Source organism: Ovis aries, chromosome 2 (genome assembly GCF_016772045.2).
Source record: "Ovis aries strain OAR_USU_Benz2616 breed Rambouillet chromosome 2, ARS-UI_Ramb_v3.0, whole genome shotgun sequence".
Lineage (NCBI taxonomy): Eukaryota > Metazoa > Chordata > Mammalia > Artiodactyla > Bovidae > Ovis > Ovis aries.
Genome location: NC_056055.1, coordinates 120,171,078 through 120,459,435, shown reverse-complemented (window position 1 = coordinate 120,459,435; position 288,358 = coordinate 120,171,078). Strand labels below are relative to the sequence as shown.

Here is a 288,358-nt window from a genome sequence, read left to right as displayed (position 1 = left end):
AGTATATCAAATTTTATTTTATATTTTTATTTTATTAGGTATTCATTTAAGATTATCTATTGGTGTTAAAATGTTCAGTTCAATGTGTCCTATAATTCAATAAAGACATATTACTAATTTTAATTACTAATTTTGCTGCTAATATCATTGAATCAGACTTTCATAAGTCTCTAACTTTTTTCTAAAAAGCCATAAATATGATGACCCAAGAATAAACACTAAAACCAGATTCTGAGCACTTTCAAATGGGAAAAATGGCAAATGCACATTGAGATTACAAACTGAAGATATCTCCTCATTCATTCAACAAATAAATCTGTCACATGCTATACTAACAGTTATGAATGTTTCTAACTTCAGAGAACTTAATCTAGTACCTTTTCCAAGAATTTTACTCTTAATTTTGGTAAATCCCCATCATATACGGATTTATTCTTTACACTCCAGCTTGTATGTGAAGTTGATGTGTAACAGTTCATATTGTGCCTGCATGCTTGGTCTTGTCTGACGCTGGGTCCCCATGGACTGCAACCCAACAGGCTCCTCAGTCCATGGAATTTTTCTGGTAAGAATACTGGAGTGGGTTGCCATGGCCTCTTCCAAGAGATCTTCCCAACCCAAGGATCGAACTGGTATTTCCTGCCTCTCCTTCATTGCAGGTGGATTCGTTACAGCTGAGCCACCAGGGAAGCCCCAATAGCTCCTATTATATACACCAAAAAGAGAAAATAAATTTTTGATTTATTGCTAGTTGATTGTGCTGTTTTTTCAAGTATTTTTTTAACTTTGCTTCTTATATACATACACTATAATAAAATAAAAAAGTAGATTCTGTGCTTCAAAGTGAAATTGTTTCTTTGATTCCTTTCAGTAGCATAGACTTCATATTTTAAATTACTTTAAGTCATTTATGAAAACAAGGTTTTTCATCTGTTCCTCATTACTATTTATACACCTTCTAGATCCACCCCAAAGGCTGGCAGGAATCTGCCTGGTTGTGTTGTTGGAGAGAAGTATTCAAGTTGCTGGAGGGAAGCATGAATGAATGGGGTGTGTTCAGGAATCACCAGAAGTGTTTTTCTTGAACTGCATTGACTGTTCTTTAATGCCAGTTGACTCATTGACTCATACAAATTCACACACGCTTCCAGCATTATGAGGGAGAAAGGTGTCTATTCTCCATCCGTGTTATTTGAGTGAATTTGGAAAACCAGCCATCCTATCCAAGGACTGTTTTAATTGTTCATCACAAAATGATATCCTGCATTCAGATGAACTATGTCCCGATAGAATGTTCCATGCACGACTATTACTATAGATAAATAATGTCAGTGGGCAAAATCAGCCATGCAGGTCTTGTCTTTCCCCATGTCTTATAATCTTTAGTAACATGATTCCCTCCTAATCTGACCCAACTGGGACAGGAAACTCCTTAAGGATAGGGAATATGTGTTATTTGTATTTATATTACCAGTATTTAGCAAATAATTAGACTTTCAGTAGACAAAAGTGTTTGTAAAAGTAGGAGCAAAACAAGCAAAAAAAAAAATTAAAAGCAAAATGTGCCAATTCTCCATTTAACATTCTAATCAATTAATAAAGGGACTCACAACAGACAGAACAAAGACATCAGAATTGTATCACCTGAGAGCCTAAATTCTTGCTATCAACCCTGTCTACTTTGTTGATCTTGGAGTGGTTCAGTTTTAGCTAGAATCACTTAGGGAACCTTTTAAAAGATCCCTCCCAGATCGCAACTCAGATTAAATAAATCAAAATCTCTGAAAGTGAGAAGCAAGCATCTGTATTTCTTGAAGCTCCCATGATGACTTCTATGTGCAATTAAGTCTGAAAAACACTTTTGTGGAGAAACCTGAAGAATACAGTTATTTTATAGATATATATGTTTTAAAACAGCTAAGCTAATTTCTAGATTGATAATAATGAAAATAATTTAAACAGAATTTCTTGGGGTAGAATGATTTTAATATTTCAGTTCCTCAATCCTAAAATACAGGTTATTTTCAGATCCACAAATGAAAGTAAATGTACTTGAAATTATGCATGATGTGATAGAAAAAACATTCAACCTGGGGGAGGTTTCCTGGATTTTCAAGACCTTCATCCATAAATTAAACTGTGGTTCTCAGTTTCCTTACCTGTAACAGGATCAGTTTACAATAAATGATCTCCATGATTCTCCCCGCCCAAGATTCTAGAGCTGGTTTGAGGAGCATTCTGAATGATTATTTAATGTTTCTAAAAGTAAAGCTTTGCTTTTAAGGGAGTATCCTTTATAACTATGATGAAATAGGCCTTTTGTGGCAACGAATATTCTTTGTTTTATACTTGAGAGCTCTATTAAATAAAAAATAATAATAATAAATCTAGAGCCCTTTGATTTTGATGAAGGGTTTTCCTTGGCTCAGATTTTTTAAGCTTGAGTCCAGATACCAAAATCCCTGCCCATAGTCCACATGAATAATTCCAACACTGCTGGCTATCATCTTCTGCAAATCAGAGTCAATGCAGTAAGGTTGATTCTGAGCAAAAAAGTATTTTGCCAACTAAAGAGAACTCTGAGGATGAATTCTAACTGTCACCAATGTGCGGAGAAACAGGAAGCATATTATGATAAATACCTCAGAGTTAGGCATAAAATTAAGCCCATTGTTAAAAGTTTTATTCTGAAGCTTAATACCATATTTAATCTTTCCTTCATACTTTCATAACTGTTCATGGGGTTAACTGCCAGTATCTGTGTCCAAAGTTAGTCCATGGCAGAGCCAAAGGCTTGTATTCTGTGCTCTTGACTCAAGTCCTGGATGTTTCTTGTTATGCCTTGCCATCATAACCAGACACATTGTTAGTCATGCTGTTCTTTTTATTTTTATTTTAAATAGACTCAGTTTTTAATTTGGTTTACAGTGGCTACTTCTTCGATTTTTTTCAAGGCAAAAGGAGGGACTAAACAGATTCTTGCTCTTGTACTTGGAGTCCAGGTGGGGGAATGGCATAAGACACAATGAGGGTGTAAGGGTAGCAGCAGAAACGAAGTTCTGAGATCAGAGATAGAAATTGTAGTCTCAATTCTGCCATCAAATGACTATATTGTCTTGGGAAAATCACAGTCTTTCTGGATCACAATTTCCTAACAGTTACATAAGAATGTATAGGTTGAAAATTTCTTGTACTTTCTTCTTCAATCCGTAAGTAAAAAGCGTTAGTTGATCAGCCGTTGTCTGTCTCTTTGTGACCATATGGACTATAGCCCACCCAGCTCCTCAGTCCATGGGATTTTCCAGGCAAGAGTACTGGAGTGGGTTGCCATTTCCCTCTATAGGGGATACTCCCAACCAACAATCAAACTCATCTTTTGCCACGTCTCCTGCATTTGGGCTCATTCTTTACGACTGAGCCACCTAGACTCTAACAGAGATTATTGAGGTAAGCTTGATCTAAGCACAAGGATCTTTTACAAGCCTAGAATTTTCCAGGGATTTTGTGCCAGTCCAATGGTTAGAACACTATGCTTTCTCTGCTGAGGGAGAGGGTCCAGTCCATCATCGGGAAACTAAGATCCCACAAGCTGTGTGGTGTGGCCAAGTTAAAAAAAATAATAAATAACAGTTTTCTGAGGCTAATTGCAGAAGAGGAAGTCAGAAATCCAAAACCCAAGAATGATCTGCACACCATTGCTGGTCTGAAGATGGAAGAGACCGCTTGGCAGAGTGTGAGAGACCTCTAGGACTGAGACTATTTCTCTGTTGATGGCAAGGGAATGAAGACCTCAACACCTCCAATTGCAAGGGCCAAGAATGAGCTTGGAAGTAATATTTCCACTGAGCCTCCAGGCAAGAACTCAACCAGCCAACATCTGATGTCAGCAGTGTGACAATCTGAGCAAAGAACCCAGACACACCAAACCAGACTATATCTGAAAACCTGAACTAATAAATGCACATTGCTTTAAGCCATTAAGTTAGTGGCAATTTATTACATGAAACAGCCAACTAATACATTCCAGCTTGGCCCCAATTTTCTTTAGGTAAAGTTAATAATTACAGATGCATGCTATGTATAAAGCTATCATTCAAAAATAAACAAAACATATTTTTCGTGGGTGAGTTTTGTTATGGCATTTATTCATACTTTCCTTAGCAGACATAAATCTCCCACATGATAAACCATTTTATTTCTAAGCCATTCCAAAAAGTCTAATACATTCTGGACTAAATAATTCATCATTATGAAATTTGTTCTTGGTCTTCATTTCCTCCAGAGAGAGAAAATTAGTGTAATTTGTTCACATTATCTGCTGTCCATACCAAGGCAGAGTATCCCTTACACAATGATTTATACATACTCAGTTCAGTTCAGTTCAGTTCAGTTCAGTCGCTCAGTCGTGTCTGACTCTTTGTGACCCCATGAATCGCAGCACGCCAGGCCCTCCTGTCCATCACCAACTCCCGGAGTTCACTCAGACTCACTTCCATCGAGTCAGTGATGCCATCCAGCCATCTCATCCTCTGTCATTCCCTTCTCCTCCTGCCCCCAATCCCTCCCAGCATCAGAGTCTTTTCCAATGAGTCAACTCTTCGCATGAGGTGGCCAAAGTACTGGAGTTTCAGCTTTAGCATCATTCCTTCCAAAGAAATCCCAGGGGCTGATCTCCTTCAGAATGGACTGGTTGGATCCCCTTGCAGTCCAAAGGACTCTCAAGAGTCTTCTCCAACACCACAGTTCAAAAGCATCAATTCTTCGGCGCTCAGCCTTCTTCACAGTCCAACTCTTATCAAAAAATAAACTCCTTGAAGTTGTTAGAGACGCAAAGCGAAGGACTCTACTAGGATTCAGAATGGTGTTAAGGACACAGGGAATCTTGGCAACAACTTGTTTCTCTCATGAGCTACAGATTTTTCTCTGAATGGATTTCTCACAACCCATTTTCTCTGATTTCTCATCATTTTAGTTTCATCTATGTATGTGCTCTGCCCACGTGCATAACATTTTTTCAAGTTTAGCCCCTTTTCTTAGTTGGTAAATCATTTCTATAGTCTGATTTAGAGTTTTAAGAGGGAACCTGATTGGATTAGTACACTTACACTCTGTCAGTAGTCCACGGCTAAGGCTAGTAGCCAGCCTAAGGATGCCTGCTTCTGGATCCCTGAGGCAAGAGAGGGTTGGGATCACAAATTGTAACATGGTTGCTTAAATAGACAGCAGAGGTATCAATGTGTAAGAACAGATTTTGCCCAAAGATTGCCAACTCTAGTAGAAGCCTCACTTTCCTTCCTCTGACTTCCAGGTGGTGACAGTGATAAAGAACCCACCTGCCAATGCAAGAGGCATAAAAGATACAGTTTTGATCCCTGGGACAGGAAGATGCCCTGGAAGAGGAAATGGCAACCCACTCCAGTATTCTTGCCTGGGAAATCCCATGGACACAGAAGCCTGGCGGGCTACAGTCCATAGGGTTGCAAAGGATTGGACAGGACTGAAGCAACTTACCGTGTATGTATAAAATAAAATGGGTGAAAATTTACCTTATCTCCTCTTACTGGGATAAAAGGAAACCATACTTATCTGGTAGGTGGAAGGTGTAGATACAAAAGAACAATCTTTTGAGAAATTACTTTACAACTAGTTTTCCCATAGAATATGTTACTTTAAAAAAAAATCTTGAATGTTACTGTAGCTATACTATGATTATATATCTATGGAAGAAGATGAGAAAGAATACTAAGACAAAGTCAGTTTTGAAACCAGCAGATAATCAGAACTGAGCAGGGAATAAAGTTACTAAATTGTGCCCACAATCCTTCAAAAGATATTTGCCAATAGACAAGAATTTTTATTTTTACACAGTTGATATTAAAGTCACCGATTTGGCCTGACAGATCCTCTAATCAGACCATTCTAAATTTCAAGAATATAGTAAATACCCTATAAACTCAAAGGAAGATATCACCGCTTTCTAAAGCAGCTTATAACAACCTGTGAAACTGATCTTACCTTTGGGTAATGTATAATATTTGGATGCATGCAAATAGGCGCGAAATGCATTGCTGAACGGATCGTAGTTTGAATAAAAGGATGACAATTAAGAGAATAACAGTGCCAATTGACATAATATCAAGACCTGAGTGGGCTTCTCTGGCTCATGGCAAAGAATCTACTTGTCAAGGCAGGAGACATGGGTTCAATCCCTGATCCAGAAAGATCCCGCATGCCATGGAGCCACTAAGCCTAGGCGCCAGAAATATTGGATCCATGCTCTAGAGCCCAGGATCTGCAGCTACTGAGCCCACGTGCCACAACTACTGACGCCTGCGTGTCCCCGAGCCCCTGTTCCCCAACAAGAGAAGACACCACAATGAGCAGCCCAGGCACTACACTAGAGAGCAGCCTCCTTGCTGCAACTAGAGAGAAGGCCCAGCACAGCCACAGATTAATTAATTAGTATTAAAAAAAAAAAGGCCTGGAGAGAAAGCATTCCTAAAGTGTTTTAGAAGTTGATTTGTACTAGACTGAACCATCAATACAAGGGAAGTATGGATAGAAAGATGGAAAATAAATGGTTACAATTTCTTGAATATCAGACAATGCATTTAATAGCAATGACTGACAATTATGCAGGCTTTATTGTAACTATTTATTAAGGGCTTACTTTCTCTATGTGTATGTATGTATATATATATGTGTGTGTGTGTGTGTGTGTGTGTGTGTGTGTGTGTGTGTGTGTGTGTGTCTATATATATAACCTTATTGCAAAATTCAAGCTTAAACTAAAGAAAGTAATGAGAAGCACTAGGCCATTTAAGTATGATCTAAATCAAATCCCTTATGATTATACAGTAGATATGATGAATAGAATCAGAAGTTTATAACATTGCCCAAGGGGCGATGACCAAAACCATCCCAAAGCAAAAGCAAGACAAAATGGTTGCCTGAGGAGGCCTAACAAACACCTGAGAAAAGAAGAGAAGTGAAAGACAATGGAGAAAGAGTTGAATGCAGAATAGCAAAGAGAGGTAAGAAAGCCTTCTTAAGTGAACAGTGCAAAGAAATAGAGGGGAAAAAAACAGAATGCAAAAGAATATTTCTCAAGACAATTGGAGATACCAAGGGAACATTTCATGCAAAGATGGGCTCAATAAAGGACAGAACAAGAATACATGGAACTGTACAAAAAAATGTTTTAATGACCTGGACAACCGTGATCACACCAAGATGCTGTGATCACTCATCTAGAGCCTAGACTTTCTGAAGTGTGAAATCAGGGAAGTCTTAGGAAACATCACTACAAACAAAGCTAGTGGAGGTGATGGAATTCCAGCTGACCTATTTCAAATCCTGAAAGATGATGCTATGAAAGTGCTGCACTCAATATGCCAGATCTGGAAAACTGAGAAGTGGCCACAGGACTGGAGAAGGTCAATTTTCATTCCAATCCCGCAGACGGGCAATAGCAAAGAGTACTCAAACTACTGCACAATTGTATTCATTTCACACACTAGCAAATTAATGCTCAAAATCCTTCAAGATAGGCTTCAGCAGTACGTGAATGGAGAACTTCTAGATGCGCAAGCTGGATTTAGAAAAGTCAGAGGAACCGGAGATCAAATTACCAACTTTCGTTGGATCATATCAAAAGCAAGGGCATTCCAGGGGAATATCTACTTCTGCTTCATTGACTATGCTAAAGCCTTTGACTGTGTGGATCACAACAAACCATAGAAAATTCTTAAGGATATGGGAATGCCAGACCACCTTACCTGTCTTCTGAGAAACCTGCATGCAAGTTAAGATGAAACAGTTAGAACTGGATATAGAACAATGGACTGGTTCAAAATTGGGAAAGGAGTACATCAAGGCTGCATACTGTCAGCCTGCTTACTTAACTTATATGCAGAGTACATCATGTGAAATGCCAGGCTGGATCAATCGCAAGCCAGAATTAAGATTGCTAGGAGAAATATCAACAACCTCAGATATGCAGATGATACCACTCTAATGGCAGAAAGTGAAAAGGAATTAAAAAGTTTCTTGATGAGGGTGAAAGAGGATAGCAAAAAAGTTGATTTAAAACTCAACATTCAAAAACCTAACATCATGGCATCCAGTCCCATGACTTCATGCAAACAGAAGGGGAAAAACTGAGAACAGTGGCAGATTTTATCTTCTTGAGCTCCAAAATCACTGGGGATGGTGACTGCAACCATGAAATTAAAAGACACTTGCTCCTTGGAAGAAATGCTATGATAAAACCAGACAATATATTCAAAAGCAGATATAAGTCTTGTCAACAAAGGTCCATCTAGTCAAGGCTATGGTTTTTCCTGTGGTCATGTATGGATGTGAGAGTTATACCATAAAGAAGACTGAGCACCGAAGAATTAGTGCTTTTGAACTGTGGTGTTGGAAAAGACTCTTGAGAGTCGCTTGGACTGCAAGGAGATCCAACCAGTCCATCCTAAAGGAGATCAGTCCTGAATATTCATTTGAAGGACTGATGCTGAAGCTGAAGCTCCAATGCTTTGACCATCTGACCTGAAGAGTCAACTCATTGGAAAAATCCTGATGTTAAGAAAGACTGAGGGCAGGAGGAAAAGGTAGAGAACAGAGGATGAGATGGATGGATGGCATCACAGATTCAACAGACATGACTTTGAGCAAACTCTGGAATACAGTGAAGGACAAAGAAGCCTGGTGTGCTGGAGTCCATGGAGTTGCGAAGAGTCAAACACAACTTAATGTGAACAACTATGTGTGTGTATATAATATGCAATTCTCATAAAAATTCTTTGAGATAGATGTTATTATTTTTTTTCAATTTTAAGAAAATTGGCTAAAAAAAGAAAGAATTGGCTATAGTTTAAAATGAAACCCATTATAGTAACATGTATTGTGGAAACATGTGGGGATTTGTGTGCTAAGTTGCTTCAGTTGTGTCCAGCTCTTTGTGATCCTATGCACTGTACCCTGCCAGGCTCCATTTGTCCATGAGAGTCTCCTGTTCTCCAGACAAGAATACCAGAATGGGTTGCATGCCCTCCTGCAGAGGATCTTCATGACTCAGGGGTCCAACCCATGTCTCTTATGTCTCCTGCATTGGAGGTTCTTTATCACTAGCACCACCTGGGAAGCCCAATATATCAGGATATTTCTCTGTTATTACCACTTTAAGAGTTAATAGGAGAGAAAATGGCAACATGCAATGTATTGGAACAAACACAAAATTAGTGAAATAAAAACAATATTCATTTCTTGAAAATTCATTTGAAAAGCTAATAAGCAACAATGCTCTGTGGGCAAATTTGCTTGTGAGTCTTTTAAACCCTGAAATATTTTGAATATCCAGGGCAATGTTCAATACGTAATTTTTTCAAAGAGCATATAGTTTATAATTCTGAGCTGTCATTTGTCCAAGTTCCCTCAATTTATCACTCAGACTTGAATATTCTTTTCAGATTTAACTGGGGTTTCTTTAATCTGCTTTTTTTTTTTTTAACTGAGATCTATAGAAATGTCTTGTCAGTTCTTTTCTGGCCGATGATTTGTGATAGAACTAATCATAAAAATAAAATAAAAAGCTGATTATTGTGAGAAAAAAACATTTAATGTAATGACTGCTTGGGCTTCTTGATAGCACTAAAATGGAAAAAGGAACATCAATTTGATTAGCAATTAGTGACTTTTTTTTTTTCTAAATTTGTACTTAGTTACAGTATACATTGAACTTGCTTTCTTTCATCAGTTAAGTTCACAAAGCTGGAGAATCATACTTCCTGACCACTCCATTTGGCTCATTGGACACTAGGCATTTAACTACTATTCACGACCCAGATAATCACTGGGTCATGGTGATTACGTGATGGTGTGATCACTCAACTAAAGCCAGACATCCTGGAATGAAGCATCACTATGAACAAAGCTAGTGGAGGTGATGGAATTGCAGTTGAGCTATTTCAAATCCCGAAAGATGATGCTGTGAAGTGCTGCACTCAATATGCCAGCAAATTTGGAAAACTCATCAGTGGCCTCAGGACTGGTAAAGGTCAGTTTTCATTCCAATCCCAAAGAAAGGCAATGCCAAACAATGTTCAAACTACCACACAATTGCACTAATCTCACACACTAGTAAAGTAATGCTCAAAATTCTCCAAGCCAGGCTTCAGCAATACATGAACCATGAAATTTCACATGTTCAAGCTGATTTTAGAAAAGGCAGAGGAACCAGAGATCAAATTGCCAACATCCACTGGATCATTGAAAAAGCAAGAGAGTTTCAGAAAAAAATGTCTATTTCTGTTTTATTGACTATGCCAAAGCGTTTGACTGTGGGGATCACAATAAACTGTGGAAAATTCTTCAAGAGATGGGAATACCAGACCACCTGACCTGCCTCTTGAGAAACCTACATGCAGGTCAGGAAGCAACAGTTAGAACTGGACATGGAACAACAGACTGGTTCCAAATAGGAAAAGGAGTATGTCAAGGCTGTACATTGTCACCCTGCTTATTTAACTTCTATGCAGAGTACATCATGAGAAATGCTCGGCTGGAGGAAGCACAAGCTGGAATCAAGATTACTGGGAGAAATATCAACAACTTCAGATATGCAGATGACACCACCGTTATGGCAGAAAGTGAAGAAGAACTAAAATGCCTCTTGATGAAAGTGAAAGAGGAGAGTGAAAAAGTTGGCTTAAAGCTCAACATTCAGAAAACTAAGATCATGGCATCTGGTCCCATCACTTCATGGCAAATAGATAGGAAAACAGTGGAGACAGTGGCTGACTTTATTTTTGGGGGCTCCAAAATCACTGCAGATGGTGATTGTAGCCATGAAATTAAAAGACGTCTCACTCCTTGGAAGAAAAGTTATGACCAACCTAGATAGCATGTTAAAAAGCAGAGACATTACTTTGCCAACAAAGGTCTGTCTGGTCAAGGCTATGGTTTTCCAATAGTCATGTATGCATATGAGAGTTGGACTATAGAAGCTGAGAGCTGAAGCATTGATGCTTTTGAACTGTGGTGTTGGAGAAGATTCTTGAGAGTCCCTTGGACTGCAAGGAGATCCAACCAGTCCATCCGAAAGGAGATCAGTCCTGTGTGTCCATTGGAAAGACTGATGCTGAAGCTGAAACTCCAATACTTTGGCCACCTGATGAGAAGAGCTGACTCATCTGAAAAGATCCTGATACTGGGAGGGATTGAGGGCAGGAGGAGAAGGGGACGACAGAGGATGAGATGGTTGGATGGCATCACCCACTCAATGGACATGAATTTGGGTAAACCCCAGGAGTTGTGAGGGATAGGGAAACCTGGCATGCTGTGGTTCATGGGGTTGCAAACAGTCGGACACAACTGAGGGACTGAACTGAACTGAACTAGAATGTATTTATTCCAGTGATAGGTTTATACTCTTAATTGAAAGAGAAAAGTTTTCATTATCTACTTCTATACTGAACTGAACTGAAATTTGGAAAGATCTCAAAGACGTAAGACCACCAAAGCTTGCATAAATATTTAGAGGTACTGACCTATTTAAATGACAGTGGCTTATGATAGTAAACTAATTTTTTATTTTAAAAAATCTATGGGAATGAGTGAATTTTATATAAGTTTATTTCTCAAATGAAGCTCTTTGAACATAAGAACTTCTCTAACTTGTTTGAATATGATGATTTTCCTTTGATTCAGGAAACCCCTCATGTGGTCTTCTTATGTTTGCATTGTCTTTAAGTTCACTAGAGAGGTCTAATTGAACCAAAGAATTCAGCAAACTTAGAGGAAACCACCAAGGTTTACATGGCTTTATTAGACATTCCTCTGAAGTTGTTTTGTTTCCAATGACCTTGCTGTATAAGTTCACTTTCAAAAGGCATATTTGTTTTCTTTCATCTTTCTCTTTCTTCTTAAAGGTTTTATAATTTGCTAAAATGTATACCTAGAGAATAAATTACAGTCCAACACTTTAAAATGTAATTTGAATACTATAATGCTTTAGACTTTCAATTTCCTGCAAAGATTGGAAATAACTAGCTCCTTATACAGTTAAATATCTAATTGTACTTACACAGTGTTCAGTAAGCAAATGACCTCTGAACTATCTGTGTGAACGTCAGTAACTTGATTTGGAATATCTACTAGCATTCAACGACATTTCCAGTTGGTTTTTGTTTTTTTTTTTTCTGGAAGTTTTCTTCTGAGGGCACATCTCAGGTCATGTTATTTTCTTTAATCCATGAAAGATTGGCATTTCAATTATTAGTGAGAACACTTAAAATTTGTCTGATTCTTCATATTCTTTTCAGCTGACAGGGGGAAACTTGTCACTTATCTCCTGTTTATATGACAGCAGAGGCTCCATCAGTCTGATTCCAAGAGTGACCTTGGTGAGCAAACCCCCTATCAATCTCCATTGACATGTAGCATAAGTATGAAACAAATTTGTTGCTTTTTGAGTTCTTTGTCTACTCTGGATTCAAGTCTTTTATTGAATATGCGATTTGCAAATATTTTCTCTCAGCCTGTGGCTTGTCTCTTTACATCCCTAACAGTATCTCTCACAGGGAAAAGTTCTTAGTTTTAAGAACTTAAATCTTTAGTGCTTTTTTTTTTCCTTTCATGAATAGTATTTTTGGTGTTGTATCTGAAAATTCATCACCAAATAAAAGGGTCATGCAGATTTTCTCCTACATTTTCTTCCAGAAGTTTTATAGCATTGTGTTTTACATTCTGGGCTTCCCTGGTAGCTCAGTTGGTAAACAATCTGCCTGCAGTTCAGGGGACCTGGGTTCTATCCCTAGATCAGGAAGGTCCCCTGGAGAAGGAATAGGCAAACCACACCAGTGTCCTTGCCTGGAAAATCCCATGGACAGAGGAGCCTGGGGGGAGGCTGCAATCCATGGGGTTGCAAAAAGTCAGGCATGACTGAGTGACTAACATTATATATATTTTACATTATATTTTTGGTTCATTTTGAGTTGATGTTGTGTAACATGTGAGCTCTGCATGTAGGCTCATATTTTTGCATAAAAACATCCAATTATTTCAACACTATTTGTTGAAAAGACCATCATATCTCCACTGAAATGCCTTTGAATTTTTGTCAAAAATCAGTTGATTATCTGTGTGGGTCTACTTTTGGGCTTTCTATTCTGTACCATTAGTCAATGTGTCTATTTTTCATTAATACCATGCTGTTTTGATTCTGGTTGCTTTATAATAAATCTGGTTTTCAGAGTATTCCCATGTTATTCTTCTATTTCAGAACTGTGTAAGCTCTTCTAATCCTTTCACCTTTCAACATAAATTTTAGAATATTTTTTTATGCCTACAAAAAAGCTTGTGGGGATTCTGATTGGGATTATGCTTAATCTTTAGATCAGACTGGGAAGGAATGACATCTTAACTTTGCTGAGTTTTCCAATTCGTAGACATGGAAATATCTTTCTTTTCCATTTACTCGATATTATTGGTTTCTTTCATCAATAACCTGAAGTATCCCACATATATTTTGTAGACATATAATTGCTTCATTTTTCTTCTTGGTGCTATTGTAAATACATTTTTTCTTTAATTTCAAATTCTAGTTGTTAATTGCTGGTCTATAGAAAAGCAACTGCGCCTTGCCTCTGTTGCTTTTAACCATTGAAGTTTTGGGGTTATTTGTCACCAATTAATCATCATGATGAATATTAAAGTGGCACCTAAAGCATGCTAGTTCCCTAATAAAAAGCTAAAATGTGTCTTACTGGCCTTAGGAATCCAATAGCTGGTGGTGGGAAGAAGTACTGTAAATTGAAAAGATGGAGATTTGTGCTTCACAGCATGGTGAAACATTTGCTTAGACCTATAATAACACGAAAGGTAGATCATGTTCCCAATGACTTGCAGCTCTCGGGGACTATATTGGAAAGCAAAATGTTGGTTGTGTGTTTTGGTTACCACTGGACGGTTTGGCAATAAATTTCAAGAATCAAATGAACTCAGAAAAGAACTAGCCACTTTCCAAAACAGAGAGAAAAGGCAATAGAATGAGTCCAGAAACTACTTTTCCTTCCCAAACTATGAAAGATAAGGTTGAGAAATACTTTGTGAGATCAAAACCCATTAAAACCTGTCAATTGATTAAATTACCTCTGGGCCAGTAGCAAATTAGGAGTATCAAGTTCCTAAGTCCTTTCAGTTAGGAAAAAAGTTTTATTAGATTCCAGGGTCTCACAGCACTTGACACCAAAAAGAGAGAGTAAGAGAAAAACATGGAAGAGAAAACAAAATAATGTAGCATTCTGGGAACTGTCTTAAAAATGCCATTGGTCTGGTTACTGGCCCAAGGAGCTGACTAAAGATGATAATCTTACTGAGTTTCTAAGGAGTCTGTTCCTCTTCCAGACTTTAAATGCTCTTTGGGCACCCAACCATATATAGACAGGAAATTATTTAAGAAAACAGAAATGCATATTCCCCAGTGTCCACTTCAGATGTGGCCAAGAAATATATTGGAAAAGGAATACTCTCCCAGAGGGTGTAGCTAGTGACTTGAAAAACTGGACAAAGAAGCTCTTCCCAAGGAACAGAATCAGGGCATAAACAGGGAACATTCCATACCCCCAGGGAAGGGAGCCTCATAATATCTTCCTATCGGAATTTTAGAATTGCTGTGAGCCAGAGTCTGTAGAAAGTCCCTCATTCCTCATCTGTTTGATGGGAGTTGTTGTTGTTTTCTATCATTGCGTATTGTTTGTGTATCTGGTTAGGAAGCTGGTGCATTTTAGCTCCTTTTAGCTCACTATTCTCCAGATCAAGGGAAGCCACGTTATGACCTGATGAATATACTAATACACATTATTCAGAGATCTGGATTTTAAGCTTCATACCATGACTGGAATAGACTTTGGATTTTCTTTCTTGAGGTGATCGTGTGTAAGTTCTACAAGTGAGAAGGAAAGTGAACATAATACTTGCTGATCAAAAAAAAAAAAAAAAGTAAACTGATAAATACTACTATTATTCCCAGAGATTTCGGGTTCTTCTCTCCTTCCACAAAGAGTCACTTTAAATTATGCATTGCTGTGGCACTTGCTTTGGCCAATGGAATGTAAATGAAAGTGATGTGTCATTCCTGAGAGGAAGCACTTAAGAAATTCAACTATACACGTTCTTTGATCCTATTATGACTAAACCTGAAATCTTACTTTCCGATGACAGTGCCTTGATCAAGGTAGTCTTCTGAGAAACTTCAATAAGCCTGTTTTCCATTGCCAACCTGGATAACACATGTACTATGAAAAAGAAATAGATGCTATTCTGTTAAACCACTAAAGTGTGGTGACTCTGTTTTGCAACCTAAGGTAATCTATCCTGATTATTGCACCAAGTAAATTGCTTAATAACATTTGACACTTTTATGGATTAAAACTCAACCACTTTGTAGATCAGCTAAACCATCCAGATTCTTCATGACTTTCTCAGGAAAAAAAAAAAAAATCATGATTTTTAGTTAAGTTTCTGTATCCCTCTAAAATGCAGTAGCCATAAGTACATAAGAAGAACAAGATGTACAGATCTGAAACAAGGCACCCTTGTGAAATTTGTTTTGTGAATCCTCTGCTTTCCTTCTCTATGGCTATTCAGTCTCCGGAGTTCTTAGCTCCACCCACTGACTCCAACCTCTAAATATGCAGTTGTACACAACTTAGAGCGCAATAATATAAAAGTGGTGCCATTTGGAGTTAGTGAAAATTATCTCTATTGTTTTGTTTGGAAAGCTTGGAGAAAATGATATGGGACATGAAAAATAACGAACAGGTTTCTACACATCTCCAGCAGAAGCAGTATTCAGCTGTACTAGGTCCACCTTATTTTCTTACCCTCTTTTCTCCTTCTTTTTTTTTCTTTCTCCTTTTCCTTTTACTATGCCCAAAATAGATAATTTTAAAATAAAAAGCAATAGCTGATGTGATATCAGGAACATATGTGTTGATGTGTTCACTTAAGGTTATTTTTCACAGAAACATATGTTTTAAGAATCTCCATTTTATATAAGAATCAGAATAAATTATATTTTAGAATTTGAAAACTGAAAGGCAGAAAGGCTCTTTTGTCTGGAGTTTTGTGGTAACGGGGAACTTAAGGTACTCTAACTGGTGGAAACAAATGCAACTAAGTAGGAATGCAGGATCTCAAATTTTATAATCCTGAAGTATGCTACTCGTTATACTGAGCATTTTCACTAAATGTTAAAGAAAATAAATATTAGCATTTTATTCTGAAATGAAGGCAGATATTTTAAGATATGCATCCCAGTTCTCCTATTTCCCAAGATCTATTACTACCCACGAAAACATTTCTTGCAAGTTTTTTAATACCTAGATATGGTCTAAAGTTCCCCCTGTCCTTTGGGAATAAGAAATTCAATGCATAATGTGCAAATTTACAGTAACAAGAAATTAGCAGACACCTGTTTGTGAACAGTATTTTTTTCAACAACATGTCAGCATTAAATGGAGTACATATTGATTTCAAGGAAATAATTTTAAAAGTATGAATTTAAAGAGCCATAAAGTGTCAACTCAAAATATACAAAACAAAGTAAGACTTTTAGTGTAGAAGGCATTTTGAGTCTCTCAGGACTTTGTTCCCAGGACCAGACTATTGACTGAGGGCTTTTTTTCCATGTCTGTGATGAGACTCAGCTGGGCTGTTAACAATCCCCTCCAGGGAGCTGGCAAGTCCAAAGGAGATTGCGGCAACTGGCTCCCCTACCCCCACCCTCACCCTGCTGCCCTCAGTGAAACTGACTGTCTGGGAAGACAGAAGCGTACAGACAGGGAATTCGACATCAAGTTTAGAGCAGTGCCAAAACCCACTTTATTTAATGTAGGCAGTGGCTTTCCACCCACAGCTTCCATCTCTTTAAATGTTCCAGTCCTGTCGGCTCATGAACAATCTTTTCCTGTGGACCACTGCCAGTTTCTTGATTATTATATTTTCCTTTCTAACTTTGAATTGAATTATCTGTCACTGGTTGAAACTCTTTCTGAATTGTCCCTCAATAAAAGTGAACACATTTCTTTTCATCTTTCTTCTTGTGTATGGTAAATGTAAGAATATGAGGCTACCTAGCACTAAAGTGAAGTTAGGGTTAGAAAAGTATAAATCTATATAATTTTATTGACACTGGGAAGAGATGGGTTGATGAAAGAAAAGCAATGCATATTTTATGCTATATATATATAATTTCTTTCATTGTAGACCTTAAACTCTGATACTATACTCTTTTTTCCAACTTTTTGGAAAGTTGCATTTAATTTATTCTCATATTCACTAGTACAGCCCCACAGAAGCTGGTTTTCTCTAATCTATTTTTTTCTTAGTATTTTTCATTCTAGTTCATTGAACTTGACTAGAAGTTAGTGTATGTGACTTTATGCATAAAAGTACAATATGGCTGTGAGAATAGAATAGAACGAAAAAGTTTAACCAAACTCATTAACATCTTGACAATAAAGAACGTGGAGTGGCAATGAGAGCCTTCAAACACTGGATGTATTATCAAATCAAGAGAAGACACACAAATGTTCTTGAATTCTCAACCTTTATGAAAAAGTACTATAAAACTAATTGCCAGTTCTAGTATACTTAGACCACGTGGTTTTCTATAAAGAGAAAATTACAAATTTTAAAACTATAAAGTTTTGTTTGAGGTGCGTTTCTCAGGAAGGGTTGGTAAATTGTTGTTTGGGGGGGTATGGGTATAAAATTGATCCATATATAAATATATCCAACTCATTTGAAAGGTAGTCTCACTATGTCCTAATTTCTATGTGGAAAAATCTAAGAGATAATTCTGCAACAGCAAAGGGTATGCTTTTTGGGGATAAGCAACATTTCCCCCTCCAAAAAACACCCTCTGTCTGTCACAACCTGATGACACACACCATTTCTAGTTCCCTTGTAAATGCTTCCACTTCATTTGAGGACAGGTGCCATATGAGGTCAAGAGTACAGTGGTCAGAACACGTATTACACATTGGCAGTGGTAGCCATGACTTCTGGATAAAAGAATGAAAAGTTAATATATTTCCATTCATAGTGTCAGTTAAAAATTCAGTCTTTGGTGATGATGACCAATGGGTGGGGAGGACCTTGTATGGTTTTCTTTGTCTTGCTATGGTTTTAGAATGTTTCGAAAATATGTGCACTGTTCCAAAATAAACCACTTAGTTTTAAATAAGTTAATTGGAGGATTTTACAACCTTTAGTGGTGCTATTGACTTTGATATTAAAAAAACTCAAAGGAAAAACTACAACTTTCTATGGGTAATTGAGGCATTAAAGTGGTAGTAGTGGTAATAATAATCATAATAATGTTATATTTGGCAAACAGAAGCATCATGAAAATTCTAAACAAATTGCAAGTGCCACAGTAGCATATCTCTGTCCAGTTGGGAGGTAACAGCAAAATTTATTTTTCATTAAAAGTTAAGCCTTCTTTCCATGTTTACTAAAGCCCCTTTGCCAAAATCCACCATACTATTAAGCAAGAGTGTTAAGTGTAGCACTCTTGTTAGTTAATAAATTAAAGGATTTCTGAAGTGATATTGATTAATTGCCATTTTTGTCTCTTCTTTCTCTTAGCTCATACATTTTAATTTGAGGTAATTGATTTAATCTTTACAGGTATAGAGAATATTTAGTTTATTTTTGTGACTTAAAGAAAATTATTATTCCATCCACTCATTCTTATAACATCAAAACCTAGGATGATAATGTCCTGGTAGGCAAAGTCACAGTCTTTTATATTGATGGAAAGCTATGACAAAACTAGACCACAGATAGTAGAGACATCACATTGTCAACAAAGGTCCATATAGCCAAAACTATGCTTTTTTCAGTAGTCATGTACAGATGTGAGAGTTGGACCATAAAGTAGGCTGAGCGCTGAAGAATTGATGCTTTTGAATTGTGGTACAGGAGAAGACTCTTGAGAGTCCTGTGGACAGCAAGGAGATCAAACCAGTCAGTCCTAAAGGAAATCAATCCTGATTATTCAATGGAAGGATTGATGACAAAGCTGAAGCTCCAGTACTTTGGCCACCTGATGCCAAGAGTCAATTCATTGAAAAAGACCCTGATGCTGGGAAAGACTGATGGCAAAAAAAGAGAAAGGGGCAGCAGAGGAGGAGATGGTTAGATAGCATCACCAACTCAATGAACATGAATTTGATCAAACTCTGGGAGATAGGGAAGGATAGGGAAGGCTGGCAGTCCATGGGATCACAAAGAGTCAGACACAATTTGTCTACTGAACAACAACACGGAGATTGTATTAATTTTGTATTGCTGCTATAACAAATGACCACAAACTTAATGACTTAAAAAAACATGCATTTGTTAGGTTGCAGTTCTGGAGATTAGGAGTTGAAAATGGATCTCACAGGCTAACATCGAGAACAGCTTCCATTCATCTCAGGAGTCTCTAGAGGAAAAAGTTTCCTTGCCCTTTCCAGTTTCTAGAGGTTGCCTGTGTTACTTGATTTGTGGTTTCCTTTCATCTTCAAAGCCAGCAGTAGCTGGTGGAGTTTCTTCATATGGTATCACAGTGAAACTAAATCTTTCACTTCCCTTTTTCACATTTCAGAACCCATGTGATTACCTTGGGCCCACACAGATAATCCAGGATAATCACCCTGTTTTAATAACCAGAGTCAACTGATTAGCAGCCTGAATTCCATCTGCATGTTTAATTCCTTTGTCATGGAAACCAACATATCAACGAGTTCTAGAAACTAGTATATGACATCTCTGGTAGTCTATTTTGCTGCCTGCTACAGAGCTATTCTATACACATTTGTGAAAAAGAATATCTTAAGGAGGTGATTTTCAATGTGAAACATGTGGTCATTAATAAAGTTTCATGAACTTTCCCAGTAATAAAAACCATCTGCTTCTTTTCTGAAGGCCACATTTTTATTATATCTAACATATTCTTTCTTTGGATAAAAAAGTTATTTTTTTTAATTTATTTTCATCAAATGAGTTACTTATTAGAAATATATTCAAGCCTAAAATTGACTGAAAGCTATGTGGAAAACATTATGAAATTTCCATACTTTTAAAATGGCATGTATCTCAGCAATAGTTTCAATAGAATGAGTGATTTTTTTTTTTTTTTTGGTCATACTGCATTGTCATATCTTAATTCTCCAACCAGGCCTCTTGCAATGGAAGCTGGGAATTCTAACTACTGGAACACCAGGGAATTCCTGAGTCTTTAATAATGACTGATTCATAAGGAACTCTCAAATCTACAGTACTGTCCTTGAAAAATTTGCCTAATATACTAAAATACATTATCACAGACAGCTTTCCAGCCCAGGGATTCTGAGAACTTATGGTGAATGGTGCTTCAAACCATGGCTTTTGTTAACCTGGTAAAATCTGATAAGAAAAATTCTTTTCAAAATACAAACAAGATTAGATTACATAATCATAAGACTGAATTTCTGAATGTTCAGTAGAAATGAATTTATATAGGTGTGTTTCAGCTTTCTAACATAATAAGCTCAGTCACTCGGCATTAATTCTATAATTTTGCTTATTATTATTGCATGACTTAAATCTGTTGTGAACCACTGTATTTAAATATATATGTATCTTATCTCCTTACATTCATAATTGGTATGAGTTGCAGTACAAACCAGGGACGGAGGAGCTTGGTGGGCTGCTGTCCATGGGGTCGCACAGAGTCAGACACGACTAGAGTGACTTAGCAGCAGCAGCAGCAACAAACATAGTCAAAAATAACACTGATTTAAATTTTAACTTCATGTTTAAAAGACATAACTAATGTTAATATGTTATGCAAAGTAGCCTTAGCAAAACTGAATATTAAGGAGTTTTTCTAAATCTGTTATATTTATTAATATAATGCTGAAAACATATAAAACTGAAATCAGTGAACTGAACTGCAAAGCCACGGATACTAATTTTTTGTCCAATGGAGATATTTATTTTGAATTTCAAAAATTTTGCCTAAGCTCAAAATTAAATTTTAAGTCACTATGTTTACTTGTTTTTTCTCTGTAACTGTACAATATTCTTTTGTGTATCTAAGGGAAAAAAAAAAAAAAAACCTGCCAAAGTTGCTGTTCACATTTTATCCATGTCCTAATATTTCTAGAAGTTATGAAAAATAATCATGACCTCTTCTCAATTTCTGTAATCCTCTTCCCTTCTGTTTTTGTTCTAATTTCTCTCAAGAACTGGAAAGCTCAGTTTTCTCATATAAAGAACCATATGCACCTATAATGCTTTTGTAGCACTCTTTCCACATATCCCTGATGGTTTGCTGCTGCTGCTGCTGCTAAGTCGCTTCAGTCGTGTCCGACTCTGTGCGACCCCATAGACGGCAGCCCACCAGGCTCCACCACCCCTGGGATTCTCCAGGCAAGAACACTGGAGTGGGTTGCCATTTCCTTCTCCAATGCATGAAAATGAAACGTGAAAGTGAAGTCGCTCAGTCGTGTCTGACTCTTCGAGACCCCACAGACGGCAGCCCACCAGGCTCCTCCGTCCATGGGATTTGCCAGGCAAGAATACTGGAGAGGGGTGCCATAGGTGGTAAAGAATCCACCTGCAATGCAGGAGACCCAGGGTCAATCCCTGGGTTAGGAAGATCCCCTGGAGAAGGAAATGGCGACCCAACCCAGTATTCTTGCCGGGAGAATCCCATGGACAGAGGAGGCTGGCAGGCTGCAGCCCATGGGGTCACAAAGAATCGGAGATGGCTAAGTGACTAACAATTTCACTTTCACCTCTGTATATCATATACAACTAATATCATTCAAAGAGATATGGCTTGATGGATATATTGCTTCTCTTGAACTCATATTACCAACGAGCTGTCACACACAAAATCAAATCTATGTCTTCATGTGAACTCATTTGCTTCTAATACATATTATATAGGGTATGCATACCCTCACACTTTTAATAATGTGAAGACTTAATTATAAAACCAAAACAAAATGTAAGAAATAAATAGTCTAACTTCAAATTAAAGTAAAACTAAACGTGCACTGGTATTTATCACAAGCACCACAAGGATCTATTCTAAAGATTAAGGAATAAATCTGAAAGAGGGAGAGATTGTGATTTTGTCCAGAATATTTAATTATCCACCACTGCAGTTTTACTTTTTCACTCTTCATTGATTTTCCATCCCTTCAAGAGTAACGTGTGTATCACAAAAATGAGATATTTTACTAAGATTAGTCAAAAGGCTCCCTCACCTCTGTTTATTTGCTAGAGTGTACAAAATTAAAAACTAGAACATTAGGATGAGAAATAGAGGCCAAAAGAAACTAAGAAGAATCTAGGATGAGATTCAAAAGAACTGTTTTCAGAGTGTGAGAGGCTTATTTAAATTACTGATTTAAATTGTCATGTGCATTTAGACATCAATGTGATAGAAGTAATCTCCTTATTCTATAAGTTGCTCAAAATCACATATATTAAAAATTTGATCCATGACTTCCTAGTGAGCATTGTATATTTCTCAGTTTCTAAACTGCCTTCATATTTTTGACATAATAATAATAACAATAATAATAATGCGCCCTTTCAGTTGGTTAGTTTTTCAACAAAATTGTCGTGTTTTCTTGAAAACATGTCTCCTGGAGGCCTCTAAGTTGTTTTGCATACAGACACACACACACACACACACACACACACACACACACACACATCTCAACTATTCCGCATAATAGCCCCACAAATCACTCTGCTCTTTGTATCTTCGGACACTAAGTCTCCTTATGGCCTTTCTTGGACAGTTATGTTCTCACCTCTACCAGTACCCTCAATTCTGTCACAGCCCTAAGCATGAGACTTCCCTGGTAGCTCAGACAGTAAAGCGTCTGCGTGCAATGAGGAGACCCGGATTCAATCCCTGGGTTGGGAAGATCTCCTGGAAAAGGAAATGGCAACCCGCTCCAATATTTTTGCCTGGAAAATCCCATAGACGGAGGATCCTGGTAGGCTGCAGTCCATGGGGTCGCAAAGAGTCGACTGAGCGACTTCACTAAGCATGAGAATGGGGCTTCCCCAGCGGCTCAGCGGTAAAGAAACGACCTGCCAATTCAGGAGATGCAAGAGACACAGATTCTATCCCTGGGTTGGAAAGATCCTCTGGAAAAGGAAATGGCAACTCACTCCAGTATTCTGGCCTGAGAAATACCAGAGGGCTACAGTCCATGGGGTCATAAAGAGTCAGACCCAGCTGAGCATGCATGCACAGTGATTTGTATATTCAGTTCAGTCACTCAGTCACGTCCAGCTCTTTGTGATTTCATGCGCTGCTGCACGCCAGGCTTCCCTGTCCATCACCAACTTCCGGAGCTTGCTCAAACTCATGTCCATCAAGTCGGTGATGCCATCCAACCATCTCTTCCTCTGTCATCCCGTTCTCCTCCTGCCTTCAGTGTTTCCCAGCATCAAGGTCTTTTCCATTGAGTCAGTTCTTCTCATCAGGTGGCCAAAGTATTGGAATTTCAGCTTCAGCATCAGTCCTTCCAATGAACACCCAGGACTGATCTCCTTTAGGATGGACTGGTTGGATCTCCTTGCAGTCCAAGGGACTCTCAAGAGTCTTCTCCAACACCCCAGTTCAAAAGCATCAATTCTCCAGTGCTCAGCTTTCTTCTTTTCTTTATTTTTATATTACTTTATTTGTATATTATATTGCTTTATTTGTATATTACTGAAAGTCAAAATGATATCAAAGATGACTGGAATCGATGACTACTCTGCATGTAGGCATTCTGTTGATGACCTGAAATTTTTGGAGAAAAATAAATAAAAATATAATAAATTTTATACATTTAGTCAAGAGCATTTGCTTTTATTTATTTTCATTTTAGCATAATGTTATTATACAGTAATCTTTAAAAAATACATAAATGAAACTATTAAAAAAGCAAATATAAAACATCAAAATGACTGAATTATATTTACATATTTTCCAAAAACTTATTTTTCTAAATTATTTTAAATTATCTATTAGAAATTAGAGGCAAATACACTTATAGTCAGGAAATATAAAAAATTTGAATCAAAATTGTTTACATCAAGCTAAATTTGTCATAAAACTGTGAATTAAATACTATTATACTACTTAATGTCCATCTAGTTGCCAATTCAAAGAACTAATACATTTCTATTATGGTTTGGCTAGGTCCTAGAAATGGGCTTCTTAGGTGGCTCTAGTGGTAAAGAACCTGCTAGTTGACACAGGAGACATTGGGACGCCAGTTTGATCCCTGGGTAGGGAAGATTCCCTGGAGAAAGCAATGGCATCCCACTCCAGTATTCTTGCCTTGAAAATCCCATGGACAGAAGAGCCTGGAGATCTGCAGTCCATAGGGTGGCAAGAGTTGGACACAACTGAAGTGATGATTTAGCATGTAAAATGATATGTTTTAAAAGTAAAAATGATATGTTTAATATTGCAAAAAAGTGATATGTTAGTTGTTTAAAATTGCGCAGTATCCTTCATTGTCATGAGCAATACCCATGGATATCATGCTAATTTGCAAGTATCTCCAAAACCACAGAATGGAGCAAAAAGAAAAGCAAAATAAAATATATATTAGCACTACTGGGAAAGTAAACTTCATTAGGCAAGAATCTATGGTAATGATCCTCTTTTAATGGAAGCATATGATGTATTAATTTGTCTTTTCTCTTGTGTAAGCATTTCTATCACTCAAATCCTCTGGGCCCTTGTAAGCATGGTCAGTTCCCAACTTTAGCCTCACACAAAATAAATTTTCACAGGATTAGGATTGGATTGACTTTAGTTTCTGAACATTGCGCAAGGGAAGCAGAAGAGTTTCCTAGGAGTCAGAATGGCTTTAGTTCACAGACTGTGGGTGCTCAGAGTAAGCATTGTTTGGGTTGCTCTGCCATGGTGCCAAGTGCTGAATCCTGAGTGACAGAGGTCCATGCATTCTTTACTGTAGTGAAGAATTAACTTTATCCAAAAAGAGGTCTGGTCTTCATCCTTAGCTACTGGGAAATGATTCCAAGCTACAAGAATGTGTTGCTGATAAGCACATCTTTGTTATCAGAGGCTTTGGTCACCAGACAGCCCAACAATGTAATTCACGAAGGGGGCTTTAGACCACACCATATTAGTTCGGACTTTGAAAAGAAAACTGGACATTAAAATATTGGCTAAACCTCTGGAATGAAGGGTACACTGGAGTTTAAAGGATCACCCATATGGGTAGTACGTGAGCTTCAGTTAAAATTCTGTATACCAAAGACTAGAGTGAACTTTTCTGATTAAAATACTCTGAGCAGCATCACACTGCAACACCATCACGCCATCACACTGTCCATGAGGACACCAGGAATTTCTTGTTCAACACCCTCTCAGATTTGACCTGTGTGTCTCTTTTTCAGTTAGTTCTAATTTATACACTTTCACGTAAAAAAATAGTATGATTATAAGTATAGTGCTTGCTCACATTCTGTGAGCTATCTAGCAAATTCTCAAACTTCAGTGGGGTTCTGGGAATACCTCAACTTGTAGTCAAGTTGGTCCAAAGTGAAGGTGGTCCTGGGGTCTCCAGACTTGTGGCTGGTGCCTAAAGTGAGGATGGTGCTTGGGGTATTATTCCTGGAGACTGTGCAGGTTGCCTAAACTCCATTAAAGTCTTGTTTTTAAAGTCATTAAGTTATTATATTAATTAGCATTTTAAGATAAATTCTTTCAATAAAAACTATTAGGGAAGGATCTAACTTCGTCTTAGGCTTTCATATTACAAACATATACATTTGTTATTTGTGTGTTTGCTTATGTGAGCCCTCCAAAGCAGAGTGCCCATGGGAGGGGTCTCTCTCCCTAGTCAATGCATGATCCTGTTCCCAGGGCACCTGTGTACTTAACTTTGTTCAATGTGTGAATAACTGTATGCAGGTTAGGAGGCAACAGTTAGGAGGCAACAGTTCCATGGACATGGAACAACAGACTGGTTCCAAATAGGAAAAGGAGTATGTCAAGACTGTATATTTTCACCTTGCTTATTTAACTTATATGCAGAGTACATCATGATAAACGCTGGGCTGGAAGAAGCACAAGATGGAATCAAGATTGCCGGGAGAAATATCAATAACCTCAGATATGCAGATGACACCACCATTATGGAAAAAAGTGAAGAAGGACTAATGAGCCTCTTAATGAAAGTGAAAGAGGAGAGTGAAAAAGTTGGTTTAAAGCTCAACATTCAGAAAACTAAGATCATGGCAGCCAGTCCCATCACTTCATGGCAAATAGATGGGGAAACAGTGGAAACCAAGGTTGACGTTATCTTGCTGCTACTGCTGCTAAGTCGCTTCAGTCGTGTCCGACTCTGTGCGACCCCATGGACTGCAGCCTACCAGGCTCCTCCGCCCGTGGGATTTTCCAGGCAAGAGTACTTTATGTTTTTGGGCTCCAAAATCACTGCAGATGGTGATTGCAGCCATGAAATTAAAAGATGCTTACTCCTTGGAAGGAAGTTATGACCAACCTAGACAATATATTAAAAAGTAGAGGCATTACTTTGCCAACAAAGGCCCATCTAGTTGAGGCTATGGTTTTCCAGTAGTCATGTATGGATGTGAGAGTTGGACTCTAAAGAAAGCTGAGCAGAGAAGAATTGATGCTTTTGAACTGTGGTGTTGGAGAAGACTCTTGAGAGTCCCTTGGACTGCAAGGAGATCCAAGCAGTCCATTCTAAAGGAGATCAACCCTGGGTGTTCATTGGAAGGACTGATGCTGATGATGAAACTCCAATACTTTGGCCACCTGATGAGAAAAGCTGACTCATTGGAAAGACCGTGATGCTGGGAGGGATTGGGGGCAGGAGGAGAAGGGGACGACAGAGGATGAGATGGCTTGATGGCATCACCAACTCAATGGACATGAGTTTGGGTACACTACGGGAGTTGGTGATGGACAGGGAGGCCTGACGTGCTGTGATTTATGGGGTCACAAAGAGTTGGACATGACTGAGCAACTGAGCTGAACTGAATGTTATCCACATTCTCTCTTGTAAGAAATCCATTGTCTGTTGATCACTCCCACTAGCCCCTGCCATTTTCTGCACCTGTGTGTAGTTATCTTCTCTTTTTCTTTTTTAACAGCTTTAAATAGGAAAAATAGACATACAATAAAATGCTTATGATTAAAGTTTAAAACTGATAAGAATTGATATATGTATATATTTATGAAACTATTATCAAAATCAAGATAAGCAATCACCCCCAAAATTTCTTTTAGGTCTCCTTATAACCCCTCTCTCTGCTCTTCCCCACCCCCTCCATCCTAGAAAATCATTTATTTACTCTATGTCACTGTAGATGAATTTGCTCTCTACAGAATTTAATACAAGCGAAATTATGTTTTATATAATTTTTTAATCTGGCTTCTTTTACCCAGTATGATTATTTTGATATACATCAAGACTGCTAAGTGGCTCAATAATTCACTGCTTTTTATTACTGAGTAGTATTCCATTGTATGCCAAATTCTATAATTTGTTATCCATTGATCTGTTGTTGGAAATATAGATTGTTTCTAGTTTGCGGTTATTAAAAATAACATTCATGAACAAGTATAAACATATTCTTTTATTTACATTGAGTAAATACCTAAGAATGAAATAACTATCGAATTTTTAATTTAAAAACCTGAAATATTTTTTCTCAAAGCAGTTGTATTATTTTACATTTGTGCCAACCATGTATGAGAGTTTTAGTTGCTATACATTATCAACACTTTAACATCTCATCTACACTTTAATTTTTGATTTTCTAATACATGTGCAGACTTATCTCATTGCTCTAATTTCTGATTCCCCAGTGATAAATGATGTTGAGCATCTTTTCATGTGTTTGTTGCAATCCATAGATATCCTTTGATAAAGTGTTCAAATCTTTTGCTTTTTTAACTTGGTTGTTGTTTATCTTATTATTGATCTTTGAGAGTTCTATATATGTTATAGATACAAGATTCTTACTAGATGCATGGTTTACAAATATTTTCTCTCCATGTGTGATTTTTCAACTTTTTATCAGCATTGTTCAAAAACCCAAAGTTCTTAATTCTAATGATATTCCATTCATCAGTTATTTCTTTGATACCAAAGAAACCTGTACCCAACACAGGTCCAAAAAATTTTATCTCATTTTCTTCAAGTGAATTTATGATCTTTGATGATACATTTAGCTCTATGCACCATTTGAGTTTATTTCTGTATATAAAGAACACTATATATTTTATATAGTGAGAAAGAGAAAGAAATTGGTGAAGGAGATTAAGAGGTACAAACCTCCAATTGCAAAATAAATGAGTTACAGCTGTGAAATGTATAGCGTGGAGAACGCAGCCAATAATTATATCTTTGTATGGTGATGGATGGCAAATAGACTAATGTGACCATTTTGAAATGTATAACAATATCGAATCTCTATGTTTTATAACAAGAACTAACATAGTGAAGGTCAATTATACTTCAAAAGCAAACAAACTTAGAAAAAAATGGGATCAGATTTGTAGTTAGCACAGATGGCTTGTGGTGGAGCACAACAGGAGGAAGGCAGTCAAAATGTACAAGCTTCCAGTTATAAGATAAATAAGTCCAAGGATGTACCGTACAAGATGATAAATATAATCAACACTGTTATAAGTTATATATGAAAGTCAGCAAGAGTAAATCCTAAATGTTCTTATAAGAAAAAAAAATGTTCTATTTCTTTACTTTTGTATCTATATGAGATGATAGATGCAGCTGAACCTATTTTGATCATCGTTTTGTGAGGTATGTAGTCAAATCTATATGTTGTATGCTTTAAATACATATAGTCCTGTGGATCACTTTTATCTCAATAAACCTTGAAGGAAGGAACAAGAAAAGATTCTGAGTCTACTGAAGGACCTTACAGATAGTTCAGTTCAGTTCAGTCGCTCAGTCATGTCTCACTCTGCGACCCCGTGAATCGCAGCACGCCAGGCCTCCCTGTCCATCACCAACTCCCGGAGTTCACTCAGACTCACACCCATCGAGTCCATGATGCCATCCAGCCATCTCATCCTCGGTCATCCCCTTCTCCTCCTGCCCCCAATCCCTCCCAGCATCAGAGTCTTTTCCAATGAGTCAACTCGTCACATGAGGTGGCCAAAGTACTGGAGCTTCAGCTTTAGCATCATTCATTCCAAAGAAATCCCAGGGCTGATCTCCTTCAGAATGGACTGGTTGGATCTCCTTGCAGTCCAAGGGACTCTCAAGAGTCTTCTCCAACACCACAGTTCAAAAGCATCAATTCTTTGGCGCTCAGCCTTCTTCACAGTCCAACTCTCACATCCATACATGACCACAGGAAAAACCATAGCCTTGACTAGACGGACCTTAGTCGGCAAAGTAGTGTCTCTGCTTTTGAATATGCTATCTAGGTTGGTCATAACTTTTCTTCCAAGGAGTAAGCGTCTTTTAATTTCATGGCTGCAGCCACCATCTGCAGTGATTTTGGAGCCCCCAGAAATAAAGTCTGACACTGTTTCCACTGTTACCCCATCTATTTCCCATGAAGTGATGGGACCAGATGCCATGATCTTCGTTTTCTGGATGTTGAACTTTAAGCCAACTTTTTCACTCTCCTCTTTCCTTTCATCAAGAGGCTTTTTAGCTTCTCTTCACTTTCTGCCATAAGGGTGGTGATATCTGCATATCTGAGGTTATTGATATTTCTCCTGGCAATCTTGATTCCAGCTTGTGTTTCTTCCAGTCCAGCGTTTCTCATGATGTACTCTGCATATAAGTTAAATAAGCAGGGTGACAATATACAGCCTTGACGTAATCCTTTTCCTATTTGGAACCAGTCTGTTGTTCCATGTCCAGTTCTACCTGTTGCTTCCTGACCTGCATACAGATTTCTCAAGAGGCAGGTTAGGTGGTCTGGTATTCCCATCTCTTTCAGAATTTTCCACAGTTTATTGTGATCCACACAGTCAAAGGCTTTGGCATAGTCAATAAAGCAGAAATAGATGTTTTCTGGAACTCTCTTGCTTTTCCATGATCCAGCAGATGTTGGCAATTTGATCTCTGGTTCCTCTGCCTTTTCTAAAACCAGCTTGAACATCAGGGAGTTCACGGTTCACGTATTGCTGAAGCCTGGCTTGGAGAATTTTGAGCGTTACTTTGCTAGCATGTGAGATGAGTGCAATTGTGCGATAGTTTGAGCATTCTTTGGCATTGCCTTTCTTTGGAATTGAAATGAAAACTGACCTTTTCCAGTCCTGTGGCCACTGCTGAGTTTTCCAAATTTGCTGGCATATTGAGTGCAGCACTTTCACAGCATCATCTTTCAGGATTTGAAACAGCTCCACTGGAATTTTATCACCTCCAATGGCTTTGTTTGTAGTGATGCTTTCTAAGGCCCACTTGACTTCACTTTCCAAGATGTCTGGCTCTAGATTAGTGATCACATCATCATGATTATCTGGGTCATGAAGATATTTTTTGTACAGTTCTTCCGTGTATTCTTGCCACCTCTTCTTAATATCTTCTGCTTCTGTTTAGGTCCATACCATTTCTGTCCTTTATCAAGCCCTTCTTTGCATGAAATGTTCCCTTGGTATCTCTAATTTTCTTAAAGAGATCTCTAGTCTTTCCCATTCTGTTCTTTTCCTCTATTTCTTTGCATTGATCGCTGAAGAAGGCTTTCTTATCTCTTCTTACTATTCTTTGGAACTCTGCATTCAGATGCTTATATCTTTCCTTTTCTCCTTTTCTTTTCACCTCTCTTCTTTTCACAGATATTTGTCAGGCCTCCCAAGACAGCCATTTTGCTTTTTTGCATTTCTTTTCCATGGGGATGGTCTTGATCCCTGTCTCCTGTACAATGTCATAACTTCATTCCATAGTTCATCAGGCACTCTATCTCTCAGATCTAGGCCCTTAAATCTATTTCTCACTTCCACTGTATAATCATAAGGGATTTGATTTAGGTCATACCTGAATGGTCTAGTGTTTTTCCCTATTTTCTCCAATTTGAGTCTGAATCTGGTAATAAGGAGTTCATGATCTGAGCCACAGTCAGCTCCTGGTCTTGTTTTTGTTGACTGTATAGAGCTTCTCCATCTTTGGCTGCAAAGAAATATAATCAATGTGATTTTGGTGTTGACCATCTGGTGATGTCCATGTGTAGAGTCTTCTCTTGTGTTGTTGGAAGAGGGTGTTTGCTATGACCAGCGAATTTTTTTGGTAAAACTCTATTAGTCTTTGCCCTGCTTCATTCTGCATTCCAAGGCCAAATTTGCCTGTTACTCCAGGTGTTTCTTGACTTCCTACTTTTGCATTCCAGTCTCCTATGATGAAAAGGACATTTTTTGGGGTGTTAGTTCTAAAAGGTCTTGTAGGTCTTCATAGATCCATTGAACATCAGTTTCTTCAGCGTTACTGGTTGGGGCATAGACTTGGATAACTGTGATATTGAATGGTTTGCCTTGGAGACGAACAGAGATCATTCTGTCGTTTTTGAGATTGCATCCAAGTACTGCATTTTGGACTCTTTTGTTGACCATGATGGCTACTCCATTTCTTCTGAGGGATTCCTGCACACAGTAGTAGATGTGAGGGTCATCTGAGTTAACTTCACCCATTCCAGTCCATCTTAGTTCTCTGATTCCTAGAATGTCGACGTTCATCTCTTGTGCCATCTTGTGTCGACGTGCCATCTCCTGTTTGACCACTTCCAATTTGCCTTGATTCATGGACCTGACATTCCAGGTTCCTATGCAATATTGCTCTTTACGGCATCGGATCTTGCTTCTATCACCAGTCACATCCACAACTGGGTGTTGTTTTTGCTTTGGCTCCATCCCTTCATTCTTTCTGGAGTTATTTCTCCACTGATCTCCAGTAGCATATTGGGCACCTAATGACCTGGGGAGTTCCTCTTTTGGTATCCTATCATTTTGTCTTTTCATACTGTTCATGGGGTTCTCAAGGCAAGAATACTGAAGTGGCTTGCCATTCCCTTCTCCAGTGGACCACATTCTGTCAGACCTCTCCACCACGACCCTCCCGTCTTGGGTTGCCCCACAGGCATGGCTTGGTTTCACTGAGTTAGACAAGGCTGTGGTCCTAGTGTGATTAGGTTGACTAGTTTTCTGTGAGTATGGTTTCAGTGTGTCTGCCCTCTGACGCCCTCTTGCAGCACCTACCATCTTACTTGGGTTTCTCTTACCTTGGGCATGGGGTATCTCTTCACAGCTACTCCAGCAAAGCGCAGCCGCTGCTCCTTACCGTGGACAAGGAGTATCTCCTTACTGCCGCCGTTCATTCTTACTTAATCCCAGTACTTGAATAATATGGATCAAAATTTGTTTTCTTTATAAATGGATATTCAATTATTCCTGCACAGCATAAGAATTGTATTTTTTCTCTGTGAAATTGACTTTCTACCTTTGATGAACATCAGTTAACTATTTACATGTATGTCTATTTCTGTAATTGTGATTCTATTTCATCAATCTGCTTATCCTCACACCATCACCATACTATATTGCCTTCTATAGCTTATAATAAGTTCTAAAGTCACATCCCTGGTCATTTAAGTTTAATATTTTTTCAAGTTGTTTTGTCTGTTCTAGATCATTTGTACTTATGTACAAAACTTCAAATGACATTGCCAGTTTCCATGACAGAAAATCTGCTATAATTTGACTGAAACTGCATTAAATCTATAGCTCAGTTTTGGGAGAACTGGCATCTTAACATTATTGTGTGATCCAATTTGTAAACAAGGCATGTATCTTGATTTATTTAGATTTTCTTAGAAATCTTGTATCAGTTTTGTTATGTTGAGTGTACATAGGCCTTATACATGTTTTTAGATTTGCTCTTAAGTATTTTATATTTTCCTGGAGAAGGAAATGGCAATCCACTCCAGTATTCTTACCTGGAGAATCCCATGGACAGAGAAGGCTGGCAAGTTATAGTCCATGGGCTTACAAAGAGTTGGACATGACTTAACAACTAAACCACCACCACCAGTTTATAATTTATTGCCATTATATATTGTATTTGTTTACATTGCAATTTTCAATTAATCTTGCTAGCATACAGAATAAAATTAATTTTAGTATACTTATCTGATATTCTGCACTGTGCTAAACTCAGTAGTTCCAGTTTTTATTTTCCAAACTATATGCTTTTTATTTAGTTTTCTTACCTTACTGCACTATCTAGAACCTTCCACACAATGCTGAATAGAAGCGATGAGATGGAACTGTGTTTCTCTCTTGCTTATCTTAGGGGCAATGTAATCAGTCTTTCTTCACTAAGTGTAAGTTTAGCTGTCGATTTCCCATAGAAGCTGTTCATCAGGTTGAGAAAGTTCGCTTCTATTTCAACCAAACTGAAAGTTTTTAGTCAGGACTAGATTTGGATATTGCCATATGCTTTTTCTACATCTGTTGTAATGCTTATGTGTTTTTTCTTTTTTTCTCCTGTGTTAATATTGTTAGCTCTACTGATCGATTTTCAAACTCTAAAACTTTTCACTCCTTGGTTAAAACCCAGGTGGTCAGTATATTATACAGTTAAAAGTATTGTCAGATTCAATTTGCTATCATTTTGTTAAAATTTTTTGCACTTATTCGCAAGGTGTATGTTTGCTATTTTTTATTTGTGTATTATCTTGATCTGGTTTTAGGATCATAGTAACACTAGCTTCATAGAATGAGCTGGGAAATATTTCATCCTGTGTATTTTTCTCAGTGAAATAGAGTAGCATAATTATTATTTCCTCTTTACTATTAGAATTCACCTCTTTTCTAGAAACAAACTTTAACTGCAAAAATTTATGTAATGATTTTAACTGCAACTAAATATTTTTAAATAAACCTATGACATTTGAGTTATCTGTTTTTATCTTGAATAAACATTGCAATTTATGCTTTTCATGTTATTTGCTTAATATAAATTTTCAAATTTGCTGACATAAATTTTTCATAATATCACCTTCTTATCTTTTTAATAATTGTAACACCTGTAGTACTATCACCTTTCTCACTCTTAATATGAGCAGTTGGGTTTTTTTCAGTATCTTTTTTTTCTTTTCTTAATTATCCTGACTAGAGTTTATTATTAATTTTATTGATCACATCACAAGCAACATTTTGTTTCATATTTTTAAAAATTTTGTATGGTATTCTTATTTCCTAATACACTTATTAGGAAAGCTTATTTATTATCTCCTATATTTTGAGTTTCAAATAGGCAACTAGTTGAGTTTATTTATTTGTCCCTATAGTGTGGTTATGATATTCAATTGAAATACGATTAGGTCCTTTTGATTCAGTGTTCTTTCACTTTTTGAGTTACTTATTTCCTTTCCCACTTATATTAATTTATATTTTAATAGCTATACAAATGGCCTATATATCAAACTAAAGCTTTCAAATGTCAAAATTATATAAAAGCATACACTCAAGAAAGTTTTATTCTCTCTCCGTTATAACTTTTACTTCATTGTTCACTCAAGTTTTCCCATCACCTTGTCTTTTCACACTGCTGTGAAAGTTCGATTCATAAATCAGAATATGATGGTTTTGACTCAAATGAACTTGAGGAAAACACAACAGTTGTTTGCTAATTATTAATTTGACTCCTGCTCTTTTCACTGTTCTCTTAGCTTAACTCAGTTGGAATACTTTTATTTGTTATCTAAAAGCTGTGAACATAAAGACAAGGACTATTGTTTGGCACCACTTGAAACACACTCATTATAAAGGATTACTTATTAACTGAAGAATGAGAAGAGATTCAATAATAATAATCAAATTATGGATATAAAATTGGGTTTGCCTTTTTTTTTAAATTTTGTGTGCATGCTCACTCACTCAGTCATGTCTGACTCTTTTGTGACCCCATGGGTTGTAGCGGACCAGGCTCCTCTGTCTGTGGAATTCCCCAGGCAATAATACTGGAGTGGATTGCCATTTCCTCCTCAGGAAATCTTCCCAACACAGGGACAGAACCCGTGTCTTCTGCTTCTCTTGCATTGGCAAGTGAATTCTTTACCCTGAGCCACCTGGGAAGCCCATTTATTATTCCAACTACCCATTTTCTTAACAACTCTTTCTCCTTTCTTCTATTTCACTCCTAAGTGAACCAGAACTCTGACGCATACATAACAAACTTGCTCAATACTTTTTCCATCTCAAAATCTTACTTCAATCAATTCCTTTTCCAAGTTAGGCCATACTTTAATTTCAAATTCATTTGTCTCACTTCTAAGATCTCACTTTAACATACCAAGACTTGTTCATTTCATATTTCTAAGAATCACCATTGCAGTAAATTGAGAGTTCTGTGGCGAATTAAAATCTAACCTATTATTGATTCATTTTAATTGTTGCAGTTAAAGCAGAAAATTGGGATGATCCCCTGGGGGTTTGGCAACTCACTAGAGTATTCTTGTCTGGAGAATCCCATGGACAAAGGAACCTGATGAGATATAGTCCATGGGGTCCCAAAGAGTCAGACACGCCTGAAGTGACTTACCACACAAACAGAATTAATAACCAATATCTGGCTTTAAATCATATTTGACAAGCTCTCATTTTCTTAGGTTAATACTTATCAAGTTCGCTCTCCCACATTTTACTCCTTCATTAAGTTAGGGAATGGTTGTTATAGATATCTTATGTAAGCAGAACAAGCAAAGCATTACACTTAAATGTGGTAAACTCAGCAAAGAGATGGATTCCAAATCTTTGGCAGAGCTCTGAAAGTTGGTAATAATACCTCGGCAAGGAAAAATCAGTACTCATGATGTTTACGGCAGTTTCAAGCTCAGATTGATTCCACCCTTTTTCTTCACCTACATTTCCAGTTTTGTTTCAGAGTGGTTATTATTGCAGATTTGAGATGAATGGGCAGAGAATCCTTTTACTGGGCTGTGAATGTGTGAGGGTCCACCTGGCCCTCTCTACAGCACAACTTCTAGGTCCAAGCAGATTGAATTTGATAATTATCTCAGTATGCTTGAAGGCAAGAGCAGAAAAACTTGATCAAAGTTAGGAGAAATGACAGGGAAGTTAATCATTTGGTGGTTTGGGTGGTTAAAGAAGTCTGGAAAGATTAGAAGTATTAGGCAACTTGGAAATTTTTGAATAGGTAGTGTTACAACAACTGAAAACATTTAATACTTCTCTGATAATTTGTGGAACTTGATTGCCTCAGGGTTGATGTTGTTTGAAGATGGAACAATTTAATAGCTATTTTGAGGAATATGTCCATAATAAATTACGGTTAGTTTAGAAGTACTTGATTAAAAATCCATCACATAGAGATGACTACTGAGAGGTCTCCCATTCCATTCGTTCCATGGAGTCACTATCATTTTTATGGTGAACTGGGCTGGGTGAACCAGGTCCTGGCCTGGAGAGCATTTTAAATGCTCTCACTAAAATAGAGTACAAATTTACTAAACAAACATTCTGTGCACATTCACACAGATTACATCTTATCTGTGAAAAAACAATAGTCTTGTGTGTTATTTGTTGTTGTTGTTGTTCAGTTCCTAAGTTGGGTCCAACTATATGCGACCCAAAGGACTACAGCACGCCAGGCTTCCCTGTCCTTCAGAATCTCCCTGAGTTTGCTCAAACCCATATCCATTGAGTCGGTGAGATTATCCAATTATCTCATCCCCTGTCACCTTCTTCTGCATCAATCTTTTCCAGTATCAGAGTCTTTTCCAATGAGTTGGCTCTTCGCATAAGGTGGCCAAAGCATTGGAGCTTTAGCATCAGTTCTTCCAATGAATATTCAGGACTGATTTCCTTTAGGAGTGACTGGTTGGATCTCCTTGCTGTCCAAGGAACTCTCAAGAGTCTTCTCCAACATCACAGTCCAATAGCATCAATTCTTCAGCACTCAGCCTTCTTTATGGTGCAACTCTCACATCCATACATGATTACTGGAAAAAACGTAGCTTTGACTAGACAGATGTTTGTCAGCAAAGTGATGTCTCTGCTTTTTAATATGCTGTCTAGGTTTGTCATAGCTTTTCTTCCAAGGAGCAAGCATCTTTTAATTTCATGGCTGAGGTCACTGTCCAGTGATTTTGGAGCCCAAGAAAATAAAATCAGTCACTGATTCCATTTTCCCCCCATCTATTCACCGTGAAGCGATAGGACTGGATGCCATGCGTTTTGAATATTGAGCTTTAAGCCAGCTTTTTCACTCTCCTCTTTCACTTTCAAGAGGCTCTTTAGTTCCTCTTCACTTTCTGCCATTAGGATGGTGCATATCTGAGGTTGTTGATATTTCTCCCGGCAATCTTGATTCCAGCTTGGGCTTCATCCAGCAAGGCATTTTGCTGCATATATGCACTCTGCATATAAGTTAAATAAGCAGGGTGACAATATACAGCCTCGATGTACTCTTTTCCCAATTTTGAACCATACTTGGGAAGTGTGTCATTTACTAGATATTTATTTAGAAAATTTTATGGCCTGGGGAGCATATTGGGTTAAATAAAATAAGAGAGTGATTTAAAGGTAACACTGAGACATTTTCTGCAGGATCCTAAATGTGTTTTTATTATCCAATTAAAATTTTTAAGAACATTTATCTCCACGGGCTATCTAAGCTAGTTTCTTTTTAAATACAGAATAAAGTCTAATTCCCCCCACCTCCTTCCTTTCCACACTTTTTTTATTCATTCCTTCTCTCTTTTACTTGCAACAAATAACAAATGCACACCATAAGCTAAGCACCATGCTAAGCTCTAAGGATCTGGATGTGAAAGAAACCAATGAGATGACCGTCTACATGGCACTGAGACCCCAACAAAGGGTACAGAGGAATAAGCAATTTAAGCAACATGTGACAACTGCCTTGAGAAAATGCCAGTACTAAGGAAGGAACAACTGGCTTTTTTTGTCCTTCATGGAAAGTTTCCCAGGGCAAGAGCAACTGACCCTGAAGACTACATGAGAGTTAGGCTAATAGTGTGGATTGTGAGAAGAGTGTGTCAAGCAGAATATAGGTGAAGATCTGGAGGTACAAAACAAAGTGATGAGTTGGAGGAAGTCAAAGAATATTTGGAGTGTTAGACCTGAGAGAGCAGAGTGAGATGAGGAAAGCTAATCTGATTCTTCTTAAAAGGTAGGCTTTTCTTCTAAAGGGTGGTGAAGTGCATTGGAAAACCATAAATTGGTGAGTGACAGGATAACATTTGGACTTTAAAATAATTTCTCAAGAGATAGTATACAGAATAAATGTAAAAAGAAGAAAGCCTAGAATGCAAGAAACTAGAAAGGTTTTCCTGATCCAGGCAAGAGGTGGGCTATAGTGCTGATTTCCAGAGTAAAAAGGTGTGGCACTCAAGAAAGAGGTCATACACAATGGAGTATTACTCAGCCGTAAAAAAGAATTCATTTGAATCAGTTCTGATGAGATGGATGAAACTGGAGCCGATTATACAGAGTGAAGTAAGCCAGAAAGAAAAACACCAATACAGTATACTAACACATATATATGGAATTTAGGAAGATGGCAATGACGACCCTGCATGCAAGACAGGAAAAAAGACACAGATGTGTATAATGGACTTTTGGACTCAGAGGGAGAGGGAGAGGGTGGGATGATTTGGGAGAATGGCATTCTAACATGTATACTATCATGTAAGAATTGAATCGCCAGTCTATGTCTGACGCAGGATACAGCATGCTTGGGGCTGGTGCATGGGGATGACCCAGAGAGATGTTATGGGGAGGGAGGTGGGAGGGGGTTCATGTTTGGCAACGCATGTAAGAATTAAAGATTTTAAAATTTAAAAAATAAAAAAACTAAAAAAAAAAAAAAGAAAGAGGTCAGAGTGAAGTAAATGTTTATGGTTTATTTAGTCATTCATTTATTTTTACAAATATTCATTGCATATCTACTATGTCTAATGCTTGGTACTTGAGTATTAGGTGCTGGAGTTATAGGAAAGAACAAAAGAAACAAAAGCCTTGCCTTCATGGGATTTATAATTCAGTTGAAAAGACAGCAGCAGAAAAGTAAGTGAAATATATGGTCTACCAGAGGATCATAAGTGGTGAGAAGAAAAATAAAGCAGGAAAGAGATAGCAGGGGGCTGGTAAGGATCTGAGATTTTAAATGAGATAGTCAAAGAAGTACCCATTGATATTGGAGCAAAGATCTGCAGAAATCAAGGAAGCAAACCATGTAGATGTTGGGAAGGAGTGATCCAGAATGAGGAGGAGAAGAAAAGGAAGAAAAACAAAAGATATAAATAAAATAAAATGAATATTTTTTTCAGTTTTATTTATTTTTACTTTACAGTATTGTAGTGGTTTTGCCATACATTGACATGAATCCGCTGTGGGTATACATGTGTTCCCCATCCTGAACCTCTCTCCCCATCCCATCCCTCTGGGTCATCCCAGTGCACCAGTCCCAAGCATCCTGTATCCTACATCAAACCTGGACTGGTGATTCATTTCATATATGATAATATACATGTTTCAATGCCATTCTCCCAAATCATCCCACCCTCACCCTTTCCCACAGAGTCCCAAAGACCGTTCTATACATCTGTGTCTCTTTTACTGTCTCACATACAGGGTTATTGTTATCATCTTTCTAAATTCCATATATATGCATTAGTATACTGTATTGGTGTTTTTCTTTCTGGTTTACTTCACTCTGTATAATAGGCTCCAGTTTCATCCACCTCATTAGAATTGATTCAAATGTATCCTTTTTAATGGCTGAGTAATATTCCATTGTATATATGTACCACAGCTTTCTTCATTTCTCCATTCCTCTGCTGATGGACATCTAGGTTGCTTCCATGTCCTGGCTATTATAAACAGTGCTGCGATGAACATTGGGGTACACATGTCTCTTTCAATTCTGGTTTCCTCAATGTGTATGCCCAGCAGTGGGATTGCTGTGTCATAAGGCAGTTCTATTTTCAGTTTTTTAAGGAATCTCTACACTGTTCTCCATAGGGGCTGTACTAGTTTGCATTCCCACCAACAGTGTAAGAGGGTTCCCTTTTCTTCACATCCTCTCCAGCATTTATTGCTTGTAGATTTTTGGATAGCAGCCATTCTGACTGGCGTGAAATGGTACCTCATTGTGGTTTTGATTTGCATTTCTCTGACAATGTGTACAAAAGATATTTTAAAGTAAATGACCAACTCAATGGACATGAGTTTGAGTAAACTCCGGGAGTCGGTGATGGACAGGGAGGCCTGGTGTCCTGCAGTCCATGGGGTCACAAAGAGTCCAACACGACTGAGTGACTGAACTAATAACTGAACTAAACTCATACAAAGACTATTCTAAAAATAGACGTTTAGCTAGAACTCTTTCTCCACTGTCTGGGGGGGGGGGGGTCCTTGACTAGAGCCCTCCCCTCTCCCCTGTTAAACTCAGGGTATTTAAGAGATCAGGCCTTGCTCTTTTGTGACATCCTAGGCCAACTTTCCTGTTCGGAAGCGTCCCGATGCAGAACAATAAAGAATCTTCCTGGAATTCAGGAGCCACAGGAGACTCGAGTTCTATCCCAGGGTCAGGAAGATCCCCTGGCAGAGGGCATGGTAACCCACTCTAGTATTCTTGCTGGAGAATTCCATGGACAGAGGAGCCTGGCGGGCTACAGTCCAAAGAGTCACAAAGAGTCAGACGCGAATGAAGCAACTTAGCACGCAGGATGCAGAAGGATGAAAAGTGTTCTCTGAGCGTTTTTGCACCTTGCCTCTTCCCCACCCCAAGGCAAGGTCTCTGTCCTCGCACATTGATAGACTGTTCTGGAGCCTCTTTGATGGTTCCAGTCTTGGCAAAGGACCACTCCTGGCTGGAGTCCACTAAGATCTTTCTCTGACACCTTTCTAACTGTGCCACTCCTCTGCTTTGAATGTGACAGCTGCTCCTGAAGACAGAGCTAATGCCCAAAGCACAGAACTGATTTTCAGAATGGCTGCAGCCTCCAAGTGCCAGGGAGTGGCTCCAGACTGAAGAAGAGACCTTTACGTGTGAAGGCAAGGCTGAATAACCCAGCGCAGCATCGGCTGGGGTGCCCTGGCCAGGGAGGATACGAATCTCATATGCAGACCCCAGAGGACAGAATTAAATCTCTCCAGCTTCAGAAGATTGTGGACAGGAAGAGAAAGAAAAAGCAGCCATCTTTGGAAAAATAAAGTGGAGATAGGATTCGCATGGATGTGGACCCTGGTGAGGAGCAGAAGGAGGAAAAGACAGGAGGTGACCCTCAGGCGTCAGGATGGACTCCCGCCGACGTCAGGAAGCATCAACGCCATTGGCATCCGCGAGGTCACCAGAGCGCCGAAGGGGTACAAGCTGTTCTTGGCCTTGGTGTGTCTGTCGGCCAAGCCAGCCATTGTCACCGCACACGTGAGGCAGCTGAGCCACCAGCGAAAGTACCACCATTTGCCGGATGCCCCAGCCCAGCCAGAGGCTCGCACCCACCCGGGGCTTAAAATGACTCCTGAGCTGAAAATACGTCCTGGCCTTGGGAGTCAAAAGAAATACCAATGCCTTTAGGGACCAACTGAGGGCCATCACACCCAGAGACCCCCGGTCTAAATATGCTGTGACCCAGAGAGTATCTGGAGACAGAATCTTCGGAAAGCCTAAGACAAAGAGATTTTGGACACTTCCATTAAAGAATTCTCCAAACCACAAAGAAAGCTCACTGAGGGTCAGCAAGCTGTAATGTTACACCCCTGAAAATAAACTGATTCCAAACCCCCAAAAGATAAGGAAACCACTCAAAAGGAAAAAAAAAAAAAAAAAACACCTTCAAAGTAATCTTGGATAAACCTGTCGCTTCATACTGTTGTAAAATGACACTTCATAAAGAAGTCTTGGGGATGCCTGGGTGGTACAGTGGTGAGGAATCTGCCTGTCAATGCAGGAGACATGGGTTTGACCCCTGGGTGGGGAAGATCCCCTGGAGTAGGAAATGGCAACCCATTCCAGTATTCTTCCTGGGAAGTCCCATGGACAGAAAAGCCTAATAGGCTACAGTCCATGGATTACTAAGAGCTGGACACGACTCAGAGCATGCATGAACATTTTCTCAAATGTGTTATAAAATTGCCTAATTCTTTTAATAGAATATAGAATGTAAACTCTCTCTTACTGGTAAGAGCTGCTGTAAGAGTTCAGATGGTAAAGAATCTGCCTGCAATGCAGGAGACCCAGATTGAATCCCTGGGTTGGGAAGATCCCCTGGAGAAGGGAATGGCAACCCACTCCACTATTCTTGCCTGGAGAATCCCATGGACAGAAGAGTCTGGTGGGTTGCAGAGTTGGACACAACTGAGCAGCTGACACTTACTGGTAAACATGATTGACAATAGGATGGAATAGGGCTTGTTCAGGAGCTAATGGCTTTTATAGATATGTTTGCTCCAATCTCGAAATAAAGGATAACTAATCTGCCTTTTAGATTTATCTATCTCCTTTCCTACTTTCTTTCCTTAAAAAAAAGCTACTGGGATGCACAACCTGAATGCAAGTCCATTTCTTATCAAGGAGAGGGAAGGCATATTACAAAAGCCCTTTGCTTGTCAGAATCTTTCATTGCCCAATTTCACATTTATGAGAATTTTCTGGATGGTTAAGGAAGTTAGAAACAACACCATGTTCAATCTTTCCCTGATAGTGTAGAGGAGGGGAAGGGTAGCCAAACTGTTAAGGACCAGGCCAAAGTTAGGATTTAGATATAACTTGGATGAGCCTCTTTGTGTGACGTTGGTGGAAATTAGAAGCAATGTCATTTTGAAAATCATTTGCTCTGGAAAACTCGTGACAGCTATAGATAGAATCATGTGGCCTTCACAAGTTTCTGTACCATCTTTTTCATAGTATTTATCACTCTGAGTTGAAATTGCTTCTTGTCAGCATTTCAGACTAGACTGTAGGTTTATTACAGATATAGATCAGGTCTCTTTTATCACTAAGTTAAATGCCAGGCACAACACTTAGCACACAATAGGTATACATTTAATATACATTTAGTACACATAAGTATACATAAAAGTATACATTTAATTCATAAATGAGGGCACAGACCAATTTAACGGTCATATTTCCCTGCTAAGATTGACTGAAACCTATCAACTATTTTTTTCACATCAACTACTAATATACAACTACTCAGCTCTGTATATTCATTGGAAGGACTGATGCTAATGCTGAAACTCCAGTACTTTGGTCACCTGATGCAAACAACTGACTCATTGGAAAAGACCTTGATGCTGGGCAAGACGGGGGCAAGAGGAGAAGGGGATGACAGAGAATGAGATGGCTGGATGGCATCACCAACTCAATGGAAATGAGTTTGAACAAATTCTGGGAGATGGTGAAGGACAGGGAAGCCTGGTGTGCTGCAGTCCATGGGGCTGCAAAGAGTCGGACCCAACTGAGAGTGAAATACAATGACAACTACTACTGGTACACAGCCATGTCTCTTCACCATATTCTTGGGCAACTGATTTTTAATAGATGCTTTAATTTTTAATAGCATGTAATAAATGTTAATAGCATGTTATAAATGCTATTACAATTATCTCTTACATAGCTTTGTTATGTTGATATCAGCCCACTATGTAATTAGCCCCAAATATGTAGACTTGGCCAATGGGAAGGTAGTAACGTTGAGATTTTTGTCCTATCGTTTTAAAGCATATTTACTATTCTCTGCACAAACAAAGGTAACATTATTGTCAGTACTTTTCTAAATCAGAGTGAAGCTTTTGATTAGAATACCAAAAGAATACATGCTTGCAAGACCTTGAACTTTCTATAGGACAGTATGAATCTGACTCAATTGCTAAGACTGACAAAACAATGTGATGGCCAGATGAAGACTATGCTTGTCATAACTCAACAAAGCAGTCACAAAAAGGCTAACCACCCTATCTCTGGATCATGGATATTAACAGTTCCAATATTTATTATTTTTGAAACTGCTACATATTTTCAAGTGAATATCTTTGATATCTTCCTGTAAGAAACACGTCAGTTGGATTGAGAAGGTAAGTTTCTTTTTCCCTTTTTCTAGGTTTATTTCACTAAACTATATACAATAGAAAAAATGGATGCCACCTAGTAGTAGTGAGAGTTTGTAAGCTTATTGCCTCATTCTGAAGCATCTCATTCAAAATTTATACATCAATGAATCAGGCTGCCTCAATTAAAAACAAAATAAAGTCCAATGTAATAAAATAAATAACAGCAAAAAGAATGAAAAGGTAAAATAGGGGTATTTTAAAGTAAAAAAATTCTAACATGATCTTTAGGTGAAAAGCATCCATATATCAGTTCCAGAGAGAGCTTAAATAGCTCATAGGAACCAATTCATGTGCAATTAAAACAAAGTGTTTGGTTTTCTTTACCTGTGTCTTACGGTAATATGCTCTAAGAAAAAGAATGAGATACTCTGTGAAGTCCAGAGAAGAGATGCATCTATTTCAGTGGGAGCTATTTGGAAAACAGATACTGCTGTAAAAATACAAAACATATTACAGGAGGGGAAAGCAAATCTGAGCAAATAACTGACATTTTTAATTGGAGAAAAATACACAGTATATGATTTTTTAAAATAAATCAGTCAAATTATGTTTAAACTTATCACTTTATAAATGAATTTATTCTCTTAGAATAAAAGATTTTTTGGACAAAGTATTTGTTGAATATTAAGTAAATTGCATAATCTTTATAAGGCTAAGAATTATATTACTTTTCTGTTTAGACCATAACAAATTTAGTGTTTTGCTTTGTATACAATAAGTATTTGAATAGTGTAATTAGTTAATTTATCATAAACTGTTGGAATCATCAAGGAAATACTGCTATCCACCGAGAGGCACTTACTAGAATTGTCGGAAAGTAATTTGGAAGAAAAATTGCAGAAAGTGGACAATGTTCTTAAAAATTCAGATTTATTAAGTGAGAGCAAGTAGCACATCTATTGAAGGGTTAAAGTAAAATCAAACAAAAATTGGAATTTGTTAACTGCTTTAACTGTTAATAATCCATAGTGTCCTCCAACTAACTGTTTTTTATGTTTTTCAATTGCTTCTTGGCACTAAATCAACATGTATATCAAAATAACAATATTTGCATAAAACTTTTCTTTGCAGAAATTGAAAATTAATAAAGCTTTTTTTTAAAAAATGATAGAGAAATCAATAAAGAAATCAATAAAGAGAAGACCCAGCTGAGAAATGTTGCACAGTCTGTGAAATACTGTTGTAAAGACAATCCTATGATCCTTTTGGAAATATTTGTCTAAGTATGTCATCTCGGGACAGCTCCCTGCCACATATGTAAGTTTTGTTGGAAACTGTTCATTTCTGCACTGTCAGGATGGGATCATTTTGTACAGTTTACAACGTGGACAGGCCCTGAGGGGAGGGAAAGCCCAATTTTTCACTTTCTGGTTTTACTTGGCTAATCCCAGCTTAATGCTGACTGCAATAAAACTTGGGTTGTCCCAACAGATTCTGAAACAAACAAAAGTCATATTAAAAAATACAATTTAATAGAAGAATGAGATTCTACCCAAAGATTCTGCTTTCAAAGGTACATTCACACCATCTCAATTCAAGACAATAGACTTTAAGGACTCTTCCACTGACTTTTAAATTCCATAAAACACTGAGAGATTTTTCTTTTTTATTCTGTTTTTACTAATCCAACAGAAAAAAATACACCTTTGACTACAACTTCAATTGATATATTATTTTAAAAAACACTTTTTAAATCTAATCTCTGGAATTGTCTTTAAAATCATTTTCTGAGACATGAAAGAAAACTGGAATCATTACCAATCATTATCATCATTTTGTTTTTTGATGCAATGTTACACAGCTTGACTTGTTTAATCCTACTTTTTCACCAGAAATCGCAGCAAATTGTTTGTGGTGGTTAAAAAAAATTAAGTCTACTCAGTGAATTCATCAATGAAAACAGTGAAAATAATATTTCAAACAATATGCAATTAAGAGAAAAAAATGAACTAAATATAGCTACTCCAAAGTTTTCATTGAAGAGAAAAACACTCATTTAAATATAATGGTTCTAAAGATTGACAGCATTCAGGGCTACTAAATTGAACCTATTGTTAATATATGGAGATCAAAAGAACAGATCCTGGAATCAAATTTCCTGGGTCTGAATCTTGGCTCTGGGTTCACTAACCTTGTGATCTTCCAGAAGTCACTTTACTCATTTGCAAAACAAGTATAGCATTCATCATGCTCATGGGGTTGTAGTGAAGATTAAATAAATTGTATACATATGTATATGTTATATTTTTATATATTATATTAAATATGTATAAAAATGAATACATGTAAATAAAACAAAATAATAATGCTGCTGCTGCTATTGCTGTTAAGTTGCTTCAGTCATGTCCGACCCTGTGAGACCCTATAGATGACAGCCCACCAGGCTCCTCTGTCCCTGGGATTCTCCAGGCAAGAATACTGGGGTGGGTTGCCAGTTCCTTCTCCAATGCATGCATGCACGCTAAGTCGCTTCAGTTGTGTCTGACTCTGTGTGACCCTATGAACAGCAGCCCACCAGGCTCCTCCATCCACAGGATTCTCTAGGCAAGAATACTGGAGTGGGTTGCCATTTCCTTCTCCAAAATAATGCTGATATATTCTAAACATTAAATAAAAATTGCTACTACTACTATTATTATTATTAAAGGCTTTGTTTATTGTTTTAATCATAAGACAATCATCCACAATTATTTTTTCACAAAAATAACCTTCTTCATACCAATTAAATTGAAACATGAAAACCCACTTCATAATTCATTTATTACGCTGGAATTTACTGAGCACCTTATATGCCAGGCAGGCTACAGCCCATGGGGTTGCAAAAAGTTGGACATGACTAAGTGACTAACAGTTTCACTTACATGCCAGGAACTGCATCAAGCATTAGATATTTAATATTTTTCAGATTCCATTTTGAGATGATTAAAACTCTCTGCATAACACTCTCTAGGATACGCTCATTTGCTTCAATCATGTCCAACATTTTGCAAGCCCACGGACCGTAGCCCACCAGGCTCCTCTGTCCCTGAGATTATCGAGGCAAGAATACTGAAGTGGGTAGCCATCTCCCACTCCAGGGGATCTTCCCGACCCAGGGATCAAACCTGTGTCTCCTGCATTGCAGGCACATTCTTTACCTGCGGAGCCACCAGGGAAACCCCAACATTCTTTAAGGCTAAGGGTTTAAATGACACAATCAAAAATAATTTCTGAGAATATTTTAATTGTGGGAGGCACTCTTCCTCTTCCTGAATCCCATTCCTTGCCTTTGTCAAGGGAAACTAACATTTACAAGCCAAGTATTTTCTTATAAGCTTTAAAAAGAATTATCTTCTGGCTGGTGATTCAAAATAAATAATTCAAATAAGATATTGTTTGGAAAAATGTTAATAAACTTCTATTTGAGTTTTCTTGCATTACTTTCATTTGGCAGGGATTTTATTTGGGGACTAAAAAAAATAAGAAATGAAGAAAAATGTCATGACTTTACAGATGGATATTATTATTCTAAAGTAGTGATTATCTTATAAAACCACTATGCCACATTGAGAACTAGGAAGCCTTTCATTTAAATTTGAATTATATAAGTTACACTGGAAAATTAATGAAACCATCGGAAAGCTTAGAATCACTGGTATCGGACTGAATTCTCAGCATCTCATCTGTCAACAGATTCTCCCTGAGTACTTGTTCTTGGAGACTACCTGCAAGGTGCCAGAGAAACAGTGACTATCAGAACCCAGTCCTTTCCCCAAGGAGCTTTCATTTTTGCAGAAAATACAAAATAATAATTATGAGTAATCAAAAAGAAATTATCATAAGTGAATAACTACCAGAAAATGAGTCACTTTGGCAAGTGGCCAATCAATATGGCCCATATTTTGGCATTGTTTTTCAATATTTTAAAATCCTGTGTCTTAAGATTTCTTTATCTCAAACTCTTGATGCCCACTTCCCCTAAGTTCTAAAATTTTGACAAGAGGAAATGAAAAGTGTTCTCTTCACCTTTTTTTTAGCCAAGGAGAAGAAAATTTAATTGTACCAATGTAGTGCTGGAAAAAAGTAGCTAGGAAGAGAGCTAACATCATGGTTGGTACACATGGGCACCCAAGGTGCCTGTCATCACTGCTGCTGTTTCTTCTAGTTCACTGGTCACCCTTTCTTCTTGTTAAGACTTCTTATTTAAGTCTTCCTGCTAGGAAGGACTTTGCTAACTAGTATGGCTGCAATCATTAGCAATTTGGTAAAATTCCAAAATATACAACCCCTAGAAATTTTCCTGGATTCCTTGCTTGGAGAAACACTGCAAGCAACTTATGGCACACAAATCAGAAAGGTTGGCCTGGAAAACCATTTATGTAATTTCTCTGCTTTTGTTTTGGGGAATCTTCCAAATGAACTGTCTAGAGAATCAGATATAATTTTGAGCAGGGGATGGTAACGTGGCTTCAACAATGATTTTACTTTTCTCGTAATTTTGCACTCGACATCATTTTTTCCAGTGATGTGTCATGCTGTCCCAGTTGACCGTCTGGCCATATTTTGTTCTGGTGTTTGCTGTAGCAAAAAGTGCAGATATAAAGTTACCTTCTTCAACTCGATGTTAATTTCAGTGAAATCTCTCAAGATGCATCATCTCCCCTTTTCCTCCACTAAATCTGTATGATCTCGGAGTCCATCCTTTTTTCATTATATTTCAAATAGGAAATAGTAACTCTGATTTTTTGAAATGATTCAAGAGCCTTATTTTAGCTCTGGATTTCTTCTTAATCAGTTAGTCATCACAACTAATAAATAGCAAATGTATTTATTTCTTATTTCTTCCCTTCCCCACCACAAAATGTGTTGTGTACATCACTTCAAAATTGGGAGATGAGGGATGAGGAGGGTCAATGAATTTTTACACAACCCTTTGCAGTTTGATCACATCATGCCTCCAGCTATTAATCTTTAACTGTTGGCCTCCCATTGCCAGTCACACCCTAACTGATATTTTAGGAGTGACTGTTTCAGCTCACACCAGGCAGCAATCAAGAGTAATACAACCCTGATGCTGAATCTAGGTCAATGAGGCTTCTCACTTTGGAGCCGACCTTGATGCTAACTATATATTGATGCTTCTATATATTCCTAGGGATACTCAACTAAACCAACTGGCGTTTGCATACATCTCCAAGGAATTTAAGTCAATAAAGCAAGCATTCAACATTTGTCTTATGTTATGTGTGAGGTGTCTGTATTTGTGAAAGAGAAGGGAAATTTCAGTCTTTTGATGACTTTACTTTTTTTTTTTCTTTTTAAAATTTGGACTGCAAGGAAATTAAGTCAAAGGAAGTGAAACAGTTCAAAAGTGTGAGAACTCCTCTTTAAAGTATTTTGTCATGATACTCATTTATATGCCATTTAAAATTTTTTATCCCCAAAATAAAACAGATGAAAATTGTGATCATTTCTAGCTCAGTTGTTTAATTTTTTTTAATTAACCTGTCATTCTTTCTTATATTCCTTGGTAAATTACTTATATTTCTTTCCATTAAAAAATTATTTTTTTAATGCTTTCTTACTTGTAATACTTGTGGGAAACACAGAGTTCAACTGCTTTCAATTTGTTTGCTAACTAGTCCTATTGTTTACTTTTTTTTAATTTTGGAAATAAATTCATAACATCTGTAAGTTTTAAAAACCCATTATCCAAAGACTTCCTATGCTGGAAAGAGTGACCTTCCTTTTTTCAGGTTGATGGAAATACTGCAAGTAATTAACTTATTAAAAATTGCATCAGTTCTAAAGAATACAAAGAAATAGATTACTTCACATGCATTTTGTTGGATTAAGTGTTTCATATTGTAACTCATGTGACACTTAACATTTACTAATGTTATTGCATATTGTATGTAAGACCCAGTAATCATTACTGTTGGGTATAAAGTGATGAATAAGCCTGAATATTGCCCTGGAGTAGCTTTCAGTCTAGCAAAAAAGATACACTGTAAAAGAAACGAAGAGCCATGAGAAGGGTAAGGAAGATTAGAAGAGGAGGAGAAAGCAACAGGCAAGATCAAAGGGATTTCCTAAGAAGAGGAGGAGAAAGATCTCAACAGGGAAAATCAGAGAGATTTCCTAAATAAAGATCTTGAGTTGAGTGTTAAAAGTTGAATTGGAGTCAAGCATATAGAGATGAGGAAGGCTCATTTCAGACAGAAAGGCAGCATAAGCAAAGGCACAAATACAAATAAATATGTTAGGTATTGGAAAAAGAGAGCCTTCGATTTCTTAAGCAGTTAGTGTCTGAATTGGGATGAATTGCATATCAGAAATTATCTAAAAGAGTGTTGGGGTGGGGTTGGTCAATGGCTTCAGTAACTGGACATGAGAGAATAGAAATAAAGTCACATGAATCTACTCAGTATGATCATCCAAAGATTAACACTTTGAATAATCAGGATGGCATAATTTTTATATGGAAACTTTCTACTTGGAGTGGCTTATTTTCATTAGTCAGATGTTTGGACTTAAGTAGTTCATGAAATGTAGTTAACATCTGTAAAATGGTGAAGGGCAGTGGTGGATTCCTGGTATAGGTCCTATAGTTTCAAGAAATGCCCATATTATTAAACTCTAACTGCCCCCACACACACACTTCTATTTATTTATTTTCAATAAGTTTAAAATCTTGAGGGGTACAGCATCACATAGATTCTGTGTCCAGTGGCTTGAGCAGAAGATTGCTTCAGAATTTGGCACTCACCATGCCACTGTTTCCATGAACACAAGTGAAATGACTTTTCCCCAGATTCTTTTGGTTTTGCTTGGTTTGCCACCAGGAGTCACTGTGTTCTTTGCTTTGTACACAAAAGAGCAATTCTTGTCTAAATAGAATTAAATTTTATTTCAGGGATTATTATCTTCAGTTTTTTGAAGAGCTGTGTGGTGCTCTGTCTGGCTCTGGAGATCCTACTTAAGCCAGGAGAAATGGTCTTGGACTACAGCCTTCCAGACATATCTGCATTTCAGAAAGTCTATTCCCAGCAGGCCTCCACAGGCCCCAAGATGGTGGAAAGAGAATGCCTAATATTTTAACTATTCCATACCAATCCATTCTCTTTTTTTTACATTTATTACCTATTACCTATGATTGACACAGGAGTGGGTTTACTGCTCTGCATGATTTTTAAAAAGGGGGATGGAAGCAAAAAATAAGAATAGCCTATAAACAGGAATAAAATAAATAAATATATATATATACACACACACACATAAAGCAAAACTACTAAAATGGGCATTGTCACATGAAAGCCAAGACTCTGAAGTGCAACACTTTAATCTTTTCGGATGAAAGGAGCCTGTTTACCACAGCTTTCTTCCATCAAGAATCTAATATTGAATTATTCCATAGACCAATAAAGTCTCAATATAGAGCTTCTCTAAACATGACTTAATGTATAGGCAAAAATGCAGTCTTCAGATAATCAAGCAGAATATTTTTACATGAACATTAATGCTGACCTGAAGAAAGGTTATTTGTGCAGAGTAACAGTCATAATTTACACCTAGGAAAGCCACGTTTACTTCCATTCCTTTGGGGAGAGAGAAGCAGATGGCTCTAAATATCTTTGTCCTAAGAAACTATTGGATTAAAAAACCCTAAATATAGCCCCCCATGGAATATCTGAATATAAAAATATTGAAATAAATTAAAATTACTGTGTTTGAAGCATGTAAATCCAATGAGTTTGGCTTTGGCCTATCTCATGCTCCTATCAGAAGACTGTAATTTGGGTCTTCTTTTTATCTTCAGACAAAATTGGCCTCATTTGAAAAGCTATTGCAGCTGTGTTGGATACTGCTGAAAATTCCTAAGTATGACTCAGATGACAAATTCTATTTGATAGAGAGTCTAGTGGGATTTGCAGAGTGGAGCTTCAACCCTGAAAACAATTAAGTTAACTGAAGACCCAACAGAGAACTTCTGATGTTGCATCCCAGAATCTTTAAGACAAAATTTATAATTTATAAATTACAACAGAATGTATAAAATAAAATAAAATAATCACACTGTTTTGAGATGAGTCAGTATGTTAGGTAATTGATTCTAATTTTCTATAAATTTTCAAACATAATTATAAAATTAAAATGGTAAATATCATCGAAACATAAGTATATAAAAACTTCATTCTGGGGAGAAATAATTACAACATTTCATAAACTTTCACAATTCAAACATGTATATTAAGGCAGTTTCCATGAAATTTACTTGCTCAAATTTTTGTCAAACTTTAAAAGCATATGTGAATATATTTTAAAATATATGTTCATGTATATATACACAAAAACCGCACGTATAGAAACACAAAAACATATGCAAATTCTCTTGAATGCCCTAAGATTAAACTCTATCATTCAGTATAAATTAATAAGGATTAACTCAAAACTTTTACAGTTACAGCAACACCAGAAATTAAAGATTAATGATGAGCCCAAATCAGAATATTCTTTTTAATCGGTCATTAACTCTACAACTCTTTCTCTTCTTTCCATTTTTTACAATCCCTCATTAAAAAAAATGTATTCACCAAGTTCCTAAATTGCATAAAAATATTGTTACCATATCAGTGACTAATTCAAGTGGAAAACATGGTGAAAAAAAAATTTGGAAAGTGTGCTATTTAATTCCCATTCCAATTCCAATGAGTAATTCTGAGGGTCATGTAACCTCTTTGAACTTTCTGTTCAATCTTGGGGTAATTTTCAGCCGAAAAATACAAGGAGAGAAATGCAGGACCTCAGGCTTAACAACAAAGGAGATTTAAAAAAAAAAAAAAAAGAAGATAAGAACAGAGATACTAGTGTTTCCAAAATGAGCCTGTTTCATTTTATTAAACATCAAGGAAATGTGAGTCCTGTACCAAAGTAAAATTTCTGTGTTAAAGAGAAGTGATTATCAACACAGTTCTATAGGAACAAAAATAAAGTGACAATTAACTGTACTTCAGGGAATAAGAAGACATTAAAGGGTCTTGAAGAACTGATCATAGTAATCATTCAAAAATTTGCCTGTTATATCACATTACCAATCTCATAGCCGCAATCTTAGATAAACCTATGGCTAGATACCCCCAAGTCCTTCACGGCAGCATGACATTTGCAATCACATTTTGGGTCTCCTATATGCATATTAGTATTTGTTTAAATTCTTTTTAAAGGGACACATGATTTCACCACTGAACCACTTCTCTAGGAGTAGTAGCAAAGAGAATTTATGTTGTATTTTACAATTGTATTGTAAATTACCATGTTTTGGGCTGCAATCCTGCTATGGATTCAGTATATTTTTAGGTAAATCTTCCCACAGATACATTTTAAGCATTTTATAGTGGTTTGAAAGCATATAGAAAATGTCCATTAAAAATGCATCTCTTTTGCTTAAAGAAGAAAATCACATATGAAGCAATACAAGTGAGAGAGACAGAGAGATTTTCATGTGTTTTTCATGATGCAGGTAATTGATTTTCTTATTGCTATTATAGAGAGCACTGCTGACATTCACTGGTCTATTGAGTTCATCACAGCTGTGCTTAAGCATCTCTCCCAAGCTCTGTTTTCCACTGAACTGGAAAAGATTTGAATTTTTGTTTGATAATCTGCCACACCCTGGCTTTGCCTCATCTTTCTAGCCACCCTTTTTTGTTAAAGGAGAACCAGATTAATCAGTGCTTTAGTTGGTGTGGGTGTTTAGATTTGTGTTAAACTTCAGATGCAAGCCAGAGAGCAAAATGACATGTTCTGTTTGAGCTGGCTAATATCAGAGAAATCAGGGATATATAGAAAGAAATATGTGTCTAGGTTACCATGAGGACATCAACTGTTGGATTGCACAGTAGAATTCACCAGTGTGTGTATTCCACCCAATCGTGACACCAACTGAGATCCACATCCATCTAGATACCATATATAAAACATTTTGACTTGAAGAAGAAAAATAGGATCTGGGACATTGACTACAAAGGATCCTGGTGCAGGACCTCAACATGCTCGAGGTAGTGAAGAATGCTAAATCAGAAAATTTGGAGTATGAGATTTATCTCTGGATCTCTCATGGATATCTTAAACACAATTTGTGTGTGTGTGTGTACAAAGTATCAGCTAACTTTTCTAATGAGCACATTGATCACGGATTTTTCTTATGGGTATAAAAACTTTATTTGAATAGATATCAAACAGAATTTTAAGACAAATTACAGTAGAAATTGTATATGTAATGCCTGAAATAAGGCATAAAAAGCATTATTTTAAAACTAACATATCCAATTTTTCCATATTAGAAAACAATTATAATTATAATGAAGAAATTTAATGCATTTCAACTTTTATTGATCATTTAAAATAATAAGATAATGTGTACAGATAATGTATTTTTTCACGCATCAAAGACACCAGGAGAAAAATTAACTATGTTTCTGAATTGGTTTGAACACAAGGGGATCTTTTTAAAGTATAAAATAAAGATGATTGAGAGAGAGAATGATAGATATAACAGTCTTTTCCCCCAGTATGTCCTCTATAATCCAAGAGCAGAGCTTGTTTTCATGACTGTTCAATCATTACCCTTTTTTTTTTCCTTTAAGTGGTGACTCTCTGGTTTAAAATCAGAAGATGTACAAGAGATTGGTCCAACTGGTTTTCTTTTCTTGTCACCAGATGATGTCATCTATATTGGAACATCTGTGTGCTTTTTGTAACTGGGCCTATAGGGAGGCCTGTGTACTACTCTCCTCACTTATAGCATGGATATAACCTGGCATTCTGCAGATATTATGTGAATTGAGTAAAAATTGAGTAACATGGACTGGCAGAAAGAGAAAGAACACGAAAACAAGTTTAATGGAAGAAAGTTTTGAACCAGGCATTAGAGGAGTTACTTCCATGAATTGCTGTGACGTGGGGAGAATTTTATGTGCACATACAGGCATGGAGTTGGCATGGTTAAGTTGACAGGGCAAAAATAAAATAAATGCAGGTGATCGTGATTAGAATTGAGTAGCTCTACCAGAATACAGAGATAAATGAAGGAACTATGGGCTGATGATTGGGGTATAAAGAAATATCTTGATTGCTAGAAATAACTTGGTACTGTGGATGAGCATATTTTTCTTGCAAAGATTTATCAAATGGTATTTGCCCTTCTTTCAAATACAACCCAGAAATTACTCCCCACATCCAGAAATAAACACATTGAAAAGCTATGTTAATATGGTCTGGAAATTAGACACATGGAAATCTAAATTTGGAAATATTTATACTAGTATTTATACCAATCCAGATAAAATGAGAACTTCTGGTACTATTTTGATATTTCGCAGATAAGGTCTTTCTCTTTCTGTTTCTTACACAGTCAAGACATGAAGGGCTAAATTTTCCTCTAGAAAAATCCATTTCAGCTTTTACAAGCAGCATAAAATTTGAAATCTCACAAGGAATCCTCTTTGGCTGGCTAAAGAAATTTGTGAGAAATAGAAACAGCTCGAGATAAGCATCTAACTTTTCAGGTGTCATTCAAACATACCTTAGATACATAGTCTTTTGACATTTATTTAAAACTGAATTTCTGGGACTCAGAGTGGGTGGATGAATGAAAGGGAAAAACAGAGATTTTTCTTCCAGTTAATCTTTTGCACTTCCCTATTTAAATTGAGTTAAGGGGGATTCTGGCAAAATCCCAAGATAAAAATCTAGGAAGATCAAGGTTGCAAATTAGTCATGCTCAAAAAATGGGCATCAGGCAATTTCTCAAAATTATGCAGCTGTTAATGAAGGGTTATTTTAAAATATACACATGTAATTCTTTTATTAAAACTCAAGGCAGAGCATTTTGATATATATTTTAAGTTATGCAAATATACACATGACTAAAATATGCAACAAACATATACATACTCAGATGCACACAAACTCCAGATGTGCCATTTTTCTTTGTGGGTTGTGTCTTCCATAAGGGAAAAAGGCATATTAATCATTTCTTTTACTGCTAAGGGGATGGGTGCTGCTCTCATATTTCAGAAAGGGGCTGGAAAGTGAGGGAAGCCAAACTTTTTCCTATTTAAGGCCAAAGCACAGGAATCTCAGTGGCTGAGTTTTATGACGGGCCCGGTGCTGAAGGGCAGGGAACAACTGATGGTGCTACTCTGACCTGCTTTTCTTTTCTCCTTTTTGCACAAAGAGTCTCATGTCTGATATTTAGACATGATGAGCTTTGTGCAAAAGGGGACCTGGTTACTTTTCGCTCTGCTTCATCCCACTGTTATTTTGGCACAACAGGAAGGTGAGTAGGTATTGCTTTCAAGAAACTTCACGGGGGTTTTGTCTTTACTTCTCCTTACAAACAGGTAGAAAGAGGAACTCTGCCTCATAAATGCTAATTTTGTCTGTCAGCTCCCAGCTGTGAAATGTAGAACTGACCAGGATGGTGCCTTTTATATTTGCTTAAAGAGAATATTGTCATTTCTGTATTTAAAAGTTCTCCCGTCGTTGAAGAAAAAGATGTTCTTGTACTAACTTGTTTTCATGTTAACGGCGCTGGAAACTCTTTAAACGGCTTTAAAAAGTTCCCCTCCTGGATTGTTAACATCTTGGAATGCTTCCCTAAGCAATCTGAAGTTATTGGTCTCTTGTAATACTTTTATGCTCTCCTTTGTATGCTGGGTTCTTTGTCAGGATAGAGTATTAAGCATTGTTTACCCAGTAAGATAAGATAATTTAAAAATAGCATGCTTTAAGTATAGTCTACAGGGAAATATTATATATTGTTAGAATCACCGAGTATATTTCTGTAAGACAGCAACAGTAACTTGAGTGTTCTTTAACCAGGTTCAAATTGCAAAGAAGTTCCATCATTTCTATTTTTTTCGCTTTCAAGCACTTACATAGTTGATTAACATGTATTTGCTAATACTTTATTGTTAAGGGTCTAGTGTTTTTGCATGTTCTTCATTTTAAGTGCTTTTATGTTAATAAGGAGAAGATTTATGAAAATATTTTCAAGAGAATGTTTGACTTTTCTGCAAACAAGGTAAAGACGCTAGTGCTGTTTGACTTCAAAAAGTTGATTTGCTGTATATTCTAATAAGTGCAAGCAGTAATTTTCATGTTGTACTTTCCTCGAAGCCATGTTTGGTTCATTATTTCATTGTGTGAAAACATGTCTTTTAATTTATATGCTTCTCAGAGTCATGAAAATATCTGACATATTAGAATTAAAATTTTCATAGAAATAAATCTTTAAGTGCTAAATTTGAAGATGCAAGAAGTTTTTATATCTACATTTCTACACACACATAATAAAAAAGTTTACATTTAAGCCTACTGCTTTGGTGAACATGTGTCTGAAAACAGCTTTTCAATTTTAATATCATGCCTTTAATGTCCTCACAGGTTGTGTATGTAAGTAAGGGGACACACCCAATGATCTCGCTTCAGTTATATTCAGCCCATGGTCACAAAAGAAAAGAAACACCCATATTCTTTGTTCCCTTTATTTCTTCTCCTCCTTTTCCTCTTCTCCCTTCCTTTCTCCACCCCTTTTGGCCTCTTTCGACCTCCTCCCCCTTGTCTTTCCTTCACTTACCACCCCACCCCCTTCCTAGGCAAGCCCATGTCTCCTCTTCCCTCTCCTCTTTCTCTGTCACTCTCTCCCGCATCCCCAAGGGTCCTCCATGTGCCTCCTCCATCTTTTTCCTCTCTTCCTTTCTCCTGTCTCCTCTGCCTTTCCTTCCCTTCAGTTCTCAACTCTCTTTCCTCCCTCCTCTCTTTCCCTCCCCATTCTATCCTCCCAGAAGATGTCACAACTCCCAGTCCTTGGCTAAAATACCAAATGACTTCTACCACATCCCCCACCTCAATCAAATCTTTTACCTTTTTAAAAATTCTTAAATTCTCCTAATTTCCAGGGGGAAAAAAATCACAAAGTTCTCATTTACTGGAAAGACTGCAAAACTTTTGCATTTAGTTCAAAAGAATGACAAAATATTTGTGGTTGCTCGGTGGTTACAATCTTTTATAATCATTATGGCTATTTTTCTTCTCATTCCCACTTTAGAGGGGAAAAAGTATCTAATACCTACAGTATCTTTATATCACATAAGTTCTTTTCATTTTCCCTTTAGTTTCAAAATATAATAAATAGTCATGAAATTTTGCTTTTAGGCTTAAAAGAAGTTGAAAAAGATTTTGTTCAGCTTACTGTTTTTGTTTGTCATGAAAAAAAATTGTTTTAAAATAGTATATCTTATTTTTCTTACAGGTTTAAAAAAATCTTTCTGATAGATTAGCTATAGGAAGGTTATAGGAGGTAGTTGAATGTTCAACACATTGAGAATACTCATATACAGTTCTGGGGTATGGGTTTCTTATAAATGTCCTGAGAATACCAGATAGAAACAGAACAGCCCTAGTAAACATGAACTTCTAGTCGACTCACACGAATTTTCTGGAACATAAAACAGGTCCTTACAGAATTTTGGTCTTTTTACAAATCTGTGAAAGTTCTATTTAATTCACATGTTTTCTTGAACCAGTGGAGAAATGTGATCTGTTTTATATTTCCTGTAGTTTATAAACATGCCAAGTTTTAAGTATTGATACAAAGACTCGCCACCTAGTGGCTGACAGACAGTTACCATTTGTATACTAATGCCAACATAAATTTTACACAGCTGTATTCCATAACTTTAGAATGATATTTTAAAATATCACTTGTGAATTTTAAATATTAAATACTACTTTGCTAAGAAAATAAGTATGTTACTGATAAAATATTGTCAAGCACACATACACACAAACATGGTAATTATTCAAAGACTTAGGAAATGGACTTGCATGTTATGGCCATTTTCAAAATTCAGTATATAACTTTACACATATAACATAACTACTTTTGTGAATATTTGTAAAGTTTCTGATTTTTTTAGAATATTTGACATAAGTATTTTAGTTATAGCTTATTAGTTGGTAAATAAAAGGATTAAAAATTACTTATATTGATTCATTAGGGCAGGGAAATAAATTTTTATTTTAATTAAAGGTGTTCTAATGTTTCAGCTTATATTTTGTTACTCTGATAATTCCACTGTGATAATAAACTGTGGGCATTTAATTGTTTTAGAATTAAAGTCCACTGTAAATAGACTCAGAGAATCAATTCTTTACCACAGGTTCTGAGAGTCTATTTTCTGTTATGCTTATTTCCATTATGCTTTAAGAGGGGATTTATAACTGATCAATCTCGTTCAAGTTTTCTAGTTTGTGTTGCCCTTAAAATGAAACATGCCAAACTATTGAAAAACTGCAGCATAAAAATCACTAGAAACAATTGTACTTTTAAAAGGAAAGAATACATAATTGGTCACATAAATCAGTGTCAGTCATATAACATAGATTCAGTGGTTTAGCTAAGATGACACAACTAGGAAACAACTAGGGATTAAGACTAGAACAAAAATTCTGTTAAATCTTAGGTAATTAGAGGATACAAAACAAACATTTAACCCAGGGTATCTGAATTTTCTTGTTTTTTAATTGTCATTCATAGGAGATAGTAAAAAATTGTATATTGTCCTAGAAAACATGTGAGTTAATGCACTTCTAAGGTTAAAAAAAAAAAAGATAATTTTTTCTGTCTAACACTTTGAATTGTTAAATCTACTTTTTAAATAGGAGCTTCCTTTATAATTTAACCAGAAATTATCTTCAGTTCTGTAAAAATATAAATTTCAAGTAAATAAAGTACTGATACAAAATTTTGTGTTTTTCATTCATGATAACTTGCATTTACTTCCCATCTCTGGAGTATTCATCATCAGATGACCTAAATGCCTATAAGTAAACAGATTCTGAACAAATTCTGAAATTAAACATTTCTATTAGAAGAGAAAAGAGCAAAACCACGGAAACAATTCTGGTAAAGAAAGAAAGACTGTGGTTATGTGCTTTTTACTAATTCAGATTCTTGGGTTGATGTCTTATCTACAGGCTCATTATAAAAAATCAAGAATTGTTGGATGTGAGTTTTCCAGGAGTAGAGTTGAAATTAAAAACCCTCACGAAAGTCCCCGTTCCACACCTCAGAGTTGCATGCCAGACTTTTGAGTAGTCACTCAGGGAGAAGAGCGCCATCTACTGAAACCCCATGGTTTCCACGGTGGATGGCTGGCGCAAAGTTCCAAACATTATGCAGATCAGTCTTTCATTTTGTAACATCAAATGGTATCACCACCTTGAAGTGATTAAAGTGGATTGCTTAAGAGTTAAAGTTTTAAAGATGAAAGATGTTATTGCCTTTGCTGGACATGAAGAACATTTGTAAAGTTTCCAGGTCTACAATAACTTTTTGGAAACGTCTCAGAGGGCTGTTTCTTATAAAACAGTTTTCCTTAGAAAAAAGTACAGTGCTGTTGTTTTCCACATTTAAAAGAAAAAACAGAAAGAGAAAGAAAGGAGAGGGGTAGTTTGGTATAACAAATATCTAGAGTTTTCAAAAGGGAAACTTGGCCTGTTTCATGTCACGATGACAATGGAAAAAATGAGATAGCAAGTCTTATACAAATCATTTGTTAACTGCAGTTTGGGAAGTTACATTAACCACTAGAATTTCTGTCTGCGCCTAATGAAAACACAGCAGAGATGGATTCCTTTCAGATTAACTAATACAACCCTTGTATTTTCCATGACTGAGGTCAAGAACTGCCGTTAAAATGTAATCTTAGTGAACAAAATGAAAAGTTCAAAGAAGAGTGCAAAGCTTAGTGTTCCCCAAAGAAGTAAAAATTCAAGATAAAGGATCCAGACCTATTAAAAGTTATATTTGCTTTGGAAAGTCAGATTAGGAAATTATTGCTTCAGCAAAATGGCATTTATTTTTTCAAAACTTTGTTTTCTATAATATTTGGGGTGGAGGAGAGCAAACAGGGACTGTTTCTCAAGTTAATTAAAATCAGACAAACTCTCTCGAGCTGCCTGATGTGTTCATCTATGTCCACATACAGAAGGGAATCTCTTAATGAAGTTACAAGTTCATTAATATGACTCATTTAGTTACTATATGTGCTGCCACTTAATCTTAGATATCCTAAATATATATATATTTTTCTGCATGGATACATAAGCCTTATCTGTTCATTGTTGTGGCTGCAGATAGGATCCTGGTTTTCTGTATCTAGTAAAACATATGCTGAGTTCCCAGTGCCAGTTAATCCTGTTGGTGGTCTGGATGTCATTAGGGTGGTCTTGGAGATTAAACTCTTTTTCATAAGTTCAGAAGAAAATAAACAACAGAATTCAATTCCAGATGTTGTCTTCTTGTTTTGAGGCCAGATTGAAAAGATTTTCTGTAGAAAAATGTTAGTCCTTTAAAAAAATAGAAAAGAAACCCCTGATTTTTTACATTGTGATTTCAAGTTTGCTGGACTTAGAAATTATAATGGGACAGAGCCTATCCTGCCCTTGAAACTACAGAAAGGAAATAGAGTGTAGTAGCTAAGAATATCAAATTTAGAGAAACCTTCCCTAGGTTCAAATCTCAGCTTTACCTCTTACCATATAGCCTTGGGGAAATCACTTCCTGTCTGCGTATCTCTGCTTCCTTATCTGTAAAATGAGTATTGTGATGGATGGCACTCACCTCAGAAGGCTTGTGAGAAGATTACGTAGGATAGATATGCAACATATAGAACAGTGCTTGCGATGCAGGAAAGACAGACACAAACTCTGCCTAGTATGAGTTTTACTAACACTGGAAAATAAAATTACTGTAAGGAAGGTGAAATTAAAGTACTTCATAATTCAGTGATAAGGAAAGTAAAGAAGAACATTTTGGTCATCAGACATAAAATTTAAAGATGTTTGCTAACTGTAATTATGCAAGTAGAATATGTTTTATTCAGTATCCTTATAATTTGTCACTAATCAGATTATATTATAATGCAATGGCTGATTGTTAGATATATGATACTTTTAATTCTAATTCTTTAATTATTTTTATTTTTCACAGGACAAAATCTTAAAGGAAATTTCTAATTGGAGACATAAAAATCATATATCTATAAAGAATAAAACAAGAAAACATCTAGAAATGATTCATAAAATTTCTTGGTCTTTGGTTTTTTTGTAGGGGATAAGAATAAGAAGACTCTACCTTGTCCATGCAAAAACCATTTTAAAATTGAAATTATCCATCTACATAGGTCTACAGATATTTCTTTCAGTCCTTTTTGTTAACTCATCTAACATATTTTAACATATTCTGATTAATAATAGCAGCCAAAACATATTTAATAAAAATGTATGTTTTCCAAACATTAGTATCATTTAAAAGCCAAATATATTTCAGTTGAAAACTACATGAACTCCTTTTGTTCACACTTACAAAATATTCAGCTTTCTACAGTAACAGGAAAATGTTATGATAATTTGCATATCACATCTGTTATTTTTAGATGTTCAGATTAAAGAACACCTTTTCTCTGAGAAAGATTCAGTAAGAAAGGAAGAGGAAAAAAGACTAAACTTGCTACTCAAGCTAAATTAACAATTTGATTGGATGCTTCAAGGCATATAATTTTTACTCCAAAACTAGAATTAAGACAAAGATAACTTACAGTGTATTATAGTTTAGTCACAAGAGTAAAATTTTATCAAATCAGCAGAAATTTGCATGAAGAATGGAAACCAAAACAACAAAATGAAAACTTTTAAGAACATCTGAAAATATAAGATTATGTTACTCAATTTTATTTTTCTCTAAAGTTCCAAAGCAAAGAGCTAGAAAATTAAAGAAGCAAAGAAGGGATTATGTCATACACTAGTTTCATTTTGTTTTATAACTTAGATGATGATTTAGTCTAATGCATTGTTGTGTGACCACAAAGAATTCATGTCAGGACTGTTTTTTGTATCAGAAACAAGAAGTGACATGAGATGGGGTTTAAAATTAGTTATACATTGGAACAGGGAGACTTAGTTTAAGCAGTAACAATAAAGGAGGGAATTGGAAAATCTACTATTTGTGCAGTAGTAAAAATTAGATTATTTGCCTTTTCTTTAACATATTTGCAAAAGTATGTAACATTTCTTTTCATCAAAGCTTCTCCGAATTTAGATATCTAGAAAAGAAGGGAATAATGTGAGATGACTATTGTTTCTGAATTCCATTTTCTATTTTATTTCTAAACACTGTAAGTGGCTAACTAGAGCATTTTATTCCTTTTAAAAACAAAACATTTTTTTTTTCCTTGACTCTGGCATGATTTTCTCACATACGACTAGGCTATTGTCCTAAAACTGAGGACTGTGAGATATTTGTGTAAGAGGTTTAACTTCTAAGAGAACATACTGCCAGCCATATTTGGTCATACACAAAACAAAAAGTTGAAGGGAACTACATAAAATTATCTGTTCTTTCAACAAGGGTGACTGAGATAGAACAGTAAAGAAGTCTGACATTCGGGTATAAGTTTCTACAGGAACTGACTTCAGGAGAGCCAAATTTCTTTCAAATGGATGCGAGATAAATTATGGCAATAACTAGAAGTGCATTAATTCTTACTTTTCAACCATTCCAACTTTCTTTTTTGTTTAGAACAAATCATATTTTTTTTAAGTACACCAAATTAACTCAATCTTTATATTGAGACCTTTATGTTATAAAAAGCATAACACACATGTATGACTCCAAATAAAATTTGAAAACAAAAAACTAAATAATTTCCATTTATGTAACATTGGGCTTAACCCCAATTCTAACAAATTCATTTACAAATTTAAATATCAATATTAGGCTTATTTGTTTACTGGTTTGCCGAGGGAATGGAAAATACTGTGTTTCTAGGTTTGATGATACCTTCAATGAGACACAAACATAGGAGTATGAATACATAAGGGAAATTTTTTATGTTAATTTTAAGGCAGATTATAAACATAGGAAGAGAAGATATTAAAAATGTGAGATGCTTGACCCTAGCTCTGTCATCTTCATTTCTTTAATACATCATCAGTATCCAGCACCTAATTTTTATAACACAGGCCCTTTGTTAAATACAGAAAGATTACCTTGACCCAAAGGCAAAGAGCTAAAAAAATTGTTAGTATAAACTGATGGTGTCTTTTTTTTTCTTTCCTAGCTTGATTGAAGTGTAAATGACAAATAAACTTGTATATATTTAAGGTGTACTTCTTTGATAGCTCAGTTGATAAAGAATCCACTTGCAATGAAGGAGACCCCTGTTCAGTTCCTGGGTTGGGAAGATCCTCTGGAGAAGGGATAGGCTACCAGCTCCATTGTTCTTGGGCTTCCCTTGTGGCTCAGCTGATAAAGAATCTGCCTGCAATGCAGGAGACCTGGGTTCGATCCCTGGGTTGGGAAGATCCCCTGAAGAAGGGAAAGGCTACCCACTCCAGTATTCTGACCTGGAGAATTTCATGGACTGTATAGTCCATGGGGTCGTGAAGGGTCGGGCGACTTTCACTGAGCAACTTTCCCTTTCAAGGCCACAACATGATGAGTTGTCATGCGCACACATTGTGAAATGATCACCGCAGTCAGGTCAGCTAATACATCCAGCATCTCACAAAGTTTCCTTTGTGTGTATGTGTGGTGAAAGCACTTAAAATCTACTCTTTTACCAAATTTCAAATACACAATGCAGTATTGCTACGTGTAGCCAATGTCCTGTACACTAATGATATTTTCAAAGAAGCTGAGAAGCCTGAGAGCCATATTATTAATGAGAAAAATTTTGAACTAAAACCAATCTGTTGAAATGCTTCATATAATTCTAATTTAAAGAAAGTTTTTGAATAATTCATTTAAGAAAAGGGAGCCACTGTAAACACTGAAGAGTGTATTTCATGCAGTTTTATTAAACAATCTTTCATCTCATCAAAACTTTCAGACCTTTTCTGAAAACCAGTGTACTTAATTCTAAGTATAAGATGTCAGTTCTCCTTAGAAAAAAAGTTTAATGTCTGGATCCTTACTGTTCATAAAATAATATGAAAAAAGATTGCACTTCTCTTAAGCATGTCTTTCAAAACACCATTTCGATAGGCCTACTTCATTCACATTAGGTAAGCATTCTGGCATTCAGCTTTTATGCTCACAAAGTGTAAAGGAATGCTCCTCTAAAGCTGAGACAATATTTCTTTCCAGTGTTCTCATCTGTTTCAAACATGGAGGAGAAACTAAAATAACTTTTTAAAATAAACAGATTCTTTCTTGCCTACTTAAAATTGCAATGAAAAAAATCATGCTTTCTTTTATTAGCTGTAAACCACATAGGGTAATTATAACATGTAAGAATGGACTTTTAAGCCTCTTGAATCCATCAAAGGTGTAGCACAAGATCATTACAGTTGTATGTACACACACAGATGGAAATGAGGAATGGAGGGATCCTGTACAGTCCATAGTTTCTAAAATTCTACTTTTTTTTCTAAATTTTTACTGAGTCAGTTAAACCTCTAAACCCAAAATATTGGGTTGGTCAAAAAGTTCATTCAGGTTTTTCCATAACATCTCATGGGAAAAACCCAAACGAATGTTTTGTCCAACCCTATATTTAAAATTAATTCAGGTATGGAGAGGATACAAAAATGGGAACTTGGAAAGGTTTGTTTCATGTCTGTATGTAGCATCCAGAAAGAAAAATCTAGGATACTCCCAAAGGCTTTTAGGCCATAAGTCACCAAAAAGTGTACTCAAACTACTTGCCTTCTCCCAAGCAGGCCTCTTTCAGCAGGCATTTTAAAGATTATGGCTCTGAGAAAATAAAATTTCACTGTTTCACAAAAACACAAATACTTATGATTCGTTTGCAAAAATTTTTGCAGATATTTAGTAACTTCTGATTTATTTACTCAGTTACTGGCAAGTTATCATAGTAGCCCTCAAGAGCTAAAGTTGTATTCAACCACAATTCAGAGCCACTGCTTTAAAAATTGAGACCAGTTTTTAGTTTGGCAACCCTTAAACCAATTCATTGTTAATAGCTACTGAAATTTCAGTACCCTACATATAATTAGGAAACAAGTCTAAAATTTTGGTCAAAGTGAATTTTTGACCATTTTAAGCCACAAATACACATGGTCATGATTCATATTTTTCCTATTATTTTATCATATTCCTTGCCAATATTTGTTTAAAAAAATTTAGTGATTTGGAGACCACTTTACATCCATATGGGATATGCAATATATTGTAGCATATCATACTGACCTATTAATGCCCAACAGAGCTAGTAGTGATGGTCAATACATACAATGAGACTTCCTAAGGTTTTCCCAGGAATCTGGAAGAGTTTTATGTTGCCAAGAGTAGCTCAGTTTTCCCCTGAATTTCTCAACTAGGTTAATAAAATACAGAAAGTCTTCAGAGTTAGTGACAGAACCATCTTTATAATTTAGTACTTCCATCTCTAGCTAAGGCAAAGAATAGCAATTAGAAAAACTTCTTTTCAATTGCACGATTAATAAATAAATGCTTAAGTGAGCATGGGATTTCCACTGGTGTTAAATTCTTACTACAAGCAAAATTAAAATATCTACTGGCCCTAAGGCACTTTTATCTTGGTGTGCTACTTTGATGTTAATAAACAGATTTGGTATTTTAATTATTACTATATAATTAATTAAGACTGCTTAGCAAATTATGTAAGGAGAACATAATATTCTTGATAGTTTAATTTTTGGATTTTTTTTTTTTATGTGAAATATCACACCATCTCTCTCATTTTCCAGCTGTTGACGGAGGATGCTCCCATCTCGGTCAGGCCTATGCAGATAGAGATGTATGGAAACCAGAACCGTGCCAAATATGCGTCTGCGACTCAGGATCCGTTCTCTGTGATGACATAATATGTGACGACCAAGAATTAGACTGCCCCAACCCTGAAATCCCGTTTGGAGAATGTTGTGCAGTTTGCCCACAGCCTCCAACAGCTGTAAGTTTAAAGAAAATCTGTACATATTCATGATTCTTATTTAAACATATGAGTAGTTCCTATGTCATGGGAGCCAGAAAGGAAATCAAGGTAATATCTGTCAAAGAGTCAAATGGGCATTACCAGTAAAAGGTGAACCTTCCTATTTAAAACCAGGGGTTAGATATGATTTAGGGTAAGAAATTGGGACATATTTCATGGAAAAGTTTTCTCTGTGTTTAATCTATATCTTTTCCATTTATTAGCCCACTCGCCCTCCTAATGGTCAAGGACCTCAAGGCCCCAAGGGAGATCCAGTAAGTAAACAGTGAAAGGAAATTAGTTCCTTGATGAGTTATTTTTTTTTCTTCCTTCTAATAACCTTTCCATATTTGAACTTTTATCATTTATACATTTCCTTTAGCACCACATATTTAAATAGTAACACATGATAGCTCAAACTGAGAATCCGTAACTGTGCATGTAAGCATTTGATCTCCCAAACTTTGTCTAATGTCTTCACTTCTCTTATCAACTTGAAAAATAAAATAGAGGTCAATATACAAAGGAATAAATTACACTGAGATGATTTACATCATTTGCTTAAAAATGCATAGATTCCCAAGAAAACCTATCATATATATTGATTTCTTATAAAGCACAGAAGCTACAATTTGATAATGATTCTAAGTCACTAAGACTTTTCAGTGTTTTCTCTATTTTTACCTCTATTTTTTTAGGGTCCTCCTGGTATTCCTGGGCGAAATGGTGATCCTGGTCCTCCAGGATCACCAGGTTCCCCAGGTTCTCCCGGCCCTCCTGGAATCTGTGAATCATGTCCTACTGGTGGCCAGGTAATACATTCTGGGACTGAAAGATCCCCCATTTAAAACTATCTGGTTCATTTTCTCTTCTTTAGTCTATATTGCATCTCATTTTTGTGGCATCCCTATATCTATTCTCTGATTTTATGTATTTATCAAATTGTTATTTAGTGCTTATGTTTGTGCTAGGCACTGTCCTGTTTTATAAATAAATTCACTTTCTTCATAATTCTAATGCCATTGCTACTATATCTTTACAAAATTTCCCAACTTCTCAGCAGGCATATAATATACGCACTATGTTTGACAAATGAGCAGTCAACTGCCCAAAGAATTAACCCTGAGAATTTAGGAAGCGCTGCAACTGTGCCTTGTTCCCCTTATAATCCTCATGGTAAAGCCTCTGAAAGTCTGTACAAAAAGCAGTTGAGGAGTTATGAACACTCCTTAATGACTTCAGGTCAAAAGGATTATAAAAGACTAGGCAATTACTCTTGCCCAGGCTTCAGAGCACATCCTGCTCCTCTGGGAAAGCATGGCAACCCACTATCTCTGCATGTAAACTCTACATGTAACTCTGCATGTACACAAATAAATAAATAAGACAATGTTTCTGCTGCCTGGAACTAGAAAGAATTAGAAAACACATACACAAATCACTGTGGGTTGGGGGGAAAAAAAGATTAAAAAAAATCAATTCAACAGGAGGCAAAGGACAGAGTCTAACTTATCCTTATCATCTTAACAAACAGAATCCATTGCTAGGCCAAGAATTCGAAATAAAATAATCTCAAAAACAATCCACAAAAATATAAACCTTTCCATTGTTCTTGGGCTTGTTTTCTATGGGAATGTCTATTTTTTGGTGAATCTGCTAGGCATTAACCAAAAACTGGAGATATAAATCTTACTTGTATCAGTAACTTTTGGACAAGTAATTTGACATCTTCATTTTTTCTGCTCAAAGTGAGAGTCAAGTTATTTGATCCCAAGGCCTTAATCTATGATCCTATGTTTCCAAAGCTGTGGATATTACTTAGAAATGATATGCTTGGTAAAAGCATATAAAAACAAATTATTTAGAAAAAAATTGCTTACAGTTAGTTGAAAAATTTTTGCATTGCATAGGCAAGTATTTCTGTAGGACATCTAACATCTAAAATTACAGAGAGAATGAGAAAGATAATTAAATCATACATAGACTCTCCGGCATGCAGAAAACTTTCTATCAATGAATAGATGTTGCATGCATTTCTACTAAATGCTTTTGAAAAGAACTATGATCTATATAGCAACATGATCCTATCTATCTGGTCTCTTTGCTACAGAACTATTCTCCCCAGTACGAAGCATATGATGTCAAGTCTGGAGTAGCAGGAGGAGTAGGACTCGCAGGCTATCCTGGGCCAGCTGTATGTACAAGTGTTTGTCGGCATTTCTGAGAATTATTTAGCCTTCCATTCTATTAAACCTTGGTTGTTCTTCTAGTTACATGGTGTTACAGCAGAATTGTACAAAATAGCTTATTTTTGTTAAGGTTGGGAAAGAAAACGGTAGGTTTACCATGATCCTTCTATTCGAATTCATTTTTTTCTTCACTGACTCATTTCACACCTGTTTGGCCACTCCTTTCTTCTTTGCACAACCAGGGGGCACACCTGCCTTCATGCGTAGGTCTTACACTCTATTTCCCAGTTTTAACCAAATTTTGTTATTTTTTGTTTCCACTTTTCTTCTTTTTTCACCTGAGTTGTTCAGAATCTCCTTTTAATGTCTGTTCATTATTTAAATGCTCCTATCTAGACGACAATCCACAGGATAACAATCCATTATCACAATTCATCTTACTTCAAATCCTGAAATCAAATACAAATGTTTCCAGAATTTATCAAGTCGTTAAGTTCATCTACTGTAAGTGGTAGCAATTCACATTGTACCCAAAGGGTTTTCTTCAATGTAAATGACCTAGAGTTTTGATAGAAAATATCAAAAAAGCACTGAAACGTGGGCATGCGTGCTTGAGGCATGGTGTCTCATGTAAATGATCCTTTTTGAAGAACAGCTCTTAGAAAGAACAGCGCCAGGGAAGGTAAATCATTTAACTGCCAGAAACGGATAAGTCTGTGTAAATGAGACATGGAGCTGGATTGCCAGGGATCATGGAGGATTGCTGCCCAGATCATTGGACCCCGTATTTCTAAAACTTCTAACACCAGAAAGTATAAAACTTCAGCTATTAGATCTAAATGATAATTTATAGAAAGATGCTTAGTAGGTAAAAAGTAAAAAGAGAATTTTTAAGTTTTAGAGCCTGGGTTTTGTTTTATTTTTATTTTTTGTACCTTTTAAACCAGAATGATAATTGCATTAACTATATAAATGTCATATCTCGTGTTTCTCAGCTACATTCACATTATGAATCCTATTTTTCAGTCAGACATACCATTTTTACTAAAAAAACAAGCAAACAAAAAAAGCTAAAAAAAATCTAATACTTATTTTTAAATTACAACATAAAATTTAAGATCTCATTTTCTAAATTTATTATCAGTATTTATAAATAGTATGCTAGAAAACTAAAGATTTTTCATTTAATCTGTATTTATGAATAATGACAAATCATTTATAATTATAATTGATTGTTGCCCCAGGTACAGTGAGTCTTATATATACATCTAAATCTTCATATCAACACAACTCAGTGATATTGGGTTGATTTACATCATTATTTTTAGAAACTTGTGTTTATAGTATGCAGATTAATATTTTTCCACATTGAGTTGGGCTGCCAGGCAAAAGTGTTCTTCACTAGTTGCAGCATCATCTTAATGTTGCCAAGATTCTCATAGCATTTTATGTAGATTTTTCCAGATTTGGAATGCCCCTTTTGGAGAACTCAGGTCAATGTTTTATAACATTTGCCTATAATTTTTATTGACTCTGAGAGAATTTCATTTAAAATGTTTTTGTGATGAGATTTTCATTTAACATTAATAAAATAAATTATATCGATGAATAGCTACTGCATAATGAGGTATGTTGTTCTCATTTTTAAAGATGTCAGCATCATTCCAAACAGGGGCATCTCTGATGCCTGGATAAAGTGTATTTCAGGAGCATTTGCTTTGTATTTATCCTTCGAATTTGTGTTACAGGGTCCTCCTGGCCCACCCGGACCCCCTGGCACATCTGGTCATCCTGGTGCCCCTGTAAGTATAGCGATTCATGGTGATTTCTTTCTCATGAATATTATATGAAGCAAGTTAATACAGATCTTGCTGTAAATTTGCTATTCCAGCAGACATAATCCCAGTTAAGTACAGAAGTAGCAACCAAGAAACTATCACTCCTTTAAAGTTGGAATTTCATGCTTAGTTCCTTTCCACCAACTGTTAGCACTTAAAAGCTTGGCAAAATTAAATCATATTCTTAATTTGTATGTTGTATGGCTTCAAGTCTGAAACAATGCAGTTTCAATAGAATTAAGTGTGTAAAATGGAATGAATGGGCTATTCTGACCTGAAAATTTTTGGTTTCCATCTTTACAAACTGAAATAAAATTCACTGACTACATTCACAAATTCGAATTTCATACTATCTTCAAGATGTCAATCAGTTCAGTTCAGTTCAGTCGCTCAGTCATGTCTGACTCTGCGACCCCATGAATCGCAGCACGCCAGGCCTCCCTGTCCATCACCAACTCCCGGAGTTCACTCAGACTCGCGTCCATCAAGTCAGTGATGCCATCCAGCAAATCAAGTTAATGTAAAAATATTTACATATTATTCTATCCACTAGGGCGCTCCAGGATACCAAGGTCCCCCCGGTGAACCTGGGCAAGCTGGTCCTGCAGTAAGTAACATTTATAGCTATACTTAATAAATTGACAGTTTTAGATAGAAACCACCTTTATATTCTAAAACATAACCTACGAAATATTTATCAAATTTATTTAAAATAATAAACTGTAATTTTATGATGTTGAACTGGTTCCAAAGATCCTTTGGACTCAGTCATTTTGATATCTTAGAGACACTATTTTAATCTAGGAGTTTCTTGGCTAATTAGCCACCACAACAGTCCACTTCCTAGTATGAATACAAATCCTCTTTCTGTTAAATATAGATTAATTTTCCTATAGGAACTCAGTCCACCTGCATGTCTACTCTTTTGAAATATAATTTGTAAACTTAATTTTGTTGAAATGAGCATACTGTAAAAGTCCACCAAGAAAACATGCTGTGTAAATAAGATGAAGTTAGTTTAAATTAATATTTCAAAATACCTATATATATGTCAATGTATGGCAAAACCAATACAGTTTTATAAACTAAAACAAAGTAAAAATTAAAAGCTAAAAAAAATAAAAACATAAAAGTTCAATATCTCAAAAAATGTAGAAGTGTATTTGGGTTATATATATATGATGTATTAATATATTTATAACTATATATATAAATATATATAAAACACAGATACAGGGTACTTTTAATTTTCATTAAAAATAAGTTTAATAAATAGTAATAATTGGATTTAATATAGGTAACCTATTAACTCAAGGTGTCATTTTCATAATGAGGCACATAGAGAGTATTTTCTAAAAGAATTTTTTTCTAGGAATATGCCTAATTATAATAATAAATTGATTGTAACAGAAAAATCTACAGATATATTTGTTTTTTATTTCCTTTTCTCAGGGTCCTCCAGGACCTCCTGGTGCTATAGGTCCATCTGGCCCTGCTGGAAAAGATGTAAGTTTTTAAGAAATGCATGGGGATACAGTACAATTCCAGCTGGAATGTTCTAAATAATATATCCAATGTTCTAGAATCTCAAAGAAAAACCTTACTCCAAAATTTGTTACTATCTTAATAACATTTAAGCTCATGTTAATCTCTGAATATCTATGCTCTATTTGTATAGGTATATATACCATTTTTAAAATTCAAAACTAACAAAACCCCTCATCCAATGAATGTATCACTTAACTAAAGATGTTTCTTCTCTTTGTCTCTTGTAATAAAAAAACTGGTATCAGTGCTTTATGAACTCGAAAACTTAAAAAACAACATTAATATTATTCTATTCTCTTTTTCCTTTTAATTTCCAATGGCAAATTCTTCCCACTGGATTGAGAGTTGGTCATAATATTTGCTTGGAGTGATGCCTCAGTTTTTAATAAGTTTATGTCAAGGTGGGAGAAACACGCCTCATTCCTTTTGCTGAGGAAGCTTTTCTCACAACCATATGTTTAGCCTAACAGTGTTCATGAATCCTCAGTGAGAGAAATACAAAGTAATCAGTTCACTAACTGGCTGCAGTGAGTTTTCTCTTACACAAGCTCCCATATATCCTTTTCTCCTCCATTTAGGGGGAATCAGGAAGACCCGGACGACCTGGAGAGCGAGGATTACCTGGTCCTCCTGTAAGTCTTCAGTATAGAATGAGTTAGTTGGAGTAATCACAATGGTCTTCAGTTGAAATTGTATGATTAAATTTTACTTTAAAATAGAAGGCATTTTACTACTGGATTGTGAGTCTATTTGAAAATTCATTAATATCTTTTTTCTTCCTTTTTTTTTAGGGTATGAAAGGCCCAGCTGGTATGCCTGGATTTCCTGGTATGAAAGGACATAGAGTAAGTACAATTTCTAAATTAACTCTTAAGTTGTTCCATTTGGCTATGTTTATTTACCTAGCCAACTTTATTGGGCAATTGAGTGTGTGCCAAAAATGACTGATTCCCACTAGTTCTTTGTTTCTTCATTTTCTAAATCTATCAACTTTGTTGACCAAATCAACTACTTATTTTACATGAAGCAATAAAGCTGAACTTAAGTACATGGAAAATATTTGTAAAAGAATAAGTGTCTCATCGCCACTGTCAGAAAAGATGAAAATGAACTATTGATAACTATTCTTGACTTAGTCAATATGATTTACAGATCAAATCAAATGACTTTATTCTATAGAAAATATTAGGTAGAGTCAAACAACTAGATGGAAATTCTATCAACTTCATAGATATAAAATTTATGACATAGATATTTGCTACTCTACAGTGAAGGCAACTTCCTAACTGAACTAAATTGTACTTTTTAATTAGATCACATTTTTTTTTTACTATAAAATCAATGTCTCAGTTATTTAGTGCACTTAACAGAGTTTTAAAACATTTACGTCAGTGTTGAAAAGAATGCTATGTGCTAAAGCTAGCTATAAAAATTTAATGTAAAGTTTTTAACTATTCTGAATTGTTAACAGGTCTTAATATTTTTACTACTTTTGTATATTTCATAGGGCTTTGATGGACGAAATGGAGAGAAAGGAGAAACTGGTGCTCCTGGATTAAAGGTAAATCACAACAAAAGCACATTCTGATAAATAAATTTATTTAAATATTATAGCTATATTTAATGTTTATATTTTAGGGTTTGGATTTTTCCAAAACCTACCTGAGTTTTGCATTTTAGGAGCTAAATAATAGGAAAATATAACTGAGATGTTCTGTTAAAGCTTCCATAAAAGCTGATAACAACTGTCTAGATTAGAAATGACTAAGTATCCCCAAGTAACACGTTGACTTCTTCTGTTTAGTCTTCAAGTTTTTAAAATGCAAAAATTGAGATTTATAGTATATAAGATTGCTACAAAATTTGATATTGCTTAATGCAATCTTTTTCTTCAGTTCCATATGTTTTTTTATAACATACTGTGTTGAAAAAATTATAAATTTTTTCCTGTTGTACAAAATGGTGACATATTTTACATGTTTCTAGGGGGAAAATGGCATTCCAGGTGAAAATGGAGCTCCTGGACCCATGGTAATTATGTTTCTTATCATGCAATTTTCAACTTTGCTATTAACTTCCGTCTAATGCAGAACTTGCTTCCCTGCTTCCCCAGCCATTCTTACACATGTCTTGTTGAAAGTAAGACCACACTTCTCGCTTTATCCTCTAGGGTCCAAGAGGAGCTCCTGGTGAGAGAGGACGGCCAGGACTTCCTGGAGCCGCAGTGAGTATTCCTACTGACATTACACAATTGCAGTCCGAGTCACAGATAAGCATCTCGGTCAGTCTTCAGGCTGTGACAATCTGCCAAAAGTTTTTTTATAAAGTTGCATTTAAAGTCACTTCCATAATGAACAATAATTAGAAGCAAACAAATAAGTGTTTTATAGTTATTATCTGGTAAGGATTTTTTAAATGTATTAACTTGCATTCAGTTCTTAAAACACAGAATCCAATTTTTCTACATCAGATCACTGCTGTACATATCGGAATTTTTAATAATTTGTCTTTAAAAGTATATCATTAAGCAGATTTTCACATGCTAGAAGAAAAGTCAACTCAGTTGCATCAGACTTTTAGTTAAAATATCACTTCACTTGTGAGCAGTCTTTCAGAAAGAGGAAGATGTTTGAGATCAAATTCTCTTTTTAGGGGGCTCGTGGTAACGATGGAGCTCGAGGAAGTGATGGACAACCGGTAAGCAACTTTTTGTCAAACCCTGATGTGCTTAGTGTAACGAGAGATTATGGGATTGGATATTGGAATAATTCGGACTGTAAACCTAAAACTCAACATTTTTCATAAATATCTGATTCAAACTGACACTAATCCCATAAACAAAATCTGGAAACAATTAATCTAAAAACTCCATAAACAGAATACTGATACTCCTTATTATACTTGGCCAGTTGCTAATATCTGTATGGTGCTTAACAACGTTACTTAAGGGCTAATATTGGATATGGGACAATTAAGAGTTTTGCAAAGATAGATAATGATGCTATCTCTATTTTACAAATGATATTTCAATGCTAAGCAACCTATACAAAGTCACAGAATTCATGGCATAAATGGTAGGGAAAGGGGGATCCAAATTTTCATTTTATTCTGCCATATTATTTCTCCACATAATGGTCATCTCTGATGATAATACTGTGTTTATCTGTACAATTTTCCTCTGTACTGTGTATGTACCCATTCATTATTTACCAGTGGTATGAGTTTTCCTTTACTTAAGAGATCTTGAAATGTTTTTTTTCATTTTTTAGGGCCCCCCTGGTCCCCCTGGAACTGCAGGATTCCCTGGTTCCCCTGGTGCTAAGGTAAGCATGTATTTCCATAGAAGAATGCAAAATATATCTTGAAGACTTCAGAAAATCATTGGAGTGGTTCTTGGAAATGATTTTTTAATAGTCAAGTGGATTTCTTTGATTTATATGGATGTTTGAAGCCCTGTCCTTGACTCCAAAGGGGATGTTATCCCTGACTTTCAGTATTCTGATCTCTTCTGATGTCTTTTCTTTTCTCCCAATCTCTTTCTGTGAACAGAGATAACACAGTTACATACACAGTTATGATTTTTTTCTTCCCCTATGATTAATGACACTTCACTTTAATTTTCATACTACTCCAGCCTTTGGAAGATGGATTTAAGCAGGACTGAATAATAAACTAGCTAAGAGATTAGAGGAAATGGCAACCCACTCCAGTACTCCTGCCTGGAAAATCCAATGGACAGAGGAGCCTTGTAGGCTACAGTCCATGGGGTCGCAGAGAGTCGGACACGACTGAGTGACTTCAATAACAATAATAAGAGATTAGAAGTGGAAAGGGAGACTGACTACTAGGGGTTTTATCTCCTAGGGTGAAGTTGGACCTGCAGGATCTCCTGGTTCAAGCGGTGCCCCTGGACAAAGAGGAGAACCTGGACCTCAGGGACATGCTGGTGCTCCAGGTCCCCCTGTAAGTACCAAAAACTACTGAAAGGAAGAGTATTAACACTTGAAAAGCATATATTTTAATGTTGCTGTCAATTAAAGTTACTTTTTTGGAAAAAAAAATGCTTAGTGTTCTGCAATGCCTCTATAAGATAAATATTGATTTGATTGTACTGAAATTAACTTTTGAGGTCTGTGCTTTTCTAGAATCTATGAATGTTGTGGTTATATGACACCAAATGAAGCAGAGGATGAATAGCTATCTGATACCTTGAAGACTATGCCCCAAACTAATCACCAATCAGAAAAACTCAGAGAAGAAAACAAGACCAAAAAAACCCTCTTCTCTTTATGTACTTATTTAATAATTTAGTCCAAGTGCATATTATCTTTAATTTATCCAGATAATGATCAGTTTTTGCTACTTTTTATGTGTTGTCCTGTGGTTGGAAGAATCAGCTAATCTCTATAAAGCACAACATGTGTGCATGCTAAGTCTCTTCAGTCATGTCCAACTCTTTGTGACCCCATGGACTGTAGCCCACCAGGCGCCTATGTCCATGGGATTCTCCAGGCAAGAATACTGGAGTGGGTCTTCATTTCCTACCCCAATAAAGCACAACACCCATCAATAAATTTATTTTACAGTTCATGTAAACAACTTCAATGTAGGTGCACTGTTGACATTATTATGAATATGCTCTTTTCCCCCTGTAGGGGCCTCCTGGGAGTAATGGTAGTCCTGGTGGCAAAGGTGAAATGGTAAGATGTCCCCACAACTCACCCTCATCTCAGTCCAACACACATTACTGGCTTCCTTTGTATTTAGCATGATAAGACATTTAAGTCGGTTATTTAGAAAAGAAAGTTCAAGTCTGGCTCATGTTAATGTCCTTGGATTGTTTCTAGGGTCCTGCTGGCATTCCTGGAGCTCCTGGGCTGTTAGGAGCTCGTGGTCCTCCAGGGCCACCTGGCACCAATGGTGCTCCTGGGCAACGAGGTGCTGCAGTAAGTTGTTTGTTTCCCTTCATTGTCTGAGAGCTGCAGCTTCTTTCTCACAATAAAAATAACAGGCTCTTTGTTCTTGTTCCATTGAATTTATATTGATTTCATTGTTTTTGTAATTGAATCAGCTGTGACTGATGATGATTTTGTTAGTCTATTCTCCCTGTTTATTAAGCCACAATTATGTTCCATTTAGGGTGAACCCGGTAAGAATGGAGCCAAAGGAGATCCAGGACCACGTGGGGAACGGGTAAGTATTGCCTCAACAGATTCAGTTATTTCTTAGAAATATAGAACATAGTTAAGAACTAAGCAGGTAAAAAAAAAAAAAAAGGCACTTAAAGTTCAGTCATTATTTCTGCCATTTCACAGGGAGAAGCTGGTTCTCCAGGTATTGCAGGACCTAAGGGTGAAGATGGCAAAGATGGTTCTCCTGGAGAACCTGGTGCAAACGGACTTCCTGGAGCTGCAGGAGAAAGGGTATGTCTCCCATGGGCATGGAAAACAAAAACAATCATAGAACTTCACCTCCATGGTGAGGCCACTGTGTTTGTTATTAATCTGAGTAGTACTCAATTCCAAAGATTATTTTGAAGCATCCCATACTATGAGAATTATGAAAAGGTTTTCACGTTTTGGACTTGAATATTTGCCTTTCACTATGTCCAGGGTGTGCCTGGATTCCGAGGACCTGCTGGAGCAAATGGCCTTCCAGGAGAAAAGGTATAGAATATTTGTTTCAATTTTCATAAATGCTTGTGCTATATAGAGATATATTCTTCTAAACAGTTTCCCATTAATTAAAACCTAAATATCTGAAAGAAATATATTGGAACTAAAAATAATGATAATTCACAATGTAAAACAATGATTCCAGCTCCTGTTCAGCCATTCTCTTAGCTTTGTAACTAAGGTTACTCAACCTCTGTGAGAACTCTTTAACTTATCTTTCAACTAGGAATTATTTATCTCAATATCATTACAAGAATAAATTAAAGTGCCTGAAAGTTCTTTGAAAACTCTGAAGTGCCACATAAATTGGATTTCATAACATCAAAGATATTTGATTTTATATGCACCAAAATATATTGCTAAGCCCACTAAATATCAGTTCCCTCAGCATGTGATGTTCATCAAAGTTACCTTAAAATATTATCCAAGCTAATAGATAATGTGCTTTATACTGAGCATGTCAGCAATGTCCCATCTCTCTTGAAGGGGCCAAAAGAAGTTCTCTAGCTGCAACCCCAGTACCATCAATGTCCAGGTCAACAAAGGCTCTTTTACATACATGTTGGTTTATTTCACTACATAGGGTCCTCCTGGGGAGCGTGGTGGCCCAGGCCCCGCAGGGCCCAGAGGAGTTGCTGGAGAGCCTGGACGAGATGGCCTCCCTGGAGGTCCAGGATTGAGGGTAAAGAGAAACACTTGTTTGATCCACACTGTCATTTAGTAAGAGGAAAAGCAAATGAAGAGCGTTCAAAAATAACTTAAGTCAGACACTATGTTTTGTAGGCTTAGATGAAACAAAATTATTTTATGAAAATTTAAGCTGGTATAGATTGAAGAGCATAAAATAGAATGCTTCAGTAAGTTATTTAAAGACAGAAAAATGTGTGTAAATATGAGGCTACATATGTCAGTGGAAATCTCAAAATTTTATAGATAGATTTTTTTAGTTTTTTTTTTTAATTATCATTTTTAAATCAGCTGACTGACTGAATTTTTCAATTTAGGGTATTCCCGGTAGCCCCGGAGGACCAGGCAGTGATGGGAAACCAGGGCCTCCTGTAAGTACATTTTAACATCTCATTTTACAAGTCCAGAGAATAGTTAAATGCACCATTTGGACTAGCCTTCATGTATATTGTATAGCTTTAGTATGTACATTGCATATTTTATCAAATTTTTTGAAATTCCTGTTAATATAATTTTTTCTTACTAGGGAAGCCAAGGAGAGACTGGTCGACCCGGTCCTCCAGGTTCTCCTGGTCCGCGAGGTCAGCCTGGCGTCATGGGCTTCCCTGGTCCCAAAGGAAATGATGTGAGTTCCTCCCTTCTTCAATAAATAGTTGATGGAAGTCCTTTTATTTTCCATATGAGGGTACAGATGGCCCCAAACTTATTTCCACTTCAAAGCATAGAAGAGTATATGAGAAAGAAGCTTCCCTCTACCGTGTGAGAAGGGAGCTAACGTTTTTTGTTTTTTTTTTGGAGTTCTGGGCAAAGAGCAGAACACTTATGGAAGCCTAGTCTAGAAAGGAGTTTTCAGTTCGGGATATATACATGTGTGAGTAGGGGGCAGATCAAAAACACGAGAGAACACGATAATGAATAATTTCCTTTTGAGATTTAGTAAATACTGGTTACTTCTTTAGGGTGCTCCTGGAAAAAATGGAGAACGAGGTGGCCCTGGAGGTCCTGGCCCTCAGGTATGTAGCTTTTATCCACTCATTTCCAGTCCTCTGACAGTACTCCCCAACCTTTTTGGCCCCAGGGACCAGTTTCATGGAAGACAATTTTTTCCAAAGACCGAGGGAGAGGGGATGGTTTGGGGATGATTCAAACACACTGAATTTATTATGCACTCTATTTCTATTATTATTACATAAGCTCCACCTCAGGTCATCAGGCATTAGATCCTGGAGATTGAGGACACCTGTTGTATTAGAGACATTTCTCTCCAACCCCACGACTTCTGTTTTCTTTATCTCTGCTTCCATAACTGCTTTCTTTTAGGGTCCTGCTGGAAAGAATGGTGAGACCGGACCTCAGGGTCCTCCAGGACCTACTGTAAGTTTCCTCGTGTGAATTGGAATCAGAAGGGGATGGGAGTGGGCCTGAGGGAAGACTTTGGGAATTATACAGCCTCTGACACTGTATTGTTACAGTTCACCAAAGCAATTATGAAGAGTATTTATTTAATCAGCTAGCTAAATACTCACATTGAGTAAAGTTTGTGCCGTATATGTCTTCCTTACGTCGCTTCCGCAAGCCAGACTCTGCCTTCCTTCATACCATTAATTTTTAAATTAAGCAATTGGCCTGATGAGAAGAAAAATATGTGGATAAATATGAAAGGATATTTTATAGTGAAGCATCTCGTTGTATGTTTTTACATAGGGGCCTTCTGGTGACAAAGGAGACACAGGACCCCCTGGTCCACAAGGACTACAAGTAAGAATTTGTTAATTAAATGTCATTGGGCCCCTATTTTTATCAGTAGTTTCGTTTGATAGCTATATTTGTTAAGTTAATCAACACTTCAATATTTTTGTGACACTGAAAGATAATTCATCTTAAGCTTAAAATGTGTGCATCTGACTTCTACTTTGAAGTTCACATGATTCAATATGCTTATATTTATTTTTATTGTAATTTAAATGTATATAGCTAAATTCACCTAATCATAATTCATTTTTATATACAACAAGAGGAAGAATAGAGGGAGATGAACATAAGTTTCTAAGATATGAATATCACCTCTCTGTCACAGGATTTTGAGGGCTACAGATTTTCTACACCTAAAAAGACTGCTAGAACCAGTTTTTGAATACTCTGCAGAAACATACTTTCTTAAGAGAAGCTTTCCTATAATCAACATTTGAAGTGATTATACAATACAAATATGATTCTTTACAGGGCTTGCCTGGAACAAGTGGTCCTCCAGGAGAAAATGGAAAACCTGGTGAACCTGTAAGTTGCATGTCACGTTTTCAAAACTCAGAAGCCAAAAGAATAAACAGTAACCATTTATAAATGATTAGCTTTCACATTTTCATGCCACAGTATCTGAGTTTCAGCATTTAGTTTTGAAATAACAAATGTTATTTGTTAGTTCTTTAACAAGACAAAGAACAATTATTGGATCCTAACTATTCCATGAAAAGTTTGAATTTTATCATAAAAGGACCTTAAAAAAGAGAATATATCTCATGACTGGATAAACTGAACGAGTCAAGTGTGTATTTTGCTTATTTATTTATATAACAAATATTCTGATAGAAGCCTAATCATGCGATGTCAACACTGTCCTAGGGTCCAAAGGGTGAGGCTGGTGCACCTGGAATTCCAGGAGGCAAGGTAAATATTTCAACTTACTTTCTCATTTCTTCAGCATTTTTAGTATATCAAACCAAAATATTCCTTTTTTAGAAACACAACATTGAAAATGTTTGATGAAAACATTTAGGGTAATCCAAGACATTTCCAATACATTAAATTTGCGTCATCTAGGAAATTAAATTTTCTGACATCAATAAACAAAGTAGAGTCACCTATGGGCCTGACATTTCAAAAGATAACCTTTCTAGTGCATTGCTTCTCTATAGGAAAATGGTTTTGATAGAACAACTTTGAAATTTTCCCCTCATGATAAAATAATAATAAGTGTCAAAGCTAGCTCATCAGACCAGGTATAAAAATTCCTTTGCTTAGAGTAACTCATTTTAAGTTTCCAGTTTTCACTCAATTGATCAAATGCAGTTTAGAATTATTAAAATTTCCAGATTATTCAAAAAATCAAGAGCATTGTGGTCTGTATCAAAATAATACAATGTAGGGTGTTTTTGTTTGGTTTTAAGCCTGAGTTTCCTAACAGGGATTTTCTGTTTTCCTCCGACAGGGTGATTCTGGTGCTCCCGGTGAACGTGGACCTCCTGGAGCAGGAGGGCCCCCTGGACCTAGAGGTGGAGCTGGTCCCCCTGGTCCCGAAGGAGGAAAGGTAACTCCCCCATCCAATTCAATTCACTTAGATTTTACAAAATGCATTCTGCATCTTTCTTGTGAGTTATGACTTCTCCTGTAATTTCAGGGTGCTGCTGGTCCCCCTGGACCACCTGGTTCTGCTGGTACACCTGGTCTGCAAGGAATGCCTGGAGAAAGAGGGGGTCCTGGAGGCCCTGGTCCAAAGGGTGACAAGGTATCAACCTATTTTCTATTAATTATGTAATATGACAGACAAGTAATCCATTTCTAGAGAAACTGTTTAATCGGAACACCTACGATACATTGCAGTGAATCTCGAGGGTGTTCCTCTTTTTGTCATATTTTCACTGGAGATACCTCTAATCTGATGCCATTGTTTTTTATTTGACAGGGTGAGCCTGGCACTTCAGGTGTCGATGGTGCTCCAGGGAAAGATGGTCCAAGGGTGAGTACTCAAACAGGGGAGAAGCAAAATTTATGTAGTATGGAACAGCCCTTCACCTCAACTTATTTTTTCCAAAAACTCTTCATGATAAGTTAGATCATACTTTGCCACCTTCAGGGCATTAAAAAAGAACTAAATGACATGATAATTAAAATTTCTGATTTGTATCACTAACAGTTCAACAATGACCTGAGAATGGAAAAATCTCAAAAGTATGATAAATATTACAAGCTAAAGTCATAGTAATTCACTAAAATCCAAGATAATACTACTTAGCAATAAAAAGGAGTGAACCGTTGATACATGCAACAATGCGTACAGACCCCAGGGACATCATTCAGTTCAGTTCAGTCACTCAGTTGTGTCCGACTCTTTGCGATCCCATGAATCACAGCATGCCAGGCCTCCCTGTCCATCACCAATTCCTGGAGTTCACTTAGATTCACGTCCATCGAGTCAGTGACTCCATCCAGCCATCTCATCCTCTGTTGTCCCCTTCTCCTCCTGCCCCCAATCCCTCCCAGCATCAGAGTCTTTTCCAATGAGTCAGCTCTTCGCATGAGGTGGCCAAAGTACTGGAGTTTCAGCTTTAGCATCATTCCTTCATGCTGAGTCATAAAAGTCAGTCTTGAAAGGATCCATACTGCATGATTCCATTCATGAAAGATTTGAGATATGGAACAGTTTTACGGTTGCCAGAAGTTAGGAATAAGGGAGAGGGAGAATGATATAATTGTAAAGAGATGACATAAGGGGGTCTTTTATGATAATTGGATATTTGAATATCTTGATTGTGTTGTGGTCATGCAAGGTTATACAAAATAAAATTGCATTAAAAATTACATACACATATACACAAAAAAATAAGTGCATGTGTAACTGGTATAATCTGAAAAACTCTATGGATTGTACAAATGTAAGTTTCTTGGTTTTGATACTATACCATAGTTCTGTAAGATGCAATCCTGAGAGAGGCTGGGAGAAAGATGTACAGAATTTTCCAGAATATTTCTTTGCAAACTTCCATGAATCCATAAAACTATTTCAAAATAAAAGTTTAAAAAACACATTACAATCGATTCTGTTCACATTAGAGAACACCTAGATATGACTGTAGTAAATAAACATAATTAAGCCATTAGATAGACATTGTCTTTACTGAAGTTGCCTTAAACAAATTCATAAATACTTCACTTTTAACAGACTAGATAGGAAAGCCATCATCCAATATTCTAAAATCTAATATTTTATTTATGTAATACAAGTAAACCTTAATGTTTGAAAATTTTGATGTGAAAACTTTGATATGTGCAGCAATACTTTGAGTGGTTAAATTAAATATTTTGAATTATTATACAGTTAAATAAAGCAGTACACTTTAATTTTAAAAGATATGACTGTAAGATCTTACATCATGTCTTATTTATCTTCTGCAATAGATATAACTATAAAGAGATGACATGAGGGGGTCTTTTATGGTAATTGGATATTTGAATATCTTGATTGTGATGTGTTCATGCAAGGTTATACAAAATAAAATTGCATTAAAAATTACATACACATATACACACAAAAATAAGTGCATGTGTAACTGGTGCAATCTGAAAATTTCTATGGATTTAGTAAACTGTGCAGGATTTTCACATTGAGTAAAGAGTATTTAATTCAAGCCATCAAGGAGACCACATTATCTAGCTTATTAGATGAACAATATATCCATATATATGCCTTTTGATTAATAAGGAAAATGATGCTGTTCATCTTCAATATTAAAGTATATTTCTATTTCTTTAGGGTCCTACTGGTCCTATTGGTCCTCCTGGTCCAGCTGGTCAGCCTGGAGATAAGGTAACACTTAACACTGTTTAAAAACAGAAAGTGTCTTTTGTTGCTGTTTAGATGAAGGACAATTTTTTTTTTTTCTTTTTTAAGGGTGAAGGTGGTGCCCCTGGAGTTCCGGGTATAGCTGGTCCTCGCGGTGGCCCTGTAAGTGTTACAGACGTTTTAACATCATTTTAGCCCCACACAGGCAGCAGCTATCTGTGTTTCCCTCTTTAGCAATTCTGTCCATGGCCCTCAAGGCAAGGTTAAAGTTCTTAAAGCTAAGATTCACAAGAGACTGTGAGACCATTTCAAATCTTGCCATCTTTCCTAAGTAATTCTGGAAAAAAATATATAAAAGTTGCATAAGTAATAATATGTATTTGTAAAAGAGTATTTCTTAAAGCCATAGGATCTTTGCCCGAGGCTACTTCTAGATCTAAAATTCTCTGCCTTCAGGGTTTGCAGACTCAGGAGAGATATTTAGTAAATGTTTTTAACTAATTGAATGATTTCTCAACACTTTAACCTTATTTTTATTTTTTTAAACCCTTGCATTTTTAGAAGTTATACAATTAGGTTTTTTAAATACTTCAAAATTCTCAAATTATTTTTCTTACAAAAATAAGAAAAAAATTTGCTACTTCGAATTCTATTGAAAAATGGAAAGGTCTTTAGAGGTTAAGCTCTGTTAGCTTTGCACACTAACATTATCTTTCCTTAGCTTAAAGGAAAAGATAAGATGATGTAGAGGACATGTGCTCCCAATAGGAAGATATTTCACTGTCACTAATGAGGATATTTTTCACTTAAGGGTGAGAGAGGCGAACCGGGGCCACCAGGACCTGCTGGCTTCCCTGGTGCTCCTGTAAGTATGATCATTAAAACATGCATGTCACATAGCCCAGAATCACTATCTCAGTAAAAAATAGTAGGAGAATAAGTCAAGTCTGAATTCTAGTCTAACTCAGCCACTCGTTCCCTATGAGGGTTCTTTTATCCACCTCCTGTTTTTTTTTTTTTTTAAACTTTATTCTTACTGTTTAAAAGATGGATACAAAAACACCTGGTTTGCCTTTATGCCAGATTAATGAGCCTAACATGGTCTCCTAGACTTAAAGCACTCTGAAAGTTTTTATTAAAGTTCTTCCATTTTTAAATGGCACTAAATAAAATTTCTTCTAAGCCCCATCTTTCTCAAATGCATTTATTGGTGCTTGCTTTGAAATGCACAATCCTTAGAGAGAGGTTCTCCCTTATAAAAAAATTATGGAAATCGTACCACTTTCTGGACAATTTTCTTTTATCATGGAAACTCTTTTTATTTTCTGGTGGCTTCATGTGGGGTGTGGGACCTTATTCCCCAACCAAGGATCAAACTCATGCCACCTGCAGTGGAAGCATGGAGTCTTAACCACAGGACCACCAGGGAAATCTTTATCATGGAAACATTTTCATTGACTTCGTTTCTTCCATGTCTTCAGAGATGGTTCCACTTTTATTTCAACATCTAAATATATCCACCGCTATGTATAAAATAGATAACTAATAAGAATCTACTATAGAGCACAAGGAAATCTACTCAATGCTCTTTGGTGACCTAAATGGGAAGAAAATCCCAAAGAGAAGAGATACATGTGTACATGTGGCTGGTCCACTTTGCTGTACAGCAGAAACTAACGCAACATTGTAAAGCAACTATACTCCAATAAAAATTATTTTAAAAATTAAAAACAGATTTAAAATATCTCTCTGCATGAAGAATTCTGTTTTCTGAAGAAAAAACTAAGGATAAGCCCAGTGCATCGTGAAGGGTGTCAGCTCACAGGCTGTTTTTGTCTCTGAATGCAGGGCCAGAACGGTGAGCCTGGTGCTAAAGGAGAAAGAGGGGCTCCTGGTGAGAAAGGTGAAGGAGGCCCTCCTGGAGCCGCAGGACCCCCTGGAGGTTCTGGGCCTGCTGTAAGTATCTCTCTTTCTCTAAGCCTTCTAAAAGAAAGTACTTAGGTTTGTCAATAATTTAATATTTCACACCGAGAGGGAGCTTGTCATGGTGACAAGAATACAGTTTTCATAGGAATACAGTTCTGAGTTTGAAGCTTGGCTCCAACAATCTAGTTACCTCCATCAAGTTATTTTCATGTCCTCAGAGAGTTACTGTTTTTGTGTTTTGATGTAGGTTCTCATTTCTGTTGTAGTGTTTTACCCCAGTTTTATTGAGATAAAGCTGACATATACATTGCATTGTATAAGTTTAAGGTACAACATAATGACTGTATGTGTTGTGAGATGATTGTCATGATAAGCAGAGTTACTGATTTTTCAAAGGTTTAAAGCTAATCCCAAATTTTGATTTTGATGCTATTCTTATCAACCATTTCCATCTCCATTCCATATAGGGTCCCCCGGGCCCCCAAGGTGTCAAAGGTGAACGTGGCAGTCCTGGTGGTCCTGTAAGTAATGATCATCTGAACTATTATTGAAAAGCATTAATCAATATCAATCGGTATAAAAACTGCTTTGAAAGCCCTAGTTTCCTACAGAAGGTATAAAATTATGATCACGTATTCATGTGTGAGTTATATGTAAATTCCAAGAGGAAAAAACAAACCATAAAACGCAGAATAGAATGCAGTTCCTACCACATTTCTTGCATGATATGTGTTTTAGTAGTTAATTATTTGTTCTCCTTGATTTTTGATATTCAAAAGTACATTTATCATTTCGCAGGGTGCTGCTGGCTTCCCCGGTGGTCGTGGTCCTCCTGGTCCTCCTGGCAGTAATGTAAGTACTTTTTAAAATAATTTTAAGCCATATATTCCATAAAGAGTACTCATATATGCATAGGTTGAGAAACTTATCCACTGCAACGTCTCTTTTTATTAAATACCATATAAAATTATTTGAATCCAGGTGAAAGAGGGAAGAAAAAAATGTACTTTTTCATTATGAAATATTCAAATAGCAAACATTTCTTTGTAGGGGAACCCAGGCCCCCCAGGCTCCAGCGGGGCTCCAGGCAAAGATGGTCCCCCAGGTCCACCTGGTAGTAATGGTGCTCCTGGCAGCCCTGGGATCTCTGGACCAAAGGGTGATGCTGGTCAACCAGGTGAGAGGGGAGCACCTGGCCCCCAGGGCCCTCCGGTGAGTGCTTTCTTTGCTCTATTGATTAATAACAGTTTTATTTTCAATCACAAATCAATAGAGGAAAACATGGTCACATAAAGAGTAACCAGGATTTCATTATCCATCGCAACAGGGAGCTCCAGGCCCACTCGGAATTGCAGGACTTACTGGAGCACGAGGTCTTGCAGGCCCACCAGGCATGCCAGGTGCTAGGGGCAGCCCCGGCCCACAGGGCATCAAGGTGAGTGTAGCTGTCTTTCACTGGACCTTTGTTTCCTTTATGAAGTCTGACAGTCTTTAGACATCACATGACCATAGCAAGTATGTAATGAACAAGTTTCCCTGCAATTAGATGTAAATTCTTGATATTTTCAGTTTCAGGAAGCATACATATTATTCAAAGGCTCTGGAATCGGAAAACAATGCACATCCAGGACCAACACAAATAGATTGATATCACAGGAAATATCTTGTCATCTCAAATACCTCTATTAGGAACCTTGCCAGCATTCTTCCGTTTGCTGACTGTCAGTCTTGAAGGGGAAAAGAATCTCAGCTGTAGACCTATGATTCCTTTAATTGATACCAATTATCCATCAATTCAATTCAATTTATTCTCCTGACTCTCTTTCACTGATACTTCTATAACATCCTGGTGCTTAGCGTCTTAAATATCCATTTAGCAAATAGAGTAATAAAATTGCATTTTATTAGGGCTCACATTTTGACACTTTGAGCACCCTTTTAAACTGAAAGTCATATAATATTGTAGTGAAATTACAATATAACATTTAAGTCTATTCAATTTATATGAACATATCCAATAAATGTATATTCTTTAAATAGAGGCAAACATTCAATATAACTTAATTCTAATGGGCACCATAAACCTGTGGTTTCATGATGATTAATCATTATTTTTTTCTTATAATAGCCACATCTACTTATGTACCTCATATTCGGATGTATTCTAATATGATAATAAGTGTAATTGCTCAGGCATCCAGGTTCATTGGACAAGTTAGAACATACAAGAAGTTTGTTCCCCAAAGCATTTTTCCTCTGGCAGGGATAGTTTTAGGAACAAATTCAATAAGAATTGAATAATACAAAGTTCGTCCCTGGGAAATAAAGACATCTAAAAGTATCATATTAATTGATTTCCTGGAAAGAAATATGTATTTCTTTTATTTCTTTGTACACAGGGTGAAAATGGTAAACCAGGACCTAGTGGTCAAAACGGAGAACGTGGTCCTCCTGGCCCCCAGGGTCTTCCTGGTCTGGCTGGTGCAGCTGGTGAACCTGGAAGAGATGTAAGTACTAGTTCTCAGAAAATATCCAATGAAGCACACTGTTGTTGTTCAGTCGCTAAGTCATGTCTGACTCTTTGAAACCCTTTGGACTGTAGCACACCAGGCTTCCCTGTCCTTCACCATCTCCTGAAGTTTTCTCAAATTCACGTCCATTGAATCAGTAATGCCATCCAATCATCTCATCCTCTGTCATTGCCTTCTCTTGCCTTCAATAACTTAGTTAAGCAAGGGTCAAATTGGCCTTGCTGCTGCTGCTGCTAAGTCGCTTCAGTCGTGTCCGACTCTGTGCGACCCCAGAGACGTCAGCCCACCAGGCTCCCCTGTCTCTGGGATTCTCCAGGCAAGAACACTGGAGTGGGTTGCCATTTCCTTCTCCAATGTATGAAAGTGACAAATGAAAGTGAGGTCGCTCAGTCATGTCCGACTCTTAGCGACCCCATGGACTGCAGCCCACCAGGCTCCTTCTTCCATGGGATTTTCCAGGCAGAGTACTGGAGTGAGGTGCCATTGCCTTCTCCGACAAATTGGCCTTACTTGGGTCTAAAAGTGTAAATATTGCCACATGTCAAAGTTCACCTTTTTTCTCTAATAATAAATATTCTTTCTATTACAATTTATTACAATACAGCCTTAACCGTTCATGTTCATTAATATTTACCCAGTGAAGGATCATTAATGGAGAAGGATATAATATTTAGTTAAATAAACAATAGAGTTGAGGATTTGGAAAGCCCCAGTTTACAGCATTCCTTCTGGGTAAAAATATTCTGCATATTATCTGTGATTAGTCCTTTCTTAAATTGTAGATTTTCATTATCTGCTTATTACTGTGTGTCGAGCTTTTATTTATTACCTCTCTCCTAAGAGTCCTGTTTGCTTTCCTAGTCACTTCTCTCTCTCTCACCCTGTGAAACTGTAGTATCACGGGTGTACTGCCTCTCTGTGTAGGCATTGTCAACCCTTGCAGGGCCATACCCATTGTCACATCTAAGATTTTTCACTCCCAAGAACCAACTTTCATTCTCTTTAGGAATGATATTTTACCCATTGAGAATGCATGGCTTCAGTGGTATTTAAATAGTTCCAAAAATTTTGATTTCTTTTCTTTTTCTTTTTTCTTTAATCAGGGAAACCCTGGATCAGATGGTCTGCCAGGCCGAGATGGAGCTCCAGGTACCAAGGTATAACAAACACAAGTACAGTAATTTTTTTTGTAGGTTTTCATTATACCTTTTAATAGATGTAATTAAAGCAATAAGTGCTGATCAGATCAATTTTGGAACTGTGAACTTGTCCGCAGGGTGACCGTGGTGAGAACGGCTCTCCTGGTGCCCCTGGAGCTCCTGGTCACCCAGGCCCTCCTGGTCCTGTCGGTCCAGCTGGAAAGAACGGTGACAGAGGAGAAACTGTGAGTTCTAAGGAACACCATCTTTCCTTACTTCCCCATTTTCCGCAATAAAGAACTCAGGAGACAACAGATAGAATGTCATATCCGCCAACCGAAAGATCTACTCTCATTTGTTTCACAGTTTTGTATACTAGTCATTCCGTAGACAACTGTGGTGACAAAGATATACGAGAAATTTCTGGCAGTAGTCAGGGAGAATTCATTTTTTAAATTCAAAATGGTATTAACCACACCAAGTGTATATCCGCTTGGTCAACATATAGTTGAACTAACAGGATGTTCTCAGTTTTCCTGTTTAGACCCCCCAGGTAAAGCTATAAACAGGTCAAGGATTTGTAAGGAAAAAGTAATACTAACTTTCAGTAATATCAGCAAGCATACCATTATTCTCTCACAATGAAAAGATTAGCATTTAAATAAAACAAATCTATATCAAAAAGTGAACACTTCCCCCTGTGTTTGTTCATTTGTGTATTTTTATTTTAGGGCCCTGCTGGTCCTTCTGGGGCCCCAGGTCCTGCTGGATCAAGAGGTGCTCCTGTAAGTTTTTGTTTGTTGTCTATTTTAACTAACTCTATGGTGTAGGAAACAGTCTATTTTCTAGCATGTACAGGAAAAAGGGATGATTAAATACATAACTATGGAACCAAATTTAAACTTTCCTTTGATGAAACAGAAAGCAATTTAGGATCTAAAATGTCCTTGGGGCCTTGAGTATACATGGCGATTATTGGGGCTCTATACAACTCTCAGTCCAGAGTCCAAACCACCACAACAGTTCGCGTAGGCCATGTCTGTCGATGGGACTTCTAGCTTGCAGAATATTATAAAATGGACTTAACTGTTATGAGTTCCAACTTGTTTTTCCGATGTATGTGTGTATGATCCTAATCTGAAATGTGTTTGTAAAGGGTCCCCAAGGCCCACGTGGTGACAAAGGCGAAACTGGTGAGCGTGGTGCTAACGGCATCAAAGGACATCGTGGATTCCCTGGCAACCCAGGGCCCCCCGGATCTCCAGTAAGTGCATCCGCTTTGTTAGAAAGTCCTCTCAATGCAGTTTCGCTGATGAGATAGGCACACCTTAGAGATCAATAATAGAAAAATGTTCATCTCTGAAAGCCTATGCTACAAGAGATTAGAAATCAATTTAAGCGCTTATTTGAAATAGTAGTTGGCATGAGACAATGGGGAGAATAAGGAAAAAGAACTCATGTTTCATCTTGACCCTCAAGTTTCTCGATCTGACCTTGAAAATACAGTTTCCTGAGTTTTTTGAAGGCATCGCTCAAATGCACCTTCCTTTCCTTTCAGGGTCCCGCTGGTCACCAAGGTGCAGTCGGCAGTCCAGGCCCTGCAGGCCCCAGAGTATGTACAAGAGAAAGATATTGGAAGTTCCATGTTTAAAAATTTTTGCACTGCAGGGAAGTATTCTACCATTGTGATGTCATGATCATTTCTTAGGGACCTGTTGGACCCAGTGGGCCCCCTGGCAAGGATGGGACAAGTGGACACCCTGGTCCCATTGGACCACCTGGGCCTCGAGGTAACAGAGGTGAAAGAGGATCTGAGGTAAGACATTACTTATAAACATGTCTATCTAATTTGCTATAATCTGCACATTTTCAGAAACACTTTGCAATATTTAAAATTGAGATAGCAAGCTAAACACAATACAATTACCGAACTTAAGTTAGGGACTGAACAATCACTTTAGGACATTTTCCACCATAGGAAAACTTTCTCCATCACACTGCCCACAACAGGGAGAAAACAAGAAAACCTTCCTTACAGTTTGATCAGATAACAGTTATATCAGAATGAAAACATAGCACAATTAATAAAAAGAACTCTGCCAGTGCTGATCTCATGTTAGACAGCTCACAACTATGATCCTCATAATGACAGGTTTAAAGTACGGATGCATTCCACTGCTCAAACAGCTTCAGTGATTACTCCTGTTTTGCTGCTTACGCCGTCATTTCTAACACATTCCTATCCCACGCCTTTGGGGTAAACGGAAGAAAAACTATTATCCCCACAAGTTACACAGTTAAACACAAAGTTAAGTGGTTAACCCCAAACCACAAGGTTAATGATAAATCTGGGGTCAGAATCTAGGTTTCCTGATCATAACTCCTCTGACACGTCAGCATTAGAATTGCTAACATCTTAGAAGAACACGAGCTAGAGTAAACTTTGTGATCTAACACCACTTCTTCCGATACAGTAGAACACAATAAACTTCATAATAATGTATTATAGTTATAAATTGGTTAATACTCCTTCAAAAACAACCCAAGTAAACTTGTATGAAAATAATTATGCGGACACAATGTATTAATTCTTTGTAAGACATTTTCTTGGGCTAGCAATGTATTTTTTCAGTGGGTACCAAACAAGTTCACATCACTGACGTATGTTCTTACACATCAGTGATGTGTGTTCTTACTCCTTCTAGGGCTCCCCAGGCCACCCAGGACAACCAGGCCCTCCTGGACCTCCTGGTGCCCCTGGTCCATGTTGTGGTGCTGGGGGGGCTGCTGCCATCGCTGGCATTGGAGGAGAAAAAGCTGGTGGTTTTGCCCCATATTATGGAGATGAACCGATAGATTTCAAAATCAACACCGATGAGATTATGACCTCACTCAAATCAGTCAATGGACAAATAGAAAGCCTCATTAGTCCCGACGGTTCCCGTAAAAACCCTGCTCGGAACTGCAGAGACCTGAAATTCTGCCATCCTGAACTCCAGAGTGGTATGTTGGGGAAACTTTCACTCTCATAGCAACAGGATAACAGAGAAAACTGCCTGTATTCAAATTTAGGGAAAAGGAAAATTTTACTGTGAGTAGAAGATATTGTATAGCAGGAATAATCCTTAAATAGTGTTAGTTAAATGGAAACTCCTTGATGTTGTAAGAAAACATGAATTTTTAGATGTACTTAAACTGTATCATAAATTCAAAATATTCCAATATAGGAAAATTTAAAGACAATTTTGTAGAAACTTTAGAACAAATCATGTTTGGGCACATTTCTTCATATCATCACAAAGTTATTTGAGTTATAAACAACATATATCACTATGTTCTCAGGATCAAATATTTGTTATTTGATGCAGGCATAATTTGCAATTTAATCATTGTAACCTATTTACTAAATTTTTCAAATTAAGAAACTATCCGGAAGTTCCTCTATTATGCTACACTAAAAGTGGAAATGTGTAAAAGACAAAGACATTGGCAGTCAACATTGTGAATGCCTCACTCAGTCACTCCAGTTGTGTGTATGAATGCCTTACAAAATCATTTTGGCCTAAATCCCATTACGGAACTCTATAACCAATTCCATTGTCCTTTTTGTGACTATTCAGGAGAATATTGGGTGGATCCTAACCAAGGTTGCAAATTGGATGCTATTAAAGTCTACTGTAACATGGAAACTGGGGAAACGTGCATAAGCGCCAGTCCTTTGACTATCCCACGGAAGAACTGGTGGACAGATTCTGGTGCTGAGAAGAAACATGTTTGGTTTGGAGAATCCATGGAGGGTGGTTTTCAGGTAAGAAAAGATATGCCATTTTTCTTTAACTGATTTATCTTTGCTTCCCTAATTTTTTGTTCCTGCCATTTATTCATCGCAGAGCAAAGATAGTTAATAGAAAAGTGCAAAAAATTGTATATACCCAGATAGCTATTATAACTTGTTTCTCAAAACTAAATTAGATTAAGTGATTAATACACAATCACCTTTCTTTCAAATTTAAGATCTTCTTTACTCTGACACTATATATTATACATGCAATAAAAAGTTGTAGATAAAATACATAAACAATTTACAGTATAGTGACCATACTCTCTGTATAAATCCATTAGGTATAATTGCAGCTAAAATGTTTGATCAGCTTTATTTGTTCCCTTCCACAGTTTAGCTATGGCAATCCTGAACTTCCCGAAGATGTCCTCGATGTCCAGCTGGCGTTCCTCCGACTTCTCTCCAGCCGGGCCTCTCAGAACATCACATATCACTGCAAGAATAGCATTGCATACATGGATCATGCCAGTGGGAATGTGAAGAAAGCCTTAAGGCTGATGGGGTCAAATGAAGGTGAATTCAAGGCTGAAGGAAATAGCAAATTCACATACACAGTTCTGGAGGATGGTTGCACAGTAAGTATCAGCATTTTTATAAGCATTCCTTATGATGAGCTCAGCTTGCTCATTTAATCATGCTAGTTTTAAAAGAAGGAATAAAAATAATGAGTGTGAACAAAAGATGGCATTCGTTGTGAGTTCTATTGAATACTGATTCATTCCAGGGAAGGTTAAATGTCACAGACAATGAGTTTATCTTCTCAACCTCCAGGTGAAAGCTAGTTACTATGAAAGCAATTGAAATTTAAACCCATGGTATAAACTTTATCAGATAATTTAGATGGTTACTATCCATTCTACATAACTGCCATCATACAATCTCAGTCTAAAATCTGGTTTTAATTTTACTTTAAATCAACCCTTTGTTATTATCATTTATGAACAGAAGGAGAATTCACTCCTAATATTAATAATATCTCACAAGTTCCAGTATACGAGACCTATCTACTTCTTAGTAAACTAGCTCCCTACCTGGTAGCAGTGATCGGAACTCAGGTTTCTGAGAAGGCACTGCCATGTGGAAATCTCCCTGTTGGGTTTACCCTGAAGTACTGTAAGGCTTTGGTTAATGATATGGTTTATCTGCTGGGAGGATTATCACTTTGAACTGGAGCAAGTCTCATATGCATACACTGCAAGTTGGTAACTCCCTTCAAGCAAAATATTTTTAAAACTTCCTCAGAAAAACTAAATAATTATAATGTCATTATCACTTACATTCTTTATTTGCTCTTTTTTTTTTTTACAGAAACACACTGGGGAATGGGGCAAAACAGTCTTCCAGTATCAAACGCGCAAGGCCGTCAGACTACCGATTGTAGACATTGCCCCCTATGATATTGGTGGTCCCGATCAAGAATTTGGTGCGGACATTGGCCCTGTTTGCTTTTTATAAACCAAACTCTATCCAAAGTCCCAGAAAAAGCTTCACACTCCATATGTTCCTTTTGTTTTAATCTTGTCAGCCAGTACAAGTGACCAAGTTCCAGTTATTTATTTCCAAAATTTTGGGGAAAAAAGTGTAATTTGACCAAAAAAGGATATTTGTTTTTGCTATTACACCAAATACAGTTCAAATGCTTATTGTTCTATTTTTTTACCAATTTCAATTTCAAAATGTCTCAATGGTGCTATAATAAATAAACTTCTACACTCTTCCAATAACACTGCGTTACATTCTTTGAATCCTAGCCCATTTTCAGAGCAATGACGGTGCTTACCATTAAAAGATTACCTTTCTTCTGAAACAGTCAAGCAAGAAATTAGACAAGAACTTCCTGTTTCAACTACCTCAACCTGGTCAGAAACACAAATGAATTCTATAAGTCCCAGAAGATGAAAAAATTTGTATAAAATGCCAAAACTTATAAACTTCACTGATTAAGTTCCTAAAATATTGGTTTTAAAAAAAGTAGAATATAGTGAAAAACTTTAAAGAAACAGTTTTGAAGCCATAATTAATCTTGAATATCAACTGCTTTTAAAGGTGCTTTTCTTTTTTCTGGTCATTGCTGGTCAAGTTTACCAATATTTGGCAAGTCTTTAAAGACACATGGTCTGGTGCTAATGTATTTTCACTTTTAAAACTCTAGGTCAGAATTGTTGCCTTGCATTCAAAACATAGTTGCACCATCTGTACTTGTCTCCTGTCAAAAATGTTTCCTGGTGTATCACTGCAGGAGACAGTTTCCCTGCATCCTGTGAAAGTCAACAACAACAAAAAACTAATAAAGGGGCTGCTTTTGTCACAGTAACACAGAGAATGTGTTGAAATTAAACTTTGTAAGCTTGTATGTGGTTGTTGATCTTTTTTTCTGACAGACACTCATAATAAAAGATCATAATAAAACATTCCTGGTTTTTGTCAGCTTTTCATAGATGTATGAACTCCAGTGATTTTTCCTGGAAAAAGCATATTGAGTCTTAGCTCTCTCACTTATAATACAACAATGCTCCTTCAGGAATATGAGATAATATAACTCATGATGGAAAGAGAGAGAATGCTCAATGGGGAATCTTGCAGATTTTTAGATCATATTTAGTAGAACTCCTTGGGACATGTTGAAAACCGAAGGCTTCTATTTGACACAATCCCTGGAAATAGTAACATGGTAAATTAGTGAGTCCCTAAAGTCAGAGTAATAAAGGAGGAAATTTCTGGTAATTTAGAAGAAAGCAAGCTGAGTCTAGCAAAACAGACTTTAATATTGAGAATAATTGCAAGGTTAGGCTTTTTCTACTGCTTCTAAATACCACCTCATTGCCCTCTTGGGTCAGGGCAATGCAAGTTATTAATTTTCTCCACCAACACATTATTAATTTTTTAGCTACTGTAAATAGTAGTATCATCTTACATACCTGACTTTATAGTTTGAAATTTATTCATTCTATGATTAATAATAATACCTTCAAAAATAAAAATTCCTTCAATCATATGTCAAGACTCTTTGTCCACCTACCCTCTAAGCTTAGCTCAGTTCAGTTTAGTCACTCAGTCATGTCCGACCCCATGGACTGCAGCACTCCAGGCTTTGCTGTCCATCACCAACTCCCAGAGCTTGCTCAAACTTATGTCCATCGAGTTGGTAATGCCATCCAACCATTTCATTCTCTGTCGTCCACTTCCCCTCCACCCCCTCAATCTTTCCCAGCATCAAGTTCTTTTCCAATGAGTCAGTTCTTCTCATCAGGTGGAGTTTTAGCTTCAGTCCTTCCAATGAATATTCAGGACTGATTTCCTTTAGGATTGATTGGTTTGATCTCCTTGCAGTCCAAGGGACTCTCAAGAGTCTTCTCCAACACCAGTTCAAAACCATCAGTTCTTTGCTGCTCAGCTTTCTTTATAGTCCAACTCTCACTTCCGTACATGACTACTGGAAAAATCATAGCTTTGACTAGATGGACATTTGTCTGCCAAGTAATATCTCTGCTTTTTAATATGTAGGTTGGTCATAGCTTTACTTTCAAGGAGCAAGCGTCTTTTAATTTCATGGCTGCAGTCACCATCTGCAGTGATTTTGGAGCCCCCCAAAATAAATTCTGTCACTGTTTCCATTGTTTCCCCATCTATTTGCCATGAAGTGATGGGACCAGATGCCATAATCTTCATTTTTTGAAGAGTTAACTTTTCTTTGTTTTTTGAAGAGTTAGTTGATTAGAAAACTTAATTTTATATACAACTTTAATGCTTTCATGTCTTGCCATGTAACGTGGCATATTTCCAAACTCCAGGGCTTAAGATGTGGATATACTTTAGGAGCTATTCTGTCTAGTTGAAAACTAATACAAGTAAGAAGAATGATGGTGGTCATAGCTGTAGTCAGGGCAGAAACAGCCAGGTTCCTAAAAGAAGTTGGCTAGTAATGACAAAAATGGTATCCAGTGCCCAGTTCTTTGATTTTACCAGGCTGCTTCTGGGTGTGATTTTGAAGATGGCTCTGAATGTCAACATTCTCTTCATATTTGTTCAATTTATGAACCTGGGTTCTATAGCTTTCTCTGAATTTTCCCAAACTTCAAATAAAATCTATAAATTACATTTCTACTTAAATCAGTCAAAGTTGTTTTAGACTTTCGCAACTAAGAATCCTAACTGGACTAGAAATTGATAACAGAAGTGATGGCAGGGAGTAGGAAAATGGGAAGTTCGAGAACAAATGTTTGTACTGCTTAGGGATCAATGTAAGAAAATCCAGGTTGTATCCTGGGATGAGAAGTCAGCGGTCCATGGGAATAGGATTTATCATCTCTGATTTCCTGGAGTGATTTGCACTTTGAAGTCAAGGCTTAAGAAAATGAATAGCCTCTGCTATATAACAATATATTTAAATTTCATGAGAAAGGCCAGGACTCACGGGGATATGGCTGTTTTTCTAGTGATGAACAGAAAAACAATGATAAGTTCAAATTCCTAACTTCTTGACTCAAGGTGCGGAAAGAAAAGCTATAGACTTTCTCTGTACTACAATAAAAACATAAATTAAAATGTATTTTAAAACTCATCCCTTTGTAGAAGTCTGAGATAACTGAAAGGCAAATATCAATTGTAATTCTGCAGATCACAAAACTTCACCATAAATCTAAATGGATTTTCTAACTAACTGTTAGATTGTTGTATAATTGGGAAATAAGAGGATCCAGGAATTTGCATGGGGTTAATGCTTTTCAAACATTCCTGTTTCACATTAAATTTCTCTAGCCTTCTTAAATAAGACCCTTTATTTCCTGTCTGGTAATAATTCTGCTTCTCTTGAAACACAAGATGCCTATGAGAAAATACCGGTTCTCCCCAAACCTCACTTCCACCACTGTTTATTGTCTCCAGATTTATAACTAAAGTCAGATTCCAGAATGCTTCAGGGGGGTAACAATCAAAAGGCCAACCTCAGGAGGAGGCTTGTGCATAAAAGAATGGAAGAATTTAGCTAATTAATGTTGTCTAAAATTTGGGCCATATGTGTGGAAGTGTGTGGTGAGGTTATTAGACAAAGGAGAATTGTGCAATCCAGATCAGACAAAATTTATCAATGTGTCAGGGTAACAGAGAGTTCTAGGAAGATTATGATTATGAACATGGCTGGTTGACTGAACCAGGCCTCAGTGACAGCCCAAAGTAAATGATTTTGAGATATCAAACTGGCAAAAGGAGACTGTAGCTCAAAAATTTAAGATAGAATTTTGGAATGGTTTATCATCTGTAACATACCATTCACCTTTGAATTTATGTTCTCACGGTGGACCACCAAGGTCTTGAGAAATGAAAGGCAAGTGTGTGACAGCACCTTTGAAAATCTTCTTGTAAGAGTGTCTTTAGTCTGGAGATGGAAGCAGAAAAAACCCAGCTGACATAAGCTTCTTGGAGCTTAAGTTTCAATGGAGTTGACAGGATTACATAAATTTCAATGGAGTTGACAGGATTACATGCCAGAGGCATCTCTAGATTACCAGAAAGGAAGTGAGAAGAACTGCAGGGTGGCATGGTTTAAAAAAAAAAAATCTAATTCTGAAATGTCTTTGGTGTTGGCTAATTTATAATTATAGCCTATTTGATAGGCCCTATTAGATGGGCTGCCTGGGGCAATTTTACTTGGTTTTTTATAAACAAAAAAATTCAAAAAGTCACCAAAAAATCAGTGCAGGTGAAAGAGAGCTTAGCTGAGCAACCACACAGGCCATAGTACTTTCACCCAATTCCCAGACGATGAGTTCATAGACCAGCACCTTCACTGAAGAAGGTCAGTGCTCTGAAGGCTGTCCTGTGCAGAAATGACATAGCTACAGGGCAATTACCAGGGGTCAAGCACCATTTTAGTCACTTTACACATTAATATCACTCACTTTAATATCCTGTGGGGGTTATTATCTTCATATTAACCAAAAAAGGGAAAATAAGGCATGAGACTTTGGTAAATGCCCAAGTTCACCTTGTTAGTAAGAGGGAGGGCAAAGATTCTAACTCAAGCAATATAACTTAGAACTAAGACTCTAACCATGTAAATAAACATGTTTATTAAAATGCTTATTATAAAATGCTTATTAAACTGTTTCTACAAAAGGAATCTAAGCTGCCATATAGACACACTAGGGAAAAGAAAATGCAATTCTTGGAAGAAATTACTGAAGAGTAATTATAAATTATCACCAATTCCTAGATATTTAGAATGTCACAGTCAGCTTGAGTTGGGATTTTGATTATGTACATCCAGGATGATGCTAATTCATGCTTATTTCGTATGAGCGTGGATTTATTTAGTAAGCCACTGGTCATCTACTGTGTACCATTCATTGAGAAAATATCCTACTGTAAGTGAATTTCCTACCATTACTTGACCATCCCTCCTCTCTCTCTTCTTCCTCTATCCAGTCACTAGATGGATTAGTCATTCTAGTATCTCTCCCTGACAGTCTCATCTATTTCCACATCTTTAGTTATCACTTCCATTGAAGATAGTTCACAAATCTGTATCTGCATTTCATGGAACTAAAGACCATATAGTTTATGGTCTAACTAAGACCCCCAATAAGTTTTCAAATTATTTTCGTGAGACAAGCAATATTCTTGAGGATCTTGAAGATCACTCCCAGCAGTATGTGGTAAGTCACTTCAGTCATGTCCAACTCTTTGTGACCCTATGGACCATAGGTTGCCAGGCTCCTCTGTCCATGGGATTCTCCAGGCAAGAATATTGGAGTGGGGTGCCACGCCTCCTCCAGGGGAACTTCCCGACCCAGGGATCAAAACTTGGTCTGTCTCCTGCCTTTGGCAGGTGGGTTCTTACCACTAGCACCACCTGAGAAGCCCCCATTCCAAGCAGAGTGAATAGCAATTGCGAAGGCCTTGAGAGAGGGATGTTCTTGGTGGGTTCAAAGAAGAGCAAAGGCAGCATGTTCGAGGCAGAGTTAGCACATGGGAGACTAGTACAAGAAAAGATGACAGAAATAGTGAGGGAGTGACTTCCCTGGTGGTCCAGTGATTAAGAATCTGCCTTGCAATGCAGGAGATGCAAGTTCAATCCTTGGTCTACAGTTTAAGATCTCACATGCCACAGGACAACTGAGCCTGTAGGCCACAACTAGAGAGCCTGCATGCCACTAGAAAAGATCCCGCATGCCACAACTAAGCCAAATAAATGAGAAATAGTGAGGGAAACAGATTGTATGGCATAATATAGGAAGGATAACCAAAGGTCCAGGTTTGCTGGGGAAAACTCCAGTGTATGCAAATTCTTTCTATGTTTCGTAGCATTGAGGATTTGGGGACTCTCATAAGTATTCTGATTTGATAATACTATGTGACCAGCCTACTTTCATTTGGCTGCTGTGAGGATTTTTGCCTTTGCTTTCAGTGAGATGAGGATCCATTGAGCAAGTGGATGACACAATCTGGCTTATGGATTTAGAATGTTGCTGCATCTGCTCTCTTGAGACAGCAGCATGTTGGAGCAGAATCTATGAGAGTAGTTAGGAGTCTCGAGCAATAATCTGGGCCAAGGATCATGGTAACCTCCACCAGGAAGGCAATAGTGGAAGTGATGAAAAGTAGTGGAGTTATGGATTTATTTTGAATACAGAGGCAACAGGAAGTGCTAACAAATTGGAAGTGTGGTCTAAGAGAATGAGAGATGCCATCATGGATTCAAAAGTTTTGGCCTGAGTAACTTGGAGAATTGCTAATAGCTACAATTGAATACCTGAACAAGAAGATGGATGAGATTATCACGGTAAAAGATTTGAGAAGATAAAAGAGTTTACAGGGCTTCCCTCTAGCTCAGTCAGTAAAGAATCTGCCTGCAAGGCAGGAGACCCAGGTCTAATCCTGGGTCAGGAAGATCCCCTGGAGGAAGAAATGACAACCCACTCCAGTATTCTTGCCTGGAGAATCCCATGGACAGAGGAGACTGGCAGGCTACAGTCGATGGGGTCGCAAGAGTTGGACACAACTTAGCAACTAAACCACCACAAAAGAATTAACAAAACAGGGCATGTTAAATTATAATGCCTGTCAATCACCTACGTAAACTTGATGAGTTAGAAATTATATATAAATCTAAAAGTTAGAGGAAAGGTCCAAGTTAGAGAAATAAATTTAGGAATTTCAGCATATGCATGGTTTTTGTATCTATGGAAGTGGGTGAAATCATAAAGTAATTGAGTGTGGAAAGAAAGGAGAACATAAAACTGAACTCTGGAATATAGGAATATTTACTGGTTGGAGAAGTGAGGATGAAGCAGCTAAGGAGATGGAGTAGGAATGAAGGGAGAGCAGGAAAGTGTAATGATCTAGGTGTCAAGTGAATACAAATGTTTGTTACTTAAATTTCAGAATTATAGCACTTCAAGAGGATAAGGAAACTTAAGGTTGATATATCCCAAGGCCACTAAGTATGGATTTTAAAAAGTGAGATCAGGTGAGGTTATATCAGTTTTCCTATGTCCTATAGATGTCAAATAATTATATTATCAAACCTTCTAATTCATGGTTATAGTATCACTTTATTATCTCTTTGTTGATGAAGAATTGAATACAATTCTCTTTACCTTCAAGGTAACATTTAAGCAAAAATTATTTCACTTATAAAATTTCATCCTCAAGGATGAAATTAACAGTCATTAACAGCATTTCTGAAAATTGGAGAAAAATAAGAAGAAAAGTTAGTTATCTTCATCTCACATCAGTGGATACTTCCTTAAAATCTTCTTTATATATGCTGATATAATTGTGACAAACTACATGTGCAGTTTTGTATACTGGTTATTTCATTTGGCGCAATACCATTTTATCCATGAAAAACAATTTTATTTGGGTTAAAATTTGGAAAAATATAGGGAAAAGTTAAAGTAATGGCTCCAAAGTTAGAAATAACATCAAAGTAACTGTACTTTTATCTAGTTTGTATTAAAATTTTACTTGTCTGACTTCTATCTTAGAGGAATGTACTTATTTTTAAAAGTAAGTCATAAACCGTGAAAAACTTTATTGGTTCAAACATAACTCTCCATTGAGTCATAACTCCCTGAGCTTGATACACATCAGTGAAAATATTTTATATTATGGAACATACATGAAAGCTCTTCCCAAATCTTTGTTTCCCAGTTTACCACAACTGAGGTTTTCAGAAATTTTTGAAGAACCACTTGTAGAGTTAATGCCGTAAAGATTAAAAAGAAGCAATCATCTATAGCCAATATTTTTTAAACAAATTCTTATCTGATTATATTTTTCCTTCTCCTTTTCCTTCTCACCTCTTTAAATCTTGTTCAAAAAATGTTTTCCTTTAAACTCCTGAATGTTTTCACTAAAACACACTACATGACTTGGCATCTTTTAACCTGATATTTATTAACAGAAAAAAGGCTACACTACGTGCTCCATAAAATCTATAAATGGGGGTTATTATATTTCACAGTTTTTAGTGACAATGGGAAAGCAATAATATGCTTGTTTCAATTTTGAAAAGGAGATATTTCATAATTAAATAGGTGGGAGAAATAACAAAAAGATTTAAGCTCTGTTTTAGACTGGGTTCCCTGGGAATGCTCTAAGATGACAACTTAGATGCATATTTAATGGGGAATCATCTCAGAAGACAGAGAAAGTCACATTTGAATAGAAGAGAGGCTGACCAACGTATAATTGACACTGCTGCTGCTACTGCTGCTCAGTCGCTTCAGTCATGTCCAACTCTGTGCGGCCCCATAGATGGCTGCCCACCAGGCTCCCTGGTCCCTGGGATTCTCCAGGCAAGAATACTGGAGTGGGTTGCCATTTCCCTCTCCAATGCATGAAAGTGAAAATTCAAAGTGAAGTCACTCAGTAGTGTCTGACTCTTAGCGACCCCATGGACTGCAGCCTATCAGGCTCCTCCGTCCATGAGATTTTCCAGGCAAGAGCACTGGAGTGGGGGGCCATTGCCTTCTCCGATAATTGACACTAGGACAATCCAAAAGAAGCTCTGGAACCAAGATGACCTTTCAGAGTGGTTGTAATTCACAGTAAGAGGGATGTGTCTGTGTATCCTTGGCTCAGGTGGTCATCGACTCTGGCCAGAATCTGGAAGGTGGAGGGAGTGGGAGGACCTTCTATAAGGCAGTCTTGTTGACTGAAAGAAACTTTCATTGAGGAGCATGCCTGTGAGTCATCAGTAACAATATTTCCAGGAGCTGATGCTTTAACTTTAAAGAGAGACTATGAATGGAGCAACACATTACCTACTATGAGCTCCTACTCCATTCTCAGCACTTTGCCAAACACTAAAGGGAAATATAACATATGATTCCTCCTTAGGAATGTCTTGTCTAGAAAAGATAAGTTGAACCCATACAAAAAGGTACAAAAGCCTTCAACATGATGAACAATTAAGTGCTATATTACACTGGGCCAACCATCCGAGATATAGCTAGTAGATGAGAAAAGGAATTGGCCAGTGATGATTATATTGTTATAACAGTCTTGGTTAAGAAGATAAAACTTGAGTTGTGCAATAAAGAAGGGGTAAGATTTTGGTAAACTGTAGAGAAAAGGAAAGACACTTCAGGAAACAAGAAAAAGAGGAGAAATCAAATTAGGAATGCTTATTCCATGCTCACAGGATAGTGAAGAATCCAGGCTACTTAAATCTATTTATTTCTATCCACAACATTGTTGAGCAATTAATAAACCTCAGAACCAAGTACTCAAGAAGCTTCAAGGAGAATGAGATTCCATGAAATTTAGAAAATAACCTATCACAAGACTCAAAGTAGTAAGTTGTGTTAGAGAGATCTAAGGCACTTAAGGACACAAGAAAGGAACCATCATATCTACTTGGAGGCCCTTGGGACAGGCTATGTGAAATATTTGGCAGCTTATATTAGCCTGGTTTCAGATGAAGCATGGGTTTCATGTGGTGGTGTAAGAAATAGGCTGGAAGTAAAGTCTGGACCAAAGAGCTTAGCAAAGCAATAGGCTTTGTCCCTTTTTTTTTTTCCCCTTAATCTGCATCTCAATGTAAACCCATATAAACCTTTTAAATATTGGAAGGCTTTTGCTTGAGGAATGCACAAGGTCAAGGGAAGTCAAGTGAAACAGAATCGGATTTTACAGCCGAAGAGGAGATACTTACAAAACCTACTATGGAAGGAAGAAGGATGAGTGGACATTGTGGGGAAGAAGAGGATGAGACTAAGGAACCTTGGCACGGAAAGGAGCACATTTATTTTCAAAGACTAGACTGAGAAAAGACTCACAGAATGTGGACATACTTGCTGGGAAAATTGGGTTAAGAGGGGAAAATGAGGACAGCAAAAGAAGGACATCAGAAGTCATGGAGAGATGTTTCTACTTAACACAGACGAGCTCAGTGGAAAGTTACACAACTCCAGTCTTACTCACCACCCTCTACGTGGCAGTTCACCATGACAGTGATTCATTTGGAAGGGTGGTTGAACATGATAAAATGTGTGGCTGATTGGAGTATACTAGGTCAGGGGCGGCTAAGTAGATTTGGAAAGTGTCCTTATACAGATGGTCGATGAAATCATCTGGCTCCAGAACAAAACCATTAGGGAGCAAAGCTTCCAGAGGAAAGGGGAAAAGGACAGTACAGTGCGTCTGTGGGGAGAGGGGTGATGGGGAGAAAGCATCACCAAGAGTCGGATTTGGCATCCTGTGGTTCTTAGCGGTTTAAGAAAAGGAGGGTTTAATTTTGAGGACTAAGGTTGTGATTAATTCGGTGATTAATTCATGGGAGACAGAGGAGGAGGAGACGGAGGAAACGAAACAGAAGGGGGCTTATCATTTGTGCTGTTGATAAAAATGATTTGGGTCTGATTTTCACATCCTGTCTTGAACTTAAACCACCTGGAAACTTTCCTCCGTGGCATCAGCAAGAGCACGGACTTGAAGGAGTCAAGGCTGAAAGAACCCACAGAGCCCAGCACTACACAGAGAAACTTGTCAGATGTCTCTGGGAGGGGCTTGGACTGCAGCTTCCTATCTGAATCTTCAGGGCTTACATTTGGACTACAGATGTCTTCAATTTCTGTTGCATTTTTTTCTCATTAAAGTGACTAACAATTGTGGTCATTCTGTACCTCCAGCTGCCTCTCATTATAAGATCTATCTCATAACAGTCTCAACTCTTGGGAAAATTGTTCACATTGCAGTTCTACCTTCCTCTATTTACCATATGGAGCCACATTTATTTTATTTCACATATGTGCAGACCAATTTCATATAGTATTGATGGCATTTAACCATAATTGCTTATATACATGGGCCTTTGTTACACACTCCTTAAATTGCGGTGAATCATTTCCTTGAAAAAATAAACGCACTTTTTTTGGTTTTGATTTTTTTTTAACTTATAAGAGAGTCCCATGGTAAGACATCTATATGAATTAAGTATCTTTTGAAGTGTTTGTTAAAGGCATCAAAATAAAATCCAGCCGAGAATTAAAAGCATGAATTATATAGGATTATGCTTAATTAGTACAATTTCATCTTCAGGGTTCCTTATTATAATGGTCTTACTGGTGTCTTTGTTTAGATTGATTTTCAACCGGAACGTTCATCTTTCTTCATATGTCTTTCTATTGGTATTCTTGAATTTAGTCATGAAAGTGTAAAAATGAGGAACTACTTTATTGACAAGCACCAAGGAAGGCTTCTGGCAAGCTTTTCCAGAGTTCATCTCATACCTTTAACAACCAAGGTTCAGGACACTATAACCAAGAAATAATATTCCTAGTAATAGGAAAACAACTTTTCATTCTCTCTTTTCCCCTTAAACAGCAACATTTCCCAGTATCTGCTCTGGCTCACTGCTCTCCTCTGACATCCTTCTTGAGTGATTCCATTTCCACCCAAAGCTTTAACAACTCCTTGATGTGATGGCTCCTATAAATCTCTTGCTGCCTCACTCTCTCACTCTTGAATCAGAGTTTGTTGGTTCTATTTCTTACATACCTTCGAGTTCATCTCTTTCTCCATCTTCAGTTACATTGACTTCTCATTCCCTGTTTCATTTTCTCCAATTTTGTTCTAACCTCTCCATTGTCAGTTTCACTCAGGTTAAAAATTTTCCCTGAGTAATGCTGCCAAGGTGATCTCTCCAATATACGAATCACAACATGTATCTTCTTTGCTTAAAACTTCAGTATTTTGCAATAAAGATTATATTGATATTTCGGGTGGTTTAGATTTTGTTCAAAGGGATTGGTCTGCATGCAAGATATTCAACGTCATTAGTCCAACCACAAAATGCCTAGAATATTTCCCAATTGTTACAACCATGAACACATATTTCCAAGGCCCCTCTGGAGAATATGATTACACTAACCCAGCTGAGAACCAAAAATAGTTACCCGAGAAAAAAAGACTTCTTCAGAATAATTTTTAATCTCTTTAGCTTGACATACTTTCATGGTTCCCCTTTCTGCTTTATTTCCAAACAATCCCCATGACAGCCTACATGGGGTTCCCTGAACAAGCCACATCTCTTAAGAACTGCATGCCCTCATTTATGTTCTTTACATCTGGTGTACCTTCACTGCTCAAGACACTGTCTTTATCCTTCAAAACTCATTGGGGAAAATATTTTCCAGATTGTCTTCCTTGCTCCTCCTCCTCTTCAAATCCTCAGCCTACTTTAGATGGCTTAGTTCTGTGGTTCCACTATCCATACTTTATTTACATCACCTATCACTACTTATTTACTCAATTCAGTTGCTATATTGGTCTATTTTACCCACAAAATTATAAAACCATAACACCAAAGCATAGGATGTCTTCCTGTAGCATCAACAGGATACTACATTCCAAACAAAATATATGTACCAATGTTCTTACATTAACTACGCAAGCAAAACATGCATTCACAGCAGATTCTCAGGCAGTAGTGTGAATTAATTGGGCTTCCCTGGTGGTTCAGTGGTAAGAATTTGCCTGCAATGCAAGAGACACACAGGTTCAATCTCTGGGTCAGGAAGATCCCCTGGAGAAGGAAATGGCAACCCACTCCAGTATTCTTGCCTGGGAAATCCCATGGACACAGGAGCCTGGCCAGCTACAGTCCAGGGGGTCAGAAAGAGTGGAACACAACTGAGTGAGCACACATGTAAATTAACTGGTCACTACTGTGAAATTGAGTGTGTTATGCGAATTCTAAGTTCTGTTCTATTTTATATTTGTGTCTGTAACTTTTACAAATGATATTTTAATGTGCTCATCATCTATTAAAGTTCATGGTCCTAGAAGATATCCCAGTATATCCTGTTATTTCTCCTGCCCCCAAATCACTTCTGGTGGCAATATCTACTCACATTTATAGGAACTGTAAGTAAACCACTTTAATAACATGATGTTAACTATACTTTCCATGTCCAGTGAGAACAACAGGCAGAAGTGTACATGAGTGTTTTCCTGCATCTTCTTGTACGCCTAACACAATCAGATATTTTAGTATTTGTTAAATTCTGATAGAATTTAATATCTTACTGTTTTGATTGCATTTTTTATTTCTAATGACATTACATATTTTCCACATGTTTATTGGCCTTTATATTATGCCTTTCTGAATTAGCTATATATCAATTTTTTTGTACTGATTTTTAAGGAGTGTTTTGGCAAGTAAAGAATATGAAGTCTTTTCTGTCATAGTTACTACAAAAAATTTTCCCCATTTGAACAAGCTCTTAAGCCCACTTATTGAGAATTTTATAGTAAGATTAAAAATGTAGATTTTAAATTTTGGAATCTTATTGTTCAATATTTTAAAATTTCCAAGATTATTAAACTACTGAAAATATCTTATGCAAATACTACATTTAGGGATTTTTCTAAAAATGGAAATATTCGGTCCATTGGGAATATGTCTTGGTTTAAGGACTAAGGGAGGAAACCATTCTTTAAAATGTTGAATGTCTATCAAGTAACTGTAACACCATTTATTGAATTAATAGTGAAGGACAGAGGAGCCTGGTGTGCTTCAGTCCATGGGGTCACATAGAGTTAGACATAACTTAGTGACTGAACAACAATTTAATTATACATTAAATTGTACTATAGATTCATGTCTAAATACTTTTCTTTCATCACAGTCAGTAACTTTTTATTATTTTTCATATCTAATAGGAACAATGACTTTCTTACTCACCGTTTCTGTTTGGGGGAGATTCCTTATCACTTTTCTTGCATATTTTTTATTCCAATGAGCTTCAAAGTGGTTTTGTCACGCTTCAGGCTTTTAGCATCATACAGGGATTTTGAGTAAGATAGTACTTAATTTATGCTTTGATTTAGGAAAAAGAACTGCATTTTTCAAATACCAAGTTTCTCTATGTGAAAAAAAGAAGCAATTATTCCCACTTTACCTTATTTTACAGATCTTATTGCTTTTGTGGATAGAATCATTTCTTCTGATATGTTTTCTATTCAGTAATGCAAATACAAACAGTAATCATAATACCATAGTAATAATGAGATGTGCTTCACACTAGTACATAAATCAAGCATTAATATTCTCTAAATATACATTTTCAGTTATACAGTATTTATTTTCTCATCATTCATCCAATGAATGTATTTCAAACAAACACAAATACTAAGTAATATGTTGATCCTTGTAAATAGCCCCCTGTCCTTTAATTAATAGAGAAGACTGACATTAATCAAATAATCATATAATTATAGAAAGCATCATGATTTGTGCTATAAGGAAAAGAATACAAGGTGCCGAGAAAATTCTTAATGGGAGATGCTATCTAATCTGGGGAGCTTCCCTGGTGCCTCAGAGGTTAAAGCGTCTGCCTGAAATGCGGGAGATCCGAGTTCAGTCCCTGGGTTGGGAAGATCCTCTGGAGAAGGAAATGGCAACCCACTCCAGTATTCTTGCCTGGAGAATCCCATGGACTGAGGAGCCTGGTGGGCTAGAGTCCACGGGGTCGCAAAGAGTCAGACACGACTGAGCGACTTCACTTCACTTTATCTAATCTGGGAGGTAATGAAGGGTGAGGAGTCCAAGAGGAGTTCATGAGGATGCAGCGCTGAACAGAGCTCTAAAAGGTGAGTACTGGTACACCAGGCAGAAGAAATGCAAATGGCCTTTAACAGGCTGGGGAGCGTGGTTTAGGAAAGGGACAGAAAGACATTGTGTGTCGAGCAGAGAATAACAAAATGAAGCTTGAGAAAAAGGTAAGAAGTCAGGTCATGTCAGAGTCCTCATAGACTGTTAATAATTTTGTCTTGATCCTACAAGATACCACTGAAGCTTTTAAAGGATGTGTGTGTGTGTGTGTGTCTGTGTGTGTCTGTGTGTGTGTGTGTGTCTCTGTTGTGTTGGTTGATGGGTGAGGGTGAGGTGATGTATTCAGGTTTATATTGCAGATTGATCACTCTGGCTCTCCTGGGAAGAATGGATCAGAGAAAGGCAAGAACGGGTGCCTGGAAACCTTTTAGGAGTCTACTGAAGGAACCCAGTTGAGAAGTAATGATACTGTGGACTAGGACAGTGACAGTGGAGATGGAGCAAGAGGTATGGGCAATGAGGAACATTCAGGAAGCAAAATTCAAAATATTAGCAATGAGGATTCTGGCATGGTAAGGGAGAGAGGGATGACAGGAATCACCACCAGGTTTCTGGCCTGTCTAGGGCGATGAATGATGAGGCTCTTGCCTGAGAGAGCAAATACAGAACATAAATCAGCTTTGAGATATAACTATTGTAATTTTTAAACATAATGAGCTACATAAACTCATCATAAGCTTCTCAGGTAGCACAGTGGTAGAGTCTCTCTGTCAATGCGGGAGATGCGGGTTCAGTCCCTGGGTCAGGAAGATCCCCTGGAGTAGGAAATGGCAACCCGCTCCAGTATTCTTGCCTGGAAAATTCCATGGACAGAGAAGCTTGGAGGGCTGTAGTCCATAGCGTCACAGAATCGGACACGACTGAGCGACTGAGCGCTCGTGCAGGCACTTGCTACAAGTACTTCTGAAATCCAAGTGAAGATAGTGAGCTAAACATTTACACAGGCAATTCTTGAACTCTCAGGAAAGATTTACATTGCATATATACATGGAGCTACTAGCATTAGATAGACATGATATGAATAAGGGCCAGTGATGAGAGTATTGCCTGTAAGAGTAAAGAGAAAAGGACAGATCCCTGGGGAATGCTGACACTGAAACATGGATTAAAATGATGCGTTGATAAGAGACTGGGAAGAAAAGCTGCTCTTGGGTAAGCCAGCTGGTCTGATTAAATATATATATATATATATATATATATATATGTATATATATACATATATACATATATATATATATATATACACACATACATACACTGGCATGCCCCACACGCCATGCCAGAAGTTTTAGCTGTCTTTGCAGAATTATTGCATTAGTTTGCCACTGTTGGATCTCAACCCCCAAATCAGTTTTTAACACATTATTCTTAGTCTCTCCTAAGACTAATGGATGGTATCACCGACTTGATGGACATGAATTTGAGCAAGCTCTGGGAGTTGGTGATGGACAGGGAAGCCTGGCATGCTGCAGTCCACGGGGTCGCAAAGAGTCGGACATGACTGACTGAACTGAACTGAACTTAGTCTCTCCTGAAATTTTCATAATTTCAAAGAAAGGAGTTATCTTGATATGTTCTTTTTTCATGGTGGGATAGAAACTCTAAGTGAGGTGCTTCCAATCATCGATTTTGTTTCTTCCCCAATTTTTTTTTTTGCCCTTGCTTTCTGCTGTATGAAAACATTCACTTGAAAAAAGATGTTCTGTATTCATTTCAATCTCTTTTTTTCGATTGTAATTCATTTCAATCTCTTTTAAATTTAGAATAAGTTACATTGAGCAAGTGAGTGAAAGTCGCTCAGTTATGTCTTTCTTTGCAACCGCATGGACTATACAGTCCATGGAATTCTCCAGGCCTGAATACTAGAGTGGGTAGTCCTCTCCAGGAGATCTTCCCAACCCAGGGATCTTACCCAGGTCTCCGGCATTGCAGGCAGATTCTTAGCCAGCTGAACCACAGGGAAGCCCAAGGATACTGGAGTGGGTAGCGTATCCCTTCTTCAGCAGATCTTCCTGAACCAGGAATTGAGCTGGAATCTCCTGCATTGCAGGCAGATTCTTTACCAACTGGGCTACCAGGGAAGTCCAAGTTACACTGAAACTGACTATAATTTGCCAAATTTTGTGTTATATGACTTGGGGACTTTTTTGGCCTTGTTTGTGTTTTCTTTGCTGTTTTTCTCCTTTTTCTTCATTTCAGTTAATTCAGTTTGGGAAATTTTCATTTGTATTTTTTAATAAAGTTGTAATAAGTTAATGTCACATCCTCCACAGAGGCAGATTATTTCACTTCTGGTGACGTAGAGTTGGAGGCGTCTGTTGGACATTAAGGAAAGCCGTACACTTGTCTAATGGAACCTATATATCTGGAACTCAGGCAAAAAATTTGAGGGCTCCTGGAATGGTCTGGGACGGCTTTTATTTATAACATTCCTGAGCTCCAAGTAAGAAGTGATATTTCTATAGCTGGCAATTGTTAGTGCTTTGACTTAAGGGAATCATTACATGTTTCTGGCTTTTCTAGCTGAACTTGTGCAAACTTGAATAGGTTGAACTTGGAGGAAATTTTAATACAAACAAAACACAAATATTTAGGTATATACATATTCAAATATTCATATTCAAGATGTGGAGCTCAAATAATAACCAATTTGGAGAGAAACAATACTGTGAAATAAATGTTGAAGATAAAATTCTGAACACATTTAGGCTAAATTCATATGTGACACACTGAGACATATATTATCACAATTTATTCAACTATGAAAAATCAGCTGCTTTTCTCTTATTATCAATAATAACTACCTTGAGATTTTTAAGGGCATCGATGGTGAAATCAGTGTCATGCAGCCTTTGTGAGTGATGCTGCAAACTGATTTTCATTATGAGCCAGTATCTACGTGATGAAAGGCATTTGTTGTTTTATCTTTTAAACAAACAGCAAACAAAGAATACCACAGCACCTAACATTTTACTACTGAAAATGAAATGGATCTAATATGTTCAAAGGAATTCCACAAAACGAAAACCATTGACATGACAAAAGCGTGCATTTAATTCAATGCTTTGCAGAGATACATGACTAAAGTTGTGTGCATGGCTTGTCCTTTGGGATGGTCCCAGTTGTTTATTTTTAAAGAAAAAATAAAAAATGGAGCCAACAGAGAATTAAGGGAAAAAAATCCTTGAGACATCAGGGGACCTACATGTTCTAGTCTAAGAAACATGCAAGCATTACAGAACAGTATGATACAGTATGACAGATGAACAGTGAACAGGCAGTGGAGCGATGCCCCTTCTTTCAGAAACGGGAAGTCTAACAGTTATGTTTTCACAAATGGTATTGATGAAACCATCTTTATTTTTAAAGAAATTTATAGAAGGAATTTTAGCACCATCAATAAGGATAATAATAACAATACATTTTAGCCCTGCCTATCTCCAGTCTTGGAATAATCACAGAAGCATAGCACCTTTTAGTACCTAAAATATAAACAAGAAGAGTAAGTCCATCCCAGCTTCTAGAGATGAGGTAGCTCATGCTAAAAAATGTTGGGTCATTTTTCCTAAGAGAGTTCAAAAACCAAATGTTCTAATTCCAACCATCACGTTTGATTAGAGTCAGCTCCACAACTCTGAGTTTCTAAACCTTTTTCTTCATTATAGGTTTTAGGAAGATGAGATTGTATATGTGGAAGACTCTTAACTAAGGGTCCTGAATATTTGTTTCTAAAGTTGTATGGAAATTATTTTTCATTCTATGTCTTCTTAAACAAGAAAGTGCAAATATATTCAATGGTATATTCATTGAATTTCTATCTATATTGATAGATTGAGTCAATATAGGGAAAGGGAGCTTTAAATTTGAATGCGAATGAAGACTAGATTTACCACATTTTACAAAAATTTAAGATCTTTTTTTTTTGGTCAGAAATCCCATTGAATATATACTACTTTAACATTCCATTTAAGGCAATGAGAAACTGATAGGTTTTCATGGTTCTCTTTAAAGAGTCTGTGTGTTAGTTATACAATATCAAGACAAGCATTCAGTTTCAATCACAAGGATAAACATTTTGATTTCATTTTTAATTGATAATCTGTAAATGAGAGGTCACAAAATTGTATTTTTCCAATTGCAGCCACGTGAAATAAATGTGTTGTGATTTTAAATACCCCACTCTTTAAGCTATCTGCCAGGAAGAAAGGTTTTCTCATAAATACTAAGCAACTTTGTCATTACATTGAAATGAAGAAAACGGAGATCTATTTATTCAATCAGTTTACTGTTTTAAAAAGGTGGTCATTGTCATTGGTCATCTTAAACCTAAACTGTTGTATTGAAAAATACTTTAAATCAATTAAAACTTGAGGATTGTAAGTAAAATAAATATTCTGAAGGATAAGGAGGCCAGGCACTTAAGACCATATATACAATGCTGATGCAGAATCAGCCATTACTTCAAGAGTCTCAGGATCAGCTTCAAACAGTCAAAGTCTTGTGAATGGTGGTGGTCACTGATGGTAGGGGTGGTGCTCTTTGTCGACTTATCTCGGCTTGCTTTACACAAAACAAACTGGCCCAATTTCAACGCCAAATTCTTGGTCTGTACCGCCAACATCCACAGGGGCAAGATCTATGATGGGCAAGCGTGCCACATTCTGCGTTCTATATTCAAAGATGGTCTTGCCCACGTTTCCATTTCGTTTCTGGAATTAAATGGCGCAATGGGTTAATAGCATACACAAATTAGTACAAAAATGTTAGACTTCCAATATTTATAATGTAAAAGCAATGATTTTTAGAGCACTACTTAAAAGTAAGAGCACTGCCAACATCAAATGAGATACTGGCATAGCTGGCAGGCATTTCTCTCATTCTTTAAACTGGGAAAAAGCCCTTTATTCTTTTGCAGCTTCCCAAATGGTCACTAACAACATAAATTATGAAAGCGTTTTTGGTTTTCATGATTGAACCCAAAATTCGTCATTAAATATTTTCTTTTTTATATATACAGACATGCAAGAAGAAAGACATACCAATCAGTGAAAGACCATAATCTTAGATGGATTATATATTTTAGAATCCAGGAATTTTAAGCATAGAATTGAGATTAAGTAAACCAAGTAATCTGCAGAGAACTAAAGTGAGTTTGCAAAAGAGCTGCAAGAATCCAGTCTTTGATGTTTTTCTTAAAGCCTCTAGCATGTTTCACATACCAACACACATTCAGGTTCATCCTGAGGAACAACTAATTGCTGTCGTGTTTACAAACAGGGTAAATTTGCCCCCACCTCTAGTGCCATGACAGTATTTTTAACAAAGTAATTTTTTTTTCTTCAACCAGATCAATATGGATCAAAAGTACTTACAGAGCAAGACTCAAAAGTACTTACAGAGCAAGAATCATGAAGAACTATGTATCTGAATCTAACGTTTCCCTCTGCTTTGATTTCTAAGTCATTTGACCCTTTGAGAACCACAGCTTTCTTCAAGTTCTTAGCTTGATCATCCATGTACCCTACACTGTTTTTACAGATGTAGGTGATGTTCTGGGAGGCTTCTTTTGATAAAAGGCGCAAGAAGGTCATCTGAGTAATGGCTGCATTAGGCGACTGGTGGTCTCCATAAACAAACTAGAAAAACAGAAAGAGTCTTTGTTATACATGTCTACCCCTCCTGAGTTCTTATGATTGGACTAATTGACACAAGACAGATTAGCCAGAGAAAAAGAAACAACTTTAACTTGGGACACAGAGGTCAGAGGTCTCCCAGAAATGGGACCTAAGTAGGAGCCAAAGAAACAATAAATTTAAGAGGAATTGACAGAACAAAGTAACCTAGGTTTGGGTGCATAATTGGTAAGGAATTTAAAGTTTGGGCTTGGGTAGTAAATTAATAAGGAAGTAAGGATGTTTGTTTATACAGGCGTCTTGGTTCTAAATTCCCTATCTGTGGAGATAAGGTTGTCTTTCTACCCTGAGTACAGGGAGGGTTCACATGGGAGATTTATTTCCTTCTTTCAGAGAGACAGAGAGCAGGATCAAAGCATTCCTCTTGCAGCAAGCATTACTTAAATGACTTTAACTGAAAATGATCAATGTGTCACTGAAGCAAATTTTAGAGCAGCCTGCCCTGAGCCCCAATATATGTAACACTGATGGGTTTTATAGTGCTGTGTGAGTATGTGTGTTGATTTCAGACAAATTAATTTTAAAGGGTATTGTGTCTATTCTTTCACATAACAAGATATTCTACCCTTCTATGAATATTCACAAGTAAGAAACTTCATCCTTACTATCCCAAACAAATGGTGGTGAAACCAAATATAATTATAATTCACCAGAGAAAGTTTAAGTATTTTAAAATTTGCTTCTCTATTTCTTTAAAAAAATATTAAATATTACTTTTTAGAAGTTATATACCTAAGCATAGGTTTGGATATTCAATCATGTATCAAAAATAGCTGATTGCTTTTATTGTCAATTATGATAAAAATTTGGACTTAACTATTGGTAAAATTTTTTTTAACCCAACTGTTACATACTTATAGGAAATATGAATTACAAGTTTCCATTAGCTAACAAAGACAAACAATCAAAAAGAATTTTCTATAGGATATTTCCTACTTATCTTCTAGTTTGAGCTATATTTTAAAAGCTCCTATTTGAACTTTTTACATAATATGTTAACTATATTCCAATTAGGTAGGTAAATTTCAAATTTTTTCCTGTTCTTTAAATAATGGTAGATCCTGCATATACCCATAATGTCCTTATATCATGTTATTATGAGCATGAGTTCTGAGGAAAGGTCCAGAGCAGAGTTGAGAAGAAAACTGCAAAGTTAATACTCATATTGCAATAGGAAGCGGCAAGACTAGTTAAGAATCTTAATACTGGACCATGAAAGAAACAGAGAGGATAAGACTCAAGAAAAAATATTACATAATATTATAATTATAACTATAAAAGTGTTAAGTTTAAATAACTATGAAGTTTACAAAGGGATTCAGTTATCAAAAGTATCATAATAAGTATCTAATATTTATCCATAACTTACCAAATACCAGATACTATATACTTTATATACACATGCTTTATATACACACAGAGCTATGAAATTAATATTATCACTCTTACTTTAAAATGGCAAAACTGAAAACAAAAAAAGGTTAAGTGACTTTCTAGGTCCCAGAGGTAATAACAGATCCATGTATGAGTAACCTAGGTTTCCTGATGCTAAATATAATCCCTGTCTTCCAGCTATGGCAAAATCCCTTCAACTCTACTCCACAAGCAGTGTCACAGGCATTAAAGGAGCTAATATGAAAAATAATTACTGTTTTACATTCCATCAATTGAAAAACTATCATTCAAATCTATATTAATTTAATTCATAGCAATGTTTATGCAATGATATTGCAAATGCAACTAATGAGAATCTATCACTTCCAATTATTAATAAACATAGTAAAATAAACATGGTCAAAAAATAATTACAAAAGTTCTAAGTCAATACTAAAATACAATAAATAAAGACAAGCAATGAATACAACTTTAAGCAAGCATATTAAATTACCTGAGATCCTCGATTCATATCAAGACCATACCAAACAGGCTTATTATCAGGAGATTTGCTGGCCCACCAGGTTTTACGTGGTACACTGGATGGGTTTGCTGAAATACATGTTTCTCCCGTTTCCATGTTGCAGTGAACTTTGATCGCATCTTCAGCAGATCCCTGGTTAGGGTCAATCCAGTACTCGCCTGTTTTCCAAAATAAAAATATTTGCTAAATAAAAAGAATCTCAAACATGATTATGAGTCTCTAAAATAATTGACAGAAGGCTAACTCACTGATTAAGGACTAACTCACTCTTTTAAAGTGAATCCCAGTTAAGGAAATATCTGCAGCTAAGAAAAAAGTAACTGTTATGCGTTCAGGTCCTTTCTCCTTTCTATTCTAAAGTGACTGGCCAAATGTACCCTAGGCTCAAAACACAAATGTGAAGGATACATCATCACACCCATTTTGTAGAATAGAAATTATACCAAAAAGAGAATCCATGGTGAGCAAGTGGCTTTGCCAAAATGGATGGGTTCTCATTAAACTTACAAAGTCAATATTTTAAAACAAATAATAATTGAATATAAAAAAATAATGTCTTTTCAAAACTATGAAGTGAGTCAAACTGCAATCAGAATGCTACGAATTATCTCACTGGCCCTATTTATTTATTTAGGCCACATCGTGTGGCATGTGGAATCTTTAAGTTCCCCCAGCAGGAATTGAATACATGTACCCTGCAACAGAAGCATGGAGTCTTAACCACTGGACTGCCAGGGAAGTCCCTCAATGGCCCTAAAATTGATCTCTGTTCAATATTATGTAGCATCCTATCCTAAATGGGAAAATAATTTGAAAAATAATAGATACATGTATATGCATAACTGAATCACTTTCTTGTCACCAGAAACTAACACAACATTCTTAATCATCTATGCTCCAATGTAAAATAGTGCAAAAAATTGATCTTATCATGTAGAAGAGATCCTAGAAGAAGGCTACACCAAGTTGGTGCTTGGTGCTAGAGATATAGTTTAATAAATATACAAACAAATACATTTTTGTATATATATCTTTATGTATATATCTGTGTATAAATGTATACTCTGTATATATATGCAAAATATATGTATATAGATTATATTACATATATATTTATATAAACATGTATAAATATATATAATTTATATAATAGCATATGTAATATATGTATAATAAATATGTATATATGTATAAAATACATGTCTGTATGTATATATAAAATATGTATTAAAGACTGGATTTTAAAAGAATGAAGGGGCATTGATGGTGGGATATAACGTATAGACTTGGTAATCAAATGGCCTGTTCTGCAAAGATAACAATTTTAGCTATCCCTGTCAGCATCATTGCAAAGTTATTTGAAACACTTAAGCATTTCATAGCTCATTCCCATGGCCCTCTTATGGATCTTTCTTTTCCAGGTCTTATTAGATTAATCAAAATGATAGAATTTTACAAACTTTAGGCATAGTGTTTACAACTAGGGTAAAAGATTTTAATTTCAAAATATTTTATCAAATAACCATAACACAATTCTGCAGCAGAGACTGTTGAAGTATGATTTGTAGAACATTAAACTACATGAAAAGAATTCCATATTCAAATAAATCTGGGGAATAAGGCATACTCCATTCTACTATCTCTGTTGTTGGAGTATACTTGCTTTACAATGTTGGGTTAATTTCTGCTGTACAACAAAATGAATCAGCTATATGCATAAGTAAATTCCCTTTTTCTTGGACCTCCCTCCCACCTCCCCTCCATGCCACCCACCTAGGTCATCACAGAGCACTAAGCTGAGCTCCCTGTGCTTCAGAGTAAGTTCCCACTAGCTATCTATTTTATGCCCAGTAGTGTATTCGTTGTTTTTTTTAGTCGCTAAATTGTGTCCGACTCTTTTGTAACCCCATGGACTGTAGCTGAGCACTGAAGAACTGATGCTTTTGAACTGTGGTGTTGGAGAAGACTTGAGAGTCCCTTGGACTGCAAGGAGATCCAACCAGTCCATCCTAAAGGAGATCAGTCCTGAATAGTCGTTGGAAGGACTGATGCCTAAGCTGAAACTCCAATACTTTGGCCACTTGATGCAAAGAACTGATTCATTGGAGAAGACCCTGATGCTGGGAAAGATTGAAGGCAGGAGGAGAAGGGGACTACGGAGGATGAAACGGTTGGGTGGCATCACTGACTCGATGGACATGAGTTTGAGTGAACTCCAGGAGATGGTGATGGACAGGGAGGCCTGGTGTGCTGCAGTCCATGGGGTGGCAGAGACTTGTACACAACTGAGTGACTGAAGTGAACTGAACTGGACTGTTGCCTGTCAGGCTCCTCTGTCCATGGAATTTCCCAGGCAAGAATACTGGAGCAGGTTGCTATTTCCTTCTCCAGAGGATCTCCCCAACCCAGGGATCAAACTTGTGTCTCCTGCATTGCAGACAAATTCTTTACCATTGAGCCAACAGGGCAGCCCGGGAGTGTATTTAGTCTCCTAATTCATCCCACCCTCCTCTTCCCCAACTGGGTCCACACATCCATTCGCTATGTCTGCATCTCTATTCCTGCCCTGGAACTAGGTTCATCTGTACTATTTTTCTAAATTCCACCATATGAAGGTTTCTTTAAAAACTAAAAATAGAACTTTATTCTACTCTTGAGGATCCAACTATATATTAGCATATTAAATCACTGAGAATTATTGAGAAAACTTAACATATTTAACCTTGCTTAAGCAAGTATTTTCAACATTTACAGCACCACAAAATTATCCATATTTTAAGACTTCTGGATGGAAATGAAAATACCACCATGAAATTGGGTCATTAATAGGATATGTCCTCTATTACAGTACTTATCTCACACCATATTTTTTCATATCAGTGACAGTTCCCATTAGCAAACCTCAGACTCTGTGATTGGCCACTGTTTTATCTCTTGTGTCTATCACTAAATAGGGAGTAAATAAAATATTTTGGAACGCATTGGAGAATTACACATCAGAAACAATGAGCTTTGCTCAAATGGCCAACTGTCTACTCACCGCTCTGCTTTGCAGAATGGCAAAGCTTTAAGTCATCACAAGTCCGGGCAGGATGCTTTCTAGAGCCATCAGGGCTGCGCATGGTTTCAATTTGACTACTGAGTGACTTCAGGGTCGCATGTACCCCTGGGTCCGTTTTGTTTTTGTCATCAGGAGCCGCTTGATCTTCAGTAAACTCCGGAAGTGGGTCTGGCATGCTCTCATCATAGTGCCCCATGATATCCCCAAGAGCAGCTGTAAGGTGGCCAGGGGGTCCCGGAGGGCCAGGGGGACCAGGCTCACCAGGAGGACCCTAATTTTAAAAAAATCGGAAATATATTTAAAACAGTTTTTAGTTTTTGCTTTTCCATTGGACACAAAGGCACTGATGGGACTTAGTGCAAAGGGGGTTACAGTGCAAAACCTCAATTTGATGGCACTGAGAGATGTCTGTGGCTTGAGTCCTTTTTTAACTAGATGGTTCTGGTCTGCTAACTTATAACATTCCAAGAATGAGAAATGAAGCATAACTGTTTCTCAGACAAGATATCTGCAAGTTGGCATCTGAGGTTGGCATCTTTATTTAAAGATTAAAACACAAAATATTTGCTTTGATGTTTACGCATGAAGATACAATACATTTTATGTTAGGTATACATAGATTTGTACACTCATTTTCAAACTTTCTGGCAAGGCACAACTAAAATGTTTTAAAAGGATGTATAAACGAAGGCTGTACAAGGAGATGCAGAGGAGTTTGTGGGTGCTACTTTCATAAGACTGTCCATCAATACCAAGGGAATTCATGAAGAAACACCCACAAGAGAATTTCCCCCATATCTAAATAAGGGGAAATCACAGGAAATCTTTTTATGTGCATTAATTAGTGGGTAGATCAAAATTATCTCTACTAAACAAAACTGGAGAAAGTTATCCTTGCCTAAAAAGCTCTTTTAATAATAATTATTATTTTGCCAAATAAGAACTACTGGAGCAAAAGGGAGAAGAGCACACAAAATATCAGAGACTAGAAAAACAGATCCTCTCTATTAATTTCCTTCTGCATTTTCCCAAGGAAAAACTCAGCAACTTGAGCGAATTCTCCACAACCTGAAAAGATGTGTGGTCCACATCTCTCTTGGGGAGCACAGACCTGGCAAGCAGAAGGCTGGAGTTCTGGTACTGGCTCTGCCACTCATTAAATGGGTCTGGACAAGTTGTATCAAGTTCTAGTGCAAACATTTCCTCACTATCGAGCAACCATTAAATTCTTTTTTTTTTCTTTAAGGTCATCTCATGATTGCATATATTCCTTTATGCTAAACTCAGGGGAAGAGATTTTTTTTTTTTTTTGCTATCAAGGACCACTAAAATGCAAGATAAAGTCAATCAAGAGCCACATAAGTAAGAGGTATTCCAATTCTGCAGCTGTTTTCCATGTAAAATTGGAGAAATAAACAGAAAATATTTCTCTTGACCATAGGAAATTTAAGGCTATTCTTTCTATGTAATAATAAATATTTGGTTGAATGGTATTATTATTAGGACAGACAGAATAAGAAATGGAAAATAAAGCAAAAGAGGAAGAGACACCAGGGAGGGATGCAGAACCTCACATCACACATGCACACACGCACACACGCACACACGCATGGCACATAGAGCAGACTGGTTCCCAAAGTCTGGTTTCTGAGAAGCCTAACTAAAGTCTAGCTAAAGCAATTTAAAGCTTTACAAGTCAATACTACTGAAATATTCTATTGAAAGTTTCCATGTGAATCCTTTCTGAATTTCTTTTTCAGTAAATAACGCTTTAATTTCACGGGCTTCAATTTCCAACATTTTCATGAATGAATACACTCATCAAATCTCCCATTTAGTCTATTGCCACTTAGAGCAAAGCCACATTTTCATAACTCTAATGATAATACAATCATAACTTACTATTAGCTCTCATTGATATCACTCTATTGCTCTCACTGAAGTCAAGGCCTAGGTAGCTGAGACTCTAATTTTATGTATTCTGAATAATCTGTGTTAAAATGTTTGAATTAGCTATTATACAGACAAGCTACCCATGATTTCCAGGCTTGTTTTCAGAGTTCCTGAAGTCTTTGGTCCTTCATACTGCATAGATCTTCCTTAGACAGAATCCAAGCTATGGGAATCAATAGCATTACTCACATACAAATCTCTGTAATTTTACCTCAGGGCCTGCTTCTCCAACGCTGCCCCTCACACCAGGAGGCCCAATGGGCCCAAGTGGCCCAGGGCTTCCTTCTTTGCCTGAAGGACCAACTGGACCCGGGGGTCCCTGCAAGAAACAAAGACGGTATTTTAGATCCTAGGAGGAAAACCTCTACAAGGTCTTTCTCTGATCAAAGAACTATTTCTTTTTGGAGTTGTCTCGTTGATTTCTCATATTTGTTTTCCTAATGACTAATAAATGGACTTCTAGTACTTTCTAATATTTACTGCTTCATTACGCATGAATTCTCCACCATCCATGCATGGGAAAAGACCAGTGTCAGTTAAAACATTAAAGGGTTTGTCATCTACTTTTAATGGACTAGTCATCTACTTTTTAGGGCTTCCCTTGTGGCTCAGCTGATAAAGAATCCACCTGAAATGTGCGGGAGACCTGGGTTCAATCCCTGGATTGGGAAGATCCCCTGGAGAAGGGAAAGACTACCCACTCCAGTATTCTGGCTTGGAGAATTCCATGGACTGGGGTATAGTCCATGGGGTCACAAAGAGTTGGAAACGACTGAGCAGCTTGCACTTTCATTTTCTTTCATCTACTTTCATTGGCAGGAGCTGTTTCATCTCATTTCACATATTGTAAGCTTAATTAGAAATTTAATTAAGTAGGAGTAAGAAAATCACAGAAGTTGCAGTGTTTGACATAAATTAAATTTGTGTCCTTGTACTCCAGAATTTTATCACATCTCAGTAATTTTGATACTGTTCTCAATTTTATGTGTGACTTGTTTATACCGTATTTAGATATAAGAGAAATTCTTTCTAACGATTTTCCTAAATAATTATCTTGTGGCATTAATGACCTACTAGACAGCATTAATGCTAAATGTAGAATTTCTACAACCTTCAAATATTTGTTTCATTTTATGATTTGTTTCCTAATTAGCCTTATGCCAACTACTTCTGAGGAACTATCTCAATCGCTTAAATGAAAACAGTATATCCAGCTCAAAATCTCTCTCCACTTCATGGTAAATCCTAGAGTATCATCTCAAAGAGTACAATTAAATGGAAATTTCAAAAAACATAGAGTAAGAAAATGAACAAACAGATGAGTATATCTACCCTAGGTAAGAGATTTTAAATGGGCCTATGAAGTAATATGGGGCTTCCCTTGTGGCTCAGATGGTAAAGCGTCCACCCGCAATGTGGGAGACCTGGGTTGGAGACCTGGGTTCGATCCCTGGGTTGGGAAGATCCTCTGGAGAAGGAAATGGCAACCCACTCCAGTATTCTTGCCTGGGAAATCCCATGGACAGAGGAGCCTAGTGGGCTATAGTCCAGGGGGTCACAAAGAGTCGGACACGATAGAGTGACTTCACTATGAAGTAATATATTTCAGGCTATGTTTACTTAAATGTAAATGCTGAATGGTTTGTCTCTTATGTTTGTGGCCAGCTTCAGAGAACCGAAGCCAACTCCAGCTTCAATACCATGAAAATGATACTCAATCACTAACAAAATGTCCCCAGGTGCATTAATATTTACACCTGCAACTTATTGTTAAATTTTGTTACTTACTCTTGGGCCAAATGGTCCAGGGATTCCAGCACTGCCTTGTTCACCATTTGGACCCTAAGTAGGGAAAAAAAAAAAAAAGCCAAAATATTTGTATCCTATATTTAACCACTCTAGCTTTTAGAAATGTCCTGTCATTGACTTTAGCAGCATATACTTCATTCATCAATCTCTATGTCTACATGAGTTGACCAATACTAAAGACAACTGTAGGAGTAATAGTGCATATACTTTTGGTTTATTTCTTTCCTATAAAATTATAGCAAACATATGAACAATTATATTGGGTACTTAGGTAATGACTTATTCATCAAGATATTCTTTAAAATGAAAATAAGATGCAAAAAGTCCATCCATTTTATAGACAAATAAATGTTCATGTCAAAATACCTTTGCATTTTCACATGGAGAGCAAATAATACTTAAAAGAATAACTTACAGGAGGTCCAGGAAGACCCTGAAGACCAGTAAAGCCTCTGTGACCCTTCTGACCTCGATCACCTCTGTCTCCATGATCCCCTTTGTCACCACGAGGTCCTTGCGGTCCCTACAAATAAAGTCATAGCATGAGCACTGCCTGTTGAAACTACAATTTACAATTTTACTTTGTGCAACTGTATTTGCTACAATTTTGAGCATTTTATTTTATATGAACTAATATATTTACTTATCTAAATAGCATTACTAGGAATTTTAATCTATTTTTAATCTAGGAACTTTTATCTTTTTTTCTCAAGGAATGAAAGTGATCACTAAAAGCATAGTATATATAATAATGTTTGCTAAAGATTCAATTATTTAAATGTTTAACCTACATTTGGACTAAAATGAGGTATTTTAAGTTTAATCTAGCCTGAGATATTTTCCAAAGTTTGGAAAGTTTGGATTCTCTTTCACATATTTAGATTATATCATTATGTAATGATCTAGCTAAAAATAAGATATACTTGAATAGTACTTTTCAAGTTTACAAAGAGCTTTCAAACTCATTTGCCTACTTAATTTTTAGAAAATCTCAGAGAATGGCACTGTTACCCTTGCTATTGTGGCAGAAAATTGTGACTAAAAGTTTTAATTGATTATTGAAATAATTCATAGTAAAATTCAGAAGAGTTATACTAACACTATAAAAACAAATATAACTCCTGGGTGCTATTTTAAATTAATATTTTATCTAAGGCTTGAAGAATTTGGTAATTTTCATTTATGAATCTTAAAAATTAAGTTTTTCCTTTGGGAGAATATTTTATGTAAGAAGTCTTTTTTTTTTTTTTTTAAGCCAAGAACTTACAAGTAAACCACGTTTCCCAGCTCGGCCAGGTGGTCCTATAGGACCTCGAGAACCCTAGAAGAAATTTTCACAAAATTAATACAAGAAAAAAATATGGGTATATTATAGAGATTTAGAATTCAAGAATATATGTCTGTAGTTGAATACTTCTATATGTGTAAGTTTATCTAAGTATACACTTATGGCCAACTAAATAAAACCAGGCTAATTTCCCTAGGTATAAGAATATGCTGACTATAACCCCAATCACATCTCTATAGTCAATGTTATTAATGGACTTCTCTGAATGAAGATCACTTTAGTTAATTACATAAGACATTACTTGCTTAAATTTAATATGATCCATACTTACTACATTTCCTATAAATCACAACACTTTTAGATAATGAAAGCCAAAGCATCAAGATTTTTGAAGACCTATTAGAAATCAAATTTTTAAGACTAGAAAAAATAATTCTAAGCACACATATCATCGCATGCATGCATATATGCATACTCATAATACAGTATGCTGATTAAAAGTGTCAATATGAAACTGACTCTCCTTACCGGGTCTCCTCTTTGTCCTGCATCTCCCGGAGCACCAACAGGACCAGGAGTTCCAGGGGCACCCTGAGAGCCTGGCAGACCTGCAGGCCCAGGGTCTCCACGATCACCCTGACAAGGAAAACATGATATTACCTTTTTAATATTTATTATAAAACAGCAAAATTCTATATGCTTATGTTATTCATGAAAGGAAAAAACACACCTTTTAAAACATTCTATTTATTAATTTATATATTACTTAAATGTTCTACTTATATTTACATATTAATAAATCAAACTGAAAAGGGTAAGATATTTTCCCCCAATATCATCTGTCCCCTCACTCTCATCCTATTATTCCCATAGTCAAAATTGCTGGATTATGGAAGTGGTCACCTCCAGAATTCAGCATGTGACTTAGACTCGCTGGGATATCTGTACTTTTAGTATAGCATAAACAAAAATTTTCCAGAGTGTGAAAACAGGGAAAATTCTAAGGAAACCACTTTCCAAGTTTACAACTTCATATGCCTTCTCTCAGAAAACTAATTTGAAAGATCTTTTCCTACTTCCTCTTCAACAATCACCCTTCTCCCATTTTATGAAATAAAACCATATGTCATACCATCTGCAACCTTAATACAGCACAATGCTCCAAGGAATAAACCCCATTGGGCATCAAACTAAGGGACTTTTCCAGAGTGCACAGTTCACTTGATAATAAAACAAGGAGGTGTTTGGAAAGAAAAGCTGCTCTTTATTTTGCCCAGTCTTACTTGGCTCCAAATCTTACTTGTCTCTTTAAGAAGTCAGAGGTGAAATTATAGTTACATGAATGTGTATTAATATAATTATTTGACTTGAAGAATGGAGCTAGATCTTTTTTTCTAATAGAAGTTAAGTCTTATTTGGCTGATTAGTTTGGCAACTGGATAAACTTTGGCAATTAGGTTAGAGAATGGACATGTAATAAAAAAACATTGAATAAGCTGAATTGGCAACTCCAAGACTTTAAAAAATATATATATGATGAAAGCACATATACATTTAGAATGTATCAGAACTACTTCCTTTGTAACTGTTAGACAGTTAGAACAGGAAAAAGGAGTCCAAGATAGCAATTACAGACAGTATCGACTAGAAGAAACATCCAGAAGGCAAACAAAGGAAACACAAAGCCCATGAAAATGGGAAACCACTTCAGGCTGGAGTGAAGACCTCCAGCAAGAAAACATGCCCAAGCATGCCCCCTTCCCTGATTGGCTGAACATGCACTGTATTTGCATTTCCTTCCCTGATTGGTCTTGGATACAAGCCCTATTTTGCATGGGACAGAACTAGTCAGGCTCCAGGGTCTCCTTGGGACAGGGAACAAAGGACACAACAAGGAAACCCTAAAGTGCGGCAGGACCACTCCTACAGGACTGGTCTGCTCTGAGTGTTACTGTGTGCCTGCTTGAGCTGTCTAGGTCTGTTGTTTCAATTCTTTGCTACAAGGAGACAAAAAGTGAGGGAAAAGAAGCGAACCAACATAACTATCAAAACTTATGATTAAAATAAAATGTGATGGTAACTTCAAATATGCACAGGGGTTCAGAGATTTTCAAAATTATATTGGGGGTACATCAGCAAAACCTCTGAAGACTACTACACTGGACAATATATACCAACCCTGGGAAAAACTTAGATCCCAAGAGAATCTGCATTTCCTTGGCTTTACAAAAGATGGAGGTGGGCCCTTGCCCCAGGATCCCTCAAAACTCCTTCTTTCCCTCTCTTTGAGTACCTATGAGATGCTTTGAACATGATAGTTAAAACATAAGTGCTCAGTGCTATAAATATTAATCACATTTAAAGTATTTAAAAACTGAGGTTCAGAAAAGTTGTTCAAGATTACATAGCTAATTACTTAAAGAATCAAGATAAAAAAGAATAGTTTTTTTACTCTTTAGTATTACAGAGATTTCAGATGCACATTATTTCAGATTTTTTGATCATTGAAATTGCCCTTACACGTTCTCCAACAGCACCATCCCGTCCTGGAGTACCATCATTACCAGCTGGACCCTATAAAGAATCATATTTGAAAAATGAATTAACTGAGTAATAAAAAAAAAATTCACATTTCAATTGCCAGAAAAATTACAGCATATTTTCCACCTCTTTCCACATTACAAATTAGCATTTATGGAAACTTCAGTAGAAGAAAGTTTCTGCCATATTTCTATTATTCTGATTTGCTTGTAAAATTATTAACACATTCTTACACTTGTGGTGCCAATTTTAAATAGTTTTATTTAAGACACTATTTTCCACTTACAGTACAGTGCTTATAAAGTGCAATGTTATTTCATTTCCCTGTGTACATATTCCTTAGTCAAGAATTAAGGATGCCCAGTTATTTACCATAACAGTTCAACTTTAAAACTGTCCTGGAATTGCTACAAATTTGGGCTCATCAATGTTTGTTGTGAAACATACTAAATCTATACTCATTGGCTTAATCAACCTCTTCAATGGTGGACCCAGAGGAGCTGCAACCAGACAGAGAAGCTCCATCACCAGAGAAGCCCCCAGACATTTCTTTTACTGTGCCTCCCACACTTAGTCTAAATTCATCTTTTTTTATTTTTATTTTTAAGATCAAATTATTCAAAATAAATAGACAACAATTATATTCCTGTATTTTGTTTTCTTTATATTACCAGTGAATGATTTCCCTCACTTTTACTTACCCAAATAATATCCTTAAAATTTTAAAATAAAATATCTGTGTTTAGACATTAAATTACATTTTAAAATATATAGTCTTCCTTTCCTATTTTATTTTTATTTTTTTCCCACAGAACTATATTTTTACCATTTGAACAAAAATTGTTCTGAAAGGCATTAATTGTTTCTTTCAAGAAAATGTGACACTAAATGTTTGGCAATTTACTCATTAAAGCCCTGAAAAGAGGAAATTTCAACCTATAACTTTTCAAATCACCTTCCAAAAGCTGATTTCCTCTCAAAAGAGCCTAAGGGAACTGGATATCCAAAATGTTATATATAAGGATATTTAAGTAAAATGATCTCTACTTACTTGGCCCTCTTCACAAGCTTTAACAATTATATTAATCCTATCACGGTAAAACTTGGCAATTTTGACAAATATGCCATTACACAATGAAATAATAACAAGAGAAAAGATAAACAGTTGTAACCTTTCACCTTCAAAACAATTTGGCAACAACCTAAACCAACTAAAATACTTGGCTCCTGACGAGATGAAGGCCAGTGCAAGATACCAATCTTATTACCATTTCCTTACGTCATCATTTAGTCAACTCTCTAGGGAAGAAAAACACATCAAAAAACAGCACTAGAAAACTTCCTTCAGGTCAAACGTACAATTTCTAGTTTCTCAATTAATTTCCAAATTTCAAAAATGTCCCCAGAACACCCAGATAAGGAGGGGAGGGTGATCTTCACTATAGTACTCACTTCCGGTCCTGGTTCCCCCACAGGGCCATTCGAGCCTGGGGGCCCAACAGGTCCAGGTGGACCTTTATCTCCTGGGGCACCAGTTGGTCCTACTTTTCCTGGTGTGCCCTGAAATAAAGTATAAATAAGTCAGCCACTCCTGAAGAAGCTTGAGGGGACAGTTCACATGAAGGCTATGTTTAAATGGCACCCAGTGTCTCCCTCTAGAGTGATAACTGTCAGTTATCACGCAACACCAGTATCACTGCAGTACCTTCCCAGAGGTGCGCCCGCTTCTTATCACACCCATCCTGATGTATCGATGGCACCATCCTTTGCACCAATTCAGGTGCATTTGGGGTTTTACTCAGAAGTACTGTTTTCAGATCTGGATGCCCGTCTTGAATCTGTGTCACTAAGATATGCTCATCTTTACTCTTCTGCTTAGTCTCCTCACTTTATTTCTGTATCCTGACAGTTTGATCTCACTATTGGGAGACCAAATATTCCAGGTTCCTTGGCTCACCCCTGAGAACAATAAGACTGCTCTAGATTCCCAGTCTGCTGGTTTCACGTCTCCACCCACACGTCCCGAGTTCCAAGCCCCCAACAGTAAATCTATCTCCACATTCCATATAAAAACATCATCTTTTTTTCCTCAAGCATGTAAACTTTCAGCAGTAAAATTTAATCTCTTCAAAGCTAACAGTGAGTTAAACTTTTATCCATACTCCAGGGAATATGAAATTCTTAGCACCCTCCAGGGACTAGGAGATTGCTTTCAGAATCCTGCTTTATAGTTCACCCCACTTTCACCTCCAGTATTACTTTAGCTCAACTATTTCTTCCCTTTGATGGTTTATGAAAACTTAGTCTCTGAACTGTGAAATATGGATTTTTCCATTAGGCATGTTTGTTTAAAAAGAGGCTACCTACTCACCAGGAGATTATCCCCCTTCTCTAGCTCCATGGATATTTTTAATCTTTAAAGAAAGATTTAGAGTCACCGAAAATTCATATCCTTATTTGTCTAAGTTTCTAGTCCCAGGGTTAAATAAATATATTTTTCAAAGGTACTTATGAATTTGACATTTAAAGTCAAAAGTTTTTTAAAATACTCTGTATTTGTGCCTTTAAAAGATTTTGAATTTAATAAGAAAAAAAAGATAAATTCTCCATTCACTAACAGTATTACACATAATCAGATGAAGTATTGACCAGTGCAGCTACTTACTGCTGGGCCTGGAAGGCCGGGCATCCCTCTCTCCCCACGTTGCCCCGGCATGCCGACGATTCCTCTTTGCCCAGTAGTTCCAGCTGGACCAGGGGGACCATCTGGACCCTAATATTGAAGACAAACTATAATAAGAAATTCTCTAGGGAAAACTATACTCAAGCACTTTATAATAGATGACAGCTTTATAGGTTATTTAGTATGAGTATTATTATTACTCATAGTAATATATTAAGTCAGTAATATTGTTAGTATTAAGATTCTGTTCTACAAAATCATACTATAGATGAGTAGTCAAAATGAGTAATCCACACTGAGCCTCTAACATTATTTAAAAGTGAGAACTGGTTAGAATTAAACCAAGCCATTATTAAAGCTGAGAATTAGTTGAAAAGAACTTGAAGATAATGTGAATATTGACAGAATAAAAGAGGTAAATATTCAGGCAGTTTTCCTTCTTTTAAACTGACAAGAAAAATTTTAAAACAAAGAAAAGAAGTTGGGCTTTACCTAAACATATTAATGTTGAGGCATTTATATATTCAGTAAATTGCTTTAAAATTTTTTCTTAATTCAGTACAGATATTTAACAAACAATTGTTTTCTTGTTTAGTTTTTGAATACCATATCCATCACTGTTATATTTTTATACCTGTACATGTACTTTTTCCTAGAGCAGAGAATTGTAAATTAAAAACCTATAGGGCACAATGTACTCAATGTGCTCGGGGTAATGTATCAACAGTTTCTTTGTAGCAGTAGTTACTATGAGTTTCTAGTTAGAAGTAGTCGAGAACCAAGATGCCAAACTTACAGGTTGCCCGTCTTCTCCTGGGTCCCCTTTATCTCCTGGGCCACCAGGAGGGCCAGCTGGTCCTCGATCTCCCACTCGTCCATGAGACCCGGGGTCCCCACGAAGACCTGGAGGTCCTTCCTTCCCGGGCTCCCCTAAAGGCCCCGCAGGTCCTGGAGCTCCCTAGTATAACATGGAAAGAGACCCAGAGGGCAAAGTGGAAGCCATGTTAGAATACCTAATATGGGGATATCTGCTTCAGAAGCAGAACTCCATGCTTCACAGGTCCATTTTTCCTGTTAATCACTCAGTGGATTTAAACAAAAAATAAAATACACAGCTGTAGGTTCATTTCATTATCTGCAGACAGTTACCTCTGAGTCATCATGAAAAGTGTACTGACAATATTATAAATCAGCTAAACTTCAACTAAAAACTAAAAGTGGTTTGAAATTGTAAAGGAAAAAAAATGTGTTTGAAATTAACTTGAATTTTCAAACTCCATAATGCTCTTCACCAACAATGAATATGTATTTTCTTTTATCTGATTTGATCTTGTAATGAAAAAATAACTTTTATTATAGATAATCTCAGAGATTCTTCCTAACTGAAAGGAATGATTATTACCAAACAATACCATGAGTGTTCAGTACCTAAACGAAGTAATAGTCAAATATTGGCGAATATAGTCAAATATAGGCAAATATAGTTAAATAGTCAAATATAGTCAAATAGTCAAATATTTTAATAGTAAAATATTAAAAGGATTTGTAAATAAGCTCCTCGAAGAAACATTCAATGATTAAAGATGATTCACTTGACGACATACCAGTATGAATTACTGGGACAAGAACTGTCAACATGGGATAACAAATTATTAAGTCATTAAATAAAAGAACAAATAATAACTCAAATGTATGTGTACATATCATTATAATACATATATGTGCGTGTTTGTGTGTACTTTTATGTGCTGTGTGTAATTATTCCACTATCAGTGATTTCAATTATTGAATTGACTTACAGCAGGACCTGGAGGTCCAACTCTGCCGGCAGAACCAGGAAATCCTGTAGCACCCTAGAAATATAATATCAAATAAGCAATTTTAAAATAAAAATTAGTTATATATACTTTCTAGGGCTTACCTATTTTACAGGGATACCTAGGACTTTATATCCCTTTTCTTATTGTGAGCAATAAATTTTTTTCTTGTATCCCTCTTTTGTGAATGGATCTGGATTAACTGGTAGGAAGGATGCTAGTTTTCTCTTGCCACTTTCCATTTATCTTGAACATATACAAGTATATTGAAGAGGAGCACTAGGATCACATTAGAATTTCATAACAGAATTACATAAAGTGGTTCCTGTTATTCATTCCCTCTTCCACAGTAATCTATTATTTAGATTATATATGAGGCAACTGGATCTCCAAAGTCATAAAACTAATTTTAATGCAGATTGTCATCCAAGTTAAGCACTTTTTTTTCCACTGCAATATATACAACTAAAAATTGGTTGTTACAGCTTCAAAGGAACTTTAAGATGGCTATAAAGTACTAGATATCTGTGACTAGTTATGCATAATTCCCAGAGCTTCAAACCAACTTACAGGTGGACCCTGAGTTCCTCGACCACCTTTCAGTCCGGGAACACCATTAGGACCCTAAATAGAAAAAAACAAACAAAAGGGTGCTGCAGTAAAGAAAGATGGTCTAAACACAAGGTCTAAACAGTGGGCACTGGACTCAAGTTGTATCTTGTTTTACTTTAAACTTACATGAGGCCCTGGGGATCCTGCCAGCCCTTGCGGTCCAGGAGAGCCAGCATCTCCCTTCTGCCCAGGCTCTCCAGGTTCACCTTTCACTCCAGGCTGCCCATCAGGACCCTACACCAAAGAATAAATAAGGAAATGGTTGCAACACTTAAAGACAAATATTTCATAGTAATTATCATTTATTCATATATTATAAAATGGTGATTTGTAATCAATATAAACGCTTAGAAGAAAAAAAAAAACCACCCCAATGAGATCTCTGAAGACAGTCTGAAAAAGTAAGTTATGTCACCACAGTATTTATTATAACAAGTAAGTATATAATTCAAAGTAATGCAGATGCATCCATTTTGTGCCAGTCCATGAAAAAAAAAATGTATTGAAAATCAGGCTATTGCCTAGAAAATTATATTTTCCAGAATCTTGAATATACCTTCAAAACAAATGACAGTGATAATTAATTATATTCATTACTGTAGCAAGAAGAACGATCATTTGTAAATTCAGGACATTTAAAAGTCATACCTGGGGTCCAGCAAAACCAACAGCTCCAGTTGGGCCATTTTCACCACGTGAGCCCTAGAAGACAAACATTATTATAGCTTTCACACATGATTCTAAACAGGAACAGTATTTTAAAATACACTTTTATAAATCTGTAGTGTCTTGAAATGTACACATAGAGAAATTAGACATGTTGCTTGAGGAAGACTCCTAAGGGTGATATAGAGATGAGGGTCATAGAAAAAAATTGCCAAGGCCCAAAGTCTCAAAGAAGCTTCTGATTTTTTAGTAAATGAGCTGCTTATATAGACTGTATAGAAATAATACACTGATTTTTTTTTAAGTGTAATAAGAAAAGTAAAAGGTGAAAACCAGGAAGTTAAAAGTAACCTAACCCAACAGGCATGGTTTCATGTAAATATCAAGATAAAATGATGGCTTGTTTTAGAACATCAAAATACTGTCACTTACGGGATTGCCACGGGAGCCAGGTGGGCCGACTAAACCTCGAGGGCCAGGTTCTCCCTGAAAAGCAGATTTTAGATGGTTATTATCCAAAGCATGGAACAACATACCGGTTCCAAAGAGGAAAAGGAGTATGTCAAGGCTGTATATTGTCACCCTGCTTATTTAATTTATATGCAGAGTACATCATGAGAAATGCTGGGATCAAGATTGCCAAGAGAAATATCAATCACCTCAGATATGCAGATGATGCCACTTTTATGGCAGAAAGTGAAGAACTAAAGAACCTCTTGATGAAAGTGAAAGAGGAGAGTGAAAAAGTTGGCTTCAAGCTCAACATTCAGAAAACTAAAATCATGACATCCAGTCCCATCACTTCATGGCAAATAGATGGGGAAACAGTGGAAACAGTGGCTGACTTTATTTTTCTGGGCTCCAAAATCACTGCAGATGGTGATTACAGCCATGGAATTAAAAAGGCGCTTGCTCCTTAGAAGGAAAGTTATGACCAACCTAGACAGCATATTAAAAAGCAGAGACATTACTTTGTCAACAAAGGTCTGTCTCATCAAAGCTATGGTTTTCCCAGTAGTCATGTATGGATGTGAGAGTTGGACTCTAAAGAAAGCTGAGCAGAGAAGAATTGATGCTTTTGAACTGTGGTGTTGGAGAAGACACTTGAGAGTCCCGTGGATTGCAAGGAGATCCAACCAGTCCATCCTAAAGGAGATCATTCTTGGGTGTTCATTGGTAGGACTGATGTTGAAGCTGAAACTCCAATACTTTGGCCACCTGATGTGAAGCACCGACTCATTTGAAAAGACTCTGATGCTGGGAAAGATTGAGGGCAGGAGAAGGAGACGACAGAAGATGAGATGGTTGAATGGCATCACCAACTCAACGGACATGGGTTTGGGTGGACTCCATGAGTTGGTGATGGACAGGGAGGCCTGGTGTGCTGCAGTCCATGGGGTTGCAAAGAGTCGGACATGACTGAGCAACTGAACGGAACTGTCCAAAGCAACAGCAAAACACAGTATAACTGTAGGACGCGGTGCCCTATCTGTTGGGTGGATGGGAGGAGAACTCAGAAATGATCTAGCCCAGCTATCATATTTTATGAAAGAGAAAACATTATGAAAAAGAGCCAGCATTCAGATCTCAGAATTTTGAGTCCACAAGATAACAATTTTTGACATTACCTTTTCTCCAGTAGGGCCTGAAGGACCTGGAGGGCCCAAGGGACCCGGAAGACCCTGTCAATGAACGTAACATAGGCATATTGAGGAAAAGAATGTGCAGAAATCTCCACGTTTAAATAAACAAACCAAGAAAGGTACCATTTTGTTACAGATGACTGCTTTTGTAAAACGTCACCTGTAATAAATGATACAATCTGTATATTCTCAATATTTTATATCTAGTCTAAAACAATTCCCAGTGGATTTTCTCCGCAAAACGTTTCAATCTGTTTCATCCAACTCACTCATCTATACACATAACAGTGTCTTCAAACATTAGTCTGAAACCAGTGCTATCCTTCAACAACGCTTCTGTATTTCTTAGCTTGTTTAATTTCACTAATCTCTATTTGAAATTTGACAACAGATTGAAGAAGCTTTTCTTATTTTGTACAGCATACTTTATTCTTAAACTATACAAGTGAAATATCATTTCTTTATTTTTTATAAAAGTGAAATTGTGCTAAAGCCCTCAGTTTTCCACATTCCTCTGTGATGAAGATGAATGGAACCACCCCACTGCACTGAAGGTGAGGGCGTTCTTTGGCTCAGAGTATAGCAGGGCGACACGTGGGTTTTTCCTGACACACAAGCACAGTTTTTAAACTGCTGCACAGCATTGGAGCCCTTCCTAAAACAGGTTTTCTCTCTGATATTTGTGTATTGCTTTTTCCACAAGAAACTCAGATAGTCCTTTGCCGTTTAATTTATGTATGCATTACGAAGAAACTTAGGGAATAAAATGACTTTTTAATTTTATGCTGTATTTTAAGACAAGAACATGAGAAAACTGTGATCTTAAATTCTCTAGATCTATAATGAAACAATATTCTGCCATTTACCTAATGCTGCTGCTGCTACTGCTAAGTCGCTTCAGCCGTGTCCAACTCTGTGCGATGCCTTGAATATAAAGGTGACTACACTAAAGTTTTTTCCCCTTTAAATGAGATAAATTCTCTGCTTCTTGCCTAAAACAACATATTTCCCTCACTAAAAAGTAAGCAGTCATTGCTTAAGTCTTGATCCTATTGCACTGCAGCTTCAAAGTATTCCATAGCTCAAAGGAGCAATAGATGGATGTTTCTCCTTAAAATAAACTGACAGCACATCGTTCCTTCAAACTGCTCTTCACTATTTCCTGTGCACTCCAGACCAACTGTGATGTGAAGCACAAACAATAAACCAGACTCACTTAGACCACTTTTGAAATATTGAATTGAATATTAGATTTAGTTAAAAGGCAAAGATACTTTGATTTCATAGTTTGCTAAATTGTTTCACCTTGAACTAGCTTTCAGAAAAAGAAAAAAGGAATCATTATAATAAGACTAAAACTTTCCTAGAATGTACTATTTTTTATCAAAGGTTAATATAATCAGTGTATTAATAGTGACTCAATGGGCAGAATCAAAATATTAACAGGGGCTCAGTGTCATCTCTTTTTTTAATAGCAAAACTGCTTTTGTCAGGGTACAGCATGACAACTAACAGCAAACTAAGTCATACTGAATCAGAAACTATTTAGCAAATATCAGGAGCTATTTTCAGAAAATGTTGACTATCTGAGTGATTAACTATCTGCTCTTACCTGAGAGAATCATTCATGTCTGAAAATATATTTTCATTCTGATTGTTTGATTATCCTTAGAATTGCAAATACATTCTAGTTTTGAGGACACGAAGCTTGTTAAACATCAATTTCTGGAAGGGCATTAAGCAATCCTTCTTTACATTTCACTTGTTCAGTCTCATTAATGATGATTCATCACGCAGTAATTTTCTCACCCCTGACAGCTAGCATATTGAGAAACATTTATCACACCTTTGGTTACTCTGTAAAACTCTACTTGCCTATACTGGAAGGAAGTCTAAGATGACTCATTAGATTAGCATTTTAATCAACAGAAACATTGCATATGGAATAAATATGATAGAGAAGGAAAAAGAGGGCCCCACTGCTTAAAGCATCAATTTCACATGCACAATAAAAATGTATCTTATTTCATTCTCTCAATAATGACTTAATTTTTTTGGCTTGTTCTTATTCAAGGTAAGCAAATGAATATCCACAGGCAGTCAATGTCAAATCTCAGATTTCATCATTCTCCCAAATCCTGACCACCATGGGAACATGAGGTTTATTCTAGAAAGTTCAGGCAAACTCATACAGTAATGATGATGTTGATTCCTAGCCCTGCCTCTGAAAAGAATGATTTCACTTACTCTTGCTCCATCATTTCCAGCTGTACCTTCAGCACCTTTTTCTCCTATGCCACCCTGCGAAAACACACAAAAGGCCATTTAGTCACTTAATTGTCTTTTTTCCTACACTGGCATTGAAGCTTCATGAAAGCAGGGTCTCATCTCTAATGTTCACAACTGCATCCCCTTGGGCCTAGAACAATGTTGGGACAGTGCATTTCAGTACACGTGCTGAAAGAATAAATGACTTGCAACTTAGGAGGGCAGAAGTAAAAGTCTGCCCAGAAAATCAGTATCAGTAGAAAATCTAAATGGATGAATAAAATAAATAAGTAAACTTACTCTGTCACCCTTGGGGCCAGGAGTTCCTGCAATTCCTCTTTCTCCTGGCATACCTTGGAGACCCGGTGGGCCTGTATCTCCAGGGGTTCCAGGTGGTCCTGGACTGCCCTAAAATGAACCAACAATAAGTAAGCTCATCTATATATTATGGTTTAGCCACATGGAATCCCTGTTTTGGTAAACCCAAAATAGTAGAGTCTTGGCAATTACATATGGTTCAACCTCATGTTCATATTTTTCATTTGGGAAAACTGTCTCTGAGGTCATTATTTTTTCTTTAAATAATACCTTTCTGTTTTGATTGTTGCTTTGTTTTCAGATTTTCTCTTTGGGAAAATTGGGTACTGATTCAAACAAAAATGATAGAGTTGCCTTTTTGTTTTCTTTTATTGGCAACATCTTAAGGATTCTAATAAGAAAAAGAAGACATTACATTTAGAGAGTACATTCATTCTCTCACTAAAGAATCCATGAAATGAAGCTGGTTTTCAGGCTTATTCAGTAGTGAAATTGAAGCAGATCTTATACAATCTCTGGCCCTTGAAGGTGATAAGGTATCTAACATCTGATCACAAAAATTTCTGCTCTGGTAGTTTGCACTGAAAACGGCCACATTATCTTCTATCAACTTTACAACGGCACCCAAAAGGAAATGGTGCTGATTTTTGCCTCATAATGCATTGTACTTTCAGATTTCAAAAATGACATACTTTTATATATTTAGTGAGCAGAACTACAGAAACTGAGACAAGGGAAATGGAGCGGATGATTAGGAACATCTCCTAATAAATTATACAATTTTCCATTTCTTGCCTCTGCTTATAAATAAAAGTCCTTAGGAAAATATATAAATAAATTTTAGAAACGGTTTTGTATATGAGGAAATATCACTGCCTTGTGTACTAGATCATAAATCCCATCAAGGAAGAGACTCCTTTATACCTGACTCTTTAACGTCAAAGGAAAGTCAAGCAGGTGCTCTTTAAATATTTGTTAAAGAAATTACTTTGGAAAAACAAGAGAAATAAATTCTAGTACCATCATGTGTTTATTGCCCAGTAAATTAGAAATCAGCACAATATTGTAAAGCAAATATTTTGAAATAAAATACTTTTAACAATTAAAAAAATAAATTAATAAAAAATACTGAGCTCACTACCACACTTACTTTTGGACCATCAGGACCATGTCCTCCAGCCATTCCTTTCTCACCAGGAAGTCCAGTTATTCCTGGTTCTCCTCTTTCCCCTGGATTTCCTCGTTCTCCCTACACAACACAGAAATGTCAAGCAGTCTCAGTGCTTGATCTGAAAATGGATTTAAATTTGTTTCCAGAAATCTGAAAAGTGATTTCTGGGGAAAAATTTAGAAATAAGCGACGATTAAGACTCAATTTTATAATTTAGTGATAAGAAATGAACTTGAAGTAAGCATATGCTGGCTTCACAGCACAGACTGTTTCTCATCAGACTGATTTTCATCAAGTAAAAGAACTGCAATGATTAAAATACAGCCAACTTTAAGATGAAAGATGGTTTTATAAACTGAAGCCAATGGAAACACAGTAAATCAAAAGAAAAAAAAAAGAAGAAGAAAATACTTACTCTAGGTCCTAATGGGCCAACTGCCCCAGGATCTCCAGGAACCCCCTATAAAATACATTTTTTAAAATGAAAAACTTTAACTAAATTTTAGATATTTATTAGAAAGTTTTCCAGACCATATACCTAATTTCTTCTAATATGTTATTGGACATCTAAGTCCATAATATTGAATAAAGAAAAATGTGTACACTTTTATAAATGAGGGGATATCATATACATGATATGGAAATACCTGGACGATTATTTTTTGGCAATGAGCACAGGCAAAATATTATCTCACAAAGATAGTACATTACTTAGTGACAGTTAAAGCAAAAGAATTTAATTTCCTAATGGAATGTGAAAAACTTTTAGCAGAGGAAAGTGAAATTAAAACTAATGAAGTACTGATCTTTTAAACAGAACCAACTTAATTCAATTTACTAAATATTTCTTGAACACAGAATATAGACAACACACTCTACTAGAAACTGTAAGTTCAAATTAATGCAATCATGAATATGTTAAAAGTCTTAACTAAAAGAAAAATTGTCACTTAAAATTACAAGTACAATTTTGTATTATAATAATGATACAAATGTTATTTGTATTTGATACAAATGTTATTTGTATTTAATACAAATAATAACTGTATCTAGTAGGCCTCCAGTTTTATCCTTTTAAATGTGCTGTCTTCACTGTGGCATGATCTTCCTAAAGCCCAAATCTCACAGTATTTCTCTCTAATTAAAAGCCCTCCCTTACCTTCCCATTACTCTAGTAATAAGAACAAATTAGACTCAAAACATTCCCTGTCATCCTCTAACCTCATCTTCACCCTCCTCAAGGTGTATACGATATTTCTGACTTACCAAAAATTCTCAGAGCCTAAATTTGATCAGCAAGGCTTTGCACTTGCTGTTTCCATTTCCTAGAATGTTTTCTTAACTTCCTTCCTCCCGACTTATCATCATTCATCCTACAGATTACATAAAAGAATATACTTTGTTGGGGAAACTTTTTCTAAACCTCCAATGTCTGAATTCGGAGAAGGCAATGGCACTCCACTCCAGTACTCTTGCCTGGAAAATCCCATGGATGGAGGAGCCTGGTGGGCTGCAGTCCATGGGGTTGCTGAGGGTCAGACACGACTGAGCAACTTCACTTTGACTTTTCACTTTCATGCACTGGAGAAGGAAATGGCAACCCACTCCAGTGTTCTTGCCTGGAGAATCCCAGGGACGGGGGAGCCTGGTAGGCTGCCGTCTGTGGGGTCACACAGGGTCAGACACGACTGAAGCGACTTAGCAGTGTCTGAATTAGGTGCACCCTCTAGCTTTATACAGACACAGTGCCTCCCCGACCACTGCACTTAAAACACGCAATTGTCATAACTGTCTTTCTATACTTTCTGTCACCTATTAAAATAAAAATTAGGGAAAGGTCCAACTCATTTATTCAATTGGTTAAGGCCAAAGTTCAGTAGAGCTTAGCACAGAGTGCTCAGCAAATATTTGTTTAAAAGTTACATGAATGAATAAATCACTCCAAGAAAAATAAATTACATAAACCTATATGTTGGTAAAATGATATAAATAAAATGGTAATTTTCTGTTCACAACTGTTTATGAAGTCTCCAGTAACACCCTATAGTTCCAATAAGATGTATTTAGTGATTAATAACACAATCCTATAAACACTTGACATCATTTTGGCTGTGTGATTTTGGAAAAATTACTTAATATTGATGTATCTCATTTTCCTCACCTATAAAATGAGCTACCCTACGTCCAAAGTAAGGAGCAGCGGCTGCACTTTGCTGGAGCAGCCGTGAAGACATATCCCATGTCCAAGATAAGAGAAACACAATAAGAGGGTAGGTGCTGAGAGAGGGCATCAGTGGGCAGACAGACTGAACCACATTCACAGACAACTGGCCAATCTGATCACACAAGCCACAGCTTGTCTAACTCTAAAACTAAGCTATGCCATCTGGGACCATCTAAGACAGAGGGGTCATGGTGGAGAGGTCTGACAGAATGTGGTCCACTGGAGAAAGGAATGGCAAACCACTTCAGTATTACTGCCTTGAGAACCCCATGAAGAGTATGAAAAGGCAAAAGATAAGACACTGAAAGAGGAGCTCCCCAGGTCAGTAGGTGCCCAATATGCTACTGGAGATCAGTGGAGAAATAACTCCAGAAAGAATGAAGGGACAGATCCAAAGCAAAAACAACACCCAGTTGTGGATGTGACTGGTGATAGAAGCAAGGTCCAATGCTGCAAAAAGCAATACTGCATAGGAACCTGGAATGTTAAGTCCATGAATCAAGCCAAATTGGAAGTGTTCAAACAGGAGATGGCAAGAGTGAACGTCGACATTCTAGGAATCAGCAAACTAAGATGGACTGGAATGGGTGAATTTAACTCAAATGACCATTATATCTACTTCGTGGGCAGGAATCCCTTAGAAGAAATGGAGTAGCCATCATAGTCAACAAGAGTCTGAAATGCAGTACCTGGATCCAATCTCAAAAAAGACATAATGATCTCTGTTCATTTCCAAGGCAAACCACTCAACATCACAGTAATCCAAGTGTATGCCCTAATCAGTAATGCTGAAGAAGCTGAAGTTGAATGGTTCTATGAATACCTACAAGACCTTTTAGAACTAACACCCAAAAAGATGTCATTTTCATTATATGGGGACTGGAATGCAAAAGTAAGAAGTCAAGAAACACCTGGAGTAACAGGCAAATTTGGCCTTGGAGTACTGAATGAAGCAGGGCAAAGGCTAATAGAGTTTTTCCAAGAGAATGCACTGGTCATAGCAAACACCCTCTTCCAACAACACAAGAGAAGACTCTACACATGGACATTACCAGATGGTCAACACCAAAAGCAGACTGATTATATTCTTTGCAGCCAAAGGTGGAGAAGTTCTATAGTCAGCAAAAACAAGACCGGGAGCTGACTGTGGCTCAGATCATGAACTCCTTATGGCCAAATTCAGACTCAAATTGAAGAAAGTAGGGAAAACTGCTAGACCATTCAGGTATGACCTAAATCAAATCCCTTATGATTATACGGTGGAAGTGAGAAATAGATTTAAGGGACTAGATCTGATAGATAGAGCGCCTGATGAACTATGGACCGAGGTTCGTGACATTGTACAGGAGACAAGGATCAAGACCATCCCCATGGAAAAGAAATGCAAAAAAGCAAAATGGCTGTCTGGCAAGGCCTTACAAATAGCTGTGAAAAGAAGAGAAGCAAAAACCAAAGGAAAAAAGGAAAGATATACCCATTTGAATGCAAAGTTCCAAATAATAGCAAGGAGGGATAAGAAAGCCTTCTTCCGCGATCAATGCAAAGAAATAGAGGAAAACAATAGAATGAGAATGACTAGAGACCTCTTCAAGAAAATTAGAGATACCAAGGGAACATTTCATGAAAAAATGGGCTCGATAAAGGACAGAAATGGTATGGACCTAACAGAAGCAGAAGATATTAAGAAGAGGTGGCAAGAATACACAGAACTGTACAACAAAAGATCTTCATGACCCAGATAATCACGATGGTGTGATCACTCACCTAGAGCCGACATCCTGGAATGTGAAGTCAAATGGGCCTTAGGAGCATCACTACAAACAAAGCAAGTGGAGGTGACGGAATTCCAGTGGAGCTATTTCAAATCCTAAAAGATGATGCTGTGGAAGTGCTGCACTCAATATGCCAGCAAATGTGGAAAACTCAGCAGTGGCCACAGGACTGGAAAAGTTCAGTTTTCATTCCAATCCCAAAGAAAGGCAATGCCAAAGAATGCTCAAACTACCGCACAATTGCACTCATCTCACATGCCAGTAGTGTAATGCTCAAAATTCTCCAAGCCAGGCTTCAGCAATACATGAACCATGAACTTCCAGATCTTCAAGCTGGTTGTAGAAAAGGCCAAGGAATCAGAGATCAAATTGCCAACATCCGCTGGATCATGGAAAAAGCAAGAGAGTTCCAGAAAAACATCTATTTCTTCCTTATTGACTATGCCAAAGCCTTTGTGTAGATCACAATACACTGTGGAAAATTCTGAAAGAGATGGGAATACCAGACCACCTGACCTGCCTCTTGAGAAACCTGTATGCAGGTCAGGAGGCAACAGTTAGAACTGGACATGGAACAACAGACTGGTTCCAAAAAGGAAAAGGAGTACGTCAAGGCTGTATATTGTCACCCTGCTTAGTCAACTTAATTAATGTAGCTTAATTAATGCAGAGTACATCATGAGAAACGCTGGGCTGGAGGGAAGCACAAGCTGGAATCAAAATTGCTGGGAGAAATATCAATAACCTCAGATATGCAGATGATAGCACCCTTATGGCAGAAAGTGAAGAAGAACTAAAGAGCCTCTTGATGAAAGTGAAAGAGGAGAGTGAAAAAGTTGGCTTAAAGCGCAACATTCAGAAAACTAAGATCATGGCATCTGGTCCCATCACTTCATGGCAAATAGATGGGGAAACAGTGGAAATAGTGTCAGACTTTATTTTGGGGGCTCCAAAATCACTGCAGGTGGTGATTGCAGCCATGAAATTAAAAAGGCACTTACTCCTTGGAAGGAAAGTTATGACCAACCTAGACAGCATATTAAAAAGCAGAAACATTACTTTGCCAACAAAGGTCTGTCTAGTCAAGGCTATGGTTTTCCAGTAGTCATGTATGGATGTGAGAGTTGGACTCTAAAGAAAGCTGAGCACGGAAGAATTGATGCTTCTGAACTGTGGTGTTGGAGAAGACTCTTGAGAGTCCCTTGGACTGCAAGGATATCCAACCAGTCTATCCTAAAGGAGATCAGTCTTGGGTGTTCATTGGTAGGACTGATGTTGAAGTTGAAACTCCAATACTTTGGCCACCTGATGTGAAGCACTGACTCATTTGAAAAGACCCTGATGCTGGGAAGGATTGAGGCTGGGAGGAGAAGGGGACAACAGAGGATGAGACGGTTGGATGGCATCACTGACTCAACGGACATGAGTTTGGGTAAACTCTGGGAGTTGGTGATGGACAGGGAGACCTGGCATCCTGCTGTTCATGGGGTCGCAAAGAGTCAGACACGGGTGAGTGACTGAACTGACCTGAACAGAAAATGGACATTATAATAGTACCTAGTACATAAGAGTTATTTTAAGGATTGAAACAGATAATTAATTTCAAGCAAAGCAGAACAAAGCCTGACACATAGTAAGTGATGTTACAAGTCAGACAATTTTAGTATTACTACTCTTATTATTTAAAAGCTTACCTGATCACCTGGCTTTCCACCTTCCCCAGGAGGCCCTGGAGGACCAGGCAGCCCCTAAAATAAAAGTAAGAATATAAACCTGTGTCTCCATGGAAATTAATAGGCCACTAGTGTTAACCCTTCACCCTTTTCAATGTATGGAGTTCCCTTACTATTTTCAAGCAAATGATAGTGTTTAAACAAAAGGTGAACATAACAAAACTAGAAACCTATACTCTCTAATATAACACAGCAGCTAATCCTTTTATGGGTATAGATTTACATTTGCCCACCACTTAGCAAAATGATAATGTAGCAATAGGTTCTTTATATTTGTGAAGTATTTAATGGCTCTCAGAATAACATTTTAGGCTGATAGAATAAATATGAAAAGTTAGCCTGAAAATTTTTCCCCAAATGATGATCACCCAATGCTGTTAAATATTCTACTAACATATTTAGATAAATCATGAAAATTTGTTCAACAAAAATTATGACTGAGCCCCTTCACCTAAAAACTGTCATAACACTGTTAATCTGCTATACCTCATAACAACATAAAAATTTAAAGGAGAAATTTTAGACACCAATACATTAGATAAGCCTTAATATAGTTAAATAAATCCTACTGAGATATCAAAAGCATTTTATAATTTTTAATTTGTTAAAGGTTTGGGTTTTGGTCAGTTTTTCAGGGGAAGTCTATTCCTGTTCTTTGAACAAAAATGTTTAATTTCATCCAAATGTCTATCCTATTTACTAAAAGAGGAGTTGCTTCTTTGAAAATTATAAAATTTCACATCATTCAACCATATCCTTTCCATAAGAAAAAGCATTTTATCAGGAGAAGAAGAAAGGGAAGATGGAGTCAGTGCGTACCTGAAAGCCAGTGGGGCCTGGAGGACCCTGTTCTCCTCTCTCCCCAGCTAGACCCTGAGTCACAAAGAAAAGAAAACCATGAACACCAGGAGCCAGGTCTACTCGCTTCCTCTCTGCGTGAACTACCCAAGTATTCATATTTCTTTGCATTTCTTCCAATTACAAGTTTTTCACTTTAGCCAGATAATAAACTACTTCTAAAAATCACCTAATGGTATTGTTTGAAGTCCTTGATGGTGAGAAAATACCTCCTAAAGCCAGCAAAGAAACAGATAACGTGTTCATTTTCTTATCCAAACATAAGTGTCTGGAGTCAACTGTAAAATTTGTGGGAAAACTGACTATTGGGCACAGACAAATTCATTACTTTTATGTATCCAATCTAATGTCTCCGTTGTAGTTTCTCAGTGTTATAAGAAGTATTAATCAAACTTTCAAAACTAGAGTAACTAAAGAAAGCAAAGCTAACATTTTAGAAAGATATTTAAATTGTCCCAGTTCAAAACAAATAAACATGCCAAGTATTTCTGATAAACACAATTTTAGACTCCTAGGATGAAAATAGACCTCAGGAGCTATTCCTTTGAGGACTAATAAGTAGGAAGTAATAAATGTATATAAGTTTATGTTATATAATTATAACTTCTATCATAATAATTCACAATTATATATAACATAGTATATTACTATTATTCATAATTGTCTTCCAGCTTAAATAAATTTCTATAAGGTATAATATTAGAAAAACAGGCATAATTGAATATTTACATATTTTAAATAAAATACATTATAAAATATTTGTCAGATATTATTTTCCTAGTTGCTATATTTTTCAGCTGTGACAACATAGAGATGATGAGGTAACTTTTGCCATTAGTATTCATAGAAGCTTAAAATAATAAGGCAGATGCCTTTTTATTTCAGCTCTCAAAAGATATAGCTGAAATTCTTTCACCTTGCACTTTCTTATTTGCTTCCCCCTGAAACTTATCCATTTGTAAAGTCAAGTCTTACAGATAAGACAACCATCATTGAAAAATGTAATGTGAATATGTTCTCAATAAAACTTACCGGGGGCCCCACAGGACCAGAAGGACCAACTTCGCCATCTTTTCCAGGAGCTCCCTAGCATCACAGAGAGATAATATATGAGGTGAGGCCAAGAGAATTTGGATAATTTCATTTTGTTTTTTTCTTTAACAGAAAATGGGTAGTTACCCTCTGCCCAGGAACACCAGCATTTCCTGCTTCTCCAGGTTTTCCAGGATCACCCTAGAGAATCAATACAAACTAACTTAAGTTTCAATCAGTTTGCTGATTGACAGTTGTTATGGCAAGTGAGGATTATGATGAGATGGCAACATTATACACAGTACTTACACTGCTACCTTTGGGGCCTGGAAGACCCATACTCCCAGGCTGCCCTCTGATTCCTATGGAGCCTGGAGGACCCGGCCGGCCATCTTCTCCTGGAGCACCCTGCAAAGTTGACAAGAGCAAGGCAAGTTTCACATCAGTTCTCTATAAATGTCACATCGCCCAAACTGGGACTCGTTTTTGCATACCATAAAAGATATATAAGCTTTAAATTATCCTATATTTTTATGCTAGCGAATCAGAATAGTTGAGTATTAAAAAAAAACTGCTGTGATATTTTAATATTTAGAACAGAGACTTAATTCTTATTCTATATACATTTCATCTTTATATCTCTTTACACTCATATTAATAGGGGAAATCTTTCTCTTCTTTCATTTACTCTTATGTATGGTAATGAAAACTCAGGACTTCTGTTTCACATGTACAATATAAAGGAAGGGCCCAGAATATGTGAGTTGTCAAACTTTATACCTATTTATCTCTTAAATGTATAAGATTGGAAGGATATCAAGAAACAAGATTGTTACTAATAGACAAATTCTACCAATATTCATAAATACATCATTTCAACTTTTTCATTTATGTCAGAGAAGCAGTCACAATCTCAAACATGTATTTCAATGTGTGATCAATTTTTGGTCAATTTGAAACTGATCAGAGCCTTAGGATTTGCTTCCAGGAGGGGAGGGTGTATTTCAGACATGATCAGCACCCACATAATCAAAAACATTGTTTTTGTTCAGTTGATAGGTCGTATCTAACTCTTTGCAACCCCATAGACTGCAGTGCGCCAGACTTCCCCATCCTTTCCTACCTCCCAAAGTTTGCTCAACATACACTAGCCTTAACTAAGGATCTTACCATTTAAGCTGCATGTCCACTGAGAAATATTAATGGTGGTGGACTTTTGTTTAAATCACTTACCAAAGGTCCAAGTTTTCCTTCAGGACCCTGGACACCAGGATTTCCTGTCAGACCCTAAAAATTAAAAGCAACTGTCAGTTTGCTGCTGACCTACCACTGAAGCAAAGTTTCTAAAAAGTAAAAATAGCACTGCATTTAAAAGATCCAGTCCTGTTTTGCAGTGCCCACTCTCGGGAGCCTTAGGCTCCTCTAGACAAACTCAGAGCTCCGTCATGGACTTCACCCAAACTGGCTTCAGGGGATACAGGACAGATAACACAATGTGCCAACAAGGTACCACAGGTGGAACCCTCCATTGGGAGAAGTCTGCACAGCACAGCCTGCAGGCCAGTCTCTAAGCCTCCTGCAATGGGAGGCCCCATGTGAGGAAATCCATCTACATGGGAAGTGCGAGGGGCCACCCTGGTTTGAAATCTCAAAGTAACCAATTTTTTTTTAACAGCATCTTAGACTTAGCTTACCAGACCTAGCAAGGTGAAGGCCCAGGTACAAGTCTCTGCAAACTCAAGAAATACAATAGCTATGCCTCCTACCACGTTCTTAATACCCTTCAGAGTCCTCCAAGTTTAAAATCTATAATCAGGGCTCATTTTTACTAAAAGTAATTGGCCATTCAGTGGGCATTCCACCTAGAGAAGAGTATCAAAGCGGAGGAACCCAAGGACTGGTTCTCACATAGAAGGAGAGAGAAAGAGTTGTAGGAGACTTTTACTCCCACCTCTAACCCAGGGTTAAAGATAAAGAACTTACATTGAGCCAAATGTATCTTTCCAAGCAACTTTTGTATAATTTTTTCTCTTTAAGGGGCATTGTTAACAACTGAATATGAGTATTTACATAGTTCGAATGAATTTTCAAATGACATTTTGTAAAAATGAAATTTACCAGGAACACTCTCTGGTAAAAGTCAAATTGTTGTTTATCAGCGAATAAAGGAAAATTATAAAAATTGATAAATTGGATTTTTTTAATCAAGTGGTAAAGTTACTAATACATACCCCTTTGAAAAAGGATTAGAAGTTATTATACATGATAGTTACATGTATACATGTAACTATACATGTATATAAGTTTCTATACATGATAAAAATAACAAACAATTCATAAGAAATAAAGTCAAATCCATAAAAACAAACCAAAAAAAAATGTTCCAAGTTGTGAAATCAAGTTACTAACAAATAAAACCTTTAAAAAACCTTAAAAAAAATGGATTCTCAGGAGCATATCCCTTGGGTTGATGTAGCAAAAAACTGCTGTGTTCTTACCCGAGCACCTGGAAGCCCAGGTTCACCTGGACGTCCTGGATCCCCCTGACCTCCTTTAGGTCCTGAAGAGCCAACGGGACCCCTCTCTCCTTGAGCGCCCTGTTCCAAAGCAAAGTAGAACACGTCAGGAAAAAAAAGAATGCAGGCAAACAAAAGCAACTGTATGTAAAACCCTTGTTTTATAAGTCAAACCACTAGTATAAAGGAATTGGTCAAAGTGGGTACAAAGACCTCTGTAAACCATGTCACTTCACATTTTATTCACATTTGGATTCCTTGGAATAAAGGTTTTCCAACATTATTTAATGAGAGTTGTGTTTAAAGCCTCACTCCAATAACTTAGATTTAGAAACCCCAGAATTTTAAAAGAGTCTAAATTTCTAAAGAAAGGAAACAAACAATATCAGCTAAAGGAAAGATTTATGGTCTGTTCTTTTCAGGACCTTCAATATACCTCCAACTATCATCCTCCTCCCTGAGGCCTCTATACTGAAAAAATTGCACAAGAGGGATCTGGCATCAGGTCTAATGTCTGTGTCCAACCCTTTTCTAGATCCAGAACCCACGTGAGCCAAAGCTAGATAACCACTCCGGACAATGGCATCTTTTGCAACAATACCCACAAGAGTGTCAGTCTTGACAGGATAAACTTACCTTTGGTCCAGGTAAACCATCAGAGCCTGGAAAGCCACGATTGCCAGGAGCACCCTGCAAGTAACCAAAGCGTGATTCTCAACTGTGGGTGTTTATGTAACATAGAATGAATGGGTAATTTTTATTCTTAGTATTATAAGATTTTAGGAGCTATGATCAAGCCAACACAGCAATAGATATGTATTAAAAAAAGTAACCTGACTAAACAGGAAGAAACTTTAAATTTTGAAATATATATATATATATATATATATATATATATATAAGGACTGAGCCAAAATTATTCAAATCAAGAAATATTCTAAAGCTTCACTGTAAAATCAAACTTCGAGAAAAACTGATACCTAGATACAGAGACAAGAGGTAAAAAAAACGGTACCATGTTTGATAATCCCAATGTCAGTGATTGCAGGCATTAGTATTGTCTTGGATGTGAAACTGTTTACATTCTCTGAAGTTCTATACAAAAGTCAGGTGATAATGTTAATCTCCCTTGCAGACCGTTTCATTATAGTCCAGTCACAGCAATTTTTTCTGATTGTTGAAGTCGCTCAGCCTTCTCAGGCTTCCTGGATTTGCACTTGTTGCTTGCTCTGCTGAAAATGCTTTTTCTTTCACGTTTCTTGCTGGCTCCTCCTTATCTTATAGATCTTATCTAGGTGCCAGCTTTTCAAAGAATCTCATTTCCTAAACACCTAATCTAATGACACACGACTGTCATACGGCTACGCTCTACCACATCACCCTGTTATTCTCTAAATGTAAAATGTGTGATCACACTGAGGAAATCAGAGTTGAAAGAGACACGTGTACCCCAATGTTCATCGCAGCACTGTTTATAATAGCCAAGACATGGAAGCAACCTAGATGTCCATCAGCAGACGAATGGATAAGAAAGCTGTGGTACATATACACAATGGAGTATTACTCAGCTATTAAAAAGAACACATTTGAATCAGTTCTAATGAGGATGAAACTGGAGCCTATTATACAGAGTGAAGTAAGTCAGAAAAAAAACACCAATATAGTATACTAATGCATATATATAGAATTTAGAAGGATGGTAATAATGACCCTATATGTGAGACAGCAAAATGGACACAGATGTAAAGAATAGACTTCTGGACTCTGTGGGATGATCTGAGAGAATAGCATTGAAACATATAGATTACCATATGTGAAACAGATCACCAGTCCAAGTTTGATGCATGAGACAGGGTGCTCAGGGCTGGTGTACTGGGACAACCCAGAGGGGCGGGATGGGGAGGGAGGTGGGAGGGGGGTTAGGGACTGGGGACACATGTACACCCGTGGCTGATTCATGTCAATCTATGACAAAAACCACCACAATATTGTAAAGCAATTAGCCTCCGATGAAAATAAATAATTTTTAAAAATTAAATGTGTGATTATATTTTTATTTATATGTTGACTTATTTATTGCTTACCTCCACACTAAACTATTATTTACGAGCCCTCCATGGAGGCTGGGACCATAGCAGTCTTGTTCACGGATGTGTCCCAAGCACCGTGTATCAGAATTGGCATGGAGCAGTTGTTCAATCAATATTATTGAATGAATGACTAAACAATGATTAGACAGTTGGCTCCCTTAATTCACAGACAGCCATACCGAACTGTGTAATATACCTGCTAGCATTTCTCTTAACTGCCCTAGTTTTCCTCAATTTCCCAAAAGTTCCTCGAGTAATCTCCCCACAACTATAAGAATTTGTTTTGTTATTCAAATTTTACCCTTTCTCCCATTGGGCCCGGAGGACCAACTGTTCCTGGATCACCTCGGGGACCTCGTTTGCCTTCTTCACCAGGTGGGCCGATTGGACCCTGGATACCATGTGGCCCCTATTGAAAATAGAAGGACAGGTAACAGAGACATGCATTCAGCAATCGAGTTATAGTCAAAAGAATCCAGTTAGTCACAAACTTTAAATTATATTAAGTGAACTGTTTCCATCAACAAGTATAATTCTCTTTGTCATCCTTTTACATACTTGAGTATTTTGGGCTTACACTTTGGGATCACATTCATGTTCCCCTTATCATTGAAAAGAAATAAAACCTTACCGGTTCCCCTTTTGGTCCAGCTTCTCCTTTGAAACCTGGGACTCCTGGATCACCCTAAAATAGGAACATAGAAAACTATAAGAACCAGGATATTTATCCAGCCCAACCTGCTCTAATCGTTACAGTGAATGGGCCTTGACAATTTCTGCAGCAGAGTCTGTACTGAATCAATAATATAGTAATTTTTTAAAAAGTACACAAATCTTATAGAATGTGAATGAAATTTTATAAAATCCAGTATAGTTAGGTAACAGTTTGTATATTTTACAGTGATCTTCAGGAGACTTACCCTTAAAGTCTTATTTTTAATCATGCATAGTAGGATGATTAGAATAATTCAATGATTCTTCCAATTTGATAATAAAAATTAGAACTAACAACGACAGCTTCAATAGGTATATCTATTTAGGGTCTATTTTAGAAAATAGATTTTGTTCACCCAAAGCCAAAATAATTTTATATCTATGTAGTATTTATTAAGATTTGACAACTTCAAACAGGGTATTTTATGTTTAGAGTATTCTAGGGTTTGGGGGCATGTATAGGATTTTGGTCTTTATATACCACGTGTACTTTAATTTGTGGGAACCAGATTGCTAAATTGAGAATATCATAAAATCAAATGTAAAATATCAGCAACGTTTATGTTTTTATAAATTTGTCATCAGTATTTGAAAAGGACTTATCAGTGTAGCAAAATTACTTATAACAGGATCCAAAATATTTGTTTTAAGCAGTACCAGCAAAAGTTTTAATTTTTTTATATTAAGCTAAAAGATACATAATCATAACTTCTCAGTATGTATTTCTTAAGAACTAACCATACTACTTTACCAATAGATGAATACACAAATATAAAATATACAAATTTCTACAAAATATGGATATTCATTCCATATAAACGATATGTTGCAGTCACTCTTCAAGAACTAATCTCAAGATATAGCTGTTGAACACGTTAGCCACCCTGTTATTTTAAATTCCCATTCATGTCAATGTATGGCAAAACCAATACAGTATTGTAAAGTAAATTAAAGTACAAATAAAAATAAAAAAAATAAAGTGCCCCCCCCCAAAAATAAAAATAAAAAAGTAAATTCCCATGAAACTTCCATATTTCCCCATATCGGCTTGCAAAATATTCTCATAATATTTATCATTCAACTATTTATAAAATTTTATGAGATGGATCATGAAGTTATGACCTTACTATTTTAAATAAAAGAACACTAAAATTGAATAATTCCACTTTGAATTTAAACACATAAATTGTACATTAACATTTGGCTTCCACTTTACAAAAATTTCTATCTTAATTTGCCTCATTCAGATAAGTTACATTATCTATGTTTCACTGTATTTCATAGCCTATTATTGATGTCAATATTTCTCTGGTGATATTAGGTGTATATTATACAGGGTGATAATTCTTTGAAGGACATTACCGGTTGGCCTCGAATTCCAGGAGGTCCGGTGCTACCCTGAGGTCCTGGAGATCCAGGGGGTCCTGCTAAGCCAGGAGGACCAGAAGTGCCCGGAGAGCCCTATTGGAATGCAAGAGTGAGAAGCAGAGATCTCAGCACAAGTCTGTGGCCACTGTCCAAAGTTCACTGTGTCCCTGCGAACTTCCCATGGCTTCCATGTAGGTAGTTACTCACCGTCGGGCCTTTGGCACCAGGTGTCCCATCAGTTCCTACTGCACCCTAAAGGATACAGGAAAAGTTCACAAGATAGTAAGCCGTATGTTGGGTAGTATTCAGATGTCCACCCACCTTCCAAAAGGAAGCAGAAAAATTTAACCAAAAAAGAAAGGGGGATAAAGAAATCAACCATTATATCATAAAAGTTACTTTTATGACTGATTCTCTTTTCCATAAAATAGACAAAATTTGCAGAGTTGACAAGGGAAATGTTTTTTTTTTCTTGTGAGTTCTAAACAATCAGAATTGAAAGAGAGTATATTAAAATATACTGCCTTTGTTCTGATGTTATAAAGCATGTCCAACTTGGAGTGACAAGGGACTTACAGGAAGACCTTGGGATCCAATAGGACCAGGTGGCCCAGTTTCGCCTCTTTGCCCCTGAGGACCTTCAGGGCCTCGTGCCCCAGTGGGACCTGCTTCTCCCTAAAGGGGTACAAGACAGAAATGTTAATTTTAGAAAAACCTAAATGTGATGTGGTTCAAAGCTGACTGCTTATTTGGAGTTTTACATTTTACACCTAATAATTTAAAGAGGTCAAGCACACAAAGCAGTTTATAAGGGGTGTACACCTAATTTTTCCTCACGGGTGGGCATATTTTCCCCTCCCTTTGGATGCAGTGATGCCTACAGCATGTTAGAGCAGAGCACCTGGTCAAGGTCACCTGATAACCTTCAAACACCCCAGTTTCCAACCCCAGATAGGAGGCTCGACAGTAAAAATACAGGATGCCTGGTTAAGTTTTAATTCAGATAAAACACAACGGATCTCAGGGTCACTCTGTCCCACACAATATCTGGAAAACACTTATACTGAAATTTTATTCTTTATTTATTTGAAATTCAAATTTGCCTGGGTTTCTGCATTTTATCCAAGATACTAAATACCTAATGTAGGTCAAATCCTAGAGGAAACCTGGACCTGGAATTTTAGGCTAAAAATTCTAAGCTTAGGGGGTGCTCATTGGTACCAATAAACATAGAAAATCTCTATTGAATCCAATTACCCTTCACTGAAATACAGAGAACTAGGTGAGAGAGTTTATTCTGCATGCAGAGAGCCAGAGACGCTGGAAGGACATCACAGTTATGGCAGAACTGGACCGAAAGGAGACTGGGGGTGGCGGTCTTTGTGCTGGGGGTTGGGAGTGGAAAACAATTTCTGAGAGAAACAGTTTCTCACGGTGTTTAACTTTATTAAGCAGTTCTCAGTAGCCAACAGACAGTACTAGAAAAACCCAGGAGGAGAGGGAAGTATCCAGGGTGAATCATGATATAAACTACGACGGCTAGTGAAGTCTGGATCAGAAGCCACAGTAGGTGCAGAAACCACTTCCTGCCAAGTCAGGGTCCTGGGCTTTGTGGGTATTCTTTCCTGGATTCTCTAGCCAGAGCTCAGGCCAGAGCTCAGTTTGGGGGTGGAGAGTCTCACAGTGAGAGAGAGAGAGGGAAGGGATTTTGCATACTTTGATTGAGGTACACAGGGAGGTTGGGCACTCCAAGGTCAAGAGTCAGGAGCAGCAGCCTCGGGACTTCAGGGAGCAGATTCAGAGGGGAAGAGAGAGGGTCCTTCTCAGCTGAGCTCACAGTGAGTTCTCAGTCAAAAGAAGGACTGCTTCCTGAACTGTCTGAGGGCACCATTTTAAAATAAAACGGCCACATCCCTGCAGCACAGAATTTACAGTCAACATTAGAGAGCGCCAGAAAAATAATTTGACTTGATGACTCCCACATTTCAAACAGCACATGAAATGTCAACTATAGACTGTTTGCTCGTTTATTTCGAAGTTCAAATCCAGTTTGAGTGACCCCACTAACAAGGAGCATGAGTCTATACTGAGGGCATCGTCTGCCTCAGGCGCTATGCTGTGTGTGTGTGTGTGTGTGCTAAGCCCAGCCATGTTCAGCTCTTAGTGACCCCATGGGCTGTAGCCCACCAGGCTCCTCTGTCCACAGGACTCTCCAAACAAGAATACTGGAGTGGACTGCCATTTCCTTCTCCACAGGATCTTCCTGACCCAGGAATCGAACCCACATCTCCTGTGGCTCCTGCATTGCAGGCGGTTTTACCACTGAGCCAGTATTGTGTTTTTCAAAATCTGAAAGTAGTGTTCTGAGTTTATTCACTGATTTAGCTTATATAATCTTAATAACCTCTTACTGCAATCCTTGAATTTATCATCCAAAGTTCTTGGGAGAAAGAACAAACTGTGACTCACTGCAAATGTAAATCATCCCAGCAGAATATTTAATCCATTCCCACGGGGAGAGCCAAATAGCCTCCCTGCCCATTCCTTTAATGATTGTGTAAGTTGGGGGTACAAAGGGAGCGGGGAGGCAGATGTGAAGGACAACATTGCATGAGAGAACAGCCTTTTGTCAACCCCTGATTTATTTTAACCTCCTATTGTTTTGAGCATTATGCTATTTATTACTGCCAGACACAGTATTCAAGAACAGAGTTACAATTCGAATTAAACTTTTTCCTAGCAGCTGTTAAATTGTCTGGCATTAGAGTCCTAGTGCAATCAGAGTCTTTGATATTACAGTTGTATGATTATAGGTAATTCTTTTTAAATTACTTATATAATAATATCATTTTTTTAAATTTTCTATTTTTTTCCCCTACCATAATGGACATTGAGAGCACTCTAGGTGCTTTACTTAGTTAACAGCAACTTCCATACTCCTCAGTGAATTAAATGACATTCTTTATTCTGGGATTCATGTACTTAAGAAGTAATTCATGTCATCAAGAGCTACATATATTAACATCTTACCTTCATTCCAGGATTTCCTGGAAAACCAGCTGAGCCAGGTATCCCAAGAGGACCCTATTAAAGAAACCAGCAAAGTGATGAGACATGTATTTTAATCAACATTTTATCAACATGTAATCTTTTATCCTTTGAACATTCTATACTTTGATATATAGGAATAATCCACGTGGTATTTTAAAACCACAAGGATTATATTATAATTTTATTATAAGAACCTTGCAATATTGATATGAGACATTGGTAGTAGAGGTGTCCACTGGTATTAAACATAACAGGATCTCCTAGTTGTAGCATATGAGAGTAAGTCAGTCACAAACACAAATTGTCTGAAACAATTGCTTCTTGAGAAATTACTTTCTTTGTGTTAATCAAGTAATAAAGATAGCTTTTAGAAAGTTACACATTGTACCAAAACCTATAATCTCACTTTATAAAAATGATGCTTAATCAGCTGGATATCTTAGAGTGATTTTTTTCAGGCTAATAGAAAATGAACATGTGTCACTATACTGCATTTGGAAAGGCATGAATAGAGTCTAAACCCTTGATTTAAAAGCTGAATTTAAAGGAAATTAGTGTAGGTGAATTTCATTCTAGGTTATCCTGATTCTTCTTGAGGACTGCATTTTAACGCCATCAAGTTTTGCATTAATAAAAGCCCTTTTAAGTGACACTTATTTTTCTTCCTACCGTTTGTTTCATTTTTGTGAGTAAGGGAGAAGAGCTGTTAAGGACAAGTAATTTCAAATCCAATTTACCCTCATCGTATTTCCCTGAGTTTACTGTGTTTTTACATCAATCCATCCTGTGGACCACACTATACTCTCACTCTCTTCATATGCTCATCTTTCGAGACTAAGCCTAACAATTGTTCCTCTTCAAGTCATCCTTGAGATCTTTGTCTCACTGCTGGTGTCCGTACAATTGGGTCCCCATACTTCATGTTGCTTTCCCTATTACAGCAGTTAGCAGTAACATTATGGTACTGCGTTAATTGATATCTCTCTCTTCTTTGATAGGGAAATGTTCAAAAACAAGCACAGTGTCTTTTTACTGTTTAGACACTTTTTACAGTGTCTTTATTGTCTTTTTACTCCAAGCGTCTGGGACATACTAGGTGCTTCATAAATGATAACAAATGTACAAATGGAAGAATCAGTGAAAAAGTGAATGAATGAATGTGAACGCAATACACTCACCATGGGCCCAGGTTTTCCAGGCATACCATGAGCGCCTCGTTGTCCCTAAGTAGAAGAGAGAAGATCAGAGCGCATTTCTATAGCGCTTGCTGACAAGCCATTTACTTCACAAAAATTTCCATGTTAAAAAATTGGAGAGTATTAAGGTTAGCTATTAAGGTCAACTGACAACAGCCTTAACTAGGTTAAGAGCAGTAAAAATACACATTTATACAACATGGGTAAGGGAGCAATAAAACACATCTATCCAAGGAGAAGAAATAAAAATCAAAATTGGAAATAGAAAACTATGTAAAATGATTTTGTTTTTACTTGAACACGTCACCTTCTATCAAACGAGCTCAAAGACAGAGAAACTATGAACGCTGGGCTCTTCTTAATAGCTAGAATAATAATAATAATAATAATAATAATAATAATAACGTGTTTGGAGTAAAACAAAAAACTAAAGCTCACATGCACTTGCGTGTACTCACCCACAAAGGAAATTAAGTGATAGTGAATGCTGTGTGTGTCACCCAGATGCCCCTTCAGCACAGAAGTAAGCATCCTATCACCCCTGGAAGTGTTGTAAGCTGACAGCTCACACTTGAGACCCTCCCCACAAACCGCTGCAAGATGGTAGCTATTCTAAGATTATGCCTGTGCCCTTCCATGATCAATGCAGTGAAACAAAGGATTCGCAGTCTGAAGAGCCATTTCAGCTCCATAGTTCTCATGGAATGGAAGGTTCGTGGAGACTGAGGCCTCTGTTGCAAATGTAACACAGCTTTGAATTTCTCCTTGTAACAACCCCTGCTTATTTCATTAATTTCTTCATAGGTATAGTTTCTGAGTGCACTCCTCAATAAATTTCCTGCACACAAGTCTTTGTTTTGATGCCAGTTCCTTGGAAAACTGACTCATATACCACTGGTGCCAGAGATAGTCAAGAGAGCAGATGCTAAAATGGAATTTTTAATCTGACTTCCACACTGGCCAGCTGGTGATAGAGGGGGTATGGAATTCTCTTGGCTTGCTGCAGTGATGCAGTGGTAAATGTTGTTTCCAACGGTGAACTGAGGGGACACAGGTAAGGGAATGGGGGCTTCCCAGGTGGTACTAGTGGTAAAGAACCTGCCTGCCAACCTGGGAGATGGAAGAGACAGGTTCAATCCCCGGGTTGCGAAGATCCCCTAGAGGAGGACATGGCAACCCACTCTAATATTCTTGGCTGGAGAATCCCATGGCCAGAGGAGCCTGGTGGGCTATAGTCCATGGGGTCACAGAGTTGGATACAACTGAAGCAACTTAGCAGGCACACAAGGGAATGGGCTATAGGTACAATAGCTCATGCATTTGAGAAGGTCTAGAGGATGTAACAATTATAAAGTTAATGCAAATTTATGAGTCTTGTTGAGTGAATCCATTGGAGAAAGATGTTGTAAGGCTGATGGTAATTAATCATCAATATAAACCTCCTTATAGCAGCATTTAAAACTATTATTATCTTCTACAGCTAGAGGGAAGAAAAGTTGAAGATCAGCTCAGGACTTAAACGTTTAAGTTCTCTTGAAAAGGCTGAATTCCAAAACATGGAAATTCTGCTATGCCATGGTCAAGGCCCTTGATTGGAAGGATGGCCACTGAAATTTGGCACTGGGGTATATTAAGAACTTTGAAATCTCAGGGACCCTGAAGCCTCTGGGCCTACAGAAGTGATCCTTTCCCATTAAGTCTATACTTCCCTCTTGCTTAAAGGTGATAGCCCTCTACTTTACCAGACAATATATGCTTCCACCACCACTACCTGTTTTCCCCCTGGCCACTAGACCAAGAACTAGCATCAAGTCACAAAATAGCTTGGTTGAAGTAATGCTGTTTCTGATAAAAGAAAGAATAGATCCTTTACCCAAAACACTATAAGTTTTATACCTCATGTAAAGGCAGGATTCAGGAAAGAACACATGGGACTAGGTCCTAAAGGTACGGGATTGAGACGGACAGGGCATGAAAATGGGAGAATTTTAGTGATTTGGAAGCGCTCTACCATCATATATATTTAACAGCTGAATCAAGACTCTGGGAAACAGTATTAATAGGGAAAGTAGCTTTTGGAAACTTGGAAAGAGCAATGGCCCAAACTAAGTGAGGTAGAAATGCCAGAGCTGCCTGGGCAGACAGTAGAATAAAGCACAGAGAAGTGAACACAGTACATTGGATATAATACATATGGCTGGCTAAAGTAAGAGCTGGCTATGGCTGACTTTATTTTCCTGGGCTCCAAAGTTACTGTTGGATGGTGACTGCAGCCATGAAATTGAAAGACGCTTGCTCCTTGGAAGGAAAGTTATGACCAACCTAGACAGCATATTAAAAACCAGACATTACTTTGTCAACAAAGGTCCATCTCATCAAGGCTCTGTTTTTTCCAGTAGTCACGTATGGATGTGAGAGTTGGACTCTAAAGAAAGCTGAGCATAGAAGAATTGATGCTTTTGAACTGTGGTGTTGGAGAAGACTCTTGAGAGTCCCTTGGACTGCAACAATATCCAACCAGTCCATCCTAAAGGAGATTGGTCCTGGGTGTTCATTGGAAGGACTGATGTTGAAGCTGAAACTCCAATACTTTGGCCACCTGATGCAGAGAGCTGACTCTTTGGAAGAGACCCTGATGCTGGGAAAGATTGAGGGCAGGAGGAGAAGGGGACGACAGAGGATGAGATGGTTGGATGGCATCATCAACTCAATGGACATGAGTTTGGGTAAACTCCGGGAGTTGGTGATGGACAGGGAGGCCTGGCGTGCTGCAGTTCATGGGGTCACAAAGAGTCGGACACAACTGAGTGACTGAACTGAACTGAACTGATATTCTACAATATTGTCTACATTTCCAGGGGACACTCTGCCTATAAGTGATAAGGAATCGTCTAGTGAGAGGGTGTCACTTGTTCTGAACCAAGGTCCTGACTTCAGTACCACTGAGAAGCTCTAAGGTGGTTGTCTTCTGTGGGGTCACAGTAGGGGATATAATAAACCTGAGACTCTTAAGTCTACAGGAGATGATATGAAAATAAGAAAGGTCATATGGCAGTCCTTAATTGCCAAAAGAAAAGTAGGTGTAATGTAATGAACAGCCTGACTTCCAGAGAGCTGTGAAGAGAATGAATATAATAACTGCCCCGGCCCCAGGTTTAAGGTAGATGGGCAGAGAGCAAGAGTATTTCTCAGTCTGTACAATTAAAGGGCTTCCTAGGTGGTACTAGTGGTAAAGAACCTGCCAGGCATTGTAGGAGACATAAGAGATGGGAGTTTGATCTCTGGGTCGGGAAGATCCCCTGGAGAAGGATATGGCAACCAACCCCAATATTCATGCCTGGAGAATCCCGTGGTGGACAGGGGAGCCTGCCGGACTACGGTCCATAGGGTTGCGAAGAGCATGACGTGACTGAAGCAATTTAGCAGGGAAATTAAAATCAATCAAGGGAAAACGATCAGGAGACTCTAATCTTTTAAAGGGTTTATTCATAGTATTACCTTTTAGGATTGTGAGGAACAAGAGATAAAGAGTTTTAGAACACTTGGTAAATACTAATAACATTTTCTTAATTTCTTTACTAAAAAAGTAGGCAACGAACATACTTTGGTTATGTAAGATGTTACCATTAACAGAAGGTAGGGAAAGTGTACCTGGGAACTCTCTATACTATCTTTGCAACTTTCCTGTAAACTTAAATTTGTTTCAAAAAGAAAAGTGTAAAAATTACAAAGTAAGCAAAGTAAAGTTTATTCTCCTTTAAAAGGCATATTCAACAAAGTATTTGAAAGAGCTGATACACACATACTTACAGGAGCACCCTGTGGTCCCAGCCTTCCTCTCTCTCCTGGCATTCCTCTCGGACCCTATAGATGAGAGAGAGAGAACATTTCTTGAAACATCATATTTGAATCTGAGTGTACTTTGATTTCACTCCTCAAATCAATCATTAATATAATCACTACCTGTTATAATTGGCCTAAATAGATTTCACTTAATCTAGCATTAATGGTCTAAATCTATAATAATCCGTATTTCGTCACTGGGTACAGAAAAAGAAAAGTGCATTCAACAATTAAGAAAAATAATGTAACACAGGAAGCCTTTTTCTATTTGAAGGGGCAGCTCTTACAGGATGCTTGCCTTTCAGCTGATAATAAAGAATTATTTCACCAGCTAACATATACTCTCTATGTCTTTTTTTCCATTTAAATATTCTCTTAGCATAATCTAAAAAGCAAAGAAACAACGAATTAAATTGATACATACCATCGGACCCATGGCACCCATTGGACCAGTAGGGCCGGCTTCACCCTAAAGCGAACGTGAGATCACATTACAATACAAGAAGCCTACAATTGATATTCACAGTATTCTCTTCCAAGTGTGATATCTTAAAGGCTTATTTTCAAAGCTGAGCATTTGAAAGGCATACTTTCAATAAAGGGCCTCAAAACTATGCTGTATCACCTGTTCTCAAAATACAATGGAAATCTACTGTCTAAGAAATAAGTCTAAAATCAAACTGGTAATTTAAGCAAGACTTAAGGGACTATCTTTTTTTCACTTTCATTTTCATTACACCTAGCCACATTAATCAAATTTTAATACAAATGCTTAGTCTATGTCTGATAATAAAAGTAAAATTTTACAAAACTAAAATTGACTATAATATTCCTTTAAGATCTCTTGTAGGAAGCTTAGAAATGATAAAATTTAAAGCTAAATGCTTTTTAACACATGTATCTCATTGTATTTTCCATTAAAAAGTCATCTGCACTTCTTGGATGTTCTCTTTCCCTCTAGCAGCATAAATAAATTTGGGGAAGAAACAATGGCCAAAAGGCCCTAAAATTAAAAAGGTACTAAATAATGGGATCAAGGAACCATGTAAACCTCTCTGATATTATTAAAGAAGAATAAAGAGTGAATGTATTTCAGAGAGCGGACTCAGAGCGCATCTTTATATAAAGATAACACTCATCTTACGTCGGTAGAAACCTAATTGCATGGTAGGGGTTTCTAGTGACAAAGTAAGGTCGTACCATGTATCTTCCTAAATCTACCACCCATCCATGAAAAATTATATTTACCTACTTAAGTATTCATTCTTTATACTACTCTTCCCTTTAGAACTATTTAAGGGGGACTTGAAAAAAATTTTAGGCTTGAAGCAGAACAGGAATTCTGTAGTGAGGCTGTATTGAGATAATATTCAGTTACCTTGGAACCGGTTGCTCCAACTTCACCTTTAGGGCCTTCAAGACCTTTGTGTCCCTGAGAAGAAAAATATAAATTTGTATTTAATAGCTTTTTTGAGCTTCAAGCATGTGAAAGAAGAACCAAAAACAAGTTCACAGGAAGTGCCTTATGAAAATAGATTGCAAATTTAAAGTCCTTACTCAAATGTTCCCAAATTCTCATCTCTTTTTTTGAAAGTCTATTCAATGAAGATTAAAGTAGCATTTCCCTTCTTTAAATAACATTTTCAATTTGCAATGGGCTCATCTTTCAAATTTTTGTGACTTCATAGAAATTTAATAGAAACAAAAAATGTATGGTGGCTTTAGGGGAAACAAATGGTTATAGAATTTAGTTATAAAATATGGTTCATATCCAGGAGTGATTTTAAAAATATTTAATAACTAGTACAGCACAAGCATTCTAATCATAAGTTCAACCACTCAAAACATAGGCCAGCCAATGTACGCTGAGGGAATATCAACTATGCTTTCAGATAGATGTGTAATTTCTATATAAGTATGTATGTAACTAATAGTTGCATATTCATTATCTTGAGTTAAAGAGAGAAGCATTCTACAGCCTTCTGAGTCTGAGTAGGATCCGAGTTGACTAGGCCCCTGTGATCCAGGACAATTTATGGTATTATGTAAATATTCCACTATGTAGCAGTTGCCTATTTTCTTAAATAAATCTCATTAGACTGAAGCTGAGAGTCATGGACATTTCTCATTTATCACTACTTTCTTATTTATAGCACAGTATTCAGCACATTGTTAAGAACTCAAAATACATTCATTTATAGAATCAAATGAAATTCTGGAAATATAAAAATGCATTGTGATTTTGGTAAGTGACATCTACTGTAACCACAGCCAGTTAAGGGCAATTGACAAATGAAATTGTGAAGATTTTGAGGGTAATGCTCCTCTGACCCTACTCCATAAGCCAGGGTATCTAAAAAGATTACAGAGGACTGAACTTACTCGGTGACCCTTCAGGCCTGGAAGACCAGGAGCCCCAGGAAATCCTCGAGCTCCCTGTCAGAGGAAAAGGAGATAAGGCATTTCAGAGTCATTAACTGCATAAGGCACTTTTTTTTTTTTTTCCCAAAAAAGATACTTGTTTTTTTTTTTTACCAACAAACCTAAGAAGAAAAAGGAGAAATATATTTCTATATGTCAAAATACATCTAGGTTATCAAAAAATTAGCAAGGCAAATGGAAACAAGTCTTACACAGAAACATGGATTAATTCTAGGCGTTGATTTGATGACATTTTTAAATTTTCAAATGATATTGCTGTGTTATAATTAGTAAAGAATAAACAATAAGAAAATAAGCCTGAATCTACATTCTCTGTGTCTAAATCAAGTAAGTCAAGGTAGAGGAAAAATAATCAGGAAACTTAAGGAAAATTATGCTTTCTCTCTTTTATATTGTGTTTTATTTGTGGTAGAATAATAAATACATTTGTAGCAAGTAAATATAATCTATTTTTTCTGAACTTCTAAATATTATCAGTAGAATATGATTAGAAAGATTACATAAAAATGTTATCAGAATTTTTTAAATAAAATATTCAGGAGGAGCTTATGGATTTGTGATTGTTTAAAAAACTGAGAAAACGAAATATCCAACAGAAAAGAAAGTCAAGTAATACAAAGAGAATGGGTTGGTTCCTTGACTCAACTTCTTACTTTCTATTAATTCTATGCATCTTTCGCCTAACTGTAAAAATTTAAAAAAAAAAAAAAAGAAATCAGACACTAATAAAATCCAAAATGGCACAAGTTCTTTGAAATGATGCTTGAAACTTTTTCCTCATACCCTCTTTAAATAGTTAAGGATCCAGTGACTTAATTACTCACTTATTCCAGTTGCCGACATTAAATAGGTTTTGTGTTGAAACCTATCTGCTGCCACCAGTAGGGTAAGCACTTTGATAGCACAGACTGAAGCTATCAATTATTATTATCAATCTGCATATCCCTAACACTTTGCCTTCTGCCTTACTAGTAGGCATTCAAGAATAAAAACTGAATAAACAACTGAATAAAGAAATGGCTTCACATTCATCATCTTCTTCATCTTCTTGACACTCATAGAGCTTTTCCTAAATCTTTCAAGGAACATCTCTTGTCTTAGTACAATCTTACAGAGATGGCAAAATCCTTCTGTTCTGTATTACCATACCCTTTACTTAGTGTTAACTAAATGAATGAGCAAATAACTCAATAAACAAACTTTGTATGATAAAAGCAAATCAATAATTCTTCCATGACCTCTTTCAGGAAAAATGTTTCTGTAGTGTTTTGCAGGGGGTTATCACAGTAAGGGCACATCAAACCCTGCACTCTGAACACATAAAGTCCCACTAAATCTTCTGTTTACACAGCCCTACTTAGGAATTCTTTCACTTCAAAAATGGCCTTTAAGTTTTTCCCCTGGAATCCTGCCCTTTACTGAGATTCGTCTCCCCACCATCCTTCAGCATACATCCGTCTAAGCCTATAGAGGAATTACTGAGCTATGCTATTTGAAACGATTAGTAAACTTTTGAGTTTTTGTGGTCTGCAAGGGAATTCTCATGTGATTACATATCTCTAATACAGCAAGAAAATAAGCCAGACGTACTAGTGCTCATAAAATTTTTCTCATTCTGCTGACCCAAGACTGTCATCACACCCCAATCACACATCGTTGCACTGCGCTTGCAGAGTACATCTGTGACATGCTGGCAGGGCGCCTTTCCTCCCCGTGGAGGGCCCACGCTGTGAGAAGATTCGAGTGTGCGCAGGGCGGGAGTCTCAAGCCTGGATTGGTTCACACCGACATCTGTGCTAATGACTAAACCACCTGTCTTTGTCTGCAGGCTTTGTTTGCAGGCTGAGGGAAAGGAAAAGAGAGGAGGGAGCTGCAGGCCTGGTTTTGTGTTCGAAACTAAACGATCCTTACAGTCCTGTGCTTAAATTCCCGTAAAAGATTATTAACATTCGTGTGTCCAAAAAATCCCTAGCATTGAACCTCATCAATTTTCATAAAGTAAATGGACAATAATTCAGTATTGTTGTATGTATATGGTGGTAGAAATATTAGGATATTATAGGAGATATAATAAGTAGGAAGTTGAATCAGTTTAGGGGATTCTGGACCAAGAGAAAGTCTAAGAGCAGGAATGTTAGAGCATTTATGCTTACTTATCATTTTCTAACTTTCCCCACTGTCTCTGTAGCACATCCCAGGGGAGCACCTATCAAAGTAACATGAGTGAAAACAGACAGGTGGGTTCAGGGCGGCCAAGTGACCCAGGTCTTGAATTCTGGTAGAGCTAGTTACTCTCGCTGTATTGAGCCAAGTGAGAAGAAAACAACTGTATTAGGAAGGCTGGTGATTAATACATCTGGTTATAAGCTTTTCGGGGCCAGAACATCAATAAAGAATTTCAGTCAACAACAGGGTTTGGGGAACAGCCAAAGAGGCATCCTGTCCACGATTTATTGTTCTAGCATATAAGAAACAAATCAACAAACTCTTTAAAGCTGTCATTTTTGACATATGAATACAAAATCTTTAAAAAAAAACTAAAAATATATTTAAAAAATAAATTGGGATTGAGATATTATGAAAGGTAAGTAAGTGAAACTGGTGATTTATCTGAAAATTTGGTACTCATTTGGTACTAACCATGTTAGGTTATAATTCTCTAGCTCTGGGAGGGTCATTCATATGGTGGCAATGCAAAGCCAGGAACTCAAATAAGCTCTCATCCTGGCAAAATGTCCTGTTTCACAATGACAGAAGGGAACATGTCTTGGTGACGGTGTCTACTGCATGTGCAGGGTTGAGTTGGTGAATGAATGGTGAGTTAGTTTTAAATGTTCTTCATTGTTTGAATTTTGTCTTTGTGTTGTGGTGTTGATCAGTATAAACTTACCGGAGATCCTGCAAATCCCACTTCACCAGGTTTTCCATTTCTACCAGGCTCACCCTTTATGGGGAAAAAAGCAAAGTGGAGGAAAGCAAAGAGGGATTTAAAATTTTCTCTCCTGAGACTAAATGACAAATCAATTGCAGGTGAAAAGTCTTCCTTAGAAAGCTCACATCCAATGGTCTAAGCAGGGCGAGAACACAGCCCTACTCCTGAGGACAATCCATTATAGCAAGTCAGTCTGTGGAGAGTCCATTCGTTTATCAGAAGAAGAAATAAATATAAATTATACTGGTCTGACCTAGCTCTCCATTTTATTCAACATCAAAATTTGCGCACACACACACACACACACACATGCCGTGAAATTCTACGTCAATATGCAGCACTAAAACGGTGCTTCTCAAAATAAATTTACCATTTATTTCTTGTGATGAAAAAAAATTTAAGAACTACCAGAGATATTTTCTTTATGGCCAAATTCACTGTAATCCACTTAAATAAATCTCACGACACCCAAAGGAAAATATTTTCTTGGTCTAATGTCACATAGACATTAACGGCCTCCCTAATGATTTTATCCTCAACTTTGGTGCAACTAACAGAGGAATTCAGGAAAGCAAATCTGTTGTTATACACGGTTCTTAAATGTTCTTAAGAACACTGATCACATGTTCTTAATGTTAAAATCTGAAATTTAGGCTTAACTTTAAATATTCAATTAAAGAAACAACTTTTTGAGCGTTGGAGAGCAATACTGACACTACTCTGCGGACATTTTTAAAAATCCATTTAATGAGGGCCTCATAACGATCTTTTGGGATCAAAGAAGTGTGTTTTTCCTTAAGATCACTTCAAAAGCTCTGCCCACCAAATGTTGTTGCTGTTGTGACAGCAATTCTAGTATCCTATGGAGAAATCATAATGGAAAAACTGAGCAGGCAAAGACACAGTACCTAACAATACAATACCATCACAATTAAGAGCACTTTCAGACTTTATAAAATTCCATTCTAACCTGCCCTGTTTTTATTAAATTTAATGACAGTAAAAAGGAGAGGAATGAAATGGGAACCAATGAATAATATTCATGTTAATGTTGCAGCTCTTTCCTAGCCAAAATTTTGCACATTTTGAAATTTGACAAATTTCAAAGCAAAATGAAGAAAAGCAGCTTACATCTTCACCAGGTTTTCCAGGAGGGCCCTCTGGTCCTCGTGCACCAATTGGACCCTAATAACAAAATGAAGCAAAAGGGAAGTAAGGATATTTACCTTTATTTACCCATATCTATCAGTGATACAATCCAAAATACTGTTGAGACAAATTAAAATATCAGAGAAAACAACTTCATTAATATTCTGAAGTTTACGTTGTATCTTTCAGATTATGTGCTCAAAGGAAAAAAATTTAATTTCACAGATGCACATATCTTAGCACTTTCCGCTGACCACATTCAAAGCCTCTGAATTTAAGTACTCTGCCACAAGAAATATGTAGCTTAAGCACAGTCCATAACACAGGACTCCTGAACTGGACTAGAATATATTGCTACATTAGGAAACAGGTGGTAGCATAAATCACTCATGACATCATTGTAATGGTGGACCCATAGTTAACTGGGTCTACATGCTTACTTGACATTTACCATTGGGCCAGGGTCACCAGGTTCACCAGGTGGTCCTGCTGGGCCAACACCACCCTAAAAAAAATTGTATAAAATTTATATATAATTCACAAATTATATGGACAAATCAAAGAAAACACAATACTGAATCCTATACTGTCCACAGTACAGTGCAATTGCTCAAAATGTTGACTCTGCCACTCTCCAGCTATGACTCTGGATGAGTTATTAATAACTTCATCTCTCTATATCCCATTTCCTAATCGGTGAGATGAGAATAATGTGGCACCTCCTTCATTAAGCTGCTATATCTCTTTGGGTAACGAATGCATGTTGAGAGCCTAGAACAGTGCTGGCAGAGTGAGTGTCGATAGTGATAGCCATCTCCCTCTCTCTTCCTCCTTCTTTATCAGCTACTTTTTCCATTCACAATGGCAGTACTGTATAATAGCTTGGAGTAAAACTCCACACACATGATAATGAAAATACGGCATGTTTGAGCTAGGAATTCTTCTCTCTCTCTTTAGGAAAAAAAAAAAAAACATTTTCTACAGCCTGTCAAATCACTACAAAAATTAAAATAGCTCTACATCAGTATTTTATTGGTATTTGAAAGCTTATAGAAGGAAAGTACAGAATTATTTGCTTTATAAAGATTTCATGGAGTGATCATTATCACTGTTATTTCTAATAATACTACGCGGTGATATTCTTCTATGACCTCATTTCATAGCTCCAGAGTTGGCACATAATCAATTATAAGGATTTTCAACATGACATGAGATAATGATCTGTTATTTTACAAACACAGGCACATAAAAATTCTTTGTATTGGAGGTCAGTCACATAAAGAAACCAGGTGATAAAACTTCAGCATCATGAAAAATCTTTGAAAACATATTGAATATATTTCTAAGTGCGTGAAAATTAATTGAATACAGCCCATTCAGTGAGTATTGTTGTTATTGTTCAGTCACTCAGTCGCGTCCGACTCTTTGCAACCCCATGGACCGCAGCATGCCAGGCTTCCCTGTCCTTCACCGTTTCCCGGAGCTTGCTCAAACTCATGTCCCTTGAGTTGATGATACTACCCAACCATCTGGTCCTCTAAGCATTACAATACGCAATTTAAAGCCTAGCCAAAAGCAGTCATGTCCCAGAGAACTTACTTATTTTTCTTTTTTTTTTTTTTAATGATATGTGATTTAATTATAAAAAGACTTACCTGCTGCCCTTGTAAACCTTGAGGACCCCTTGGGCCAACAGGACCCTTAAAAACAAATGAGAAGAAAAGTTGCATAGTGTTCATGACAATTAGTTCACAGCTTTCAAAAATGTTGAATTTACTTTAGAATTTGGAAAAATGAATCTCTGACAGTGAAAAGGTGATGACATTGTCCTTCTGTATTCACCTGGAATACAGCTAAATTCAAAAAGATTAAAGCTTGGATAATGTTTGGGATGATCTTATACACACATTCAGAGTCATGAAAAGAAATAAAAATGCCTATGCACACCCAATGTCTTGGGATGAGAACTCTTGCATACTTAAGGGGTGGTTTAATTGAAGCAGAATAACCAACAAAGAAAAATCTTGGCAAGTGTAAGTTGTTATCAAACTGTCTATTTAATTCTTCAGCTTCACAGCAAATAACTCATAATTTCAATGAGCACGTTGAATTAAAGGCTTATGAAACTATCAACAATAGCAACTGGATTATTTTAAATGTAAGTTTTAAATGATCTGGGGCACTGAGTTTTGAGGTTATTTCTTTCTTTCATGACACACATCTAAAGTATCCAGTTTTCCCCCATTTATTATGAAACGCTTACAATGTGACATAACAAAGGTAAGAGAAGGAAAATGCTATTTTTAAAAGTTGTTAGTAAATGTCTATGTAATTTTTTTAAATGTCACACTTTAAAAAGCGAAAGCAATTAAATCAAAATCTAGTTTGTTCTTATGGTGAAAACTTAAATTTTTGTTTTGGATTGATCAGATTTTTAGATAGCAAAATAAGAGCTTCATTTCAAAAAATAAACATACCTGTAACTTGAACTTCAAATGATTAAAAACATGTATTTCAGAAAAATATCCCCAGTTAATCATTGAATGAGACCAGACTGCTACTGACTTCGAATATGTATAATCAAACAATGTTTAAGTGACTTAAAATATATCCCAACCATATTTAAACTACTCACTGGCCTTAAGGATGGGTGTGTGTGCTCAAACATTCCATTTCTTCTGATTATTTGGAGTCCCATGGACTGTAGCCCACCAGGCTCCTCTCTTCATGGGGTTCTCCAGGCAAGAATACTAGAGTGGGTTGCCATGCTCTCCTCCAGGGGATCTTTCCCACCCAGGAATCGACCCAAGGTCCCTTATGTCTCCTGCATTAGCAGGCAGGTTCTTTACGGTTAGTACTGCCTGGGAAGCCCAAACGATAGGTAGAAAGGGTGTTTATCTATGCAGTCTGACTTTACATTGTTTGAAATGTCATTAATCTGGAATGCCTTTGAATTACGTTATGAGCAAAAAAGTATGGAAGAGTCGCTTTGCAAAGAGTTAATTCATTTAATAAAATTACATTGCTCCAAATACCCAGGTTAAAGTAAAGAAAATGGGAATCTTTCTGGCTGTTGAAGAAATGCAAAAGAGAATGCTAATGGCCCAGTGAGTAAATTTTAGAGTTGTCAGCATAAGGCAACCAGAGAAAGGAAAATAATATAAGGGAATAATGCATTTTGCCAAATAACTTTCTAACAATACCATAAAATAGACTTTGCTTTGCTTTTTTTTTAGTTTTTAGAAAGTACAGTTTTTGTTGTGGTGGTTATAAGTTAGGTGAAAAATACAGACAGTCCTTTATTAATGAAAACAAATAACTTTGCACAGTTACAAATGGAACACCACTGGGCTTTCAAATATTACACAGCAGAGTTTGATAAGTAAAGTGAATGAATGGATGGATGGATATATTTTAAGAAGATACATATTACTTTACTAGCTAACTCAAACCTCTCTGCATAATGGTTTTTCCAAAGTACTTTGATTATCAGTAAAATCTACACTTACCACAGATCCAGGCATCAGTCCTACTTGACTCCCAAGTCCAGACTTTTCATCTAACCCAGCCATCTGAGCTGAAAACGGCTGTTAAAGAAATGTGTTGACATTATTTCCACAGTAAAAGATCTATATCAACATACTTTTTAAACTGAGAAGTGTACGATCTCTGGGATTCTTAGAGAATGACTCTTTTGAGAATCATTGTAAACTTTTGACTTTAAAGCAAGGAAAAAGATTCAACCTGTTTTCACTGTATGTGTTTTTGAGTGAACAATCTTCCTCACTATGTTGCTTCAAAATAACTACTGCAATGGGCCAAATGCCTGAAACTTGATAAAAGCATGGATCATTCTGATAAGCATTTAGCCAGTCTAATCAATTTCAGGTTTAAGTCTTTTTATTTGCTTTTTTTCCCATTGTTAGTACATGCCAATTAAAAGTGCCTTTAAAACATTTGTCCTAAAGATTTTTCCATTATACCAGACTGCTTTACTTAGATGGTATTCTTTTTTCTTTGTTAGTAACCAGTAAATTTTAACTGTATTTATATAAGTTGATTAAAATTTTATGATCTTTTAAATGAATCCTGGAATATTCCAAAATCAGTAACAGTTTTACCTTCTCTCCTTCACATCTAAAAATCTCTGGTAACCCAATTGACTAAAACTGTCCATTTTCATTCCAGGAGTTCTATCAATTTCCAGATTTTAATGGGAAAAGAAGGTGCGTAATTTTAAAAATAAATTGTCAGTTCCTTCTACAATGAGTTGAAAAGCAAATGTAAAAATTGTTGTAAAACAAAAATCACATTTCAGGGTTCCATACTTTCCCTTGTTGTACTATGCAATTTGCTCATAAATCTATTCAAAAATCTGCCACTAAGAATTCAAACAGGCAGGCATAGAAAGACATTTTATTTTACTTCTGGTAGGAAATTAACACTCAGAGACACAATCAGAATGCATTTTTTATGTCAACTCAGTGGCCCTTTTGCAAGCATCATCCCGGATGTGCCATCCTTCCTTGGCGGGAGGACATGTCACAGGTTCTTTCAACATTCTGAGCCAAGAGAACAATAAAGGAGAACGACGTATTTCTCTTTCCAGTTCACAGTGGGAACAATATTAGTGGTCCTTTAGAATCAACAGAGAACAAAATCCCAATGCCCAGAACTGACATTAAGAAATACAAACCATTTGAAGCAGCATCTTTAAAAAGTGATACTTTGAATTTTCCAACAATTCCCTGTGGATTTCTTAGTTTTGTTGTTATTGTGTTCATTTAGCTGCTCTTACAGCTAAGGACCAATACGTGAACTAACACAATTTAAGATCCTAAAAATATACCATAAACTTAATATATTATCTACAGAAGATATTAAGCAATGCACACCACTCACCCTGCTCATGCCATCCGGTCCTGGGTGAGATGGATGCCCAGGAGGTCCTGGGGCACCTGGCTGACCAGGAACACCGGGTTCTCCATCAATTCCCTGAGGACCACGAGGCCCCTGGAGAAATAAGCCAGAAGAAATTAGAACCCACTGCTAAATATGTACCTAGGAGAAAACAAAAGCCACAAGCTTCTTGATGGAGATGAAGTGTGTATTATTTTTTTAAAAAAGAGCAATCCAGCAACCCACAGTAATTTTATCAGCTACACCAAACCTGCAGATTTCAGCACTGGTCACAGCCTCTGCCGTCAGGAGAGGACACATTCTGCGTAAGAATTTTACTCGTGATGTGTTAAATTCCCAGTAATCAGATTTTTTGGAATAATTATGAGTGTATTCAGTTTGTCAATATTCTAGAATAAGTTTCCTTACTTGAGTTTTGCTGTTCAAGGGTATTTAGTCAATGATTTCTAAATTCACTTGTTTTAAATTAACTGTATGTTCCTGCTTAACTTTCCCCCACTTAAGAAAAGAACATGATGGATCTTTGAACAGTGTTTGTGGTTTTCCTCATCTAATTTTTTAATGTTTTACATAGTTCCTGGCTCATAGTAGACACTCAGTATATGATTACTACATTTTCGCATTTCAGTTTCTTTCTCTAGTATTGAAGTCTGATACACTTTATTTTCCCTACTACTCCCAAAGGTAGACCAGACCCATGAGAAGCAGGGGGAAAGGCATGGGGATGCAGCCAAGTCTAGTTCTCAAGGAAGTGAGCAATGAGTTACAGCTGCCAAATTCCACCCTCCTCCTAACCCACATTCTGAAGGCAGCTTGGGGAACAGCCACGTCCCCAGTTCTGGAAATACTCCATCTCCTAACCTCATCATTCCCACAAGTCTTGTTAAGTATTTCTAGCTTTTTAACCCTGGAAATTCATAATAGGACCAAAGAAAGGAAAGCAAGGATCAAAGAACTCAAAATGCAATATGATTTTACTAGTTAGAAGCAGGGATTAAAAGTAGATAGAGATATAGATATGATGAGTTAAACAGTAAAAGAAGTTTACCATGCCTACACCTGAGACTGTCTCTCAGCACACAATAAGCAAACACGAGCTGATACAGTGGCGGGAGGAAGCAAAGGGCAAGCAGAGTGGGGAGGAGAGGTGGCTTGCAGATGATGGTTTGGGGGGAGGGTGGCATAAGAGCTATTCCGAAATTTAATTAATATATATTCTTATATATTCAAACACTCTGTTTGACATGTTTACTTCTTGGCGTAGTGGCATAATTAAGGAAATGTATCTATTCAAACAGAAGTAGATAACAGCCTGAAAAAAACACATTTTGAAAACTGATTTCTCAGAAACTGACTACTCACTCTACTCTTTTATCATTGTATTACATAATAGAGGCTAATCTTCCATTGCTGCCTAAGGCTTCTAGATCATACAAATGTGACACCATGGTCTGGAAATGTATGCTGTCAATGGTGGCATATAAAACATAGCAGTCTGACCTACTCAGACCACTATGTGTGGAAAACTTAATGTGTTTTTAAAATGTGAAATTCCTAATTAATAATCAGGTATTGTTAATACAAAAAACTGAGCTAAAACATTCTCTCTGCTCCCAAAGAGATTTCCAAAGCAAAACCAAAAACTACCTTTAGTGTCACTGGGAGTAGAGAGAGGTTTGGGTAATATTAATCCTCAAAAATTTGGTCTTTTCCCCAGCCCTCTGTGATTAAAAATCCTGTTTCAAAGTCTGCTCTGAAGATAGCCCACTTTTTCACTGACTTCATGATGCATTCTATGTCTCCATGGTATCTCCTCTAAATAGCCGACATGATCTACTTTTATACAAATTGAGGTTAAAATGAATAACAACCTGTGAAAATCATCCAAAACTAAGTGAACATAATAAGCAAGACTGTAAGTGAAAATAAGGAAAAAAGCCTATAATACATGATATTTTACTGATAAATATTTAAACCAAAAACTATAACCGCAAAACATATCAAAATACATATTTTCATATTTCCAGGTGTGACGAATCACAAAAGTTTTGTATGAAGGCAAGCATTCTCTCTATAATCATTCTTTCCCCACCCACAGGATACTTCACTGTCTCAGGAGACAATCCACCATAAAAAGTACTTGTAGATTGTCACTAGGTGGCAACGTTTAAACATTCACAAATAGGAATAATAATGCCCCCAAATCAGAAAGAACTTTTCTCACTGATAGTAATATAACACACACCCACATTATGAAATATGAGAGTTAGTAATAACTGGTATATTCTCCATTTTGCAGATGAGGAAAGAGACCTATAGAGGTTAAGTGACAGGCGCGATTAGAATTCAGTACACCATTGGTTGCCGTCCATCTCCTGACACGTTGCTAGTTCGTCAGTATGAAGTTACCAGGACAGTACGCTTAAAACTAAGGGTATGTGTGAGCGAGAATCATGATGATCCCTGGCTAGTAATGAGGGCTTCATGAGAGGATCTCTGCATCAGTAGTTCTCAGTCTTGAGCAATTTGCTCCCCTCCCCACTGCCAGGGAACATTTGGCAGCACCAAGAGATATTTTTATGTTACAATTGTATGGCGGGCGGAGGTGGGGAGGGGGTGGGGGCAGGTGTTCCTACTGGCATCTAGTGGGTCGACACCAAGAATGCTGCCAAATTATCCTACAAAACATAAGGAATTATCTGTCCCCAAACATCAGTGGTGTTAAGAGTGAGGAACTGCTCTATTTTATGAGCTTTCTGTAACCTTTGATGGTAACAAAGGGGAGAAAAGTGTCATACATGACTGCACTACCAGCCTATATCGCGGCATCCACAGCTTTTGTCCACGTAAGGATCTTAGGACCAGCCAGTCTTGGACCTGAGGTAAAACATTCTACCTGTAGGCATTTGTGACATCACGCCAGTATCTTGGAAAAAGTTGTGGTGGAAGTATTTACACCAGAGAAATCAGCAAAAGCTATAGGCATTTTTTTAAAAAAATAAATCAGTTATTAAACACTAGGCCATCACACCACTGCTTGCTAGGATTAGAGAGGAACAGATTTCCTACTTGGGTATCGACCAGAACTGTCTTGCTCAATTCCAAATAAATAATTACTTCTCACTCTTTTTAACACACACACACACATGCACACACTTCCCATTGATTGTCTCAGACTAAACCAAGACAGGAAAGGGAGCCTATCACATACTAAGTCGAGAAGAGAAGAGAAAGGAAAGAGAAGACAAAGAGAAGTGGGGAGTAGATTCATTGACCCCTAACAAGAAATTCTGTAATCCCATCCATGAGTTTCACAGCAGCTTCCACCTACACTTAGGACTCAGTTTTATCAGTTATTCTGGGCACAAGTACATTGAGCCGCAACGTTTCCTGCATGACCCCCACCGTCCACCCAGCTGAAGTCATGTTCCACCTGCCTCTGACATGCCAGACTTCTGGACAGACATCCAAATATCTACCAACAGGGTTTCTTCAGCTAGCAATGCTGGTGAGGCAGCATGGCAGAACACCATCAAAGAATGGGCCATGAGGTAATCGGAAACCAGCTTTACTGTCCACCTACATGGCTACGACCTTCTTCCTTGGGACCACTGTCGTTTACCTGCATGCCTGCAAATACTTTCCATAACTTCAGTTGCAGTTTGGAAAAAGTACTGGCATCATCCCTTTCTTGGTGGAATGAACAGAAGCAAAAAGCAGTATCAAAGATGAAACCAGGGGAAAAGGTTCCTAGTAACATGATCTAGAATATTTTTTTTCCCTACTTATATATTTAAGGTGGTTTGCTGCTTCCTTGCTCATCTATTTTTCCCATTTAGATATGGGTAAGTACATACTTGGAAGGTTAAAAACCCATAGAAAGTTTATCTTAGTAGATATCATTAGACAGAAAATTAAATAGCAGAAATTTTTCAGATTGAAACATAGGATAATGATAGATTCATCTGAATCTATTTTGACACACAAATTCATCTAAGTATTGCTATTGATATATAAAAGACAAATTTTGAGGGTAAGATATAAAAGAGAAAAATGATTGCTATAATAGGAATTCTTAATAACAGAAAACATTTAGCATGTATTATATAATAATCTCAAGGCTTATCTCAAGAACATAGAGTTGATTATTTAAATTTAAAGGTATTCCCTATGATAATGAATTTGTTGATGTTTAAAATTACTCCTTTGATTAGCTCTGCAGCAGCTGCCCAATGAAAAAGGCAGCATTACTTGGGAAATAAATTCATTACAAAACCACTTGAAAGAAAATTGTGTCCTCTAATAATTTCTTTTTCCTTTATCCAATTTGGTTATTCCTGGAGCAACCACAGATCACACGGCTTGGGTGTTTTCTCTCAAGGATGCATTGTTGGCACTGTTTACTCATGAGTTAAAACTTCTGAAAACAGTATGAGGTATTCGTCATGTTTCCTTAGATTCTACTTTAATTTGACCTCATAAAGGACACATAGATATCATCTGTGTCATCTGAGAGATCATAGGTAATTATTAGCATGTGATGCTTCCCTCTGAATCAGGATCAATGCACAGTCACTTCATGACCTGAATTCTATGTCATGTTTAATAGATGGGAGAAAGGAAAAGTGCCGCTGGCTCTTTGCTGCATCCACGGAACTTGGCATGGATGGGCTTACTTGTTAAAGTTCACAAAAAGGGAGCTCCACTGTCAACTCACAGGTTTTCCTTTGGGGCCTCTCTCTCCTCTCGGTCCTTGTGATCCCGGTGGTCCCTAAAACAGAAAATGATGGTTATGTCTGTAAAACATGTATGCTTCAGATAATTTTGCTTTAAAGGTTACTGATATAAGAAAACCGAAAAACAGAAATATCATCTATTTTAAAATTTCAGCTGAAGACTACAGAAAATAAAGCCATGTATGTATAAAAGTTCTGTGTATACAGAAAGGCTGTTTATTTTCACACTGAAGGTTAAAGACGTGTGAAGAAGTAAATATAACAACATCATACCCAGTGAGTTGTATGAATTAGTTCAAACAATAATTGTAAATTTGCAAAGATCATTTTTTTTTTTGCTCTCTTGTCTTAGACACAAAAACTTACAATTCAAATTTTGAGAACTACATTATTGTCCAAACTCCAAATCTTCAATTTTTCTAAGGAAAGGTATGAATTCATGTTGGTACATGGTATCCCAAACTATTCATCGCTATTCAAGTTGCTGATGAAAGTAATGGCAAAAAAAAAGCTTATTCTGCTCCTACCTTGTGTTCCTTCAAGTATCCAATATCATTTTTTAGCTTTGCCTCATCTCCATTGTAAATTTAAAACCCACCAAGAATTTTCCAAATGGTAACTGCAATTGCAGTTATTTTTCCATTAAAATAACAAATGATTATTATATTTCAAAACTGGCATTTCATGCTTATATCTTAAATTAACTTTTTTCCCCAGAAAATGGCAGTTGCCAGGAGAATTTTATTTCTCTTCAAAAGAGTTTCAACTGAGTTATAAAAATTTGATTGTGCATTTACTCAATCCAAAACACAATGTTGTTTAAAAGCAAATGCTTCAGAATGACTACAGCAGGTCTGTTGAAGTGTATCAGTATTTCACTTACATTGACCTAATGTGCTTTAAAATTTACAGCAGTGTGTGTGTGTGTGTGTGTGTGTGTGTGTGTGTGTGTGTGTTACGCATCTGGCTACCTGTGCATGCTACCACTAATCCAAACCTGAAATCAGTAGTCTTTTATGCTGAACCAGAAATATGCCATCCTGATATATATCTTCTCAAACTCTACTGTAAAATTTACTGATATACCAATATAATACATATTAATATACTGTTATGTAATAGTAAATATTACAACAGAATATATCAAAATATATCAATAATATCAAGTTCTATTGATTTAATTTTAATAACAGATGAAATTAACAGTTTATTTCATGAAATAGATAAAAGTAGTCTATCCTTAATCATTGTCAACAAGACTAATATGCCCTAATTTCAATGAGCACAGTTAACCTAAATAGGGTTCATCAATTTCATTCACTGCTGCAAAGAAATGTTTAAACTATAAGGTGTTTCAGAACAAAATGTTTCAAGAAACCAAGCACATCATTGTTTTATAATCTATTGTCTTTTCGTGGACATAATATCTATAAAGATTCAGTATCTCAAAGAACTTCAAGAATACCATGAATACTGGAGGCAACTACTTACTGCAGGTCCTGGGCGTCCACGTATGCCTGTCACCTAAACGATAAACGAGACAACACACAGAGAGAAAGTTTCAAAGAGTTTTAGAAACTCAATAGTCGAATGGATAAGAAGAACAAAAGGCCCGGTTATTACTTTAGAACAAATGGATGTTAGCAATTGGTGCCCATTCCATCCCCAACTTTCTTATAAGGCTAAGACATTAATTTAAATTCTAATACAAGGAGGCAGTACCGGTATAGTGATTAAGAGCTAATGCTGGATCCAGGAAACCTACGTTCAAATCCTAACTCCAACCCTTACCAATTGTATGACCTTGAACTAATTAATTATCCTCTCTGCACTTAAGATTCCTCTTCTGTAAAATGGTGATAATGATTATGAAATTAACTCCCTCTCAGAGCTGTTGTGAAGACAAACAAATAAATATTTAGGAAGTGCTTAATACAGTACCTTAAGCACTGTGCTTTTAAATGAACACAACCAATATGAATGGTTTCACTTTTTAGGTAATCTTTGCTAAAAACAAGTCAATTTAAAAGCAAAGCAAAAATGCAAATATTTTCAAATAAATCAACATGCTCTACTTTCATCTTAACAAAATGATAACTCCTTTAAAAGCAAGAAGAATAGTGAAGAACTTTCATCCGACATAATGATAAACTTTATGATCATCTCCAAGTCTAGATAACGCTTAAGAACTCTATACACTGTGGACTTTACATCATGATAATAACATAGCATATTTCTAGAAGTGTGGCACATTAAATCATGCCTCTCCACTTGGATGATATAGCTAAATATACTATAAAAATATACATCTTAATTATCACTTTATATTCACATACAATATATTTAATTTTGTAAAAGCTTGATTTACACCTTTAGTCATGGGAAAATAAATAAAAGTCAGGAAAAATAAACATGAAATATCATATCAAATTAAGAATTGATCTATTTTATATTGCTTGCTTTATACTAAAAGTTTGGTTATAAAATGATTAAATTCCCTATTTTTGAAAGTATATATATAAACAATAATATACAACGAGGCTATAACTAAGTTTATCAAATACATGAAAAATGTATATACATGTATACTTACAACAGGTACTAATCCTGGTTCTCCCTTTTGTCCCTATGAAGTAAACAACAAAAAAAATGCAATTAGCAAAATATAGTGGCTTATTGAGCATTAACATGTTATATGAAAATATTCCATGTAGACAATGGAAATTTGCATGCAAGAAAGGTAAAAAATAAAATGAGAAAAAGGTTCACAATCAATTTTAGAATACTGACTGTATTCATGAAAAAAAAAAACACTGCTTCTCTCAAAAACATGAAAATAAAATTAATCCACTGTGTGAAATGTGTAGTTCCCGTTCAGTTTTTACGGCAGTCAGACCCAAAGAGATGATTAGCAATGTCACTGGTGGTACAGTGGATGGGATACAGGTTTGATCCCTGGCCCAGGAGGGTCCACCCGCCACGGAGCAACTAAGCTCGTGCACCGCAACTACTGAGCCCGCGAGCGGCAGCTACTGAGACTGAGCACCTGGAGCCCACGCTGTGCAGCGAGAGAAGCCACTGAGGTGAGACCCTGCCCCTCAACTAGGGAGTGGCCCCACTCGCCGCAACTAGAGAAAAGCCAGGGCACGGCAGTGAAGACACAGCGCAACCCAAAGCAACAAATAAGTATCTTTCTAAAGAATAAGAAATATAACTAACAACAAAGAAAGGCTTGTGATTAAAAAAATGTAAAGTCAAAGCACCATAGGAAAAACCACCCAAAGACTGAAAGCACAAAGGAAAATCCAGAAATATGTTTATATTTTTTATATTTGAACTCTCACACTCATATTACATGCCATTTAGTTTTTAGTAACTTATCAGATGCCAATCCCAAAACACCTGCCATCGTTTTCTTTTTTTAAACTCATGGAAGACTATGAGAAATAACAAGAGATATCTGATCATCTTTTAAAGAAAAAAAGGAAAGAAAATAAAAGACATAATGATATTAGGGAATTCTCAATATCTGAGGAAAACCTAGAAAAATTATTATTTGAACAGGAAAATAAAAAATAAGAAACTATCATAACTCAAAGTAAATAAAGCATAATTTGCTTTTATCTTTATCTTAACACCATCTTTGCATCTATATCTTAACACCACAGATATGGATGGAATTTCTTTTGATTCTTAGAACTTTAGATTTTCAAAAATTGTATTCTTATAGCATGATGTCAAGTATGTTGTTTAAATAACATTGGTTGAATTATATCTTTATATACCTCTACTGTGAACTCCCCCAGTGGCTCAGATGGTAAAGAATCTGCCTGCAGTGTGGGAGACCCAGGTTCAATCCCTGGGTCGGGAAGATCCCCTGGAGACAGGAATGGCAACCCACTCCAGTATTCCTGCCTGGAGAATTCTATGGACAGAGAAGCCTGGTAGGCTACAGTTCACGGGATCTCAAAAAGTCAGACATGACTGAGCGACTAACACACACATACCTCTATTGTATCACATATTCACTTGTATCATTTATTTCAGTATTTGTCTTCCAATAGATATTGGTCTCCCCAAGGTAATGATTATCTACTTTATATTCTCAGTTGGGCACACAGAAGTTCTCAATAAAATTAATATAGTAATTATCATTAATACACTATAAAAATGCTTTGTCCCAGGTAATTATAGAGCATGAATGCATTAAGAATTATATCCAAACTATAGGAAAAACAAGGGTAATGAATTCTACTTTATTTAACTTCTCCTTTCATATACACTGTCTTTACATATGTTTATAAAAATAATAGGAGTTCATAGTAAGGAATTAGGATAATAGAAAATAGAGAGATAAAGTATATATCATAGTCAATCAGGAGATAATCACTGTTAACATTCTGACATCTTAGCTTTTCATCATGTACCTGAGTTTCACCTAAACAATGCTTCAATATTTTACTTTTAGATTTTATCTTCATTTAAAAAATTACTTTACAATCTTGATAGTCTTAATTGTGGACTCAATAACAGAACAATACCCTGATCATACTTGCTGATTCTAATGCTGAGGTAGCTAATCCTCAGGAAGTCAGGAATAAATTGAGAATTCAGAAGAATTGGAAATGGCTCTACAGAGGCAGGCAGATCCCTCAAGGCAGAACCCAAGAGACTGAAAAACACCCACAAAAAGACTAGAGGAACAGGGGCCAACACACATGAGCAGCGAAGCAGAGAAGCTTATCTCTGCATCCTCCCTCTGCTACCTTCTAGACTAGATCTTTTTGTTTTTAACAAGAAAGTAATACAAAGTAACCTTTTAAGAGTTTAAAAAACCTTTCTTTGAAATATCAAGAGAATTTTACTTGTTGGGAGAGGGTATGTAAATCTGTGTCTAATAAATAAAGGACTCTAGTGGCTCAGATGGTTAAGAATCCACCTGCAATGAGGGAGACCTGAGTTCAATCCCTGTGTTGGGAAGATCCCCTGGAGGAGGGCATGGCAGCCCACTCCAGTATTCTTGCCTGGAGAATTCCACGGACCAACGAGCCTGGCGGGCCACAGTCCATGGGGTCACAAAGAGTTGGACATGACTGAGCAACTAAGCACACACATACATGAGAATAATTCCTTTTTGGAACAAGTCTAGAAATACAAGTAAAAAGGGAGGAGAAATTATTTCAGCCAAAATTAGAAAAACGAGCCTTCTACTGTTCCACAATACTTGATATGGGATTGAATGTTCTATAATCAAGTTTTGATAACAAATTTATCTAATGATTCTATGTATTTCTTATTTTGGAAATAAGTCAAAAATGAAAATATTTGTCATTTTGTTAATACGAGCTTTGAATAAATCAATTTATGTGGAATGATAGCTTTACTAAATTTGATTCTCATACCCCTGGGAAACATAAAATTCAAGTATTCATGTTCAGATGAGAATTACAGTTTAATTTTACTTCTCATCTGTTACTCATCACTTAATGCTATGTGGATATGCCTCATCACTTTTATAGGAGCCTTTACCACAAGAAGCAGTCACAGTTATTTTTCCCACCATCACGTCATCTGCATTATTTGCCTCCTACAGGATTTTAACAAAGGTTCAGTAATCATTTGGTGCTTAACATGAGTGAATGAATAAATTATAAATAAAAATCAATATTATATAAACCTAGCACAAAGTGTGTTTATACAATATCGCTCTGCTCTCATATTTCTGATGACTTGATAATAAATGGCAGAGACATGAAGATAAGCACGTAGCTAGAATGTGTTAAATTAACAGCTGCTTTGAGGATGTCCTTCTCCAAGCTGTCCCACACCACCTTTGGAAAGAGGCAGTAAACTAGACGACACAGCCTGACAATTGTCCCTCAGTAAACTGGATGATTACTACCCAAATTAAGTTGATTACCTCAAGGCAGTTCTCACAGTCAATTCCTTTTTATTTCACAGATTGTTTAACTATTTATCTACTAATTCACCTATCTATCTGTTTGCAGGCTATATTCAAACATTTAAGTTTCATAATTTTTTAGCTTTCAAATGTAAACCAAATGTGAGCTGGCATTTGCAGCCCTTCTCCTCTGACATATATTGACATATAAATAGCTTCACTGATATTTATGACAAATAAGATGAATTTAAGGTATTGCCCTCTGAGCCAAAAATGTAAAAAGTGACCAGGACCTCCCCTTGATTACATCACTTTTGCTTACCATGAAAGTATTGCATTGAATTGTACAATTATTAATTTACTAAATTTCCATTGCATGCAAAGGCAAAGAATTTAAATTTGCTGTCGAATATCTCCCATGAAAATTGAGATGACTCCTCATTTTCATTCTTAATTCCTGTGTCCATCCCATCTGGATAAGACTGAGCAAATGTCATACTTTTCAACTTTACCAGAAAACAAAGAACACTTCCAACGGGATGGAACTCTCTCACTGAATGGGATCACTCATGTCCAATCACTGGTGACTCAGACGATAGTCTGTCTGCAATGCAGGAGACCTGGATTCAATTCCTGGATCAGGAAGATGCCCTGAAGAAGAGAATGACACCCACTCCAGTATTCTTGCCTGGAGAATTCCATAGACAGAGGAGCCTGGCCTGCTATAGTCCATGGATTGCAAAGAATTGGACAAGACTGAGCGACTCTAACACACACATGTCCAGTTAACAAGTGGCTAAACTGAGTCGGTATACCAAGGTCTTGGCTACACCCCATTATTGTCCTGTTAAATGTAATGCTTGTTTCTGGGATTAGATTTCAGGGTCCTTCAATAAGAAGAGGAGAGAAAGGGAGACGATGTGTGTCAAGTCATTCAGTTAATTATTTTAATTGAATCTTTGTGTGTGAAAGTCGATCAGTCATGTCTGACTCTTTGCGACCCCATGGACTTTACAGTTCAATGAATTATCTAGGCTAGAATACTGGAGTGGGTAGCCTTTTCCTTCTCCAGGGGATCTTCCCAACCCAGGGATCAAAACGAGGTCTCCCACATTACAGGCAGATTCTTTACCAGATGAGCCACACAGCAAGCCCAAGAAAACCGGAGTGGGTAGCCTATCCCTTCTCCAGCAGATCTTCCTGACCTAGGAATCAAACCAGGGTCTCCTGCGCTGCAGGCTGTTTCTTTACCAACTGAGCTACCAGGGAAGCCCCAGTCAAATCTTTACTTCTCAATTGATGGGAGAGCGACCACAATTCCACTGAAGTAGAACAAATACCCTCCCACCATTTCTTTCTTCTTTTCTTCATTCCTTACTTCATTCAATTAAACATTTATTGCAGGGTCTACTGCATTGCAATTAGACACTTATTCTATTATATATAAGGTATATGATTAACATGACATAGTCTCAATCCCTTAAGGATTCACAACCTTCTGAAAGAACCATCTATAAATAAAAATTTTTAAAGTGAAGAAAATAGAGATCTATAATCTATAATCAAAGTAGCTAAACTATGCTCGTATAGTTATATTCGTATGGTACTTTACAAAGGGCTTTCAAACTCTTCAAAGCCAGAATTATGTAGATATCATTAGAATTTTTTAAATTTACAAAAATGAAACTATGCAAAGTAAAACTTACCTTTCTTCCTCTTCCTATAAAAAACAAAAGAATAAATATATTATTTTATGCATACATAGTTATTAAGAATCTCAATATTTATTTCAATAATTTTTATAGAGTCAGAATTTAATTTAAAAAGCTTTCCCTGTCACCAGTAGATAGAAATCCAAATTATTTTGCACCAATATTTTCATAAGAGGCAAAATAATGTACCCTTAGGAAAATTCTGACATTTGAATATTCTTCACAACCTTTATATAGAAAAAAATTAACTATTAAAATTGTAACTAATTATCTTCAATCAGTATTCCCTATTTTTGGTTTTTATACTTTTTTGAGTAGGTTATTCATTCACATGATTTTTTTAAAACCTAAATTATATTAATAAAGGTATAGATTGTACAGTGAAAATTTTCCTTGTCCCCTTTTCTCTATGTCCCACATTTCACTTCTCATCAGAGGTCACTATTATTGATTTTCTTTTAGTCTTCCTAACCAAGAACATAATGGAACATTACATGTATTAAAGTCATTATTTGAGTTAGTAGTGTTCTAAAGTTTTCTTCAGATATATCTTAAATATTTTGTTTTGTTTATCCTTAACCCCTTTATCCTATATATTGCTACTATAAATGAGATATTTTTATTCCTATTACTCATTCTATGAAGTAATATACAAATATATATAGTTATTCCTATTATTCATTAATATTCATAGAATGAATAATAGCAATAAAAATATAATATTTATAATAGCAATATATAGGTGACTCAGATGGTAAAGAATCTGCCTGCAATTTTGGGGACCAGGGTTCAAATCCCTGGGTTGGGAAGATCCCTTGGAGAAGGGAATGCCAGCACACTCAAGTATTTTTGCCTAGAGAATTCCATGGACAGATGAACCTGGAGAGCTACAGACCAGAGCTTCACAAACAGTCGGACATGACTGAGCGACTAACACACATACATTCTATGAAGTAATTGTATACAGTATATCTATTAATTTGTTAGTTTTATATTGCACTATCTTACTAAATTGTTTTGTAGCATTTTCTTACTCCATTCCTTAAGTAAGTACACAATTATATTTTCTATTAATTGATCATTTAACCTCCTCTTTTCTAATACCTAAACTTCTAACTTCTTGTTCTTGTCTAATTGTTTGTTCAGGTGCAATTAATAATGTTCAATTGTTCTGTAATAATGGAAATAAGGGTTGGTCAGAATTTTCATCTGTCCTGTGATGATATATTTATTGGTGTGTTCTTTATCTCATATGTTTAGTTAAACGGTCTCATCTTTGCCTTATAGTATCTTCGTATCAACACTGTTGTCAGTACTTTTTAAAATTATCCATCATGGAATAAATTGGGCTTTCCTAAATCACCTATTTTCAGGAAGTCATGTATTTTTCTCTCTCTTTTTTTTAAATATTTGCAGGAGGTTGTGTATTTTGCTCTTTTTTTGTTGTTGTTGTTGCTACCATTGTCTCAACATGCACTTATCCCCACAGGTTTAATTTTGCTTTACTCCCGGGGATTCTGTGCAGATCATATCCACTGCAGGTAGCCCTTTAGTGCCTTGTTTATCATTCCTCCCATTATATCTTCCTTACTGTGTGCATGCTAAGTTGCTTCAGTTGTGTCTGACTCTTTGCGACCCTATGTAGTATGTAGACCACCTGTTGTAGCCCACCAGGCTCCTCTGTCCGCGTGATTCTCCGGGCAAGAATACTGAAGTGGGATCTTTCTTATTACATGGCTAAAAGTTAAGTTTGGGTATTTATTCCAGGCCAACTGTTACTGTTGAATGATATTCAAGAGGCTAATTGGTAAATTACTGTGTAATGTTTCCGTGAAAATACTTTTGAGCACTTCATTATATTTTCTGTTATTTACAGTGAAATTTAGGGGAAAAAATAAAGCCTTGACACTGTCTTGACGAGGGTGCATGCAAGCCTCCATTCATGACTGCTAAAACAAATAACCCAAAAGTTTAATATTAATCTTGTCTGGTTCACTAAAATAGATAACCATGAACTTGTTTCTCTTATATGTAAGTTTTCTAACATGTATACTCAAATACAGTCTTTGTTAAACACAGACACTTTTCTCCAAAAAAGAAGCTTTAAGAACCAATAATTTATATTATTGTTTTCTCCAGAAAACCCATTCCATTCTCTTGTTTCTCTTAGCCAATATTAAAAGCATTCTGCATTTATGAACCTGTGTAACACAGGGTGCTGTGGCACTAAATTACATTAGAAATTATTACTCCATTTCCAAGGGTAATGTTGGCACAGGGAAGAGAAATGTGTTTTTAGATCTCCTCTTAGACATTAATGGACTTCATAGAAAACCAACAAACATCTTGGAGGCACGAGCATGGATAGGGTAACAAAAGAACATCATAAGTAGTACAAGGAATTCTCAAATCAGACATAAACACTTAAATGCAGCCCAAAAAATTCCTCACTTAAGAAGAAATAACTTTCTTTTCATTACTGTTAGATTAAAGTGGGTGAGTGAAATTATTATGCCAAAGACTACTGAATAGCAGCTTAATTATTCTCTTGGGTTGCTGAATTCTGAGAGCAAAAAACACTGTAACTATAAAGATAAGTCACTGGACAAATTCTGAGTTGGCCTTATGCATTCTTACCAAAATTGGTATTGCCACCTCCAGCTGTATGTGGACAGACAGGACAGCATTCCCCAGGGGGAGTTACGGGGTCAGCACATTCAAGCACATCCTGGCACTGTATCTTGTCACAAAGAATGGCGCCATTGTCACAGACACAGATCTGGCAAGGGGCGGGTTTCCAAATGTCCCTGTTTAAGTACATCTGACCATTCTGGGTGCAGGCTATTTCTTCACCATATCCTTCTAGAATAAGAAGAAAAAAAAAGAGGTTAGTGACCTGAAATTTCAGAATCCGGGAAATATTTAGGAAGGTAACTTATCTTGTGGGTTCTAAAATATCTGGGCTAAGTGGTAGCCTCCTAAGGAGCCAAACACAAATGAGCTTGCTCCATGAGTATTTAAAGACAAACATGTAATTCACAATTAAATTACTATGAAACATATTGTAGCATGATGGGGGCAGGGAAAATGATCCAAAGTATACTAAATCAGAGTGCTTACCAAAATCATTTTTGAAGATACAAATAATCAAGCAACGTAAGATCATGTTTGAGGGATAAAAGTAAACCATTTGAAAAGAGGGGGAAAAGAAGAGTCCTAAACAGAATACATAATTTCAGTGTTTGGTGAACCCTATGTGACTTTAAACTGACTTGAAACTTTCCATTAGTAAATCCCACAACAGAAAACAATAAGTATTCATATATCATGAAGAAAAACTTAAATTCACTTTAAACATTAAGATAAAAAAAGCTAATGGTTACCCATTCATGGAGTGGATTTCCGCTAAACATTTGAAAGTAGTTTCCTAAACTGTAGTGGAAATGAAAAGCTTATACAGCCAATGCATTAATTATCTTTGTATCGAAATTAACTAAGTCAGGACCAAGACAACATGGTAACCTATTTAATATCTGCCAAATACTTTTCTATATTTGGATTAAAATTTAATGCAGATTTGGAAATATATATGCACTTTTATACACATAGCAATTCTATTATACATTTACTATAAAATAAACACATACATCTTTAACATTGTGATTCTCAAGAAACAAAACTATAGTATTTTAAAACACAATGTGGATCATAGATCCTTGCTTAATTCCTTTCATTTCCAATTACTTAAATTCAAAGCTCCTTTTTAAAGCCTAAAAGTCCTCCAGTCCCTTCCTCCCAAAGGAATCAATACAACTTGATCCCTTTTGCCTGACACTGCATTTCCCTTCCTCAACTCCAACTCCAGTAGCTCACTATCACAGTTTGCTACCTGCCTCCCACAATGCTTCTCTAATCTCTAAAAGTAGACTTTCTTTATCCGATTGATATGCTTTATAGAAAGCTTTAAACAACTCATTCATCCATCCACCCATCGATTCATTCATTTTGTATTATAAGCAAGATAATTAAACATTTACTAAAATGGAACCTCTAGGCAAAAATGACTGCTTTTATAAGGTTTATCACAATTAGCATTTTTAAATTTATTTTTACTTGTTTATTTTCTTATTTCCACCACCAGGCAATATAAAAGTGAGAACTAGTGTATCTTGCTCAGCATGGTATTTCTAAAGCTTGACATCATACCTTGCATAGAATCAACATTCAACAAGTACTTTTTCAAAGGGTGGACATGAATGAATGAGTGAATCTAAATTATGGTTCACTAAAATTGTACCACTACTTTACAAAAATAAAACTAAAAATTTTTTAAATGCATTTACAATACGTTTTTGAAAAAATAGTTACATTTAGTAACATTTACATATCTTTCACAATAAATATAGTCAAATGCTAATACAGAACTACAGACAGAAATGATTTCAGTTTAAAGAGACATTAGTCTAAATATCCATCTTCATAACTTCAGAAAGCTTTTCTTGGATAACGGTCTTCTCACTGCTTTATGGAATACTTTGCCTCACATATTTAGTCTCTCATCACAGATATTTGGTAAATGGAAAATTGTTTTCAAAGCATGACACCACATCCTGGCTTTTGTGCTATACATAAGAAAAGCACAAAATTTCTAATCTGTCTAATCTTCACCAACAGATGTTTATCACATACTATGTAGCTCATCAGTAAAATAAAATTGGCTCTGTCTATCCAGTGTTACTATAGGCATGCTCAAGGAAGGAGAAAATAAGTATCTAGCTTTAACATGCTTTTCTGCGGAACTATTTTGAAAACATAAGAAAATAGTACCTCAAAAAAGAAATGCTACTTGTAGATGAAAAGTCACTTTGAAACAATGTAGTTTCAAGGTGAATGTTTCCATAAAACACAATTTCCATAGAAATGGATTCACACCCATAGTCCATTGGGCTAGTGCATTAAGTACAAAAAAATACTTTTGTTCATTAAGTTTCATGATTAAGACAGAAATATCTAATCACAAGGACTAAGTGCCATTGGCTGAAAATGAGATACACCACAAGTTCAATTTGCTTGCTTCTCCCTCGCCACATCCTGGGAGGCAAAAGTGTTCACATGTATTTACAGAGGGTTAAGTGGGCATTCTGAAGGAGATCAGCCCTGGGATTTCTTTGGAAGGAGTGATGCTAAAGCTGAAACTCCAGTACGATGGCCACCTCATGCGAAGAGCTGAGTCATTGGAAAAGACTCTGATGCTGGGAGGGATTGGGGGCAGGAGGAGAAGGGGACGACAGAGAATGAGATGGCTGGATGGCATCACGGACTCGATGGACATGAGTCTGAGTGAACCCCAGGAGCTGGTGATGGACAGGGAGGCCTGGTATGCTGCGATTCATGGGGTCGCAGAGAGTCGGACACGACTGAGCGGCTGAACTGAACTGACTGAAGTTGGCATGTGCCTAGTACTGCATATGCAAAATATTAAAAGCATTCTGCTCTCAAAAATATATACTATCATTGTGAAGTGGATCTCAATTTCACTGGTGAAACAATCATAAATGGGGAAATAGAGAATATGGAAAACAAACAACAAGACGACATACAATGATGTTGTTGATTAAATATCATTAAAATGTGTGAGAGCCTCTTCAGGGGTGAGTTATTCTGCTCTCTGTGTCTCCTTCAGGGTTGGGATAAAAGGACAGACTCTTTCATAGGTCAGTTTCTTCCTGAAAGCTTAAAACAGTTTTGACCTCAATCCAACTGACAAAGAAGTGGGCCACTATCTTACTTTAAATGACAATGTTAAAAGTTAGTTTTATACTCTGAGTCATCACTGGTCCATTCCCCCGTGAGGATTTATAATTAAATTTAGGATGATGTGGAAAGTTAGTTGGAATGCTTTTAAATGGCAAGGAGATGAAAACCCACATTCGCTGCTAAACCCTGCCTTCTCTTCCCCCGCACAGAATCCATGCACATCCCAGAAGGCACAAAAACTCAGTGAACTCTCATTGTTTGTGTCTGAATGAAAGACATGTACAAAGAAACCCTGGGTGGAAAGTACAGGGTGGCTTGCAGTTCTCAAGTCTGTACATGGCAGTTGTGTACCTTATGATTATGTTGTCTTTTCTGTTTTCTACATAGATGTTTATTTAAATGAAAAGAAAAGTAAAATAGAGGAAGCAAAATTGCAGCCAATTTGCAGTGAAGCAGTCATGACATAATCATTTTATGAATGACAATATTATTAAAAATAACTAAGAATTTTTATATGACATTCTGAGAGGGTCAATACCATCCTCCTGATTCCTCTATAGAATCATAAAACTAATGCAAGCTGACATTAGCCTTTATTGAAGGCCCAGAAGTTTAAAAATCATTTCTTATAAAATCTGAAAAAGCCCTCCAAAACCAAAAGTACTTTGACACTTGTATTTTTTCTCCGTTTATATTTTTTTAAACTTTCCTATAATTGAGGAGGACTGATAGATATCTGATTATATTGCCATTATTTTGTAATCTCTCATCGTGTTGTAACTTCCAGAAATTTTATCTTCCAAGCTACATGTTTCTTTCACTCTTACCAAATGTTCCAACAAACTGAACCAATCCATTGCAAAGTCATTGTCACAAACGTCTTGGCACTGATCTCTTAAGAGAGAAGAGATATATTTTATCTGACCATGTTTTGTTTGAGAGTAACTCAGTTGTTCTGTGTTTCTCAAACATCCTCAAAGATTTGTCTTCTCACAAAGTTTAGGTGCTTTGGAATTTGGCTGTAAGAATTCAGTTCTTAATCACTAGATGGCAGACCAAATCCACCATCTTATTATAATAAACAATTAAAAACTCAGCCATCAGAATTGCTGTTTGACAACTATGGGCCACACCCTATGGCTACATTTCTTTATAATTATACTTGTGTAAAAAAGTGTGAATAGAAATGGCCTTATTGAAACCTTTGACTGTTCAGGAGAGATGCAGTTCTATTTTTAATATTAAATTATTGGGCTTTACCTAAAAATTTTGAAAAATACACAAAATAAACCTTCCTAAGCCTATGCTGGACATTCTGTAGACACTGACTGAAGAACTTTCTTGAAGAAATAATATGCTCATCTATCACAGAAATTTTAAATATTTTATTCAGAGAAGTGTTTTTTCAGATCGTTGTATCTCACTAGACTGTGAGCTCCTTGGGAGCCAGACATGTATTCATCTCGGTAATCTTCATACCCAACGTTACATAATCAGGATGTGTACTATGGACCTCTATTTTGAAGGAAAGGGAAATGGGTCACTTGGTGGTTCTTGCTAAGTGTACCGCTGACATCTAGACTTGTGTCATAGCAGCTCATATTTTGAAACAAAAAAATTTTAAGTTAATAACAGTCCTTCAGCCTTCCTTGGCTTCCCTGGTGGCTCAGACAGTAAGGAATCCACCTGAAAAGCGGGTGACCTGGGTTCAGTCCCTGGGTGGGGAGGATCCCCTGGAGAAGGGAATGGCAACCCACTCCAGTATTCTTGCCTGGAGCATTTCACGGACAGAGGAGCCTAATGTGCTACATGACTGAGTGACGAACACACAGCCTTCCTGGCCCACTTGGTCTAGGTCCCTTTGGAGGTTATGGAAGTCTGGGCTGACATTATTTAAAGTTTCTGTAATTGCAAAAGTTTTTGCAGGGTTAGAATCGTGGCAGAGTCAGCTGGTGGCCCCTTGAAGTGGGCAGAGAATGCTTTACGGGGCAAAGAGAATGCAGCAGGGCAGCCTCTCTGGTCCCTATGGACCAAACCACAGATGCTGCCTTTAGCAATGCACAGCAGAGCCCCAGCTGCTGGACTCCGTTCTGGAGAATCTTCCAAGGAAATCTCTCCCTTCCTTCTGCTCTCAAGCACTGTTTATCATCACAAGAGAGAGCCAAAGAGGTTAGAGTGTTGAGTCCTTCCTTCAGACCCTTCTGACGCAGTGCCAACAGCTCTGCACTGATCATCTCTCTTTCCCTGTTTGATCCCTCACATTTAAAAAATTAGATTCGTATGAGGCCACCAGAGATAGCTGAGGGGGTCGTGTCACATACTTTGACAATACTTTTCCACCTCAGCCTCCAGGTCTGAGCGGGTGGAGAGGTGAGTAAGAAGCAGACCTGTGAAGTTTTGCATCTTTTGTTACTTCAATCCACTTACAGATTTTTACTTTCCAATAAACCATCTGAATTTAAATCTCCGTTTAGGATGATTACACAAATTATTACTTTCTTGTGTCCTTCTCTATATTTTTCTTACAATTGAATAAAGTCACCTCTCAATGATTATTTAAGCTGAGTTGAATTTCTTTCCCACCAAGTAACATACTTAATATTCTAAAGCAACATAATAACAATCAATTATGAAAACTTATCTTGAAATTTGAGAAAGTAAAAAGAAGACAACCAAAACACAGTATTTCAGTGAAACACAGAAGTACAGATAAAATGAGATTAGATAAACTGTACAAAGGTAGTTTCTTCAATACAATCATGAAAGTTTTCTGTCTCATGTCCAAGGGCTTTTTAGTTAACTAGTAAAGCTGCTGTTTTTCCTTTACTTAAAATGGAAAAAATACAAAGGAAACTTTTATATTGGGTACTACTTAGCTTTCCATGTATCATTGGGAAATCTAAATAACTGTGGCCAAAATGTGATACTAAAACGGCACAGAATGCTCATGCAATGCTCATCTATGGTTTTGTCTGGAAAACCAACTTTCAGTCTGTTAATCCATTTGACATAGATTTTTTTTCTCCAAACACAAGGCTCAATAATGAATAGCTGTAAAAACACCACAAAAAGAATTGAGCCTGCCTTATATTGAATACACTAGAAACGTTAGTAATAACATCTCTAGCAAATTCTAGTCCTATTCTCAAATATTATATTAACCCTAAGTGAATAATTAAGTAAAATCTGTGCCATGCAAAATGTGTCTGCTTGCCTAAATGCATGAAAGGTTTTGAATTGTGTTGGATGAAGTCTGGGTACTTAATCTATCCCAGCAATGACATTGCTTAAAATAAAGAAGAGAATCAAAAATCTGCCTAGCCCTTTCTCTCTTCATATGGGTACTATCATGAGTTTTATGTAGTCATAGATATAAATTTATCTCCTGAGACTGCGGTCATGGAGTATCTGGAGATAAGTAAGTAGCAAATCCTGAGAAGTGTATAGTATCCACATTAAAGATTTCCTTCATTTCCTTTACTTTTAACTCAAATGTCACTTTCTCCATGAAGCTACCCTGACCACTTTACAAAAAATTGAAAACTACCACACACAAACCCATGTCTCTCTCCATCCAACAATCCCTGCTCTATTTTTCTTTAATGTGGTATTTAGCACTTTTGAACCTACTATATGACTGTATTTTTGTCTATTTTTTCCCTCCTTGTGATAGATTTATAGCTCTATAAGGACAGATATCATTTATTCTGACTTGTCCATTGATATATCCTGATATAGCCTGGGATTTTAGAATAGTAGTCAGGATCATAGTATATGCTTATTAAATATCTGTTGAATTAATTTTTAAATTATTATTTAGTTATATTGAGTTTACTTCTTTATTTATTTATTTGTTATTTGTTTTTTGCCACTTTAGGTGGTAGTTGTCTTATAATTGTAGAGTTATTGTATGACTAAAAAGAGTTGTTGTTATAAGAGAATATCTAGTATGGTATGTTCAAAAGAGTATAAGATTAAATATTATATATAATAAGACTGTTAGAATCAAGACAACTCTGTATCTCATGATTTCTTTGCAGGTGCATTTCGCCTTCTTTTCCTATCTTTTCTCATGCAGAGGAATATTCAGGCTTCTAGAGAAAATCTAAACATCACTGTAGTCAGTTATTCCTTCTACTTCATTCTTTATTGGCTTGTTCTTTACTCACTGCCCTCACTCTAGCTAAACTGAACTTGCTCTTACACTGAGCTGAACATTCCACAGTTCTCAGTGGTTCTTTGACCACATTCATTTTACTACCGATGATTCTAAAGTATTTTGAAGTGTCTAAAATGAACCTCCCAGCATCAAGGTCTTTTCCAATGAGCCAACTCTTCGCATCAGGTGGCCAAAGTATTGGAGTTCCAGCTTTAGCATCAGTCCTTCCAAAGAACACCCAGGACTAGTCTCCTTTAGGATGGACTGGTTGGATCTCCTTGCAGTCCAACGGACTCTCAAGAGTCTTCTCCAACACCATGGTTCGAAAGCATCAGTTCTTCGGCGCTCAGCTTTCTTTACAGTCCAACTCTCACATCCATACGTGACCACTGGAAAACCATAGCCTTGACTAGACGGACCTTTGTTGGCAAAGTAATATCTCTGCTTTTCAATATGCTATCTAGGTTGGTCATAACTTTCCTTCCAAGGAGTAAGCGTCTTTTAATTTCATGGCTGCAATCACCATCTGCAGTGATTTTGGAGCTCCCCAAAATAAAGTCTGCCACTGTTTCCACTGTTTCCTCATCTATTTCCCATGAAGTGATGAGACCAGATGCCATGATCTTCGTTTTCTGAATGTTGAGGTTTAAGCCAACTTTTTCACTTTCCTCAAGAGGCTTTTTTCGGGGCAGGAGGAGAAGAGGGTGACAGAGGATGAGATGGTTGGATGGCATCACCGACTTGATGCACATGAGTTTGGGTGAACTCCGGGAGTTGGTGATGGACAGGGAGGCCTGACGTGCTGTGATTCATGGGGTTGCAAAGAGTTGGACATGACTGAGCTACTGAACTGAACTTAACTGAAAGTGAACCTGAAGGAGCTATCTCTTTGTGCACCATTACCTCTCGAGCTAACTTCTGAAACCCATTTCTAGCGCTTTCACTCTGAAGACATAACTTCTATGTTTATCCACTTGAGTATATCTAGAGACCCGAACTAGAATCCTTCATACCCACTTTTGTCCTGGTCTACCCTTGGCTCAGATGGTAAAGAATCTGCCTGCAATGAAGACCTGGGTTTGATACCCAAGGATCACGGAAAGGAATGCAACCCACTCTAGTATTCTTGGCCTGGAGAATTCCATGGACAGAGGAGCTTGGCAGACTAGAGCCCATGGAGTCGCAAAGAGTTGTACATGACGGAGTGACTATCACTATCACCAAGACTTAATTTATGTCTATTTTGTAGCTACTAAAAATTAGAAGGTAATTTCTCTGAAGAACAGGAATGAAATGTTTTTTACCTTTCTTTCTGGTATTCCCTTACCATCATTTCAGAATATAAATCTATCTCTTTAATTTCATGTTCAGCTTACCTACTGTAATGCACATTACTGTATAGAAGTCACTTTATTTAAGGGTCAAGCCTCAACATCAGTCTCAACAGAGGACAAATGCTCCAGGAATATTCAGGAACAGAAAGAGAAGTTGTGGCCTTTCCTGGGAAGTTTTCTTAATAAATGTCTAGATGTACAACAAAGTCATTCATTGTAAAATTTCTGTGCTTGTAGGGAGAACAATAGACAAGAAGAGCAAAGACAGAAGGAGCACGAAGAAGAGGAGGAGGAGGAGAAAAAGGGAGAAGCAGAGGGGGAGGGAAGGAGGCTGAGAAGATCAACAAGCAAGATAACCATTTCTTCTCCGATAAACTTTTACTACATAGAGAAGGAACATCAATTTCAAATTTCTTTAGCAAAATACAAAACTAACCTAGTGATATTTCATTATCCTATGTCTGGATAAGAAAAAAAAAATTTTTTTTTCATGGAATCTAGGAATTTGACCTGTAAAGCCACGTGCTTCTGAGAAGTTACTATCCTAAATAACTAAATGCTAGCCTCTCAGTCGTGTCCAACTCTTTGCGACCCCATGGACTGTAGCCCACCAGGCTCCTCTGGAGTTTTCCAGGCAAGAATACTGGAGTGGGTTGCCATTTCCTTCTCCAAATAAGTAAATGAGTGGAGAAGAAATTAAAATACCCTTATGTAGAGAAAATGTGAACAGGGACAAGCTTTATTACAATTTCAAAAGCTTTAAACTATTCATAGTTATTAATAATTATTCAATACTAGTCCTTTTAGTTTTAGATTACAATTTTTTAAATTTCTCTTTATTTCATATTTTAAGTTCTTAAAACATGATGACTATAAAAAGTATATAGAGGAAAGGAACACATTATTTTCTTAAAACATCTGTTGAAAGATTTAGAGTTTTCGAAATAATTTTTATTATTTGTTCAATCCCAGATAGCTATGGAACACATTTTTGGGCTAATGCAATGGGTTAGCAGATGCTGAGATCAGAAGACAAGAATGTAAAACATTTGCTGATGTGGAGGGTAAGACTTAGGTTGAACAAAAAGATTAATTAGGCTGTTTGTTAAAGGAAAATGTGCCTCAATTTCTCTACTCATGAATGTATAAGAAAAGATAAAATATGATCCTTCACTTTCAGGTGGGATGAAATATACTAGGATATGACAAATAAAGGAAGAAAGAATGAGTGATGCTGCTGCTGTTGCTCAGTCGCTTCAGTCGTGTCCGACTCTGTGCAGCCCACCAGGCTCCCCCATCCCTGGGATTCTCCAGGCAAGAACACTGGAGTGGGTTTCCATTTCCTTCTCCAATTGTCCCTTAGTTTGAACATTTCGCATGCTAGTAAGTTTATGCTCAAAATCCTTCAAGCTAGGCTTCAGCAGTATGTGAACTGAGAACTTCCAGATGAACAGCCAGATTTATAAAAGGCAGAGGAAACAAGATCAATTTGCCGACATTAGTTGGATCACAGAAAAAGCAAGGAAATTCCATAAAAACATCTACTTCTGCTTCATTGATGATATGAAAGCCTTTGACTGTGTGGATCACAACAAACTATGGGAAACTCTTAAAGAGATGGGAATACTAGAGCACCATATCTGTCTCCTGAGAAACCTGTATATGGGTCAAGAAGCAACAGTTAGAACATGGAACAACTGACTGGTTCAAAACTGCGAAAGGAATATGACAAGGCTGTATATCATCACCTTGTTTTTTAACTTCTATGCAGAGTACATCATGTGAAATGCTAGGCTGGATGAACTACAAGCTAGAATCAAGATTTCCAGGAGAAATATAAACAACCTCAGATATGCAGATATTACATGCCACTCTAATGGCAGAAAGCAAAGAGGAACTAAAGAGCCTCTTGATCAGGGTGAAAGAGAAGAGTGAAAAAGTTGGTTTAAAACTCAACATTCAAAAAACTAAGATCAAGGCATCTGGTCCTATCACTTCATGGCAAATGGATGGGGAAACAATGGAAACAGTGACAGACTTTATTTTCTTGGGCTCCAAAATCACTGCAGATGGTGACTGCAGCCATATAAATTAAAAGACACTTGCTCCTTGGAAGGAAAGCTATGCCCAACTTAAACAGCTTATTAAAAAGCAGAGACATCACTTTGCCAGCAAATGTCCATCTAGTCAAGGCTATGGTTTTTCCAGTAGTCATGTTTGGATATGAGAGCTGGATCATAAAGAAGCCTGAGCACTGAAGAATTGATACTTTTAAATTGTGGTGCTGAAGAAGACTCTTGAGAGTCCCTTGGACAGCAAGGAGATGAAACTAGTCAATCCTATAGGAAATCACTCCTGAATATTCACTGGAAGGACTGATACTGAAGCTGAAGCTCCAATACTTTGGCCACCTGATACGAAGAGAAAGATTTCATTGGGAAAGATTTAATCCAAATAAGTTAATCCAAAAATGAATAGAGGCATTATTTAACCCATTTAGTCAATATATATTTATCGAAAAAGTTTTACTGAATACTTGTCTAGTACCACAACACAGTTTAAGTCGTAGGATGAGACATTTGGAGTCCAGCTTCGTTGCCCCAAACAATCAAAATACATAGAAGCTGAAAAAGGTAATGAAACTTTCTTGTAGGAGAAAAAGTAAGTTTGCTCAAATGTATATTTCAAGAATTCATTTTGGAAAATTTGCATACACATTGAGATTTTTATAAACTTCATCCTACTTTCTCCTTGACCTATATGAGCCCCAGGCCCTTTTGAATTATTGTTTCATATCCTGGAAATCTTCTTCTGTGTGTTGGAGAGACCTCTGTCTAGTGCTATTTATTTCAATTAACTAGAATTCTCAGGAATAACAACCTGAGGGATTCCTAGGATCCCACACAAAAACAATCTTCAATCATTTGGGAGAAAAAGTTAAATTTATAAAAGCAGACTTCAAGTAAGCTAGGAGTGAAAGGAATGCAGAATTCCAAAAGGCATTAATTTGTGAGTAGATTGATTATGTTTTAGCGGTCCTTGAAAGTCCTATTTGGTAAGAACATGTATTTCAAACTCTAGGACAGTCTAAATGCGTATCAGTGAGAGAGTGGACAGCCACAGTTTACACCATCCATTGAGCCTCCACAGTCCATCTGCTCCTCTCTGCATGTTTCAGGCTTCCTTGGATGTTTTAGTCATCCAATAGCTTCAACATTAAGATAGCTTTAAATTATAAAGCAAACGCACTGACTCTTGAAACAAACATCAGAATAGCATAAAATATGCATTTTGATAATAGAGTTTATTTATTTAACAAATATTTATTATCTATCTGTTATTTTGCCAAACACTGGGACTACAGAGATAAGGTAGCAAATTCCTCCCCATCCTCAAGAAGCTCACAGACTTGTTAGGGAATCACTCCAGCAATGGACTAGCAGGACTTAGTTCTTTAAGTATAAAGCTAGATGCAAAGCCAGGTTGTTGTGGGATATTTAAGAGGGGCACTTCATCTAGGCTAGAGGTCTGAGAAGTCAAAAGCGTCCTATAAATGTCCTTATTTATTTTAATTTAATCCTTTTCAGGTATTTTTAAAGGGCCAAAACTAGTATCCAAAATGGTTTCTTCCAAAAATTCACTTCCAAGCTGTATAATATTGTCACTCCTGGCTCACTTACTGGCATGTAACTTCTTCTTTCTGCCAACTGGCTGGGATGGGTCTAAAGGAGCATGGGCACTTCCTCTCACTCATTTCTTCCTGTTTTCATTTCTTTGGCATGTGTTCTCCTGTCTGAGAGTCAAACAACAGCACTCTTGTTTCTAAACCTCCCGATGCCTTTAGGTGGGTGCCTAAGAGGGGCGCAGGGATGCGGCTCGTCAGCGGATGGAGCTGACCAACAGCGCAGAAGCCAGGACAGCGCGCGCCGCAGCACAGGAGCAATCAGCTGCCACCAATGACTAAGTCTGGCAACACTGTGATGAAATAGAAACGTGTTTTTCCAGGTCCAGTTCAACAGCCATTTGGAAATTCAGCACAACTGAATTAAAATACCATTCCTCAAAATTAGATACAGAATTCTGGATTATGCTCCCTTGACACTTTAGGAAGTCAAAAATTGTTGTATTGTATAACATTTAGCTTGAAAGACAATGAGCTTCCAGTTTATCTGGATGCCAGTTTATGATTTAGAAAACAGTAAGAAATAAGATATTAAATAGCTGTACTAGAAATTCACTTTTTATATTTTATACCTAGCAAATCCATTCAAATCCATTTTCATACATTAGATAAGTATATATCAAGGGTCCGTGTTTGACCATATCCCAGAGAGTTACAAAAGTAAAAGACATATATCCTACTCCAGAAAAACTTTTACTTGAGTAAATAAGAAGGAAGTTTACAAAATCATGCATATATAAAATCATGCAATATAAAAACAAATATTTACTAAGGACTATCTAAACATAAATTATCTTCTATCCAGTTATTTCTCCAATGACCACAATTAGTCAAGAAAGCTCATTGTATATTCTAGGTTTGAGAAGTTATGGGTAAGAAATCTAAATGATGAGATCAAGATGAGCTGAAATTATCTGAGGAGAGTGAATAAAAGTGGGGTCTAAAGTAGGTCTTGAAAAATGCAAACTCTTTGAGATAGTGGAGGTAAGGAAGATTGCCTGGAATGGGAGCAGGAACCACCTAAAAGAGGCATGGAGAGGAGGGCAAACATGTCATATTAGTAAGGAAAAGAGAGGGCATATGAATTCTTGGTGTGAGCAACGCTTTTTCCTCTAGGAGGGTTTTCTTGACTTAACCCTTTCCCACATGTTTCTCTGTGCTCTGATTTTATCTTATCCATACACCTAGCAAAATACCTGCAAAAATCTGTCTATTGTTTGTTTACAAGTAAACACTACCAGGCTATACATTTCATGAAGGAGAACACATTTAATTTCTCTCTGCATTGTGAACGTAGAACAGTGTCTGACACACACAACATGTCCAACTCTTTGTGACCCTAGGGACTGTAGCCCCCCAGGTTCCTCTGTCCATGGGGATTTTCCAGGCAAAGATACTGGAGTGGGTTGCCATGCCCTCCTCCAGGAGATCTTCCCATCCCAGGGACTGAACCCAGCTCTCCCACATTGCAGGCGGATTCCTTACCAACTGAGCTACGAAGGAAGCCCAAGAATACTGGAGTGGGTAACCTGTCCCTTCTCCAGGGGATCTTCCCAACCCAAGAACTGAACTGGAGTCTCCTACATTGCAGGAGGATTCTTTACCAACTGAGCTACCAGGGAAGCCCAACAACATGTCCAGTAAATGCTTATCGAATAAAAGAGTAAGTGAATAAACAGAAGAATGTATAAGTAGCTTTCAGGAATATTAATCTAACAAAAGAGTTGAAGATGAAAACAAATGAGACTAATGGCCAGTACTTTTTAAAATATTATACTGTAGTCAGGAGAAATAGTCATTCTGGGAATAAGAGGGATAAATCCAAAGGACACAAGATAGAAAATACGTAGAGTGAGATTAACTATGGATGGGATAAGGTATTAGAAAAACTAGAAAATAACTTTCAAGGTTAATAATAACTTCAGGAAAGAATGGAGGAATTAACATCTATTGGATACAGCTGTAGATTGAATGTGTCCACCCAGAGGGTATGTTGACCTTTCTTGGAAATAAGTCTTTAGAAGATGTAATTAATTACATTGAGGATGAACTAGAATAGAGTTAGTCCTTAATCCAACATGACTGGTGTCCTCATAAAGAGAGGAGAAGAGAGCACACAGAGAATCACAGACATGCGTGGTAGAAGTGGAGGGACTAAAGTGCAGCAGCTGCAAACCAGGGAAAATCCAAGATTGTAAGGCAGATCCCAGGAAGGGGCAAACAAGGTTAACCTTCAGGTTTCTGAGAGATCACGGCCCTGCCGAAACCTTGATTTTGGACTAAAGCCTCCAGAACTGTGAGACAATACATTTCTGTCGTTTCAAGCCACTCAACATGTTATACTTTGTTATACGGCAGTCCTGGAAAACTAATACAGATAACTGCAGAGAAGGAGGATGGCCTTGACATTGAATGAAATGAAAGTTTTGGATAGATACATAAATTTGATTGGAAAAAATTATAAACCCTGTATAAGTCATATTTGGATGAATATTAAGGAATAACAATGAAGTATAAATATTAGTAGCTACTATTTATTCTGTTGTAAGAGCTATGCTAAATTCCTATGTACATTTTATATTTAATCCTTAAACCACCCTGGTAGAGGCTTGGAGTCAATCAGGATTACAAAATTAGTGAGTAGCAGAGCCAGTATTTGAGCAACTACATCCTCCTAACTACAACCTTCTAAATTAGACTGCTACCTTCGAGAGTATATAAAAGAAAGACAATTTTGTATATATAGGACTTAAACTTCACACTCTAACTATAGATTTTGAATATTGAGAATAATAACCTGACAATCCATATGAAGGATGATGAGCAAGAGGAGTCTGGACTGACTTGAAAGAAAAATTTTAAAGAGTAAAAACACTCTTAGAGATGAGGACAGGGAGAGGGAGTGTTGTGTTTTTTTTTAATGAGTTTGTTATCAAAGGGAAGCAAATGAAACATACTAAGAATATGAACTCCATTTTTTCTTTCTGTTCAGCTCCCAACTCTAAACAGTCAATATTTCATTTCCTGATGCTATGCCTGCGCAGCTACCAAATGTTACCATTCTAATATCCTGTGAAATTTCCCCTAGCTTTTCTGAGGCTTCACAGGATATTGATGGGGAAAACTAGCTCCATGATACAAATAGGCTCTCAGACATTTTGATGAGCATGGGTAGTTAATGACTGCATACCAACTATTATTCAGTTCTTTTTCAGACTGGTTTATAGAGCACAGGAAATGAACATTTCCCCCAGAAAATTCAGCTTACATTGCATAAAGGTGATTTTCCTCATATCAAATGATATACTTTATTCTATCTGCTTTATTTAAGCTAAAAAAGGATGCTGAAAAAGCCATTGGGGGAAATTCAACATTAAAAAATACAATTTAAAAGCAAACCATCAAACACCTGCTTCTTAAATTACATCATATTCAGTTCATTTCCTTTCATTTTCCTGAAGTCTGAACTAGTTTTACAAAAGTTAACTATTTTCTTTTTTTAACATCTAATCTTCTCTTAGGAGCTTTGAAAATAGAAATTTCCTCAAAGAACAAATCTACAACTTCAAGTTTTTCCTGTTTAATAACTATCAGTACAGTCACAATCTATTTGACTGGCAATCATGATTAGAAATAAAAGGAAACAATGGAATAGATGTGATTGGACATTTTGCTTTATGTTAAAGAAAAAAGAGAATGTGATCTAATAAAAATGTAATCCTGATCCATTTGCATCTTAATCTATCAGGAAATAATTGGGTTAATCTGGATATCTTATGATATTAATGGAACGGCAGTGATTAAGATTTATTTAAAGGAAATTTTTGGCTAAATATCAAATATAAAGACTGATGGGATTTATCATGAGCTCAGTCAAATTTTCATGACTGGATCACAGTATCAAATAAGACAATTAGATGAAAATGTGGGCTATATATAAAAACAAACAAATGAACAAAGAAACAAAAGCCCTTACAGTATATCTCCACCAATAGAAATCTCCCTGGAGTTAGAGATTCAACCACAGGAGAATCAGGTCATTCTCAGCATCTAAACTGCCAAACAGAATAGATTGAGAGGCATTATGTCATGCCTGTAAACATTTACAAATGACTTCTCTTAGAGTTAGGAATTCTAAGGTAAAGACAAAATCATTCTCCATATTCACACCAAACTGTATGTCCTGTATAGCATAATTTATATATTCAAAATTATTGTACTACATCTCATAAAATTAAAGTCTTTCCATTTCATAGGCTCCCAAGTTTTGAGTCCCTAACCTGTCCCTTGAGTAAGTGAAGAGTTTTTCCAGAACTTAAAGGAATATGAAATATGCAGAGATATTCCTCTCTCAGCCATGACTTTCTGCTATTTTATGCCAGCCCTTGTATGACAGATTACAAACTCCGTTATATAGAGTGTTCTACAGATGTCAGAAATTTAAAAACTAATTCTTAAGAACTAGATTATACTTTAAATTATTGGGGGTTAATTTAGTTCAACAATCATTCAGTTTGTCAATCTTAAGACTGAAACCATTTAAAATTTCAGTAAAGGAAAAAAGCCCAGGTGACAATAAGGTAGAAAATGTATATTATCTAATAGACAATATGTGTAGATTCTTTACAGGGTGGTATTTATTGTGATAGAGACTGTGGAAAATTTCCCTCAGTCATGATCATTAACACCAAGTTGCTACTTTAAAATTTTGTTAATACTTCAGAATTATTTAATAATCAAAAGAGTATTTCTCTTCCTTATAACATTTATAAAATTGTATTTCTTTCCATGTTGCCAAACAAGGATGAATTTCAAGAAAAGTGATATAACACGTAAGAGTACATCAAGTGGAACATTCTGCAGACTTTCTTAAAAGGAAAGAGGAAACAAGCTCTTTGGCAGTTATACTAAGACATCAAAAGTCCTAAAATTCAGGAGGAATAACTTACGTGTCTTAGTGAAATATGCAAATCAAATAATGTAAATCAAATCTTATTTCCCCTATGAAGTAACATTGTAATAAAAATGCATTCCAAACCAACAGCAATGACAAAAATGATCATATTTAATTAAATGAAACGTATACAACTAAATGTGCTACAGAGGGGCTTTGGTCAGTTAAACAACTAATTAGAGTCTCCAAAGAAATATCCACAGAAATACTCCAAGGAATGCTAAGTCCATGTGGAGAGGTAATATGGTCTTTATCCTGCCAACAAATATCAAGCACCTACTATATGCCATTTCTCTACCAGGTACTAGAGCTGAACAAAACAAAATATACCATCCTAATTCCAAATAGCTACAGCCCAATGAGGAAGACAGGCAGATAAACAAGCAATTAAAGTATGTAATGATAAGTACTTTGATAGAAATAAATACAGAATGCTAAGGGCCTCCCAGGTGGTTTACTGGTAAAGAAAAAAAAAAAAAAAAAAAAAACCCTGGCTGCCAATGCAGGAAGTGTGGGTTTGATCCCTGGGTCAGGAAGAGCCCCTGAAGGAAGAAATGGTGACCCACTCCAATGCTCTTGCATGGAAAATTCCATGGTCAGAAGAGCCTGGCAGGCTACAGTCCAGGGGGTTGCAAAGAGTTGGATGCCACTAAACAGAGCACAGTTAATGCCACAATACTTGAGCTACCTGCCCACAGCAATAGACCAGCATTTAATGTAATCACAGTTAATTATATGGCATTTTGACAAGAGGCTTTTAAAGTTGTCACAGTATATTTTGTGATTTCAGCCAACATGACCCATAACTTGCTGCTTATGTTTTTAAAAAGTAAGTGGTATTGAGCCTAAAGGGTTGGGAGGCAAACCCCAGCGTCATCTTTCAAAGCCATTTAAAGTTCCGGGTTATTTTTATGTCCACAGTTTACGATTTTTCATTTCTTTCTTCAAAGATTTCACCTAAAATCATTCTTATAAAAATTATATATTTTTGTGATTTTAAATGCTGTAAATGCCTCAAATTTAATTTCAGCCTTGGCTTTAAGTTGATAAAGTAGAATCTAGTCAAACGAATTTTTTTGAAATACCAGTTCCTAGAATCTACCTCTTATGATTCCAATTTTGTTTTGCAACTGGAAATCTCTATTTTTGTAAATGCGTCTCTGTATTTTGATGCCAGATTTGGGATACTGCTGTCATCACAATGAGCTTCCCTGGTAGCTCAGCTGGTAAAGAATCCATCTGCAATGCAGGAGACCCCAATTCAATTCCTGAGTCAGTAAGATCCCCTGGAGGAGGGCATGGCAACCCACTCCAGTATTATTGCTTGGAGAATCCCCATGGACAGAGGAGCCTGGCGGGCTCCAGCCCAAGAGGTCACGAAGAGTCGGACATGACCGAGCGACCAAGCACAGCCTAGCAGTGTCATCACAAGCATTTCCAATGATGTACCATATTCTTTAAGTGGAAGAAACAATAGAAAAACTATTGTTGCTTAGTGTAATTCTGCTCATTTAGGACCTTTCTTTCCTCATGGACAAGTTAGTAAAGAATATATTTTCTGCTGCTTCATTATAAAAACACAGATAAAAGCTAGACAGCATTCCCCTCCATAGAGGATTTACTATGAAGAATGACCACAAAGCTGAAATCTCACTCAGTAATCATCCTTTTAAGGTGTAAACACCTTGAAGTTTAAGTTGCTTTAATAACTATGACTCTGGTATTTCAGTAATAAATCTCACTAGAAGAATGTCCAGTGTCGATCAGTACAATGAGACTCTGGTGTGACTGTAAGAACTTGCAAAGTTCCTTGAGAATCCAGTTGGGTTTTTATGGTCCACTAGTGAGTCGTATCACTGGGCAGATTTCATACCAAAAGAAAAATCTCAAGGAAAACATTACAGGGAGAATTTAACAAGAAAAAATAACAACTAACTTATAGAAAACAGATGCTAGTGTTTGTAAAGCTGGAAGGCTGTCAGCTGTACCTTCAGCCTATTTTCTGTGCCTTTATAAATTGGCATGGGAAGTCCCTTATGTTTTACCAAAAAGGGTACAGCCCATAAAGAATTGTTAAAGAAATCTGAAAATCCATATTTTGGATATGAAATATGTTAAATGACTGAAGAATGACTTCTTAGTTCCTTTTGAGAGATGATTCTGAAACTTTCCTCAAGTATGCAAGAGAATATAGAGAAAAACAGTGTAAACGAAACTGTAGGGTCTATGATGAATATCATTTTTGTTGCTGTCTTTTAAAACCCTCTTCTCACTTTTATATTCAAAAACTACCAGGAAATCACCTGTTGCTGCTGCTGCTGCTAAGTCACTTCAGTCGTGTCCAACTCTGTATGACCCCAGAGATGGCAGCCCCCCAGGCTCCTCTGTCCCTGGGATTCTCCAGGCAAGAACACTGGAGTGGGTTGCCATTTCCTTCTCCAATGCACGCATGCATGCTAAGTCACTTCAGTCGTGTCTGACCGTGTGCGACCCTATGGACAGCAGCCCACCAGGCTCCTCTGTCTACAGGATTCTCTAGGCAAGAATGCTGCCATGGGTTCCCATTTCCTTCTCCAAGGAAATCACCTACTTAATGTCAAAAAGACAAAGTTTATAGCCTAGAAAATTATTTTCAAGTTAGGAATCAAAGAATGACTTAACTGTATCGTGTGCATTCATTCAAACTTAATATATGCAAGGACATAGGAAAAGAGGTTGGATTATAATTTAGCCATTTACTAAACAGACATGTTATGGCATATAGTATGCTAGGTTTATAGTGATATAAAGTTCATGCCTCCATGTGGTATGAAAGCTTTAGCTGCTTTAAATTTTGCCCTTTTAATGGTCCTGTCTAAAGTAGTTATGAATTTGATGACCAGAACTGCCACTGAAGCAAAGAAATATGAAAGAAATGAAGAGTTAACTAAAGTAAGACAGCTCAACTGTGATATCTAGAGATCTTTTTGGCCACAGAATTAAAATACTTTTCCTCCCTTATATTTCTACAGTTCAGTTTGACAAAAATGCATTTTCTATATTCTCTGTGTCAAGCATTTTCCTGGACCCTGGTAATACAGTGATGGACAACACATGTCTGAATAATTGTACTTCTCACCTGGCTTTGCATGATAATTCTCCTCCCTTTAGTAATTCATGGAAAGATGACAGTATTTGTAGGTAGAATTCATGTGTGTACTTCTGGACAATTTAATACAAATCTTATTAATCACAGAGATATCATGAGAGGAGATTCTATGAAAAAAAAAAGTTTGCTTTTCACTAATAAGTGAAAAGAGTAGATTTTGATTGAGAATTTTTAAAAATTCATTTACTCACTCATTTAACATTTATTGAGCACCTAATATGTGATTCATTTAAAAAGATACTTCTATAAAAAGCTCATCATATTCAACCCTTAATTTTTGCTCTAATACCTCCCAGACTAAGCTCTCCACGGAGGCAAAGTAACTCTGTTCTGTTCACAGCTGAACCATTGACATCTACCAGACACCCTGAGACCTGGTGTTCATTACAGCTGTGTAGTAAACTAAAAAGAAAGGAAGAAATCAAACCAGAGAATTGCTACCATATTTAAATAGCCACTTTGGCCCGGAAAAGATTTCATACATATCTTTCATTTCTTATAAAGGGACGTGTCCATTTTCTAGATGAAGAAATATTCAGAAGATAAACCAGTCTACAGTCTTACCTTTAGCACAGTAACTGTGAACTGTGAGTCTGGATTTAAAGTCCCAAAAAGCTTAATAGATTTCCTTGTCATTCATTCGATACATGTATATTGAGTACAGCTCTGTACTGGCACCATACCAGTATTAGGAAAGTAAGTATGGACAGAATATAAAAAGATCTCTTCCTCAAAGACCTTACAAACTAATGAAAGGAAAGAGAAGATAAGCAAATTAACTACATTATCCCACGATCTGTCTAACAGTGATGAGCAAAGAAAGCTGTAGCAAGGAAGAGGCAAAGAATGTTAGAAGAGAAAAGAATTGAATAGGGAGAGGAAAGCAGGAAATTTTTGAATAATCAGGGATGATGTCACAGATAAAGTAAGAGTGTGAACAGAGATCTAAAGGCAATAATATAGTATTTTAAAATGACCATTCTTATTAGAAATGTCATCTTCAAAAATTGTAATAATAAACAGTGATATCAAGTTGGTTCTTGGGTTATATGAGATGACTTTGACGGTTAAGTGTGTTGAAAGCTCATATAATGGGGCATTTAGCAAATGTTAGTTAATAGCATATAGAATACAAAGCATTTTAAGAATTCTGTTTTGCCCTTAAGTTGTTCATACCATTTCAAAATTTTCATGAAAATATGACAGTCATTTAGAGAGGAAATTTAACTTTTGCTTAAAGAGTTCTCAGCTGAAAAAAAGTTTAATGAATTAGATTGCCTTAAACCATCAAAATAGACAGTCTTAAGATAATAATTCATTGGACAAAAGATTTAAGAGTCAGAGGTTGGATCTGAACTGCTGCTGGATACTGAAGGCAGCTTTAAGCACTCTGCTTAGTTCATAGAGAAAGGCATGTGATGTGTGTGTCACAAGTAGGTAGAATTCAGCTGAGCAGAAACATTAATAAATTAGGCTTTGAGCTCACTAATATGATGCTCTGGCTGTCTGTACCCTGGAGCATGAAAAAACGTATGATACTTCTTGATGCAATTGGGCTTCAGAAGAATACTCTAGTGAAACTCTCTTCAGCTCTAAAAGGTGAAAATTTAGCAACTCTAGTGAAGCTTGAATTTAAAAACTGATTTGTTGAAAAGAATGAAAACTATGATTCAGTTAGTTTTACAGTCTCTCCAAGAGAATTTCTTCATATATATTCACTTTAGCTAAATTCACTTTAGCTAAATTTACCTCTTGTACTTGGCAAAAAATTAGAAGGGAAAGGGAGAGACTGTGTATGTTAATCATATTTCTCATAATACTATTTGAATTTTAAACATAATATTTACATTTTGAACAAAATAATCCTATGTACTATAACTGATAAAACAGAATATGGATGTTAAATTTGGGTTAACTCAGAGGATATTAGATTTTTATTGTAAGATATCTATAATTCACACACTGAGGTTCATATTTTGCTTTTCTTATGTAAAATGCCTCGTATTTGAAAGGTTAAGTCATTGAGACATACGGTGAGATTAAACATGTTCACGGCAAGCTTCTTTGACCTCAAGAAGCCAGAATAGCCACGTTTTACATCTATTTTTATGATATGTAATCATGGCCTACTTTTTGAGACATAAGTAGAAGTTTCCTACCACATCAAAATTCCAGAATAACAGCATCATTTTGGTACAGACAACTTCAAAAAATCCAAGAAAAAAAGATCATGTTTTACTAAGAGTTATAATCTTGATTAGATGTATCTTTTTATATTAAAAAATTGTTAATCAGATAAAATTAATTTTGCACACTCAAGGAAGTTGTATAAATTGTTTTAGCTAGCCCTGGTTTCAAATTTAAAGTAAAAACTATCCTGACTTTCTAATAATATGACTGTACTTTTATTTAAGCCCAAGCTATGAATTTTTTAAGCATAATAGAATTAAAAGCAAAAAGCAAAATTCAACTAGCCAAATCATAATATATAGCAAAAAAATATGTATAATAACCCCTATTAATTTATTGTCAAAACTCAATAAAACAATTAGGTAATTACTGCCCATAAATGCCTATTAGGAGTTTCAGAAGCAACAAATGAGGAGATACTCAAGCAATTACTCAGAGATCAGGGGTTAAAAATGGGATATGCTTAGGGAGCACTGCAGAAATTGGTTTGCCTGATGCTGGGTATTCTTATATAGGGAACAAGTGGAAGAAATGCCAGAAAGTGCCAGTTACTTCCAATCATAGAACTCCTGAACACCAACAAACAGTGTTGTATTTAACTTGATTGATGATGATGTAACAGCACTGAAGTCCTTTCCCTAATTGAGCAGAAAAATGAAAGGAAGAAGATTGAATCTCCTGGGCTTGTAAACACGGAGAATCACAGAGGAGAGAAAGATTCCAGGCAGCAAACCAGGTCATTATTCTGGTCCTAGTATGAACTGAGGAGGGTTCAGCCTAAGGACAGAGGAGAGAAAAAGAGAAAGAAACTAGAGAGGCCATGGGAAGCCAAAGATTGGTGACGGAGCCAGAGGAGTTCAGAAATTATGTTTCTTACAAGACAGGATTTTCAGGAGCAGTTTGTCCCGCCTCCAAGAGTGGATTGACTAATCCGTCATTTAGGTGTCTGTTTCTGAAGAAGAGACTAAGGAGATGCACAGGAAATCACTCCCCTGCCCTTAGAGAGCTTACAGTCTAGTGAGGACACAGCCATGGAGACTCGGTTCACCATTCCTGAAAGCTCTTCTCTGACTAATAAAAACAGAAGCAAACACTGAAAATGATATGCTCATCATGTTCTTTGGTGTCAAGAAAGATTCCTAGATCTAACTTTCTCTCCATACTGATCTGAGAGTTATAAACACTTCTAGCCCTCCATTCTGTTCCAAAAGTCACTCACTTAGAACTTATTCTCTCACCAGCCAGTAGGTAGTCTTTACAGAGTTGATAGTTATTATATCTTGAAATTGAACATTATTCCATCAAAATAGTTGACAAAGAAACATAATAATCTCTCTGAAACTTGCTAGAATGTGCTGGAGTGCATCATTTTCAACAGTTTTGCAGAAAGCAAATTTAAATTTGAGAAATCACAGAGCTTAAACAAAAAAACTATATAAAAACATCTTTTTAGAATTTGGGAGCTGCCAAATACCAAGAAATGAAGGGCAAGTTTCAGGAAAGTGAGGCAAATTATATAATAAATGGCAATGCAAAACCTCCATTTATATGTCTTAAGCCTGTCTATAAAGAAGGAAGTGGTGTGGATAATCAGTTTTCAGATTCATAAAATGAAATTTCCCTAGTCCCAGTTATTCCATTATTAGTAAAAACACTAACACCTACATGCCTCACCAACCACATGAAATTAGTACAATCTGAGAAGTTATAAGAAACATTAGTTTCAAAGTTTTGGAAAGTCACTTTGCCCTTAGAACTTATCTTCAGCTCCACAATCTAGGGTTAGCTGGAATATACATATAATTGTATATAATAAATCTTTGTATATAATAAAGTAATTTTTATTTTTTTCTCCTATTTCTATTATCCATTTCCACTTACATTTATGGCTGAAGTCAAATAGTAAAGTACTAGCTTAATTTAAAAATAATTTCTAATTCAAATCACCTGTTTGGTAAAAACAGAACCTATCCCAGTCATACATTTCTAGAGTATTATCTCAACCCCTTTAGAAACTACTTTCTTCTCAAACTTGGATAATAATATGCAATATGTAACTTATTGAGAAGATATTTTTGGACAAAACATTGCCACACACGGTGTTCTGAACAGCACCCAAGTATTTTCAATTCTCCATGAAGCTGCAGGGTACCCAGTAAGAGAAACACTGCCTAAGCTTGTAAATGAAGTACTATAAAGATTTCTAACAAATTCTACTCTTCCATGTCATAAATACTGGTGACAAACAGTGAACTGGAAAACCCAAGGCAGTATTCCACTTGGTAATTTATTGTTCATAATAATCTGCAGGCCAAAATATTTCAATTGTTGCAGCTTCCAACAATGGCAAACACTATGGCCATACTTACACACACTTAGGAAATTTCTGGATTAATGACAAAGAACTGGTGGCTCAGCATTTTGATGCTAATCTTTTTTTTTTTATTTTCTAAGAGTTATTAAAATAAAAGACAATTCAGTTTCAAAGGACTTTATTTAAAATGATAGTCACAGTAATGTAGCACTAGAAATAGTGATAGGAGCTTATATTTATTGAATACTCGATATGTGCTAAGGACTATCCAAACTGTTTTATACTCTTGATCTCATTTAATCCTAAACATACTTTCACCCCCAGTAAGTAATTGATAGTAGCTCATAGTAATTAAACAACTTACCCCATTACCAAGATTCCCACACCTCAGAAGTGATAGAAGTGATAGATTTGAAACCAGACTGCATAGTTGGTTTTATCTTTTTTATGAAGAATGAAAAATCAGCATAGAAACAAGATGTATTTAATCAGACATTTTTTTATCAGCCACATTCATTTTCTGGAGGGGATGTAGTCGGATATTAGCACAGAATGATTGGTAGCATGACATCTGCTGAGACAGGGTCATGACTTGAGCTCTGGCTTCTCAGCCCTGAAAGGCCAGAATCTTGATGGTTACTCAATCTATAGTCATCAGATTTATTTCTCTAAATGTTAATTTACATGGTATAATTGCACAAGAAATTAATTTGCATATGAAAACCCAACACATTGTTCTGCAAACCAGAAGTTTCCATTGAATTCAGCAGCATCTTCCAATGGAAATATTACTATTATGTATGTAAAAACAGACTTCACTGGTAGCTAGGATGGTAAAGTGGCTGCCTACAATGCGGGTGACCTGGGTTCAATCCCTGGGTCGGGAAGATCTTCTGGAGAAGGAAATAGCAACCTGCTCAGTATTCCTGCCTAGAAAATCCCATGGATGGAGGAGCCTGGTAAGCCACAGTCCAAGGGGTCACAAAGAGTCGGACATGACTGAACAACTTCACTTTCACTTTTCGCTTTTGTGTAAAAATAGGGCTTTCCTGGTGGCTCAGGTAGTAAAGAATCTGCCTGTAATGCAAGAGACCCGGGTTTGATCCCTGAGTAGAGAAGATCCCCAGGAAAAAAATGGCTACCCACTCAGGTATTCTGGCTGGAGAATTTCGAGACAGAGGAGCCTGGCAGGCTATACTCCATGGAGTCACAAAGAGTCAGACACAATTGAGTGACTAACACTTTCACATTCATGTAAAAATATCTAGTAAAATCCCTATGTCATATATATCATTATATGTGCATATATACTTACACGCACATACACATACACACACACACACATATATAAAACATAGTTTCATACTGTGTACTGTGTTTCTGTTCAGTTCAGTTGCTCAGTTGTGTCCAACTCTTTGTAACCCCATGAACTGAAGCATGCCAGGCCTCCCTGTCCATCACTAACTTCAGGAGTTAACTCAAACTCATGTCCATTGAGAAGGTGATGTCATCCAATCATCTCATTCTCTGTCATTCCCTTCTCCTGCCCTCAATCTTTCCCAGCATCGGAGTCTTTTCCAATGAGTCAGCTTTTAACATTAGGTGGCCAAAGTATTAGAGTTTCAGCTTCAACATCAGTCCTTCCAATGAACACTCAGGACTGATCTCCTTTAGGATGGACTGGTTGGATCTCCTTGCAGTCCAAGGGACTATCAAGAGTCTTCTCCAACACCACAGGTCAAAAGCATCAATTCTTCTATGCTCAGCTTTCTATATAGTCCAACTCTCACATCCATACATGACTGCTGGAAAACCATAGCTCTGACTAGATGGACTTTTGTTGGCAAAGTAATGTGTCTGCTTTTTAATATTCTGTCTAGGTTGGTCATAACTTTCCTTCCAAGGAGTAAGCATCTTTTAATTTCATGGCTGCAATCACCATCTGCAGTGATTTTGGAGCCCCCCTCCAAAAAAGTCAGCCACTGTTTCCACTGTTTCCACATCTATTTGCCATAAAGTGATGGGACCGGATGCCATGATCTTAGTTTTCTGAATGTTGAGCTTTAAGCCAACTTTTTCACCCTCCTGTTTCACTTCCATCAAGAGGCTCTTTAGTTTTTCTTCACTTTCTGGGATAAGGGTGGTGTCATCTGCATATCTGAGGCTATTGATATTTCTCCCAGCAATCTTTATTGCAGCTTGTGCTTCATCCAGCCCAGTGTTTCTCATGATGTACTCTGTATATAAGTTAAATAAGCAGGGTGACAATATACAGCCTTGACATACTCCTTTTCCTATTTGGAAACAGTCTGTTGTTCCATGTCCAGTTCTAACTGTTACTTCCTGACCTGCATACAGATTTCTCAAGAAGCAGGTCAACCGGTCTGGAATTCCCATCTCTTTCAGAATTTTCCACAGTTTATTGTGATCCACACAGTCAAGGGCTTTGGCATAGTCAATAAAGAAGAAATAGATGTTTTTCTGGAACTCTCTTGCTTGTTCGATGATCCAATAGATGTTGGCAATTTGATCGCTGGTTCCTCTGCCTTTTCTAAAACCAGCTTGAACATCTGGAAGTTCATGGTTCACGTATTGCTAAGCCTGGCTTGGAGGAGTTTGAGCTTTACTTTACTAGTCTGTGAGATGAGTGTAATTGTACGGTAGCTTGAGCATTCTTTGGCACTGCCTTTCTTTGGGATTGGAATGAAAACTGACCTTTTCCAGTCCTGTGGCCACTGCTCAGTTTTCCAAATTTGCTGACATATTGAGTGCAGCACTTTCATTGTATCATCTTTTATGATTTGAAATAGCTCTACTGGAATTCCATCACCTCCACTTGCTTTGTTCGTAGTGATGTTTCCTAAGGCCCACTTGACTTCACATTCCAGGATGTTTGGCTCTAGGTTAGTGATCACAACACCATGATTATCTGGGTCATGAAGGTCTTCTTTGTACAGTTCTTCTGTGTATTCTTGCCACCTCTTCTTAATATCTTCTGCTTCTGTTAGGTCCATACCATTTCTGTCCTTTATTGAGCCCACCTTTGCATGAAATGTTCCCTTGGTATCTCTAATGTTCTTGAAGAGATCTCTAGTCTTTCCCAGTCTATTGTTTTCCTCTATTTCTTTACCCCGATCATTGAGGAAGGCTTTCTTATCTCTCCTGATATTCTTTGGAACTCTGCATTCAGATGGGTATATCTTTCTTTTTCTCCTTTGCTTTTCACTTCTCTTCTTTTCACAGCTATTTGTATTGTGTTTAGAGATATTTTATTTTATATAAATTGTTATTTAGACTCATTAGGCAGCTGTAATTTTTCATAAATACAAATATATACACCTAATATTATACATGCATAAACAGGATAAAAATTTTTTTTAATTTATATATACAATCATGCAAAAACATGGTAAAATTTATGATATTGACAGTTACTCAATGACACTGGGGAAGGGAGGTGGTAAAATTGCTAAACTTGATTTATTTTATATACTTTTAAATTTTGTTTTATACTATACTTATTTTTGTGGGCATCCCTTGTTGCTATTAAAAGACACTTACTCCTTGGAAGGAAAGTTATGACCAAACTAGACAGCATATTAAAAAGCAGAGACATTACTTTGCCAACAAAGGTTCATCTAGTCAGAGCTATGGTTTTTCCAGTGGTCACATATGGATGCGAGAATTGGACTATAAAGAAAGCTGAGCATAAAAGAATTGATGCTTTTGACTTGTGGTGTTGGAGAAGACTCTTGAGAGTCCCTTGGACTTCAAGGAAATCCAGTCCATGCTAAAGGAGCTGAAACTCCAATACTTTGGCCACCTGATGCAGAGAGCTAACTCTTTGGAAAAGACCCTGATGCTGGGAAAGATTGAGGGCAGGAGGAGAAGGGGACGACAGAGGATGAGATGGTTGGATGGCATCATCAACTCAATGGACATGGGTTTGGGTGGACTCCAGGAGTTTGTGATGGACAGGGAGGCCTGGCGTGCTGCGGTTCATGCGGTTGCAAGGAGTCAGACATGACTGAGCAACTGAACTGAACTGAACTGAACTGAACTTGGCTCAGGGGTAAAGAATCCAGTTGCCAATATAGGAGATGCAGGTCCAATCACTGGGTTAGGAAGATCTCCTGGAGAAGGGGGTGGCAACCTGCTCCAATATTCTTGCCTGGAAGAGCACATGGACAGAGGAACCTGACAGGCCCTAGTGCATGGGATCGCAAAAGATTTGGACACAACTTGCAACCGAAAAACATACTTATTTTTATACTTAAAACTTTATTTAAATCCTCCTTACCTTTTCCAGGTAATTATAATCTTTTCATTGTTGTTGTTCCTGCCATAAGTCCATTGTCTTGTCAAATATATCTAATTTAGTTCAATCAATAAAACATAGTAAATTATAAGCTTGTTTCACTTCCAGCTATTTATAATCCTGGCTTTATTTTCATTTTAACTGTTAATTGCTCAAACTTTCTAGTTTGTCATAAAGTTCATTATTTTAAAAACAGAAGATAAATGCCAAATATAATGCTAAGTCCATATTCTCTATATTTAGCATACCAGAAATCTATATTCTACAATTAATAAATGTTATCTTTATTCATTTCCTTTCTGAATAAAACTAACTAAGCTGATCTTTGCAACCAAAAAATACAAATATAGTGCTTTAAATATAACAGTTAATGTAGTTTATGGATCTTGAGTACATTATTTTCATTGGCCATTTACACAAAATAACATGTTCAAGATTTTCAAAAATTGTCACGAAAAAATATGACATTAGAGATGCCTTCTAAAGATTTAAAACCTGGCTATATAATAATAGTATATACCTTAAGGCCACACAAAAATCCACTAAACTCTGTGTTAGGTCATAATACTTTATGGAGTCATATTATAGAAGTGGCAGGAAGGAAGACATTTTTTTCTGATCCTAGTTGGAGAACCAAGGATTAGGGCAAACCTACAAATTTAGTGGACAGGGCTTATTTTGCATTAGAATTTTAAGTGGTATTATTTTGATGCAGTGACACTTTGCAGATCAAGCAAATAGGGATATTTCTCACTTGCACTGAGAAATGTGCTTCCTCTCATTTTACTTAAAAAGCATATGCCATAGACAACCTTTTGTTTTCCCGATGTGCTAGTCACAGGTTCAAGACTATGTGAAAAAACAGCGCATGTGGGGTGAAACCTGAACTGGCTCCTCAGTGTCCAAGTGTGCAATCCTCACCAAGGTTTCAACCACCATTCGATGCAAGGTGTTTAATACATGAACAACATGGGGCCACAGTTTCTCAGACATGATAAATTTTAAAGCGACTCTGGAAATCAACTCTTGTGTGTGACATCTCTCAATTTTCAAATGGTAGTTTTATAATTCAAAGAGTTTAAAAAAAAAAAAAAAAAACCACCATGCAGTCCAAACAAAGCATATATGCCGGCCCATTCAGCCTGTGAAATTCAGGTAGGGATCATTGACTTAGCGAACCATATAGAACAAAGAGCAACACAAAACTCTTCCAGATCATTAAAACACAAAAATCATGCCCAAGCCATCGAAGAGGAACACAGTGTTCTGAGTCCCACTCTAGAGCTCTTTCCTAAGGGCCAAGTTGCCTTCACCTTCTTTTATTTCTTCTGTGGAACAGATTAGAGGACTATTCTGAACATCAGTAGAGTTTAAGCCTGGAGACACATTTGGCACATTATTATGAAGTATAGATTGTTTTTAGAACAGACAAAAGTGTTTGTAGAACAGATAGCTAAACACAGAGATACCACTGAAATGCAACAAAGCTAATGATAAGGATACAGAAATTCTATGTGTGTGCATGTGCCTAACTGCTCAGTCATGTGTGACTCTCTGTGACTCCTTGCACTGTAGCCCACCAGGCTCCTCTGTCCATGGTGATAAGGATGCAGAAATTGTATGTGTCCATGCTTAGTCACTCAGTCATGTCCAACTCTTTGCAACCCCATGGACTGTAGCCCACCAGGTTCCTCTGTCCATGGAATTTCCCGGGCAAGAATACTAGAGTGGGTAGCCATTCCCTTCTCCATGGGATCTTCCAGACCCAGGGATCAAACTCAAGTCTCCTGCACTGCAGGAGGATTCTTTTCCATCTGAGCCACTGTGCATGTATACAAAAAGGAAGGGAAAAAATGGGGAAGTTTATCTTTGCTTAAAATGCATACCGCTATAGTGTCAGAGCTTTAAACATTCATACTCCCTTTCCCCTTGGTTTTATTACGTATTATTTCCCATTGTAGAGTTTTAATGTATACTAGCAAAAATCATTTCTAACATCTGAAGATCCAGCTCTAGAAAATACTAACAGGGACACCTTCAGTAAGTTATTTATTTTTCTAAGTCTTAATTCTTCCAATTCAAAAAACAGGTTTGATAATGCTTACCTCAAATTGAGTGAGATAAGTTGTGTGAAGGAAGGTACTGCACTCTACTAATCACTACAAAAATATTACTTGTTCATGAATAAAGATGCAAATATCCTATTCTAAAATGTACTAAAAAGCATACTTTGCCCATTTGATATTTAAAAATATTTTTAATAATAAATCATTATTGTTTTATTGAAAAGAACCATAATACAGTCAGATGTATTCCTTACCATAGAGACATGCTGAAAGTGTAACAGTCTAAGAATTAAAACAAGATCGGCAGGCAGACATGGGAGATGAGTAACACGAGCTAAAGATTCCAGATGGTTTAGTGTGGAACTATAGTGTGCAACAGAACAATGAAGATACTGCTTAATTTAGATGATCAAGGTCATCAGTAATCATAAGAATTACTTATTAACTGTTTACTTTTTTCAATGCAGTTTTCAGATGTTATTTGATAAATGTTCACAACTATCTGAGATAGAAATTATTTTCCTATTTCCCCATTTTACAGATAAAGGGACTGGGACTCACAGAGGCAGATGATTTCCCCAAAGTACTAAAGAGTCAGTTTTCAAAGGCTTATTTATGTGACTGCAAAAGGTGTGTTTTTTTCTATTACTTTAGCCAATAACTATGTCACTGATATACAGTAGAATGTCCAACTGTCTAGGATGATTTATTTATGGCTCTGGTTAAAGATCTCTCATGCAATAAATAAAATAAGTTTACATAGTCACTTAGGCTACACGGTTAAAGCAACCTTCGTAGTTTGCATACTCTCATCTCTCAACTTTCCCCAGGATTCTTGAAATTTATCAGTGCTGCAAGGGAAAGAGTGAACAAATTCACTGCTAAATTTCCTCTGGATTCTTAAGGTAAATGCTGGCCTGTAGACAAAGTCAAGTGGTCAGTTACTTGTATCAAAGAGATTATAGAGCTTAGTACTAAAGCCATATCTTCTAAATGTGAGGAAATACAGTTGTGCAATAGATTTCACTTGCTTAATTTCATAATGACGTTTATGTCAAAGACTAAAGACCACAAATTAAGCTTTGTGATAGTAAGGAAAAAATTGAGATGTTTTATGGATACTATCAAATTTTTCTGGAATCTCTTATGGTTTATGCTAACAGATTATATAAATTTGATATGTGACAGCTAAATTTTCCCCTAAGTTATGTAAATATTAAAAACTTTGCATAGAGATGACAGTCTACAGTTGGAATATGTACAAACTATTCTAAAAGATTTAAATTAAAACTATTTTAAATGTTTTGGTGATTGAAAATAATTTAATTTTTTTAATTGGAAGATGATTGTTTACAATGAAGATAACTTTAAACCAAAAGTTTCCTTAAAATAGTAAAATTCTTTCTATTACAAGTTTTCTCTTCAACTAAATACGTCTGAACATTTATGTGCTATGCTGTGCTTAGTCACCCAGTCTATCCAATTCTTTGCAACCCTATGGGCTGTAGCCCACCAGGCTCCTCTGTCGATGGGGATTCTCCAGGCAAGAATACTGGAGTGGATCGCCATGCCCTCCTCCAAGCTAAACATTTATAATTACCCCTGATTTTCTTTTATTCTTATTTTTGAGATACATGCTTAAAATTTATGAAATAAGTAAACTATAGATTAGTATTTCCCCTTTGACAGTCAACTAGTTCACAATAATCAAAAATTTTCTGTACTTGTTTATATTACATACCATTATTTCTGTGTATTTTCCATTAAAATTTAATTTGACTCTTCTATTTTTGAAGCTTTAAATTTTTAAACTTAGTTCTAAACAAACCTCAGATTTGATAAGCTATACAATTTTTTTTCCTAACATACATATAAACACATAACTGCAAAGTATTAAATGTGTGGTACCAGAAGTTATCCTATGTATCATTATAGACCAATATTCTATTCTTTGGGAAACCTTCCCACAAGATCACAGAATTTTAGAGTGTGAGTAGTTTTTGAAGCTAGTTTATGCCATTAAAATTATAAGCAGATTTTCAGTTAAGGAAAACAAATGATCCTTTATTAAAAATGAATACTTTAAGCCTATACTGAGGAGATCATATTTTTGAATGCCAATTCAATACTGTTTTGCTTTAAGAGTGCTTAATAATTGAGTGTACATATTAAGAACTCAATAATCAGTACTCTCAAAACAATAATAATAATTTTTATATTCATGAATATCCAAATAGAATAATAATTTAAGTCATTACTATCCATTCTGTCTCCTCAACTTTCAGAGCACACATCCTCAGATTTTATACCCACATAGAGTCAACCAGAAATTTTTCTCTATACTTTCTCTTAAGCACTCCTCTTGAGAGAGTCACTTCCTAGGCTGATTGATAAGAAGTTCAGAGGTCCCCAAGGAGAGAGGGATCTGGAATTCTCAAGGAGGAGGAAAGGACAAACTTTTTTTTTCCCTCTACATTCCTAAGGATTATATAACAATAATGTATCCTGCTTGAGGACAGTTTCTAGGAAAAAACCTTCTGGCTAATCCTGTTATCTTAAAATGTAAATTATGGGAGTGGGTCTAGTAAGGTCCTTACAACCTCCAGACATTCTTTTGATTCACTGTAATAAGTAATTTAAAATATATAACTCCACTGCTAAAACTAGCAAGGGGGTCCTCTTTCTGCCCGCTTCTGATGTCTATGTCAGAAGCTTCTCTATCCCTTTTATACTTGACTAAAATTCTATTACACAAAAGCTCTGAGTGATCAAACCTTGTCTCTGGCCCCAGACTGAATTCTTCTCTGGATGCCAAGAATCCCAGCGTCCTTCATGGTTCAGCAACATCCTTTCACCCTTTTCTTTCTGCTTTCAATACCATAGACATCTTGCAAATTTTTTTGTACTATTGTTACCCTGCAACCTATTTTAAATGCAGCTTCAGAAACTGTCTTCCTCAATGGCACTCAACCATGTCGTCTTTGTAGAATCTGAGCAATAGCCCTTGGTTGCACTCTACCCCAGTAACAAATGCATCCACACCTTCAGCACTGTGTCATTTTCTTCTCTCTGTTGCTCACACCCTAGAAACCTCACCTACTGCTCCCTTACTTTCCTACCTATCTCTGGCCTTTTCTATCTCAAATATTTCTACAGCTATTTTAAACCCTACCTTCTTAAATAAATCTTTTTCACAACAGCCACAGCTACTCACAACTCTCTTCCAGCATGTAACTCATAAAATGTCCTGGGTTCATAGCCTCTAGCTTCATGACACAGAGTAAATCACAGTGTAGGCACTTCCTAAACTACCAAACTTCCTCTACTTTCAAGCACCATCCGTGCCACTATCTGGAGGGCTGCTATGTATCATTTGCATTTTGGACACTTCACAAAGCTCCAACTGAGGGGCCCAATGGGAGCTGAAATTAATTCCAAGTTCCCTTTGTCTTGTTATGAGCCTTAGCTAGAAGGTTGCACCACTGGATGAAAAGCACACTGACCTCTTACCTAAGGTCACCCAGAGTTGACACCTGTGTAAATGCTAGACCAGGCCCTGTAATTGAGGTTAATATTAATCCCTTCCTAATATAGTCTCTTCTGCATTCTTTAATTAGAATGAGGCTTCTTCAATGGCATTAATTAATATTTATATAACAATGAGGTCTTGGCTATCCATTGTGTCTCTTACACTGTCTCTTACACTTTACAGAATAAAACAAAAAGAATTTTACTATCAAACAATTTACACTCTGATTGAGAAAGCAAACACTTGTGAAAGATTTAAACCAACATACACCATGATTTGGTACAAAAACAAGTACTCTGGCCGATGAAAGAGAGATGCATGAAGGTTAGTTTAACTAGGAAAGACTTCACAAGAAAAAAAAAAAGAAAACCTTAAACCAGCCTTTGAAAAAAGAGTAAGATGTGGCTAGGCTATGGGAAAGAATGAAGACATTACAGCACCATGGTAAATGTCCTACAAATGGAATGTCATAGGTAGTGTGTGTTTTCTCCTTAGAAAACAGGTAGCTGGAGAATTGAATTCCTGGAGAATGTGACACAGTAATGAAGATTATTATATTAGGGATCATCAGGGTAGAATTTTAGGTCCAATCTCTTTCCCAGATCATTAGGGGGAAAAAAAAAAATCTAGTGCTTGTATTTTTCATCTGCAAACCAGATGGTTACGGAAAGAGGTGCGGACTCTCAAAGACATTCTTCCCCTGCAAGAAACATGTTGTTTTGATGCAAGACTCTAAAAACAGTGAACTCAAAAGTACTTGAAAGTTTTCTCAACAATTCAAGAAATCAGAAAGATAGACAAAGGAAAGAAAGAAATATGCTGTTTGACACATATGAAGAATAGGAATCTCAGTTTCAATAAGTGAGTACATTGTTGGGAATTTGTTTAGTTTTATCTAGGTAGGGAAGCAAAAGTTTTATTTCTGAGCAAGAGTTTTCTAAAAGGAGAGGGAGGAAAAATAAATAATCAGTGCTTGTTTATTGTAAATGCTGGATTAGAAAATTGGACTGTGATTTTATAAATATATCTTTAGCTTCATCAAGACTCAGAAGACTGCAATGTCTTCGTGGTAACTACAAAATGCTGAAAAGTTTGGGAGCCAAAAAAAAAAAAAAAAAATAGATACACCTGATATGATATGTGACACTTTTTCAAAAAACTTTTGATTGAATGAATTCCATGAGCCATCTTGTTAAATGTTTTAAATACATACATTTTCATCAAAGTTATTTTAAAGTCATAATGAACTTGAGAAATGGCAAATGCTTACTATTCCAACAAATAATGTGAAACACTAGCTGCACTAAGTACTTTATATGAATAAAACATCCTGAGCAGGAAGTACAGTGTGAGCACTGAACAGCCCCGACTTGCTGAGGTGAATGAAGAATTCTCCATTTGGTTCTGAGTAGGAACAGATGCTTCATTTTCTTTTAGAGAGGAAATTACATTCTACGTAAGAGGAACTCAGCACTGCCAAATTAATAAGATAAGAGATTTCATCATCTCCTGGAACACTTTAGCACGCAATTTTCTTCCTATTACAGTGATTCTTCTTGAATTAGCCCTTCGAGTTTGGAAACTCACGGAAAGCTGAGCTATAGTCCTCAATCAGCATTGCCTTCAGAGCATGGCGGAATTCCTTCTAAATTCTTACATTATGGAACAATGGAAGCCATGAGTGTTTCTTTATTCTCATAAAGACTTTCTAAATCCCAAACTCTGAAAAAAAAAAAGGGATATGAGAGGACAGAAGGATTCTTTCATCTGCAAAGCACTAAAAATACTACTTGGGGACTATGAATCCAATATAAACCTTATTTAAATGAGTAAAATAATGTGAAAATTCACTTACATTAGAAATTAAGAATAACGTATTCCCTGAGCATCTGTTCCTTGTTTAATATTTGTACATAGGTTCAAGGCAGTGTTCACTGGATTTCTTATTTAACAGTAAAATTATGGTAATGAAAATGCACTATGGTTCACTAAAATAATGAAACTAATCTGAAAATATAAATGATTAGTTCCTACAAACCCAAATATTTATTAAATACTTATTAAGTATAGCATTATACATATATAGGTGCAACACTCAACTCTGAGAATTGCAAAGTGAAATAAGACATCATCCTTCCTTTGAGTTTACAGACTAGTAGAGGTTAACCCACAAATAACCAAATATAATAATTCATGGTTACCTGTAGGAATAGAAGTATGTATTGGATGCTATGGTAGCCATAGGAATGACATCAAATCCAACGAGGGATCCAAACCAAGTAATCTGTAACCATGCGTGGTTGTTTGGATGACATACTAAATCAGAAACTCCAAGAAGGCAAAAATTTCATCTGCCCGTTCACCACTGTAGAAGTGCTGTCTACTACATTCCCTAGATCGCTGTGGGTACTTTAAAAATTACTGCTAGGTAATAAGCTGAAGAAGATTTTATTCAGTAAGATTTCTATTGGGCAAGCACAGCATTGCAAAAGAAAGAATACATTTGCTAAGTTGTTTAGAGTATAATGGAGAAGGAAACGGCAGCCTAGAAAATTCCATGGATGGAGGAGCCTGGTAGGCTACAGTCCATGGGGTCGCAAAGAGTCAGACACGACTGAGTGACTTCACCTTTCACCTTTTGGAGTATAAAAATAGTCTGTATAGAAGGTGAGGTCAGACTACAAAAAATGTGTGAAATAAGGAAGATTATTAATATTTTTTTGAGAAGGAAGGTATGGGAGAAAAAGAGTTAGAGATAGAAATAGAGAGATGGAGTCAGAGACAAAGAGTGATGAAGGATGAAGAAAGAAATTGTGATCTTAGTCCTTAATAACATGACTCTTTGCTAGAATCCCAAATTTTCAATTAAATGATTAAATTCTCAGACACTTGGTGTGAATGATCTTTATTGAGTCAGCAAGCGACATGCTGACTCTCACAGCTGGACTTACACAGGGCAAGACAGTAGAATTACATAGAAGGCAAAGGATCATAGTGACCCCATGGACTGCAGCCTACCAGGCTCCTCCATCCATGGGATTTTCCAGGCAAGAATACTGGAGTGGGGTGCCATTGCCTTCTCCGAGATTTAGGTAAAGTTGTATGTAATTTAAGGGATTCCCTGGTGGCTTAGATGGTAAGGAATCTGCCTGTAATGTGGAAGACCTGGATTCGATCCCTGGGTTGGGAAGATCCCCTGGAGAGGGGAATGGCAACCCACTCCAGTATTTTGACCTGGATTATTCCATGGACAGAGGAGCCTAGTAGGCTGCAGTCCATGGGGTCTCAAAGAGTCAGACATGACTAAGCAACTAACACATACATATGTAATTTAGGGCTTCCCTGGTAGCTTAGCTGGCGAAGAGTCCACCTGCAATGCAGGAGACTCTGCTTCAATTCCTGGGTCGGGAAGTTCCTCTGGAGGAAGGCATGGCAACCCACTCCAGTGTCCTCGCCCAGAGAATTCCCATGAACAGAGGAGCCTGGCAGGCTGCAGTCCATAGGGTCAAAAAGAGTCAGACATGACTGAGCAGCAAAGCACACATGCACACACATATGTAATTCAGCTTCCCTGGTGGCTCAGACAGTAAGGAATCTGCCCGCAATGTACTGAAAAGTGGCCTACAGATAACATCTTGATTACAGTGGCCATCTTGATTATATTTGAATACATGAAGATAGAAACAAGTATTCCAAGAAGATTTGGGAGAAGGTACAGAGTTGTGAAATTATACCAATTACAAAGAACTTCACTGGCAGAGCAAAGGAAGAGTTTGTGTGGGAAGTAAATGATGATATATAATTAGAGAACAAGTTATCAAAGCCTTGTTTGTTAAAGAATATAAATCTTTTATTCTAAATGTTATAGGGAACCATTTTAAGCAAAATAATAAAAATAGTATACAACAACAATTAGGAAAGTGAAAATACTTGATAAATTAATGATCATGTGTTTTTATATTGTCATTCTCCCACAGGCAGATAACCAAGAATACAAGAGATTACAAACATCTGCTTGGTAAAACTGAAATTTCAGAGCGTCTAGACAGAATTGAGCAGGAATTGGTGTAGTAGACTATATCATGAGTGCCTGAGTCTGTCTACTCATTATTTACAACAATTAGGCTCAGAATTTGGGCAAAAGAAGGAATGCCATATTAAATAATTTAATTATAGGAAAGAAAGCCTAGGAAAATGTGGCCATTATTAAAAAAAAAAAAAAAGGTAAAAAAGAATAGTTTGAAATAAAATAAACCACAGGAAGCCTGGAGACTATTTTCAAATACAGCATTAGAAGCCCAAGATGAATTTTTTGTCCTGAATCATAAAAACAAGCCAAATGCAAAAAAAAAGAAAAGAAAAAATGCTTTAACAGCAGATTGCTATAGTACAAGCTGACTTCATAGAGAGTAAAGCAGTAAACATAAAATGTAAATATTTCCAAATCAAGAGAGAAAAGGGAAAATTCCAAAATATGAGAGATCAGATACAAATAGAAATTAGGCAGATCAGAAAAATATCTGGAAATTATGTTACAAGGAACATTATAGTCAGTAATGAAAAGGTCTCTTAAAATTTTTCAAAGAAAAGAAGAAATCCAACCACAGCATTCAAAAGAATGCTAAATATAAAACAGTATATTGGAGTAATTCTCTTATTTTTCTGTTTTGATGTATTCATTTTATGATTTCAACATTTAAACTGTATATTGAGTTACTAAATTCAAGTTGCTAAAAAATATATTAAGTGTTTTATTCACTAGGAAACTGGGCACAGATAAATACCTGTGATTATTTTATTTATTTATTTATTATTTATTAGATACAGGTATTATAAATACTTGTGATTTTACCTTCTACCCAAAAAGTATGAAAGAATTTAAGAGTGAGTGTTGGACAGTGAGCTAAGAAAGACATGTGACTTATCAATAGAGAATTACACCAAGCCAGAAAAGGTAAAAGATCAATAGTGACCTCATTCATACAAAGTCCAGTGAAGACCTTGGAAATCTAAGACTGATTTCCACCCAGGTGATCTTATGGAACCTATTATTAAATGGGGTATAACTATGTACTTAATACAACAGAGCTCACAGAGGACTCATTGTCCTGGAAGGGCAAATGATGCTTGACTATATCTATTAGAGTTGTCAGGCTAAGTAAGCAATTTGGACAGGAAAGACCTGGTGGCTGTAATTTATTCATATTTTCAAAAGGACTCTGACACGATTCATACCAAAACTACTTGAATATTGAGTCACCAAGAGAATTGGGAAGATGTTTTGACTTACATAAGGAGCTCGCTTAGAGTCAGGAAACAGTGAGTAGGAGGGGCAAATAAGTCCTTCTTAAGATAGAGAAGTTCAAATACTGGAACATTTTAAGGAGAAGAGTGCTCTGATTTCTTTAGACAAAGTAGTGCCCCGAGAATTCTCTTGATTCATGAGAGTGATTTTTACCTTCAAATCTGTCTACAAGTCTTCCCCAATATTCCAGGACCCCAGCAAAATCTCTCGGGCAGGGAGATGAGAGTGACAGGGTGGAAGAGATGGAGGAGGAAGAGGAGGGCGTTATAGGAGGAGGAGGATGAAAAGGAAAAGAAGCCTCATGTCCTCTCTCATGCATTCTGGACCTAAACCAAATGAGCTGGCAGAAAAAAATTTGAGCATTTTATCACAAATCCTTAGAACTGCTAGTAAACAATCCTCAGCCCTCTGAAGATTAAACAACCAAATTATGATTATCAAGGAAAAGTTCTGTGATGCTCTAAGTAGACAGATAAAAGGACTAATGAACTTATCTGTGGAAAATATGGTTACATTTACAGAAAAACAAATGTCCATTCACTGGGGGAAGAGGGAATCCTTAGACAGAAAACTATGCTTTGATGGGAAAGACTCAGAAAAATAATCTGAGCTTTTGCACAGTTATCTGGGAAGATATTCCAGCAAGACACTAGTTTAAAAAGACAACATATTTGTGATGAGAGGAAAGTATATAAACAAAGTAGAATCTGACACTAAAAGTCAATGTATCTGAGCCTGGAACATGTAATGTAGCTTAGGTTGCTACAGATATATAGAGGTAGAAAAAATATAGCAAAGGCTAAGCACAGATCCAAGGGAGGCTGGCATCTGGATAAATTCATTCATACAGAAGAGATGAGGCTTCCAGGCTGAGATGAAGCCAAGAAGAGTGTGATAGGCCAGTGACCTCTATTTAGTCATAAGGATATAAATTAAGGCTTGAAAGATGTAAATATAGGATTGAAAAGAAAAGAACATTATAAAGTTGGTAATAAACATAAAATCCATATATGCCTCCTATGTGTTATTAGAAAATTACAAAGTACTGCAACAAGATTCAGCTAAACTTAGGAATGCTAGAAAAAATACAAATATGTTTAAAAGAATTTTTAAATGTCTTCATCTCCATGAATTATAGATTAAGCTGAATCTTCATTTTGCCACAAAGAATTACTACACAAACTTGAACCCAAATATAGATTGATAGTTCACATAGACCATAGCCTTAACCAAAGATAGAATTCCTAAAATATGATCTGCATAAGAAATATTGATTGTTCTCCAATAAAAATTTGAAAAAATGGAAAATTTTATTTCTCCATCAAAGTCTTCTCACTTCTCCTTATCAGAAAGAAAACTAGATATGTGATTTTAAAGTTAAGATTTTCTCACCATTATATCTTTCAATTTGTTTTGGAAACTAGTGATGAAGTCAACTAGATCTAAATTTCTACAAAATTCAAACAAGATTAGAGAGTGAAATAAATACATTAACTTTTGCTGATTAATAACCTTGGAACATTAATATTTTAATTGATAACTTAAATTTTTGGCTTTCCACAATCTAAAATAAATTAGTTTTAAATATTTTGGTTTTTTAACTTATGTCAAGAGCACATAATGTGAAATGCTGGGCTGGATAAAGCATAAAATGGAATCAACATTGCAGGGAGAAATATCAGTAACCTCAGAAATGCAGATGATACCACCCTAACGGTAGAAAGTAAAGAGGAACTAAAGAACCTCTTGATAAAGGTAAAAGAGGAGAGTGAAAAAGCTGATTTAAAACTTAACATTAAAAAACGAAGATCATGGCATTCGGTCTCGTCACTTCATGGCAAATAGATGGGGAAACAATAGAAACAGTGACAGACTTCATTAACTTGGGCTTCAAAATCACTGAGGACAGTGACTACAGCTATGAAATTTAAAAATGCTTGCTCCTTGGAAGAAAAGCTGTGACCACCTAGACACAATATTATAAAGCAGAGACATTACTTTGCCAACAAAGGTCCATATAGCCAAAGCTATGGTTTTTCCAGTAGTCATGCATAGATGTGAGAGTTTGGACAATAAAGAAGGTTGAGTGCTGAAGAACTGATTCTTTCAAACTGTGGTGTTGGAGAAGACCCTTGAGAGTCCCTTGGACTGCAAGATCAAACCAGTCAATCCTAAAAGAAATCAACCCTGAATATTCATTGGAAGGACTGATGCTGAAGCTGAAGCTCCAATACTTTGGCCATTTGATGTGAAGAGCTGACTCACTGGAAGATTGAAGGCAAGAGGAGAGGGGACAGCAGAGGATGAGATGGTTGGATGGCATCACCAACTCAATGGACATGAGTTTGAGCAAACTCAGGGAGATGGTGATGGACAGGGAGGCCCAACGTGCTGCAGTCCATGGGGTCACAAAGAGTCGGACACAACTGAGAAACTGAACAACAGCAAGTATTTTTAATATTGGGTCTAAATTCCATTTAATTCTGAGAGTATATGATTCTTTTAATAGTTAGATGAAATGCAATTTTATTTGCAGAGGTCTAATAGAATAAAAACTAATGTGATACTTCACATTAAAAAAACAATAATCTCCCATATTATTAACAAAAAAAAAACCCCACAAATGATAAAGGTTAGTTATAAAATTAAACTGGACTTGGCTTAATATCAACATATTCTGACAATGCAGAAAGTAAAGTGCATTAAAAATGAGTGATCTTTCCAGTGTGTTAGGATCTAAATTCTGTGTTCTCCTTTCCCTTTTTAGTAGTTGCTGGCTTCCAGACAGCTTGGAAGGCTAGCATTAGGAACTTCTATCATCAAGTCATTAACCTCCAGAATAAAAACGTGGGCTTCTATTGTACAAACTGACATTCCTCTTTCATAGCCAAATTTTTCTAGAGAAAAACTTTATGATAACAGTTATTAAAACAGAACCTTTTATTTAGTGTTCTTTGTGAAGTCTTAGAAACTTAAACATACACTTTGCAAAAATGATATATGTACCATATAGCTATATAATTTCAAGCTTAGTGCAAGAGCTTTAAAATCCCTCTGTGAAGTGTATTTTATGTGTACCCTCAGTTGTTATGGTTTGCTTTAATTTATGTAATTATGTATGAGGTCGATATGGAAAAGTAGCCCTCACTCATTACTGGCAAACATTCCTGAAAAATGTGTGTGCCTTCAGAAATCAAACTAACAGGCTCACAGTCCATAACAAGGTCAAATGAAAGCAACCAACTGTTCAGCCACTGAACGCTTGTGATTGTTTGCTAAATTACAACTGCACTTTGCAGATGGCTTAACAGGCAATAAATTATGTCCACAATACTCTCAGATGACAGCTACAGCAGGGAAGTGAGGAGAGTTCATGCTATTGTCACATACAAAGGCACAAACACAAATTTTCTGTTACATCAACATAAAAATCCTTGAGACACGGTTCACAGAAGAGATTTCTATTTGAAATTTAGTCAACTAGAATTCTCTGAGACACAAATAGTTTTGAAGATATAAACTTTAAAGTCCTTTAAAAGTTCTCAAAGATTGAAATGTTAGTTTGAAATGTTACTATCTTTGTAGGCTATCATTATTTTCTATTTTTTAAGAAAATAAATCTAAACCAGGCTTGGGTTTTATTCCTTGTTTAAAAAGATCCTTGAAAGATAAAGAGTTTTGTATATGCAATAAATGTTCCCTGATATTGGTCTGCTTGGTTACTTTAAGAGATGGAGAATTCACCATCTAAACTGTAAACTATTCTATTTTTGATTAGGTCAAATCATTAAAAAGATCTTCCACAGGGAATCCTAGAGGGGATTTCAGAGTATATATGTATAAATACACAGCATGCTATGTATAAATACACAGCAGAGCAGTCTTTGATGTAATACAATGAACATGTCATGGATTATGCAGCAACCAAATCAACCTACCTATACTTTCTACCATTTGGAGCTACCGTGGCCTGTTGGAGTTGCAAGAAATAAACCTAATTCATTCCCACACAGATGATCCCTTAAAATATTTTAAGATGCACTAACAAGGCCACCACCTTATTATCTTCTCTCATACATACTCAATCACTTTATCCTTTGTTTTAAATAGAATTACCATATTCTTCCCTGAACATACTTCCAAAATGTACTTTCTTTAAACTAAAATGATCTCTTTGGCAAATGGTCTTACAGTCAGTCAATCCCAAGATGGTTTTATGGTTTATATTCAATAAAGGCATGATGACAAATGAAGCATCTTCAGAGTGAAGACACTCATAATCAAGATAAAAGGTCCTCTCAAGAAAAGCAATAGTGAAAATAACTGAGTTTTGTTTGACTCTTTTTTCTGTGGTACCCATGACTGAAGACATGGATGCATGGGAAAGCTTAAAGAGAAATAATGGTCTAGATAATCTAAAAATCAAGTAAACATCTGACATTTAGCTACTGCTTGTATAAGATTCTTTTTCAGTTAGCTTATTCTCCTTTCACAATGAGTTTTAAAGGTGTGTTTAAATTAAACACACTTTACATAAGCCAGTAAGAAATTATATAAAAGCTATTTTTATTCTGAAAAGCACATTGCTTCTTTAAAAGATCACATAACTACGGAATTCATCTAAAAGTTGTATTGTTGGGTCTATGATCCCAGCATTTATATTTGAAAGAGAGCTGTTCTGTTCCTGTGCTTACTTAGAAGCTTACAAAGATAACACCTTATAATTCAAGGCATAACATTGTTTTCAAACTTCTAGAAAAATAAAAAGCATAATCATCTAATCTAATGTAGAAGAAAACATATTTAGTTAAAAAAATCTCATTAGAAACATTTATTTTAAAAAGTCACTGGTTACCCACAGTCAAAATTAAATCTAAGAGATTTTGTGAGTTTAATCCACACTACACATTGTGTTAAGTACTGTAAGTATATTCTCTTGTTTGATAAATCAATTAGATAAGTGATGACTTTCATCCCATTTTACAAATGAGATAAATGAGGCTTCCTGAGGTTAGATTCCTGCTCAAAGTCATACAGAACAAGGCAGCCTGGGATGTGGATTTGTTGCAGCTTGACTTCCGAGGCCCCACTCAAAACTGTTCTATATACCTCCCCTGGATCAGCCAAGTACTAGATACTGCGGCTGTGACAAATGCACAGAAATAGAAGCGATTTCCATCCTTTAGTCACTAAGCCGACAGAGTCAAGGGGCTCCCCGGTAGCTCAGCTGGTAAAGAATCAGCCTGCAATGCAAAGATATTCCGGTTCGATCCCTGGGTCAGGAAGATCTCCTGAAGAAGGGATAGGCTCCCCACTCCAGTATTCATGGACTTCCCTGGTGGCTCAGATGGTAAAGAATCCACCTGCAATGTGGGAGACCTGGGTTCAGTCCCTGGGTTGGGAAGATCCCCTGGAGGAGGGCAAGGCAACCCCTCCAGTATTCTTGCCTGGAGAATCTCAGGGACAGGAGAGCCTGGCAGGCTACAGTAAATGGGGTCGCAAAGAGTCAACACAACTAAACACGAGCACCAGACAGAGCCAGATAAGTTACAATGTAAACAGAATCATTCAAAATCTCAGAGAACTGAGAAGGAGCCACCCACTCTGCTTCAAGTACTTCAGCACACCTGAGCTCCTTCAGTCTGCACCCAATGCAGGGCAGTCAGAGCAAGTCTTCTTATTTTCTGCACTTGATAGGTGTAGAATCTCAGGCTTATGCATATGATTTAAACTGGAAGATCATGCAGCTAGTCGATGGAAGAGCTAAGAGTTGTACTGAACATTTTTAACTCCAAGTATAATCAGAGGTGAGGGCTTCCCTGATACCTCAGTTGGTAAAGAATCCACCTGCAATGCAGGAGACCCCGCTTCAATTCCTGAGTGGGGAAGATCCACTGGAGAAGGAGTAGGCTACCCACTCCAGTATTCTTGGGCTTCCCTGGTGGCTCAGCTGGTAATGAATCCACCTGCAATGCGGGAGACCTGGATTCAATCCCTGGATTGGGAAGATCCGCTGGAGAAGGGAACAGCTACCCACTCCAGTATTCTGGCCTAGAGAATTTCACTATGACCTTCGGACTACATGAATCATGATACAAAAAAGTTATGAATTGTATCCCTGTGCTGTTTCTGCAGAGAAACCAGGATGGCAAGGTCCGTGGGCAACTAATGTGTAAATTGAAGTGACAAGAAGATCGACACAGGTGTAGCTCAAAATTCATACTTCAAATCTTCCACAGCAAAGTCACAGAGGAACATAGCCAAAGGTCCAGATGTGGAATGACTAGATCCCCGTGGGGATCTCTTCCTGTAATCCTGGCTCCCTTTACTCTGCCCCTTGGGGAAATAGTTGGAGTATAAATTATGTCTTTAGGTTCCGAATCCTGCAGAGGTTGACCTGTTGGAAGAGCCTGGCTTTTTCTGGCCCAGGACCAGGCTTAGCACAGAGGTTGGGAAAGAAAAAAAAAATCTCTATTTCAGAAAGATCTGGGGCAGAAGGATTGTAGCTGCTACTGCTGCTGCTAAGTCGCTTCAGTCATGTCCGACTCTGTGCGACCCCATAGACGGCAGCGGAAGGTGAAAATGAAAATGACTTAGAAAGGGAAGTCCAAGATCTCACCAAGATGTGAAAGCAGATGGGGAATTTATCTGTCTGGAGCTGGTTGACTAATTTGGTAGGGCAGTTACCAGTCTTCTATTTAAAATCACCACATAGGTTTAAAGAATGCTGGAGGAAAAGAAGCATCATGGCTAGTCAGTGTATAAAAGGAAACTTATCAAGGACAGATTTGTGTTTTCATGTTTTCCTCACCCTTCATGAAACATTTCCAAGAGGATGCCTGATACATAGAGAGAATACATGGTTGCCCGTGTGATTCTATTACAAGAGCTCACAAAAAGTCAACCTGGCTAAAAATACCCAATTGGTAAGTCAGCCAACATCACATATATTTAACTCTCAGATGTCTTCTGAAAATGTCTTTCTCCTAACTGGACAAAAGCATAGTGCTAATCCTGGAGGTTGGCTGAAGGGGATCAAAAGGAGAAGAAATTCACTCATGCATGCCCTTCACATACATTATTTCATTTAATTCTCACAACAGGCCTTTGGCAATGATATCATAACCTCTACTGTACGTGTGAAGGAACTGGACAGCTTTGGGGTTGAACAACTCGGTCAAAACCACCCTGGTGGTAAACAAGGAACCCAGAATTTGAAGACAAATCTGTTTCCCTCCGGCCACACGGGTTTTATTAACCCCATAATATGTGACAAACATGTTATCCAGAAAGAGTTTCTTTATTAATATATTGTCAAAAACTGTTATAAGAAAGATAACGAAGGCACAGGAAGGGGCAAGTGGGATGCACAGCTGTGATAAGCTTGTGTGTGCATCCCAGGACAGAGGCAGATATATTTTCACTACGTGCAATTAATAGGGGCACCAAATATTGATCTTTTGGCTCATCTATCATCCCTGTCTCTACTCTCTGGGTTCTTCTGACCTTGCTTTCCATGGGCTTGATTCTGCTTACATCAGGGCTTCACATCCCTTCTGGTTGTTCTGGCAAGACATGCTTTAGCTTTTTTGGAGCAAATGCCAAAACAAGCATTTCAACATCTGGAAATCATCCCCCATCACTTTCCCTGGTAAAATGCGTTTGCCTTAAAAGGTAGTTCCCATATAGACCCCTGGAGATTCCACATTACCTCTGAGTAACAACTTTTCAGTGTTTCCTCGCTATGGAAATTGCAATCCACTGACTGCAAACTCTGGCACTTTCTATCAGCTGAATAATGATGTATTTTACACGTCAATATTGTAGCCTCCTAAAGTAAAATACTTTTAAAAGGAAAAGTTAAAACAAATGATGAAGCAAGCAAGAAAGCATGCAGCAACAGACACACATAGACATACACAACCCCCTGGATTCCTTAAAGGAGAAAGCCATACCAGAAACTATTGTTCATCCTATAAGACATGACAGTTGAAAGTTAATATCACTAATATAAACTGCAAAACAACAACGAAATGAATACTTAGTAGCAACAACAACAAAGATACACTATGAAGATAAAGTTCTAGTTCAAGATTTACTAATAGAAGGGCTCAAGTTTTTCTGAAGATGAGCCTAATCAGCTAAGGGAGCCATAATTCCCGACTCTTACTTCTGCACCTTCCACTGATGTGAATTTGTGCTTTTGGCAGGGATGTATCCGTTCCAGAAAATGACCAAGAAAATGTCTTTGATAGTGGACAGGTGGACAGTTCCCAGCAGAGCAGAATTCTGACAACCCCCTCTTCCCTCACCCTCCCTAGAACAAAGCAAAACTGTTAGTTTAACTCTCTACCTCCAGAGAGACTCTAGAGAGACTTACTAAGTTGTGTCTGACTCTTTGTGACCCCATGGACCGCAGCATGTCAGGCTTCCCTATCCATCACCAACTCCCAGAGCTTGCTCAAACTCATGTCCATCAAGTCGGTGATGCCATCCAACCATCTCATCCTCTATTGTCCCCTTCTCCTCCTGCCTTCAATCTTTCCTAGCATCAGGGTCTTTTCCAATGAGTCAGTTCTTTGCATCAAGTGACCAAAGTATTGGAGCTTCACCTTCAACATCAGTCTTTCCAATGAATAATCAGGACTGATTTCCAATGAACAATAATTTTTAAAAGGAGAATTCTACCAAACTGTGAGTTCCATGAGTCTAACAACTCTGTCATATCACCTTTTTTCTTTTTTAAAAAATTTATTATTATTATTATTTTTACTTTACAATATTGTATTGGCTTTGCCACACATCAACATGAATCTTCCACGGGTGTACATGTGTTCCCAATCCCGAACCCCCCTCCCACCTGTATGTATGTTATCTGACATAGTCTTTGATGCAAAATCAGGCTGTCAATAAATGCTTGCTGAGTGGATGAATGTTTCTTTACAGGTACTTACAATGGAAACCATGTCTCGAAAGGACATGGAGAGGATTTTAACTGCTCTGCATCTCATTTGTCTGTTTTGCTTATTTTATAGCATATATTGCTCTGAATTCCACACCTTCTGCCAGAAATGCCTTTCCTTGGTCTTTCACAAGCCCGATCCCTTTTTCTCATTCAGATTTTCACACAAACTAAACCCACCTTATGTTAAGTAGCACTACTCTCCAGCTCTCCTGAAGAGCACAGCCCAAGAGGCCATTCTGTTTTGATGAAACTTCTATTGCCTGCGCTGTCCAACACGGTAGTGTCCAACACTACTAGCTACACTAATAGCACTGAGATTTTAATTAAATTAAATTAAAATTGTTAAAGGTGGATAGTGAATATACACTAGCCAGCACAGCTTCAGGACCCTACTCTTCCTTTATGCCAGTAATTAACTGAAATTATCTCTTTTTTTAAGAGAAATATTTTACTCATGTATTGTCTTATCCCACTGTATTAATTTTTAACTGCTACTGTAACAAGCTATCACTGAATAAAGAGTCTTTAAAATACCACCACCATTATTTTATAGTTCTGGAGATAAAAACAAAAAATCCCAAACAGGTCTCACTGACTAAAATCGAGGTGCTGGCATTCCTTCTGGTGGCTCTGCTGCTAAGTCGCCTCAGTCGTGTCCGACTCTGTGCGACCCCATAGACGGCAGCCCACAAGGCTCCCCCGTCCCTGAGATTCTCCAGGCAAGAACACCGGCGTGGGTTGCCATTTCCTTCTCCAATGCTCTAGTAGAGGATTAATGCCAGGGCCTTTTCCAGCTTCTGGAGACTGCCTGTGCTCCTTGGCTCATGAAGCCATTCCAAATTCAAAGCCAGCAACAACAGGCCAGTACATCCAATCCTGCCATTTCTCTGCTTCTCTCTTCCAGTTCCCTCCTCTACTTTTATATTGCTGAATTTGCTTCTCATTGCTGCGGTAACAAACTGGTACACATTTACTGTCTTAACACATAAATGTATTACCTTGCAGTGCTGGAGATCAGAAGTCTGAAATAGGGCTCACTGGGCTAAACTCAAGGTGCCAGCAGGGCTACACTCACTCTGAGGGCCCTAGAAAATTATCCGTTCTATTGCCTTTTCCAGCTTCTGGAGACCTGCATTCTGTGACACATGGCCCCTTTCTCAATTTTCATAACTAGCAATGTAGCATCTTCATATGTTTTTCTCTGACTCCGACCCTTGCTTTAGTCATCATATTTTTCCTGATTGCATCTCTTCTGCCTCTTTTTTTCCTCTTATGAATATCCTTGTGATTACATTGGGCCCACTCAGTTAATCCAAGTTAATCTCCCTCTCTAAAGTCAACTAGTAATACTATGGATCCATAATGCCATGGATCGACTTAATTCCTCTTTACTGTGTGAAGTAATATATCCACAGGTCACAGGGATTAGAGCATGGACTTCTCTGGAGGGCCACTATTTGCCAGCCACACCCTGGAGCAGAATTCCAGTTCCACATGGTCAGAGCTCTACTCCTTGCCGCATTCCCAGAGTCTCAGAATTGTGTCTGTCACATTGCACTCAATAAATAAGTCAATTCTAATTTCTCTTTTAAGGAACAATAGTTTTTGGGGGGGAGGAGTGGGGAGCACATATGGTATGTGGGATCTTAGTTCCCCGAACAGGGATTCAGCCCAGTGCCCTCTGCAGAATCTTACCCACTGCACTACCAAGGAAGTCCTTAGGGAAACATTTTTTACTATATATACTAGAGATTAGAGAATTAAAAAATATAAGAATAAAGCATGCCATAAATCATAATTTATATTATTTGAAAAGAAATCAGTACATTATTTCTTCTTTGCAACATATTAGCCTTTAATAAGGATTTGTCAAGACCTGAAAGTTTCAAGTATACTCAGTTTTCTGATACATATTAGTGGTCTTGCCCTCATATATTAATTTAAAAAGAGTCTGGCTATCCTGCTTTGTTGGAGAGATTCCCCACAGAGTCACAGGCATTAAATAAGCAGAAAAATATCACTCATAGATGCATTAATAGAATAAAATTAATGTTACTTTTGCATACCTCAAAATGTATATTGGTGTACCACAACAACAATTGTGTGATAAATGTTTCATTCTGTTATCTAAGAACAATTTCCATTAAATTTTCAGTGTTATGTTATCTTCTGAAACTTTCCAAAAAGCTAGTGCAAAATCCAGGGTTAATTCACACTAGGGAATATAATAAGCATATGGTCTATTAAGCTACTCTTATAATTTGCAATAAAATAGTGGAAATATGATGGGGGATTAGTTGCCATGGTAGATGAAGAATAACATCTGGTAACAAAATGAAAAATTCTGCCTAAGAAGCTGTTAATATGACTAGGTAATCGCTTTGACTGCCTTCTACTTCTATATTTTTCACCCATCTTCCAGGAGAGAGCCCTCAGCACTCAGGCTATAATTTAGCAAGTAGCTAAATGTTCTATATCAATGAAGATTAGAGATCTAGACAGATTACATTACAATGCACAGTGCAATGTTCTAGATGAGTTTTTGTGAGATAATATGAAGATCTGAATACGAGTGCTAAAGCTACTTAATCACATTAAAAGTGAAAGTTGTGTAAATTTGCTTTCTTTTTTAAAAAATTTGTTTCTTCCATGTTTGTTAAAGCATATATAAACGGTAATACATCTAAGCTTGACCTAACACCAAAGTGAAAAACAACACAGTGTTACAGAAGAATTTAAAATATTCATTCAGTTACCAGGGCATTCTAAGAACATTTCAGTAAAAAGTACACAAAGAACAGGAATTCAATTTCATCAATTATCTTGAAAGACAGTCACAAACAGAGGATTTCGTTATTCCCTTATGCTAAAGGAAGGCCCAGTCACACCACTTTGCTGAACTGACTGGATGGAGTAAACAACATGGAATTCCAGCCCACACTATTGTCTGCTTCAAAGTGTATTTCACACATACCAGTTATAGGAAGTCTGGAATAGAAAGTGCTCTGGATGACGAAAATAAAATGTGGGCTAATTCTTCAGTGGAACAAAATGTTTTGTGGTATTCTTGCTTGAAATAAAACTTTGCTGAGAGTTTGGTCAAAATGCCTTACTCCCTCTGGTATGTCCTGGTTTAAAGAAACAATATTTTTACCGTCAGTGAAATCACTGAAGTAATAAACAGTTTTCACCTGATATTAGTTACAGGGTTTCCCAGGTGGCACAGTGGTAAAGGATCCACCTGCCAAGATCCCCTGGAGGAGGAAATGGCAGCCCACTCCAGTATTCTTGCCTGAAAATCCCACAGACAGGGCAGCGGGGAGGGCTCCAGTCTATGGGATCCAGCTGGACATGACTGAGCACGCACTCACACATGCAGAGATACATATATGACTTCTTCTTGATCTAAATAGAAAAGTCCTTTATTGGTGACGATTAAATTTTTAAACATCCCCATTCTATGTACTTGGTTTTTCCTCTCTCTCTAGAGAAACTATATGTCTTATCCACTGCAGTATCCCTCAGTTCCATTCAGTCGCTCAGTCGTGTCTGACTCTTTGTGACCCCATGAACCGCAGCTCCCGGAGTTCACTCAGACTCACATCCATCGAGTCCGTGATGCCATCCAGCCATCTCATCCTCTGTCATCCCCTTCTCCTCCTGCCCCCAATCCCTCCCAGCATCAGACTCTTTTCCAATGAGTCAACTCTTCGCATGAGGTGGCCAAAGTACTGGAGTTTCAGCTTTAGCAGTCAGTCCTTCCAAATAACACCCAGGACTGATCTCCTTTAGAATGGACTGGTTGGCTCTCCTTGCAGTCCAAGGGACTCTCAAGAGTCTTCTCTAACAGTTCAAAAGCATCAATTCTTTGGGGCTCAGCTTTCTTCACAGTCCAACTCTCACATCCATACATGACCACTGGAAAAACCATAGCCCTGACTACAGCTTCACATAATATCTGGACCACACTAGTGTCCAATAAATGTATGTATAATTGTAATAAGAAAGTCAAGATTTTTAGGTAATCATACCAATATTTAATAGATTAGTCTCTGAGTATCAGCACAATGATAGCAGAAGATATGTGCAATGACTGACTTCATAGGGATGACTTTATTGAGTAATCTATGGAAATTTATGCTACTTTATGGTAACAACAAGTATTCTTCTCACATATAGATTAAATATCATCAAGCCAAAGAGAATTTTATGCAGCTATCTACCTAATCCAAGGTCACCATTCTGTGTTTTTTGTAATACCTAACCTGAACTACAAACATTTCCTGGCACTAAAAATATTCACATAATGGAAACACCAATAGATCATATCTATCACTTCATTAATGACAGCCAATAAGCCATTAGAATTAGAAAAGAGCACAGAACTAAAATTAGCTGAGTATAGTCTAGTTAAATATACGACCTAAATGGCTACTACATGAAATTAGTTCAGAAATCAGTCTATTTAGAATATACAAGAAGTCTGACCTTTGGAAAGTTTGCTTTGGTTCTTAACTGTTTGGACAACCACTCTCAAAGTTGAGCAGGAAACTCCACACTGCCAGACCCAGAGCTTTGTCTCTATCATCCTTCCCTTGGCTCTCGGTGATACAAATGACATTGACTTCTGCTTAGGACACTTCTGATATCTCTCACAGCACTACATCCTCCAGTCAAAACCTTCATTCATTTCCTGACAACTCCAGCTGTTTTTCCCCTCTCCTGAACTGACTCTAGGTTTATTCTGAAAGGTTCAATGTACTTTAGTTCATGTTACATATTCTCTTTCTTAGCCTGATTATTTCAGGCATTTACTTTCCGACTAAATTAAAAACTCTTCATGGTTTGAAATCAAGGATTCTACTTCCTAACTTATTAATACATATATATAGGTTAAGTGCACCATAGCACTTGACTTGGTACATAGAAGTCAAATAAATATTTCTTATTGGCAGCTCAAGTGACTATCAATGGCAGCATGTACACAAATTTGTAAAACATGTTTGCAGGTGATTAAAGTTTTAACTCATTTGTAACAGCATCAGTGGAAACTCTTACAAATGTTTTGACCAAAAATGTCACGGCAGAGGGAAGAAAAATATTTTCTTAGAAAACAAATATTTTCTTTGCAGATACTCCCACTGAAAGTGTTTGGTTCAGATGTCTGATATTTATCATTTTTGACTAATTTATAAACCAGCTTAAGATGGTCTACACACGTTTAACTTATACATCTATCACGTCTTTTTACAAAAATGTGTAACAGATTGGGTCTCTCATAATGGGATTCTTCAATATAAAGATCACTTATTATTTTTTTTTCTACTTCATATTTTTAATATGGCACTTGGTAGTTAAGGATCAATGAAACACTTAATAAATATACGGCCGATGATGGTCTCCTTAATTTTATAATCAGTGAGGTACATAAAGCCAGGGCAGAAAGCCTAATCGTTAGAGGGATCTCACTAAATGCTAAATCAGCATTAGTTTTTCTTTCCAAAAGTCACTTTTGCCTCTTGCCCTGTAACACAACCTGTGATTGCATTTGCTTTCACAGCTATGCAGATTCCAGATTACAAGGTTTCCTAATACATCTCAAGTAAAAATTTTAGTTGGATAAATCAAAAGTTGTTTGGTTCTTTCCTCCTCACTACAGTCTTCATGAAAATCCCTAACTTTCAGGTTTAAAAAAACATATAAGTTCTACAAAATAGATTTATACTTTCCCTAATCTTTGCCTGTCACAGGTTTGGTCTTACTGAAGTCTTTAAGAATGTGGCACTGCATAGAAATGATTTTCATATAGTAATGTGGAGTACTTTTCTTTGTAACTAAAACTGTCTTTCTCTTTCCTTTTCTTCTCTCTATGAGATACAATTGAAAGAGTCTTGGACAGGGAGCCAGAAAACCTTGGTTCTCTGCCCAGTGTCTCCTGCATCATCTTTGTCTGTGGATCTCAATCCTTCGTCGGTAATCTAAGGTGTTTGGTGTTTAGGTTTACAGGGACATCAAAAGAGTGGATGTGAACTGTATGATTTTTTTTTATGTGTAGTGTGAATATTATCACTAATAAAAGCAGAAAAATCTAAAACTAAATGTCAACTGAATATAGTCTACAGGCCTGTAAAGGCTAGACTACTCTAGCCTTGCCTCTGAGAAAGTGAATCTCTTTTTATTGTTGTAATTTAGTAACAGTTGACCTTTAGTGGGGCTGAAGTGGGGGGTGGGGAGAGTTAGTAACTGATAGAAATTTGAAACTGACTATCCAAAAGCACAACACATTGCCTAGTCAGAAAAAGGAACATCACCTGTCATGATGCAAGCATTTTGAGCAACTGTTTGATATCTAATCGACATTCACAATAAAAACAAATGATTTATTGATAATTGAATCTTTACATGATGCTAGCACAAGCAGCAATAGGGGAAACAATTGGTCTCAAACAACATCCTAGTTAGTATATGTACTCTGTTTAAATTAAGTGATTCAATTTTAATTTAAATTAAAATAGTTGCATTAAAATGATTGTGACATTAAAAATGATTGAGACAATAAAAAGAGTTGATGTGCTCAAGCATGAACAATCACACCCTCACCTCTTGTACCCCAAACATATCTCTTTCCCCTGAAGCTACACCTGCATCTTAGATACCCTGTATCTAAAGTCACATACGATAGCCAACCTCTCTTAGACTCTAACTCCTCTCCGCTTGCACCCAGTGTTGCATCTTTCTAAATCCGGATCATTCTATCCCCTTTCTTTCTGCATCTTTGACATCTGACATTTGTCCCTCCAAGGGACTCTTTCTTCCAGTTTATAAACTGTCATCTGAAAACAAAATAAAACAAAAATCCTCACTTGACTCTACCTAACTACGGTCCTCTATCTCTTCTTCCCCCAACAACTAAGTTGCTTAATAAATAGGGAAAGAAAAAAGAAAAGTCTATACTTCTGTCTCTGTTGTTGTTGTATTAAATTTTAAAATAAGTAATACATTATCCCCAAAAGTCTTTAATAATAAATGGGGCTTCCCTAGTGGCTCAGTAGTATCCAAGTATACTCCTGCCAACGCAGGAGACGCAGGTTTGATACTTGGGTCGAGAAGAGGCCCCTGAGGAAGAAATGGCAACACACTCCAGTCTTCTTGCCTAGAGAATCCTACGGACAGAGGAGCCTAGCATTACAGTCCATGGGGTCACAAAGAGTCAGACATGACTTAGCGACTAAACAGCAATGATTAATAATAAATGAGATCATGCTACATCCCATTCTCCAAGTCATCAAAGTAGTTGTAGTTTCCTGTGAAACAATACTAAATTTACTTCTGAGTATTTCAAGCATTTTTTTCCTATCTACATACTATTCACTTGCTCCTCTTATCTCATTTTGGTTACTGTGCATTCATCATTCATATTTTAGATTTATCTCCTCCAGGAAACCAACGTTTGCTCTAGTGGGTGAGTTGGATACTCCCATGCAATTCTTTTTCATCATATTTATTATTATATTGTTTTATAATTATTTGTTCATATGTCTATTGCTCTCATTAGGGTCCCTTAAATACAGGTAGTATATCTTTGCATCCCTATAACCTGAGCAAAATCATGATAAATAAAATAGGTAAGTTATAAAATAACTTACATTTGTATTTATTAGTCAATTAGTGTGCTTTGAGGTATGTATTTTTATGCGGCTTCACACAAAAGTGCACTAAATACAGCTAACCTATATGTAAAAGCTGGTTCCATTTTTTAAAATTTGCTGTTATGAATGTAGAAACAAGCGAGATTGAGTAATATAATTAGACAACAATCTGGCGATCAATGGAAAGAAGGCATTTGATTTGAATCATCAAGAGAAATATAATTTGTTCAAACTTAATCACAAGCGTTTATTGAGTAGCTGACATATGCATAGAACTGAATCTGTATCTGACTTTCTGGATTTGAGAAATGGTCTTTACATTCAAGGGGCATATGATACAAGTAAGGAACCAATGACATTTATTACTGTTGTTGTTTATTCACTAAGCTGTGTCCGACACTTTTGCGACTTCATGGACTGTAGCCCACCCAGCTCCTTCCCCAGGTAAGAACCCTGGAGTAGGTTACCATGTTCTTCCCCAATGACATTTATTAAGTGAAATTAAAACAATGTGTTATACGGAAAAGGTTTTTATTAAATGCCAACTATGTCAAAGAAAGGGGAAGTGCTACAGTTCAGAGAAAAGAGCATAATCAAAAGGTTTCAAAGAGGATACACATCGGACTTGACTATGATTTGAAGGATGTGGATGAGTTAGAAGAGGATGACATACAGACAGAGGAAATAATGGGGTGAATGCAGGGGAAGACTGCTCAGGTATTCCCTCCTCTGAGACCTTCCCTGACTCTGCATCCCGCCTTCCACCTCTCAGGCACTGTGTGGTAGGGATGCCTCCTAGACACCATCTGGCATGTAGTAGTCAATTGTTCTTGATTCTTATTTGTACTCGTTAGACAATTAGCTCCCTGAGCCAGAGGTGGTGGGAGGAAGGGGTGGGACAGCGGGGAGATTAAATACTTGTTTCTGTATCTTTCAGTAAAGCGCCTGGTTAACAATAAGTACTCATTAATCATTACAATAAATAATGAAGGGATGAAAGTAGGTTGCACAGTGGGAATATACTGCTCTGTAGAGAAAAGCAGGTCAAAATCATCCTTGCTTGAGATCAGAGAACTATTTCTTTAAAAAAAAAAAAAAGTCAAAATTTTCAGGATCATCTGAAGCAAATTCTGTCACTAAAACACATTATATATACTGTTTTTTTTTGAGAATAGAATGAGATTTATATTCCCCAAAGAAGTAAATTATCGTTATCTGCTTTAACAAGACCAAGTATACCTCATTATCAAAGAGTACATTAATCTAAAACCTGACAGCTTTCTCCCACTGGTATTTCTGATTTTAGCATGGATTATGAGCATTTTTGAGTGCCTTTTAAAAATCTTGTCAGATTTTTAATTTAAATTTTTCCCGTATCTTAATTAAACAGATATACTTCTTGTAAAGACATTTTTAAGGCCATTTTCTGCCCAGAATGGCTGGGAGTGAAATTCTAGCAGATCTTGGGTACCTAAATGTTTAGAGAACTAAATCACTATCAGTGAAGGAGGAAAACTGGGAAATAAAACACAAAAATGGAGTTCTTCATTTTCCCTGAAGGACGTGGGAAGCAAGTACCATGTTCCAAAAAGTTCTCCAGCATTCTTGCCTGGAAAACCCCACAGACAGAAGAGACTGACAGGCTGCGGTCCAGGTGGTTGAAAAGAGTCAAACATGACTGAAGCAACTTAGCATGGTGTTGTTGTTGTTGTTCAATCACTCAGTCATGACTGACTCTTTGCAACCCCATGTGCTCAAAGCATATCAATGGATTAAATCAAACCTTCTAAATATTCAAACTAAATATGTACATATCTCCCAACAAACATTATTAATAAAGAAAAATAAGGACTCGGGAACAGGTATAAGGAATCAAGAACAATCATGATAATCTCACGATCTACTCTTCAGGGAAATCTCATAAGCTTTAACTTCTCCTTCCTTCTATCCTTCTTTCCTTCCAACTTTTTTAAAAAGGCTAGATAAAATAGCAGTTTAGTAGGTTCCGCAGATTGCCAGGAAAAGTAAGCAATGTCCTCACTGCAAAGACAAATCCATCAGCTTTAAGGGCAAGAGCCTAGGATGCCACTAAACTTTGACCACTATCCCACCAAAAATATTTATAGAGCATCAAATTTTATGATTGAAATAGTACAACACAGCACTGAATGTATTTACATATTTTCTAATTGAAAAATTCAAAGTTACTCTGAAATATACAAAACTTATTGCCAGATTATTGTGAATTTTTTTTTTCACAATTACCTTTACAGCAAAGTCTAGAAACTTTGTAAAGCCATTTGTGCATGTGTGTGCTAAGTCACTTCAGTCATGTCTGACTCTTCGTGACCCTATGGATTGCCAGGTTCCTCTGTCCATGGAATTCTCCAGGCAAGAATACTGGAGTGGGTGGCTATTCCCTCCTCCAGGGGATCTTCTCACCCCAGGGATCTAACACAGGTCTCCTGCATTCCAGACAGATTCTTTACTATCTGAGCCCCCTTGGAAGTTGCGTTTCTTAAATAAATCATAGTAAGGCAGTCTCCTGCCAACCCAGGGTATGTAATACTCAGGTTCAATCCCTGGGTCGGGAAGATTCCCTGGAGGGCGGAATGGCAACCCACTCCAGTATTCTCACCTGGAGAATCGCATAAACAGAAGAGCCTGGCAGGCTGCAGTCCACAGGGTCACAAAGAGTCAAATATGACTGAAGCGACTGGCACATTGTTGTTGTTGTTCAGTCACTCAGTCATGTCTGACTCTTTGCAACCCCATGAATGCAGCATGCCAGGCATCCCTGTCTTTCACCATCTCCCGGACCTAGCTCAAATTCATGCCCATTGAGTCAGTGATGTCATCCAACCATCTGTCCCCTTCTCCTGCCTTCAATATTTCCCAGCATCAGGATCTTTTCTTGTGAAAAGACCTTCACAGACCTTCAGCTCTTCACATCAGGTAGCCAAAGTATTGGAGTTTCAGCTTCAGCATCAGTCCTTCCAATGAATTGTCAGGATTGATTTCCTTTAGGATTGACTGGTTTGATCTCCTTTCAGTCAAGGGACTCTCAAGAGTCTTCTCCAACACCACAACTCTAAAGCATCAATTCTACAGCACTCAGTCTTACACACAGGTAAATAACCAGAAACCTGGATCAGAACTTCAAATCCTAATTTAAAAGTACAAAAAGATATTACCTACAGAAATTATGCATAAGGCCTCAACCAACCAAAAGTTATACATGAAATTCTTCATGGTGGTATAGCACAAATCTAACCTATGTGAGTAAGTTTATGCAAACCTTCTATAGTCCTAGACTTTCAGAGTAGGGAGTAGCCCTGGATAATATACCACAGGTCTTACAGAGGAGGAAACTGAGGCCCAGAGATTTTAAATCACTTCCACAAGATCACCAATTTAGTTCATGACGGAGCTACAATTAGAATGCAGATTTCCTGCAACCTGGTCTAGTTTAATTTAGAAAGTTTTCTTTAAAATTATTTCAACAATTCATTCATGAAAGAAAGAAACAGTCTATTTAGTTGAGGCCTTCATCTCTTTAACTGCATGTTTCTCTCTGAACAAGTAGAGAGTCTTAAAATATACCAGAAAGTAGACAGGCTTGAGGGATGATGGAACCTTTGTCTAAACACTTGGCTCAGATTGCTGTGGATATTTATCATCAGTTTAAACTTCTGTCTCACAGTCACCTTCTGACCCAGGAAAAAGGGATACCATGCTGCAAACAGGCCCTTAGAGCTTAACTTTGATTTTGAGACAGGCTTCCTGATGGGAGATGAATAGGGAAAAAGTAATAATAACAGTGGATTCAGCCTTCTGCCACGAAGCTACATTTTTGCTTGTAGAGAGACTGCAGTCCAGTTATATTAGAAAAATCACGTTTTGTTTTTCCATCTGTTCTGTTTATCCTGAAGGCAAGGTCTCTATTCTCATTTTTTCCTATTTAATTCCTATTTTGGGCCTTTGGGAGTTTTCTAGATGGTTATGTAAGCAAGGTATTTTACTCTCTGCAATTCAAGGTTTTAAAAAAACCCCACTAACTTTGCTTTCTTTCATTTTTGTGAAGAATTTTCTGTTCCTTTGGATTATAAATATTCTCATTTACCTAAAATAAACACTTACTTTATATTCATCTAGAATTTAATTACAATAAATCATATAGACCTTTACTGAGGCTTTTAAATCTGACAGAATTTCTGCAGACATTATTATGAATTCTTCATTCTGAACCTGTGAGATAGAAAAATAAAAAGTTATCCGTGTTTTATAAATGAGGAAATTAAGGTTCCAACATATTATATTTATAAGGAATTTATGAGGAAAGAATCAGAACTTTACTAGAGTTGTCTGACTCAGGGCCAAGTGCTCTTTGGACCCTGTTGCCATGTTGAATTAGAAGTGGAATGAGCTCACACAGCTCCCTCTTCCACCTTGACCACCCAGATGGAGGTGCACACCATCCCTCATAAAAGCATTGCCAGGGTCCAAATAAGTTTGTCTTGAACCAGTGAAATCTCAGGAAAGGAAATAAATGTTGTATGTATTGAGCATACTTTCACTTTTCCGAAACAACTCTACAGGAACCAAATGTTCAAACAATTACCGAAATCATTATAGTAGAAAAAAAGGATAAAATCAAATGAGTATATGTACCACTCAGTTTGTGAATGCAAAGAAAAACTTTCAGGAGTTGGCTGGTTTGCTTTTCCTTTGTGAATGAATAATCAAGAGCTGAGCACAGGCCTGGCCCAAGGGAAAAGCACGAAATAAACAAAATTTCTTATCACCATTTCATTCCTCCCCACCCTACTCCCTGGCCCTGTTCTGCTCCAGGAATTCTGCTCCTCCATCGTTTCTCTTACCATTTTAGTAACTGGGAATGGTCTGATAAAAATTATTTCAGTTATGGGGAAAACTCTAATGGCCCAATCCGAGGAATCATCCTGAAAGAATAATATCCACTTTTCTTAGCACCTATAAATTGCAATTCAGTTTTTCAATATGCAGATGAAAATATTCATTCTCAAAGATCCGTACCTTGCTCAAGGTCACAAGGTTGCAAAAACACAGGATTCAAATGTGAGACTCCAAAGACCCAGGCTCTGTTAATTGCTTTTTGAAACTAAACGGAAAAAGAGAAGTTCTAAATGTAGAAACTGTTCACTGTTAAAGGTCCTAAGTGTAGAAAAATGGTAGTAATTGAGAGTTGAAGAAATTTCCCAGAATTAAAAAAATGTAACTGTGAGATGCTACCCTCTTCCTACTATTCCTATGGCCTATTTGGCCTAGTTAGAAGTATCTATGTTGTTAGCTCATAATAATAGATATACAAGACTGTGGTTGTGTTTATGTGTTCTTTCCAAAATGAATGTGTCTTAGGCATATAGGGTTAAAAAAATTAGAGAGATCTAAGAAAAAAATATTCAGAGATATCACAAATTTTCCCAGCCTCTTTGAAATTTTCCAAATAAATCCCACAAGACATGATAGCCTTCAATGAGGCTATCTGTGCCAACTGTTAATTGGTATCCTTGGGTACCACAGAAAACTCATCTTCCCATGTACTCATGCCTTCTATATGATGCCCAATCATACAGTTCTATCCTGAAGAAACTCAAATATCCTCTTCAGAAACAGTGGGAATCCTGCAGACAAATTTTCCATTTTGATTATATGACATCAACTTTCAGTTTCTCTTAGAATGGATCTGAAGTGATTCTAATGTCGTGACTGTGGAACCATCCACAGAAAAACACAGAATGTCCATGACAGCTGTGTTTCATCTGCCTGTGGTGTGAGCCATAGAGTCCACCCAGTACTGGGACTTTCACCCAGAGCCATGATGTCAGCTGATTTGATGGCCAGAGATCATTGGGGGAAATCATAAAAGGCAAATTACCATATTATAATACATTCAGATTGAGTGAATGCTCAGTTGCTCAGTTGTGTGTGACTCTTTGTGACCTCATGGACTGTAGCCCATCAGGCTCCTCTGTCCATGGGATTTTCCAGGCAAGCATACTGGATTGGGTTGCCATGCCCTTCTCTTGGAGATCTTCCCAACCCAGGGGATCTTCCCCATCCAGGGATCAAATCCATATCTCTTAAGTCTGCTGCATTAGCAGGAGAGTTCTTTCCCACCAGCACCACCTGAGAAGCCCATATTTGAGAAGGAGACATCCAAATAAACCTCCAGTGTGAGACCTTGATTCTCAGGTAGATTCCTGAATGCCTTTCCTTCAAACTGAAAGTTTAAAGCATATTTCCCTTAAAAAAAAAAAAATTAAAAGTCATCTACTTCAAAACTGTTTTCTTAAAACTGGAACTGCTTCTCCTCCTAGGATTTTAGCAACATTGCATCCACAGAATAGATGTGGAGGGGGTACAAGGTAGATCAAGTGAGTATAGCTTTAACAGTTTTATGAAATATTTATATCCTGAATGTACCAAAATATCATGGAAATACTAAGCAGCATAAAACACTTAATTTAATTTTATTTCATCATCCTCCACATACCCAAACACAAACACTGCCAACGGAACTTTAAATGCATCCACTGATTAATTTCTTTAGAACTCATTGTTTTAATCTTGATTCATAAAGGAATTATCCCACTCTTTTTTTTTTTTTTTTAATGAAATAGACTACAAATATCCTGAAATCTTCCCAGGCTGATGAGAATGCCATTGGTTCAGGAATTTATTAGTTGTTTCTCAGTAAAATTCAGTTCAGTTTTATTGTGCCTGAGGAAGAAAATAAAAACACAAACAAACACATGCCTAATCTGACAGGTAGAGACCAAGATTTAAAAGGAAACGGGGAAGGGATGAAAAAAGAAGTCATTTTTTTGTGAATACTCAGAAAGACATAATACTTGTAGCACCTGAAAGCTTTAACACAAGCTGTCAATGGAATGCTCAATTGTTCCTCCTTCATTGACTCCAAGTGTTTTTTTCTTTGTTTCGGCACAAACTCATGTAAAAGAAGATTCCTATATCAGAATTGCTCATTTGCCTTAGAATGGCCAGTGCCCTTCTGCCTTTCAAAAGAAAGTATAAGCTTTCTTTATAAAACTTCAGAGGGTTTGTGTTTGTAGCCAAAGACCAGAAAACTAGAAACTTTTTCTTTGCAGTTCATCTTCCCATGGTAACCAGTTAACCTCACTGTTCACCCACCAGTCCATCCTATCAGAAACTCTAGATAAAAGTTGAGCACTAAATGAGAAGTATAATATTCCGAATTAAATTGTAACTTAATCATTTCTTCAATAGAAAGCTCTGGAAACAATGAGAAAGAAAAAATTTAAAAATAATTTCAAACTAACATAAATGAATCTGATAGGTGCTCCTACATCAAGAACAAATAATAACTATATAACTGCTATTTAATCAGTTAAACTTTTTAATGAAAACATTAAATCTCTATAAATAAGTTGTATTTGCTATGGGAAGTAGCCACATTTTTAAATTCCATAATGAAAAACTCTAAAGCTGATGGCGACAGAACAGCTCTACTGAATAAAAATTTAAAAAATTAATTAAAGTAATTCATAGCTACTAATTATCTGGTGAAATTCCATGTGCATACCTTCTTCCAAGTGAAACCCATCATTTTGTTCAAGTTTAAAAAACTGAGAAGAAAAAAAATTGCAGCAAAATAAGGAAAGTGTGAGCATGAAGAATGTGCCTACATTTTACATCAGTGTCTGCTTTCCGGAGTCAATTTCACAAAAGTCTCCTGGGAGTGAAGGGAGTGAAGAACCCAGCAGCCTTTGGGAAATGAGGAGACTTGCTACAAAATCTGGTAAAAGATGGTCACTCCCACTACTGTATCCAAATAGTCCAGGGAGCTGCCTTGTAAATCCCCGTGCAGTGAAGCAATTCCTCTCCTTCCAGATGCAATCCAGAGCAATGCAGGGTGGAAAATAAGCTTCCAGTTTTTAATACAGACTTTTATGACTATCGTATTTTCAGAAAATAAACTCTGAAACAGACAGAGCTGGTAGACAGACACGCGGCAGCATTGCAGCATGGAACGGATCGTGCTTGGCTTGCACACATCTTGGAGACAGTTGCAGAGAATGAAGTGTGTGTGGGGTGTGAAACAGGAGAGCAGGAGTAATGCTTCAAATCACATGGCCTCTAGAAAGTATTTAATGGAAAGAGGTTTTTGTTTCTTTTTTTTCCCATAGGAAACCTACGCAAGAAGACACTACAGTAAAGCTCTTCTATTTGAAGGGCAAAATGTATAAGTAAGCTTAAAATATAGCCTATTTAGATATTAGATAAAAATACTGATTCATTGCCTAAGTGACTGTAGTAGATACCATTTGCATTTTAAGTTTTACAATAATTTTAATCTCTTTGAGAGAAAAGTTGTTTCTTTATTTTTTCCATAACACCTAACATTTTGGTTGATAATTACCCAATAACCATTTATCATTATTGTTATATTATTAAATAGTTGAATAATAATATCAACTGGATAATTATGCTGGATAATAGTATCAATAATCATTTGATGAGCTCCTACTCTATGTCAGGGACCATACTACTATGTAGGTGGTTTAATACATGATAGTCTTCAAAATAATTATTGAAGGTGAATATTACTATTCTAATTTTATATATGAGAAAACTAAAACATAGAGCTCTTAAGAAAATTACTCAAGAATATGCAAATATAACTTGAACAATCTAAATCTGAAATTGGTTCACTCATTTTCGAATGAATAAATAGTGGGAGAGTTTTTTTTAGATTAAAAAAAAATAATATTCACTTGGCCTACGTGCAAGGAATAGCAATCATATACCTAATACATAAAATAATTTTATGATATGCAGTGGAACCTGGGAAGTAAACTAAGGAAAATTGTGTGTGCATGTACGTCATGGGAGGTGAGAACTACAGGCAATTCCTTATTTTGAGGCAAAGAATGAGAGCCACTGGACTAAAATTCTAGAAATGAGGCAGATCATGAAAGGTCTTGTATGCTTTGCTTAGGAGCTTCCTCAAGTTCTGGGAGTCAATGGAAGGTTTTAAGGATCACAGTTCAGTTTCATAACACAATAGCAACAGAGGTGGTCCCAATAGGTACAGATGGGAAGTAGCCACATGGGAGGCAAAGAGACAAACTTACATGCAATTGCAGTAAAAAGCAGTAATCCATGAGAGCTTAAACTGGGGTATTTGTAGTAGAGATGGAGAGGAGGTATATTTGAGAAATATTTAGCAGGTACAATGGTAGAATTTAGTAACTGATCAGAATTTTGCTTGAATAACCGAATAGGATGATGTTGCCATTAACTGACATAAAGAATACATGAGAAAGACGATCCTGTCTGGAAGGAAAGATAACATGTTGAGTTTTGGGTACACGGAACTTGAAGTGGTTATGGACAAGCCAGTGGGAAATTGGGGATTCTGAAGGAATATGTTCATATGGAAGGTCAGGGTTGAAGAGAGAGATTTGAAAATGATCAGCGATTAGTTGTTACGCAAAACCCTGGGAGTAAGATTCCTAGATAATCTAGGAAGAGAATAGATGGAACCAGTGGACTAAATTTGATGAGAAAACAAAGTGCTAAGGGATAAAAAAAAAGAGAGAGAGAAGGAGCCCATGAAACTGAGAAGGAAAAGTCAGGAAGGTAAAGCGAGAACCTTCAGAGCACAGCCTTTCAAGAAAGCTGGGGTCGTTAACGGTAGGTGAAAGGAGTCCACTGGAACATCACACATTACTGGGCAAGCTTAAGAGGAATAGGGGGAGCAAAAGTGAGGGTGCATGGGATGAGCGAGGGCACGCAGTCAGACAGAAAACTGTTCTGCTCCTTTAAAGCAGCTAGGCTAAGAATAAAGAAAGGGTGAAAGCCGGAGGCAGGCCCTGGGAAAGAGCTGAGCTTGTTTACAGGCTAAGGGGAAAGAGCTCATAGGAAGGAAGCTGTTGAAGTTATGGAAAAGAGAGCATGATTAACGGAGCAACTTGCCCCAGGAGGTGGAGAACAAACAAAATACAGAAGGAGGACAAATCCGGAAGTTTCTTCAAAACGAATTCAAAGATTTGGTAAAAGTAGAATTTATGCCACCAAGATTTATAGCTGTGATGACTGAGATCAGACCAAAATATCATTTTGTGAGTCTCATGTAAGTGCTCTAAAATTGCCTTCAGGTAAATTTCCCAAATGACCCTCTTAAGAGTTCCATCAGATTGACAGGGGTGTGTTTAATTTCTTCAAATTCAGATGAGGACCCACAGGTTTGGTAAGGTTTGCTGTTGTTCACTCACTAAATCGTGTCTGACTCCGTGACCCCCATGGACTTCAGCATGGCAGGTTTCCCTGGAGTTTGCTCAAACTCATGTCCATTGATTCGGTGATGTCACCAAACCACCTAATTGTCTGTCGCTCTCTTCTCCTCCTGCCCTCAAAAAAAAAAAAAAAAAAACAGGAGTCTAAAGGTTGCTGAACTAAATAGCAGGGATAGATCAGAATCCAGGTGTCCTCCCAGTGATGTCAAGACCGTGGCTTACTTTACTTACTGAAGTATGTAGACTACAACAGGGCTGTGATGCTTAGGTTGCAAGCAACAGTGTCATCTTTAAACTGAACTTATAATTCTGATTGAATAGACACCCAGAAAGAAAAAGGAAAGAAAACCAACTGTGAGATTGTCTTTCCTCCTTCCCAGATGTACATTAAAAAAAAAAAAAAAAAAAACTTTTTAAAGCACACAAACATTTTTGAGCTTGAAAATTATACCAGAAAGCTATAGAGACAACATTCATTAATTTATTGATGCTAACTTTTTAACAGTGTTAATGTTACTTCTCTGTAGAAGACAACAAGTGGGTAAGGAAATTCTTGTGCTGTCGTAATGTCCCTGATACACTGTTCCTTAGGAAAAATACTCAGTATAAGATGGAACCATTGTGATTTCTGTTGAGGAGTTTAGTTTTAAACATACCCATAAAACAAAGTAAAAACACTAAAGCCACCAATGCAGTCACAACTTCAAAGAAAAATTTTCCACTGTATAGATTACTTCTCACACAAATGCCAAGAATAGATATTCTGTGTGTGTAATAGCACTTCAGCAGAAAATAAAAGTTAGAAAAAGCCACATGAAATTTACAGGAAAAGAAATTTAGAGGAAAACTGAATTGTCAATATATTCCTAGCAATTCCACTGTCTTATATACACTTGTTCAACTTGCCAAAATGTACATAGTAGGTCAATTAATAATTAATAACTTGAGTCTTTGTCTTACTATTACTATGTCTCTCATATATAAATCTAAACTTTTCAATGTTGTAATCTCAGAACACAAAACATCAGTCAAAAAGTGACTGATCCAATTTTAAATATTTTTTAAATTGCCATGTAAGACTAAGAAATGATACATGAATTCTCCTTCAAGTAGGAACAAACTATTTGATTAAAAAAAGAAAAAAAATAGACTAACATAACTTTAATCTCTAAGTCTCCTCCTCTCAAAACAAAACTTCCTCTTGATGTTTTTACTTAACATATGGCATTAGGCCCACTTCTAGAATGATCAATGTGATGAGTCTTTGGCCTTCGGGGATATGATGACAGTGTAAAGAGCAGGAAGTAAAAGAAAGAAAAAAAGACTACATAGTCACCTGGAAATACATTTTAATAGTGTGGCCTTTGTATAGTAGAATGATTCATCTAACTTGCCATAAGGAGGATTTGGGTCTTGATTATTTTTTCCAGAAATGATTGTGAATTCACAATGTCTTATCTATAAATTTTCAATAAGCAGGCTTATAAGTGGAAGGAATGACTTAGAATAGCAAGTTCTTAGCAAAGTCACAGTGTGTATCCTTAGAAGAGGAAGCCAGCTGATGCCACATCAAGATCAAGAGTCTAGGCAGAGACTTAACACAGTGGTTCACCAATATGAATCCATCACCTAGAAAGCTTCCCAAATCCCATCCACAACCACCAAATCAGGATATTTGGGAACAAGAGGAGCCTAGAATCTATACTGGCAACAAGCTCTTCAGGTGTTTTTTTTTTTATGCAATCAGCTCAGTACTGATCTGTGCGGATTGCTTACCAACTAACCTAAAGAGTCATGATCAAAGTCTACCCTGCATTTGTCAACATAAAAAACTGACTGTACCTATCAATCTACCAATCACATATATAGAGAGATACTCTCCAAAATAAAGCCTCATTCTAATTTTTATAAAAGTAAAGTTTATTTGAAGAGACGAAGGAAAGAGTTGTAAAGAATAAAAACATAATGTTTAAGTGCCATCCGGTGTTCTTGGCTTTGTATTCTACCTAGGAATGAACAATAACCAGGGTAAGTCTGGTTACTCAACTATATTCTGTCCATTGAAACCAGATCTATTCCACTGAAAGTGGTTGACAATTATGCCCTCTGTGGCCAGGATTACAGTTGCCTCCTAATAGCTATTCTCTCTTTTATATCCTTCATAACTCTATTCAACAGAGTACATTGTCAGTGTTACCCAGCTAAGACTACATCTCCCAGCAGCCCTTGTAGCTTTGTGTGACCACATGACTTACAAGTAAGTAGAAATGATATGATGACTTAACAATCTCCATTAAAAAAGAATCACAGCCTTCATCTCCTATTCTCTATCTAGAAGCCGGGAAAGTAAATATAATGGCTGGGATTCCAGTAGCTGTCTAGGAATTTAGAACATCAAGAACTGTACCCTAAGAATATAAGAGAGCTAGAAAAAACTGAATCCCTGATGATTCTGTAGAGTTGGTAAACCAACCTTTCCCTACTAAACTAGAAGCTTATAAAATAAGAAAAAAACACTTTTTTGTTGTTTAAACTACGACACTCTCCTATATGCAGGTGGCCCTGGCTTAAAACATTCACTGTAAAAGAAAAGTGTGCATATCCTACATGAGTATGATCCAAAGTATCCATTTCAACAGTAAAAAGTTTTTTTTGTAATTTATGAGTGAACAATATCTTAAACTATATATTTGCATTCTCTACTGCCTTTAAAATGATCCCACCCAAGTACTGCTGAGTATTAAGCATTGTTTCTTATTATTTGTATTTGAATGATGAGATAAATGCCAGACATAATGTAATAAAAATGCAGGAGGCCATGCTATAGAAAGGGCTTCCCTGTTGGCTCAGACGGTAAAGAACTGGCCTTCAATGCAGGAGGCCTGAGTTAGATCCTTGGGTTGGGAAGATCCCCTTGAGGAAGGTATGACAACTCACTCCAGTATTCTTGCCTAGAGAATCCCCACGGACAGAGGAGCCTGGCAGGCTACAGTCCACGGAGTCGCAAAGAGTTGGACGTGACTGAGCGACTAAGCACACACGCTATAGAAAGAACTGCGAGCCCCTCAGTTCAGTTCAGTCTCTCAGTGGTGTCCGATTCTTTGTGACCCCATGGACTGCAGCACTCCATGTTTCCCTGTCCATCACCAACTCCCAGAGCTTGCTCAAACTCATGTCCATCAAGCCAGTGATGCCATCCAAACATCTCATCCTCTGTGAGCTCCTCATCTCTTAGTAATCAGAAGTCAGCTTGGGTCCATGATACTAGTATAGGGCTACAAATAAGAGGGTTGCAAATTTATGGTCCATGAGCCAGCCACACTTGACATTCAAAATATACTGTATTTGGCTTAGGTAATACTTTCTGAAAACATTAGATATGAATGGCTTCAAGTGGGAATGCATCTTCAGTTCTCACAGCCCTACCATCACCTGTTGATAGACACTCTCTTGCTTCACTTGTTGATGTCACCTTCATGACCTCTGAGAAGCACTGACATTTATAGTCTGGAAATAAAACAGCATGCTTCTGTAGCTTTCCCTCTCTCCACTGCTTCTCTGTTGTTGAAATCAATGATTCATACCAAAGATTGTTTTCCAAGATTAAGTACGTCCACTTCTAATAACAAGAATGTATTTAAGTATTAGGTATTAGACCTTTATTAGGTATTAGACCTAGGCATTAGACCTTTATTCAGGAATATAAAAATTAGTATAAATACACTAGTATTTTCTCCTACAAAAAAACAAATGGGAAAATCTCTTCAAGCAGCTCCCCCAAAACCAACACACTTCCACACACACAAACTCATGAAAAGCTGATTTTTGTTATCTTAACTCATTTGTTTACTTAATAGCCCCAACTAAAAGTCCAACTCTCAAACTTTCTCACTGTTATGAATTTAAAAAATCAACTCAGTTCTTAAAATTTAGTGAGAAGTAGTAACAATTTTGGCCTAACAGGCCTAAAGCTTTATTTGTTTTCTTTTATCTCATCATTCATAAGTATTTCTATAAGACATTATACATGTAATTTATGTAAAATATAAATTTTAAATTTCCAGTAAAAATAATCAAACAGAAGAAAAATATACTTTGAAGTCCTGAAAAGAAAAAAAAAACTTAGTATGTACTTACATATGATAATAAGTCTCTACATTTCAAAGAGGACATATTTGCACACAAAGTCAGCACCACATTATATGACTTAGAGCTAAAATTTGAAAAACATATTGTTTTGCATTTGTGCCTTAGAAACTTCTTTAGTTTAAAACATTTACCTTACTCTTCTCCAAACTTAAAATCACATGGAGTTTCAAAATTCTGATTCTTCTATTTAAGTTTGTGACAAGCCTGAACAGGAAAAATAAAGTATTGCCAAGTATTCACGCAATATAACTTAAACTAAAATATGCATGGTAAGTTCAAGTTATGTAGTTCTGAATATCCTGGATTATGGAATTCTTTTTTATATCACCTTTAATTAAGACCTTAACTATTTACTTTTGCTATTGAGTTTTTATTACACATATTCTCTTAGCTTGAGTAACATAACTGAGCAATTTATTCTTTTACAATATGTATGCAAGCAATTTACCTTTTTTCTGTAAAATGTTTGGAATTCCATGTTCTATGCTATTTGGATATATGGGGGAGAGAAGGCTTTTTTGCACCAAGCATCACATTTCTAACATTTATATAAATTAGTATTAAGGTAAATTGAACTCTGCTCATTTTTCAGAAATACCTACAATGTAATTACAGCTATTTGAGAAAGTCTTTTAACATTTGGCCTACTCCATATACTTTAGGAAACATTCATTTATTCACATGTTCAATTATTTTCATACCTTATAAATGAAATTATTTATCTTAAAATATAGCAACAAGGAAAGTTGTGTAAAATTTTGAATGAAAGTTGTTAGTTTTTCTGGTGGGGGAGGGGAGTCGACTTCTTTTATATTCAGATATTTCTAATTTTGTGCATTTTTCCCTCCCCTTTCCTGACTTCTACTTCTACTATCTACTTCTATTATCTCCCCAGCCCTTCCAAACTAGACATGCTTTTTACAACATTACAAGGAAACTCAAGAGGTTTAATCTTCTATGAATTGTCTCATTTTTTAAAATACAAAAAGTAACATAAAAGTTTCAAGATTTCAGAAAGTGCCCCCTCTATGGGACTCTGGACAGATTCTTGGGTATTCATCCCAGATTCTTATTTTCATTCTAAATGTTTTTTAGACCTCGGGGTTTCTAGATTAATTTTATGAACATTTATAGAGCAAAAATACACAGAAACAGGTTTTAAATATATATACACACATATGTATATACATATGTGTGTATATAGCCATAAAATATATGCGAAGGACAGTAACAGAAAAGTTTAATAAGTGTGCTAAATTTTAAAAGCTTTGAGTTTGATGTTAAATTGTTATGAAAATCTTTAAAGCCTATTATGAAAGAGTACATGTCTGTATTTGAAACTTCAGGCCTGGAGGGTAAGGATTTAATAATGTGAAACCAATTTAAATATTTTCTTATATTTGCTAGCAGGCACACATTTTTGCTTAACCATACCATGGAAAGCAACCCTAACATATGCAAATTTCATAGGAAAAAAATCGGTAACCAGGCAAGATTTGTCTTACATTTTTAAAAAAGAGAAGAAAGGAAACTTGTGTCTCATGAATAATGCCCATGCAAATACTCTGTGATAAATAAATTATATAAGACATTCCGATTTCCTGCCTTCCGCCTCCAACAGGGAACCACCACTGTCCTGATAGTCAAGTCAGTAGGGTGGGAAAATAAGAAATCTGGCTTCTATCAGCCTCTGCCATGGAGAAAGAAAGACTTGTCTCACAGAAAGCAAAAGTGATTGTAAGATCACAAATGAAACTAGGAGAGATGCAAAAATCTATAAAGAGAAAAGAATAAGGAGCCAAAGACAAAGAAAAATCAGTTGTGACTGGCTACAGAGGTTTTCCTAAACAAAGAATTTTATGAAGCAGCTGAAGTTCAGTACAAAAAAGGCTCCACCCTACTCTGCTTCTGCCGCGACTTTTCCTTGCTCTAAGAACTCTAGCCCACAGAACAGACCTCCTCTAAGAGTGTCTCTAGCCCTCCGTTTCAAGCACTCTCCTTTTCTTTTAAACTTCCCACTCTCCACATTCAGGCAAAAGGACTCATCCTAGGCTTTCCCCAAAAGAATTCAGTAGTGTACTCTTCGAACGGCAGAGGTAGAGGCTCCGGATTTACAAATGTCCCCGATTGTCTTCCGAGCCGTTTCCCAGGTGCAAATCTGTCAGCCCTCTTCTCAGCTTTAAACCAGAACCTCCTCTTGGTACTCTTCCTGAGGCTTAATATTCCACCCATTTCCCAAACTGTGCAATAAACACCAGAAGGAAAGCAAACGGCAAACTTACCATCCTCGTCTTCTTCCTGGGCTTTTATTGAGACGAATTGCCCTAATAAAACAGTAAGAATGAGCAGAGGTCTTGCTTCCACCCAGTTTGCCATCATGTCTAAATATTAGACATGTGGGTCCTCCTGGGAGTTAAAAGTATATTCTAAGGTTATTGTAGCACCATGAAGTCAGCTGCGGGCTCTTCTTTCAGCACCAGCCCCAGGGCAGCCTCTGCAAACCCCCTTTTTCAGCACCAGCTCCAGCACAGTCTGCGAAAACTTTTTTCAAGCGATGCAGCTTTAAATAGGAAGAATGCTGCCTCCACTTCTTTTCCTGCCCCTTTTCAGCTTGTTCAGGCTCATAACCATCCAGTGTCTGCCAAGCAACGGTCTGATTGATGGTAAACAACCAAATCAGAACACAAGCCCCTGTGCCTTGAACTGTCCCTATTTCATTTATGTTTTAAACATAAATGTGGCTAAATCGCAAAAGCAAACGTTTGTTTCTCTTTCTTTTTCTTTTCTTTTTTTTTAAAGAAAGACTGTTAGAAGGGAAGAGTCTTTTTCTTCCCTCCCTAACCCTTCCCCCAGACACACACCCCTTCACTTTTTCCCTATAAGCTGAAAAGACATCAGCAGGGAAAGACAGCCTTTCAGCCTAATTTTTGGTATCTAGATAATTAAGCCTTAAGGTGTTCATGTTAAACTTTCAAAGGGTCAAATTTTAACCCTTTCTTTTTTTTACTAAGAAGGACTTATTCTTGTCCCCTTGCTACATTCTGTTTCTTTTCCCAGATTCTGGAACAGGACTGTTAAATGTCCAGGTGAGGAAATTATTTTAGACAAATGTATCATACTTGGGATTAAGATCATCTCCTTATCTCTCCGTCTCTCTTATTTAGAGAAACACATCTGCATCTCCTTCTTGTCCCAGAGAGTTTTATTATGCAGAAAAGCAGTCCACTTTGTCACGGTAGAGGGATGGGAAGGACACTGTATTTGGATGCAGAAAGCCTTGCTTCAGACATCAGCTCTGCCACTCACCCGTTTTGTAAACACTAAGCCCTTTATCTCTGTGCACTCCAATTTTCTCATTTGAGAACAGAGCTTGGCTCTGATCAGAAGACAGAGTTTAGTGACATTAAAATGAGTAACACATCATTAACTAAGTTTCAAGCTGCAAAGAACTACCTAAAAGTAGTTACAGTGGTGTGACTACCCCTAAACTAGCTTTGCGGGGAATTTGGTAGTTCCAGTTGTACATGTCATTCAAGAGCACTGTTCAGGAGTTTTTGTGCCACACTTGTGCTTGCCAAGATCTTAATGACCTCAGAGAGTTCCGCATAATCTAGTAGATTTGCTATCTCGAGTCCACGAAGAATGAGAATGGCTGTGCTACACAGCACAGGTGAGTCAGTGGTTTAAAATTGCTCAGCAATGACCAGGAACCCTGCATTGTGCTAAGCATTGGGAGGAGAGGATGACACCAAATAAGTGAAAGACATGCCTACTGTCTCCAAGGAACACATGTAGACACTAAAAAAAAAAAAAAAAGATTTACGTAAAGCAAGAAGCATAAGTCAGAGCATATACATTAGACCCAGCAGAAATACAGAGAAAGGAGAGATTATAGGGTAAGATTAGGCAATTAATGCATTATCCTTACTTTTTTTGTAGAAGAAATCCAAGAAACTTTGCATTTTCCCTTTGGAGCTATAATCTCTGGGGAAGTATTGTGGAAGAGTATATGGAATGCAGCTATACCCCACAGTCTAACTTTTCACTTCGACCTGTCCCGTTTCAATTGCTTCTGGCCCCACCACATTTAACACAGGGCCCTGCTTCCACTGAAATGAATGTGTTGAGTAAGGATCAAAAAGTCACCCTTCTGCTAATTCTAACTAGAATATCTGAGAGAGGCCAGAACTTGAAAAACACTTTGCCAAATATTCAAAAAGAATAAGTGGAAAATGGAGAGAAAAAAAAATTAACTACTCCACATGCTTCCTACTTCTATTCTACTTTGAAACCATCTTGAGACACCAATACCACTATACCAAAGGGTTGGCCCAATTTTCAAGCATCTTGTGTGGAATCTTTACTGAGCCACAGAGACTAAGGACATTTATGGAGAAGCTGCAATTCTCATAAAGTATTTTAGGTGCTGAGGGCACAGAGATGGTAACAGGACTTGTAGCAGAATCAGTGTCCATGAAAACTCAGTGCTTGCATCTCAGTATCTGTTAGTAAAACAGATATCATCAGCATAACAATACAGCTATTTTCCATTTAAATGTAAGCACAGTTTTTATAAAAGTGATTAAAAGTCCAAAGCAACCTCTCCTGGTTTCCTCCAGCTTCAGTCTCCTCTTCCCATCATACCAAATGATAGGGACCAGACAAATATTTTCAGGAGAACTAAGATAAATTAGCACTCTCTCTTATCTTTGTACGTTTGTGACCTGGGCTTTTCTTCTATGGTTGGCTTTAGGGTCTACATTAAAATTTGGAAAAAAGTGAAACATATACAGGTGTTGACCAGGTGTGTCTGTTTAATAGATGTGGCTCAGTTCAGGAAGACTTGACCATTTCTTGGTCCCCGAAGAACTGATTCTAGGCCTTAGTGCTTGAGTGGAGAGCTCAGATATCTGTCACAGTTCCAGTGAATTGTGCATATTATAATAATATGTGCCAAGCGGGTGAATTTTTACTAGTCCAATTTTTCACAGGAACACTGAAAGGTATTTATTATTTTTCTCAAGTCATGTATGAGGGGATTATGCTTCAAAGAAGTTTCAAGTTTGCTAAGCTAATAAGTGGTAGATTCAGGATTCTATTACTCTAAAAACGAGTGTTCTCACCACTTCCTAGATTTTAGATCCACTGCTGCTATTTAGTCACTAAGTCCAAGTCCAGCTCTTTTGTAACCCCACGGACTGTAGCCTGCAAGACTCCTCTATCCATGGGATTTCCAAGGCAAGAATACTCCAGTGGGTTGCCATTCCCTTCACCAGGGGATCGTCCTGGCTCAGGGATCAGATCCACGTCACCTGCCTGGCAGGCATGTTCCTTATCACTGAGCCACCTGATCTGTGCTGTGCTGTGCTTAGTTGCTCAGCTATGTCCAACTCTTCATGACCCCATGGACTGTAGCCCACCAAGTTCCTCTGTCCATAGGGATTCTCCAGGCAAGAATACTGATGTGGGTTTCCATGCCCTCCTCCAGGAGATCTTCCCAAGCCAGGGATCGAACCCAGATCTCCCGCATTGCAGGCAGATTCTTTACCATCTAAGCTACCAGGGAAGCCCAAGAATATTGGAGTGGGTAGCCTATCCTTTCTCCAGGGGATCTTCCCAACCCAGGAATTGAACTGGGGTCTCCTGTATTGCAAGCTGATCCTTTACCAGCTGAGCTACCAGGAAGGCCTTGCCACTTGATCTACTTGCCACCAACACTCCCAAGCTCAGATGTCTCAGCACTTTAAGGCTTAATCCCTCCCTCTGCTCTCTTTATCCCTTCTCTTTACATGTCCTTCAAGACATTACTATGTGTCTTCCTCAATTTCTTCCAAAGAGAAACAAAAACCCAAAAGTTTCCTTTAACTCCACATCTACCATCTTTTTTTTTTTTTCCTCTTGGTTGTCTCCCGGTTATACTTCACCTGTGCGTCAGGATATCATTACCAGCTCTGCAAAAGACACCTGTACCCCTTTGTTGGACTTCCCTGGTGGCTCAGATGGTAAAGCGTCTGTCCACAATGCGGGAGACCTGGGTTTGATCCCTGGGTTGGGAAGATTCCCTGTAGAAGGAAATGGCAACCCACTCCAGGACTCTTGCCTTGAAAACTCTATGGACGGAGGAGCTTGGTGCAGGCTACTGTCCATGGGGTCGCAAAGAGTCAGGCACGACTGAGTGACTTCACCTTCACTTTTCACTCCTTTGTTGATCAATCCGAAGGTTTTTCCTCTTTCCTCGTGTAATGTCTGATATTCAGACTACTCCCTCCTTCTTTCTGAAACTTTTCCTCCCCATGGCTTCCTGGCCCCAGATACTATTTCTAATCCTCTGCTTTTGGGGTCCAATTTCCTTTGCCAATCCCTCTCAAAAAGTTACTGTGCTTTCTAGTGCTGTATTATCAGCGTTTTTCTCTCCTTGCCCATTGTCTTTATCTGTGAATTATTAGATCCCTTGACTTTGTGTCTGTTTACATTCTAATAACTTCCAGTCAAGTTTCAGACCCCAAGTACTTGCACTGAACATCTCCTTCTGGACAAGTCCATATAGTTCAGAGTCCAGAATGAGACAAACCAGGATTTCCCATTGTTCTTTATACCAGTTAACACTACCACAATTATCCTCGTCCCAAGATGAGACACAGAGGACACTCTTCTTTCTCCACTCAGCCCACCCACAATTGTTCACTGAGTCTTGTTAGCTTCGTTATGCGTTTGAATTTTTTTAATGGAGTTTATTGACAATATTATATTAGTTTCAGGCATACAACAGAGGAATTCAATATTTTTATACATAATACTCCATTTAAAGTTATTATAAAATATTGGCTATATTCCCCGTGCTGTACAATATATCCTTGCAGCTTATTTTATATACATAGTTTGTATCTCTTAATTCCCTACTCCTGTGTAGCCCCTCCCTCCCTCTCCCCACAGGTAAACACTAGTTCATTCTCTATATCTATGAGTCTCTATTTTATACTTGTTAATTCCTAAATAATTACATGAAGTAGCAACATGATATTTAAAATAATAATAAAAGAGGAGAAAATGCCTAGCTCTTGGCCTCCATTTTCCTCCGCTTTCCTCTTTTGGCTTCAGCCTTTGGAAACACAGATTTTCCCAGGAACATAAGCAGTTTCACACCTCCAAATTTATTCAGGCTCTGACTTTTGCCTGAAATAACCACCTCCCAGGTTTAATTTATTTTCTCATTCAACAGCTATTTGTTGATTGTATATTATTTGCCAAAGGATACAGTGTGAACAACACAAACAAGATCTGCAGTAGAGCTATGAACAACACAGACAGGGTCTCTGATGCTACAAAGCTTAAAACAGCAAAAAATAAGTGAGCAAGCAAGGTGATTCCGGACAGTGATACGCCATGAAGGAAGTAAACAGTGAGTTGTTTAGAGTTGCTCAGGAGTCAGGAGTGGAAAGGATGCTACAGATAAGGCCATAAGAGTAAACCCCTTTAGGAGGTAACAATGAATCTGAGACCTAAAATTGGAAAAGGATCTATCCCTGGAGAACTATGAGGAAAATGGCATTCCAAGCAGAGGGGACAGCACGTGGGAGTGGCCTGGAATGATGTATTAATTTCCTATGGCTGCCATAAAAATTAGCACAAACCTAGTGGCTTAAAAGAACACAAATGTATCATCTTATTGTTCTACAGGTCAAAAGCCTAGGTCTCATTAAGCGAAAATCAAGGTGTCAACAAGACTATGCCCCTTTTCAGAGGATTTAAGGATGAACCCATCTCTCTACATTTCCAAGCTTCCAGAGATCTCCTGCGTTCTCATGGCCTCTTATCTTCAAGCCAGCAATGTAGGGCCTCTCTGAAGCTACTTTTGGGGTTACGCCTCTTTCTCTGACCATTGCCAGGAAAGGTTCTCTGCTTGTAGTAATACGTATGACTGTGTTGGTTCTATCTGAACAATCCAGAACAATTTCCCCATCTCAATATCCTTAATCATATATCACAAAATCATTTTTGACATGTAAAGTAACATATTCACAGGTTCTAGATACCAGGACATGGACATCTTTGGGAGGCTATAATTCCTCTTTCCAAAGATAGGAATAAGCTTTGAGTGTGAAAGAATAAAAGAAAACTATTATGACTAGCCTGATATGATGTAAGGTTGGAGATAAGTTTCTGTGTACCTTACTGTAAAGTACCTATTGTGTGTACCTACTGTAAAGTAGGTCATGTGTAAGAATTTAGATTTTTTTCTATATGCAATGAGAATCCAATGACGGGTTTTAAACAAAGGAATGATGTTCTCTAATTTACTGATTTTTTAAAAAATCTGAATGGCTTGTGAGAAATGTATTATAGCAAAGCAAGAATGGAAGTGGGGATACAGGTTAGGAAGCACTTTTAGTCCAAATGAGAAATGATGGAAATAGAAGCAGAAAAATTCAGAATATATTTTGGAAATAAAATCCCTAATGAGTTATGAGAAGTTAAAGTATGAATTTGAAGAGGAAACTTCTGCCAACTAAGTGGATAATAGAGCCAGCAAAGCTCAAGTGTTGGTCCCCCGACAAATCAGCCTTTTCCTTCATAGAGGTGACCAGCGTGTTCTCTATGTTCCTTCCTGTGCTGTGCTGTGCTTAGTCGCTCAGTCATGTCTGCCTGCTTGCAACCCTATGGGCTGCCCGCCAGGCTCCTCTGTCCATGGGGATGCTCCAGGCAAGAACACTGGAGTAGGCTGCCATGCTCTCCACCAAGGGATCTTCCCAACCCAGGGACTGAACCCAGGCCTCCCTCATTGCAGGCGGATCCTTTACCATCTGAGCCACCAGGGAAGTCCAGGGCCCTCCCTAACCTCACACAATATTTACAAGTCTGACTTCCCTGTCAGACTGAAAGCTCCTTAAGATTATGGCCATTGTCTGATTATTTATATTTATTGTTGTTTCGTCTCTAAGTTGTGTCCGAGTCTTTTGCAACCCTATGGGCTGTAGCCCACCAGGCTCCTCTGTCCGTGGGATTTCCCAAACAAGAATACCGGGGTGGGTTGCCATTTCTTTCTCCAGGGGATTTTCCTGACCCAGGGATCAAACCTGTGTCTCCTACCTCAGTCAGATTCTTTACTGTTTGAGCTACCGGGAAGCCCATGTTAAGTATTTATTATGGGTCAAGTACAATGTAAGTACTTTGTATGGACTCACCAACTTAATCATCATATCAATACTGTGGAATTAGTCCTATTATTTTCTCTGTTTTACAAATGAAGGAAGGATATTGAGGCTCAGAGAAGCTAAATAACTTGAGTCAAGTCATACTAAACTAGTCAAGAAATGACGTACTAGTCAAGAAAAGGCTAGGTCCTGGTTGGAACTCTCATTTCACAGCCTTTTCTCTTAAGGAGATGTGGTGCAAAGAAATTATATGATAATTATTTATTTAGCTTAAGCTCCATCACTGATTTTTTTAAAGCAAATGACAACACTTAGAGAATCTTTCAAAATGTCTTTAGCATAACAGCTTTTCAAGTAAACAAATATATGAATCAATTAATTTAATTATAAATGCTCTCTATATTCAAACTTTTAAATAAAGGTTAGCTCTATCTGAATATTTGTATTAAAAATGTAATTTTTTACAGGTAAGCATAATAAGGAATATTTTCTTTTTAACTTCTTAAAATATGAACTTTCATTTTAATCTGGATCTTTACATTTTAGAATAAGCCATATTTTAAGAAGTTTGCAATTTTAAATTTTAAAATATTTTCTTATCTCTTAAGACAATCAATGGTCACATTTAGAGGTTATGGAGAGTCCTGTAAATGAAAACCATAAAATGATCTAACAAATAATGTCAGCTCATATAGACCTAACTGCTTACCTACTCTTTGAGTACATATGCTTTGAGACTAACAATAACCCAGTGAAATAATATGACCAAGATAATAATTCCCATTTTACACTGGGATTCAGTGAGATTAAGTGACTTTTTAGACAATGCAAACAATAGTTATAAAATGGTTTCTAAATCCTAGCAGTCTAGGCCCTGTACTTCATGATAATTGAACTATAATATAATTTCATTTTACTAAGTAGGAAGATAGCATCAAAAAATTCTGCAAGCTGGGCAAAAGAGTAGGTCTTACTTGTTCTCACCATTTAAAAAAAAAAAGGTAACTGTTTATTAAGGTATATTTTAGACAGTAAAATTTGCCATTTTAGATGTACAGATTTTTAAGTATGACAAAAGTATACAGTTGTATAGCTACCATCACCACTTAGAGGACATTTTTTTCATCCCCAAAAGTGCCTCCACTTGTGAATTCAACCTTCTCCTCCCAACCCTACTCCTGGTACCACTGATCTGACTTCCATTCTCATAGCTTGCTTTTCCAGAACATCATGCAAGTGGAATCAGACATAAGCGTACTTTTGTATCTGGTCCTGATTCATTCCTGTTGCTGCATGTATCAGTAGTTCATTCCTTATTTTTAAAGAACCATGTTCACATTTTAAAAATTTGACCCTCCTTCTTAACCATTAATCCATTATTTATTAAGCCTAATAAATCCTAAAATGTGGATGATTGTTTGAATTGGAACAGACTATTCTCTCTAGCTAAAATGAGAGTCCATGAGTCAGGGCTCCCCTAAGGGAAACTTGTTAGATGGCAGGAGTACATATAAGCTACAAAGGGGAAATTGTCCAGAAACTCAGTGACACCAAAGGCCACTTATACCAAATGAGCTTGCATGCTCCGTATACTGTTTTGAAAAAATTAAAGGCCTGAGAGTCCCAAGTTGTTTCTCAACAAAATAAGGACTCTTTCAGCCCATAAGACTTTTGAGTTATTATACTGTTCAGTTGACAATTATATGGAGATCAGAAGTCTGGAAAATTGGTCCTTGGTATGGAGAGGGCAGCAGAAGGCAAAGAAATCAAAGTGATACATTTTATCACACTTCATACCTCCATCAGTATTTTGTTAATTTTCTACATTTTCCTTGCTTGGGGCAAACTACCCTTCAGACACTTTTATAACTTCATTTTTGTTTTACAGAGCTATGGAATTCTCTGCTTTGAAAGGTCATAAAAGAAATTTTTGTAAAATCGGCTACTTGAGAAAGTATAGCATTTTATATAGCCTGCTGTTTCAAGTGTGATTTATGCTATAATTTTGCTTGATGTTTTACATTTGTGTCCAGAATTTGAATATGAAAAATAACTACACCAAAAATTACATCAGTTGTCAATATGTCAGAAGTATTTGATGCCAATTTTTAAAGCACTTTTTTAGACAGTCTATGAGCAATAAAAATTCATCCCTAACTCCCTCTTTCCAATGTGCATATATCAAATGGGAAATGGCCAAACTTCTGCTCACAGTCTCTACTATCATAACTATTTGTCATATGCAAGTACTTTAATAATCATGAAAAAGCTGAAATATATTGATTAAAAACATATGACACATTTAGATTATAATTTTTGTTTGAATATCTCCAAGTAATTAATGAGTTCACTTTGGATGAATTTACAAGTATAAATTAAGATGGGCTCTGACTACAGTATTAAAGTCTTAATTAATTATTAAAATTAGTCACTCTGTATCCAAGTTTCTCAGTCTTCAAAATACCACAGAGACCCAGTGGCTCACTGACAATATGCCTTAGAAATCAAGAGCATTCTATATATTTATCACATATTGCCTTAATTACTATTCAATTAAAATGTGTAGATATCTACACACATATACAAAGAGTTGGCAAGGGAACAATTTACAAGCTTGACTTTTAATATGTTCTTGAGTTATTTTAGCCACATAAATTTGAGTCCTGAACACCCAAGGATAAGAAAATCATAGCCTCCCGTGATCACTTACTGCCAAAAAATGGGTCATTATTCCTAATATATAGAAAATACTAACGTAGGTTTCACTCACCAGTTGAATAATGTTTTATTTTAATTTTTTAAGGATGTGAGTGATATCGTCTCATGAGATTAGAAGGAACACATGGATCTCATTTTCTGTTTTACAAAGACTTACTTTTGTTTTCTCTGGAGTAAATACAATCATAAGATACTATTGAATTAGTGAAATTTTACAAATGTGCCTTGTCTTCTCTTTCAGTATCATCTCCACTTCCATGATTTTGGAATGAGAGAAATCCAGAAAATTGTTCCTGGGACATTAGAAATCCCTTCTCCATAAATCTATAGCTAAAACAATCAAGGAACACTTAGAACATTTGGCCATTTCCCTTCCTGTTAAACTAGTTGGCATTAATTTTATACACATTTATTTGTAAGAAACGATCATTTATTAATTCACATCTTGTAGTGAATCTCTAAGGCCCATCAGTTGTCTCCAAAAGTGACAATGCACTTACTTGACTAAATTTATTCTGGATTCTGCTCAACTTTTATGAATCTGTTAAAAACTCTAAAAATCACTTCAGTTATCTCTGACATGGAAATCAACAGTAACAGGGGAAGTTAATAAGTCACTGTACTTCTGAAGCATGAGCAGTATGCCTTGCCCATCCTAATGTGTCCATTCTACTTAGGGAAGAGGAGGTTCTGGCTTCAGAAGATATATGCAATTCAATATAAGGTACATTTGTCAGGAAATTACTTTGAGGATGCAAATATATATAGCACCTACTCTTGGTCCTCCGTGAGCTTACCTGGTTTGGTGGTAATAGACATAAGGCCTGGTATCTATTGATATAACCCACATGATATTGGCATGAGTTCTGTATTGTAAAAGTGCACAGAGCAATGGAAGAACAGAGGAGGGCGGGACAGAATCGCAAGGAATCTGGGAAAGAGCCCATGGATGTGATGGAATTTAAGCAGAGCATCAAAGAATGAATAATGCTTCAACAAAGACTGACTGAAGGGAGGTTAGGGAAGACACAGAGAAGACTCAAGTGACTTAGAGAATTTGATAGTAATCTAACAGATTTAAATCAGAAGCCACTTAACACTACAAAAGAGGGAATAAAAACTCAGTGCTTTTAAAAGTATGAAATATTAAAGAAAAACACATTAACTTATACTTAAAATCTTATTAGTAAAACTCAGCCATGACATTAAAAGACCTTACTCCTTGGAAGAAAAGTTATGACCAACCTAGATAGTATATTCAAAAGCAGAGACATTACTTTGCCGACTAAGGTCCATCTAGTCAAGGCTATGGTTTTTCCTGTGGTCATGTATGGATGTGAGAGCTGGACTGTGAAGAAGGCTGAACGCTGAAGAATTGATGCGTTTGAACTGTGGTGTTGGAGAAGACTCTTGAGAGTCCCTTGGACTGCAAGGAGATCCAACCAGTCCATTCTGAAGGAGATCAACCCTGGGATTTCTTTGGAAGGAATGATGCTAAAGCTGAAGCTCCAGTACTTTGGCCACCTCATGCAAAGAGTTGACTCATTGGAAAAGACTCTGATGCTGCAAGGGATTGGGGGCAGGAGGAGAAGGGGACGACAGAGGATAAGATGGCTGGATGGCATCACGGACTCAATGGACGTGAGTCTGAGTGAATTCTGGGAGTTAGTGATGGACCGGGAGGCCTGGCGCGCTGCGATTCATGGGGTCGCAGAGTCGGACACGACTGAGTGACCGAACTGAACTGACTGAATATTTTATTTTTTAAACCTTTTATTTTATATTGGTGTATAGCCGATTAACAATACTGTGATAGTTTCAGGTGGACAGCAAACGGACTTAGCCATACATAGACATGTATCCATTCTCCCCCAAACTACCTGCCCAATCCAGGCTGTCACATAACATTCAGCAGGACCAGTAAGTCCCTCTGCTATACAGTAAATCCTTGATGATTATCCATTTTAAATATAGCAGTGTGTACATGTAGATCGCAAACTCCCAAACTATCTCTTCCACCCGTCCTACCCTTGGCATTTGTGTTCATTGTCTAAGACTATGAGTCTGTTTCTGTTTTGTAAATAAGTCCATTTGTATCATTACTCTTTAGATTCCATATATAAGAGATGCCATACAATATTTCTCCTTCTCTGAAAACTTGATATTTTAAAAATATAAGGTATTTATAGTAAAAGAAATAGGAAGATGAGCCAAAAAATATTTAAAAGCCAACTGCAATAAATCTGAACCTTAAAAATACCTTTATCTTTTGAAAGTCTATTTAGTATTTCAAGATAATACCTATGGGAATTACTATATTTCAGGGTACAATGATTTTTAAAATGATTTCACTAAACTAATAAACGACTGTGCTGGGTTCTGCAGTACTCTCTGTCATTCGAGAAGCACAGAAGGACATTGATAATATCCCCACATCTTTAGTCTTGTAGCAAAAATAAAAAACATTTCTAATACTTTGCATGGTTTTGTTTCGTGTAGAACCACACCCATATCTTAGCTTCCAAAAGAAGACATAGTTCAAGAAAAAATGTGCATGAATCAGTAACCATACATAAACTTGAACTGTTTTTCACATAGCAACCTCATCTCATCTAAGCTCACTCCAAAGTGATTTTTCAGCAGCTTGAGTCAGCATACCAAGGAGAAGTAGAAAATACACATCTGAAGATCCCTATCTTATCTGTCTGTGAGTGTTACTATCCCTTTAAAATATTTGGAAAGATAAATACCGTTTCAAATTCCAAATCTGGAAGAGAGGGAATGAATAGCTAGTACAATCAAAGTAATTTTAGATTACAAAAAAAAAAAAGAAAACTGCAAAAATTCATCTTGTGTCATTAAGAACTTGAAGTGTGATATCTCTGAAAGAATTGATACACAGACTATTAGCAGCAGCAATACTGGGCCTTGAGAAACACAAGCCTGGTCCTGGGACAATCTCTGATCAACCTCTTGACCTGAGAAGGACCCCTCTACATTATCAGAGTCCAGTTTCTTATTTACAAAATGAAGTATGAGAAGTCCCTTCATATTGCCAAGTATTGTCACAGAGGCTATGCATGAATGAGAATTAAAAATTCTAAAAATTAATAAAATATAAGCTATCATTCTCATTATTAATACACTTAAAGAATGATTAAATATAAACAGACCATTTAAGAAAAATCCTATCTCTTTCTTTACTTAGGAACAGACAGTGAATCCTAAAGCTATTTTTTAGCCATTAAATGCATATTTTCAATGGGTAAAAGGACAAGACAAGTGAACAATGCGAAGTTCCTTGGTTTGGCAGGGTTCCCTTTAGACTGCCTAAACTCAGAAGGAACTTCCAACTGAGTGCTGATCTCATAGAATGAGCTAAGAGGAGAGCAAGAGTTTGGAGAGAAAGGAGGGGACAGAGTAATGAGGGGGACAGTCCAACAGCCTTCTGAAAAAAACAGAAAAGATTTTTCCTTTTGCATAGAAGTAATGCACAGAATTAAAATTTTATTCCTTTGCCACTTACGACTATGAAAGCTGCAAACATAACTACTACTACTATCTGATTAAACAGAAAATAGGGAAATGACATATGTTGTATCTCAAGTCTTTGTTTTGAAAATGCAAGGCAATTTCACAACGACTTTTCTCAACCACACAGTGGAATACAAATCTCATTTCACAGATAACATTTAGTTCAGTGGTGTTAAATGAAATGTCAGAATTACACAACTAATAAATAAATCACTTATTTAGGACTCAAACTCAGATCTGACTTCCAATTCTTCCTGTACCTCAGAGGAAGGTCTACATACTCGGGTACTCCCAGGACTTTCTACATTTAGGGAGTTGGGGTGTAAGAGTGTAAGAGTAAGTCTGTGAAGCTTTCCTTTTTCCAGTCACATATCTGTATGAGTCCATGTTTTTCAATATGCTTTAACCATAACAAAACACGGCAACAGATGGAAATCAGATACAAATATGAGAATCTGCTGTATTCTATTAAGCCAGACATTCATGAGATTTGCAAAAATTTTAAATAATGCCACTCACCTAATTAAGTTCTCGTTTTGTTAAATATGGTTGTTTTATAATAACACATCTTTGATGTTAACATAAAATAGGTATACTGTTTTCAATTAATTAATAACTTTTTAAAAATTGCTGAGATTTAACTTCTAAAATTGTAAATATCAATAAGTATAAACTATTAAATGTTATTTGGAGTCCTTGATAATTCTACAAGTGAAAAAGGCTCCTGAAACCAAACTAAAAGTTCAGGAAACACTGCTCTACACCATGATACAGGCATGTCCAATTCTCTTCTACATTTTTAAGATAGTAAGTAATTTTCATGTTTACATAGCACATATGTTTACATGTTTACATATGTTTTCATGTAAACATAGCACACACTTCCCCATCCCTAGAAAATGGAAAATATAGAAAGTACAAAGAAAATGATTTCATTTAATAAACCCTGACATAATAATTTTTAACACACTATTTGTTTCAATTTTTTTCATTTGAGAATGCATGTTACATGCAATCTCTTGATGTACTACTAGTTTCCTAGCGTCTATGAACAGCCCTTTTAGTGACTATGTAATATTCTATCAAACATCTAATCTATTATTTGTTTAGTCATTCCCCTGTTGTCAGATATTAAGCTGTTCCCCAGCTTAGATATTATAAATAAAGCAAGGTGGAAAGAGATCCTGGAAAGATTCTCTGTTTCTGTGTGATAGATAAAGCCAAGTATATGCTTTATTGCGGTTAAGAAAAGATATGTTAAAGCTGTTGAATTGGTTTAAAAAGAATGTTTATTTAGGTTTATTTAGTTTACTAGCGATGTTTAAACTGAGAGCCAAATGACAAAAAGTAGCTAGCCATGAAAAATTTCAAAGGTGGAAAACTCCAGCAAAAACTCATACAAATGCATTAAGATAGGAACTGCTTGATATAGTTAAGAAACAGAGAAAACCAGTATGGCCAGAGGCTTCATATTACTGTTCTTTTATGTAGCAGAAGTTTCTTATAAGCCCTTGTTATTTTTCATTCTGCAAATTTAACCTTTAATAAAATACATATTTAGATCTAGGGGTATATCACTCCTACCTGGAAGAAGTGTATATTATTCTTTAACATCAATTTTCCACACGGAATTGAATGTATAAATATTATCTTTATACAATACAGATAAAGATATATAGACATAAAGATAGGGAATACACTTACAAGCACAGAATCTAGTCTGGTAATTACTCGTCTTTGGCAGTGCTGTTGGAGTAGCGTGAGATGCTTTACCCCATGCATGGTGCGTGCCAAGTCTTTTCAGTCGTGCCCGACTCTTTGCAACCCCGTGGACTGTAGCCTGCCAGGCTCCTTTATCCATGGAATTTTCCAAGCGAAACTACTGGAGTGGGTTGCCATGCCCTTCTCCAGGGGATCTTCCTGATCCAGGAATCGAACCCATGTCTCTTATGTTTCCTGTATGGGCAGGTGGGTTCTTTATCACTAGTGCCATGGGTGAAGCCCCTCTTTTGCCACCACTCTGTGGTTATTTGATTATGAGCAAAAGATCTTAGGAAAGTGAGACAGTATGAAGCTCATCTTTAAGTGGATGAAATGTGGATAGCAAAAGGGAAACATAGTGGAAGGCATCACGTTTTTGGAAAAATCTAGGGAGAAAGGATAGGGTAGGTAGAATATTTGCTAGAAAAATGGATGGAGGTATGAAGTTTTATTTGTTGGTTTGTGGACAAGTGGGAAACACATGCTGACTAGAGCCACTTATCAGATACTTCTATTAATGATGTGTCTAAAAAGTTAATTAATCATCCAGAAGTTGCTTTTATAATAGTAGATGGAAAACAAATTAAAGGTCTCAAAATCAACCCTTTACCTACTGTTGTAGAACATATATAAGTCATCCTTTTGAGAGATAGACAACAGTGATATTAATAAATAAACAGAAGAAATGATAGTCAGCATTAAGCCACCAATCTATCACCTTGAGATATAAACTAATTTTTTGTTTCAGCAATAGTCGTTTTTTTAGATTCCAAGTTGGAAAGCAAGAGAGAGTTATTGATTTTTATTTTCAGAGCAATTCTATTCTAATTTCTAATTTATTCATCAACTACTTCACTGATGTATTCTTTCATTCAGCCACATTAATATTCTTCCTTTTCTAAAACTATGTTTTTACATGATGTTCTATCTTTTCAATAAACTATGACTCAACAGAATCAAGACCAGTTCTTTTTGTAACATTTTTGAGTTGGGTTCTTATAAATACAAATTGTTGAGCAGGCCCATGATGATAAAGTAAAATGAGTATTTTGTTAATTCTACTCTTATGTAGTGAAAATTTTTATAATTCACATATTGGTGGTCATTAAAAACTTAAAAGTGAAACTAGCTGCTACATGTTAGCAAGGGAGATGAAACATGAGATAACGCCATAACCATCTATACAGTAATATTTATTAAGGCAGCATTTAGTCAAGTTTTTTCCTCTTCTCTTTAAAATATAGAACAATCCGCAATGTTATATTTGTTTGCTTTTATTTCAAAACACAAAGCTGTAGAGTGGCTAATTTAAAAATTATACCCAGAACTCTAGAAAGTCAGGTGAAAAGACTATTCAATTTAAAGTCTAAACTATGTACAGATACAGTTCTATAGACTTTTCTAGTTAGAATATTTATTCTGATACAATAAATTCCCAAAGATAGCAACAGATGTACTTGGTTTTCTCCTTTTGCCTCATCAGATTCATTCTTCATCTCTCTCTATACATCTGTTTGTCCCAAGAGGCTGACATTTACACTTCCATCAACAGCCTCATTCTCTGGCTTGGCCTGTTATGGTCTGGGCATTGGGAAGCACAGTAGGGGATTGGAAAGCAGGAAGAGAATGAGGTCAGAGTATTTATTCTCCCGGCCCCCGCCTGCCAGGCTGTGGTTAGAGAATGGCTACATTCCTGCAGGGTAGCTTTTTCCTAAAGCAACATTTCCCCAGGTTCCAAAAACTGTTCTCTTTTATTTATCCAGGCCCAAGGATGATAAACACAAGTCTTGGGTGCTTTACCATTTGTTGTTGAACATACTTTCCTTCTCACACGTTGTAAATTTTTCATTCATCATCCTCTATTGCGTCCCAGAGGATCTCATCTGTTTCTTGCCAGGATCCTGGTATACACAATCTATCAAAAATAGAATTCTTCCAAGTGTTAGATACAGCAGACTACTGGTAAGAAGATGAGATCAGGGGAAGTTTTTACCTTAGCAACTTGTAGGTAAGTATTTCACAAATTTATAAGTGAGACAAAATGAGTAGTTGAAAGCAAAAGGATATAATAAATACAAATTACTAACAGTAATAATAATAATAAATTTATTGAATACGTTGTGCCAAGCATTCTACTCAGTACTGTTTGGGAATTAATATCATTTAATACAAACATCATGTATGAAGTAGATTCAAAGTTAAGAAAACCAAATACTAGAATGGCTAAGTATAATCAGCCAAAGACAGTGGTTAGAACTGAGTTTCAAAGTCTAGTACCTTCAGCTGCAAGACAACAGTCCATTCCCTCAGCTACAAGACAATATCAACACAAGATAATTATTTAGCCACAGAATTTCTACCTTTTTCAATTATTGTATTTATATATAACATTTACACAAGGTGATAGCACAGCACTTACTCAAATGATCTATAACATTTACCAGATCAAAGCTCAGAAAGTCTGTGGGGAAAGGATGGGTGAACAGGAAGGAGACCCTCACTGTAAACATCACTGTCAGTCATACCAATTTCATGGATGCTGAAACCTGAGTAAGGATGTACCTTGAAGGAGTGCTCAAGAAAAGAAATCCAAAAAAAAAGTCGCAGGCTCTTCCAGCTTGTTTCTTTGTCGCTACTTTTCTTTCTCCACTTTATCTTTCAGCAAATTCCTAGCCCTGTTAGTGCCAGCACGGAAACTAAACAGAGAAAAGGAAAAATAAAAAGAGAAAAGGGAAGAAGCAAAAGGTAGAAGAGGAAGAATAGGAAGGCACGTGAAAAAACAAAGCCATAGTTCAAATAAAGAATTCTTCAGACTCTCAGTAAAATTAGTGCGAGATATTTCTATTAACAAATTATACTACTAATAAATTATGAGTTCAAATGTTACATGTCTATAGAAGATGAAAACTGAGTGTATAAGTGCTCAAAAAGGGAATGGAAGATAAATATAAACAAAAGCCATAGTGAAAGCAAAAGCAATGGAATATATATTACTGAAAACAGAAAAGAGAGTGAACAGGTTAAACACACTAACACAAAAATAACTGAAGATAATACAGTTACTAAAGTACATAAAGACTATGATAGGTATTGTAAAACTAAGGAAATCAGAGATTCAATATACATGTAACTGGTGCTTCTGATTTTAAAAAAGAAACAGAAAATGTATACACACATAGGAGAGGAAAAGCATTTTTAATAAAGAGAACATCCTGAACATACAATATATATATCATATATATACATATCTTGAACAAGAATATCATAACAAAAGTTGTTACTGAACAATCAATACAAGGTTATATCTTAGTGGACTTATTGAGTTTCCATGATATTAAAAAAAGATCTGAATATTGAGGTAGAAAGAAAAAGTTCATTCAGTTCAATTCAGTTCAGTCACTCAGTTGTACCCAACTCTTTGCCACCCCATGGACTACAGCATGCCAGGCTTCCCTCTCCATCATCAACTCCTGGAGTTTATTCAAACTCATGTCCATTGAGTAGGTGATGTCATCCAACCATCTCATCCTCTGCTGTCCCCTTCTCCTCCTGCCTTCAATCTTTCCCAGCATCAGGGTCTTTTCCAATGAGTCAGTTCTTCGCATCAGTTGGCCAAAGGATTGGAGTTTCATTTTCCACATCAGTCCTTAGAGCAATCACTAACAGTATATTGAAATCATATATTCATAAAATTTCATAATGGAGGTAAAATGAAATCATACAAAATGCCCAGTTAATCCAAAAGCTAAGCTATTAGACACAGCTAAAGAGAAAAGTAATAAATTAGAAAACAGAATATAAGAAAATATCTAGAATGCAATATAAAAAATAAAATAAAAATATAAAAGGGACATTAAGAAATATATAACTTAAGATTAGAAGTTCTAATATACATCTAATTAAAATCCCAGAAGGAGAAAGTCAAGAGAATGGAAAAGAAGCAATATTCAAAATGATAATGGCTAATAATTTTTTCAGAATTACTCTAATCCTCAAAGATAAAAATTTTAAATACCGAAATAGGATCAATAAAAAGAAACTCACAAATATGTGCATTGTATTGAAACTGCAGCACACCAAAGACATAATATTGTAAGAGCAGCAAGAGAAAGAGAAAGATGAATTATCGTGAAGGAAACAACAAGCAAGCAACAGCCAATTTCTCAACAGCAAAAATAGAAGGCAGAAACCTGTGCGACAGGGATGCACTATAAGAAGAAAACAAACATTATCTGAGAAAAACATTTGAGACCCAAGCAAAGAAAAATGTTATCCATATGTGTAAACCTAAATAATGATTGACCATATAAGCCAATTTCTAAAAATTCCAAAGGATTAATAACTAAAATTTTATATATTATCATTTCATATTAATTATTATATATATATGTTATATTGTATGCAATGTATTACATAGTATATGGTAAACATACATATTCTATGTATTATACAATGCAGATAATACATATAAATATTCTACATAGTAGATAACATTATATATGCACATTATATATGTTGTATTTTATGTATTATATAAAAAATATAAGCATCATAAATGTATATATGTATATATAGTCCATATATATATATGTATATATAGTCCAATGCATGAGACATGGGTTTGATCCCTGAGTTGGCAAGATCCCCTGGAGAAGGAAATGGCAACCAAGTCAAGTATTCTTTCCTAGGAAATCCCATGGACAGAGGAGCTTGGGGGGCTACAGTCCATGGGGTCACAGAAAAGTCAGGCACGACTTAGCGACTAAACAACAACATACGCTCATACACATAGGTCTTTGGGAGTCAAATGTTTTAAGCTGCTGTTATAATTGGTAAGAGATTAAACGTATTAATCTCTTCAGACTGTTCATCTTAATATATGTGTAAAAAAAGTAAAAAATAATTTTAAAGATAAAAATTAAATGCATAAAATACAACCTAGTTGGGTGAAGGGGAATAGAATGTACACAAACACGAAATCCACTTATCTTCTCTCTGAAAAAAAGAAACTAAAATAGAAAAACAAGGTAAAGCAAAAGAATGGAATGCAACGTCAAAAATTAAGACGTAATAAATGTAAATCAATTGAATTATACAGTTTAAAGCCATAGATTGTCAGGGAGGATCTTGAAGAAAAGTTGGATTTGGAATGCATAGAGGAAAGAGATGAGGAGAATAAGTACAGGGAAAGAGTAGAGGATGGAATAACTTCTATTTATTCAAGTTGCAGTAAGGGAATAGGCCAAGAAGGCAGAGGTTTCATATTCAGAGGCTCAGAAATCAATTTCTACAGATTTAAAATCAATGTGATGGAAAAGTGAAAGCTCCTGAGCAAAAGATCAAAAATGAGAGTAGTACATAAATAAGCAGGTCAGGTAAATTTCTGATACATTCAAGGTGGCCATGATGAATTTGAGTTATCATTAAAATTATTGCCTTTGGTGGGAAATGCAGCCAGATAGTAGAAATTTGGATGAGGGGAAAGGAAACCTGAATCAGAGACATAAAGCTTATTAATCTTTTCTTAAGATCACTTTCAATCATTCATATTTTATTACTTATGTACATTTAAACTTACCAATATTTAAATGAAATTGTTTTTTCTACAAAAGAGTTTTGCCTAACAGCTCAATTACTAGAACAATATTATTACTGATAGATTCCAAGCCTCTTCTCTGCTAAATAATTTTTCCTCTAATAGCATAGAAATGGTAAGAACAAAATTCAAGTTTAATAACTTCCTACAGATCATAAATCTGAAATGGAGTCTTTAAAGGCGTATTTTGGAAACAAGAGACTGTATGAGTTCTTCAAACATATGTACAAGTCAAAGACATATAATGAAGATATAGCATGACCGTAATATAATAGTCCTGCCTTATTTCTTTGCACCCTCCCAAATCTAAAAGTGGCATTGCTTTCAAGTTCCAACCAAAAAAACTTAGAATGAACTTAAGTACAATGTAGTCAAGAACCAAACACCAGAGCTCTAACTTACAATCAACACACCCATCCCATAAATACAGGAGAAACTCTCGTGGCGCAGTAGAATTACAGGGAGCAGACCAGTATTTGCTTTGGCAGATGTGAAGTCTGTGCAAATAGGGAACACAGCTGTATGCTGAGTATTTCAGCATTTCTAAAACTGCTGAATCAGGTATAACACAATATCCAAAGTTGCGGTGTATCAGCAAGTTTAGAGAACAGAGTGCCATTCTAAGTAATTTTTAAATTTTTATAGAACAAGTGACCTGTAATAAGCATTTTTGTCACCATGTCAGTTGTAATATAGTACTTCAATCTTCAAGACCCAGGGTCACATCTTACTTACATGACTCCAGTCCTTGTTCCACTTTAGGTCTTTTACTATTTTTCTACGGTGTAACACCAGCAAACTCCAGAGGAACTAGTGACCCGTTAGCCTGAGAGAATTTTACCTGAACATGTAAAACATATGTATGAAAATTTCAATAAAACTGAAGTATCTTACACTGATATTCTGAAAAGCAATACTGGAAAATTATTGAGAATAATATTGGAAAACTTGACCCAGGACTATCCATGTCTAAAAACTGAGGCATTTTTACATACCACATTTTAATTCTCCAACTTAGTAAATTATACCATTCTTGTGGAGAAATCAAGCTCACTTTAACATTTTCAAAAACCAGACTGAAAAAGAAGCACCTTCAGTCAGTTCAGTTCAGTTCAGTCACTCAGTCGTGTCTGACTCTTTGTGACCCCGTGGACTGCAGCATGCCAAGCTTCCCTCTCCATCACAAACTCCCAGAGCTTGCTCAAACTCATATCCATCAAGTCAGTGATGCCATCCAACCATCTCATCTTCTGTCTTCCCCTTCTCCTCCTGCCTTCAATCTTTCCCAGGATCAGGGTCTTTTCCAAAGAGTCATTTCTTCGCATCAGGTGGCCAAAGTACTGGAGCTTCAGCATCAGCATCAGTCCTTCCAATAAATATTCAAGACTGATTTCTTTTAGGATGGACTGATTGGATCTCCTTGCAGTCCAAGGGAGTCTCAAGGGTCTTCTCCAACACCACAGTTCTAAAGCATCCAAACTCAGTTTTCTTTACAGTTCAATTCTCACATCCATACATGACCACTGGAAAAACCATAGCTTTGACTAGGCGGACCTTTGTTGGCAAAGTAATGTCTCTGCTTTTTAACATGCTGTCTAGGTTGGTCATAATTTTCCTTCCAAGGAGCAAGTGTCTTTGAATTTCATGGCTGCAGTCACCATCTGCAGTGATTTTGGAGCCCCCCAAAATAAAGTCTCTCACTGTTTCCATTATTTCCCCATCTATTTACCATGAAGTGATGGGACCAGATGCCATGATTTTACTTTCCTGAATGTTGAGTGTTAAGCCAAATTTTTCTCTCTCCTCTTTCACTTTCATCAAGAGGCTCTTAGTTCTTCCTTGCTTTCTACCATAAGGGTGGTGTCATCTGCATATCTGAGGTTATTGATATTTCTTCCAGCAATCTTGATTCCAGCTTGTGCTTCATCTAGCCCAGTGTTTCTCATGATGTACTCTGCATATAAGTTAAATAAGCAGGGTGACAATATGCAGCCTTGACATACTCCTTTTCCTATTTGGAACCAGGCTGTTGTTCCATGTCCAGTCCTAACTGTTGCTTCCTGACCTATATACAGATTTCTCAAGAGGCAAGTCGGGTGGTCTGGTATTCCCATCTCTTTCTGAATTTTCCGTAGTTTATGGTGATCCACACAGTCAGAGGCTTTGGCAAAGTCAATAAAGCAGAAGTAGAGATTTTTCTGGAACTCTCTTCCTTTTTCTATGATCCAGCAGATGTTGGCAATTTGATCTCTGGTTCCTCTGCCTTTTCTAAATCCAGCTTGAACATCTGGAAGTTCACACTTCATTCACTGTTGAAGGCTGGCTTGGAGGATTTTGAGCATTATTTTGCTAGTGTGTGAGATGAGTACAATTGTGCAGTAGTTTGAACATTCTTTGGCATTGCCTTTCTTTGGAATTGGGATGAAAACTGACCTTTTTCAGTCCTGTGGCCACTGCTGAGATTACTAAATTTGCTGGTATATTGAGTGCAGCACTTTCACAGTGCCATCTTTTAGGATTTGAAACAGCTCAACTGGAATTCCATCACCTCCACTAGGTTTGTTCATAGTGATGCTTCCTAAGTTTAAGGCCCACTTGACTTCACTTTCTAGGATGTCTGGCTCTAGGTGAGTGATCACACCATCTTGGTTATCTGTGTCATGAAGATCTTTTGTATAGTTTTGTGTATTCTTGCCACCTCTTCTTAATATCTTCTGCTTCTGTTAGGTCCACACCATTTCTGTCCTTTATTGTGCCCATCTTTGCATGAAGCAAGCAGCCATGAGGAGATACCCCACATCCAAGGTCAGAGAAATCCCAGTAAAATGATAAGCACTGGAATAGCTATGAAGAGATACCTCACACCTAAGGGTAAAGGAGAAGCCCCAGCAAGATGGCAGGAGGGGCAAATTCACATTTAGAATCAAACCCCATTCCCGCCAGAGATGCTCAGAGGGCTCAAACAAACCTGTTTGCACCAGGACCCAGGGACCCCACAGAGACTGAGAAGGAGCTGTGCCTAGGCATCTCCTGTGGAGGAAAGGGTCGCAGTGGACTGCCGCAGGAACAGGGGCTCTGGTGCCGCAGCCTTGGGTATGGCACAAGCCCTCTTGGAGGAGGTCACCATTAAACCTGCCATAGAGCTGCCAGAACTTACACAGGACTGGGAAATAGACTCTTGGAGGGCACAAACTTGTGTGCACCAGGGCCAAGGAAAAAGGAGCATTGATCCCACAAGAGACTGACCCAGACTTGCCAGTGAGTGTCCAGGAGTCTTCAGCGGAGGCGTGGGTCAGTGAAGGCCTGCTACAGCGTTGTGGGCATGGAGTCTAGCAGTACAGGCATGGGATCTTTTGAAGGAGGTCTCCATTATCTTCATTACCTCCACGATAGTTTGGCCCCTGGTAAATAGCAGGCAGGGAGCACAACTCCACCCATCAACAGAATATTAAACATTTACTGAGCATGGCCCTGCCCATCAGAACAAGACCCAGTTTCCCCCTCAGTCAGTCTCTCCCATCAGAAGGCTTCCATAAGTTTATCATCCTTCTCGATCAGAGGGCAGGCAGACAGACTGAAAACCACAGTCACAGAAAACTAACCAATCTAATCACATGGACCACAGCCTTGTCTAACTCAATGAAACTATGAGCCATGCTATGTAGGGCCACCCAACATGGATGGGTCATGGTGGAGAGTTTGACAAAATGTGGTCCACTGGAGAAGGGAATGGCAAACCACTTCAGTATTCTTGCCTTGAGAATCCCTTGAACAGTATGAAAATGCAAGAAGATAGGACACTGAAAGATCAACTCTCCAGGTCGGTAGATGCCCAACGCTCTACTGGAGATCAGTGGGGAAATAATCCCAGAGAGAATGAAGAGACTGAGCCAAAGCAAAAGCAACACCTAGTTGTGGATGTGACTGGTGATGGAATCAAGGTCCGATGCTGTAAAGAGCAATATTGCATAAGAACCTGGAATGTTAGGTCCATGAATAAAGGTAAATTGGAAGTGGTCAAACAGGAGATAGCAATAGCGAATGACATTTTAGGTAGCAGCGAACTAAAATGGACTGGAATGGGTGAATTTAACTCAGATGACCATTATATCTACTACTGTGGGCAGGAATCCCTTAGAAGAAATGGAGTAGCCATCATAGTCAACAAGAGTCTGAAATGAGTACTTGGATGTAATCTCAAAATGACACAATGATCTCTGTTCATTTACAAAGCAAACCATTCAATATCATGGAAATCAAAGTCTATGCCCTGACCAGTAATGCTGAAGAAGCTGAAGTTGAATGGTTCTATGAAGACCTACAAGACCTTTTAGAACTAACACCCCAGAAGATGTCCTTTTCATTATAGGGAACTGAAATGAAGAAGTAAGAAGTCAAGAAACACCTGGAGTAACAGGCAAATTTAGCCTTGGAGTACAGAATGAAGCAGGGCAAAGGGCTAATAGAGTTTTGTCAAGACAAGGCACTGGTCATAGCAAACACCCTCTTCCAACAACACAAGAGAAGACTCTACACATGGACATCACCAGATGGTCAACACCGAAATCAGACTGATTATATTCTTCGCAGCCAAAGGTGAAGAAGCTCTATACCGTCAACAAAAACAAGACCAGGAGCTGACTGTGGCTCAGATCATGAACTCCTTATTGCCAAATTCAGACTTACATTGAAAAAAGAAGGGAAAACCACTAGACCATTCAGGTATGACCTAAATCAAATCCCTTATGATTATACAGTGGAAGTGAGAAATAGATTTAAGGGCCTAGATCTGATAGATAGAGTGCCTGATGAACTATGGATGGAGGTTCATGACATTGTACAGGAGACAGGTATCGAGACCACCCCCAAGAAAAAGAAATCCAAGAAAGCAAAATACCTGTCTGAGGAGGCCTTACAAATAGCTGTGAAAAGAAGAGAAAAGCAAAGGAGAAAAGGAAAGATATACCCATCTGGATGCAGAGTTCCAAACAATAGCAAGGAGAGATAAGAAAGTCTTCTCCAGTGATCAGTGCAAAGAAATAGAGGAAAACAGCAGAATGGGAAAGACTAGAGGCCTCTTCAAGGAAATTAGAGATACCAATGGAACAGTTCATGCAAAAATGGGCTCAATAAAGGACAGAAATGGTATGGACCTAACAGAAGCAGAAGATATTAAGAGGTGGCAAGAGAATACACAGAAAAACTATACAAAAAAGATCTTCATGACCCAGATAATCATGAAGGTGTGATCACTCACCTAGAGGCAGACAATCTGGAATGTGAAGTCAAGTGGGTCTTAGGAAGCATCACTATGAACAAAGCTAGTGGAGGTGATGGAATTCCAGTTGAGCTATTTCAAATCCTAAAAGATGATGCTGTGCAAGTGCTGACTCAGTGTGCCAGCGAATTTATAAAATGCAGCAGTGGCCACAGGACTGGAAAAGGTCAGTTTTCATTCTAATCCCAAAGAAAGGCAATGCCTAAAAATGCTCAAACTACCACACAACTGCACTCATCTCACATGCTAGTAAAGTAATGCTCAAAATCCTCCAAGCCAGGCTTCAAGAATACATGAATCGTGAACTTCCAGATATTCAAGCTGATTTTAGAAAAGGCAGAGGAACCAGAGATCAAATTGCCAACATCCACTGGATCATCGAAAAAGCAAGAGAGTTCCAGAAAAACATCTATTTCTGCTTTATTGACTATGCCAAAGCCTTTGACTGTGTGGATTACCACAAACTGTGGAAAATTCTGAAAGAGATGGGAATACCAAACCACCTGACCTGCCTCTTGAGAAACCTGTAGGCAAGTCAGGAAGCAACAGGTAGAACTGGACATGGAACAACAGACTGGTTCCAAATA

General features: G+C 36.9%; 2 protein-coding genes and 2 pseudogenes across 2 annotated transcripts; 2 read left to right on the top strand and 2 right to left on the bottom strand.

Moving 5' to 3' along the window:
* The first annotated feature begins 41,206 nt into the window (after positions 1–41,206).
* Positions 41,207–41,940, top strand: LOC101120147 (ribonuclease P protein subunit p38-like; annotated as a pseudogene).
* An 8,925-nt stretch (positions 41,941–50,865) lies between these two features.
* On the bottom strand, positions 50,866–51,201 carry LOC114113103 (large ribosomal subunit protein eL33-like; annotated as a pseudogene).
* A 5,123-nt stretch (positions 51,202–56,324) lies between these two features.
* COL3A1 (collagen type III alpha 1 chain) lies at positions 56,325–96,548 on the top strand. The gene is made up of 51 exons (XM_004004514.5): positions 56,325–56,519; positions 66,983–67,185; positions 67,431–67,481; positions 67,905–68,018; positions 69,317–69,400; positions 71,144–71,197; positions 71,787–71,840; positions 72,686–72,739; positions 73,360–73,413; positions 73,573–73,626; positions 74,289–74,342; positions 74,768–74,812; positions 74,952–75,005; positions 75,434–75,478; positions 76,051–76,104; positions 76,646–76,744; positions 77,437–77,481; positions 77,629–77,727; positions 77,921–77,974; positions 78,097–78,204; positions 78,394–78,447; positions 79,040–79,138; positions 79,461–79,514; positions 79,670–79,768; positions 80,103–80,156; positions 80,464–80,517; positions 80,848–80,901; positions 81,367–81,420; positions 81,763–81,807; positions 82,349–82,447; positions 82,538–82,645; positions 82,823–82,876; positions 84,671–84,724; positions 84,809–84,862; positions 85,512–85,565; positions 86,549–86,656; positions 87,094–87,147; positions 87,425–87,478; positions 87,677–87,838; positions 87,954–88,061; positions 89,026–89,133; positions 90,261–90,314; positions 90,434–90,541; positions 91,028–91,081; positions 91,453–91,560; positions 91,855–91,908; positions 92,005–92,112; positions 93,002–93,299; positions 93,917–94,104; positions 94,470–94,712; positions 95,446–96,548. The coding sequence occupies exons 1-51, from the start codon at positions 56,441–56,443 to the stop codon at positions 95,590–95,592; spliced, it is 4,404 nt and encodes a 1,467-aa protein (XP_004004563.1). The 5' UTR covers positions 56,325–56,440; the 3' UTR covers positions 95,593–96,548.
* A 16,742-nt stretch (positions 96,549–113,290) lies between these two features.
* COL5A2 (collagen type V alpha 2 chain) lies at positions 113,291–262,268 on the bottom strand. Its single transcript, XM_004004513.5, has 54 exons — positions 262,015–262,268; positions 188,529–188,753; positions 185,886–185,899; positions 180,871–180,903; positions 179,769–179,801; positions 178,259–178,312; positions 173,524–173,634; positions 172,131–172,208; positions 170,277–170,321; positions 169,073–169,126; positions 168,604–168,657; positions 167,431–167,484; positions 164,481–164,534; positions 163,477–163,530; positions 162,523–162,567; positions 162,066–162,119; positions 158,238–158,282; positions 157,039–157,092; positions 154,585–154,683; positions 154,216–154,260; positions 154,003–154,101; positions 152,558–152,611; positions 152,228–152,335; positions 150,473–150,526; positions 149,819–149,917; positions 148,554–148,607; positions 147,630–147,728; positions 147,468–147,521; positions 147,321–147,374; positions 146,250–146,303; positions 145,392–145,445; positions 140,117–140,161; positions 139,681–139,779; positions 138,513–138,620; positions 138,192–138,245; positions 135,930–135,983; positions 134,734–134,787; positions 134,284–134,337; positions 133,762–133,869; positions 133,594–133,647; positions 133,006–133,059; positions 132,003–132,164; positions 131,189–131,296; positions 129,976–130,083; positions 128,503–128,556; positions 126,511–126,618; positions 125,962–126,015; positions 125,110–125,217; positions 124,674–124,727; positions 123,097–123,204; positions 120,912–121,203; positions 117,842–118,029; positions 115,657–115,896; positions 113,291–114,969 (listed from the first exon to the last, which is right to left on the bottom strand). The coding sequence occupies exons 1-54, from the start codon at positions 262,109–262,111 to the stop codon at positions 114,823–114,825; spliced, it is 4,500 nt and encodes a 1,499-aa protein (XP_004004562.1). The 5' UTR covers positions 262,112–262,268; the 3' UTR covers positions 113,291–114,822.
* Between the last annotated feature and the right edge of the window lie 26,090 nt (positions 262,269–288,358).

Excerpts from the sequence above, each read along its gene's own strand:
- COL3A1 (XM_004004514.5), top strand. The coding sequence starts at position 56,441 with ATGATGAGCTTTGTGCAAAAGGGGACCTGGTTACTTTTCGCTCTGCTT. Across the intron at positions 77,482-77,628 it reads CTGGTGGCAAAGGTGAAATG|GGTCCTGCTGGCATTCCTGG; the intron begins GTAAGATGTCCC and ends GATTGTTTCTAG. Across the intron at positions 84,725-84,808 it reads CTGGTCAGCCTGGAGATAAG|GGTGAAGGTGGTGCCCCTGG; the intron begins GTAACACTTAAC and ends TTCTTTTTTAAG.
- COL5A2 (XM_004004513.5), bottom strand. The coding sequence starts at position 262,111 with ATGATGGCAAACTGGGTGGAAGCAAGACCTCTGCTCATTCTTACTGTT. Across the intron at positions 157,093-158,237 it reads CTGGAAAACCTGGGCCCATG|GGTCCTCTTGGGATACCTGG; the intron begins GTGAGTGTATTG and ends TTTCTTTAATAG. Across the intron at positions 147,729-148,553 it reads AAGGAAAACTTGGACCTTTG|GGTGCTCCAGGAGAAGATGG; the intron begins GTAAGTGATTTA and ends TCAACTTTGCAG.